Below are 285,775 nucleotides of genomic sequence, written 5' to 3' on the forward strand. Positions count from 1 at the left end.
CTCTTAACCTCAATGGGTCTCTATCCTCGTTAAATAAAGGTTAAATAATTTTTTTTTTTTTAATTCTAAAGGGAAGCTTCCAGAAGAGCGGGAGCAGGAAGTTCTTGCATGTGTTCTAGGTCAGAACCAAAAGATGTGTGTGTTCTGCCCTCGTCTCTGCTCCTCAGCAGCTGTTCTGGAGCTAGCATTTACTCGCTGTAGAGGAGTCGGTGAGGAAGACTCCTTATCGCTGAAGAGCTTCCTGTTGATGCCGAACTCTGAGTCTGAGCAGAACCGCAGGACTCCGGGAGGCCAGATGAAGCTCCTCTGAGTGGGAATGTAGCAGCAGAAATCAGAAAAGCGAGACAGAATGTGTTCCCTTCCTGCCTCTGTGGGTGTTTGGTACACTTAGTGCTTCATGATTGCCAGGGCCGTGAGGCGGCACAGTCAGCGGAGGCGTTGGCGGCCCTCAGCCAAGTGTCCCTGCTTCCCGAGTGTTTTATCTGGAAGCGCCGGGGCCCATTTCTGTTGTTCAGGCAGAGCCGCTACATCAGGCTTCTCCGCCGCATTTGGAGGAATTAATCAGACACGTGGACTCAGTGTAGCCCTCTTTAAGTAATGAACTCTAAAGATGAAAAACACTAATATATATACACACACACACACACACACACACACATATATATATATATATATATATATATATATATATATATATATATATATATATATATATATATAGTCAGTGACCTGATCCAATTTGCTGGGTTCCTTATATAGGAAACATTATTTCTGATTGGCTTAATGAACTGACCAGGATTGGAATGTTTATTATGTGAAGTGCCTTGAGACGACTCTTGTCGTGATTTGGCGCTTTTTAAATAAACTTGAATTGAATGAGAGAGAGAGAGAGAGAGAGAGAGAGAGAGAGAGAGAGAGAGAGAGAGAGAGAGAGAGAGAGAGAGAGAGAGAGAGAGAGAGAGAGAGAGAGAGAGAGAGAGAGAGAGAGAGAGAGAGAGAGAGAGAGAGAGAGAGAGAGAGAGAGAGAGAGAGAGAGAGAGAGAGAGAGAGAGAGAGAGAGAGAGAGAGAGAGAGAGAGAGAGAGAGAGAGAGAGAGAGAGAGAGAGAGAGAGAGAGAGAGAGAGAGAGAGAGAGAGAGAGAGAGAGAGAGAGAGAGAGAGAGAGAGAGAGAGAGAGAAAATAAAGAAATTTTTAGACCATTAGGTTTTATTGTTTATTGCATATGAATAGATGTTCCTTTGTTCTACTTACTGTGGTCATACTGGTTCTGACCGGCTGCTGCGGGTCCGTTAAAAGCCACAACGCTGTTTTTTTTCTCTGCTTCATCAGCCTTTTATTAATGAAATCTGTTTCTGATCAACACTCTTCTCCCTCCTCCCTCCCTCCTCCGACTGCAGTAACATCCTGAAAGTGTCCGATTCTTGAGAGAAAATGTTGTTTTACGTCTTAATTACCATCGTGGAGTCACAGAGCATATTCCTGTTACTGTATCACTTTGGGCCAATAGACCATTAAACCCCACCGAAGCATCCCCTCTTTCCTGTTGTTTTAGTGAATTACCTGGTTGACCAGGTGTAGCCTTAAAGGAGCAATATGTAAGAACGTAACGGTGAAATAATCACATAATGATCTAATGTCTTAATCATGTTTGAAGGAGGGTTACATTTGAACAGATTTCATTGTTAGATGGGTGGCTGTCAGTTTTTCTTAATTTAAAGTAACTAAAGAGGGACGTAGTCTTTGTTTACAGTCCTGCGGGGTTGTCGAGTCCTCGCCACTGCAGCATTTGTAATTCGACATCGCCTAGGGTGACCTGATCCCAACTCGCCAAATGTGGGACAGAGACTTCTCACTGTGGGTCAACGTAAACAGAAGGACAGCAAAAGTAACATTTTTAGATCTATTTAGGCAGATTTTAAAATAATTTTCCACTAAATTCAGCATTCCATAGAAAAATATCCATACTTTTTTTGCTATTTTTTCCTTTCCTAATTTATAAACAACATGGTGTTCTTTTTTTTTTTCCCCGGAAATGACAACAAATCTATTATAGTAGATATTTAGGGGAGAGAAAAAAACTTCACTGACATTAATCTCTGAAAAAATTCAGATCTAATCCGGTAAAAGTTACTTTTGTCCTCAAAATTCAGAGAATAACTAATGAAGGCTTCCATTTCATTCATTGTGTTTTAAAGGAGTTGAGCTTGTACACATGTGAAACTGTAGAGCCTCTTTAGGTTTTAGCACGGACCTGTCTAATTACTGGGTAACCTGCTTCTGACCAACATGTTTTACGCGACTCAGACTTTCTGCTTTGTTTCGTATCGGACACGAAAAAACAAAGACCCTGTCAGAGTCTCCCTGAACACTTTTAATCCACAAGTTTACTCTAGCAGCACTTTCTCCACCGTGCTCCCTGATGCCTCTGCTTTGGTGGTTTGGGTGCGCGCTCCATCATGGACGTAATTTTGGGGGGGGACAGGGGGGACATGTCCCCCCCACTTTTTCCAAAGTCAAGTTTTGACCCCTGCACTTTTTACCATCCAAAAATAATATTACGCTATATTAAATTGACACTGGCTGAGCACTAGGACCAAGCGGAAAACAACCGTTGAAGCCAGTTTCCCATTAGAACATACTGTAAAGATATAGCCCCCCCCCCCCCCCCCACTTCTAAAGTGAAAATTACATCCTTGCGCTCCATGCACTTTGGACCTAGTCACTCTAACATCGGCTGGAAAACGCAGCAGTGTTTTGTAAAGATCCTAATCCAGGGAGATACCCAGAAGTTATTTCTTGTATCCCTAAGAAGCCACAGGATCCTTTAGTTTTACTCCAGTATAAGGTGAACAGGGCTAGAGGCTAACTTTGAGCCAACAAGGCAAACAGGGTCTTAAAAGCTACGCTCTAAAAATATCTCTAGCTATTTGTTTTTATTACTAACTCGATGTTACAGTTTATTTTTTATCAACTTACTGTGTGTGACTCGTCTTCACTCGTCATCTAGAATCTTCTGCTGCTGAGTCGTAGCTAGCAAGAGCCATGAAACTCACGGAACGAGAGTGAGAAAGAGACTCGTTTTGTTTGGGAACTGGGCTGCAATACCCAAATTTGACCACAGGATATCATTCTTACTTCTGTGTTACATAATGCGCCTTTAACCCTCTTTTTTTTTCTCTACAGTGGTCAGTTCGCTGTGGTCAGAAGATGTCGCCACAGAAGCACGGGTGCGGAATTTGCCGCCAAGTTTATTAAGAAGCGGCGCAGCAAAACGAGTCGGCGAGGGGTGACGAGGGACGACATTGAGAGAGAGGTGAACATCCTGAAGGAGATTCAGCACCCGAACATCATCGCGCTGCACGAAGTGTTTGAGAACAAGGCCGAAGTCATCCTCATCCTGGAACTGTGAGTGTTTACTGTCTGGCTTCAGGACCACATGGGTCTATTGTGGGTCCTCATGGGTCCACATGTGGCTGTTATTATGGGTCCTCATGGGTACACATGTGGCTTAATGGGTCGTTATGGGTCCACATGTGGCTTAATGGGTCCTCATGGGTCCACATGTGGCTTAATGGGTCCTCATGGGTCCACATGTGGCTTAATGGGTCCTCATGGGTCCACATGTGGCTTAATGGGTCCACATGTGGCTTAATGGGTCCTCATGGGTACACATGTGGCTTAATGGGTCCTCATGGGTCCACATTGGTCAACATGTGGCTTAATGGGTCCTCATGGATCCACATTGGTCCACGTGTGGCTTAATGGGTCCTCATGGGTCCACATTGGTCCACATGTGGCTTAATGGGTCCTCATGGGTACACATGTAGCTTTATGGGTCCTCATGGGTCCACATTGGTCCACGTGTGGCTTAATGGGTCCTCATGGGTCCACATTGGTCCACATGTGGCTTAATGGGTCCTCATGGGTACACATGTGGCTTAATGGGTCCTCATGGGTCCACATTGGTCCACATGTGGCTTAATGGGTCCTCATGGGTCCACATTGGTCCACGTGTGGCATAATGGGTCCTCGTGGGTCCACATTGGTCCACATGTGGCTGAATGGGTTCTCATGGGTCCAGATTGGTCCACATGTGGCTTAATGGGTCCTCATGGGTCCACATTGGTCCACATGTGGCTTAATGGGTCCTTATGGGTACACATGTATCTTTATGGGTCCTCATGTGTCCACATTGGTCCACATGTGGCTTAATGGGTCCACATGGGTACACATGTGGCTTAATGGGTCCTAATGGGTCCAGGGTTCTCAAAACACGACTCACCTCCAGAGACAAAAGACAATCAGCCACCCTGACTAGATTTATGACTACATTTGAATTGAATTTAATGAGCAAATCACCCCTAATTTAACTTTTTTGCCATTAAATAGTTTGAATGAGTGTAGTAGTTCTGTAGACACATGTGGTCATTATTTGGGGGGTGTTACGCTGTGTGTGTGTGTGTGTGTGTGTGTGTGTGTGTGTGTGTATGCGAGTGCGTGCGTGCGTGTGTGTCACTCACTCACTCACTGCAGACCCCCGAAGGTTCTCAGTCATCCAGGTTATGGTAATCCAAAGGGGTTCCAATGAAACCAAAGAAGTCCAGTTGCCTTCGTTCCAATCCTTTTGGACCTAAATAGAACCATCTGGAGAAATGTGTCATACATTTTTTTTTCTGTTTATTAAGTTTTACCTGACATGCATGTTCTTGTTCAGTGGGAGGAACCCAAAGAACCGGAACAAAACCACTTGTGCAGGAGGGGGTGGGGGGGTAGAGCATGCCAACTCCATGCAGAAAGGCTGCAGCCGGGTTTTGAACTAATGACCTTAGTTCTGCGGGGCAGCAGTGCTACTGTCTGCGCCACCATGCAGCCAATCCGATTGTTTTACTCATCATTAGAAGCCAACATTTAATGCTTGTTTTTACAGCAGAATTAACGTAATAATTACAATTAACGATGAGCGGCTGTGACTCTCACTGCCTTCAAACATAAACCTCGACACAAACCAGCTGATTCAGCATCAAAGTACGAATCTGGAATATGACACTGGTTTGTCAGCAGAACGAAAATGAAATAAATTATTAATGTAATATTTTCTATCTGTTGTAATGTTTAGAAATACGCAAAAGAAATGATTAAACCCAACTTTGGACCCAGTTTTTTGCCCCAAACGAGTCCTCATTTCTTACAGAAAGGAGATCTTTAATGACAGAAGTGTAGCGAACCCATCTGGGGATAAACGAGATGAGAGGCGAGATTCTGGCTGTTAAACGAGCCTGCAGCTGTAATCTGTTGAAGCTTCCTTTGGCACCAGGCCCGGTTCTGGTCAGACCAGTTCTCCCAGCCCACATACAACTTCAAACACTCCTCGGATCCGTTGTTCCCACCACAGGAATCCAGCCGACACACTTCGGCTGAAAAGTTGTGTCTGAAAGCAGAATCGAAGCATTTTAATCAGCGAAGTCGGAACCGCAGCCGGGACCGGTTCTGCTCACCTGCGTGTAAGTTACAGCGAAATTAAATAATTAGTTAAATCAAAGCTGGACAAACTGTGGGCTCCCGGATCACGCCCACTTCTAAACCGTCATCCATCATTTCATTTGTCGTTTGTTGGAAGGAAACACAGCAGTCTGCATGTCCTGCAGATTATAATTTATCATTCAGCAGATTAAAGTTTTCCAACAAAGACTGATGAATTAAATATGGAGCTGAGTGCAATGAGGGATTAATGTTATTCACCACCAGCAGGAGTGTTTGTTCTTTCATTTCTTTATTTATTTAATAGGGGCCGTGCATATTAATGAACTTCAACACTAAATTGCATCAGTAAATATGCCAGATTGTAGCACCGGTGCTAATTTACATCTGCAGTCCCTAGGCAGATAATAAAAGCGATAAAAGAAAGTAAAGAATTATATTTAAAACTAGGAAAAACAGAAAGAAAACACACAAAAACACCACTGTGAGGACAAATTACTGATGGATACAGGTTTGGTTTTCCTTCAACTATTGTTTAAGTTTGAATTTGAAGGAACTAGAGCTGCACAATATATCGCAAATATATCGTTATCGTGATATCAGCACGCTCAATATGCATATCGCAAAGAACAGATAAATATCGTAATGAATGGTGAGCTCAAATGTTTGCTACACATGATGCGTTCTGTCAATCAAACAGAAGCATGATGTTTTTTTAACAAATCAAATAGAGCTCTTCACCCATTTGGCCAATCGGGTGGGTTCTCATAGGTCAGATGCCCGCCCCTGAGGCAGACGGCACTTAGCGAACACCTGAGTTAGCTTCGTTCTGCTCTTTCTGCTGATTCTGCTTTTCCCGGGATCCACTGATCGCCTTTTGTTCATTTTCTTTTTCCCTTTCCTCACATCTTTTGCTTTTCTCATTTTTAGGATTATTTTATTTCATTGTTTTTGATTATTTTTGTTCCGGAGTTAATTTTTATTTATCGCAAGTAATGTCGTCATCGTAATATTTACCACTTTTATCACATATCGCAGGTTTTTCTATTGTCGTGCAGCCCTAGAAGGAACTGTATGATTGTGAGTCTCTTATGCTGAGTGGTGGACTATTCCAGTATTTAGTCCCCTTAACGGATAGCGTGGTCTTCTGCAGCGCAGATGAGCAGGATTAACGATGCAGTCGTGAATCCTAATCCACAGTTTAACCAGAATAAACGCAAACTCACTTCTTTGTTTCTGTTCTGGATGTTTGGTTTGACTCTGAGAACCAATAAGATCTCAGCTCTCTGCGATCGGAGGAGCAGGAGTTAATCTGAGCTAATCCAGTTGATCGATGACTAAAGGCTCTGAGAACGAGACGGGTGGGATGTTTATCGTTGTCTAACCGGCTGTAATCAGTTTATTTTTGTTTTCTGGTGAAAAGGATCAAGTTCAATTACTGAACCAACTCGACCGGCGAGGCGAGGCCCAGCACTTCCTGCTCAGTTTAATGTGACTGAGCAACTTCTTAAAAATGTAGTTTTGTTTTCTGTTTTTCTTCCTGTGAGGGAAGAACACGCTAACCACCATCAGCCTTTGTTTGTTTGTTTGAACCTGATTCAGCAGCTCTGCAGAAGCCCGATTTAAAATCTGGATGTAGCGAGTAAACGTTTCCCTCACCAGACAGACGAGTTCCTGTTCGATCAGCTGCCTGTTGACAAACGAAGACCATCAGAGCACCTGGGTCATCTCCACCTGGTTTCTGGTGTTTACGACGAGGCGATGATGATGAGGAGGAAGAGTTAGGTCTCCGCCCTGTAGCTGTTGTTCTTAGTGAGGAAGTGAAAGGGTTAGCATCAGATGGCGTGTTAGTTTTTACACACACCGATGCTGACGGGGGAAGTTATAAAAACGATTAAATGTGATTAAAGCATTTAAAACGATTCTAGCCCTGATAACTGACTGGTTTTGTTATGTTTTATGGTTTTTATAAATGTATTAGAAAATTTACAAATGGTCTTAATGCTTTTATTGTGAAATGTTTGAAATAATGAGTTTTCTTCACATTTTTTCAACCTTTACTTAACAAACCTGAGAATAAAACTCCTCTTGTTGTTAATAAAGTGCTGTGATCGTTTATAGATGACAGGAAAACGGCTGATTTGTGTCGTCGTCTTTCCGCAGCGTCGCTGGAGGTGAACTCTTCGACTTCCTGGCAGAGAAAGAGTCTCTGAGCGAAGAAGAAGCCACTCAGTTCCTGAAACAGATCCTGGACGGCGTCCTCTACCTGCACTCCAAACAAATCGCTCACTTCGACCTCAAGGTACGAACGTGATGATCGGATTTGGTCAAAAGGAAACATTACTAAATCGTGAAAACAGAATAGATGAATGAAAGCGTGTCTTAATTCTGTAGACCAGGGGTGTCAAACTCAAATTCACACGGGGCCGAAATGAAAATCCGGGACGAAGTTGCGGGCCAAACTTAAAGGGACTTTACGTAGCTTTGAATTTTTATGCTCGCGATTGCCCCCTCAGGCCAAAAGCGTAACAGCAGCTTCAATAGCAGGCTCGTGCACGAGGCGCGCATGCTGTACGTGCACACTCCTTAATGAAAATAACAGCTGAGATGGTCCCTTGTGTGTGTGTGTGTGTGTGTGTGTGTGTGTGTGTGTGTGTGTGTGTGTGTGTGTGTGTGTGTGTGTGTGTGTGTGTGTGTGTGTGTGTGTGTGTGTGTGTGTGTGTGTGTGTGTGTGTGTGTGTGTGTGTGTGTGTGTGTGTGTGTGTGTGTGTGTGTGTGTGTGTGTGTGTGTGTGTGTAAGATTAATGAAATAATGTGGTTCTGTACCTTTCTCTTCAGCACAGCCGACAAAGGTTTATGATGGGTCAGTCCTCCTGCATGCTCAGATCATTCCCTTCCCTTGCTTGAAAAATTGTTCCAAAATGAAAGTTGAACCCACATCTTTTTTATCTGTGAATTCAATGCCGTTCGGCGAGTCTCAAATAAAAATTTGGGCATCTTACTGTAAAAAAATATACCATTAATGTAAAAAAGAAACTCTGAATAAACTATGTTCACACCCAGAATCAAACCCAGGTCTTCTGCACGAGAGTCCGACGTCTTACTAGGTGAGCTAAAGCACCAGTGACGTCCTTTGTATCTGTAACATTTATATCCTTGATGACAGCTGAAACATCAATCCAAAGAACGGTTCGGAGTGAAAATGGCTATTTTGTTGCTAATTTGCAGGAAATATCTAGAAGAAAGTTCTACAGAAAGTAGCTAAGGGTCCTCAGAAATGTAGCTAGCTTTGTCACTAGGCGTTAGGAACAGCGACAAAGTGGCACTGCCTCTCTCTCTGCTGCTAAAGCTACGGATAGCAAACGCTACGGGCGATGCCTGATCGTGAACGCGCATGAAGCAGCCTGCTCGACCCGAGCATCTCTCTTTTTCTGTGATTTTACAGAAAAACAGGCAATCACAGTAAAAATGCCAGGGCTCATTCTACAGGACCAGGGCATTGCAGGAGAATGTATGAAGAAGACATTTATTATTTCTATACATGTTTTGGCTGTCACACTTCCATAATGTCCCTTTAATATTTTTTGAAAAAGTGACGGCAAATTTGCACATTTTCTTTATAAACATATTTAGAACCTTTTAATTTGGAAACAAACATATTTTTGCATTAACACTGAATGTGGAATAACCAAATTACAAACGAGCAAGTCCATTTTAAATAAAACACATCAGTGGTATCATTACTTGTGGTATAATCAGCATTTTTTAAATCTATTCAGGATTTATGTTTTCTTGTTGTTTATTTATTTTTCTTATTTTTTATTCTCCTTTTTTCTCCTGTTATACGTGTCATCGCTGCTGTGATGTCTAGCTTTCCCCACTGAGGAGCAATAAAGGGATTTTCTATTCTATTCATCTATCTGCAGCCTTTCCACTTCCTGTTTACTGTAGGTTAAATCTTTTCTCACGTGCCAACAACAAAATAAAATATCATTTTATCTTAAATGAAAATGCAACATCTCACCTGTTAACTTTCATGTTTTGGAGCAGAAAAAGAGCATAAAACCTAAATACTTAAAGCTCAGTTGGTCCACTGGTTTACTGTGATGCTCACCTGTTCCAGCCAGATACCTGCATCATGGGGTTGATCTGAGCTGAGGAGGAGACTCCTGTTGTTTTGTTCATCTTCATCATAATAATGACAACAGGTGCTCACATAGGTTTGTGCTGATGAACATGTCTGAGCAGCTGGACCACATTGTTGTGTGTCGGGGAGGAAAAATAAAAACTACAGCAGCCACAGAGTCATGCTGGTTTGAGCGTGTCGCTGCTCGCTGGAGTTATATCAGCTCTGTCTGGAAGTTAGTAGGAAAACTTTCTCTTTCAGTCGTGAACACATGACTGAGCGGTTAAAATCTCCGTTTCTCGGCTTCAACGTCGGTAAATAGCCGAGTAAACCCGACGCTGAGTGAGAGGAGTGTTTAGTTTGTCCGAGACAGCGGAGCTGCAGACAAACACAAAGGAGTGGGCGCTTTGGCTCTGCGCTAACGCCGCAGAGCATCATGGGAGTTGTAGTCTTTGTGATAAAATCGTCCAGCGGGTCAGTTTTAATATATTTTTTATATTTATCTCGCGGGCCAAATAAAATGCTCCGCGGTGTCTGATAAGTGCTGTAAATGTTCCAAAACACACCTGGTTTGTTCTTTACTGTCCCAATATTTTGTCTCAAGTTTTTGTTTTTCACATGTAGACGTACTTATTAGCATTTTTGTTTTGTGTAAAGTCTAATTATTTCATTTAAATTTGCATCATGAACAGTTATTGAATTTTGTTCCTAAAGAATTATATAATGAATGATCCAAATTGTTGGTCACATGACCTAAACCAGGGCTGCCACAGGAGGAAGGTGGCATTTTAAAAAGCTTGGAAATGCCAGAGATGCAGAGAAGGAAGAGGCTGGCGACGAGCATCAGCCAATGTTCACCACAAGTAAATGGTGATGAGATAATCTGAGATGGTGAACGCACCGACGCTGAAAAACCTGAAATTTTCCCCAGTCTGTGAACTCACCAAGCACTGATTGATGCAAGCAGACCTCCAACGTCCAACCTTTTTACTTCCAGCGTCGTTACTTTGAAGAGTCGTGAGTTAATGGGGTCGTGTTGGTTCTCTGGTTGGACCATAAGCTAAAGCTGGTGTGAGCACAATAAGAGTGAGGTGAGGTGTAAGGACTGATTCTAGTTACTCGTACTTCAGGGAAAGAGATTTTAATGTTTTTTTTTTTGGTGGTGTCCTACCAGCTTCCTGTCCATGGTCCTCTGAGAACTCCTGGTTACCAGGAACAGATCCGGGATCAGAGATCTTGGCTGAGTTGATCAGCGTGGAGTCGAGCAAGTCACCCCCAAATTAACTTCTTTTTGCTGATAAACTATATAAATGAGTGTCTAGTCGTGCTGCAGACAGGTGTAGTCAATAGTTTGACGCTTTGGTGCATCTTAGTTTATAAAAAATTTCTGACTAAAACTGTCAGTGTTGCGCCCTCTTCAGGTAAAAACTCTGCACTGCATTTGAATTTAAATCTGCCGTTGCTATTGGCTAAGAGGTACCCTAGAATGTTAGCTGATACCATATGATGTCACAATGTCATTGTGAGCCTGTGTGTGTGTATTTGTTAGTGGCTGCGCCCTCTTAGTCTGCCAGGCAACAGCATTTGTTGCATTTTTCAAACAGGAAGTGGGAGTGGAGTAAGATTCATCGCACAATTCCGGTGCCCCCCGGTCCTGGTCTGGTGAAACCATAGACATGAATATGTAGATGCCCCATTGGACTCTGGAAAGCGTAGCAGCGTTGCCGCCATATTGGATGGGTCCTTCACTCTCCAAACTCAACTAGAGTCGACACAGGATGAGCAACTGTAACAACCAGTGCACTATTGAAAACCAATCATGTGGGACTAATAAGGACTGTTCTAGCCTACCTGTTGAGATTTTATATTTTTGTTTACTTTAATTTATCTTAATATAGTTGCCATGCCATATGTCTGACTTAAATGAGTAAGCACCTTCCTCAGGTAAAATAAATGTACTGGGGAGTGACTGGAGACCCATCCAAGATGGCAGCTGGTCACTATGGAAGCTCCAGTTGACGGCCCCAGTCCACGGGGCATCTACATATATGATGTCTGTGGCTGAAGCCGTCACTGATTACGGGTTCCTGCCAGGCTTTTTCTGGTTTTTAGAAACACCATTTTTATTTTCCAGTTCAGATTATTTTTTCTCTCAATCCTCTTTTAGCCAGAGAACATCATGCTGCTGAACCGCTCAGTGCCTCACCCGCGCATCAAGATCATCGACTTCGGACTCGCCCACAAGATCGATTTTGGCAACGATTTCAAAAACATCTTTGGAACTCCGGAGTTTGTAGGTCAGCATTTTATCTTTTTTATCATCATTTGTTTAGCAGATGTTTGTGACACACACACACACACCACACACACACACACACACACACACCCCATTTTCTGGCTTCACCCCAGATATCTCGCGTTATTAGAGCAGGTGCCAGCTGGGCCAAAGGGAGACCTGATAATAGACCAGAGATTGTGAGAAATGGCCCATGTTGCCAACACACACACACGCACGCACGCACACACACACACACACACACACACACACACACGCACGCACGCACGCACGCACGCACGCACGCACACACACACACACACACACACACACACACACACACACACACACACACACACACACACACACACACACACACACACACACACACACAGGGCCATCTGCCCTTTCCTGGGGCAGCTGCCAGCCTCCAACAGCGTCACCCAGGCGTGCAGGTCCGTCCAGAACCTGCTAAAGGTTAAATGTTTGATCATCAGCAGATTTAATAAAGATCCACAGCTGACGTTGGACTGAAGCGGGCTTGGGTTTGGTTCTGGTTCTGCAGACTCAACATGAAGGTCGTTTCTGTGGTTTGGTCCATTTAGCAGAACGGTCCCGGTTCCCCAGAGAGGTTCTGATGCTCGACTGAGGAAGAAATTACACCCACCAACATCTAATTGCTGCGATTTGCATCAAAATCAAACCACAAAAAACATCAAACCTGACCACATTTTTACTAAATCACTTCAGAAATAAACACGAATTAAACTAAAACACACTTCAAATGTTTTTCCAACATGTTTGACTCAAACTAAACAAATGAAATGAATTATTTATTTTAGCAATTTTTTTTATTCTGAAGCTACTGTTAACGTATAACTAATTGTAAGGTGAGTTAATAACAACAATAATAACAGTAATACTTATTATTATTATTATTATTATAACAACAAAAACATTAATATTATTAATAATTATCATAACAATAATTATAAATAGTATAACAACAATAATATTAAAAATAATAATCATTCTAATAACAACAATAACATTAATAATATTATTAATGATTATATTAACAATAATAATAGTTATTATAGTAACAACAAAAACATTAATATTATTAATAATTATAATAACTATAATAATATTCATTATAATAACATAATAATTATTATTATTACTATTATAACAATAACATTAATATTAATAATTATAATTATAACAACAAAACAGTAATATTATATTAATAACACTAATAATACATATTGTCAATTTCTTTTCTTTATGTTCAAACATTTGTTTTTATCAGACGTTTTTTCAGATGAGCTGTTTTTCGTTGGAGTTCAGTCCTCCATGATCCGCGTCATTAACCCGCTGGTTAAATAGGTTACTAATCTACTGATTATGATGTGTTTATAGAAGTTAACTTTTTATTATCCTTACAGCAAACTGAGGCATAACTTCCTCATGTGGTGCCAAATTATGAAACCACATAAGCAGAAAGAATATTTATTTATTTATTTATTTATTGTTAATATATTTCACTATAATTTTCTGTGTATTTACTGTATATTGGTTTATAATTGGTATAAAATGTGATATAAAAATGTTGATGTGATATTTGATGAAATTCATACTCTTAAAATAAATTATAACAAAATATATTTAAATACATTTGAAATATTGAATTAGTTGTGAATAATAAGAACAATTTTTATGTTCTTGAGCAAAAAGAGATGAACCGATTCTCAGCTCCGATCTCTTTTTTTTATCTAAAAGAGAAATAAGCATCATAATAAAAGCCGATAAATCCATAAAAAATCATTTTCTTCAACATTTAAAGATAAAAACTACCAGAAGTAAAACTCATTCTGTAAACCCTGAAAGATGCGCCACACATCAAAGGTTTATCGATACTTTAACTTGACATTAACCGAAGGAATCGGCGGTTTTTATCATCATAGCTGGAATCGTTTTTTTCTGTCACCAATCAGCAAACTTTAAACACGACATCAAAGGTAAAACCTGTAAAACAGAACCAAACTAAAAGCAAAGTTGGGTGTGAATAATGAAAATCTTCCCATTTTAATTGGTTTTCCAGCTCCAGAAGTGGTGAACTACGAGTCTTTAGGCCTGGAGGCCGACATGTGGTGAGTAAATAAACAATAACAACAACAACCTGACCTCAGATCAGTTTCATGATGATGAATTCTCTCCTGTTTCTGTGTTCAGGAGCATCGGGGTCATCACGTACATCCTGTAAGTAGCCGTCCCACTTCCTGCTGATAAACTCTCACGTATGGGGGACCCATTTGCCCTTTGACCTTTCTATACGGCCGAATTTACTCAAGTTTTGTTGCACTCTGGTCATTAAGTTAGGAGTTTTTACCAAGTTTACTTTTGGGTTGCCGGTTAAATTCCTTAAATAAGCAGAAGTTCTGAGTGCATTCCTATGAATGCAAAATTACAAGAGCGACTCCTGACCAACACTTTTATCATCCCTAAAGCAAACCGAATAACAACTTCCTTTGAACCCCTTTCACAATAAGAGCTCAACATTTAAAGATCTGAAGCTCTTAGCGGTGATGTAGGGTCTCCTGCCTTCCTCTGCGTTGATGCTGGGTGCTTCATGGCTTCATCCTGCTGACTGGAACCAGTTCCTTTGTTAGATAAACGGCTGAACGGGTCAAATGATGAAAGAGGAGTAAAACCAAAGAGCTGCAGAGACGCTGCTGGCTGAGGGAGCGTGTTTTTGCACATTTTCTACATATTTCTAAAATAATGTGACAAACAATCAGGATGTAAAACTTTGCGAGGTGGATTTTAGAAGGTGAAAGTGTAGCTGACTCATCGCTGCAGCTGCAAACCTCACGAGGAGCACAACGCGTCATTTCCTACGAACACAACATGAAACATCATCTACATACAGTAAGCATGATCCTGATGCGTGCCCGTGCTTTCTGCCCACACGGATGTCAGAGCTCTGCCACGCGCTGCAGGAAATAGACCGTTCCCTTCGGGAAACTCTGGATAAACCCGTCTTCAGGAACAGAAGCTGACCTTTTTACCCGCAGATCGTCTCCTGGTGGTTTCGGGGTAGAACAGAGCTTTTGTTTGTGGGCCGCAGCCTGACCTGCACCACCTCCACGTCCCTCCCAGCTGACGGCGTAATTAGCCGTTTGAGCTGATGAGCTGCGGTTTTCGTGCCGTTTGGTGTAACGAGCCTTCAGGGCTCCGAGCTGCTGCCCCTGCTTATGTCCAGTGTGTGAAATCAGTGGAAAACGGTAAAAATGCACAAAGATTCCTGCATCCAGATGTGGAGCATCCCGCTGCTTTCCTGTGAATAAACAGTGGGTTCTGATTACAGAACTGGATTTATGAGTCACCATTAGCTGCTGTAATCTGGTTTTAGTCTGCTCTAGACTGGAGTTTATTGGCAGATTAATGGTGTTGGGATTACAACCTATTGATCCTTTTCCCTTTGACTGGAAAACCTGCTGCTGCTGCCAGCCCTGATCATGGATTAAAACACAGTTTAAGGAGATTTCAGGTCATTTAGAACTTTTCTTGATGACTTGTTTGTTTTTGTGCCCTTCCTGCAGCCTGAGTGGTGCTTCTCCCTTTCTGGGTGACAACAAACAGGAGACGCTGGCCAACGTGTCGGCTGTGGATTACACGTTTGACGAGGAGTTCTTCAGCAGCACCAGCGTCCTGGCCAAAGACTTCATCGCTCGGCTCCTCGTCAAAGACCCAAAGTACGTCGCTGCTGGTGTCTTCTGATGGAGATCAAATCCCTGGAAGATCAGTGATTTAAAGAGATTATGAAAGATTACACGCTTTTGCCTTTTTGCCTCTTAGAGATTCAGATCCGTCAGAAATAACCTGAGATTCTATTTTTAGAGAGCTGATGTCTCCGACCCAACCTTTAGTTCTCAGATATGAACGAGCACACGCAGATGTTGGTATTAGGAAACTAAAAAGCAACTGATGTGGGTTTTCTGTTGCTGATACCGATGCAGATTTTCTGGGACGATTTTCCTCTGGATGTTTTCCACCTTTCTGAACGATGAAAGGTGACGCCAATAACAGCTGATGCGCAGCATTTCTGAACCTAACAAACACTTAACAACTAGCGATGGGTACCGAATTCGGTACTTTTTAAGGTACCGACCGAATTCCACAGTACCGACTGAGCACCGATTCACGTCATTTGAAACGGTGCCTCGTTTCGGTACCCGTCCTTCATAACGAGAACTTGCCTAGACAGCTGCGCATGCGCAAGAGCGTTATGTCGTCGGTCGCTGCAAGCGAGTTGTAAACAGAGCAGCATGGTAGAAAGAACGCACGCTAAAGCTTGGGTCCACTTCACTAAAGGTGATGGGTAACTGGGTGATGATGAAACCAGCGACAACGATCTAAGTGAGACATCCTCATCTTAATCTGCTCCGGTAGGTAAATAAAATGTTTAAGAAAACGTTAGCTTGATATGTTAGCTTCCGTTTCGCTAATGGTGCGTTCGCTTTCTCCTCGGAACTCCGGACTTCCGACTAGAAGAACATGAACGCGCTCTAAAGTTTGGCTTCACTTTACTAAATGTGACTGGTGATTGGGTGAAGATGAAACCAGCGACAGCGACCTAAGTGTGAGGCATCATCGTTTTAATCTGCTCCAGCAGCTAAATAAACTGTTTAAGATAACGTTAGCTTGATATGTTAGCTTCCATTGCCACCATTGTTATCAGCTAATGGTGCGTTCGCTTTCTCCTCGGAAATTCTAGCTTCCCAGTAGGAAAAATCAAATGAAAAAAGACGGCAAAAGGAATGAAGATACACAGTAAATTTAGTTCACAGTAAAGAAGTTTGCTTCAGTTTAATTATCAGCTTATAAAACTACAAGGACGATGTTAAAATACAAACAGTTGTATGTTATTTATCGTGAAATTTATCAAATATGGTTATAAATTGAAAAAAAAAAATTTAATAATAAAAGAGAATTAAAATATTAAACACTCAAAAGTATCGAAAATTGGTACCGTTAAGTACTGGTATCGATTCCTAGGTACCGGGAATTAGTACCGAATGGATTCAAATGTCAAAGGTACCCATCCCTATTAACAACCAACTGTTTTACCTTCAAACATTTAACCAAAGTTTATCAAGCAAATCAACAAACTGACCAAGTATTGAACATAAAACACAAATTTCAGTTGACAAAGATTTTTCTGAGCATTTATTAAACAGATGTTTTTCAGGAACGTATCATTTACATTTGAATAAAACCGGACAGCAGCTCACAGCTGCCCGCAGATTAAAACGACATTAAAACGGCTCGACCAAAGAGGCGTGTCAGCAGTTGCGATACATAAATAATGGTAAAAACTGGCCTGAAATATCAGTCTGTCCCTATTTTAGTGACAGTTTCTAAAGAAAATCACCTGTGCAGGTTTAAGTCTCATCATGTGACGACTAATGGAATTCTCTCCTCGTTAAAACGGGACTTTAGTTATTTTATTCCATCCGCTCGGCTTGCAGAGGATTTTTCAAACAACGTTCCAGACGAGGCCCTCTTGTTGCTTGGTAAAGTGTCCTTTGGCACCGCTTCCTAAAATTGTTCCGACTGTGTCTGTCGCTCGTTAGCGTTCCTCCGGCAACAGCTGAATGGCTGAAGCTGCACTTAGAGAGACGAACCGCCATCAGAACCTTTTGTTTTCTCCCTTTAGTTACTCGCTTTTACTTCAGAGTGATAAAGAGGGTTGGAAAGTGAAAATGTGTGTTGGTGATGGATTCAGGAAGCAGAGAGACACTTAAGGGTGAAGGAGACGCCTTAATCAATCAAGAAACCATCTTAATACACAGAAACTTCTTCAGGATCCAAATGTTTCACCAGGAGAGACGGCTCCTCTCAGCAGGAAGTAAACAAACTATTAATGTTTGTTAAAATACTCGTAAGACATCAGAACAGTACTGCCAGAGTAACCGTGGAGCATAAAAACTCTGGTGCACCTGTTTCAGGAACTAGAAGTGAGCCAGATCAGAGCTGAGCAGAACTCGGCAGGATTTAGTCTTACTTCCCGATATGTGGACGTCTCTCCTCTGATTGGCTAACAGCAACACAACTCTACCACGGACTCTGTTTGCTCTGCAACGTTGATGTTTTATCTCCACAAATAACACAAGCCTGGAGGAGTTCTGCTGTATGGTGGATTGCTAATGCTAACAGTTAGCTTCTACTAGCGGAGACGTTCTCTGCTGGACTAAACCAACAACAGCCTTCCCCGTCGTGAGTCCAGATGGGTGAGTCCATGAATATTAAGTGACATTAAGTGACATAGATCTGTCAGGATTTTCTAATCCTAGAGTTTCACCGTCTGTTTTCTATCAGAAGCTACTGCAGGAGATAGATGTAGGAGACTATTCTCACGTTCAGCCTGCATGAAACACTCAGAGGGACCCGTTAGAATCAGAGATAATCACTAAAAAGGGTTTTTCAGTGAGATGCCACTTTAAGATGCGGACCCTACTCATTCTAGCTGTTAGCTCATCAATCACAATAGGCCCTACCCCTTTTTAAACGCATTTCAGGCAAAGACAGCTTAAAAACACTCCCCTTTCAGGCTAACTTCCTACCATTTCTACATCCATTAACAGGTTAGTTCTGCTTCTATCAGACGAGGGGAAATAAAGACTTGGATGCTTGAGTTTAGGTTCATAAAAACTCTAATAATGTTTTATTGTGATGTTTTAGTAGCTCAAACATTCCACAGCTGGGAAGTTGCCTTATCCATTGTTATCCGGTGGAATAAAAACAGAAGTGCCATAAAAATATATTCAAACATCTTTTGATATTTAAAGTTGCTGCATGGCGGCGCAGTTGTTGACGCTGCTGTCTCGCAGCAAGAAGGTTGCAGGTTCGAAACTCGGCTGTGGCCTTTCTGCGTGGACTTGCACGTTCTCCCCATGCATGCGTGGGTTTCCTCCGGGTTCTCCGGTCTCCCCCACAGATCACAACACGCCCTGTCGGTTAACAACTGTACGTCGCTTTGGATGAAAGCGTCTGCCTCATAAGTAAACATAAAGGGAAAAATTCAAATATAAATGTACGCGTCTAGCCAAAGAGTGAACCCACTGGTTGGGATTCATGCAGCCATAAAACCGGAATGTTGCTCCTCGTTCAGCAGAGCAGCGCTGCCCTCCGTATCGGCCCTCTGGGCCAGAATTTACCAGCTCAGTGGCCTAGTGGTAGAGTGTCCGCCCTGGAACTGGAAGATCGGGGTTCGATTCCCGGTCAGGTCAATTAATCAGATTTATTTATAAAGCGCGTTTCAAACAAAGTGCTTTACAAAATGACCCCAGATTCCCATAACAGGATTAAATACATAAACAGACATATGCAAGCACACACACACACACGCATGCACACACACAAGTAAAATTTATATTTGGCTGAGTCCAGATGAGTCAAGTAAGGTAAGGCAAGGAAACGCCATCAGAGGAGCCGTCTGCCCCGGCAGCATCAGGTCTTCCACACCAAGTCAGGGCGCTCAGTGGAGGGGGAGCATAGACCCCCACCTATAGAGCGCCCAGGAAGCTACAGTCGACCACCGCTCCCGGGGCAGAGGGCCCCCACAGAGGAAACACTGGATTAAAATGAGTAAAAATGTTATAAAAGAGCTAATATAAGGGACAAAATTTAGAAAATAAGTAATCAATAAAATCATATAGACAGTAAAATAATAATATTAAATAATGAAAACAATGCTAAAATATAATCATATAAAACATGCAAAGCAAGCAATAAAATACAATCATGTAAAACGAGAAATAAAACTGTAGTAACTATTTAGATAAAAGCTAACCTAAATAGGTGGGTCTTGAGCCTGGACTTAAAAACATGAACGTTCTCTGCGGCAGGTCACACCAGAGACTCTAAAAATGGGACGTGACGCCTCCCTCCTTGTCGCTCAGCTTTAAGGGGTTGGACTGGGGGGTTAAACCACCAAATGGCTCCCGAGTGCAGCCACTGCTGCAGCTCACGGCTCCCCGTGGGGGTGGGCCAAGTACGGAGAACAAATGTCACACACACCAGTGTGTGTGACAACTATGGGACTTTGGATCGGTGCATTTTGTTTGACGCTGTGACAAAAGAAGCTGGTTTTTAACACAATAACTTTTACTTTGATGGTGCCAGGGAGTCCAATAATAGAATAGTTGGTGTGTAAATGATCACCGATGTCCTGGAAACTCCTTAAAACTACCGTGTGACAGCCGGATTAATCCGATCCGGGTTTATTGTAACTTAAACTTTTCGTGTCTTTGTCCCAGACGGAGAATGACGATCCAGGACACGCTGCAGCATCCCTGGATCAAGGTCGGGCTTTATCTGAAACACTCGTTATTCTGTCAGCTGTAAAGAATGTCTGTTGTTTCAGGAGTTCAGTTAATATTTCAAATGTTTTTGTTTCATTCTGTTTGTAAATCAGCCCAAAGACACCCAACAGGCTCTGAGCAGGAAGGAGTCGGCCGTCAACATGGAGAAGTTTAAGAAGTTTGCCGCTCGGAGGAAATGGAAGGTGACGACTTTCCTTTATGAAAAGCAGTTTGTTTACCGACAGAAACTCGGATGTGTGTGGATTTAGCTTCTGATTCCTGCTGACGTTTCATTTCACTTAGAAAAATGCTTCCAGATGTTTCTCCTGCTTTGTGAACTCACCGTTGGTCACTGACATTTATAGAGATTTTGAGTTAGATTGGCGTTTGGGTATCGCTCCTCAGAACCAGAATCGGTGCTTTTTTCCTAGATTTCATGGTTTCTGTTTCGGAATTAGAATTTTTCCGGCCTCCAACGTTTTTTGCAACAATGCTGCAAACGTAGACTCATCATCACCGTCCTCTCACAGGGGGGTGGGAGGTAATCCGCACCAGATCAGCTTCATAGTTCCCATCAAGGCTCGTGGCTGCTGATCCTATTTGGGCCTGGTTCTGTAATGAACACCTTCCTACTGGTTCTGATGTGGTTCTGGAGTCGACTCGCACTCTCAGGCTTAAGGAGCTGGATGGAAATGGAGCAGAAAATCGTCTCTGTGCTCACCCGTCTGGCTGCTGATGGCCTTACTAACCCGACCTGACGTGAACTTGATCTGCTCGTGCTTGAACCAACCAACGCTCCTCTCCTCTCCTCTGTTCTGTTCTGCAGCAATCCGTCCGACTCATCTCTTTATGTAACCGCCTGTCTCGCTCCTTCCTGTCCAGGAGCAACATAAGTGTGGCGCGCAGCGACGACACGCTGGTAAGACCCGCATCTCCGCTGCTTCATTTGCTTAAACATTCAGATGAAACAAAAAGTCATGTGAGCACAGGAAGGGCCGAGCCTTTCAGCAGCATCACGGCTCCGATCTTAATCCACATTCCTCCATTTCATTGTGTCTGCAGCCTGAAACACCATCAGGGTATTAGGTTACACCTGCTGCAGGTACCTCCATCCCTCTAGCTGTAGAGGCTACCTACTCTACAGGGCTGCAGTACTCCAGGGTTTAACAGGAAGTTGGACAGCTAACTGAGTTCCAGTTTCCTCTCGCTGATGTAATTTGGGCTCGTTAGGACCCTCAGCTGCAGCTCTGGGATTTCCATCCTGGTAATCTTCTCGAGGATCTCCAGCTGCTCGGTAACCGATCTGATCCTCATTTCCTGCTGCAGCTGACGGTTGGCTGAAGCTCCAGAGTTTCCAAAAGCAGGTTGAGCTTCAGGAATGTGACTCATGTGGCTGAACAACGAGCTGCAGCACTGTTTAATGAGTGAAGAGACAGAAAGGGAAGTTTAATCATTAACTAAACGGTGAGGCCAGGTGACTCAGGTGAGACATGCGGCGCCTCCTGTGGTCGACAGGTTGACCTACACGTGCTTGTCCGGTCAGGGTTAACTCGTAAGACTCTGCTCGGAGGAGGCAGCTGTAAGTGTTCAGCAGTTAAAAGGAAAATATTCATAATTAAACTGGAAGATTGTGCTTGTTGTTATAATTGTGGTAATACTTTACAATAAAGGTTAATTTATTAATATTACTTAGTGCATTATTAAGCATTAATAAACTATTTAGTAAAGTGTTAACAGTATAAACATTTTTTTTCTGTATAATTAAGCTTAATTAATTCAGAGCCCAGAGGGTCCAGACCAGGCCAGCTGTTTTAGACCCAAACTAAAGCTGTCAAAAGAAACTTTAAAAGCTTTTACAGAAGGATTACTTCATAAATTACCAGTGGTTCTGTCCAGGAGCTCCATGATAGACCAAGTCCAACACGAGGAGAATTCAGCCCCGTAATCCGGAACAGGTCGTCTGTTTCTGAAAGCAAGGCTGATTTAGAGATAAATGACTGCATCATCTGCATAGAAGGGCAGAATTTAGACTAATTGAGACGTTCAGTGTGAGATCATTAAAGTAGATGCTTAACAGCATTGGTCCAAGTACTAAACCTTGTGGAACGCATGTTCAGCTATAAAGTGAGCTAGAAATGAAAGCCTCTCTCTGCCTCCTGACAAGAGTTTTTATATCGGTCACCGTTTCAGATGTGGATTGTGTTTTCTGGTTTAGTTTTTTTTTTTTTTTTTAAAGCTAATTCTGATTTAAAACACAGTAAACAGCTGAAGTACTTTATATTCAGAGTCAGAAACAATGTTTTTATTAAAGGAAAACTTGTTTATTTTTGTTTTCGAGGCTCTCTGAGTAGCTTTCCTGATCTACTCCTCTTCATCTCGGTGAGGAAGACTTGATCAGATTTTTCTTGAAGCTGCAGAAGAAAATAACGCATCGGTGTGTGAGGAATGAAAGCGGGAATCTTTCCCTTGTAGGATGAGGAGGACTCCTTTGTGATGAAGGCCATCATCCACGCCATCAACGACGACAACGTTCCGGGTCTGCAGCATCTACTCGGATCGCTGAACAGTTACGACGTAAACCAGCCAAACAAGGTGAAGACTTCCTGTTTCATCTTTCTACTTCCTGTTAGTCGGGAACAATGGTTGCTTCAGCTTTTTAAGAGTTTTAGGTTTCAAACCTGCAAGACAACTAAAGGAAACTCCCAAAATCATCCAGTCACACAATAAAATGAATAAATCTGTTAAAATAAATAAAAAAGCTCATTTTTCTTTATTACAAAGGAAAATCCTCTCATTTTTAACGTCGCTGTGACTCAGAATCTGTTTTTAGATTTTAGCCAATCTGACGATTTAATGATCATTAGAATATTTAGAAACCAAAGTTTATGCTTTTCTTTTCCTGTAAATGTGACCTAAAGGATGAATAATTATTTTTTTCTGTCCCGAGAGTCTCGATGAGGTCATGAACACCTGTACCTGTGTTTCTGCAGCATGGGACGCCTCCGCTGCTGATCGCTGCCGGCTGCGGAAACGTTCAGATCATCGAGGTGCTGATGAGAAAAGGAGCTGACATCCAGGCTAACGACAAGGTGAGAGCTGGTTGTGGGTCCGAATCCCTGCCGGGGAGTTTGTTAAACTCAAGGTTTTTATTCTGATCTTTGTGTTCGGGTGAAATCACTTCCTGTCGGTTCCTTATCAGCTCCTAAAACCGGCCGGCAGCATTTTAATGGTTGTGTAGATGGCCGTTTGAACAACCTCAGTTTGGAGAAACAGAGATTTGTTCAGATGGAGTCGATAAAAAGGATTTCTGCCGCCTTAAGACAAGAATAATCTAAAAAGACGAATCTTCTAAACTTTACTCATGCATTGCACATGAAATCATTACCTACATTCAGGCTCCGCCCACATTACTCCAGATATTAAAAATGATTTTTGGTGAGATGAACTTTTGGGGACTGTATCTTTAGTTAAAACGTTTTTGTTATCCGAGTTTTTATTTTACTTCTGAAGTTAGGAACTCAAAGCAAGGATAGAGAACGTTGGTAAAGTGAACGCAGATTAGAATTATTCTAGAACGTTTCGTAAAAGGCCTCGTGGTGGCTAGCCCTACAGGCTAGCCTCTCTATTCTCCGTTTCTCTAAGCTAGGGGTGCCCAATGCTGGTCATCGAGGGCCGGTATCCAGCATGTTTTAGTTTTAATTCTGCTTCAACACACCTGATTTCAATCAGCAGGTGATTAACATGCTTCTACAGCGCCTGATGAGCTGCGGCACAGGTGATTCAACCAGTTAATCAAGTGTGTTGGAGCAGAAAAACCACAAAACCTGCTGGATACCGGCCCTCCAGGACCAGGATTGGGCACCCCTGCTCTAAGCTGAGGCTGGGCGTTTATATGGTTTCCACCTCAGGAGATCTGAGCCGTCCCTTTAAGAAACAGCTGAGCTGTGGAGATAACTGACGTGTAAATGAACGCACCGCGTTAACGGTAACCACAGCAACGCTAACGACCCACAGCGAGCTCGTTGGGGATGAAAGTCGGGGATAAAAGCTGCAATGCTGTGTGTGAACTTTCAGACTGGAGCCAACGCCGTCTACCACGCCGCACGCCACGGTCACGTGGACACCCTCAGATTCCTGCACGACAACAGATGTCCTCTGGACGTCCAAGATAAGGTGAGTCACACATTCACGCTCAGGTTTCACACACACCTGAGCAGAAGACAAAGCCAGCGTGTTCTTTTGATTTTTTATCAGCTTATGTGCTGTTGCTATGGAAACGGTTCTTGCAGAGAAAGATTCGATGATGGAGCGTGCCTCAGCGTTTTTATTGAGTCCGAGCTGCTGTCTGCTACGAAAAGACCTCCTTCCCATCCCCTTAAGGGTTCTCGTTTACGGTCAGCCGAGGAGTCTCAGAGTTTTCTTGCAACCACACGGAGGAGAGCCGAGGAGCTGATTTGGTTTTAGGCTCATTAGTTGATTAAATAGATTTATGAGGGACTTTTACCTCCTGATGCATCCATTAGGTTTTATTTTAAGTGTCTCCAGTTGTTTTCTTCAGACTCCTCTCTCCAACAAGCTGCTCCTCTTCCCAGCAGGCGGATCGATTTCTGAAGACTTCCAAACACGAGGAGTAAAATCCTAACGTCTTGTTTAAGAATAAAGTTTCTGAATAAACTTCGCGTTTTTATTCTCTTGCTGAAGCTGTTTTTTTTACCTGCAAAGCCAGCAGAACCTGTTCTTCTAACTGGTTGTGGTTCTCCTCCAGTGTGGGGAAACGGCTCTGCATGTGGCAGCTCGCTATGGCAACGTGGATGTGGTGAGCTACCTGTGCAGCATTCGGTCCAACCCGAACCTCACGGACCTGGTCGGTTCCCGTTCTCCTCTTACAGAAGAATAACAGCAAGACACGTTAGATCCAGATGTTTTTTGTGTGTTTGTGTCTCCAGGAAAAGGAGACCCCGCTGCACTGTGCAGCTTGGCATGGCTACTCTGCTGTGGCCCGAGCACTCTGCCAGGCGGGATGCCTTGTAGATGCTAAGAACCGGGATGGCGAGACTCCGCTCCTGACTGCGTCTGCTCGTGGCTTCGTGGACATTGTGGAGTGTCTGGTGGAACACCAGGCAGATCTAGAAGCTAGAGACAAGGTGGTCGCTCTGGAAATGTTGTTTTTGTGGAAACAGGACATGCAGACGTGCCATTTTATCTCATTTCTGTAGCATCTGCAGCCTGGATGACCTTCTGGGGTCCTCTGGAGGCTGTGCTGGAGCTCCATTACAGTCAGAACTCTGGATCAGCTATATCAGACACATTTCAGAGGTTTTGGGTCATAACCCTGTTAAAGCGTTCGGTTGTTCCTCGCGTCATTTGTAACAACTACAGACTGAGTTTCCACACAACAGCTGGTAGTTCAGATTATTGGCGTGAATGTGATGTAAAGAACTAGAGATGCACCAAAAGCAGCAGGATGGGTTCAATACAACATGAATACTTTAGTCATCATAGTGAATAAATACAGTAAACCATCAACAAGTCTGACAGGTCACACAAACTCAAGGGCAGAAATGAGCAGAATTGAAGTCTGATTGACCTCTGACCTGTCAGTAACGTTTTGGTGCGTTTGCATCTCAGGACGACCACACGGCGCTCCATCTGGCCGTACGGAGGTGTCAGGTGGAGGTCGTCCGCTGCCTCATCAGACATCACTGCCACCTGGACCAACAGGATCGCCATGGCAACACGCCGCTGCACATCGCATGTAACGATGGGAACCTGCCCATCGTCATGGCGATATGCGACGCCAAGGCTAGCCTGGATCTGCCCAATAAGGTGAGGTGCTCCTGTGTTCTGGAATAAAAACATAAAAAACTTTATGATTTCTGCTCTGAACGTCCTCCGGGAAGAGTCGTTCCTGACCCTCAGAGTTCAGCCCGATCCAGCAGAACCGAGTCAGCAAAAACAAACAGATAATTCTGCTGTAGAGCTCCTTAGGGAATATGCACAGCTTACATATATAATACATGTAAGTACAGAGAAAATAAGATGATAGGAAACCAGAAACAAGAAGAGGTCCTAAAGCAGAGCCCTGTGGTATTCCTAATGCTGGTTTCTCCTGGTTTAGCTGAACTGCTCCTTTAACATCAGATTCCTACTAAACTCTTTCTCTTCCTGCTGCTGATTTAAATGTGTTCAGCTGCGGAACGGCGTCTCCCAGAACCGGTCGTGTGAATCCGGATTGAGCGGTTCTGCCAGATACGCGGTGATTTATCACTCCCTGCCGAGTCCGTGTCTGGATTGGTCTCCTCTGTCGGGGCAACGCCGGGCAGAAAAACACAAATGGATTTAAAATAAGTTCACGGGAGAACAGAATAAGAGTTTTTTTTTTTATTAAACTACAGGAAACGGCAGGTTTTATTGGGATTTGCTTTACAGGAATGGAAGGTAAAACGCTGAGTCACTATTTCAGTGGTACCACATAGGTGCCTCACTCTGACATTTTTGGAACAGCTTGTTCATGTCTTGGTTCTGTTGGATTCTGTTTTCCCAGTACGGCAGAACTGCGATCCACCTGGCCGCTAACAACGGGAACCTGGAGGTTGTCCGCCATCTCTGCCTGTCCGGAGCAAACATCGACGCCGTTACAAACGTGAGGAGACTTCTGGTCCTTCTGGGTGTCTGATGATCAGAACCAAGTTTGTTTCCTGTCTGTCTGCTAAGCTAATGCTCAAATTAATATTCGAATAAACATCTGCAAACAATTCAAGATGGCTGCAAAAGCTACTCATCGTTAGCAAACGCAAACGCGTGTCCGTCAGCTTCACAGATATGAGCTAAGGTGTGAGGAGTTGGTAGCCGAGAGTCGATCCGTTTACACGGAACAAACATGAAATAATGACTTGAGAGTTTGAGATGTTGTTTGTTCCTTTGTTATTTATTAGAACATTTACTTTCAGAAGAAGCTGTTGACATTTCACGTCCAAATGGAAACCATCTTCCCGTTTGTTTAAACGATGACTCAACGAGGGCTATTCATTTTCCGCTTGAGCTGTGACGAGTCTGAGAGCAGAAATGAATTGTTGTCTCAACCGTTCGGAAGCGGGTCCCTGAGGCGGATCTTCCTGCTCTTTGCTGATTCTGTGGATTGAGTTTGGGTCGTGTTTAAGCTTGGTTTATGCTTGACGCGTCCGCGAGGTTCGCACGGCTCCACGCGGCGAAATTACATCATTTTAACAACCTCGCCCCTCCACCGCGCCTTCGCACGGCCCAGAATTTCCGCACCGCGCACCTAGGAAATTTTCTGACCACGCGGACGGTTGGACGTGGAAAAACATGGCGGATTGGCAAGAACTAGTATGGCAGAGGTTCGCAAATACAGACATTTGTATGATTCAGCTCTCAGAAATCACCGTGAACAACATGTTGTTAATAATTCTTGGAGAGAAATAGCTCGCACTGTCGGAAAAGACGAGGACGCTGTAAAAAATGCTGGAATGCCATGTTGTAAACAACAGTAATTTCTACTTCTACTATGGTTTAGTGTTGGATGCACGCCGTAGAGCTCCATGCTGCCCCCTACAGTTTGGGAGAATATTGGCTCGCCGCAGAGACGAGCCGCATGAACCATAAACGCTGCGAGTTGTGAAGCGCGTTCCATCCGCGAGCCGCATCACCAAGCGGAAAGTAAATGCGTCAAGCATAAATCAAGCAGCCTTGTTTGACGACGTCTGCAGCCGATCCCGTCGATGTGCAGATGAGTTCACGCTACGGAGGTCTGAGCTGTTTCCTGCAGCTCTATGTAACAATTCTAAACCTTAAAGTGACAGATGCACCCACAAATTCAAGTTTCAATTCAAGTTTATTTATATAGCACCAAATCACGACAAGAGTCGTCTCAAGGCACTTCACATAATAAAAATTCCAATTCAGGTCAGTTCATTAAGCCAATCAGAAATAATGTTTCCTATATAAGGAACCCAGCAAATTGCATCAAGTCACTGACTAGTGTCAGTGACTATACAGCAATCCTCATACTAAGCAAGCATGCAGCGACAGTGGAGAGGAAAACTCCCTTTTAACAGGAAGAAACCTCCAGAGAATCCTGGCTCAGTATAAGCAGCCATCCTCCACGACTCACTGGGGTTCGAGAAGACAGAGCAGACACACACGCACAAAGACAAGTAATGTGTCTATAGTTATATTAATGGAAGGTAAAACGCTGAGTCACTATTTCAGTGCTACCACATAGGTGCCTCACTCTGACATTTTTGGAACAGCTTGTTCATGTCTTGGTCTGCCAACACTTGGCATCACTGGCTGTTCTTTAATGGGGTCCATTAGTCCATACAGACTAATATTAGAGGATTTACGGTAACTGTCACATGTCTACGTCTTCGGTCCAGAAACTAGATTTGTTATTTATATTTTTAATCATATGTTGTTTCTGGAAAAAAAAATGGGAATCAAGCAAGAATGGTATCTGCAGCTTTGAGCTGATCAAGAATTGGGAATCAGTATCGGCCCTCAAAACCAGAATCGGTGCATCTAGTAAAGATCGGTACCAAAACCAATAAAAACAGAAACAATTGGCCCTATTTTCTGTCTACGAAGCTCCGTTTCCCTCGTGTTGCTGCTGAGGTTGCTACCTCTGTTCTCCTGCAATTAATATTAAATGGAAGCTGATGGGAAATTCATGTTTAATCTAGAAAGTGCATTTAGGATGTATAATTCACCGTTGGAGGCCCATGTCGTGTTGAGATGCAGCTGAAGGACATCGACTCGTTTTTCCAATCAGGTCCTTAAAAAAACCCAGATGTGGTTGTTTTTATCTCACCCGCTGCGGCGTGGACGATCTAAGATTCAGCATCACGCCAGCAGCCGTTCATCTGTCGAGCATCACTAGTGTTAATCGTGACACTCGGCCATCTGCACACCTGCTTCTGGTTCACCTCATTTCAAACGACTGCACCGGATGAGAGGAGAAACGTGAAAACTAAAACAGGAATAAGCTTTTCACTCGTCTTTCATTCCGAAGCCCTGAACTCTGGACGCCGCCGGCTCAGGCAGACGTTCTCCCCGAGACGAGTCTTTATTCACTGGGAGTTCGTCCTCATCAGCAGCACCAGACGTTTGTGATAACTGAGCATCGTAAACGTCCTGCAGCTTCTCCTCTGGCAGGGCCGTCACGCGCCCTTTGTGGTAGAGATGCGTGAAAAAGCTTCCTCCACCCTCATCTGGAGCGCGTTTGGATAAGGAGACCAGACGGCTCTGGATCCGATTTGCTGTTTGGTCGTTTGTTAAATTCAAACTTTACAGCCGTTTCTTTCTGTATAAAGTGATAAGCTAAGCTAACATTTACATTAGCAGCCCTGATAGAATATTTCTGTAATAAAAAACTATGCAAGTACAGAAGTTAGTGATGCACGGACGGACTCCGCTGACATCACCAAGTTTCAAACTGGATTTCCTGAATTTTTTTAGGCTCAACTTTAACATTAAAATATGACTAGTTCTGAAGTTTCAGAGTAAAGTAAAATAGAAATCAGAGCGACTGAGCAGAATGAACTCGTTTAAAGTAAAAAAACATTTAGTTTTAGCTGCATGTGATAACCTCTATGTGCTAATTAACACGACAACGTTATCAAGATTATTAAAGGAGAAATGTGACATCATTTAGATTAAAGGAAAAGTCTGACTACTTCTACTTTTGTGTCTTCCAGGATGGAAAAACAGCAGAAGATCTGGCTTTAGCCGATCATCACGAACTCATCGTAGCTCTGCTGGGAAAACTGAAGAAGGTGGGAAAGAAACACACCTGGAATAACTTTTGTTATTGATCCTAATTAGAAGAAGGAGAAGAAGAAAAAAGTATCATTTCTATAGCGCCTCTCAAGATAAAAATCACGAGGCGCTTCAAGAGATAAAAGAGATTATTAGATTTAGGAGGAGGAGTATGGTGGTGATGACGAAGATGGTGTTGATGGGAGTGATGATGATGATAATGATAAAGGTGGTGATGATGATGGTAATGATGATGATGAAGATGATGGTGGTGATGATAGTAGTGATGATGATGATGATGATGACGAAGATGGTGGTGGTGATGATGATGAAGATGGTGGTGGTGATGATGGTAGTGATGATGATGATGATGAAGATGGTGGTGATGATGATGATGAAGATGGCGGTGATGATAGTAGTGATGATGATGATGATGATGATGATGAAGATGGTGGTGGTGATGATGATGAAGATGGTGGTGGTGATGATGATGATGATGATGAAGATGGTGGTGATGATGGTAGTGATGATGAAGATGGTGGTGGTGATGGTAGTGATGATGATGATGATGATGATGAAGATGGTGGTGATGATGATGAAGATGATGAAGATGAAGATGGTGGTGATGATGATGATGATGAAGATGGTGGTGTGATGATGAGGAAGATGGTGGTGATGATGGTAGTGATGATGATGATGATGAAGATGGTGGTGATGATGATGATGATGATGAAGATGGCGGTGATGATAGTAGTGATGATGATGATGATGATGATGAAGATGGTGGTGGTGATGATGATGAAGATGGTGGTGGTGATGATGATGATGATGATGAAGATGGTGGTGATGATGGTAGTGATGATGAAGATGGTGGTGGTGATGGTAGTGATGATGATGATGATGATGATGAAGATGGTGGTGATGATGATGAAGATGAAGATGGTGGTGATGATGATGATGATGAAGATGGTGGTGTGATGATGAGGAAGATGGTGGTGATGATGGTAGTGATGATGATGATGATGATGAAGATGGCGGTGATGATAGTAGTGATGATGATGATGAAGATGATGGTGGTGGTGATGATGAAGATGGTGGTGGTGATGATGATGAAGATGGCGGTGATGATAGTAGTGATGATGATGATGATGATGAAGATGATGGTGGTGATGATGATGAAGATGGTGGTGGTGATGATGATGAAGATGGTGGGGATGATGGTAGTGATGATGATGATGATGAAGATGGTGGTGATGATGGTAGTGATGATGAAGATGGTAGTGGTGGTGGTGGTGATGATGATGATGGTGGTGGTGAGGAAGATGATGATGATGATGATGATGGTGGTGGTGATGAAGATGGTGGTGATGACGTAGATGGTGTTGATGGGAGTGATGATGATGATAATGATGAAGATGGTGATGGTGGTGATGATGATGATGATAATGATGAAGATGTAGAGGATGATGATGGTGAGGATGCTGATGGTGGTGATGATGGTAGTGATGATGATGATGATGATGGTGAGGACGATGGTAGTGATGATGATGAAGATGGTGAGGAAGATGGTCATGATGATGGTGAAAACGATGATGATGAGGAGGATGTTGATGGTGGAAATGATGGTAGTGATGGTGATGATGATGATGAAGATGGTGGTAATGATGATGATGATGAAGATGGTGGTAATGATTATGATGATGAAGATGGTGAGGAAGATGGTAATGATGATGGTGAAGACGATGATGGTGAGGATGCTGAAGATGGTGTTAATGATGATGATGATGAAGATGGTGGTGATGATGATGATGAAGATGGTGATGATGATGATGAAGATGGTGGTAATGATGATGATGAAGATGGTGATGATGATGACGATGGTGATGAAGATGGTGGTGGTGATGATGATGAAGATGGTGATGAAGATGGTGGTGGTGATGATGATGAAGATGGTGATGAAGATGGTGGTGATGATGAAGATGGTGGTGATGATGATGGTGGTGATGATGATGATGATGGTGGTGGTGATGAAGATGGTGGTGATGATGATGAAGATGGTGGTGATGATGGTGGTGATGAAGATGGTGGTGATGATGATGATGATGGTGGTGGTGATGATGATGATGGTGAGGAAGATGATGATGATGGTGGTGATGATGAAGATGGTGGTGATGATGAAGATGGTGGTGATGATGAAGATGGTGGTGATGATGGTGATGGTGATGATGAAGATGGTGGTGATGATGATGATGATGGTGGTGGTGATGATGATGATGGTGAGGAAGATGATGATGATGGTGGTGATGATGAAGATGGTGGTGATGATGAAGATGATGATGATGAAGATGAAGGCAGGTTTCACACTTACACTGATTTTGTGTGCCAAGCCGTTGAGCCAACAACAGGAAGTGTGAGATTTTAACGATCTGCCAAAGTGAGGCTTGGTGATGACGTTAGTGCTTTTGGAGCAGATGGATGAAAATCACTTCACAGCTTTTTATCTTCATGCAAAAGTTTCAATCCACTCGCCTCTTGGTGTTTACCGGACCCGCAGGATGAGGATTAGGAATATTCCTCTGTTCTCCTCGTGGGTTCACTTCCTGCAGCAGCATCCTTTAAAGTCCACAACTGAAAAAAAATCTAATTCTGTCTTTTTTAAATTATTTCTATTCATAATTATAAGTAAATCAATAATAATAAAGTACTTATTGTAATTTTTATTGTAAAATCCATCATGCAGCGTTCAGCCCAGTGTTCCCAGTATGACCATCCACCAAAACCGGCTCAGAACATAAACGTGAAGCTAGCTGTGACTGACTCGCCTCCTGGTCTGGTTTTTATTTTAGAAACCTGCTGAGAGTCGGAGCAGAGCGTGAAGACGTGAAAGCAGAAGCTGTGAAAACAGTCATCCTCTGCATATGTCGGCTAATTTAAGCCTGCGTGGCACACGAGACCCGATCCGACAGAAACAACCGTTTCTCAGCATCAGCAGCAAAAAAACCCAACCTAAATCACGTCGACTTCAACGTGAAATCATCTGAAAACAAGCTGCTGCCGTTTGAATCACAATGACTGGGATTACAGGGATGATTTGTTGAAGGCAGCGGCGTAACCTGAGTGGGAGTGTGGAGTGCTCCCACCTCCCACTCAGACACTTCCTGATGGATGACTCATCCTCTGGGTGGTTGAAGGACCTCCTCACGTGTTCTCATCATGGCTCCAGCATGCATGTCCTTTAATCCTCTTCTGTGGTTTTCTCTGGGTTCAGGACAACCACAAGCTGAGCTTCATCCAGCAGCTCCGACCCACTCCGACCATCCAGCCCCGGATCAAACTGAAGCTGTTCGGACACTCGGGAGCCGGGAAGAGCACGCTGCTGGAGTCTCTGAAATGTGGCATCCTGCGCAGCTTCTTCAGGAGGAGGAGGTCACGTATGACCAACGCAACCCGCCACCCCAACTCCCCCGTCAACTCCAAACCGGCCGGTAGGAACGAGGGGGGCGGGAAGTCCGTCGGATTCAGGAAGTGAATCTGGCAAATGAACAAAAACTTCATTTATTGTTGAATCATCACTCAGATTATTAGTAGATAACTTTGTTTTGAGTTTAAGCAAGAGCGTTAAATAGGATCCTTGTGGCTGCGCGATACGACGATAATCTCACACCCCGGTGCCGCCATTCACCACAAAACCACGGTTCCTGTGAATTCTAACTCCCAAATCCCCTCACAGACTTTTTCATTTGAATTATGTCGTTAAAAGTGAACGTTTTAAGTCAGATGTGAGTGTTTGTTTCTTTATTTTGGGTCAGCTTCAGTTCGAGTGACCCCGGCTTTCCACGGGAGCCGTCAGCAGCACGTTACTGCAGCAGCACGTCATAGCTGCTGATAGGAACCGCTGTGGTCAACAGAACCTTTTCCACTGGAGCCGTCGGCAGCCGGCAGCAGTGCGAGTCGGCCGCGTCTCAGGAGCAGCATGTCGCGGCCTTTACGCGCCGGTTCTATTTCCTACGCGCGACGCCTCTGAAACGGGTCAAGTTCGACATTTTTGGGGAAGGAAAGACAGGAAATCAGACGCGGAAATGGAGAGAAGCTCCCGAGATTTTCAGAATAAAGAACGTACTGCCTTCCGGTCGCTTTACTTTTAAAAAGGTTACTAACTGTGCGGCCCCGTGAGAAGTTATCACCTAGCTAGCGGTCTCTTTTGTTTTTCAGGTCCGTATTGGCGATTATAAAACGGACAGAACATAAAAACACAAATATTTTGGAGCCATGTTGTAGTTTTCTCCTGCTTGTTGTTGTGTTTACTGACGAAGTCACTCGTGTGACTTCGTGCTCGGTCGGTGACAGCTGCTCCCCTGCTGATTCGCGTCTCGTGGGAAGGGCCAAGCAGCAGCTTACGCGAGCAAGACGTGCTGCTGCAGTAACGTGCTGCTGACGGCTCACGTGGAAACCCGGGGTAAGAATGAAGAAATAAAAGTGGCCCTCGCCACCAGGGGGCAGCAGCACTGGCTATGGCAGGTTTCTGATGGAGGTGCTGATCCTGATGCTCCACCTGGGTGATCTAGGGTCAGGAGTACGAGGGGTTAATAAACTCACATCTGTCTTCTGCAGATGTTTCAACATCTGGAGGAAGTTAGCTAGCGTGAGGCTAACGCTAGCTCGCCTCCTCTCCTCTCCGTGTTCAGGTTCTAGATTCTCTGCTGTAAACATTTAAACGGTAAATGGGCTGCATTAGTACAGCACCATCTTAGGGTTCTACAGCCCCCCAAGGCGCTTCACAACACAGTCATTCATTCACCCATTCACAACCTGGTGGTGATGAGCTGCGATGAAGCCACAGCTGCCCTGGGGCGCACTGACAGAGGCGCCCCGACCACCACCACCAGCAGGCAAGGCGGGTTAAGTGTCTTGCTCAAGGGCACAACGGCAGCATTCTCTTCTGGTTTAGAGGTAGAATTGACTTTACCTGCAGCACACCTCTCCTCCTCAGCCCACCCTACCTAACTAACCCACCCCGGTGACATCGCTCCTACCTACTGAAGTCATGAAAATCATCCAGATGGTAACCAAGACCCGGTTTTTAGATTCCAGCCCGTTGCTCCTCGGTGTGTTTGGGCTTCCTGTTCCTGCTGGGGTTCCGTGTGTCTGCACCCGTATGACGGGAAAGTTCCCTAAACGCTCCGAAGTTTTATTCCATCGTCTGATTTAAAACATTTAGGAAGTTAAATTCATGTTTCTGCTGTTTTTGTCAGATTTAAACTTCTGCTTTTGATTGAAATGCTCCTGAGAAAGGCTCCAAACACACACACACACACACACACACACACACACCCTGGTGAAACGAGTGCAGAACCAGAAGGTGTCTGCTGTTGCTTAGTGGAGGTCGGTTCTGTTTGTTCTGTGAAGCAGAACCCTCCCCTCCTCCCTCCCCTATGTGTTCTGATCCATTAACCTCCCAGACGGGCGTGATGGTCCATCAGATAACGGGTCAGGTTACGGTCCGTTCCATCTTCTGTCGGACCTGAAGCTGACACAGAGCTGTTTTGAGTCGAAGTCGGATCTGCGGCCGAACCTGACCTGTTTGTTAGTTTAATGTCAATTTTCCCATTTGTTGTTTTCGTTTGTTGGATGGTTCTGGTTCTGATGAGTCCAAGACTCTCTCTCTCCAGCTGTGATGTAACAGTTAGTGTCTTGGCCAAAGTTTGCTGCTTGTTTTCCTCAAGTTCTTTTGTATCTCAAACACACACACACACACACACACACACACACACACACACACACACACACACACAGAGTTTTTATTAACATGTTTTTGTTTTTTGTCTTCGTCTCACATAGAAACAAGAAAATTTGAACCAAAACAAATAAAAGTGCAGCAGCTTGTGTCAAGGCGTGGTTCTGCAGAGCCAAGAGGAATGTATTTATGGTACAATGGCTCCCCCTGGTGGTGGACGCTAAAACTGCTCTTGTGAAAACCCTCAGATAAAATTCACTAAAATACTAAAATTAAAACCCAACAAAAAATTAAATCAAGACAAAAATGACTAATTAAACAAAAGTTTATTTTAAAAGGAATTTTAGTAAAATCAGGTTTAGATCAGAAAATCTTCTGATTATTTTTTAAAGGAGTTAGGGTTAGGGTTCAAGTCCGGGAGCATCAGACTGGTTCTCCTCCAGGTCTAGATCTGGTCTCCGGTCCTGCTGCTAGGTTCTTGTCTGAGGACTCGGCTCTCATGTGGGATCTGCTGTCGGCTGCAGAGTTCTGGACCAGCTGGAGAACATTGAGGGTTTTTGTTATGAGGTGGCTAAAGTGAGTTAAAAAGTTTAAATGAGGAGAATAACAGCATGAAGAAAACGTCTGAAGTTCAGTTTTAGACCGATAAAAGCAGTTTGGACCCGGTGGTTCTGAGTGAGCTCCATCTACCAGAACCATCTCAGCTCAGATAAAATCGCTGACGTGCAGCTTTTTACTCTACTTAGTTATCTACTGATGGAACAGCCCCTCAGGTGCAGCAGGATGAAGTGATTATAGGAGACAGAAGTTAGCGAGGAACTTCTCCTCCGGAGGGATTGACGTCTGCATGTCTAACCAGTACGAGACGTCGGGTGTTTGCCAATGTCAAGGCGCCTTGCCTTGCGAGGCGATGCCTTACGAGGCCAGGCGCCTTGCTTACGAGGACGCGGTCCTTCCTTGGTCGAAGAAAACGGTTTAAATGGAACAGACTTGCATCACGTGACCGCGGCTTCCACAGCGGTCACGTAACGTCACGTGACACGGCCATATCGTTATATTTTATACGTATTAGTTTCAATATAAATATAACGAGCCTTTTACTTTTTACATTGTGTAAATGTTTATTAAATTAAAAATATAAGTGAGTTACTACCCGCTAGCCACCGAAGCTGCAACTACTAAGCTACTAACCAACCAAAGATTACTTCTTTGGATCTAAAAAAAAAGCATTTTAAATTAGCTGCTAGCGGAGAACACACGCCTCGGTAGAACATGAACATTGGAACACGTCTTGGCGGCTCCCGATGACGTATCTCCTAGGCAACCGGGGCGGGGCCAAGACATACAGGCAAGGTTCCTTGGCTGTGAGAAACACCCATAAAATACGAGCAGCAGCATGTTTCCCATCGACATAACTATACTGGACATCTCCTTTCCATAGACTCCAATATCACGTTTTTGAGGCCAAATGGGAGGTGGCCACCACCGCCATTTTGACCGTGTCACAGGTTCCGTCAAGCGCAGACAATTCCACAAAAGGGAAGAGAGGAGGAGCTGAGGGTGGGGCTGTAAGGCTGGGATCAACTGACGACACCCGGTCGAACTAGCTACAAGCTAACCTGAAGCTAACCCAAAGCTAATGCGGAGGTGGGAGCTAAGCTAACGGAGGTAGCAACCTAGCTACAACCGGAGTTAACTGTGCACAACACCAGAGCTTCTGAGTCAGAGATACGCCGGGCTGACCGCTGGGTAAAACTGGGTGGAACACAGAGGTCTCCGAGAGCTCCACAAGCCGGCAGCCGCACAGCAGACAAGCGCCGCTGCGATCTGAGATGCGCAGAGCTGCTGCTGGGGAGAACCGGGTGGAAAGGTTTCCATCCCAGAGCTCCACAAGCCGGCAGCCCACGCAGCAGACAGAAGCCGCGAAGCCAGGGGAGAACGGGTGGAAAACATCGGTCTCCCGAGAGCTCCACAAGCCGATAGTGGGAACCCAGCTCCACCAACATGTTATATTTCAACCCATTTTCTAAAGTGCAGCATTATGTTAAATGCACTGGGTTTTACCCTATTACATTTAAATTTCATGGTTAAACAGTACATGTTAAAATCTAAGCTCAGCTCGGCAGTGACCTAAAATACATAAATATAATTTTACTTACCGAAAAAAATGAAGTGGAGACTCCTTGGACGCTCTATTAGTGCAATTAATGCCACAGCAAGTCATTTTGTCCAACAATTGCACAAAAAATATCCAAAACAGAATACACACACACAGAGACTCAAAATCCCGGAACAGTTTCCAGGCCAGACCGAGGCTCTACTGAGGCCTTTCCACGGAGCTAGCTCTGTGGTCACGTGGGTCTGATGCTCATTAATTATACAGAATTTTAGGCTTTTAATACACTTAAACAGAAGAGTGAGAAAAAAATTCACCCTCCTCAGAGTTGTCATGAGTGTAAACTAGATCATTTAAACCAAAAACATGTTTTGGTACCAGGCTGTAAACATGTTTATTTCTGCTGTGAAATTGGTATTTTTAACATGGGAGTCAATGGGGATTTGCTCGCTTCTGACACCAGCCCCTAGTGGATGAGGGTGGAACTGCAATTTATTTCATTTCCGGGTTTGACTCAATTTTAGAGCTGCATTGTGGGGGCTTGATGTTTCCACACGGTCTCACAGTCATCCCTGGAAGAAGTTGTGAACTACATAACCCGGCCTCCTTTTGGTGAAGGCAGCAGTCCTGCAGGAACTGTTTCCCCCGAAAGCATCCAGCTCCGAGGAGACGATGGCCGTCTCCCGTTTCTAACAGCGCAGCTGGAAAAACCTGAGCGGGTTTCCCTCTGAAGGCAGCAGAACGCTTCTGCAGACTCTGAATCAGACAGAGGAGCAAAGCTCTAACTTACGGGTGCAGACGACGAGTTGTTTGGTGGATCTGGGCCTCCGCCATTCCTCGCCTCGGGCAGCTGTGGCGACAATGGCATCACCGAGGTGCGAAGGTGTGAGTGGATGAATGACGCGCTGTAGTGTAGTGTTGGGGTTAGTGAGTCATTCATCATCACCCAGAGTGCACCTGGCTCGTCGTGGTTTGTTTCGTGCAAACATGAGAACTTGTGGCCAGACTGAGTGGACTAACGTCTGCTGTGGTTTCTGTCTGAAGTCTCGGTCAGCATCTCCAACCTGTACCCGGGCTGTGAGAACGTCAGCGTCCGCAGTCGCAGCATGATGTTCGAGCCCAGCCTCACCAAAGGGGTCCTGGAGGTCTTCTCCCCGGTCCACAGCGCCCTGTCCGCCGCTGACGAGCAGACCACCAAGGCCGTCGATATCCAGCACGCCAGCATCCACGGTGAGTCTGCAGACCCGCCCAGACTCACTCCCATTTAAACGTGTCCTGACCCGGTTCTGGTTCCTCTCTCTGAAGGTGTGGGCGACTTCAGCGTCTGGGAGTTTTCAGGAAACCAGGTCTACCACTGCACCTACGACTATTTTGCAGCCAACGACGCGACAGCGATCCACCTGGTTCTGTTCAGCCTGGAGGAACCGTACGAGACCCAACTGGGCCACATCACGTACTGGCTGAACCTGCTGAAGGCCCTGACGCTGCCCCAGGACCACATCGGTGAGCCTCCGTCCTGCTGCGGGTCTACGGGCTGACTCTAAAATCCAAATCTGATTCAGTCTCTCTGTTCAGTTTTTGGAGGTCGGATCCAGCAGCCTCTTCCGGTGGTTCTGGTAGCGACCCACGCGGACCTCGCCAACATCCCCAGAACTTTCTCTGGAGAGTTCAGCTACGACAAGGAGCGGTCGCTGCTGAAGGAAGTCAGGACCAGGTCCGTGAGTTTTCTGTTCACCGTGTCTGCTTCCGGCCGACGCATCAGTGTGTTTGTTCTGCAGCTGCAGGTAGACGTTCTAGATCCAGAGCGGTGGCGTAAAGCGGTAAACAGAAGCCCGCTGGTGCTGCAGGTTCTGCTCCGGTCAGCGACTCGACCCAGAGCTGCCGCTGACTCCGAGGGTAAAGCTCCTCCCAACATTCAGATTCTGATCAGAAACGTTTTTGATCCCAGGTTTGGGAACGACCTCCAGGTCAGCGACAAACTGTTTGTGATGGACACCGGCGCCTCCAGCTCCAGAGACGTGAAGCTGCTGAGGAGCCACCTGCAGGAGCTCCGCTCTGGCATCATCTCTGTGAGTTCTGCTGCTCTTCCTCACTAACCTGCCTCAGATTAAGTTTCACCCCAGATTGAATTATAGACATTCTTCTAACGGACGATGATGATGTCATCGTTCTCTGTGGTTTCAGAGCTGCGCTCCGATGACGCAGCTCTCGGAGCGCCTGCTGGCCGCCCTGCCAGCGTGGAGGAAGCTGAGCGGACCGAACCAGCTGACGTCGTGGCAGCAGTTCGTCAGCGACGTGCAGGAGCACATTAACCCGCTGGTCAGTCAGGACCACCTCCGCACTCTGGCCCTCCAGCTCCACAGCATGGGGGAGGTGAGCTGTTCGGCTGTTCGGCGGACCTCCACCAGGGGGCGCTACTGCTTCAAGAGAAACCAGCAGATCCTTTCTAATCCGTTCCCCTCCTGTCTCCCCCACCCCAGATCAACATAATGCAGAGTGAGACCGTCCAGGACGTTGTCCTGCTGGAGCCCCGTTGGCTCTGCTCCACCATCCTGGGGAAGCTGCTGTCGGTGGAGACCCCTAAAGCCATCCACCACTACAGGGGGCGCTACAGGGTGGAGGAGATCCAGGCTCTGGCGCCAGAGAGCGACGTGGAGGAGCTGCTGCAGATCCTGGATGCCATGGACGTTTGCGCTCGTGACGCCACCAACCCTTCCATGGTGGACGTGCCCGCTCTCATCAAGACGAACGGCCTGCACCGCTCCTGGACGGAGGAAGAGGAGGAGGAGTCTCTGATCTACGGGGGGGTCCGACTCGTCCCCGCGGAGCACCTCACCGCCTTCCCCTGTGGCCTGTTCCACAAGCTGCAGGTGAACCTGTGTCGCTGGAGCCACCAGCAGAAGCCGGAGGAGGACGGTGGAGAGGACTCGGACGGAGACATCCACCTGTGGGCCAACGGAGCCAAAGTGAGCCAGGCGGAGGTGGAGGCCATGATCCTGCTGGTGAACCACGGGCAGGGCGTGGAGATTCAGGTACGTGGACACGAAACGGAGCGGGCCAAGTGCTACACCCTGCTGGACACCATCTGCAGCATCACGGAGAACCTGCTGTCCTCCACGTTGCCCGGACTGCTCACGGCGCGCTACTACCTGAGTCCTCAGCAGCTCCGCGAGCACCACGCCCCCATCATGATCTACCAACCCAAGGACTTCTTCAGAGCGCAGGTCCAGCGGGAGACCTCGCTCACCAACACCATGGGAGGCTACCGGGAGAGCTTTAGCAGCATCCTGGCCTTCGGCTGCGCCGAGGTCTACCAGCAAGGCGTTCTGGGTAGAAACGTCCACATATCAGACGTTCCCCTGTTGGCCCGCAGGAAGCTGAGCCGAATGCTGGACCCGCCCGACGCCATGGGGAAGGACTGGTGCCTGCTGGCCATGAACCTGGGCCTCACCGACCTGGTGGCCAAACACAGCAACGGGACCCCGGACTCCGACTCCCAGAAGGCCGAGCTGCAGCCCAGCCCGACCGCGGCGCTGCTGCAGGAGTGGAGCAGGCAGCCCGGCAGCACCGTCGGCGTTCTGATGACGAAGCTGAGAGAGCTCGGCCGCCGAGACGCGGCGGACTTCCTGCTCAAGGCCTCCCCCGTCTTCCGGGTCAATATGGAAGCTGTGGGCGGGGCCTCTAACAGTTACCCCCCCACCTGCAACGGCGGCACGTCGTACAACTCCATCAGCTCCGTCATCTCCCGCTGACGCTCCGCTCCACCATCAGAACCGGGTCTGTTTGGGTTCCGCTCTCCTGGACAGAACAGGAACCCTGAGTTTTTATTCTGCTGCTACTTAATGTTCCACCAGAACCAGAAGTTCAGGAGGAGCTAGAACCTCCACCTGAGCCTGAGGGTCAGAACCACGGCGGCCATGTTGTTTGGACCTCTCCGTGTGGGTTTCTGATCCTGCCGAGGTGCCTTTGGGCCGTCTGCCTCCCTAAAAGCACAAACAGAAGTTCCTTCAAACATCAGGAGAACCTCTTTGGCCTTTTTGACCCGACAGGAAAATCATTTTAAACTAAAACTCGGTTTTTCTCAGAACCAGAATCTCCCGTCAGTCGATGCAAAGATCAAATAAAAATAATTCACCTTGTTTACGGGTTCCAACGTTTTCTTCTAAATGAATTTTTATCTGACCTGAAATGACTTCTGCTGCTGTGATCCGGTTCTGCGACGTGTTTTAGTCCCACTGAGAAGGAACGGAACCCGGTTCTGCTCCAGAACCCGACCCGACTGGTTCTGGGTTTACTATTATGCTAACCGATGGTTCTGGTCGTGTTTTCATGGAGTAAATATAAAAACAGAGAAGTGTTATTGAATGTGCGCTATGCACAATGGCGGTCCTTCACAATAAGAGTCTCAACTGCCTCTAATCATTTCAGGCTTCTAAAAAAGTTTTTCTTTTCTGGTAAAAATCTAAATATTTTTGTAGGACTTAAATGTTTTAGGGCTGAGACTCTTATTTTGAAAGATAAGACTTAAATGTTTTAGGGTTCGTGTGTTTGAGACTCTTATTTTGAAAGACAAGACTTAAATGTTTTAGGGCTGAGACTCTTATTTTGAAAGATAAGACTTAAATGTTTTAGGGCTCGTTTGTTTGAGACTCTTATTTTGAAAGACAAGACTTAAATGTTTAAGACTTGTGTATTTGTTTGAGACTCTTATTTTGAAAGACTAAGGGAAGTTCTGCTGCGTTTACAGTAAAACCTTCACCTGATGTTTAATTAAAGGTCTGATTGTTCTACTCCAGCCGGGTTTAGCTCCTCTGGCTGGATTAGAGTTGGATTATAACGACGACGTCGATCCCGACTCTTCCTGCTTTCCCTTTTTTCTTCCCAGTGACGACAAATCCTCGTCGTAGGTTTCCGTGTCCATTTTAAATTCCACTATTGAATTTTACCTGAAGCTGCATCCAACTAACTTCAGAAATATTTAACCCAAAAGCAGTTTTCCAGTGAAAGGAAGCTGGACTGAGATCATCCCTGCAGAGATTAAAACTCACCTATCGGCTGATTTCTTAAGGGTCGTTTTCTACCGGTTTTAGTTTTAACTGGAAACTTTCAGCAGCAGAAGTCTTTTATTAACCATCGTGTCAGTTTAGTTTCCCCAGAGACAAAAACCAAAGATTTAGAGAATTTTTAAAGTTTTTTAATCCTAATTCTTGTAAGAGGAGGCTGCAGTTCACAGTTCTGGCCTCTAGATGTCACTGCAGCCTTCCAGCTGGACCTTTAAACAGTTTAGTTGAGCCAAACGACTGAAACCCTCGGCACGGTGACCTTGGACTCCTCGTGCTCTGAGACGTTCACCCGTTTGAAACGTCGGGACCTGTAAACTAACTCTTAGACTTTATCCGTCCAGCTGAAGGAGGTTTCCTTCTTTCATCCTTTTTGATGATCTTTGCATCGATAAAGTGACTCGTTTTAGTGACGAGCGGCGGCGACGTTTGGCTTCGATCTCAGGATGAAGAGTTGAAATGAACCCGCACGCACTGAGAGGACTGGATTTTTCCCACATGCGTGTCCCAGTTCACCATTCTGATGCTTTATTCCGGCAGCGTGGGATTTCACGCCGCGGTGCCCCGTCGGCGCGTGGCTTCACATCTTCTTTTGCTTTTCTCCACACGAAGCTGAAGCGTAAGCAGGAACAAACTAAAGATGGAAAACGCCAAAGGCTGCTGACGACAGAACCTTCAAAATAAAAGCTTTTTCACCCTGTTTTGAAACCAGAAAAATGCACACTTCCTGTTTCTGGAGATTGTTCCCTACATGTTTATGGAAGCTGAAGGGTCTCTTTTCCAGGATGGTTTGTAAAATTCCAGCTTTGTGCCAGACTTCAGTATTTCCTGTCTGCTGCACCTCCTCCAGTGTTGCGGTCTGTTGGGAGCCCGGCTGGTTTCAGCCGGAGCTCGCCATGCAGCGGCGGCGGCGGCGGCGGCAGCAGCGTTGAGGTGGTGACGTGAAAACTCAGCCATGCTTTCTGGACTCTTATTTCTGACCCAAACGTTGAAGCGGAACGAATGTAAAGCTTTGTGAGATGAAACAAAGCTGGTCAGAACCAGATGTGTGTGTGACGTCACAGCGTGTCGTCGCTGCCAACGGGGTGTGCCTGAGACGCACGGATTTATCCTGCTGTTGATGCCTTGTACAGATTACAAACGGAGGAGCCATTTCTGCTTCTCGTCACGTTAATAAGCTGAAACGAGTGGATTATTTTTAATCTGGAGGGATTTTCTGCTCAGATTCTGGTCCTGTCGCTGCGTTGCACAACTTGTTTGTCCTTATTTATGTTCCATTCCTTTGGCATGTCTGTGAATGTTCTTCGTACTTCTGACACTTTACAGTGTGAAATGTTTTATAATAAATTCTTTACTTATGGCTGTCGTCTCTCTGGAACGTCTGCAGGTTCCCGCCGTCGCCTCACGGATCATTTTTAACGATTTTAAACAAGAATGATGTTTAGTTTGGATCCCGGTTGATGCAGAAAGTGAACTGGTGCCAAAAGTGGTCAAATAAATCGACTGTTTATGGATTTTATTGTATGTCTTTCTCAATAAAATCATTTAAATCACCAAACTGAGTGGTGTTACCAAAATAAAAGCTTCATCACATGTTTAACTTTTTAATAGCTCATCACCTATCTGAACATCTTTAAAAAGGTTGTCGCTTTGCACCAACGCATTAGCCTGGCAGGTCATCCTGAGAACATGGAGTCTGGACGGCGAACAATGCTGGGTTGGGTCCGACTGCTCTACGACGCCTGACTGGGGCAGCCAGGTTTCTGGCGGGGTCTTAAGAAATATGACCATATTAGTTCTGAGCTGGCGACGCTCCATTGGCTGCCGGTCTCTTCAGTTCTTTCAGGGCTGTCCCCCCATACCTTGGAGATCTGTTAAGAGACCTGTACCCTCAAGGTCACTGTGCTCTGCTTGCCGTTCCTTGCTTCAGGGCCAGGACATGCAGGGATAGGGCATTCTCAGTTCTAGCCCCGTCCCTCTGGAACACGTTACCCCATAACATTAAGTTGTCTCCATCTTTGGCTGCTTTTAAGAGTCGCTAGATTAATTTTTATCGTCTGGCATATGTTCGGCGACTGGTTTTATCTGTTTTTAATAGTTTTCTTTCATTGTTCGCTTTTTATTGACCTTGTTTTCTGGTCCTATTCTGCTGCTGTCTTATTTTCTGTTTTATTTGTGCTGAGTTCAGCGCTTCGGGTCCCCCTTGAGGATGATGGAAAGCGCTATACAAAAAAAAAAGTTTGATTGATTAAACTACATGTTGTACTCATCGCTACGAATGTTGGCCAACGGGGCAGTCTGCCATCCATCGATAAATAAAGTCTCTGGAGTTTTTCTCTTATCCGATGGCACCATCTAGTGGCTGACAAGCATATCACACAAATAATTTCTCCTTCCGTTTTTTTAAGATGGCGGCTTCACGTTTCTGTTTATAAATGTGCTTCTGTAGCCGATGAACAGCTAAAACACGTTGTTTTACGAGTATTATCCTCATGTCGTGTTGTGTTCTCCTATATTTATATTTTAGAGACTTACTTGTCCTGAAAAGTTCATCAGCTCTGCATCAGCTGAGGTAAATGTGAGGCATCTAAGCGGTAGTCTAACGCTATTGGTTAGTTCTAGTTTCCAATTGCGTGGAGCTCTGCAGGGCAGGAGGCGTTCTTGGTAAAAAAAATAAATATAAAAAAAGAGACATATTGCTTATATTATATCACAGTACATGATGAGTTCATTAGTTTTACAGACTTCTGAAAAATTATACATCATTTCTGAAAGAAGAAAACTCTGGAAAGATACTTTAAGTACCTCTATCTGATCTTGACTCAAGGAAAAACCTCAAGACTAAATAGTCCAAAGATGATGCCAAAGCCGTTTCAAATAAGCCTTCGCCATCTTTATTTTGCTCAGTTGTAGTAGCATCCCGCCCACCAAACAGATAGAGCTCTGTGATTGGCCCACCAAACAGAGTAACCGGGACTAGACCGACATCTGACAAAAATAATTTTGCTTCGGTAACCGACGGTCTAGTTTTTGAACCACCTGTTCTGCAGATCACCAAACTCTGCAGAAGCCCGTTACTCACAGCCGGATTAAGACCAGGTGTGTTGGAGGAGAGAAATCTCCTGCAGTACGGTGGCCCTTGAGGACCATGGTTAGGACACTAGAATCCTAATGAAACATCCACTGAACTTAATTCAAATAGAAAAGCTAAACTAAATGCATCTGGAACTTTTGGGATATTTACTGGATCTCCATCCTTGCAGCTGCAGGAACGTTCCTCCCACTCACTCACATGACAGTCACCTGTTTGTCACCTGAGGCACTCTGGATCCGTCCCGGCTTGTCCCGACTGCTGCGTCAGACCCAGACAACGGCTCGGGTTGCTGAAGCAGCACGTTCTGTTAAAACACGTTTTCTCAGAATGACAACAAAAGAACCCGTCAATTAAAACATAACGTGTTTTTATTTGTTTTCATTACGCGGTTCAATTATTTCATTTTAATTCAGTTATTGTACATACAACTGATGGCAGCGAGCATGAGTAGCATTTATTTGTTGGAGTAAGTTAAAAACAAAAGTTGTTTTAATAAAACAAACATGTAATAAAAATGATTCCCTTCACATGAAAACAAACCAGCACTTATGAGGTTTTGTTTCCCAAATGCTTCAGCTTCAGATCCAACAATAGGTTCTGGACTTTAGGGCATCCTAACAAAGGGTTAATAAATGGCATCAGTATTCCAGCTGTAGATCAGGGGCTCTAGGACCGCTCCCTGAGGGCTACCATCCTGCTAACGTGTGTTTGAGAGGAGTTGGAGATCGACCTGAGCTCACCGTAAATACCAGAGAGTCCAACTGAACGCTTTGTGTCTTCGACTCGTCACCAACAAGTCTTGGTGGTCATAGGAGGACAACACAACACGACCTCGGCAGCAGACTCACCCTGATCCGTCAGGGCTGCTCTCCTGCAGGTTTCAGGTGATTTTCTGCTCCAACTCCTGATTTTACGTTGGTTGCTGGAAAATGAGCTTCTGCAGAAGTTGAGCACCAGCTGGAGAGGGGATCAGTGGTTGGGTCAGGAGTGCTGAAACAGGAAGTCCTGCAGGACAAAGACCCATGAAGACCAGAGTTGGACGAAGCTAACCCACTAAATAAACAATAATGGAAACAGATTCAACTGCTTTTATAACTGTTATAATAAAACACGGCATCAGAGAAGAACCCAACTAATGACCCACGGGGGTCCTGACCCTACACCCTACCAGCCCCACCCCCGCTCAAGAACCACTGAGAGAGAAAAAAAAGACAAAATTAGACCATTCAGGTGAATGAAACCGAATTTTAAAGCTGTTTGATTAAATAAATAAAACGTTTATTTGATTTATCAACTTGGACTTGTTTGGTTTCTTGTTTTTGGTTTCCAGTTGCCTTCATTGGAAGCCCTTTGGATTACCATGACCTGGATGACTGAGACCCTTCAGCAAATAAATGGAGACGGCAGAAAAACACCCAGAGATTAAAACGTTTGCCGTGCGCCAAACATGTAACAGCACCAAACGTAAACCTTTAGGCTGATCTCAAACCACGAGGTTTATCAGGAAGTATTGAGTGTCACGAACGGGTCCAGTTTCATTCCGATCGGTACCAAACAGAAAGTTGGTAAAAAACATTTTTCCTGGAACGGGTCAGGTGATGGGTGATGACGCAGAAAACAACAGAGGTGGAGTTTTAAATCTAAACATGTTCTTCTGACACGTCTGGGTTTGGATCAATAAAACATTTATCCTGATCGGAGGATCAATAAAGACCTTTAGAGTTTAGATCAATGACAAGTCCCTGCGTAGAGTCAGAACCTGAAGTGGCTTGTTCGTGGATCTGTGGTGAAACTGCGTGTAAACCGTCGGTCTCTAGTTTAACCATCTGGTGAAAATGCTTTTATTTATCAAATAAAACTTTATTTATATAGCAATTAATCATACAATGCATGTAACTCAAAGTGCTTAACAAATTAAAAAGACCCGCATACCCACATTCCCTCCCATCCCCAGAATTTTAAAAACAGTCTGAGAATAACAACCCCTTCACAACACTCCTCCTCCAGCACACACACACACACACACACACACACATTCCCCATGGAAAAAACACAATGGACTGAGTTCAGATGAGCCAAACCAGCTAAGATAAGGAAACAACATCAGGGGAGCCATCCGCCCCAACAGCAGCAGATCCACAACAGCAGCCGAGGCACCGACACAGGGCGCCCAGGGCAGGGAGGGCGGAGACCCCCACCTCCACCCAGGCACACCTGGAAAGCACCCAGGCCGCCACAGCCGACCACCGCCCCCGGGGCAGAGGGCTCCCACAGAGGAGACACTGGAAAAATGTTATATTAAGGTTAAAATATAAAAATAATAAGAGCTAAAATAAAATGTGTAATATAAAAAGTTATGTAGATATTAAAATAATGTTATCTGAGATTTAAAATATTTATTCAGCAGCGTTATGAGTTTTTTCCCCATCGTATCTTCCTACAGTTCAGATTAATTTTTTTTTCATATTGATGAATCTCACGAGTTTGTTTTCACTCGTTGGTCTGCAGCGAACAACCAGCCTGGGCTAAAAACTAAAAGGTTGTTATTTTAGGGAAAGTGGATAAAAACTCAATCAAAATTCCCTTTAAAATTGCAACGATTCTCATCCATGTTGGTTGGATCTTCCTCCATTAAACAAAAACCTTTGGAGTCCTGAACTTCCTGTCCCCCAGACATCTTCTGTCCCCTGGGTGTGTCACAGAGAGACCGAGACAAACCTAAAGGATGTTTAAATCCGTGGTGACAGAAAAACACGTCTAACTCAGAATTAAAGTCCAACACACCACGAGTTACAGAGGATGGCTCGTCACTCAGAGGAGCTTTTATTGTGGAGGAGCTGATCACAGCAACATTCATATTAAAGCTGGAAGTGAACTTTTATAGTTATTTGTTCTGGTGTCATGACGGCCTTCTGCGAGATGAATCGTAAGCTTGGGACTTTAGCGGAGATTCATTCTTTGGCACAAAAGATGCCATCAAGGATAGAGTGGACGAATCAGCACGGATTGGGATAGATTAATGTCCATTATTGGGATTTTGAGAGGTTGAGGACCAAGGAACTGTAAGACAGAGAGGAAATCATCTCTGTCTGGCCCCAAATCAATTTCTAATCGGAATCTGGCGCCCTTGAGCCTGCAAGGCTCCAACGAAAACTCCCCCCTCAGAAGATATGTGGAATGTGCCGTCGCTACAGCAACTCAACTCTGTCTCCTTTCCCAGCCTGGGCGGGACTGCGGAAAGGCCGCTGAAACGTTTCAGGGTCACTGCAACCCTCAATGCTCCTCCCCTATCCACACTGAGGTGACATGCACTGTTTATCGTGGCTGCAGGAACTGAAGTGGGGATAGTCCCAACCCACCACCCCACCTAGTAGACACTTATGTTGTGTTGTCTGAAGTCTGTTGCATGTCTGTCTGAGGTGTTTTTATGCAGAGCAAAGCTGCCCTCCCGGTGCAGGGTAAAGCCTGGTTTATGCTTCTCCGTCAGCTCCGCAAGGAACAGACACGCACGGATTGACGGAAGCGTTTTGCTCTTTTACTTCTCCGTCTCCTGGGGAGTGTTGCAAAGCAATTGCCTGGCAGGACAACAGAGGGCGTAGCGCTGTTCTGTGGTATCCTGTCATGTACCGGTCCAAGATAGTGTGTTTAAATTGTGTTTTTTTTTATAAGAGACTTTTTAACACAGACAAATTTGTCTCTCATCCTCCTCCACCTCTTCATGCGCTCGCCATCTCTAAACCCACGTTTCCTGTCATTTCTGTCAACAAATAAAACACTTGCTGCGCAACTTTTCACTCCTCCAGTCACGGGGGAATTAAACGTTCATGTTTTTAGAGTTTTTTCGCGAGCTATTCTTCAAGCTTCTCCGTGTCTGCCGCTAGTTATCCTCGGCTCTCTTTATGTTTTTGAAGGTGCAATGGCGGCGCTGTAAACAACAGCGGCGTCCTGACCAATCACAAGCTTGCGTTGTCCGTCTCGACTGACGGATGTTTGGAAAAGAGAGCTTGACTCCGTCCGTCCTTGCGGAGCTCTCCGGCAGGCCCGCAAGGACGTTGCGTGTCTCCGCACTGACGCAGACGGAGAAGCATGAATCAGGCTTAACTCTCAAGTGCCTTTTTTCCCTCCACCTGAACCAATCCTCATGTAACCCTTTTATTTCTATTAAGGTAGCGCGACTCAGGGTTGCGAATGACCACAGTCACCAATTCTTGTCATGTGTCTTGCCCATGTATGTCTGATCTCTGAATTGTGTGTACTGAAACTCTAATTTCCCTCTGGGATTAATAAAGTATCTCTGAATTTGATTTGATTTGATCCAGGTCAATGAGAAAATTACAGAGGAGGTCAGCCCCAGACCCCAACTGTATTTGTTCTGTTGGTATAAATAATTATAACAACTGAGGGTTCTGGAAGAGGTTTTTTCTGAGTAAATTTTAAAATCTAAATATTATATTGACATAAAGTTACTTTTCTTGGCTGCTTCTGCAGAAGCATTCACAGCAAACTCAATAACTCCTCAATCCTTCAAATTAAGAGTCATACACAATAAACTGTCTAAAGTTATAAAAAAAAAACGAGTCTCACTAGAGAATAATGTAAACAAACTCTTCCACCTGCAGTAGGACCAATGCCTTTGCTGCTCGTTTCTGTAGGCCTGTCTTCAGCACAGAGAGTGAGACAGATGTTTCTGGTGGCTGACGGGTCAGAAAAGTGCTCGGTCACCATCACCACGTGTGAGTGTGAGCAACACGGTCAGCTGCTGTCAGGAGAGGTTCTGCTGGGAGGTGTGATGCCGTGTTAACACAACCACATCCTGACAACGTGCAAGTGAATCACAGTTCAATCCTGCTGTCCTGGAGGCCTGTGGGCGTAGATCGACACGCGATGATGTTTCAGCTCAGAGTGGCTTTTTTAGGAAATGTCATTATAGAAGCGAGAACGTTTCTACTTTCAGATCCGTTTGAGGAAGGTGAGACGAAAACCACAGCGGGCCGCCTCGTCCAAGCGTGGAGATTGAAAATAAAAACTCTGGTGTTCAAAAGCTTTCAGAAACGAAATCAGGACTGGCCCACTGGAGCCCCGATTCAGCTGTTTCTCTGCTAAAACCTGCAAGGGTGGAGGTCCTGGAGGACCCGGGTTGAGCTGATTTTTATATAACATCTGTGATGTGTGTCTCTAAGGAGCAGATCTCAGCAACCAGTATCTCACCTGCAGCAGATAAGGAACCTAAATGCAGCTTTCCAGGAGCACTACTCGGAGTGGCTCAGACCGGTGCAGCTCGGCCCGACCGCGCTTCCCAAAGGCACGGTTCGGTATTTCCCCTCTAACCCGTCCCCTATTTTTAGTCCCTGCTCCGTCGAAGTACCTGGCAAGGCTGGGTCGGGTCAGCATCGTGGTTCTGGCCGCTGGTGGGCTAGGGGCGGAGTCACCGGTTGCTCCGGTGTTTTCTGCTTTCTGTTTCACTGCCTGCTGCCATTTCATGGTTCAGAGTCTGGCAAAAGGCCACAAAACTGAGCAGAACGTCCAGCAACACCATTTTCCAGCTATTTTCTAATCAGCTTTGCCTTACATCTTAGGTGTGTTCTTGCTGTGTCGTGGTTTTAATTCCATGCTGTCGTTCTTTTTAAAACACAAACAGTTTTGTTTACCTGTTTTGTCGCTACGTTTCGCCGGCGGCTGCAGGCTTCTTCAGGCTGACGCTGATGGTGGCGCGTCACTTCCTTCTCCGTTTATCCTTTGCCTTACGCCCTGAATCACACCAGAGGTGAAAAGTAATGATGTTTACTCGCGTTACTATAATTGAGTAATTATTTTGTGTTTTTAAGTACTTTTACTTGAGTATTTTTTTAAATTATTGTACTTTGCTACATTTTCATCACATCTGATACTGAGTAAAAAAAAAGATAGGCTTAATAATACATTTAAAAAACGATTGCGCTTTGCAGCGTCGGAACAGAAAGAGAGACACCTGCATGAGTGCGTTGTCTCACCCGTGGCGGGTGTGGGTGTACGCTTTTTATGTTGAGGACGTTAAACAGCCACACTTTTCCCGAAGTTTTACTCTAAAACATCGGTCTGGTCCCTGTGATGCACAGGAGGACATTTTGCTGGTGCACCCCAATACGTTTTAGAGGAATGGTGTGAATTAGCTTTTGAGTTTAGGTTAGGGTTAGCAATAGAACACCATTGGTTAAGGTAGGGTTATGGTATGGGTTAGGCATAGTGAAGTGGTGTGTGCACCAGACACCTCCATCCCTACATACATTAATTAATTAACTAATTAGTTAATTACTTAATTAACTTACTAATTAATCAACCAATTAAATAATTAATCAATTTACTAATTAATTAATTAATTATGTTTGGAACAACAAATAAACTTTCCCCTATCTGTTGTTTTTTTAAACGGCAGCAACGACTCATGCGTTCACATCAGCGCCTTCACAAGTGACTAAATTGTTTGTAACTAATTTGAAAATCTTCTGCTAGAAGTTTAAGAAATCTAAATACGGAGACGAAGCTACAGGTACGAGAAGGTTATAAGGTGTTAGCAGTTTCAAGTCGGCCCTGAAAACGCACTTCTTTAGCATTGCCTTCCCTCCGTGACACTTTTCATGAAAATCCAGCACCGGATTTGAGTTTTTAATTCCGTTTTTATGATTCAGTTGCACACTTTTGGCACCTCGCACCATCTGGTTGCTCATTTGGTTTTATTTGTGCCATTTCAAATGTTTTTATCATTTGTCGCATTATTTTATTTTTTATAGTGCTGTTAACTGTTCTCCTATTTTATTGTTTTTAGTAGGAATTTTTATCTCAGACTATTTATGCTTTGTTCTTATGTCTTTTGCCTGTTCTTATTGGGTTTCTTGTTCAAGCATTTGGCTTTTTCATGTACAGCACTTGGGTTAGCTGCCATGCTATTTTGAAATGGTGCTTTATAAATAAATATGGTATGGTATGGTATGGTATGGTATGGTATAAAACAGCACTTTTTAAATGAACTGCTATGAAGGTTTTTGTTTGGAATAGTTCTGAGAATTTTTGGTCCGGTTGTGATTAGCTGTTAGCCCATCTGTTGGATCACAAATAATCTCGTTTTCTCCAAACCGAGGCTGATCAAATAACTAACTAATAAGCAAAAGAAAAAGTGCTGAAGCATTCAGATGCTTGGATGTGCGTTGACCCGGAGTGCTGACTCATTATTTAATCAGGAGCTGAGCGTCTGCACAGTGCAGTGTTTCACCATCATATCAGTCACATGACACCAGTATTGATTAACTCTGACTCAGATCGTGGAAGCTCTGACAGGTTTTCATGGCTCTGAAGCACAAAAGTCATTCATGATCCTGAATTAAGGTGTAAATATTTATTTTTAGTTGTGGAAATCTTAAACAGGACAGAAAAGGTATAAAAATGACTGGGTTTAAATACAGCATTGTGCTTTCGTTCACAGGTTTTACATTATCGCATCTTAATCATAAACCTTCACAATTTATCTTAACAGAAGCTGATACGGATTGTTCTTTGCCAGCTCACTAAACCACGCTTTGTGTTTTCTGCAGCATTTTACTACTTTATTTTTTTAAACCAAAATGTCAGCATGCTAAATGTTGTGTTCTTGACATATCAGGTAAACACTTTGTAAAAAGTGTTTATGTGTATAAAAATATGAGCAAAACCTTGTAATTCCCTGCTGAATTAATCTCATTCGTCAGATTGTGAATTGTTTACCTGGAGACTCAAACATCTGATCAATAAGCAGTCAGGTGGTTCAACCACCAAACAGAGCAGCTGCAGAAACACGTCTGCCGGTTTGTTTTGTAACATTCTGTACTTAATAATCTTTATCATCAGAACAGTTTATCAATTTATAGTTAAAGCATTTTCAACAAATGTTTTCATAGAAAAACAGAAACCGTTCTTGTGTTTAACTGGAAAAGAAAGGCTGCTGATGATTCACTTATCCAAGACTAGAGGACTCATCCTTATAGGAGTAAATATCACTTTTATACCGTTTATTATCCACTAATGTTCACATATTTCAGTGTTTGTGTGTTATAATCGAACACAAGTAAAAACAAACTGACACCAGCAGAAAAAAAACATTGTTTTAATCGATTTTTTAAATCCAAAAACAACCTTTTCCAGAAGGAGGGAGTCACGTGCTTCCGTGATGGCGTCATCTAAATGGGCGAGGCATCGATGGGAGCAAACATGGATCTGACCAATCAGAGAGCTCGGTGGGACGTTATCCAGGGGCCGCTTCGGCCTTTATAACACTAGCTTTTCCCGTTATAAAGAGCCTTTTCCTGCTTCTCCATTCCATAATCAGCTTTGTACAGTAAGTTTGACGCATTTTAACATGATAATGATTCAAAATTTGACGTCTGTGTTTCGCTGTTCAGCTAAATTATACGATTTATTGTGCCTTTGTTGTGTTGGTAAACAGCAAACCAGCTTCCATTAAAAAACTAACACATTTGAAATATTTATCTGGTAAATGACGTTTTTACTTGTGAAAAGTCTCGGCAGTGTTCTTATGTGTTTTTGTGAACCGTTCGGTTTAATTCGGCCGCCTTTGGCCTCGTCTTCACTGCTTCTTCTGATCCCAACGAGCAGTTTGTTAGTTATGTTTGTTTAGTTTGATGTAAACGAACAGAAACGGCGCCATCCTTTCTCCAGACGTGGATCGGGAGGATGAAACCATCATGTTTCCGGGAATGTTTTGGTTTTCTTTTTGTTTTCCTTGTTTGCGGCGTTTGGCTGTTTCTTGGCTCCGTGCCGAGACAGTAGATCCCGTGACTGGGCTCACAAAACAAACAGGACCGGTCTGGTCAGGAGAACCGGCCTACGCGAGCCAGAACTAGCCCGGTCTCTACGGTTCTGACCCGGTTCGGGTTGGAAATGAGCTCTTGGTTTTCATTGTGAAATCCAGGATGACCAGTGAACAAGTTGTTCTTGAGCCAGTCAGCTGGGTGGAGTTTGAACAGCCTGGGTTCAAACAGTTTCTTGTGAAATTTGATCCCTGACGTGTTTACTTGTTGTTTTCCCAGTAAAAAGCCATAAAGATGCTTCCCTTGGTCGTGCTGATGCTGTGTCTGAGCTCGGTTCTCCCAGCACCGAGCCTGGACCCACAGCTGGACCAGCACTGGGATCTGTGGAAGAGTTGGCACAAGAGGAGCTACCATGAGGTGAGGAGAGCGGTCCTGATCCTGTCTGATATTCTGGTTCTGAAGGAAGTTCTAATGGAGGTTCTGGTTTAATGCAGAGGGAGGAGGGCTGGAGGAGGATGGTGTGGGAGAAGAACCTGAAGAAGATTGAGATGCACAACCTGGAGCACTCCATGGGCAAACACACCTACCGCCTGGGCATGAACCACTTTGGAGACATGGTGAGACCCACGCAGACCTCCACTGGGTCTGGTAGAACTTTATAAAACAACACAGATGTGGTGTTTTCGTAGAAGATCCGCTCCAGCAGCAGGATGTTTGACCTTCTGGTCGTTTCTCCCTCAGACTCACGAGGAGTTCAGGCAGATCATGAATGGCTACAAGCACAAAGCAGACAGGAAGGTGAAGGGGTCCCTGTTCTTGGAGCCCAACTTCCTGGAGGCTCCGCGATCCGTGGACTGGAGGGAGAAGGGTTACGTCACCCCCGTCAAGGACCAGGTAAGCGTCTGGGGAGAGCCTCTGAGCTGGACCTTCCCACAAACCTGAATTTAGAGTTTCAGAAAATAAAACTAAGTTTATGATTTTATAAAGTCTGGATTACTGAAGTAAAAAGATCCATAAATCCCGACTTTTCTTTGTTCCACATAAGTTCATAACAAGTCTCTTGGCTCTAGCAGTGACTCAGACGCTGTAAGCACACGGCTGCATCAGCAGTTTATTTAGATGTGCTGTTGGGTCCGCGGGAGGTGGAACCGACAACCTGACATCAGCTGTTGAAGCTTTTTTTAAACAAGCCTCGGTCCACTGAAGGGAGATAAGACAAACTTATGCACGTTTTTATTATCTACGTGCTGCACCCACCCCGGCATACATTACTGTAGGCTGAAACTGGCTGGAACCGGCTCACCTTAAACAGGTCAAGGTTTAGCAAACAGACGACCATATATGGGCGCTGGTCTATTTTTCTGTTTAAATAAGCTTGAAAGTTTGAGTTTAACGTTTGAATCCTCATATTTCTGGTTGCTGAGCTGCTCACAGACACGTGCACGCTTCTACAGGTAGCTCAGGTGATGTTCCCAACGATGGCGTTAGACTAGCTCGCCTCAGAAGAAACCAGCAGGTCAGAAGTTGGCTGAAATATTGATATTCAAGTATTTGCTCTTAGTCATGAAATAATGCTGACTGTTTCTTTTTAAAATGTTTAAACTAAAGGGTGTAACTAGGGCTGCTCAATTAATCGAATTTCAATCACGATTACGATCTGAGTTTTGAACGATTATAAAAAACAAAACAAGCCGATTATTTGCTCCTCCCGCTTGCGCTGCCCTGAGTTGCAAATGAAGCGCTCCTCCCTGACAGTGTTGCCAACTTAGCGACTTTGACGCTATTTCTAGCAGCTTTTCAGACCCCCTTCTTGACTTTTTAACTTAAAAGTATCTAGCAAACACCTCAGAAAACTCTCTGGTAACCCTTAGCTACTTTCTGGATAACTGTCGTCGACATTTCCTGCAGGTTAGCTAAACACTCCGCCTGCGCTCCGGACCGTTCTTCAGGACATTAGGAAAGGGAATGATGCAGTGATGTGTCAGTCGCTAAAGAAACGGCTCTCAGAGCCGGCTCCCTGTTGGAGTAACCAGAGTGAGTGACACACACACCGCACCTGCGGACTCCTGAGCCACTAAAAACGGCTAAATGTGTGCGTGCGGCGTGCTAAACACACGTGCAGCTTGCCCCTGATTGCTGAGACCGGGTTGGGGGGTGGGGGGTGCAGCTGTGGTTGGGACAGTTATTACATTAACTGATGGACTTGTAAATAAATAGTTTATAAATAAGGTAGAAATAAGTTCCTCACGCTGATAAATAATAACTAATCTCTCTGAGGACACGGTGCTAGTGCACGCTCCTACAGCACCTTGACACGACTCAATAAATGTTATGCAACATGTTGTGAACATCAATTTATTTGCATTTATTTGTTATAAATGTCACTGTATAATTCTTGCTGTCAGTATTTGCAAGATATTGGTATTTGGGTCTGTACTGGTTAGACTTAAATGAGTTAAACCAAGGTCTATAGCCCTTGGGTCATAGACTATGAGCTGTAAGTATACTGGTCGTTTTATATTCAGGAGTTATTTTAGTGATCATCTTGTTTCTTATTTATTTTTGTCCTGATTGTGTCCTGAGCAGTTTTATGACTGAATAAAAACAAACAAAATCAACATAAATTGAAAAATCGTCCTAAATAATCATGATCTCAATTTCAGTCACCATAATCATGATTATTATTTTTGCCATAATCGAGCAGCCCTAGGTGTAACTATTAAGCTTACCAACGTGTGCAGCGCTAACCAGCGCCTTTTTTGAAGGCCAATGCCGATTTCTGATTCTTGTGCAGATCTTACCTGCCAATACCGATTCTTGCTGAATCTGATTCAGAGTAAAATATCTGCGGGAATCAGAATCAGCCGGCCTGAAATCCAAAAGTTATAGGTTTTAAAATATATTTCAATTCAAAGATACTTTATTAATCCCAGAGGGAAATTATAGTTTCAGTACACACAATTCTGAGATCAGACATTCATAGTCGTGGTACCTTCATAGAGATCAGAGGGTTTACATGAGGATTGGTTCAGGTGGAGGGGAAAAAAAGGCACTTCAGAGTTACCCTCCACAGGGAAGGCAGCATTGCTATGCAAAAAACACCTCAGACAGAAATGCAACAGACTTCAGACAACACACAACATAAGTGTCCACTAGGTGGGGAGGTAGGGTTGGGGACTCTCCACACGTCAGTGCCTGCAGCCATGATGAGCAGCGCACGTCACCTCAGTCTGGACAGGGGGAGGGAGGTCGTTGGGTTTACAGAGCACAGTGACTCCTGGAACGATTCAGCGGCCTTCACAGCTCGCAGTCCCCTCCCAGGCTGGGATAGGGTGACAGTTGCCATGGCGACGGCAGCATTCCACATTTCTTCTGAGGGAGGGGTATTCATTTCAGCCTCACAGGCTCAAGGGCACGAGATTCAGATAAGAACTTGTTTTGGGGCCAGACAGATAATTTCCTCTCTTAAAGTTCCGCTGGTCCTCAACCTCTCAAAACCCAGTAATGGCGTAGATTACTCTATCCCAATCTGCTGATTCATCCCCTCGCTCCTTGATCGCATCCATCTTTTGTGCCAATGCACGAATCTCAGCCAAAGCTCCAAGCTTACGACTCATCTCGACAATTAGATGAGTTTGTGCGTTCACAGCGCGGTGTAATCCATCCCTGAGCTCCGGGATCAGGCCAATATTCCTCGACTGCTCGTTAATTTTCCGGTAAGCCAGGTAACCGCTCAGGCCAATGAGCAGGAAACCTGACACCAACACCACGAATATCCAGACGTCTTCAGAGTCCTCCACAGACAGCTGAGATAAACAGATCAGGGTCCACTGTTTCCAGGAGTCCATGATGTGCCCAACTGGATCTGTCCCAGAGGGGCACCCGGGAGCCCCTTCTCCCGTTCTCATCGTTGAGAAAATGTTGTCAGTCGCGTTGAGTGACCAGCTGATCAGATCCATTTTTAATAATTTCCAGTTTCCAGAAAAAATGCAGAAGCGCCGTCCACCCAAAGACAGACAAAGAGCCTTGGGGATAAGATAGGGAGGAGAGGAGGAAAAAAGTGTCTGTACTCTCCAAGAGCTGGAAGAAGAAAAAAAAAATTAGATAATCGGGGTTGGTATCGGCCCTCATGACCAGAATCGGTGCATCTCTAAATGAGTATTTTTAAAATCTGATAAATTTTGAAGTCATGATTCTGAATTTAAAAACCGAAACATGACGGGTCTGTTCTCACTTGGCGCCGAGCCGATCCTGACGCTCCTTCCTCTTCCAGGGTCAGTGTGGTTCCTGCTGGGCTTTCAGCACCACCGGAGCTCTGGAGGGTCAGGAGTTCAGGAAGACCGGGAAGCTGGTGTCCCTGAGCGAGCAGAACCTGGTGGACTGTTCTAGACCCGAGGGCAACGAGGGCTGCAACGGCGGTCTGATGGACCAGGCCTTCCAGTACGTGAAGGACAACATGGGTCTGGACTCGGAGGAATCCTACCCATACCTGGGGACGGTACGTAGCTCAGGATGCACGTCTCTCCTGATCTCGTGTCCCGTCCACCTTTCTGACGGGATTGTTTGTTCTGTAGGATGACCAGCCGTGTCACTACGACCCCAAGTACAACTCTGCCAACGACACCGGGTTTGTGGACATTACCAGCGGCAACGAGCGTGCTCTGATGAAGGCCGTGGCGTCTGTGGGACCGGTTTCTGTTGCCATCGATGCCGGTCACGAGTCGTTCCAGTTTTACCAGTCGGGTCAGTTTCTCTTTAGGATGCATTTGTGTAGTTTAAACGTATACAACCCACTCCTGCAGAACGTGACCGGGTTCTGGTTCTGCTTCAGGTATCTACTTTGAGAAGGAGTGCAGCAGCGAGGAGCTGGACCACGGCGTGCTGGTGGTGGGTTACGGCTTCCAGGGAGAAGATGTAGACGGCAAGAAATACTGGATCGTCAAGAACAGGTGGGTCAGAACCGCAAACGTACCTTTAACCTCCAGAATGATCCGGCTTTTTTGGGAGGAGTACTAGCATAGAGCAGCGGGTTGGTGTGATTCCTCCTAAAACTCGCTTTTGTTTCGTTTTTTTGGATCAAAAGTCTTTAAACCAGGAGCCTCATTCATCAAACCTTCTTAGGAATATTCCTAAATTCCCTCCTAAGAGCGGAATCCAGAGTGTTCGTAGGAACGGTTAAAATCCGGATTTATGGAACATGTGGTGGCCTCGTGCGCATCTTCCTCCGCAATCGTCTGATAAATCCCACCCGGGTGCTCGCGTCTGTCACCGTGATTCACATACAGACTCCCTCGATTAACCGTATTTGGTCATGCCACTTCCTCAGCTTGTGTGGGTGTTTCTCACAGCCAAGGAACCTCTCCTCGATGTCTTGGCCCCGCCCCGGTTGCCTAGGAGATACGTCATCGGGAGCCGCCATGACGTGTTCCAATGTTCATGTTCTATCGAGGCGTGTTCTCCGTTTGTTAGCCGTTTAGCTAGCTGAGCGAGGATACACGGGAGGTGTCTTGTAGCCTAGCCTTGGTCAAAAATTACCCAGAATACACTGCGGTATTCTCAAAAGGACGGCGGATCAGAAGCAGGCAGCTACTTGGGGGGGCAAATATCAAGTTTAAAAGTAAGTCGGCTAATTTGAAATGTTTTTTAGATCCAAAGAAGTTATCTATGGTTGGTTAGCAGCTTAGTAGTTGCAGCTTCGGTGGCTAGTGGGTAGTAACTCACTTATATTTAATTTAATAAACATATACACAATTTAAAAAGTAAAAGCTTGTTATATATTTATACTGAAACTAATACATACAAAATATAACGTTATCGCCCGTGCCACGTGACGTTACCGCTGTGGAAGCCGTGGTCACATGATGCAAGTCTGTTCCATTTAACCGTTTTCTTTGACCAAGGAAGGACCGTGTCCTTGTAAGCAGGGCGCCTTGACACTGAGAAACGCCCACTTGGTTCCCAACAAACAAAAAAAATTCTTTGTTGACAAAGAGATCGAGGCACTGGCTGCTGAAGTGCAAGAGACTCAAACACGTTGCAGAGGTTAGAAACGTGGTCTGGACAGAGGAAATAGTGGTTCCACGTACAAAAGAACATGATGAATGGTGGTAGCAGGTCGTCATTTACATTTAAGGAGCTATTCTGTTTGGGGTTAGTTTCATTTGGAAATGTCTGAGAGTGCAGCCTCTTCTGAGCTGTGGTTCAGTCTGGTTTCCGTGGCAACGCGTGTACGATCGGGGAGCAGAGGGGGTTCTGGGCTTTCTCGTAGCTGTCACACATGACCTTAGGTGGGAGCCGTCCATCAGCTCCCTGATCAAAAAGGCCCAGCAGAGGATCTACTTTCTGCGGCAGTTGAAAAAGGCCAAGCTGCCGGCCCAGATGATGGTGCCGTTTAACACGGCCATCATTGAGTCCATCCTCACCTCCTCCATCGCTGTGTGGTACGCTGGAGCCACAGTGAGGGACAAACATAGACTGCAGCGCATTGTGCGCTCTGCTGAGAAGGTGATTGGCTGCAGCCTTCCATCTCTCCAGGACCTGTACGTCTCCAGAACTCGGAGGCGTGCAGGTCGGATAGCAGCTGACCCTTCTCACCCGGGTCACAGACTCTTTGAGCCGCTTCACTCAGGCAGGAGGTTACGGTCCATCCGGACCAGAACCTCCCGCCATAAGAACCGCTTCTTTCCATCTGCCGTTAGACTTGTGAACAGCTTATAAATACACGACCATGCTGGTCTTCTGTACTCGACACAGCGTCACGTTATCGGCCATGTTACCATTACCTGCCATTTTTTATAGCTGAAAGTTTTATTCTAGTTCTTTTATTCTATTCTATTTTTAATCTTATTATTCATGTTATATGTTGCACATTAGTACCGAAGCAAGTTCCTAGTTTGTGAATTGTTTGTTCACTGACAATGGCAATAAACCTATTCTGATTCTGATTAAAGTAGAATATGAGCCGGAATCGGATTTTCCTATAACGAGGAACATTTTCGCGCACGAGTACATAAGGATACCACACGATGCGTAAATTAGTTCCGACATATGCACACATCTGTACATACATATATGTATGGATGAGAGACTGAACCGGAACACAGAAATTAAAGATATTTGTTTTTGTGTTTTTTTTGTTGCAGCTGGAGTGAGAAGTGGGGCGATAAAGGTTACATCTACATGGCCAAAGACAGGAAGAACCACTGCGGCATCGCCACAGCAGCCAGTTACCCTCTGGTCTGATTGCTGGGGCCACCCAGGGCTTCAGGCCAGAACCGTTTAGTGTTCTTTTTTTAGTTTGGAGCTTCGGTCGGAGCGACGCAGGAAATTCTGCTGTATTTCAGAACGAGAGCGTCTCGTTTTTAAGGAAACGTGGCTGTTTTTGTTGTTGTTGGATGATTTTATCGCCACTTTAGTTTGTCTTTTAAATTGTAGTTTAAAGTTTTCCAACCATCCATCGTCTGAACCCACTTTGTCCATGTAGGGTGGGTGGGGGGCTGGGCTGGTCTGGTCTGGTCAATGGGCAATCAGGCGGGGTACACCCATTCCATCGCAGGGCAACACAGAGACACACAGGACAGTCTCTCTCTCTCACACACACCTAAGGACAGAACCCACGCATGCCCAGGGAGAACATGCAAACTCCATGCAGAAAGATCCCAGGCCGGGAAGCGAACCCAGGACCTTCATGCTACAAGACAACGGCTCTAACCACTGCTCCACCGCGCAGCCCCAGTTTAGAGTTTTATTCTATGTAAATATGTTCATGCTACTTGGCGAGGGACTCCTGAACACTTTGCTTCAGGTTTTTGTAAATGAGTTTGTTGTTTTCTACTTTTACTGTGATCAAATAAAGTTTTTTAAAACACTAACGAGGAGTCCGGCTCAGACGGAGTAAACCTGCAGACTCGCGTTACGACCAGGGGCGGGTGAAGGACACGTCGTACCACAGAGGCGTGTGCAAACGGTTTTATTATAAGTAAGGTTTTTAAAACAAAGCTCCATTAAAGGGTCACCAGGTGGTGTTTACAAGGCGAGTGATGACATGCTTAAAATGGGAATCTCAATTGAAATGGGACACATTAAATCCTCCCAAACGTGACACAAGGTCCACTAACCGTACTCATGGGTGTCGGAACAAAAAAAGAGCTTTAACAAAAATCCTGATGACTAAAGTTCTGCTTTTTTTACCCAAATGACAAAGAACATAATTTTCTATTTGATTTAATTCTCTTTAGTTGTTCAGCACCAGTTCAAAGCCCTGTACAAGAGCCGGGCCTGCCACAGTCGCCCTCTCCATTCCACACAGAGGAAGCATCGGCTAGCCGGCCAGGCTAGCTTTACAACTGAATCTACATTAGCTCGGGATGGAGTCCAGTTCATTATTCCAGTTAGTTACAACCCACCAGATTGCATGGAGTCGCTGACTTGCAGCATTAAAAAAAACAGTAGAAATGATCTTCTGACACTGTGGCCCTAACACAACAAAACAGGACAGGAGCACAAGGCCAACTTACATAAAAGCTTGTCTAAATAAGTGTCTTCAGCTGCTTTTTAAAAGAATCAACAGAGTCAGCTACATGAAGAAACAAGGGCAGGGCGTTCCAAAGTCGGAGCTACAGCTTGAAAGGACAGGTCCCCTCTAGTTTTATATCTGGTCTTAAGGACCTTCAGTAGGTTCTGACCCGAGGACCGTAGCGTGCGGCCAGAAGAGTGAGCGATTAAAAGGTCTGATAAATATTGTGGAGCTTGTCCATTAAGAGCTCTAAAAGTCAAAACTAAAACTTGAAAATCAATTCTAAACTTGACCGGTAGCCAATGTAAAGAAGATAAGTCTCCTTAGGTAAGAGTGCTCTGCGAGGGACCTTGAACGGAACGTGGTGTTGATGATCCTGACAATCTGAGTGTAAACACTCCGCGCCCAATCTTGTGCTGCACTTGGGAAGATTAACAGACACACAGAGGCAGCTGACTGATGCCATATAGGTCAAGCTGTACCTGAAAACTGACCAGTTCTGGACGTTACACTCTGAACAGCTGAAGGGGACCGGCGTTCGACACCTCGGGTCTAAAGTCTTTATTGGCCCTCATGGGACAGACGGCAGCAGGGTCATTTCCGTGCTGTCTGTCAAACCGTAGGAACAGCTGATAAGACGTGTCATGAAGGGTTAGGATGTGATGTTGACGTTGGATGTGCTACTGCTAGTTTATCCGTTTAATTATAGATCCACTAGGATAAATACAATAAAGTTTATCTCTCACCAAATAGAATATTTACTAAGAAATCACAGTATAACTATAGACACATTACTTTGCCTTTGTGTGTGTGTGTGTGTGTGTGTGTGTGTGTGTGTGTGTGTGTGTGTGTGTGTGTGTGTGTGTGTGTGTGTGTGTGCGCGCGCCTGCTCTGTCTTCTCCATCCCCAGTGAGTCGTGGTGGATGGCTGCTTATACTGAGCCAGGATCCTCTGGAAGTTTCTTCCTGTTAAAAGGGAGTTTTCCTCTCCACTGTCGCTGCATGCTTGCTTAGTATGAGGATTGCTGTAAAGACACTGACACTAGTCAGTGACTTGATGCAATTTGCTGGGTTCCTTATATAGGAAAAAATTTTTCTGATTGGCTTAATGAACTGACCTGAATTGGAATGTTTATTATGTGAAGTGCCTTGAGACGACTCTTGTCGTGATTTGGCGCTATATAAATAAAATAGAATTGAATTAGGTTTTAGCTAACTTCAGCTGCAACGTGAGATTCTGTCTTGGAAAAAAAAGAACGCTACGATCATCCAGGAAGTTGATGATTTGATTCCCCAGCGGGTGTCTAACCATCACTGAACCCCCTGCATGAACAAATCAGCTTTTTCAACTAAATACATTTTAATCTTGCTATTTTTCTGACTTTTCTCTAAGTGCTTGTGCTGCTGCAGCAAGGGAATTTCCACATGTAGTAATACGCTACAGGCTTTAACAGTTCAGTAATGTAAGGAGGAGCTTGACCATGTAGAGCCCTGAAAGTTCTAGTCAGGACTCTAACATTAACTCTAAAGTTAACGGGTAACCAGTGCAGAGACGTCAGAATAGGAGTGATATGTGCTCTTCTGTTTACTCCAGTTAAAACACGTGAAGAGTGTGTTACAATAATCTAGACGGGAGGAGATAAAGGCATGGAGAACCATTTCAAGTACATGTTTTGATACCAACATTTTTCCATGATGACTTTACATCACGAGCTCACCTGTGAGGAGGAACCGACCAATCAGAGAGCTGCAGACGGAAGCTTTATAAACTCACTGAAGCAAAGACGCTTCAGTTCTTTTTCCTCATCACCAACAACAAAGTTTACAGTAAGTTCTTACAGGTTTTGTGTCTTTGGCTCTGACCTTTAACTAAAATTACTTTATTACCTTTGAAAATGTCTGATACGCGTTTTTATTTATTCTGTTTCAACTATAATTTTCACTGGAACCAACCCGGATTTCTCAGAGTGGCCTCGTTTCAACACGCTCGTCGTTTTTAACGTTTCCTTTCACAGACCCAAGTTTTCCTGTTTAACAACACTTCCTAAAAGGATTGACCTGAATACAGTGGTGTTTATATTTTGTACTTGATGCACTGAAACATGACCAGAATTTCTTTTCTCCAGGTGACTTCGACTCACCTGATGTGCTTGTTATTGTGCAGTTAAAAATAGCAGGCCCCTCCCACTGTCCTGCTACTTCCTCCTGACGTTTTAACCGTTTTATTTATTGTTCTTGCAGACCCTGAAGCATAAGGCAGATAAATAAAGCAGATTCAGAGCTGCATTATGACACTTTTTCATTTTTAAATATCGTTGAAATATGTAAAAAAAAAAAAAGAAAAGATACCAATATTGAAATAGTTCAGTGAACTTGAAGCAACAAACGATGAGGTGAAGAAATTCCTGCTTATGTTTCTGTAGCAGCCATCGCTCAGCGAGCTCATCCGTAGGTTTCATAACCCTCTCAGACTCAAATTACAGTAAGTTTTGACAAAAGGACGAACAACTAAGTCCTCCAGGGGTTCTTCTGAGCTAACAAATGCTCATGAATACGTATGCGGAGTAACCAGGTAGGTAGGTTTTAACCTGCCTGCCTCCAGTGGGTTAAAAGGTGATCTCTGTCGTGTTTCCTTCTCGTTTTACCCGTGAGAATCCGCCTCGATGCTGCCTGCAGTCCTGTTGACGGTGTTCCTGAGTGGAGTCCTGTCAGCTCCCAGCAGGGACCTAGAACTGGACCAGCACTGGGACCGGTGGAAGGCCTGGCACAAAAAGAACTACAATGAGGTGATCTACTGGGTTTCATTCTTTCTGAAGTTGAAAAGACACGAGTCACATCGCAGTACTGAGACTGCTTTGGTAAAGGTTTTTAATGACATCTTTCTGGCTACGGATTCTGGTGGATCTGCGTTCTTGCTGCTGTTGGACCTAACTGCCACTCTATTTTACTGGCACGGTTGGAAGAATATGTTGGTCTAAGGGGAATTGCCCTGACTTGGTTTTGATCACACTTGTCTGATAGGACCATGTCTGTTAGTATTGGTGATGTCTGCTCCAAGGAGGCTTCCTTCAAATGCAGTGTGCCCCAGGGCTCTATACTTGGGCCACTATTTTTCTCCTTGTATCTGATTCCATTAGGTGCCATTTTAGGAAATATGGTCTGCCCTTTCATTTTTACATGGATGACTGTCAGATTTATGCACCAGTAAAAAGGGTGGCGGACATCCTATGTATGAGGAGGTCAAAAGGTGGATGGCTGCAAACTTTTTCAGCATAAATGAGAGCAAAATGGAATTAATCTACTTTAAACCTAGTGGGGCATCAACCATCTCCCCTTCTCCTTTGGACCTGTTGACACCCGTTCCTATGAAGGACATCCCCGACTTAGGGGTGAAGGTTGACGTGGAGCTGAAGTTCGATAAGCAGATCAACTGTGTGGTGAAGTCCTGCTTCTTCCAACTAGGAAAGCTGCCTCAAGTCAAGTTGGTTCTGGTGAGAAGTGATCTGGAAAGACTCATTCATGCGTTGATCACCTCAAGGCTTGACTACTGTAATAGTCTTTATGTCGGGGTGAGTCAGGGTTGTCTCAATAGTCTTCAGTTAGTCCAAAACGCTGCGGCTCGTTTGCTAACAGGCACTCGCAGAGCATGTCACCCCGGTGTTGGCTTCTCGGCACTGGATCCCAGTTGCACTGATGTTGGCATATAAATCGTTGAATGGACTGGCTCCTTCCTATCTAGCGGACATGCTGGTGCCGTATGAGCCTACTCGCCAGTTTAGGTTGGCTGACCAGCAGCAGTTGGTGGCTCCAAGAACGAGGCTGAAGCTGAGAGGAGATAGGTCCTTTTCTACTGCCACGCCTGGTCTTTGGAACCAGCTTCCAGGCAGTATTAGACATGCATCTTGTCTGGTGGATTTAAGTCCCTCCTCAAGACTCACTATTATTCACTGGCTTTTAACCCTGACTGATTATGCTTATCCACTCCTGTCTTTAAAGAGCAAGTCACCCCCTACCAGAGTATTACTCCACTCCCACTTCCTGTTTGAAAAATGCAACAAATGCTGTTGCAGACCGAGAGGGCGGAGCCGCTAACAAATACACACACACACACAGGCTCACAACGACATCGTGACATCATATGGTACCAGCTAACGTTCTAGAGTACCTCTTAGCCAATAGCGATGGCAGATTTAAATTCAAATGCAGTGCAGAGTTTTTACCTGACAACGGCACAACACTGACAGTTTCAGGCAGAAAATTAAAAATTTTACTTAAATGCTTTAAAGTGCAAAACTATTGACGACACTTGTCTGCAGCACGATTAGACACACATTTATATAATTAATCAGAAAAAAAGAGTTGATTTGGGGTGACTTGCTCTTTAAGCAGTGTTGTGTTTTATTTATTTTACAATGTTTTTGTATGTTTTAATATATGATCCATGTTTTTACTGTTTTTAATTATGTTGGTATGTTTTTATCTATGTGTGAAGCACTTTGGTCGACAGTGTTGTGTATGAAGTGCTACACAAATAAAGGTGGATTGGATTGGAGTCTAACTCCATCAGGTTTTAATTATAAATGGTAAAGGACCTGTATTTGATATAGCACCTTCTAGAGTCCTGGAACCCCCCAAAGCACTTTAGAACAGAATCAGTCATTTACCCATTCACACACTGATGGTGATGAGCTACGATGTAGCCACAGCTGCCCTGGGGCGCACTGACAGAGGCGAGGCTGCCGAGCACTGGCGCCACCGGTCCCTCCAACCACCACCAGCAGGCAAGGTGGGTTAGTGTCTTGCCCAAGGACACAACGACAGCGACAGACTGAGCGGGGCTCAAACCTGCAACCTTCCGATTACGGGGCGAGCACTTAACTCCTGTGCCACCATCACCCCAAGTGTTAAAGGGTTAGATGTTGGACCAGGCAGACCATATTTTTATTCCTTATGACTGAACTTTTGCTCTTTTTACCAAATCGTAGTGAAATGATCTTTTATTGTTAATGATTTTAGGATGGGCATAAAATAGAACATAAACAATCACCTGAAAGCCCGTTTTTCTGGATCTAAAGACCGACGGCAGCTAATAAACTGTGAACTCACATTTTCATGTTGTGCAGAATGAGGAGGGCTGGAGGAGGATGGTGTGGGAGAAGAACCTGCAGAGGATTGAGATGCACAACCTGGAGCAGTCCATGGGCAAACACACCTACCGACTGGGCATGAACCAGTTTGGAGACATGGTGAGATCACACGTTCACCTGTTTCTCAGCTGGTGTCAGAGGTTTAACAGAGGTGACGAAAGGATGCAGATTAAAGATTAAAGGTGTGATAGAAAAGCCCGGCCTGCTCACAGGCAGAGAGGCACATGAGGGGCGGGACTAGCCAGCTCAAAAATGACCAATCAGAAAAAAGGTGGAGATGCTGTCATTTTTTAGCTGTAGTCAAAAATGGCGTCTGGCGACGACGCAAACATCTTTTTTTAGCTTGTTTTAGCTTCTTCTTGTTGTGGTTTTAACGACACGTCCAAGTCATTTAGACTACAGGAAAGAGCCTCGGCGAACTCCGCTTCACACGCCATGTTTATGAGAAACTCAGCGTTGCGGTGTGTGTGTGTGTGATGTACGCTGCTTGGCTCGGTTAGGGGTGGGGTTATTTGAATAGAAGCGTTCTCAGCCTCCTTGTGGCCCTAAATACCTGAGGATTTGCAGCTCAACCAGAAGAACATGAACTCACTGACGTCTCCTCCCTCAGACTAACGAGGAGTTCAGGCAGATAATGACCAGCTTCAAGCCCACGGAAGACGGAAAGACTCAAGGATCCCTGTTCATGAAGCCCAACTTCCTGGAGGCCCCTTCCAGTGTGGACTGGAGGCCCCTGGGCTACGTTACAGCCGTTAAAAACCAGGTAAGTCAAGCTTCCTGACACTGTTAATAAACAGTTACTGACGAGGGAATGTCTGAATTAACAGTATTATAGGAGACAACCACCATCATGACTCACTGCATGTTACCACACATCTGGGGTTTTCACCAACCCCTGCATGTTCTACCTTTCTCCATCATCCGTCAGGGTCCCTGCGGTTCCTGTTGGGCTTTCAGTGCCACCGGAGCTCTGGAGGGGCAGCTGTTCCGGATGGCTGGGAAGCTGGTGTTGCTGAGTGAGCAGAACCTGGTGGATTGTTCCATACCTGAGGGCAACCATGGCTGCGGTGGTGGCTGGATGAACAGCGCATTCCAGTATGTTGTAGACCAAGGTGGTCTGGACACTGAGGCCTGCTATCCGTACCGGGGGAGAGTACGTATCTCAGAACTCAAGAAAACCCAGAGAGCCTTAAATGGTCTCCGGTAATGTTAAAGATGTAGCCGTCGTGGTTTGCTGCACTTGTTTAGACATGTGACCCGCCTGGATGCTGCATGTGTTTGGATCACAGCGATCCTGATCCTCTCACACATATTCAAACATGCTTGATATTTAAGCCTTTTCTGTGTCTTAGCCTCATGTTCGCTTCCTTCTCTCCACCATTCAGAACCAAGCGTGTGGATATAACCCATCATGCAGCGCCGTCAATGTCACCGGATATGTTAATGTTCCCGAAGGCAGTGAAGCGGCTCTGATGGACGCCGTGGCGTCTGTGGGACCGGTCTCAGTGGCTATCGATGCCAGCAAATATTCTTTCCAGTTCTACAGCTCTGGTCAGTTCTCCTTTATATTGGCCTTCGAGTTTTCCAACGGGACAGTCCTTGTGCAACAGTGGGATGACCCACAGAGTGTTACGTCTGAAGCGTACGGCGTCCTCTGAGACTTGTGTTTGACTCTGACACGAGTGTTTGTGTTCAGGTGTTTACTACGAGCCAAGCTGCAGCCCAACACCCGACCACGGAGTGTTGGTGGTGGGCTACGGATCTACCTCATCTGAGAACTACTGGCTCGTCAAGAACAGGTCCGTAAAAATCCTTTAGCTTTTTGGGATTTGGTGCGACTTTCTTTTCCTTTGTACTTGTTTTCAAACATTTAAAGGTTGAGATACTAAAAGTGTACATTTTTATTTAAGAACATCGTATTGAAGAGCTCAGCGGTGTTTAGGTATGGCGCGGTATGGGGGCCAAAATTAAGACTACTGCCCAGCAGCAGGAGGCTATATAAAGTCTGAAGCAAACTACTGATCTGATTAATGATAAGCTGGCGCCGGTAACTGAGGAATAGCACCTTTACCAGCGTTATTACTAGATATGCTAGGGACTAGCAGCCCTCGGCTGGTCATTGACTGGTTCAAACACTCCTTCTGCTGTCTATTAGCATGGATAGGCTAGCGTTAGCCTGGACGGGCTGGTGTTAGCATTGGAGAGGCTAGCCATTAGCGTGGCTGGCCACTAGCTGAATTTCCTACCTCCTCGACAGACCATTAGCATGGATAGGCTGGTGTTAGCATCGGAGAGGCTAGCCATTAGTGTGCCTAGGCATGCCACTAGCTGGATTTCCTACTCCCTCGACAAACCTTAAGCATGGATAGGCTGGTGTTAGCATCGGAGAGGCTAGCCATTAGCATGTCTTGGAGAGTCACTTGCTCTACTAGATGCGTTTTTTTTTTACTTTTATTAAACGGATGACTTAATATGAGACCTGCAATCACAGTTGTTCCTTTGACAGAACGCGTTGTTGTACACATTAACTTTAAGCATATTGTAAAGCCGACAGCCTGTTAGCATTGATTAGGTGCTGCGTTAACTCGATTTTGCTCTTAATTACAGGTAGATGGCGTTTTCTTTTTATGTAGTTTCTTGCACATTTCAGAGAAAAAGCCAGAGCTAACTAGTTTGTACTTTTCATCTTTGGATTTTAAATCCTTTGTATTGAATTACAGGTTAATAATTATTTAAATTGTGATGTTATCTTTATTAAAACTATATAATATGTACAAAAAAACCCCACATCTAATTGAGTAAGTGACTCTCCGAGACAAACTAATGGCTAGCCTTTCCGAAGCTAACGCCAGCCTATCCATGCTAAAGGTCCATCAAGAGGGTAGGAAATCCAGCTAGTGGCCAGCCAAGGCACGCTAATGGCTAGCCTCTCTGATGCTAACACCAGCCCATCCAGGCTAACGCTAGCCTATCCATGCTAATAGACAGCAGAGGGAGTGTGTGAACCAGTCAATGACCAGCCGAGGGCTGCTAGTCCCTAGCATATCTAGTAGTAACGCCGGTAAAGGTGCTATTCCTCAGTAATCAGCGCCAGCCTCTCAGTTACCGGCGCCAGCTTATCATTAATCAGGTCGGTAGTTTGCTTCGGAACTTATATAGCCTCCTGCCGCTGGGCAGTAGTCTTAATTTTGGCCCCCATACCACGCCATATTTAGGGGGCTTCTAACCCTAACCCTAGTCTGAACAGATTCATGTTAATGGAGCTTCTTTACATCACTGTCAGTTTTATTGGTTTGATTTCCAGACAAACTGTAAAGTCTAATGAAATAAGATGTTTTTTTTATTTCTAACACAAAACGATGTTTAACTAATTAGCTTTGGACTTCTGCAGCTGGGGTACTGGCTGGGGCGACCAGGGCTACATCCTCATGTCTAAAGACAAAAACAACAACTGTGCCATCGCCTCATACGCCAGTTATCCTCTGGTGGGATGAGTGCAGCATCACCTCGAGGCTCCGTGACTCGTGGCATTTTAACCGAAGAGACGGAAGAAAGTCCCAAAGTTATATATTTGCACTAGCAGGAGAATCTGATGACGCCTCGTTGTCCCATGAAGAATTTTGTTTTAATAAATATAAATACATTTTCTTTCCTCTGATTAAAACTTGTTTCTACTGCTGATGTCATCTAATAAAAACTGTGAAACAACTTTTGTGTGCTTCATTTTCAGTCCCATGAATGTGATCACACCTCCGCATCAGAGTTAGGTCACGGTTTATTCGTTTTAATGCAACGTACAAATCTCTAAATGTGACCTCTGACCCTGTTCTATCATATATCACCTTTCATCGTTTCCCAAGCCCCGCCCCCGGCCTCTGCAGTAAAACGAATCATTTATGTGAACCTAGAGCGCTGACCAATAGGGTTGCAGAGTACCATGCATAACTTTATTTGTATAGCACTTTAAAAACAACATGTTTACAGCACAAACAGGAAACACATCATGAACACAGCAGTGTCAGAGGCACGCTGGGCGTTTCTCAGTGTCAAGGCACCTTGCTTACGAGGACACGGTCCTTCCTTGGTCAAAGAAAACGGTTAAATGGAACAGACTTGCATCACCTGACCGCGGCTTCCACGGCGGTAACGTCACGTGACACGGGAGATGACGTTATATTTTACACGTATTAGTTTCATATAACGAGTCTTTTACTTTTTAAATAGTGTTTATGCTTATTAAATTAAATATATAAGTGAGTTACTAAGGCTGCGCAGTGGTGCAGTGGTTAGAGCTGTTGCCTTGTAGCAAGAAGGTCCTGGGTTCAATTCCCCACCTGGTATCTTTCTGCATGGAGTTTGCATGTTCTCCCTGTGCATGCGTGGGTTCTCTCCGGGTATTCTGGCTTCCTCCCACAGTCCAAAAGCATGACTGTTAGGCTGATCGGTCTGTCCAAATTGTCCTTAGGTGTGCGTGTGTGTGTGCATGATTGTTTTTCCTGTGTGTCTCTGTGTTGCCCTGCGATGGACTGGCCCTCTGTCCAGGGTGTACCCCGCCTGATTGCCCATTGACCGCTGGAGATAGGCACCCTCTCCTCATTGGTCAGTCCACACGAGGTGGGTCAAAGGTTACCCTGAGCGGGTTACGTGATGTCAGGCATTCAAGTATTGAGTACATTTACTGCATATTACAGTAAAATATTCTGTATGTGACCATATTATGGTGATCTTTGGGTCGTGATGATGGGGCCCTTTAATATTGTTGCCCAGGGCACAACAAAGTGTTAATCTGGCCCTGCTCATGGGTAAATTATTTATAAATTTGCTTCTTTCTTTTTTTTAATACCATAATTAACATGTTTGATTGGTCTTCTTGATGGTTTTTTTGTTAAAATTATTTCCCAGGATTCCACTTGGGTGTTTCGCCTAACTTCTCCTGACACGCTGGCTCAACGACACAAAAGTGTTCTGTTTTCAGGAGGTTAAACCGGTCTGAAGAGGTTAACTCCGACCCCATCGGGAGGAACGTGAATCCTGTTTGTCTAGCGTTTCAGAGCTACAGCAATGGAGGACATGCTGGAGACGCTGCTCATTAGGATCAGGACTGTAAGGGTTAGAGGCTCTAAAAATCACGACGGATCGTCAGAGTCGATCATTCTAAAATGTTCTTTTGAACGGAATGAAATGACTGTTCTTTTCCCTCCTCTGCACAAGACTAGTCTGCATGAGAGATGGTCTCAAGGTCTCATGCATTCCTTCTAACCTGCTTATTTTCAGCTCAACAGAAGAATGAAGAATGAACTCTTTTCTTTTAATTAATCAAAGAACTCTATTTAAAAAAGCTAATCCATCAAAGTGTTAGTCAATAAATGAGCTGTGACCGACCTGTGAAATCAAAATATTAATTACTTTATTATGATCCTATAGAATATAATAAGTAATATGACTTTAAATGTTCCAACAGGACTCATTTCACGTAGCGTTAAAAAGACATGACACATTACTTTCACTGATCCAATCAGAATCTTACAGATCTGACGGAGGCGTGCTTCTGATGGTGTTTGGTAATTTTTCATTCAACCATAAACCATAACATCCGAAGTATAAAACTATGCCACGTCATCTCTAACGCCAGTTCAAAGCGTTCCAGAGAAAGTGACGGAGTGGCCGATCCTGATCTAAACTCTTTAACCGAAAGAACCAACGAAAAAATTGTCGCTATTCCAACAGCGACAACAGTTCCTTTCAGAATAAAAGCTGAACCATCCAGACCCAGGCTTGGGTCTCACCAGACGCCAACAAACTGCCGCGACCCGGAAGTAACTCAGACTGGACTGGTCGACAAACCGCTGCTTTTCCTACCAGCTCGGTTCCAGAGAGGGTCAAGCTAGACCTCGACATTCCAGATCTAAAGGGGACTTCCTGAAGGGTAGGTAGACCGGCAAATGGCGTCTCATGCATGAAGATTTTTCCGGATAAACAGGTTGTGAATGTGAAAGTGGAGAAGCTGCTGAGTTCAGGTTGGACGGCTTCTCCTTCAGACGGTGAATCCGCTGCTGTCAGGATGAAGGATGAGCAGACGGAACTAGGATCATGGCTTAGGGCCGAGTGGGCAGAGCTGGCTCCGTCTCTTCAGGTCTTTAAGTCTTGCTTGAAAACCTACTTTACCTGTTAGCGTTCCCCCAACACGACCTTTGACCCTGGCTCATGGTTTTATTGGTTCTGTTTGCTTTTAATGCTCCTTCTTCTGTTTGTCTATTTATTGTTTTCATGTTATTTTTATCCTCCTCATGTGTTTACATCATGTTCAGCACCTTTTGCTTCCGTTTAGCCGGTGGGAAGGTGCTTTACAACAGCTTCACTGATTGGATAAAAACCTGATGACAGTTTTTCTGATTGGCTAAAACATTAAACTGTTTTTTGAATCAAACACAGTTTTGGCAAGACCTCTAACACTGCTGTCATGTTTCACACACAGTAGCAGGGTGAACTCCTGACCCCCCCGCACCACCGCCACCTAAGCATCAGTACCGATGACGTCCTCCGACGCAGCAGACCCAGCGTGAAACCAGATCCAGAGCGAACTCTGTAAGCGCCAAAAGGGCAGCCTACAGGTTTCCCCACGTTGCCTCTGCTGTGGATGACAGACCACGTGGAATGAATGAGTGAATTACTGTATTGGTACATAGGTTCAGCACTTCATGTCCGTGATCAGGTGAATCATGTGTTATGTGTATGGTTAATGTTTGGTTTTGAACACAGTAAACCTGATTTTCAAGATTTTTTTTTTTGACAGAAAAATTTGGAGTTTTGTGAATTTGGTCAAAATTTGTGTTTGAGAAAATGTGGCGAGCTTCCAAGAAACGTGTTTTAGCATTAATAAACAAGGGTTTAGGGTCAAAGGTCACCTGCAGCTCCTGTGAAGCAACCGTTGGTTTCAACGATGAAAAACGTTTGTTTTTCAGATAAAATACCTTCAGACTTTTGTTCTGTTCACAAACCTGATCTGTCACAAGCTGCCCCGAGGAGAAATGTTTTCGATTTACAGTCAGGAGTTTGCTGAGTCACAAGGGTGTGTGTGTGTGTGTGTGTGTGCACGCGGGAAACTTTGTGGAATTTTCTGGAACAAAAGAAAAGAAACGAGGAAACATTTTGACGCGTAAACTCGTAAAAACGTGCAGATGAAAACCAAACATGTCAGTAAATCAGTCGTTTCCGTTTGTGTTCAAACTGAACCTCCGTTGTTAGCCTAAATCAGATGTTCTCCCTGATTTTGCAGAAACAGAACTCAAACCCAGACCTTCCTGCGTTTGTTTACAGCTTCTCATAAGCGGCGGCCTTTCAGTCCGACTGGTTTTATAAAACTGAAGCACTCCAACCCCCTCCAGGCGTTTCTGTCCTGTTTGTGTCACAATCCAAACCCGTGATTCGAGTTTTTGCTGTGTCATAACTAATTGTTGTTTTCTGCAGCAGGAGATGCTGAAGTTTTGTTGTCACTGAAGTGATCGTGACTGGGGCTGCACAATATATCGTAAATATAATGTTATCGCGAAACCAGCATGAACAATATGCATGTCGCAAAGATCAGATAAATATCGCAATGAATGGTCAGCCTAAATGTTTGCTACACATGATGCGTTCTGTCAATCAAATGGAAGCATTACGTTTTTTTTTAACAAATCAAATAGAGCTCTTCACCCATTTGGCCAATCAGGTGGGTTCTCATAGGTTAAATGCCCGCCCCCGAGGCAGATGACACTTAATTTTGATGGTTAGCAAACACCTGAGTTAGCTTAGTTCTGCTCTTTTTGCTGATTCTGCTTTTCCCGGGATCCACTGATCGCTTTTTCTTGTTCTTTTTCTTTTTCCTCACATCTTTAGCTTTTCTCATTTTTATGATGTTTTTATTTCTTTGTTTTAGATTATTTTTGTTCCTGAGTTAAGTTTTTATTTATCGTAAGTAATGTCGTCATCGCAGTATTAATCACTGTTCCTAATATCGTGCAGCCCTAATCGTGACTGTTAAAGGGAGATGTTCAACCTCCTTTTACAGAAGCTTAATCTGATGCAACAGTCTGTTTAGTTACCATTTTCAGATGGGACAGTAGAAATGGGCATGAAGAAATAGAAATAAAGTTTACACTGAGTTATAAACATGAATCCAGCTGGTGTTTTAGTGCCTGATCAGAGAAACTCTTTTACCGTACAACAAGAGAAAACGCAGCAGGATTTTACACATTTTGTTCTACCTAAAGGTGACCAATCAGGCTTTGCAGCAATAAAAAACATTTATATCAACAAATACACACACACACAGGCTCACAGCGACATTGTGACATCATATGGTACCACCTAACGTTCTAGAGTACCTCTTAGCCAATAGCGATGGCAGATTTAAATTCAAATGCAGTGCAGACTTTTTACCTGACAACGGCACAACACTGACAGTTTTAGGCAGAAAATAAAAATGTAACTAAAATGCAATAAAGTGCAAAACTATTGACGACACATGTCTGCAGCACGATTAGACACGCATTTATATAGTTTATCAGGAAAAAAAATTTGATTTGGGGGTGACTTTGTCATGGTCTGCGTCTTCCCTCAAGTGCCTCCTTGTGTTCTCCATCCGTCTCTAGGTTCTCCTTTTGTGTCTCCTAGCGCCCTCTTGTGTCCTTGTCTATGTCTCCCTCATGTGTCTCCTTGTGTCCCTCATGTGTCCCCAGATCTGCAGCCCCTCTAGCCCCCCCCCCCCCCCCCCCCCCCCCCCCCCCACACACACACGGTATCCCCCTCCAGGTCCTGTGCTCCCTTGGTCCCCCTTAGTCACGCCCCTGTAGTTTTTCTTTCTGTAGTGTTTTCCTTTAGTTTCAGCTTTTCATCTATTAGTCTCTTTTAGTGTGTTTCTTTCCCCCCACCGGTTCTTTAGTTCTCCTTCCTCAGATTATCAATTAGTTATTTTGCTCTTCTTGTTTTTAGTTTTGTCTTTAATCTTAGGTCATGTTATTTTTCTTCCTCAACTCACTGCCCTCTCCCTGATTAGTAATTGAGTTCACCTGATTTCTCTCCCCACACTCCTGCAGCTCATCTCCCTCTCATCCTCCCCAGTGTATATAACCCTGTCTGTGTCTCAGTGTTTTGTCGGTTCATTGTTCTTGTCAGTCTTGTCTTGTTCCTCTCTCTAACTTCTAGTGTTTCTAGGTCTCTAGTGTTTTGACTTCTCGGTTTAGATATTAGGATTTTTGGTTTTTGGTTCCTGCCTTCTTGGATTACTCTTAAATAAAGGATTTTTATTTAATCTTCCATCTCCTGCCTCAGACATCTGGTATCTGCATCTTGGGTCCTAAACTTCCTCCTACACCAACTCGTGACAGACTTGCTCTTTAACGAGGAAGACCAATTCACCAGTTTTGTGATTTTTAACAATTATGTTCTCCTTTCTCACTCTCAGATCTCTGATGTGAAGCTGCTGGAAGCTGGAAGCCTCAGAGGATTTTTTTTATTTTCGTCTTTATAGTTTGCCAAACCCCAGTTCATAAAGTACAGCACGACGACGAGTCATGGTGAAGAGGAAGCTTGAAAGAGGACGAGTCAGCTTCAGTGACTCGGCATGACTGAGCTGCAGAAGTGCTGAGTGGACACCAGTTTCCAGATGATGGGTTTCCTCAGGAACATCAGACTTCCTGTCCAAACTGTGTCAACATCCTGCAGATCAGCTGATGGAGCCGTTGATCCCACCAGCTGAGGGTCACATGATGTGTTCAGGTCAGTTTCACTCTGCTGAGTCTTCTAGTGGAAACTGGCTGAACAAAACCGTGTTTACATAATAATTAACATCATTCAGGTCTTTCCTCTTGGTTTCAGCTGCACCAGGACAGATTATTCTCTGATGTTCCAAAAAAAAAAAATCCCTCCATCTCAGCAGATTAAGATTACAACCCCAATCCCAACCCCAACCCAAATCCATCAAAGAACTGAACCAGAACCAGAGAGTCTTTCAGCTGCTCTTTAACCTCTTCACAGATAATGAAACCGTTTCTTTAGTCCAGGATGAGTTTAAAAGTTCTTCCCTGGAGCAAAAGCAGAAGCTCCTGGAGGAAGTCACCATCTCACCTGGTCCTTTGAGCAGGTAAAATGTACGACGTGTTAAAACAGACAGAAAAGGCTTTAAATCAGGGCTCATCAGCCTTGGTGAAGCTAAGAGGACCTTTGTGAAGAGTTACCAGAACAGGCCCTTCATTGGGTTTCTGCGGGCATCAGATTGGTGATGAAATATAAAATATTATTAAAAATCCAGATTTGAGTTTTAAAATGTCTCTTAAACGAGCTCAACTGTTGCAGTTTCTGATCTCCACCGGGATTTCTGTAACATAAAGATAAAAGCAGCATGTTCGTGGACGTAGTTTTGGGGGGGAGAGAGGGGGGACATGCTCCCCTACCATTTTTCCAGAGTAAATTTTTGTTCCCTCACGTTTTACCATCCAAAAACAATATTACGCTATCTTAAACAGACACTGGTCGAGCACTAGGACCAAGCAGAAAACAACCGCTTGTGTTGAAGCCCGTTTCCCATCAGAACTGTCCATAAGCTCATCTACCGGCTCTGTTGATACTTGCTAACGTGTGACTGGTCGTTCCTGCTACCCGTGTACTTGACAGTTCTGCATTCCTGACATTGCATTAAAGAGCATCTAGGCTGTAGTTTAATACATGTTTTTGTGTACTCACAGTAAAGAACCCCCCCCCCCCCACACACACACACACACACACACACACTTCTACAGTCAAAACTAGGCCCATGACTATGTTAAATCTAGTTTTTGCCAGGAGATAAAGTTATATGTATAAAACCAAATTCATTTAAATGTTAATCCCAGATTATTAAAAATGTACCTAATTTGCTGTTTGCTTGGTCTGGGTCATCACAAACAAGTAAAACATGGCGTGCGTAAGTGTAACAGTGACATCTAGTGGCCGGTGAAACAATAGATCTGGTGAATTAATGTAAATAACGATACAAAGTGATCCGGCTGACCTCAAACTGTTGATCTTCTTCATTGTCATGAAATGATGAAGAGATTTGAAATCTTTTGTTTATTTAAAAGAAAAAATAACCATGAAAATTAAACCAAAGCTCAGACCTAAAATACAAGTGATTATAAATGAACACAAGACACATAAATGATAAATAAAAATAAATAAAATATTAATTACTTCACAAAACAAACTGCTTTGATCCTCACAGGAAGTCCTTTTCTTCTCCAGCAGGGGGAGCTCTGATGCTAAACGTGAAGCTAAAATGTTGGAATTAATTTTAAGTCACATCTGACTCTTATTGACAGAAATGTTGTTTATTTTACTGTTTTTAAATTAAAAGTGCCACCCTGGAAGCTAAAGCAGGAAGACATTTCTGTTTCTGTTTATTATCACTGCTGTTTAAACCTGCTTTTATCTGATAATGTTAAACAAACCAGCAGTGAAACCTGACCCAGTCAATCAGCACACCTGTTCTCTCTCAGTAATCACCTTCCCACAGTTTAAAAGTGCTCTGGTTTAGTCTGTTCTGTTTGTGGAGTTATACCTTCCTGTTTTTAAGCTGCTGTTGCTGTTCAAAAATCATTCATTTCCCTTCTCCAAATCAACAGTTTACAGATAAATCAGACACTGATAGTACTCAGAAAAACACGAGTGTGTGTTTCCTCAAAATACGTAAAAGCAACTGTATTCCCTGGCAGGGGCGCAGATAGGATTTTCAAATTGGGGGGGACAAAGTTTCAATGTACCCTCCCCCAAACACATACACATACACACACTATTGCAAGAGCCTTAACTAGAGCTCAGTCAGTTTGTGTAATTTCATCCAATGGTTTATGAAAAAACTTCTGTGGAACCAGCTCCCAGCTTTAGTCCGGGAGGCAGACACCTTGTCTACTTTTAAGACTAGGCTTTAAACATTTTTATTTGATAGGGCCTATGGTTAAAATCTGATGTTAGCCTAGATCTGGACAAGGGGGGGAGTAGAGGGAGGTGGAGTGTACAGTCTGTAAAGATGGCACTCCCTTGCCCTGCTTCCAACATGCCTCCATCTAAAAGGCTAGGTTATCCAGAGTTATCCTGCTATAGGCTTAGACTGCTGGAGGACATACTGAACACTTTTCACACTCGACTAATTTTCCACAAAACTGAACAATAATGAACAAGAGTCAGCTTCTAGACCTGCAGAAAGAGAAAGAATAGAAAAAAAGATGGGGCACACAACAATACATCAGGAGCAAGCTATCACTGCGTCAGCCTGATGATGAAATATAAAATCAACATTGTTTAACTGAACAATCACTCGATAATAAATCATAGTGCATTTAGTGGCAACGACAGCCTTAAGACATGTGTTGAACGTGCCCAAGCCCATACTTTTGAGAGCACCATGTGAGCACCTGTGTGTGCAGGGTCCGAAATTAACACTCGCCACTCGCCAAATGCGAGCAAATTTGGCGAGTAATTTTTTAGCTCTATCTGCCACATAGCAAGTAAATGTTTGCACCAAATTAGTTATGTTTATCAGTCATCTTCCATGGATTTCTGATACTCCTCCCGCCTGCATGCAAAGTACGCGAAATGTGAGCGCCGCATCCAACGTCATTTCCACCTGTCCCATTCAATCAGTTTATCAAGTTAGCAGTTAGCTTCGTGTTAAAACTAGCGGTGAATCTGGCGGTTTTTAACTGGAGTCAGCCAGCCTTCCAAAAGAAAACTCGTCGAACTGGAAGAAAAACCACCAGGACCAGTGGCAACCAGAAGATTTTGTGAAAAGTGGCGAACTGGAGATGGCGGAGTCGTGAGACAGGCTACATTATGATGGCCACGTAGCGTTGCTGCCTTTCACAGACAACTGTCCCTCGGCATTTTTCAAATATCCAAAAAATGCCCATACTTCTGACTTTGTCTTCTTTGAGGGATAATAAACGTCCCGAGCGCTGCCGTCTCCTCCTTTGGCCATTATTTCAGCTTTAGCTTCAAGAAAGTTTTGGTTGTAAACAACAAAGTGCGCATGTGCCGCCGGCAACTTCAGCAGATGATACGGTGGCTGGTAAGGGTCACCGCGCCTACACCGCAGCCACGGTAACCCACCGAGATAATATAGTTTTTTTTAAAAACAAGACGGTTATTATTATTGTCAACTTTTTTACCGGGGTTTACCGCTACACCGGTTACCGTGACAACCTTAGCCCTGACACACTTTCAGATATTCTCATGGTGCAGCTGTGTTCTCCAGAGATCAAGGACTGTGACCCAAATGAGGCTGTAATGCTTTGGCACAAAGACGGTGTCAGAAGCAGGAGGCCAGACTTCATGGACAGAGAAAACAAGGAGTCTGACTAGATTTCAATGAAAGAGTTCATAAAAACATCTAAAAAAAAATAAATAAATAGTAAAAATGACAAAAGAGTTGTTTTTCTTATTAATTGATGTTTTAATTATTTTGTCACTCTGTTTGGAATCAACATAATATAGAATAACATGCTTTAGGTAGATCTAAATCATTTAGAATTTTGGCCGGTAAAAAATATGCTTGGCTGGTAGATTTTCATCATCTACCAGCCAACTTGGCCGGTGAGTAAAAAATTTAATTTCGGACCCTGTGTGTGTGTACACGCGCTTGTTTATGTAAGGTTTCTCTATAGGAGCGTCCAATAGAGTGTGAGGGACCACAGATCTAATCCCCAAAGATGTGTAGGAGACGGGGGGAGCTCCAAGCCCCAGAGATCCAGGTGCCGCCCCAGAACACAGGAACCCCAAGGAGACTGCAACCAGAAAGGCCCCCGCCCCTCGAGAGGCACAGAGGATCGCCCCGGGGGGCCACAACCAGCAGCCGGCAGAGTCCCGGGAGATATCAGCGGCAAGCCCACAGGCCCGCCCGCAGCCTTCCACCCCCTAGCCGGCCGACCCAGCGACCCGGGACCCAGGGGCGACCACCCCCGCCGGGGACCCAGCAGAGCCCAGGGACCCAGACCCCACCAGGCAGCCACCGGGATTGAACAGGCAGACACCAAAAATCTTAAATCCCCAGACCCGGGAGCCATGAACACTCAGGCAGACCAAGGCACCACACCCCACACCAGGTGTGGCAGGGGGAGGGGAGACGAAGATCTATATCATCAAAAGAAGTCCCAGGAGAGGGGAGGAGTCAAAGGCCCCACCTGACATATACAGTCATACACAAACACAGTCACACACTCCCTCCCTCATGCTCACACATGCATATACAACCAAAGACTTACAAAAATGCACGCCGGACACCCACTCATGCTCCCCATACACACCCTATTCACTCTGGTCCCGGTACTGCTGCACATGGGGTACAACCATCACCGGTTACCAGAGTTTGACCCTTTCTGCTGGGGTGCTGATGAGCAGACTCCCCCGCCCAACGCTGAGCACAGCAACCCACCACCCCAGACCCCAACCAGACGGCCAGATCTCCCTCCTAGCCTCCAGCCCCAGGAAGCCAAGCAACAACAGAGGTGTGCTAAGACCCCTAGTCTCTCTCCGCCTGCTCCAATATAGTGTTGTGTGTTGATGAGGTGTATTCCATGGCTGTGGTGAGTAGGCAGTGCGGGCATTGTCTGGCCTATGCCAGCTGATGCCACCGCACCACCCCACTTGCACCCACAGCCCTCGGTGTCTAAGTGCAGTTTAAAATTGGAAGTGGGCACCGGCACACGGGAGGAGGCTGAGAAATCCCCCTGCCAAGTGCTGTTGAATGTGTTCACTCCCAAGGCCCTAAGTGTGTGTTTGCGTGGAATGTCGTCGGTGGAAGTGTATGAGGTGCAAATAAAATTGGGGGGCAGGTTGCCACAGGAATGCGGAAATGAGGTCCATACCCACACTCCCTGACTTGTCCACCCTCCATGGTCCCATGTGTATGTTTGTGTGATGATGTGAGGGAGCAGGAGGAGAGAAATATGCGGGGATGGGGAGGAATGGCTGGTTGGGCTTAGCCCTCCAGGGAGCCAGCTCCCCGACTGGCCCCGATAGGCACCTCTGCTGTCAAATTGCCACCCAGGGCATGGAGACCCCAGCCCATCCTGCCAGGGCCCAAAGCAGCAGCATTGCAGAGCCTCAGAGAGTCCGAGGGCACCAACCCAGCCCCACCCCAGCAGAATATCTATGCCCATCCCTGCATTTGCACAACTTCCATAATATATAAGACATAGGACATCCAGGTAAGGTTGGGTCCTCCCCCTCCTGGACCTCCCCCTCCCCTGTGATGGGACAGCAGAGGAGCCAAGGTCTACCCGAGACCACTGAATCCGGGCCAGGCACTGCTCCATGTTCCTGCCTTCTTCCCGGCAGCATACATGTCAGGACCCGACCCCCAAGGCCCCGCCCAGATCCCCACACGGGGCCGGCCGGCCCCCACCCAGACCCGCCCAGGGGCAATGCAGCTGCCAGGCAGTGACCCATGGCCGCTGCCAAGACCTCCAAGGGGCCCAACTCACAACCGCCAGTAGTCCACCCCCTGAGGCAACCCAAGCACCTCCAGAGGGGGGCAATGGCCCCCCAGTCCCAGACACCCCCAGTGAACCCACCTCCGGGGAACATCCGGATACTCCAAACTCAGACCCTCCACCCCATCACCCACATCATCCCGCAGGACAATATCAATGGTCCCCCATCATTGCAATGTGATGGAACCGATCAAAGGAGCCCAGAGAGATTGATTTGAAGTGGAAGCAGAGGCTAAATCAAGTGTAATATGATCTAACAAAAGATTTCTATACTGGTTAATGCAGAGAGTTTTTCTATTTTTCCAATTCAAGAGGATCGTTTTCTTAGCGATGCATATGGCAGTCTGAACCACGTGAACCAAAGATGTTTCAATCGGGACATCGTCCAGGTTTCCCAGTAAACAAAGAGAAGGGGAAGTTGGGATATGACATTTCAGACATTTTGACAGATCCTCAAAAGCCAAATTAAAGCCACACTTTGCTACTTTTTCATAGTCAGAAATACTTTTCAGGAGCTAGTATGTCCTAAAATGACCTTTTACAGTGTTAACAAAAGGCCACCCAGCCCGTTCGCTGTCTTTCGAGCCGCATTAACATTTATTACCCACAAAACTAATGTAACATTTTATCAGTTTAATAAATCACGTCCCTAACAAGTGCACAGCCATTCTATTAAAAAAAATATATACTAAGTTTTAAAAAGGATGGGGTATCGCTACATGCTAAAGCTACATATTAGACCCTTAAAACTAGCAGGATCCCTAGTTTAAAGTTTAACCGCTGGTTGTTAACCTTCTTGTTAAGTCCTATTTTCTATCAGTTTAAGTTTTTTTTTAATTTAATTAACCCTGAGGAGGCTCAGTCAGGATGGAGCTATCCATCAGACATAAGGAACGTACCTGCAGGATTAATCAAAAGATTTTCAAAAAGACATAGCAAATATGATTTAAAGGGACATGAATTATTTAACATACCTAGATATCGGATACTCGTAAAGGAACATTGTGTGTCCACATATGGAGTTAAATTGTGGAATAAATTAAATACTGAAATCAAGAATGCAAAAACAATATTGACTTTCAAAAAAGAGATAAAAAATGAAATGATTAACTTATATAGATCCGTTACATAAATGTGTGAGGGGAGGGGGGTGGGGGGGGGTGAAAGAAAAAACAACTAGTATATATTCATATGTGTATGTAGTTATATAGATCTATAACTTAATGCTTCTTTCTGTGTAAATTGTTTTCTTTCTTTTTTTCAAATTCATGGGTTGAGATTGTGTCGGCCAACAAGTCCAGGAACTATATTGTTCAATTTCTTTAAGAATCATATGATTATTTCACTTGTATTAATGTTATTTTAGTTAAAAGGGGCAGACAACATAAGTTTTTCTTCTTTCTGTCCCCTTTTTCAGTTTGGCTTGCAGCAATTTAGTTCTGTATTTTTATTTTAATGTCAATAAATGAAAATAAAAGATTTAAAAAAAAAAACCTTGAGTAGGCTCAGTCAGGATGGAGCTATCCATCAGACATAAGCGGGGGCACATCCTGGACAGGACCAGGGGCGGCTTTAGGCCCGGCTACTTGGGCTGAAGCCCCGGATCTTTCATGATAAACCCCGGATCTAAATCGCGGAAGTAACATGCAGTACCAAAGTCCAACAGAGAGGGCGCAGCTGGCAGTAGTTTGTATACAGCCTGAGCCTCCACCACTGAAGAAGAAGTCCTTCAGCAGCTGGGCTTCTTCTACACTCTCTGCCTGAAACACATGAGTGAAGATGGACATAAGGACGTTTTTTAGACCAAAAGTACAACGACAGAATCCCAGCTTTGATGAGACTGGTGTTGACTCAGGTTTGTGAGTCTTATTTGAAAATATTTGTTGTGCTGCTGGTTTGCCTAAAGTTAGCTTACTATCAGGTGAAGTTGTTGGAGAAAGAAAGGGAATATTTACTATCATCTCACACTAAACACTAACAGGAACAATATTCTGCCCTGAATATGTAGCTTCAGATTAAAAATTATGTGGTACAAGACATATATGATGTTGACTAGTGCGTGTCACGTGTGTGTGCGCATGCGTGTGTTAAGCCCCGGATCTTCTTCAGTCCTAAATCCGCCCCTGGACAGGACAGTCCTCAGAGACTCATTAATTCACATCTAGGGACAATTTAGAGTCACCAACTTTGAACGTGCATGCTTTTGGCCAGTGGGGGGGAACTGGAGCACCCAGAGGAAACCCACGCTTGCATGAGGAGTACATTTTAACTCCACACAGAAAAGCCACCGCTTTGAACCCGTGACCTACTGTGAGACAACAGTGCTACTCACTGTTCCTCCATGAAGCCCCGTTTTTCCTAAAATTTTTAGAAAGGTTCCAGGTGTCTGCGATGGACTGGCAATCTGTCCAGGGTGTACCCCGCCTGCTTGCCCGGAGATTGCTGGAGATATGCGCCAGCCCCCTGCAACCCCGCGTGGATAGGCAGGCATACAAATGGATGGATGGTTCCAGATGTTCTGCTGCTTGCTTTGAAGATTCAAACACACACATTGATTTGTCATGAAGAACTTTTTGTTTTGTATGTCTGTGATGAGATTACTTTCCTTCTAAAAACTTTTTCTGTTTAAACTTTTCTCTGTTCTCCATCTTTTATGAATAAGTGTTTCAGATTTTTTTAAAACTTCAAATTCAAAGAGGCCACAGCTTTGGACCTGTGACCAGGCAGCGACACAACAGCGCTACTCACTGTGCGTCCATGCAGACCTGCTTTGTTCACATAAAAAAACCTGGTAAAGAATAAACTAAGGTCTTGTTACGCCATACAGTCCAAAACGTGTCCTTGACTCTGCGAGGCGATGTTGCTGCCCGTGAATTCGCAGAGTTTGGACATGTTCCCTGTAAGTCCGTTAGAGCCATCAGGCCAGAATAATGGATGGTCGGAGGTTTCACAATCCCGTCTTCCAGAATTACATTGCTAAGATCGACTGCTTGGCTCCGATCTCCAGATTTTTCCAATTCGTCGCTCAGCTCCTTGGTGAGGTCTGGGACTTCAGACTCTAGCAGCATGTTTCCATTTTTCACACTGAAACTTTCGTCTTTCTGGTCCCCAAAGCCACCACTGGTCTCTCCAGCGTGTTGGAGCTCCTCGGTTTTCTCACGAAGCTCTACGCTAGTTTTTCCAAATGTAATTTCATTATCGGACAGTTCTGTGCTAAGATCAACAGCTTGTGTGATAGCTGGATCACGGAGCTTCATGGCGTCCTGCTTCTCACTCAGCTCTGTGTTGGGGTTTTGAACATCTGTTCCCAGATTCATGTTTCCTTCTTCCAGACTAACGTTATCATGGCTGAAGGAGTTGCACTGGTCCTCAAAGCCATCAGTTATCTCTCCAGGCGTGAGGACCTCCTGTGTTTTTCCCAGAAGTTCATTTTCGTTGTCAGAAACGTCGGTATAATCTTGAACTGCTGGTTCAATATTCAGATCACGGAGCATCATGGCGTCCTGCTTCTCACTCAGCAACTCTGTTAATTGTTGGACTTGAATTTCCAACACCTGATTTTCTTCCATCAAAACTGTTTTCTCTTCATTTAGGAGTTTATAAGCTTGCTCAGACTGATGGAAGGCGCCTTCAACAGTTAGAAGCTCCTTTGTGATCTCTACAATGTGCTCGTCTTTCTGCTGTGAGACCCGATTGCTCTCAGATAATTTCAGGTTTAAATCACGAACCTCCGTCTGTAAATCCTGATTCTCACGACGAAGCGTTTCCATTCCTTCTTCCATTGAGTGAAACTTCTTTGTCATGCATTGCATTTGTTTCAATGCAATTTCAAGTTTCTGACTTAGATCTTTGGCTGAAACTTGCTGTTTTTCAATGATTTACTTCTGTTCACTCGCCTTTTGGCGTAGCAGCCGGAGTTCTTCTGTCAAAGACGCGTTTTGAATTCTCTCCCTCCAAACATCATGCAATGTTTTGTCAAGTTGTTGATCCAGAATAAATTTTTCTTTACTCAGTGAACTGAAATCCTGCAGAAGGCCTTCATTCTCATCACAGAGTCTTTCGTTTTCAAGCTGAAATTGCCTCTTAGAGCAGGAGGAATCAGATTTTCCCCACAGACTCTCTACAGTTTTATGAAAAACGTTCTTAAAACTCCCACCTTTTTTCCGAACATCCATGTTTTGTTGTTCTGAAGCCTGAGTGCTGATTTGTCGACTCATTTTTGTTTTCTGGCAGAAATAAAAGTTGCTCTCTATACTGTGAACTCTCGGGAGAACCACTGAACGTGACCTGCTCTCAGCTAGCTCTGACGAAATGTGCTCTGTCTGCAGAACTCTCCTATATATAGTAGTGATGAGGAATGACGTCACAAAGGCGACGTAAATGTCCAGTCACGTGATTTGGACAGCGTCAGCTCCCCCCATGGACGTAATTTTTTGGGGGGGGTGCAGGGGGGACATGTCCCCCCCACTTTTTCCAAAGTCAAGTTTTGACCCCTGCACTTTTTACCATCCAAAAGCAATATTACGCTATATTAAATTGACACTGGTTGAGCTCTAGGACCTAGCGGAAAGCAACCGTTTATGTTAAAGCCTGTTTCCCATTAGAACATATTGTAAAGATACCCCCCCCCCCCGTGTCCCCCCCACTTCTAAAGTGAAAATTACGTCCTTGGCTCCCCCAACCCCCCCGCGCTTCCAGCATCAGCGTCACACAGGACAGGAGAGAGATGCGCTTCCACATGGAGACACCAGGAGGCGCTGCGGTTCGTGACTGGGGAGCTAATGGCTCCTCGTGAGGGATAAACAAAATAAGCTAGGCTATATGAGCCCAGTAGCTAATATTTCGATGTAAGTATAATTGAAACAGTTTTTCAGTTTAAAATGTTTTATTCATGTTTTATCAGCTGTTGGAGAGAATACAGCAGTAGTTGCTGGGGGCATGTACTTCCGGTTTCCCAAGGTAGAGTCAGAGGGAAGTGTGTGGTACGTCATCATGACTCTGACTCTGTTGTTATAATAGATGCCAGGAAAATCAGAATGAATATTTATTTTACTATTTTGTGCAGTTTTAACTTGTTAGTTAGCTAGCTAGCTAGCTAGCTAGTACCTGCCAAGAGGTGTTCAGCCAGTTAACAATGTTGTTTTTGCCTTTTCTCTTTGGTCGGAATAAATTCTTTAATTTCTGTGGTTGTCCACGTTTGAAAGACATAATTTGATAATGAGACAAAGCAGTGAGGCGGGACTGTAGGTGGAGCGAGTATAGCTAGGTGGCTGAGAGAAAAAGTGGAATAAAATGGACTCAGAGGTTAATTTCCACAGTGATTTATCTGCTACTCATCCCAAATGTCATTTTATTTTATTTTTACTATCATTTTGCACACTAACAGTTTTGGTATGACAATAAACAGATCATCTTTGCTACGTTCTTGCTGTGTTTGACTTGTAATTCCATTTTTGGTTCTTTTTTTAAACACAGAAAAGGTTTTTTTTTTTACCTTGTTGACAGTTTCATTTGGATAAAAGAAGCTATAGAGATAAGGAGACGTGGATGTGAGACCATGAACAGAGACGATGGGGTTTACTCATTGGATTGTGCATGGGACTGCATCATTGGAGAGGGGAGAGCTGGCAGCAGATGGCCACATCGTCCTCTGCTGCCCACGGATAAAGGGAGTAGGAAGTGACGCCACCATCAGCGTCAGCTCCGAGGAAGTTTGCAGTCGCAAACGAAACTGTCAGCAAGGTAAAAAAAAAAAAAAAAAAAAAACCTTTTCTGTGTTTTAAAAGAACCAAAAATGAAATAAACAGCAGTCAGGGAGGAGACCTGGGACAGAGGACAGCAGCAGAGACGGTGAGGACAGATTAGAACGTGATCAAAAACAAAGCAGTCGCTGTAAAAAACCAGGAAGGCATCAGGAAAGGGTTTTCTTTCTGAATTATTCTCATTCACTTCAAAATGTTTGTCGCCCAACTTTTATTGTAGGGGCAGAGATCAGGCTGTCAGCTGCTGTTCATACTGGCTATGCTGATGAGCAGGTGGAGCCCTGTAACTGTTGGTTTTAATATTAATAATAATGATAATTAATAACTGTCTTTGAACCACTATTAATATTACTAATAATTCAGCAAATGGTTAAATGGTTCTCTAACCAATAAAGAAAGGTTAGGTTGAATGTGTCCCCCTCAGTTCTGAGAAGATGGTTTCACCCTGCATTCATTTCGACTCACCATTTCATCCGCACTGAGTTTGAGGGTAGGTGGTAAGATTTTAGTGAGGAAATATTTTTTATAAAATCCTAGTAATGCACCCTCCACTACAGTCAAAACTCCATATAAAAGTTAGAACTGTGAATAAAGTCTGGTCACATTTAACGTGCGCATGCGTGTGGGAGTTTGGGTTGGCTGTCCTCGAGGAAAAACTTTTGGGAACCACTGGTTTGCTGTAATGTTTTTTTGCTCGGATTACTTTTATTATCTCGCAATTTAGCAGATGTCTTGATGTCATGTAGATGAAAGAACTCAGGTCCTTAATGTTCCTCCTGCAGGTTTAGGAGAACTTCTTCACAAAGGACAGGTACTCGTTGACATCATCAGGCGAGCCGACCACAAAGGGCACCCTCTGGTGGAGGGCTTCGGGCTGAACGTCCAGAACCCTCTGGGTCCCGGTGGTGGCGAGGCCGCCCGCCTGCTCGATGAGGAAGGCGATGGGGTTACACTCGTACAGCAGCCGCAGCTTAGAAGATGCCATGAGGAGAGAAGGTGTAGCAAAGAGGTAAGGAGTTACCAACAAATCATATCGTTGTAACATTCAACCTTCATAAGATGAAATACTACAACATATTTAAGCTTTTCCATGTAGTTTTCACTAAACAGGAAGGTCATACAGATGCTCTCTAATGTATGACAATATTATTATTATTATTATTAAGGGACCAGCCTGCAACAGCATGCGTTAATAATAATAATAATAATAATAATAATAATAATAATAAAAATAAAAATAATAATTATTATAATCATTATTATTAATGTTAAGGGACCAGCCTGCAACAGCATACATTAATAATAATAATAATGATAATAATAATAATAATCGTTATTATTATTAAGGGACCAGCCTGCAACAGCATACATTAATAATAATAATAATAATGATAATAATAATAATAATCGTTATTATTATTAAGGGACCAGCCTGCAACAGCATGCATTAATAATAATAATAATAATAATTATTATTATTATTATTAAGGGACCAGCCCGCAACAGCATGCATTATTAATAATAATAATAACAATAATTATTATTATTATTAAGGGACCTGCCTGCAACAACATGCATTAATAATAATAATAACAATAATAATAATAATTATTATTATTAAGGGACCAGCCTGCAACAGCATTCATTAATAATAATAATAATAATTATTATTATTATTAAGGGACCAGCCTGCAACAGCATGCATTAATAATAATAACAACAACAATAATAATAATAATAATAATTATTATTATTATTAATGTTGAGGGACCAGCCTGCAACAGCAGTCATTAATAATAATAACAATTATTATTATTATTAAGGGATCAGCCTGCAACAGCATGCATTAATAATAATAACAATAATAATAACAATAATAATAATTATTAGTATTAATATTAAGGGACCAGTTTGCAGCAGCATGCATTAATAATAATAATAATTATTATTATATTATTATTAAGAGACCAGCACGCAACAGCATGCATTATTAATAATAATAATAATAATAATAATAATTATTATTATTATTATTATTAAGGGACCTGCCTGCAACAGCATGCATTAATAATAATAATAACAATAATAATAATAATAATAATTATTATTATTATTAAGAGACCAGCACGCAACAGCATGCATTATTAATAATAACAATAATAATTATTATTATTATTATTAAGGGACCCGCCTGCAACAGCATGCATTAATAATAATAATAACAACAACAATAATAATAATAATTATTATTATTATTATTAATGTTGAGGGACCAGCCTGCAACAGCAGTCATTAATAATAATAATAACAATTATTGTTATTATTAAGGGATCAGCCTGCAACAGCATGCCTTAATAATAATAACAATAATAATAATAATAATAATAATAATAATAATAATAATTATTATTATTATTATTATTATTATTAAGGGCTCAGCCTGCAACAGCATGCATTAATAATAATAGTAATAATAATAATAATCACAATTATTATTATTATTATTAAGGGACCAGTCTGCAGCAGCATGCATTAATAATAATAATTATTATTAATGCATATTTGGCAAGGGGCTAGCAGCTTGGGTTAATTCCCCTAGAGGTCTAATCTAAAGTGCTTGAGGTTACCTTTCCTTTGGGGCTCTTTTCGTTTGCAGGATACATGAAGATTCCTCCGTAGGCGATGGTGCGGTGAACATCAGAGACCATGGAGCCGACGTATCGAGCCCCATAGGGAGAGCTGCCATCCTGCAGGAGAAGGGGGCGGGGAGATATAATTGGATGTGATTCAAAAACATTAGATTATTTTTTACTTTAGTTGGTTTTAGTTACAATCTGTGCAGAGACTAAAATCTACTCCACTAACCCGTCTAAGGGTGGAATTAATGTATTTTGCATTAAGTTTAAAATAAACTAAAAGTCTTCCTGCAAACTTCTGAACTTTGATTGAAGTCACAAAAACTACAAACATGTCCGCCTGGGGTGAGTCCTGACCAGACCTCACCTCGGGGTACTTCTTGTGTTTGAGGTACTCGTTGATGGAGGGGTGGAAGTATTTGGCGTAGCCTTCGTTCAGACTGTAGATCTTTCCTTTCTGTTTAATCCTGACGTTCCTCTCAGTCAGGATGAACTCACCGATGGCCTGAGGAGAATAAAACATGAAAGCGTCACAATTCCTGCAGAAACACAATAAATAAGTGAATATTTCATCTAAAGGAGATTATTAAGGGTTGAACTGTAAAACTTAACTAGATCCTCTAAGCTTTAAGTCAAATTCTGATCGTTCTTGTTAACATGTAACTCTGAAGAATGAAAACAGAAAAAGGAAGAGAACAGAAGGAAAACGAGGTTTGTTAGTTTGGTAAGTTTATTATTTTTTAATAAATATATCTTATTAATGTTATTATTTAATGATCAAATTACTTATTTGTGTTATTTCCTTTGTTTTTAGTACTTTACACTCACAGGATCCAGCATGAAGAAGTTGAGTCCGGCTCCGGTGCTGAGAGCCACCAGGGTGGCGCTGCCGTAGAGGGCGTAGCCGGAACACACAATGGCGTGGCCCGGCTGCAGGGCGTCCTTCTCTGTGGGCTCGCCCTCTGACGCCTCAGCAGCACCAGCAACAAAACAAACAAACAAATCAAAAATTATTTGTCTTGAAACACAAACAAGTTAATGAAGCTAAAATCTGACACCTATAACAAGAAGCAACTTGCCCTCAGGGGCGTGTCCAGGGAGTGGCCTGGGGTAGCACATGCCACCCTTGGAATCTGATTGGCCACCTTTAAAAGGCTTTTGGGGGTAAAACAAAAAAAGCATAGCCATTGGTGCCACCCATGCACAAAGTTGTGCCTCACCTGGGCCACCCTCTGGACACGCCCCTGACTGCCCTTAACCTCACTGAGCAGGAGTCCTAAAATCAGAGCAGCACTGCCACCTTGTGGCCACTAAGCGTTTCTGCACAGAAGCAGGTGTTCATGGAACCAAACTGATGAGACTCCAGCATAGACGCAGAAATATGTCTATTATATATATGTCTGTGTAATCCAGACCAGTGTTCCAGTTAAACCGACCCGTTTGTAGATGGCGAATATGGTTCCTATGGAAGCCAAACAGTCGATGTTACTGGACCCGTCCAGAGGATCGAAACAGACCACGTACTTTCCCTGAGAGACGAAAGAAAAAAAAAAGCCTTTTAAAGGCAGCAAAACACACATTTTGCTCATAAATACATAAAATACTTCCAGTTGTGGAAACCTCAGATCACACCTGATTTATTAAGTGACCTCTTAAAAGATTTAGAAATTATAGAGTTTATTCAGAGGAAGCCTTCATTTACAGAGTTAAGAGTAAAGACTGGTTGGATGGTTCCTTCAGTGTGATGCTCTTGTGTTTCTGACTGAAAGAATCTTTGGTCATTTTTTACATTAAAACCCCTAAAGAGGTCATTAAAATCCTGTACTTCTGTAATAAATAAAGATGATAACTTGTCTCAGATCAGTTCCTGCCGTGAACCCTACCTCCTGGTTTAATGACAGCCTTCGCAGCCTGAAGCGCCAGTGCAGAAAAATTGAGCGTTTGTGGAAGAAGACCCATCTCCACGTCCATCTGCTGCACCTAAAGGATCTTCTGACATCCTTTAACTCTGCAGTCAGAGACGCCAGGGTTTCCTATTTCTCCAACCTGGTGTCCCCGAGCAAAGGGAACCCCAAGGTGCTGTTTAACACCATCTGCAGCATCGTCTCTCCTGCCTCTCCTACAGCCTTCATCCACTCTGTTGCAGACTGTGAGAACTTTCTCTTTCTTTGTGGACAAAGTCAGTAAGGTCAGATCTAGCATCTCTCCTTCAGCCTTATCGCTGCCTCTCCCGACTCCAACCAGGCCCATCATCCTAGATAGCTTTGCTCCTGTTTCTTTGCCTGAGTTAACCAAACTAGTTAACTCTATGAAGACCTCTGCATGCCCCCTCCACATCTTACCCTCGTCTTTGTTTAAAAGTGCTTTTCAGTCCATCGGTCCCAGCGTGCTCTCTATAATTAATGCTTCTCTGGTTTCTGGTCAGGTCCCTGCTTACTTTAAGAATGCTGTAATCCACCCGCTTCTTAAAAAACCGAGTCTCGACCCCTCTCTCCATAGCAGCTTCAGACCCATCTCTAAACTTCCGTTCATCTCCAAGATCTTGGAAAAGGTTGTGGCTAAACAACTCACAGCTGCTCTTGATGAACATAACATCTATGATAGCTTCCAGTCAGGTTTTTGTAGAGCTCATTCTACTGAAACAGCTCTTCTTAGGGTCTCTAATGACCTTCTGACTCACAGTGATGCAGGGGACTGTTCTGTTCTGGTCCTGCTGGACCTGACTGCAGCCTTTGACACTGTTGACCATCACCTGCTACTGGAGAGGCTCAGAGACTGGGTAGGCCTATCAGGACCTGCTCTGGAGTGGTTCTCCTCCTTATCTCTCTGAGCGCTCCTTTTCTGTGGCCGTCTCCAAGTTTAGGTCCTCCACCACCTCCCTTACCCATGGTGTCCCACAAGGTTCTGTGCTGGGGCCTCTGCTCTTCCTCTTCTGCTTCCTCTTCAGCACATCCTGAGCTCCTTCAAAGGAATCTCCTACCATCTTTATGCAGATGACATCCAACTGTACATCTCCTTTAAGCCCCATGAGATGTCTAAGCTGCAGCTGTTACACACCTGCTTAGACTCTATCAAAATCTGGATGGTGGGAGCTTTCTTCAGCTGAATAAAGATAAGACTGAGATCCTCATCTGTGCCCCAGACAAGCTAGTTCCCAAAGTCAGAGACTCTCTTGGTCAGCTTGCTTCTCACACCAAACCTTCTGTCAGGAATCTTGGCGTGACCTTTGACCCAGCTCTCACCCTGGATTCTCATGTCAGTTCTCTTGTTCGCTCTTCCTTCTTCCATCTCAGGAACGTTGCTAAGCTGAGTCCCATTCTGTCCCGCTCTGAACTTGAGACAGTTCTCCACACCTTCATCTCCTCACGCTTAGACTACTGTAACTCTCTTTTCACGTGTCTGAGCAGAACCTCCCTGAACCATCTACAGGTGGTTCAGAACGCCTGTGCTCGGCTTCTGACCAAGTCCTCCAAACACACCCACATCACCCCGCTTCTCCTCCAGCTTCACTGGCTGCCAGTCAACTTCAGGGTTCATTTCAAGATCCTGGTTCTGGTCTATAGGGCCTTACATGGACAAGCACCATCTTACATTGGTGATCTTCTTAGTCCCTACACCCCCAGCAGGTCCCTGAGTTCCAGTGGCCAAAGCCTACTGGTTGTGCAGCACCAGGCTAAAGGTCAAAGGTGACAGATCATCTGCTGCTGTGGCCCCCAGACTCTGGACCTCTCCACCGCTGAGCCTGAGACCAGTGGACTCAGTGGTCTCCTTTAAACTCACCTGTTCAGGCGTTGGTGGGACCTTCATCTTCACCCTCTCCTTGTTCTGCTCTTATTCTGACGTTCCCAGGATCTACTGACTTCCCTCTTTCCTGTTCATTTTCTCTCTCCCTTTCCTTACATTATTTTTTCAAATCACAATTTAATTTTTTTACTCACTTAAAACATGTTTTTAATCGTTTTAATAATATTTTTTAAACTTTTTTTTAAAAAGTGTGACGGGCTTCATGATTTTATCTTGAGAGGCGCTATAGAAAAGACCGTTTTAGTTCCGTCATGGTTCTGCGTGAGTTAGTTTGACGTTTTGTGGTGACAACCGGGCCGCAAAGGCCTTTTTTCTTCCGTGTTTAGTTTTAACAGCATCGATGCGGTCAGATCTAATGAGTGAAACTCTTATTTGTTGTCTTGTGCAGGTTTAACGAAGCTCTGGTACCCTCTTGTCTTTGGGCGTGACGATGAGCTCCTTGTTCTCCTCTGACACCATGCAGCAGGTGCTGTAGGACGCCTGCAGCATGTTGATCACCAGCGTGTTGGACAGCACGTCCAGCTTCTTCACGTCGTCGCCCGTCACGTTCACGGAGCCCGCCATGCCCTGCCTGCAAACAGCAGCCAGACTTGAACACAAACACACGGCCGACCACATCCACTCAGAGTCGTTGCTTCATTTAGAACAATCAAAGACGACTGGAAAGGAAAGTGTGAAGAAATAGCTTTTGCACAACTCTCTCAGCAGCCGAGTCCTTAAGTAAAGAAACGTTGCAGGATTTTTTAATTTTAGATTAGATTACTGCAGTGGCTTCGGCTCGTGTTCACGCCTGCAGCTCAGTGGCGTGTCCAGATCTTTTAAAATGGGGTGGCCCAGGTGAGGCACAACTTTGTGCATGGGTGGCACCAATGGTTATGCTTTTTTTTGTTTTACCCCCAAGCCTTTTGTGGACAATAAAATGCCCATTTAAAGGTAAATTAGTGTGGTGGCACCTGGGGTGGCCAATTAGATTCCAAGGGTGGCAACGCCCCTGCTGCAGCTCTGGACGCTCTAGACGTCACAGCAGGCTGGTTCTGCCACCCAGAGACGCTCCGAAACGTCGAGCCGGACTCGGGGACAGAAATCTAACATCTCTGATGGTTCTGGCTCAACCAGAGGTGGGCAGACTGACCGAAGCACCAATACCAAACCCCAACCCCCACCCCACCCCACCCCCGCAGGAGGAGCAGCTGCACCACTGGCTGGGGTCCTGATGGAGGGGAGGAGGAGGGGTTTGTTTTTTCATTTCTGTGTCCTGTTTTACTTGATCCGGATCAGCTGGTCCAAATCCCTCAAAGAGCTTGTGAGAATGAGTAAAAGGTATCAGTACCGGTACCGATACTGGTATCTGAATCGTATCGGCCCGTCCCAGAATAAAACCCATGAACTAAAACATTTTTTACTTTTTTTTGTGGTTTTCCAAAACAAGAAATCCCGTTTCATTACACGCAGAAAAATCCAGTCCGGATCGGAGCGGTCTAACAGCTGTGGTTCTGGAACCGGACCAGCCCGTTTCTCAGCTGCTCTCCTCTCCATGATGGGATGGAAACGTCCGAACCGGTACTTACAGGTGGGCCAGACCCGCCTTCCTCACAGCAGAAGAGATGGCCTTGATGGCGGTCAGCATGGCGTTGATGAGCTGGGTCAGCTCACCCGTGGCTCCTTTAGCCTGCCGACCCGTCTCCATGATGAACCGGGTCAGGGTCCAAACATCCGTGTCAAACGCCGACTGGTCTGACATGCTGGCTGCTGGTTCTGCTGTGGGCAGCAGGCTGAATGAACGCGGTCCGGTTCAGAGCCAGAGGATCTATTTGTGAGCTCAGCCGAGTGGACCAGTGACCCTGCAGGATTCTGGTGTTGGGTGTCGTCTGCAGACACTCTAGCGCTGCACAGAACCTTTATTTACATGGTCCAAGAGGTTCTGCAGCAGAACAAATCTGATTAAAAAGCTGCACCAGATTCATAAACTCCCTTTTACACTTAAATGTTGACGAACTGGACCAACTTCATTGATGTTCTGTTGTTTCCTTCGACTCGTTTCGACAAATTCAAACAGAAAAAGCTTCATTTCAGTTTGATTTATTGCAGCAGGTCCTATTTTTTTATTCCAACAGCTGAAATAAGATGTAAAGGTCACCAGCTGACCTTTAGTGAAAAGGTCAAGGATCTGCGCCAACTTTCTGGTTTCTAAAATAAAATCCTGATAAAAACTTTAGTTTTACTCAGCTTTTACAATTAAGGTTCATGTTCTGATCAGGACGTGTTTTACTTTTTTTTGTGAGCCTTCTATTGTTTTTGTAGCCTGTTGGGAATTTCTTCACTTCCTGTTTTATTTTGAAAGACTAGATCTGTCTTTTGTTGTTTTGATTTATTTCCTGTTTGTGTTGTAATCCTGATTTCTGTTTATTTCACCTGGTATCAGCTTCTTGTCAGATAAATGATGTAATTTATTAGTATTAACATTGATTTTAATATGTGTTTAGGTTTTGTCATTTTAAATCCAAAGAAAAATCTGTGATTTTCCAGTTTATTAAATGTTTTTTCCCCAGAGTGAAGTATATTATATGAAATTCTGAAAAACATAAAAGTGAAAAAAAAACACGGTTAGATTTGAAAAACTTTCATCATAAAAGTTTACGAACAATAATGTTATGTGGCTTTTAATCTGAAACCTGAGACGTGTCTGGAAAATAATAAAAATATGTTAATTTTTTATTATTTCAGAAAATGAGAACAACAGTTTTTTTTAAGAAATGACACAAATATGTAAACACAAATAAACTCGTTTGATTTATTTTGAACGATTCATCCCAAAAACAGTACTTTGTTTCACAATAAAAGCATCGAGTCTTGTCCCATAAAAGCATCTCTTGTTGCTATAGTAACTAGGATTTCTGCTCCAGCTGACTGAGGCACATTGATGAAAGGTTTTCTGCTCATTCAAGTACATTTATCTGATTTTGGCACGTTGGTGTTTTTTTGGAATGTGCGAGCGTCTGAATGACGTGTTTTCACATTTCAGTGAGTTTTCTGGGTTTACCAATAAAAACTGCATCATATTCAACCGTTTTCAGTAAAAACCTCCTAAGAATCCTTCTAAAAGCCACGTTGCATCCAGGTGAGTTCCCAGCAGGTGTGAAGCTGTTGGAGATTTTCCTGCTGGATCGGCGTGTTTTCACTTCTTGGCGTGTTTTCTGCAGATAGCGATGTACTCCTGCACGTCCTCAGGTGAACCCATCGCCACTGGTGCGCGCTGGTGGATGTCCTCAGGCTGGATGTCCAGGATGTTTTGCAAGCCAGTGGAGGCCATGCCGCCCGCCTGCTCCATGATGAACGCCATCGGGTTGCCCTCGTAGAGCAGCCGCAGCTTCAGGGAGGAGGAGGAGTTTAGTCTCAGCAACAAAACCAACAAATGACTCAAAAGGATTTAAGGAAAAGAATCAAAAAGATGAAAAATTAAATAAAAGTAAAAACGTTTTCTCTTCGGTGAACTACGAGATCAGAGCTCATTTCATTTATTAAGGGAACCTGTGAAGGTCAATTTTTTACACCTCCTCACTCAGGAGGAGCAGCAGGAGGTCAAAGACCTGAAAATGAAGAAGGAAGTTCAGAGTGAAAGATGTCGCCATGTTGGTTGGATGAAATCTTCCTGATGAAGTAAAAATCTTTGAGATGAAAACGTCTGAAGAAAAGAAACAAAACTTCTGAAAACAAAACATTTAAAGTCTTAATCCTTTACAAGAAATGTGATTAAATATTTGGAAGTTTCAAAGGTTAAGGCTGGATTACACCAACCAGGTTTCATTTAAAATGCGATTAATGCTAGTCTGGATTACACCAACAATGTGTCATTTAAACTAAGATTAGCGCTAGTCTGGATTACACCAACACGGTTTCATTTGAACTGAGATTAGCGCTAGGCTGAATTACACCAACAATGTGTCATTTAAACTAAGATTAACGCTAGTCTGGATTACACCAACACAGTTTCATTTAAACTGATATTAGCGCTAGGCTGGATTACACCAACAAGGTGTCATTTAAACTGAGATTAGTGCTAGTCTGGATTACACCAACAAGGTTTCATTGAAACAGAGATTAGCGATAGGCTGGATTACACCAACAAGGTTTCATTTAAACTGGGATTAGTGCTAGTCTGGATTACACCAACAATGTGTCATTTAAACTAAGATTAACGCTAGTCTGGATTACACCAACACGGTTTCATTTAAACTGAGATTAGCGCTAGGCTGGATTACACCAACAAGGTGTCAGTTAAACTGAGATTAGCGCTAGGCTGGATTACATCAACAAAGTTTCACTTAAACTGAGATTAGTGCTAATCAGAGATTAGCTTTTTGTTTTTTATTAAAAGTTTTACACATTTTTTTTAATTTTTCAAACCCTTTAACTTGGTTTTAACAATGAAAGTTTTACTACTTACACTTTAATTGTGTTCACCTTAAAAAAAATTGTAAAACGTTTTTCTTTGTTATTCCAAAAAGTAAAATTTTATTTTTTAAACTTTTTTACTCCTTCGTTTAATGCAAAACTTTGACACTTTTCATTTAAATGAAAAGGGTCTGGATTATAATCCAGGGTCTGGATTGTAATCCAGACTAATAATAATAATTATTATTATGATTATTATTATTATAACAACTGTTCTACTCTAGAGATGTAACAGTAATAATGCTGTAATTTTATTAACATTCAGCTATAATAATGTTTCACTTCTCCTTCAAACAAACTCATATTTTGTAGAATATTTTTGTGTAACGACTTTATTTTTCTTGGTGCTTCTGAGAAAACCTGCAGGTCAACGGGATCTGTGTGAAGAAGGAATTCCTGGGAGCACCCTACCTTTCCTTTGGGGCTTTTCACATTCCCGGGATATAAGAAGATTCCTCCATACATCAGTGTCCGGTGCACGTCTGCCACCATGGAGCCGATGTAACGCGCTCCGTACGGCTCGCTGCCGTCCTGTGAAGATTTACCACAGAAAGGATCAACTCAACAGGTGACTTGATGATCACAAACGGAGCTTTTCCACTGGAGCAGGAAGCGAGTCTAATGAGCGGAAGGTTGCTGGTTTGAAACCGTGAAACAGGAAGCTGTTGACACGAGGACCAGCAAGAGGAAGGTGTCCTAACATCGGCGTTACCTCGGGGAACTTCTTCTTCTGCAGATACTCTGTGACGGCCGGCTCAAAGTGTTTGGCGTAACCTTCGTTCAGGCTGTAGATCTTTCCGCGCTTCTTGATCTTCACGTCTCGGTCGACGAGGATGAACTCACCGAGCGCCTGCAGAGAAAAACCAGCAGGGTTTCATGGCCCAGTTCTGTCCCATCTGTGAAGTCTGGGTCAGGACTGGTACTGACCGGGTCCAGCATGAAGCAGTTGACCCCCTGACCCGTGGACAGGACGATCATGGTGGCGCTGCCGTAGAGGGCGTAGCCCGCTGCCACCAGGTTCCTGCCGGGCTGCAGGGCATCGTTCTCACACGGCTCATCGTCGGTGGTCTGAGAGGAGAAAAGGAAACTTCTGTGAACAAATCTCGTTTTCTGATGTTTTACTTTATTTTCCGTCTTTAAGGGGGCATTATGGAAGTCTGAGAGTCAAAACATGTATAGAAATAATAAATGTCTTCTTCATACATTCTCCTGCAATGCCCTGGTCCTGTAGAATGAGCCCTGGTATTTTTACTGTGATTGCCTGTTTTTCTGTAAAATCACAGAAAAAGAGAGATGCTCGGGTCGAGCAGGCTGCTTCATGCGCATTCACGCTCAGGCATCGCCCGTAGCATTTGCTATCCGTAGCTTTAGCAGCAGAGAGAGAGGCAGTGCCACTTTGTCGCTGTTCCTAACGCCTAGTGACAAAGCTAGCTACATTTCTGAGGACCCTTAGCTACTTTCTGTAGAACTTTCTTCTCGATATTTCCTGCAAATTAGCAACAAAATAGCCATTTTCACTCCGTTTCAGCTGTCATCAAGGATATAAATGTTACAGATACAAAGGACATCACTGGCGCTTTAGCTCACCTAGTAAGACGTCGGACTCTTGTGCAGAAGTCCTGGGTTTGATTCTGGGTGTTAACATAGTTTATTTAGAGTTTCTTTTTTACATTAATGATATATTTTTTTACGGTAAGATGCCCAAATTTTTATTTGAGACTCGCCGAACGGCATTGAATTCACAGATAAAAAAGATGTGGGTTCAACTTTCATTTTGGAACAATTTTTCAAGCAAGGGAAGGGAATGATCTGAGCATGCAGGAGGACTGACCCATCATAAACCTTTGTCGGCTGTGCTGAAGAGAAAGGTACAGAACCACATTATTTAATTAATTAGCTGCGCGTTCTCCTGTCCTCTGTCCCCCAACAAGATTGGGTCGGGACTGGAACCAAACCAGCAAGACTACCAAACTACACCCCCCCCCCCCCCAACATCCATAGCACCTTTAGGAGTGATGCTTTCCGCTTTGCAGCAGCACAAGACTGGGATCCATTCCAGACCCCCCCCCCCCCCCCCACCCCCATCCTTGTTCCCAATCATGTGCATTGTCTGTGGTATTTATGCAGGGTTGGGGTTAGGCCTGTTCGCCAGGTCATGTTTAGGTGGTTCTCAAACAGTTTACCTGGATAAATAAAGGTTAAATAATTAGATAGGTAACTGGTGACTATACCTTCTTGTAAATGGCAAAAATTGTTCCGATGGAGACGAGGCAGTCGATGTTGGAGGAGCCATCCAGAGGATCGAAGCACACGATGTACTTACCCTGGAAAAGACATGAAAAGGGTATGAAGTCCTACTAAAGCAGGGATCGAAGAATCGCCAGGTCTTGTTTCTGTCAGGGCCGCTTTAGGCGTGGCACGCTCTGAGCCCGGTCACCAGTTCCTGCTCTCATTGGTGGTTCTGGACTGATGGACCCTGAACCCACCCGTCTTTCTGGTTCCACGATGATGGCCCGGTCGTTCTCCTCAGACACCAGAACACAGGAGGTGAAGGAAGACTTGATCATGTTGATGACCAGGTCGTTGGACAGGATGTCCAGCTTCTTCACCTGATCTCCAGTCACGTTGGTGCTGCCTGCGATCCCATAGCTGATGAAGCACACCACAGGAAATCATGGAAAGAATAAACAGGTGGAGACGAGTCATGATCATTCGTTTAGGGAGTGATTCTGACACATTCTGTTGGGATTCGAATCTTTTTTTATGATAAAAACGCATCAGAAACGTTATTTGTCGGAGCTTTGGCTGACAGGATCAGAGTTAACGACGCAGACGCGTATCCAAACGTCCAACCGTCAGTCAGAGTCAGATGTGCGCTTCCTGATTGGCTCACGCACAACCGGAATCTCCTGCTCAGCCTGTGCGTCTGCCTCGACTTTTCATACAACTCAAAGAGTCTGGAAAACTTTACAGAAAGCGCAAATATTCTAAATTCGTCACGAGACGTGCGGATTTGACTTACAGGTTCGCAATGCCAGCTTTGCGCACAGCGCTGGAGATGGCCTTCACCGCCGTGCACAGCGAGTTGAGCAGCGTGGTCAGCTCCCCGGTGCCTTTGGCCCTCCTGCCCTCCTCCATCACGAAGCGGGTCACGGTGACCACGTTGGTGTCGAAGGTTCCCCGGTCGGACATGGTGGCGCGCGGTCTCCGGTAGTCCAAGTGCGGGGCTCGGAGCGAACTCTGCGGGACTTTTAAAGGCGGAACTCGGCAGAGGGAGTGAGAGCAGAGGGGCCAATCCTGGGCTGCGGGAGAGGTGTGGCCCCGCAAGAAACACAAGCCGCTTTGTGCAGAAATCAGCTGATAAATGTTTAAACATAAAGATGTGACCTGGACAAAAAGAGCTGCGCACACCTGTAAGCACCTGAGTTACTCAAGATTTACTCAGAAAAAACAAATAAAGGTTTTACACCATCCACCCACCTTTCTATCCATTTATCCATCCATCCACCTATCTACCCATCCATCCATCCACCCACCTATCCATCTATCCATCCATCCACCCACCTTTCTATCCATTTATCCATCCATCCATCCACCTATCTACCCATCCATCCATCCACCCACCTATCCATCTATCCATCCACCCACCTATCTATCTATTCATCCATCCATCCATCCATCCATCCACCCACCTATCTATCTATTCATCCATCCATCCAACCACATATGTATTCATCCATCCATCCACCCATCCATCCATCCATTCATCCATCCATCCACCCACCCATCCATCCATCTACCCACCCATCCATCCATCCATCCATCCATCCATCCATCCATCCATCCATCCATCCATCCATCCATCCACCCATCCATCTATCCACCATTCACCCATCCATTCACCCATCCATCCATCCAGTCATCCAGTCATCCATTCATTTATAGGTACCACAGAAATCTGTCTTTCTGGCCATGCCCACAAAGGCCTCAGTGAGAAACTGAAACTATTGGCAGATAATGAGAAAATTCCACCTATTCTCTTACTAACTGTGACTTGTAGAATAAACAAATACACTCTTCTCCTTGAATCTGTCCAGTACTTGTTAAAATCCCGTTCCTATAGTTACGCTGAGCAGCGGACTCCAGACCTGCTGTTTCCTCGGCTCCTTGTGTCTTTCAGCCATTCAAGTTTTCACGTTTCCTGAAACACAGTTTTTCATCTTTAGGTTTAACTGGTTAAAGCTAGAAACCAACGTCTCCTCTTCTACAGATCCTGACTTCTCTGGGCAGGATGTGATTATATAAGCACACTTTCTGTTTTTTGAACAAGTTTTTTATGCGTTTACAGTTTTTCTCCATTGGTTTGGCTCATTTCTTGAAACAGAAATTACATTCTCAAACCTCTAAGATCATTTTGGCAAACACTCACAGTTTAGCACAACACTATAGCTCACCTGCAAAAGCTCATATCTCTTCCTAAACTGTTCACTCGGCTTCAATCTGAATCCCTTTCTCATTTAAACAGTCAGTGTCTCCAAAACGGCAAAGATCTTTCTCAATAGCTTTGGCTCATTTCTCGACACAGATCGGACATTCTCATCATTCTTGGTGCTTCGGTCAACGTAAGCCTGGATGGTCGATCACAACAACATGGTTTACCTGCAAATGAGTACTGCCGTACAGAATGTTTAGATGTTTTGTCACTATGGCAGAGGAGCAACAATATAAAACCGAAAAGAGTAGCCTCCAAGGTTTGACATCAGAGATTGCACTCACACTACCAAGGAAATTATAACCATTTTTTATTCAAACGCAAAGAAAGTTTCATACATATCTCGTCTCGTCTTCCTCCGCTTATCCGGGTCCGGGTCGCGGGGGCAGCATCCCAACTAGGGAGCTCCAGGCCGTCCTCTCCCCGGCCTTGTCCACCAGCTCCTCCGGCAGGACCCCAAGGCGTTCCCGGACCAGATTGGAGATGTAACTTCTCCAACGTGTCCTGGGTCGACCCGGGGGCCTTCTGCCGGCAGGACATGCCCGAAACACCTCCCCAGGGAGGCGTCCAGGAGGCATCCTGACCAGATGCCCAAACCACCTCAACTGGCTCCTTTCGATCCGGAGGAGCAGCGGTTCTACTCCGAGTCCCTCCCGAATGTCCGAGCTCCTCACCCTATCTCTAAGGCTGAGCCCGGCCACCCTACGGAGGAAACTCCTTTCGGCCGCTTGTATCCGCGATCTCGTTCTTTCGGTCATTACCCAAAGCTCATGACCATAGGTGAGGATTGGGACGTAGATCGACCGGTAAATCGAGAGCCTGGCTTTCTGGCTCAGCTCCCTCTTCCCCACGACAGATCGGCTCAGCGTCCGCATCACTGCAGACGCCGAACCAATCCGCCTGTCGATCTCCCGATCCCTCCTACCCTCACTCGTGAACAAGACCCCGAGATACTTAAACTCCTCCACTTGAGGTAGGACCTCTCCCCCGACCCGGAGGTGGCAAGCCACCCTTTTCCGGTCGAGAACCATGGTCTCAGATTTGGAGGTGCTGATCCTCATCCCAGCCGCTTCACATTCGGCCGCGAACCTACCCAGCAAGAGCTGAAGGTCAGAGCTGGATGAAGCTAGGAGGACCACATCATCCGCAAAAAGCAGAGACGAGATTCTCCTGCCACCAAACTCGACACACTCCACACCACGGCTGCGTCTAGAAATTCTGTCCATAAATGTGATGAACAGAACCGGTGACAAAGGGCAGCCCTGGCGGAGTCCAACCCTCACTGGGAACAGGTCCGACTTACTACCGGCTATGCGGACCAAACTCACGCTCCTCTGGTAAAGGGACTGAATGGCCCTTAACAGAAAGCCACCCACCCCATACTCCTGGAGCGTCCCCCACAGGGTGCCCCTGGGGACACGGTCATAAGCCTTCTCCAAATCCACAAAGCACATGTGGATTGGTTGGGCAAACTCCCATGCCCCCTCCATCACCCTTGCAAGGGTATAGAGCTGGTCCACAGTTCCACGGCCAGGACGAAAACCACATTGCTCCTCCTCTATCTGAGATTCAACTATCGATCGGACCCTCCTCTCCAGTACCTTGGAGTAGACCTTTCCAGGGAGGCTGAGGAGTGTGATCCCCCTATAGTTGGAACACACCCTCAGGTCACCCTTCTTAAAGATGGGGACCACCACCCCGGTCTGCCACTCCCTAGGAACTGCCCCCGATGACCACGCAATGTTGTAGAGACGTGTCAACCATGACAGCCCTACAACATCCATAGCCTTGAGATACCCAGGACGAACCTCATCCGCCCCCGGGGCTCCGCCGCTGTGTAGTTGTTTGACTACCTCAGCAACTTCTGCCCCCGAGATCGGACAGTCCATCCCCAGGCCTCCCAGCTCTGGTTCCTCCTCGGAATGCGCATTGGTGGGATTGAGGAGCTCCTCAAAGTATTCCTTCCACCGTCCGACTATAGCCTCAGTTGACGTCAGCAGCTCCCCATCCCCACTGTAAACAGTGTGAGCGAGTTGCTGCCTTCCTCTCCTGAGGCGCCGGACAGTTTGCCAGAACCTCTTTGGAGCCGATCGATAGTCTTTCTCCATGGCCTCACCAAACTCCTCCCACGCCCGAGATTTTGCCTCGGCAACTGCCACTGCTGCACCCCGCTTGGCTATCCGGTACCTGTCTGCTGCCTCCGGAGACCCACAGACCAGCCACGCCCTGTAGGCCTCCTTCTTCAGCCTGACGGCTCCCCGAACCTCTGGTGTCCACCAGCGGGTACGGGGGTTGCCACCACGACTGGCACCGGCCACCTTACGACCACAGCTAGCAACAGCCGCCTCGACAATCGCAGAGTGGAACAAGGCCCACTCGGACTCAATGTCCCCCACTGCTCTCGGGACGTGGTCAAAGCTCTGCCGGAGGTGGGAGTTGAAGACCGTCTTGACAGGTTCTTCTGCCAGGCGTTCCCAGCAGACCCTCACTATGCGTTTGGGTCTGCCAGGTCTACGCGGCATGTTCCCTTGCCATCTGATCCAACTCACCACCAGGTGGTGATCAGTTGACAGCTCCGCCCCTCTCTTCACTCAGGTGTCCAAAACATACGGTCGCAGGTCAGATGATACGACTACAAAATCTATCATCGACCTGTGACCTAGGCTGCCCTGGTACCAAGTGTACCGGTGGGCATCCTTATGTTCGAACATGGTGTTCGTTATGGCCAAACTGCGGCTTGCACAGAAGTCCAATAACAAAACACCGCTCGAGTTCTGATCAGGTGGGCCGTTCCTCCCAATCACACCCCTCCAGGTCAAGCTGTCATTGCCCACGTGAGCATTGAAGTCCCCCAGCAGGACAATGGAGTCCCCTGATGGAGCACTATCTAGCACTCGTCCCAGGGATTCCAAAAAGGGTGGGTACTCTGAACTGATATTTGGCCCATACGCACAAACAACAGTCAGGACCCGTTCCCCGACCCGAAGGCGCAAGGAAGCTACCCTCTTGTCCCCCGGGGTAAACCCCAACACACAGGCAGAGAGTCTCGGGGCTAACAAAAAGCCAACCCCAGCCCTCCGCCTCTCACCCGGAGCAACTCCAGCAAAGTAGAGTGTCCAACCCCTCTCCAGGTCTCGGGTTCCAGAGCCAATGCAATGTGTCGAGGTGAGTCCGACTATATCTAGCCGGTACCGCTCAACCTCTGCCACAAGCTCCGGCTCCTTCCCCGCCAGCGAGGTGACGTTCCATGTCCCAAAAACTAGTTTCCTTGTCCGGGGATTGGACCGCCAAGGCTCCCGCCTTGGTCTGCCACCCGATTCACATTGCACCGGACCCTTCATGTTCCTCCTGCGGGTGGTGGGTCCACAGTTGGACGAGCCCATGTATCCGGTTCGGGCTGGGCCCGGCCGGGCCCCATGGGCGAAAGCCCGGCCACCAGGCGCTCGCTCACGGGCCCCAACCCCAGGCCTGGCTCCAGGGTGGGACCCCGGTAACCCTCCGGGCCGGGTACTCCGACTCTTCGTTTTCACCGCCATGAAAGATCCTTCGAACCGTTCTTTGTCTCACCCTTCACCTAAGACCAATTTGCCATGGGAGACCCTACCAGGGGCACTAAGTGCCCCAGGCAACATAGCTCCTAGGATCATTAGGGCACTCAAACTCCTCCACCACGATAAGGTGACGGTTCAAGGAGGAGAGTTTCATACATATGTAAAAATAAAATGTACATTACAGTAATACAGTCAATTGTATGAACACTAAATCAAACAACAAGGACGTATTCAGTGGTCGTGGGTCAAGCTCTATATATCTGTGTTTGGCAGCACACGATCATGGAAAACACCCGTGTGTGACACTCCCCGTTCACCTGACTGTCGATGACTGTCATCAATGTATCACATATTCAAAGAAATTCATATATGGTATTCTTGGTGTTATGTTCTTGAATTCTGACAGTTGTGCATGCGAGTACTTATACAATGAAATCATGCTGACATGTTTTGGAGAGAATGATCATTAGAGTGAGAATCAACTAATCTGTTTAGATCTACGAGATCTATTCATTTGGAAAATGTGCTAAATGTGGGCTAACTGTATAACTGTATAACAAAGCTTTATAAATAAAGCTTTGATTGATTGAACTGTAGGCTACATGTACTTAATCATTTGCAAAGATGCACTGAGACAATTGAGACATGTACTAAGGCATTAGCCATTTGTGAACATTTGCCAAGAGGTTTGGAGGTTTGTCCATGTTGTTTTGAGAATGTAATTTCTTTCAAGAAAGGAGCCAAACCAATGGAGAAAAACTGTAAAACAAACCAACACTAGATGGCGCTCCAGCTCCAGCCAGTAGACCCATACATCCTGTTGTTTGTTTTTTTATTTTACCTTTATTTATAAACTGTTTCGTATTTAAAAACACGGTAGTTTCTTTTTTTCTATGAAAAAAACCCAACTTTTTTGAGTCATTTTATGAATAAACCGAATATTTAAAATTTCAAATAATAAAAATGTAAAAAGACACTTAGCTTTAGTTCGTTGCCATTTAAACTGCAATTAATGCGTCCGAAAGAAAAGTAATGTTGAGAGGTCTATTCTTCAGCGGAAGACACACTTCATACCATTTTATTGTGGTAATAATAATAATAATAATAATAATAATAATAACAATAATAATAATAATTTTTTCCTTCCTTTTCTCTAACTGTAGCAAGTGCATTTCCCCACTGTGGGACTAATAAAGTCTATTCTATTCTATTCTATTCTAATAATAATTCTGTTGTCGGGAGCATGATAAACTATCCAGCAGCTGCAGAGGGTAAACATCCGGGTCCTTTGGGCCGGTTCTTTAAGGCCCAGGATGGAAAAGTAGGCCGAGCTGCGCAGGTAAACCACACCTGAGTTCCTGACTGGCTGACCTTCATTGAAGCGCGAAGCAACCAGTGCGCATGCGCCAACTCGCCTCTGAGCAGGAGCGGATCAGTACAAAGACGCCGCCGCAGCGCGTGCTGCTAATTGTTCGCTTCGGAACCGAACCACGGAAACTGAAAAGTCCAACCCGGTTCTGGTTTTACCGGCTCTGGTTCTGGCTCTGGCTCGGGAAGCGGGACCGTGGAGAAGCCCGAGAGGAGGTCCGGATCCCGGACCCGGTGATAGTTGGCGACGGTGAGTACAACTTTCCGCTCTTTACGTTTTATTGTTTTATTTACAAATCTTTGGGTTTCCGGCTTGGTCCGGTTAGTTAAAGTTCTGCACGTATTCCGGTCATGTGGTCCTGCAGCCCGAACCAGCCAGGTCGGACCAGACCAGACCAGACAATCCCATGAAACGCTGCTGGTTAATCTGGATTATGGTTAAAGTCAGATGGTGTTTGTTGTTGAACAGTTAAACTCGTTTTTTATATTAAAAAAATAAAAAAAAGTTCCTAAAACAGCTGAACGGGTTGACCTTTGACCCCCGAAGGACCAAACAGTTTTATCCTCAAAAATGTGATTTTCTTTCCATTCCCACGTTAATATAGGAGCAAACGGTGGATAATCCACTGGATTTTATTCCCACCAAACTGCCTCACCTCCACACATTTCTTTCTCCTTTCATTGCCTCCTCTTCCTCCTCCCACTGTCCTTTAACAAAGCCTCTCTAATGAGACGGATCAGGACCAGAACTCCTGTTGGTCCTGTCTGGTGCCTAACCCACCTGCTGCTGCTGAGTGGTTCTGCCGAGGCTTTTGGACGTGGCTTCAGACCAGGATGGTGGTCCCTATTGTGCTGCTGAAGGACCGGGGTCACCCAGGGGCCTCCTCATCTTCTGCTGTCCCACAGGCTTTTCCACTTCCCTCTCCGATAATCACAGAAGAATATGAGCTTTGTAGAACCCGTCTGATGGGATTCTTCAGCTTCACTCGTGGCCCTTTTGGCTCGTACCTTCACCCACGTCTCCACCCAACCAACACACACACACGCACACACACACACACACCCCGTTTGGTCTTCATCCACGGTTTGATTTTGTAAATGAAGTGTTTTTTCATTACGTTGCAAACACTTTTAATAAAGATGCACCGATTCTGCTAGTGTGCTGATACCGATGACCAGTTATGTACAGCTCAGACCTGCTCATAGTTTTTTTGACCAGTACTGATTTATCTCAAAAGAATAATAATTAATTCAATTCAAGTTTATTCATAAAGCGCCAAATCACGACGAGTCGTCTCAAGGACCTTCACATAGTAAACATTCCGATACAGGTCAGTACATGAACTCGTTCGCTGCCAGCCGTTTCCCGATCGGTAAAGCCCGTCGCTGCCAGCGTTTCTCACCGTTTTTACAGTTTTTTTTAAGAGTCACAGAGCGTTGCGCGCTAGGATGATGTCGACGCCAAAACAACCAAAACAAAGCGGAGCTCACCTCATACGTCAGGAAGAATCCGCGTGTTTCGAGCGTTATCCGTTCTTTCATAATCCGTTGTTGAATCGTGATCGGCGGAAGCTTTTCCGGTTCACGCCTCACTTTTTTTTTTTTTTTTACAGCAGCGGCCCAAAACGATCTCCTAACGCATGGATTTTCTGCTTCCTGATCACGTGTTGTGTGATTAGGGCTGGGCGATATGGCCTCAAATCTATATTGCGATATAATCTGAAGCATGTGAGATTACTATATATACTGCCATATATTTTTTCCTTTGTCAAAATGACATGCTTTAAAAAATCCTCATATGGAAAATATGATCTGCAACTGAGAAAGTGAAATTTTTATTGCCGTCCCTGAGCTCCCTGGCTAAATGCTAATTTATGGTAGCGATAAAGGGTCTTATGTGTGGAAAATTAAATTAAGGTGAAATAAAAAAAGTTCCATGAGATAAATTTGAACCAGCAGGTCAGAGGTACAAGAGTCTGACACCAGTATCGGCCCTCAGATCCAGAATCGGTGCATGTTAATGATGATGAAACAGAATTCTGATCCTGAAGTCAGATATGGACCAGAAGCTGGTGTTGCCTCTGAACTACGGCTTGGAGACCCGTTTGGGTTCTCATACCACCTCCCTGGTTCTGCTTCTACCAACATAAGTGGGTCCGGTGGCTCCACCGCCCAGTACCGGGTCTCTGTGAGCTTATGGTTGGTCAGTTCTCACCTCAGCGAGACAACCTCCTGTCCTCAACATCAAAGCAGGTCTTTTGCCTCTGATGTGACCCCCACCCCACCCCCTCCCTGTAATTAGACTCCTGTTTGGGTCCAGATGTGTCGGCATCCTCTCCTTAGTTCTGGTTCTGACCCTGTGGTTGTGGATGTTCAGTTTTTGAGCATCTTGGATTCCTGGTCTCTGTAATTTTACATGGGGGGGGGGGGGGGGGGGGGTGTCTGATGTTCTAATTTTGGTTCTGGAGGAACATCTGTGCACATTTTTCTGCCTAGCCTGATTCTTCTACGTAACCTGAAACTTCCTTCTTCTGTGTTCATATTTAGTCTTTCTGCACCAGACCACTCTCACTGGTTTGACTGGGTGGTGGGGGGGTGGATGCAGCTGCCTGGGTCTGGAGTGTGGGTGAAGACCTACAGGAGTCTGAGGGGCTGCCCTGTTATTACAGCATCCAGCTCCTCTGCAGGAGCCAGATGTGTCGGCTCATCCAGAGCTCCTGCAGGTTTTTCTAAACGAGAAGCGGAGTCTCCGGGAGCGACGGATTTCCAGGAACCCGGGAAAGCTGCCAGCTCAGCTCAGCTCCACATTGTTGGCAAATTTGAGAGGAAGTCATTAGAGAGTGATCAAAGCTTTGGCAGAAATGCTTAGAGAACTTAAGTCGTTTTTTTGTGCTGCGGAATCTGACCCTGGAGATGGTCTGATGTCTGGATCAGGAATTCTGGACAAGTTTTTTAGTTAAAGGTCAGATTTTAGATTTAGTACAGCCTCTCCCTTCCTGGCAGATTTTTATGAAACCCTCAAACTCGCGTCCGGAGGCTCGTCCGCAGCTGATTTTTACAGTCGCATTAAAAATGGCTGCCGCTGCTGATCAAACTGCTCAAGTTCAGAGCTGGAGCTGGAGCTCGGAGTCTTTTAACGGATTACACTAATGAAGCGTGGAGTGTTTGGGCAGAAAACTAACACAAAAAGTTAGAAAGTTGGTGTTTGGTAGATTATTTCTCTGATGCTTCTAGTTTTAGAAGGTCTGATGAGCCGCCTTCGCTAGGAGATGGAACTCAACCAGGAATCCGCAGCATCTCAGATGTCCTGTAATACCCGCTGATATCTTCCTGGTGATGCTCTTCTCTTACTGGATTAGAGGGAACTTTTTTATTTAATTAGGGAATAAAAAGTATTTTCTATTTTTACTTTTTATGCATGTAAAACTGTCTGTAGCTAGGCTCCTCCTCCTTATGTTTATTATCACATTGGCTCCTCCCCCTCATGCTGGTCACCCTTTTGGCTCCTCCCCCTCATGCTGGCCACCATTTTGGCTCCTCCCCCTCATGCTGGTCACCAGTTTGGCTCCTCCTCGTCATGCTGGTCACCATTTTGGCTCCTCCCCCTCATGCTGGTCACCATTTTGGCTCCTCCCCCTCACGCTGGTCACCATTTAGGCTCCTCCTGCTCATGCTGATCACCATTTAGGCTCCTCCTGCTCACGCTGGTCACCATTTAGGCTCCTCCCCCTCACGCTGGTCACCATTTAGACTCCTCCCGCTCATTCTGGCCACCATTATGGCTTCTCTTTGTCATGCTGGTCGCCATCTTGGCTCCTCCTCATCATGCTGTGCTTCATCTTGGCTCCTCCCCTTCATAATGATCACCATCCCATTTTTCCACCAGGAGCTGTTGAAGCTCCACCAGCTCAGAGGTGTTGGCCGCAGAAGAACTAAGCTGTCCAAGTGTGGTCAGTCACGCACCTCGGACAGAACCACTCCTGCTGAGTTGGTCGTGGACCTGAACAGCAGTGTTTAGTCTTGATTGGGTATAACGGGTAACGTCCTGCCTGTATGTTTGTTTGTTTGTTTTGGGGCTAATTGAGCAAAGCCTAGAAACAACAAAAAGCTGAACATGAACATCTGAATGTTCCTACTGATGGAGGATCTGCTGCTGGAGTTCTGTGAGTGGTTCCTCCATGCTGCAGCTTGTGTGAGGGGGAAGCGTGTTGTGGTGAACATGAATGGATGAAGGGAATTGCTCTCTGCTGCTGGGATTAACCCTGATTAAACCTCCAAAGTGTGTTCCACAAAGATGTTTTGTTTCCTGGTATGTTGATCCTTTTCTTCATTTCTTCCTCTCAGCCCTCATCTTTAATCTGAGAGATGATCATCAGGGTCACTGATGTTTGACATGTTAATGCTGAGTCATAATTTCTCCTTGTTAAGATTTCCCTCTGAAAAAAAAAAAACTTTTAGTTTAAAACGACTTCATCCACTGACTCTCTGGCTCCATTTGGAGGAGTGGAGTTAATGGGACCGATCTGGTGAATAAAGCCGATTACACGCTGGAACGATGTTCTGAAGAAAAGGCCTGATGAGACGTGCTGTAGAGGGTTGTTTTGATGTTTAGATCATAATGGGGGTGGCGGCGAGAACGCTTTGGCCAAACAGAAAAACGTCACGGAGCTCATTAAGTTTGTTTTAACACTGATTACAAGACAAACTGTTTTCTGTTAAGTAGCATTTCTTAGACTAAATCTGCATTGTCAGGTCTTTGCTGTAAAAGAATTATGAGCCAATTTCAAACCCAGAAACCTCCACGAATGCACAGGGTATCTATCCGCGGGTCCTTAAAAGGTCTTCAATTAGCTTTTCCAAATTTAAGACCCTAAAAATCCTTAAAAATGACGAATAATCCTTAAAGTTACCAAAGGTCTTAAATGACCAAAGACCAATAAACAAGATTCTCTTATTTCTATAAAGTTTTCGTGAACTTCTAGTTAGTGTTCGTTTTTTGTGTACGATGTTGACATAAATGGAACCGTACACATGCAGCTGATTGTGAAAGGGGGCTATTTTTAGATGAGTACATTAGCTGGTTAAGCTAGTAGGGGCTTGCGCCTTTGGGAAGTGCAAGTTTAATGGTAACTGGATGGCTAATCCCACGTTCGCAATGTGGTTAGCACCGGTTCCAGGCAATAGCTGGAAATCATATCTTAAATTTAATTTTAAAAATGGTGTAAATTTGGTCAAAATGGCCTTAAAAAGGTCTTAAAGTCTTAAATTTGGCTCCCTTAAACCTGCAGATACCCTGAATGCGTCTCTACAGCAATAAACCAAAATTACCAACAAAATCTGTTAAAATGAAATTAAAATCAAAAAGAGACATCTGTCTGATAGCCTGGCAAGCCAGACTAAATAAATGTATTATTTAGTCTGGCCACGCTCCATTGACGGCTCTCGGTTGTGGGGCGGGTTCTACCGTTGTCTTTAAAATGATCTCCGCATGCTAATGGACAATGAATGTGACATACTCTTGTTTCACCCTGTTGCATCATCCCACCCACCAGGCATATAGAGTGCCCTGATTGGCCCACAAAGCGGATAAAGCTCTGTGATTTGTTCACTAAGCAGATAGAGCACTATGATTGGCCCACCATTATTGGACCAATCACAGCTCTTTATGTGTTTGAATCCCCTCTAGAGAGCTGTGATTGGCCAGCCAGAATGCTGTTAGGGCTGCAGAGGTTCCAGTGGAGCGTTCCCAGACCAAACTTCGCAAAGCAAGAATTTGGTCTAGTTCACTAGGCTATGTGTCTGATACTGATTAAAAAAAAATCTAATTGCTTGTTCCTAAAATCAGGACCCGTTTGGACTTTGTTTACCACAACATTCTGATAGTTTTGAGTTGCCGCTTATTTTTACATTAATATTTGTAAGAAAATTGGCTATAATTGGAATCAGCAGATCAACGCTGCACAATAAGAAATTGTAGACTCTCCAAACCTTAATCGACACATCTCTAAAATAAAAAGCCAATCATAAAATCTGTTCAAATCAAACTAAAACCAGATGAGACAATAACTTTGTCAGATACTGACTTAAAAACGTCATCTTGCTGTTTCCTAAAACCAGAACCTGTTTGACCTTTAATTACCAGAACATGGTGATATTTCTGAGCTAGACCTTGCTTTTACATTAATGGCTTAGTCTGTTTCAGCAGGTCAGAGCTCCCTAACAACCGGAAATTGGTATCGGCCCTCAAACCCAAAAACTGTGCAAAGAAATAACGTGGTAGTTTGTTGTACCACGTTATTAATTATAGCTCTATGCAGGGCCGTTGTGGATCGGTGGCACAGGAGACGGTGGCACAGGAGTTAAGTGCTCGCCCCGTAATCGGAAGTTTGCAGGTTCGAGCCCCGCTCAGTCTTGTCGTTGTGTCCTTGGGCAAGACACTTAACCCACGTTGCCTGCTGGTGATGGTCGGAGGGACCGGTGGCGTCAGTGCACCCCAGGGCAGCTGTGGCTACATTGTAGCTCATCCCCACCAGTGTGTGAATGTGTAAATGAATGATTGTGTTGTAAAGCGCCTTGGGGGGTTCCATGACTCTAGAAGACGCTATATCAAATACAGGCCATTTTACCATCGGTGGGCAGAAGGCTTCCTCAATCCCACCGGCACGTCTTCCAGTGAGGAAGCAGATTCTGGGGACTTTAAGTTGGGCTCTCCAATCTCTGGTGCTGAGATCACTGAGGTTGTCAAAAAGCTCCTTGGTGGCAAGGCTCTGGGGGTGGATGAGATCCGTCCGTACCTTGGGGTCTTGTTCACGAGTGAGGGAAAGACACAAGATCGATAGGTGGATTGGTGCTGCGTCTGCAGTGATGCGGGCGTTGTACCGGTCTGTCGTGGTGAAGAGAGCTGAGCCAGAAGACAAAGCTCTCGATTTACCGGTCGATCTACTTTCCTACCCTCACCTATGGTCATGAGCTTTGGGTAGTGACCGAAAGAAAGAGATCACGGATACAAGCGGCCAGAATGAGTTTTCTCCGCAGGGTGTCTGGGCTCTTCCTTAGAGATAGGGTGAGAAGCTCGGTCACCTGGGAGGGGCGCAGAGTAGATCCGCTGCTCCTCCACGTTGAGAGGAGCCAGTTGAGGTGGCTGGGGCATCTGGTCAGGATGCCTCCTGGACGCCTCCCCGGTGAGGTTGTCCGGGCACGTCCAACCGGGAGGAGACCTAAAGGTAGACCCAGGACACGGTGGAGGGACTATGTCTTCCACCTGGCCAGGGAACGCCTTGGGATTCCCCGGAAGAGCTGGCCCAAATGGCTGGGGTGAGGGAATTCTGGGCCTCTTGACTTCGGCTGCTGCCCCGCATAAGTGGAAGAAAATGGATGGATGAATTTATGCAGGAAAATAACTTATCTGAGCTTCAATAGTAAAATTGGTGTCTGCCTTCAAAACCACACAACAAATAAGAAACTATAACAGATCGAGGAGGACGGTGAAGGAGAGCTCCGGTGATGATCTGTCAGGTATGCAGGCGTGCTCGGACGGTTTAAACATTCCACAAGAACTCGGATCTGTCAGAACTCCACAGACGGGTGGTGTGTTCAGGGTCCAACCGGGAGGTGGGGCTGGGGTTGATTATTAAGAAGGCAGCATTTGTTTTTATTTCTAATGAGGTTTGATCTGATTTTACCTTTTAAACGTATTTAAAGGTTTTATTTTCCTCGTCTCAAACAAAGCTGTTTGTTTTCTGTAGCTGCTTCTGAGCCGCGGCCCGTAGTCAGCAGCTGCTCGTGTTACCAGCAGGCTGGTATTGTCAGGTTACCGTGTGTGTGTGTGGGTGTGTGTGTGTGTGTGTGTGTGTGGTGATTGGTCGAAGCTGTGCTGTGTCGGGGGTGACGTCTCCGTGTTAATACCTCGCCTAAATCCTGCTGGTTCTGTTGAGTTAAACTCACAGGAGAACTTTGGAGGTGAGTTGGATTTGTGTTTAAATCTGTTGGATTATTTAGTTTTAATTTAATTTGTCGCCTCTTATCTGTTTAGATGATTCTGAACAGGGTGACTGAGGGAAAACCAACTTCCTGTGAAATCCAGCTGCAAATCCGAGGAATCGGTCCGGTTTTCACCTGCAGGTTTAATTGATTCATCTACTTTTTGCTTTAGAAAGCCTCGGATGGAGAATTTACCAGCTTAGTTAGAAATCTGGACCTCGTTAAACTTGTTTAATCTGGATTAGATCAAAAGCATTTTCCATTCTCAGCTGGTTTCTCCACAAATAACTTAAAGTTCTTCTGCTTTTGTGATTTTTAGAAGTTTTAGAAGACGAACATCAGCAGTGAGCCGTTTTTAAAACCTATATTAGTCTTGAATATTCACAATTTATCAAGATAATTGGTGAGATTTTAACAGTGTTGTATTTTAAAACCTCCTTGCTACTGAACACCGTTTCTCTTCAGCCTGCTCTGGTTTTATTTGTTGTACTTATGGGTTGCTGGTCAAATTCCTTTGACGTTCACTTAATGCTGGAGGGTTAGAAGTGTTTTTCATGTTGTTCAACCATCTTTTCCTCCTTTCTTAGAGTGAACTGAGACCAAACTTCCTTTAAAATCTTTTCAAGATAAGAGCCTCAAACTGAAACCAGTTAATTTTATAACAGAAAAAAAAAACATTTTGATTTTCGTTGATCTTAAAAACACAAAACTAACGCAGTTACTGCTCACTAGGGCTGTAGGTAAACGATTATTTTCAAAACGATTATTCTGGCGATTATTTTATCGAATAGTCTGCTATTGTAATGACTAATTAAATGATTAATCTTATATTTTTTGCTGTACAATTGATTAAAACCAAAATATTTTTTGCTGTACAATTGATTAATACCAAAATATATCAATATATCATATTTGGAGCGTATCAGAACAACAGCTATGAATATAGAGCATTTTAAATCTGCTCTTAGCCTTGTTGCAGTGCTGTGCAATGATTAAGTCATTTGAGAATGCTGGTGTGGCTAATTTTGTAATGTTAAGTCATGTTTTGTACAACAATACATTTTGTCATTGCCTAGCAGCAATTACCTAGTTAGCCGTTTGGGCCAGCATTATATGCTATCGCTAATTAACGTTAGCTAAATACAGCTGTGTTTAGCCAAACCAAACACGCCCTACCGAAGTGCGCAGAGCTCACACATATGTTACAGAAACATGCAATCAATTTAGCAAACATTAACAATATGATATAATGTTACTTCTGTTCGGGGGAGTCACGGGTAACAATTATTTAATCCCGGTTAATAGGATGCCTCCGCTTCAGATGCTCCCACGTGGACGTTGTGCTGGTGTGATAAGCTAATTCCATGGTGCAAAGACTGCAAATAACGGCACTTTCACGTTTTGTGCTCCGTTTAAAATATTCCCACACCTTTGAGGTAGGGCGCCGGGGTACCTGAGACATTGCTGCTGAGTCGTTTTGTTCTCCGTGCTGCTCTGTTTTGGTCACGTGGTGCGTCGACTTCCGGGTTTGGCGTCGACTGTTTTTTAGAATCGATTCATCTACGTCATCGAGGCGTCGCTACAGGCCTACTCACAGCAGTAGGTTTTTATCCTGCTGACTAGGGATGTGTATTGGTGAAATTCTGGCAATACAATATGCATTACGATACAGGGGAGACGATACAATATATCACGATATATTGCGATACATTCAGTCATACCATTAAGGCGATTTTTTTGACTACATTTATTATAGGAAAATTCAATAAACAGTCCAAACGATACTTAACATGTTTAACCGTAACAGAGGGATTTGCATTTCAATGGTAGAAACAAAACCCATTGCACACTGCTGGCAACTAGTGGTCAGCGTTTGAATTGCACCACAAGAAAAGAAAATACACAAATGTTTCCATGTAAGATCTTCCAAAAATTAGATACACGACTTTTGAATATCAATACATTTTTGCAAGACAAAAATATCACGATATATTGTGATATCGATATTTTCGATACACAGCTTTTGAATATCGATATAATATCGCTGGGGAAAATATCACGATATATTGCCTTAATCAACATTTTCTTACATCCCTACTGCTGACTATAATTAACCCGTCTCATACTTGTTCGTTTATTATTCAGCAGCTAGTGAATTTGTTTGTGTTTTCAGGAAGTAAATAAAAATACTGCAGATAGAAATAAGCAAATGTAAACAAACCCTGGAATCGGCCAATTTTCAGTAGTTTCGGTTTATTCTGTGATGAATATAGAATTTTATAGTCTTTTTTTTTTCAGAAATTCTTGATATTCTGATTATATTTTTTTGTCTGAAGTTGCCGTTTGTAATTTATAATGCTTAGCACTTTAGTGTATCATCTTTATTATTAAAAGTGCTATAAAATTAAAGCTGATGATGAGGAAGTCTGTCGGCAGGCCAGAGCTGTGCAAAAATCAGAAATCGGTCTGCCCTGAAAATCTGAATCGGTGCGTTTTTATTTTTCACATCGCTTTAACGATGTGGTGATAAAATCTATAACTGATGCAGGTTTTCACAATAATCATGGCATCATTTTTATTAGGATTAAATTATCTATGATTTTATCATGAATTCCACAATAAAATCACAGATTGGAAGAACCTAAATGAATAATCCTGAAGCTAGTTGTGCTTTCATAGTGACTAATAAACTGTTAAATCTGTGGGTCGGGTCGCTTTTGCCAGATTAATTTCATGTGAAGTACAAAAACAAATTTAATGTCCCATTTTCTGGAATATTCTGGGTTTTGAGGTTCGAACCCGGCAGGTCTTCTGTGGCCACATGCCTCTGGTTTGTGTCGGAGCGCTTTCCCGAAGCAATCCGGGCGTTTCTCAGTAAACTGTGAAACTGCAGCAGGAAATGATTTCCTCTTGCGGTCAGAAGAGTTTTGTTTACAGAGCAGATCAACTCCCCGGCAACACCAGCGATCTTATCGGCTGGAAAAAGCTTCTGTGTTCATAAAATTGCTGCTGTCTGCAAACCACGTGGAGAGGCTGCTGTTCTCCACGCCACATTAGCTCCGTAGAGGAAACGTTCGTGCTCCGGGTGGGGGTGCAGGGAGCACGGGACGATTAAGGGTTTAATCTGAACCTGTTGTTGGACTTTTAACGCTGTGACTCCATTAATGACCTGAAGTCCTCTCGCGTTTCAGTTTCAATGCAGCACAAAGACACATCGCCATGGTGACCATGTCCACAGGTCCTCTGGCCCACCCCAGGGTTTGAAAGCATTTACCGTATTTTCCGGACTATAAGCCGCTACTTTTTTCCCACGCTTTGAACCATGCGGCTTATAATGAGGTGCGGCTTTAGTCAACCAGAAAGGATGGATGCTGGAAAGTCTAATGAAGGAATGGTTAAAGGAGCGCTACAGAAAGCGCCCAGGAGGAATTTTTTCACAGTAAAACGGCGCTGCTTGTTTTCCCAGCTTCACGCCGGGATGATGACAGCAACACGGAGAGCGACACCGACATGGCCACAGAAAAGGTGTGTGACGAAGCTCTTCTGAGGCTGTTCAACTCCGACTCTGAAGAAGATGATGACTTCCGTGGTTTCAGTGCGCAGGAGGACGATGAATAAACTAATCAATAACTTTTCTGTTTTGTTTGATACTGATCAGTTCAGCTACGTTCAGTTAAACTACGTTTTCTATTCAGTAGATATCTGCGGCTTTTAGCCCGGTGCGGCTTATATTGAGGTGCGCTCTAAAGTCCGGAAATTACGGTAGATAACAAGGTGGCATCAAAACTTCCGTGTTAAACTTCAGATTATTTTAATCCTTCACGTGTTTTACCGATCAGACTGTTTTTTACTCCCAAAATGTTTTTGCCCGTTTTATCGAACTGGTAGCAATGTATCTCCTAGATGGATTTTAACACTTTTCTCAAAGTAATTATTGGATTATTGTTTATTCACTCGACCCAATTAAAGATGGCCGCCTCATCTAATCCACTTTAGCAAACAGAGAAAAAGCTTCACTCTGTCAGATTCACTGTTTTGGTGTTGAATGTTTTTTTTAATTTATTGAAGAGTCATTAAAACCACACACTTATTCCTAATTAAAAAAACTGGTTTAAATCGGTTAATCTGTGACATTGTCTTAATCTGGGTTTCTTTAACCTGCAAATCTGTTTTTAATTTGTAGTTATTTTGTACATGAAAACAATAAGTTTTATTTCCAGCTTTTACTGTAATGAGAAAAAAAAATCACATTCTAAACTGGTATCGACCCTCCATACCACATCGGTGCGTCTCCTTCCTGTTAAAGGAATATTTTCCACTTTCTGACCACGGCTCTAATGCTGGACACCTTTGTCCGTCCCTTTTTGCTGTCCCTCCTGTCCTGTCTCGTCTAACATGTTTAGCATATTCAGGGACATCTGCCACCAGCATCAGCAGACGCTGAGTGTTCCCAACCCTCCAGCGAAACCGAGATAATAGCCGAGTGCCGGCCGCCACTCCAGTCAATATTTGCTTGTGGATGGAGCTGCCTCCATTCTACAGAAGCTCATTAACACAATAGTACCAGGTCACCAGACCCAGATCCCTGCTGGAGGACTCCTTTACCCTCAAGCTCTTATTGATTATTAAAGCAAATATGTCCGTTTACATTTCTAAGCCCATCGTGAAAAACAGTATTTAAACTATTTAACGTAGCGGCTAAGTGAAGACTGGAAATTAGAAATGCACCGAGTCTGGTTTCAAGGACCGATACGGTTTTCTGACTCCACTCTGAAATGAAAATACAAACTCAACAGAAAAAGTAGATTATCGTTGTTTCCAGTTCCTGATTAACTGGAATAATCAGATTTTTAGAAGGAAAACCGTCCACATGAAAGACAGTTAATGCTAGGATTAGCTCCTCGTGATGATGTGGACAAAGCCGGATTATTTTATTGATGCTTTGCAAAGGTGCATTCACAAAATCGGAACAAAGCTGATTTTTGAGTTTCGGCTTGGCTGCTTTGGCCAATTCCGATCACCTTTATTTTTAATGTAAAAGGTAACAAAACTGTTTTGTAGTGATGCACCGATATGACATTTTTGGGCCGATACCGATATCCGACGTTAAGATCACTGTTATGGCCGATAACCTATATTTGGTGATACTGACATCAATGCTTCTAAAATCAGCAGATTTTTGTATAGAAAGAAAATGATTAAAGCTGAATTTACGATATTTTTGTGCACACAACACACACATTTACGGTTCTGAGATGGTTTCATTCATTGTTCACATGACTTAACAATTACCCATCACCCCCTCACCCTCTGAAACAGGCAAACAAATGGAGAGAGATGGAAAAAAATATCGGTTGTTAATATCGGCCTGGTTTTTATTTATTGGACCGTTACCAGTATGTTAAAAAATGACTAACGTCGGCCGATACCAATATTGATGCCGATATATTGTCCATCCCTACTGTTTTGTTTAGGTGATATGTTAGCAGGGGATGGTGAAGCAGTTCTTTCGTCATCTTTTATTACAGGAAGTCTGAAACTTTTATTACAGGAAGTCTGAAACTTTCCAGACTGTTGTAGGATTTTTCCACTACAGGAGTGGTTTCAGTATAATCACACGTGGACTGTCGGGAATTTCAGGAAAATTAAACTCTTGCTTCTTGGTTCTTCCTCTCCCCAAACAAATGTAAAGTAATTGGAATTATTTGTGCATCGGGAAATTTCCATAGAGGGAAAATGCTGCTGCAATCTGGGACAGACAAACGTGTTTGAGCATTAATCTGACTCGATTCACCCAGTTACAGCAGCAGAGAGGAGAGAGTTCCACCGAGACTCGCTCGGGAGGAGGAGAAACTCTTTTTGGCACAACACCGGTCATAGTCAGACATCTCTGTTGGGATTTAAATGGTCGCCATCTCAGCAGGCCGGTGGAACTTCCTGTCAGGTGCTCCCCCGTAAACGATCCAGATGCTCCCTTCCTCACTTCCAGAGTTCCACCTTTTACTTTTTTTAGTGCTCGGTTTCTCATGCAGCGAGACAAACTCTTCATCACTTCAGTTTATTTTAGACCAAAACGGTCTTCACGGAATAGAATTCAGTTTAAAAAATAAACATCGGAAATAAAACGATAGATGGTGTTTTTCCCTCATGTTCCTCCAACTAAATGTGGAATGATTGTTTCAGGATTGATTTTAAGGTTCTTTTAATGGTTTTTAAGGGTCTTAATGGTCTTGGGCCTTCTTATCTTTCAGAAATGCTTTTACTATATAAACCCTCGCGGTCTCTGCACTCCTCTGGCAGCCGTCTCCCAGTTATCCCTAAAGTTAAGACTCACACCCACGGCGAGGCGTCCTTCAAGTATTACGGCCCTCGCCTTTGGAACGGGCTGCCGGAGGACCTCAGGGCTGAAGGGAACGTCCAGGCTTTTAAGAATAGGCTCAAGACCCACCTTTTTAGCTTAGCTATTAACTGATCACTATTTATCTATAATTACATATTTATCTCTTTTATTATTTTTATCATTTTATCTACATCTTAGTGTTTTTACATGATTATGTTTTCTTTTACTATCTTTATAATCACTTTTTATCAGTTACTTTTTATCATTATTAGCTTTTATTATTTTATATGTTATATATCTTAAATCCTCCAGTGTTTCCTCTGCGGAGCCCTCTGCCCTGGGGCCGGTGGTCAGGGGCGGCGGCGGCCAGGGCGCTCCTCGGGTAGTGCCCGGGCACTGGTGGGGGTTTCTGCCCTATGCCACTGGGCGTCATGGGCCGGTGTCTTGGCTGCTGCCGTGGATCTGTTGCTGCCAGGGCAGATGGCTCCGCTGATGATGTGTCGTTCATTACCTGACCCATCTGAACTCAGCCTATTGTTTCCTCTGGTGTTCACGAGAGTGTGTGTCTGCGTGTGTGTGTGTGTGTGCATGGACGAGTGTGCGGGTGATTGTATGTCCACTTTGGAAGTTGGGTGCGGGAGGGGAACTGTAATTTTTAATTGTTTTATACTTGGGGAGGGGGGCTGGGATGGGAATGTGGGATCTATGGGGCCATTTTAATCTGTAAAGCACTTTGAGTTGCATTTTTTGTATGAAAAGTGCTATATAAATAAAGTTGATTTGATGAAAACAAAGTTGGACATAAAAATGGCTTTCCTCGTGAATCCTTCCCAACAGTTGATGGCAAAAATTCCCAGAACACTTTGGGAGTTAATCCCTTGTTTTGGTGGAAGTGGAGCTCCTCGCTGTGAGCGGAGCGCCGTCATAATGCCACAGTGTTTCCACAGGAATGTTGCTGCTTTTGTCCATCGGGATAACTCCCAGCAGCAAGACGACCCCTCCCGCCGCTCCCTCAGCCCCTCACTGTCAACACAATACCCGTGTTGTATTGTACCTTTGAAGGCATGCTACTGTTTCCTTAACCTTTGACCCTGTGACTGAGAGCCGAGGCTAAGATAATCAAGAGCATGACACGGAAGTCGTCACTCGGGCCCATTTATCCCTCCTCCCTGTGACTGGCGCTGACTCTGGTTTTTAAACGAGTCAGAAAAGATTTTCTAATCTAATTGAACTGTTCAGTCTTAATCCTAAATTCACTCCACAGATTGTTGGACCAGGTAGAAACTACTTGTGCCTGAAATTAGCTTAAATTGTCATGATTTATTTTTCTCCATTTTCCTCAGTAAATGCACCGATTCTAATTCTGAAGGCTGATGCAGATTTTTGATTCATGCTCAGCTCCGACTGTTTGCACCTGATAAATACCCCCCACCCCCCTTGTGGAACAGATCAGTTAGCTAATAGGATTAGCCCTCGCTCGGCCTCCATCCCTCCATCGCTTGTCTTTTTTCTGAAGTTCCTCCTTTTTTTCCCTGAAAGGAGAAGTAAATCTGACTGAAGAGGTTTTGGTGAATTAATGAGGTCTAAACCTCTCCATGGTGGTGCCCCCCGTACCTGGCTGGGTTACCTCTGTACGTACTCTACGCCTGGCTGAGCAGGACTCGCTGGTTGTCCCACGATCCAGGTCCAGGGGTGATCTGGCTTTTTCTGTCTTGGCTCCCACACTCTGGAATCAGCTACCACTTACAGTCACCGTCACTAGAGGTCTTCAAGAGTCGCTCGAAGACTCATTTTGATCGTTTGGCTTTTACGTAATGTGTTTTTTTTCTTTGTTTTATCACTTTTGTATCCTGCTTTTATCGTTTTATCGCGTTAAGCGCCGTGGGCTTCTGTAAAGGCAGTGGAAGGCACTATACAAATATAATTAGATTGATAAACGGAGGATCCGTTTGCCTCTCTGGGCCTCGTCCAGAACCTCTCATCCGATTATTTATCACTAAAATCAGCTGACGATCCAAACTAGCTGCTCTTGTGTTCAGTTTAACTAATGATGTGCACCGAACTGGTGATGTAATCAATGCGGTTCTGACCCAGTCGTCATAAACAATGAGACCAGCTGAGAGGCAGCATCGGAACCAGCTGGGGTCGACGCGTTCAGCGGGTGGACGTGAATACATCAACAATCACATTCACGGGCCTGTACAAGAATCGGATATTGGTATCGGTCCTCCGAACCAGAATCTGGGTCTCTGAGAAGTCACAAATCTCAACGAAAAGATTGAAGTTGATGCAAAATTCAGACACACAACACGGGTGACGGTGGCACAGGAGTTAAGCGCTCGCCCCGTAATCGGAAGGTTGCAGGTTCGAGCCCCGCTCAGTCTGTCGCTGTCGTTGTGCCCTTGGGCAAGACACTTAACCCACGTTGCCTGCTGCTGGTGGTCGGAGGGACCGGTGGCGCCAGTGCTCGGCAGCCTCGCCTCTGATTGCGCCCCAGGGCAGCTGTGGCTACATCGTAGCTCATCACCACCAGTGTGTGAATGTGTGAATGACTGATTGTGTTGTAAAGCGCCTTGGGGGGTTCCAGCACTCTAGAAGACGCTATATCAAATACAGGCCATTTACAGTTTTATCTTCTGCTTGTTGGAAATGTTTTATACTCGATTCCCAACTATCGTAATGATCCAGAAATCCGTATCGGCCCTCCAAATCAGAATCTGTGCATCTCTAATTTTAATGTTTTAGATTTTACGCTTTCATTAAATTTAGGAAGTCAGATTAAAAAAGATTGATCAAAAAGGAGATTAAAGTATTTATCATTACGACGGATTAAAATATTACAAGTTTTTTTGGTTTGACGTTATTTCACACAAGTTTTACAAGATGCAGCAAATTGTTGAGCAAAGTTCCCGGTTTTCAGTTTAGCAAGGAAATTTCCAAAAAAGCCCGAATGCTGACCCCATCTCTTCTCCTCGCGTCAACACCAGGTTAGCTTGTGTTTGTGCAACGGTTATTTTCCGTCTGTCGGTTTCCTGTTGCCCTCGGCGTCATGGGTGAGATTTAATCTGCGGGATCCCAGCTGCTCCTCAGGAGCCGAGCGGTGATGATTCCCATCGCTTGTTTGATGGGAATCGCCTCGTTTTACAGATGAGAGCTTCTGAATCCAGCAGGTTCCTTTTGTTTCCGTGGCACAGCCCGACCTGTAGATGAATGATAAAAGCTGCAGTGAATAATTAAAATTCAGCTCAGTTCACCATGAAAATTACATTTAGGCAGACTGGAAGGACCGATTTTTTTAATTTAACGTCCTTCATTTCTGCTAAAGACCCGAAAACGTCAGAAAGTAGAGACGCTGCAATAATAATAATAATAATAATAATCTGCTGATATTATTGGTATCTGCCAATTTTCAGTGTGATCCGCTCAAGTTAACTTAGATTAACTCTTTTTGGGTTTTTGGGTTGCCAAAGAATAATTAAAGAATAATTAAAAAAAATCATTAAGACTTCATGGTGGAAGTCCAGAGTCCTAATTATCTAGTTTATAGGAACGAGGTCCGGACGCTCCAGGAACATTCCTGACATGTTTTGTGTCCACTCGTCAGGTGGACGTCTCTAATTAGCTTGTCCGCTTTTGTCCTGCTGCTGTCAGACGGGACAAGCGGAGGGAGACGGAGAGGTGGGACTCGCTGCTCTGGCTCTTAAAGGTCAGCAGAGGGGCTCACTTGGCACAAAAGCAAACATGGCAGCACTTAGGGAGGGAATTTCTCCCACAATGCCTCTTTTTTGGGGGGGGGATGTGTGTGTGTGTGTGTGGGGGGGTAAACAAAACATTTAACCTGTAAAACAAATGATCTTAATTTATTCCGTTACTAAGTTATAAACTTTAGCTGAGTTGAAGGAGCTCGGGTCGGAGTTTAGCTGGAAATGCACAGATTCAGGTTTCGAAGGCCGATACCGATCAGATTCAACTCAGACCTGCTGATACACTTTATTCAGATTTATCCTGAAGAACAATAATTAACAGAATGCTTTTTTCTTCCACACATGTAAAGTTTTATTTTTGAAATGCTTCAAAGTTATTTGGGTAAAATAAGTTTTAAGGAAAAACAAAGCAGGAAAGATGGATTTTTCCCTCCAGGCACGTGTTGCTCCTGGTTGATGGTCTGACGGAGGAGAGATGATCCACCGGGTCAGTAAAGAGGGCGTTGGTCCGGTCTGTTTCGGTGGTCTGGACCTCTGTAGGGGGACTGGGCTCAGCCTTGAAGATGAGTGAGCTGCTGCTCCCCCAGGAATCGGCTGAGGTGCTTCGGATTAAGATGCCTCCATCTGGAGGTTTTCCAACTGGGATTTATAATCTCCCCCCCAGTCTCTCAGGCTTCCCCAGGAGACCTAGTGTGCCTGGTAGGGAGGTGACCAGGGATAAATGATGAAGATGAATGGAGGGAACAAGAATGTTCCAAGTCTTAGACCCTAGGAGAGATTTTTCCATTTCCTGAACAAACAGGAAAACAAAAATATTGAGTAGAAAATGAATAAAATTTTCATTTTCATCTTTTTAGATGTTCAGTAGCTTATTTCTGTCGACATCAACAAAAAAACCTCATCTTGTCTCATGTAATTAATCCATTATTCCTGCAACCTGCTCCCTGGATCCTAATCCCCCCTGTCCTCTAGGGGGCGGTGTTGGCATGAGAACTCCTTTCTCCAGGAAGAGTTATGCCTCCCAGCAGACAGGAAAAAACGCCTTAAATCTCAGGCGTTGTTGTCCGGCTGGGAGCTTTTTCACTTCCTTGTTGGTGTTTTAGAAGAAAGAATCTTTGGTTTAATGAGCTTCTGGGCTCCCTCAGAGCTCCTGCAGCATCACATAAACGGTTGGAGATGAAGGATCTGAAGAACCTGATCATCACGACCGCTTAGGGATGACTTAACAATGTTTTTGGAATTTAATGAAACTAAAGACTTTAAATATTGTTGGTTAAATTCATGGAAGCTGATTTTCAGCCAGTTGTTGTTTCCAGTGCAGGAATCAACATTTCCGAGCAAGTCTGCTTCACATCCATAAAGGATCCTGAGTAAACATCTAATAAGATCATTTTTAAATTGAACTTTCTGCACACGTGCAGCTTTCGCAGCGCTGCTGGAGCCTCTGAGGGCAGCGTGGTGTTGGTTTTATACCTCGGCTGGATTTAGATGGGTCTGCATGTGTGAGCTGAATTCATCGGGATAAGTCGGGATGTATCTTGTGGCTCCTGTTGGATTAAACCTCAGTGGAGGTGAGAAGTCTGACTTGCTCGCCCGTCCCGGGTCCTCTGACGTTCTCGCTCGTCCCGGGTCCTCTGACGTTCTCGCTCGTCCCCGGTCCTCAGGCGTTCTCGCCCGTCCCCGGTCCTCTGACCTGCTCGCCCGTCCCCGGTCCTCTGACCTGCTCACACCAAAGCTTCTGCTCTTTCTGCAGCCACAGAAACCAAATGAAAGTATTTTATTATGCGTTTCATTTGTTCGTATTCTTTTTTCAGACCTTCAAATGGGATAAAGTTAGTCTTTCTTGTTGTAGTGCCCCGCTCTGCTGCACATCTCTGGTTTCTAAGCTGCTTTTAGACTGAAAACGTCTCGAGGCGTTTTCCCTTCATTAAAGCTGCAGCCTCACGGTTTATTAGAGGAAAAGCAGCTTTGCTGAATATTCATCCTCTTCTTAGTTTACTGCTGCACCAAACCTCAGTTCCATCTGGAGGGTGGTCTCTAGGCTCGTTTGTGTCACCAGGCGTGGAGGACCAGCTCGTCCCCCAGCCTCCATGAGGCTCGGGCTTGTCCTTGCACCATTTGGTTTGTGATGCTGTTTGCAGCATGAGCCGTTCTCATCTGGTTCCTCATGAAATCGTGAAGTCGGGCTTAGGGTGCGTTTCTGAAGCTCCTTTATGAGCCGAGGAACCAGTCACACGTCTCTAGGCTGACGTTTGTTTAATTTTTAAGGAACCGCCGGAGGAGAACTAAACTCCTAGTTCTGGTTTGTGTTTGCTAACGCCTCTGCTCTGTTTACATTTTTTTTAATGTATTTGGTTTCCTCTAAAGCTCACAAGTCTTGATCAGAGTTGTTTTTCTGGAAGAAAACGTCCGGGGAAAGCTCTTAGAAGTTCTGGTTTACTCTAGAATTCTTTGGTGTCCAAAGAAGTTCAGGTTCCAACAGAGCCAGCCCAAACCATCAGCCCACCTCCACCGTGCCAACAGCTGGGATCCACTTCAGGATCTTGTTCCAGGAACCTTCTAGTTGATTAGATTAGGAACCGAATCTGAACCTAAACTGTCAGGCTGCTGTGGAAGCTACCGAACGGGTAAACTCGAGATTATTTATAACTTCAGGAACACATGGGTGGTGTTCTCCCTCCGCTCCAGAGCTGGTTGATCTGTAACCACTCAGGAGAAGGTCTCCGTTGTAAATCAGCAGCAGATTCCTGACCGACTGCAGGTTGTTAACCACGTTTGGTGGCCTTGGGTTTCACCTGGAGGCCCAGCAGAGTGCTCGGTTCCACCCGGTCCGTTTCCTCTTATAGGACTCGGATCGTTTGGCTGTCATCTGAGGAAGTTTTCTAATCTTAGCCCTGAGACGGATCTGCGAGGGCTGCTGGGTGCAGGCGAAGGTCTGGGCTCAGTCGGGTTGGCTACCCGCGAGTGTCGGCAGGACGTTGGGATGAGAGTTCCAGGTAAGAACCGCAGATCTCAGCTTAACCAGAACCGGAGGAACGTGACCCGTTGTGTGTTTGTATATTTATCTGCATGTTTGTTCAGACTCTTCTAAAAAGAGCTGCAGAAAGGTGACAAATCCCCCTTTTTTTAAACTCTGTTCGTGTTGACATGAGCTTCTTGTTTGTTTTTTGGCAAAAGTAGTAAAGCCAATAAAGTTCAGAAGTTCTGAACGTTTCGGTGAATTGGAACGATTTGTTGTTCAGCTCCGTTCTGTCACTGTTCATCTGAAACGCGGTTAAAGCGTGTTTGATAAAAGCTTCCATGCAGGAGGATGAGACTGTCAACTCTTCCGGTAAAAACCAGAGATGCACCAGTTCTGGTTCTAGAGGCCAATACCAATTTCTGATTCTCTGACCTGCAGATACTGATTTATGTCATAGAGCCATAATTTAGAGAGCCCAGGTGTTTTTGTTATAACTTCCTGGTTGTGGGGCTGATCTTTGAGTTCAGAAACTCAGAAAAGGGAAGAACGAGCACAGATGAGCGAGTTACGGCCCGTCCAATCACCGATCAGATCCCCGTTTCTTCTTGTTGTCTCACAAATGATTTTATGGATTGAGTTTTTAAAGGGCTACTTCATTCTGATGTTCTGCTTCTCTGATCCTCAGGTCTGAGTTTTAGCAGCTTATGGAACCGGACTTGTAGGAAATGTTGGGTCAGTTTCTGTGTTTTAGTGTGTTTAATAACAGACGAGCTGCATGAAGCTGAACGTCCTCGCGTTGGTTGTTTGTTTTCCTGCAGATTTGTGATTAAAACGCTTGCTCGGCATATCCGGTTAGGCTCTGCTGGGAATCAGCTGCAGAATGCTTTGATGTGATTTCCTGCTTCTGCAGTTTTTTCATCAATAGTGTCTCTTTTATTTGTATTTTTTTTTAATCTTTTTCTGTAAGATAAGTCATATTTTCCCCTGTTGGTTCTTTATGTTCTTCTGTTAGACTTCTAAGAATATTTGGGGCTTTTACTTTGAAAGAACAAGCTCCTCTTCCTGCTCTATATGCTAAATTAACTTCTCAGCACTGGAGCCTTTTTTAAACCTCGGCCACCTGGCAGGATCCTGGAGGTCCGACCTCAGTCTGTTGGGTGTTCTCCATTGATTGCTTCTCTGATTGATCTGGTTCCTGTGACACACACACACACACACGCTCTTGCTCTCTTGCTCTCTCTCGCTCTCTTGCTCTCTCTCGCTCTCTCTCTTTCTCTCTCTCTCTCTCTCTCTCTCTCTCTCTCTCTCTCTCTCTCTCTCTATACTGCTTTTTCTGGATGCTTAGTGTAAACAACGATATGTCAGCTGCAGAGAATGACGCCACACACACGTTGTGGATCGGTTCAGGACGTCGTTACGGTTTCTCGATCCAACAGCTGGACTTGTTTGTGTTGCCGCTCCTGCAGAGCCGGGGAGAGAGGGAGGTCAGTTACTGCAGATAAAGACCTACACGTCTCTAAATATGGTTTCTCACTCTAATGGGTTACCATAAAAGTTTCGGGATGCGCCGATGGGGAAACGGCAACAGGAACACATCTGTTCATATTGATTTACTAAATAGACCGATAACTAGGGCTGCAACAAACGATTATTTGGATAATCGATGAATCGGATGGGGTCTCGACACGATTAATCGATTAATCGGATTACATGGGGAAATTTTTAAAAACTGCTAAGGAAACGTTATTTCTCTCCTTCCTTCACTTTATTTAACACAACATTATTAGAAAACAGTTCAATAGCAGAAAAACAACATGCCATCACCTAAATTGTCTTATAAGGTGTATAGACAGAGACCCTAAGCTACACCTATCTGTGACCTAAAATGTGTGGTCCAAGTTAAACAGCTTAAGGGCAATTCTCATCTGTTTTGTTTGATCTCATCTGTAGACATTTATTATAATTGGGGATGTCAAACAACTAAATTTTAAATGTAATTAAACATAGGCTGTGAATTAATCAAAATTAATCAATATTTCCAAAAATGACTGAAAAAATACCAAATAAAACAAAAGTAAATGAATGCCATCCTCCTTGTGATGATGCCCTGGGCAACTGCCATAAAGTCACATCAAGAAATGCTGCTGATCATTCCAGTGATCCCACATAGACTCACATTAGGCCACATGAAAGCAACTGAACCCTTTTGGAAGAGTTGTGCGACACAACGAATCGATGACGCAATTCGTTGCCAACGCTTTTAGTAATCAATTTTCATCGAATTTATCGATTCGGGTACATATGGTAATCGATAGAAAAAAAATCGGCTGATACCGATGTTCATGCTGATGTATTGTACACCCCTACAGGTTATAATAAACTTTTTGCTTGAATGTTGTGCTTCTGGAAGCTGAGCTCGCCTAGTTCAGAGTTTTAAAATCAGATTTTTTCTTTTATTGTGATTGAAAAATAAAACCTGGCCAGTTTTTCTCATGGAGTTTCCTTCTGCTGATCAAACACAGTAGGTACAGAAAGCATTCAGACCCCTGTCAGTTTTCCACTCTGTTATATCGCAGCCATTTGCTTAAATCAATTAAATTCATGTTTTTCCTCATTAATGTACACACAGCACCCCGTATCGACAGAAAGGCACAGAAGTGTAGAAATCTCTGCAGAGTTATTAAAAAGACCAACTGAAATAGCACACGGTCCAAAGTATTCAGATCCATTGATCAGCATTTAATTTTGAGCCAAAGCAGCCACAAGTCTTCTTGGTAAAGATGCAGCAAGTTTCTTTCACCTGGATTTTGGGATCCTCTGCCGTTCCTCCTCTCCAGTTCTGTCAGGTTGGATGCTGAACGTTGGTGGAACCATTAGCTGTGCGCTGTTGAATCCCGAGCTCACGATCTCACCGGCTAGGACCGAAAATCACACGAGACCAGCTCTCTGTCTCACGGGTCCAGACCCTTCAACCTGCTGAGTATTACCCGGGTCAGCAACTTCAAAGGATTAGTTTAAGCTGGCGATGAGGAGCTGCGCCTAGACTCTACCCACATACGTCTGAGCGTTACACCCATTTTCATCCGTAATCGTCGTCCCTGAGTAGCAGCCCATTAGCAGTGAAGGAACTCGTGCGGACACGCCCATTACTGTGGATCTCCCCTTTTTGATTCTGGCTCTTGTAACTGGTCTAGGTTCATTTCTGTAACTTGGAAAAACATCTACAAGGGTATTATTTCTAATTTAGATAAAGGCCACCGGTGAAAAACCTCCTATTAAAATGTTTTGACACAAAATCCCTAACGTCCACAACTACACTGTATCTAGTTTGGCCATTTTTATTAAGCACGGCGTTTAGCGAGGGCAGGCAAACCGCTCAAATCTCACATGATTGGTTAAAATCGTTGTCGTCTTCCTCCGCTTATCCGGGTCCGGGTCGCGGGGGCAGCATCCCAACTAGGGAGCTCCAGACCGTCCTCTCCCCGGCCACCTCCACCAGCTCCTCCGGCAGGACCCCAAGGCGTTCCCGGACCAGATTGGAGATGTAACCTCTCCAACGTGTCCTGGGTCGACCCGGGGACCTCCTGCCGGCAGGACATGCCCGAAACACCTCCCCGGGGAGGCGTCCAGGAGGCCTCCTGACCAGATGCCCAAACCACCTCAACTGGCTCCTTTCGATCCGGAGGAGCAGCGGTTCTACTCCGAGTCTCTTAATAAATCTGCAGAAATGTCTAAAGTTCAGTGTTTTTCTGTCCATGTGCGGTGCCGTGTGTTCGCTAATGAGGAGAACATGAATGTTGCAGATTTTAGCAAGCGGCTGCAACATAACAGGGTGGGAACCTGACGGTGGTCTGAACACTTTCCGTACCCCCTGTGGAGTTCAAGCAGGTGGCTGACTTTACACAAAATAATCCTGGGAGGAAAAAAAATCTCATTGGATTACACTTAACATTTCTAACGGCTGTGATGTCATTTGTGTGTAACAAGCTCCCGTTTAATCTGCATCACTAACCTAATCTGTGGTTTGTCTCATGTTCGCAGGTTGCATGGTAATCTGGACTTGTTGCATGCCTGTTGCGTGACCGCAGCGAGTCTAGTTGTGGGACCGGGAGCGCAGCTGCAGCCATGGCTCAAACCGTGCACGTGAACAGCACCTGCCCAGGTAAACGCGCTTCCGTAGCTTTAGCTTGACCCGGTGTTTTCGCCACATTTCTGTTTTTTTACAAACTCGGACTTAAAACTGGAGGGTGAAGTAATCTGAGCACACACCTGCAGCAGGATCACATTCCATCTTGTAGATCCTTTTAGGAATGTGCAGCACGCTGGACGGGTGCCTCAGGGCGCTGCAGAAATCAGCACCTTCAGTCGTGTTAACATCAGCAAGTAGGCGGGAGCCTCAGTTTTGTTTATTTACAAACCGCTAAAAGCTGAAGTTGTTTCCCCCGATTCCCTCTAAAGGATTCAGACTCTAGATCCGAGTTGAACCTGTGCACCATTTCTAAAACGCTCTGATTTTGACCTTTGACCCGTCTGCAGGAGCAACCGTTTGACCATTTAAACAGCGTCAGTCTGACCCGCTTCCTTCTGACTCAGATAAATGTCTGATGCATTAAAGCTGAAGCAGCGGCATGATGAGTTGGGATGAAAGCTTTGAGAGATTCCTGGTGGGATTGACGCGGAGCGTTCCGATTCTGGGTTTCTTTGCTGGAAGTTTGTCTCGGATGAGATGAAACGAGGAATGAGTGACGCTTCGGCACGCCGTGCAGCAAATCCCAGCCTGGGCGGGTCTTGGGTCAGAAACCAGAACCAAAGTCTGAGGTGGTAAAAACCCAAATGTGCAGCCTGCCGGGTCAGAACCGGTGCTGGGTTTTGAGCAGCCAGCTGACCCGGTCCCGGTGGCACCGCCCAGTCCGGTTCCAGCTGTGTTCTTGTCTGAGGGTTCTGAACAGGATGAGTGTTCTGGCTGCAGACTTGATGAACTGGTGCAGCTCTTAATGGTTCTGTTGTTCGGTGAAACGGGTTTTTGTCTGCTGACAGAGACTGGATTCAGTCCGAACACAGAGACGGAGCTACGGGTCACGCTGTAGATTCAAACACATCTGTGCCCTTCTCTGATTGGTCGGCTGCACCGGGCTGATCGGGTCTGGAACCAGGCTGGTTTGATGATTGCATTTATAAATGGACCGATTCTGGTTTTGAGGGCCGATACCAGCTGCAGATGAACTTTAATAACCCCTTCCATGGACGTGATGTGTTTACGGACCTTAAAACAAACGAGTGAAGGTGGTTTTGTGTTAATTGGTTTGATCTTGTTTTTGTATTAATGAATAATTAGAATTGATCGTTCTAATCTCGTTCTCTCTGCACTAAAACATGTTTGGTTTTCACCACTTTTGAGAAAATTCTGAGATGAATGAAGTTTGAGGGACTTCCTGTTTCCACAGGAAGTCCAAGCCCTTTCCAGATTGAAGTTGTTGGTTTGGGCCCGGTTCTGGAGTGGTTCTGCTCTGCCTCCACAGCCCAAATCTCATTTAATGTTGTTAAATGTTTGGTTTTTAGTTTCCGGAGTTAGAATGAGGACTGACGTGTCATCAGGCTTGTTTTTGAGGTTCTGCAGCAGGATCAAACGCGGTCTGGATCTCTACAGAGACTGGACGTTCAGACAGAAGCAGGAAGTTTGGGTCCGACTGGAAGTTCCTCGACTCAGATGTTTGTTTCCTTTTGTTTGTTTAAGCTGCTGAACTTCTGTAAAGCTTTACCAAATAGTTTCTAGCAGAAACTTTGTGTGAAAATCTCAGGTTTATTTTCCTCTGAGCTCTTGTAGAAATACGAAGTTAATCCGTCTGTTTATGCAGAATTCCCATTCCTAATCAGGACGTGTTTGTTGCCATAGAACCGGTGTCTGGAATGCTTTTAACGGCTAAGAGCGGATCGTAACTGCCGTATTTATGCAACAGCGGCCTGTGATGTAGTTGGTTGCTTGTAGTTCAAACTTGCTCGGATTTGTGGCTTTTGTGTTTCGGATTTTACCAGAAGCTTCAACAACACGCTCTTATTTTGAAATGCCCCTTAAAATAACACTTTCTTCCACCCAGAGGGTCAAACTCGTGTCTCCAGCAGCTCTTCTCTGCTTTTATAGCAGCTGTCTGTTTTTGTCGTGTGTGACTAATCTGAGCTGGATGAGTTATGCTGTCAAATAATCCAGATTTTAATATTGACCCAAGTTGATCAGATTTTTCTAAAGTATTTAAAGAGCAAGTCACCCCCTACCAGATTCTAACTCCACTCCCACTTCATGTTTGAAAAATGCAACAAATGCTGTTGCCTGGCAGACTGAGAGGGCAGAGCTGCTAACACACACACACACACACACAGGCTCACAACAGCATTGTGACATCACAATGTACCAGTTTACATCATAGCATACCTCTTAGCCAATAGCGGTGGCAGATTTAAATTAGAATACAGTGCAGAGTTTTTACCTGACGACGGCACAACACTGCCAGTTTTAGGCAGAATATTTAAATTTTAACTAAGATGCACTGAAGTGCCAAATTATTGACGACACGTGTCTGCAGCACCATTAGACACTCGTTTATTTAGTTTATCAGCAAAAAAAAGTTTATTTGGGGGTGACTTGCTCTTTAAGTAATTCAAGTATTTTAAGGCAAGTCTGAGCTGGCAAACTGGTGTCTGCAGATCCGAGCTTTACAAGAACCTGAAAGTGGCTTAATGAACTGAGAGCAGACGGCTAATTTTGGATCGTCGGGCAGGAATGTTTTAAAGTCCCAGCAGAGAGCAGTGGATCAGGTCTGGGACGGATGTTGGCAGCAGCTGGATTTATGAAGATAAAATAATCTGAATAATCTGCCTTGTGTCGTGTTGCTCGGCTGGATTTAAGTGGTTTTGTTTTTGAGTTCCTTAAATACTCCGAGTGTTTAGTCATGTTGGTGGAGCTCCGTTTGGGGAACGCTGTTTGGGAATGTTTCACTTCACTGATAAATTCCAGATTTCTTGTGCAAACAGCTGCTTTTGGGATACGGCCGAGGAGTCCCTCAGGGTGGCTCGGACCCTGTGAGGTGACGTTTGAGTTGGCGTAATCCTGGTCGAACAGCTGTTTGGCTGTCCTCACAGCCCTGCCTGACCTCGTCCATTGTCCCGTGATGATGAGGTCATCGCTCAGCTGTTCGTGTCTCGTTGGTACCACGGAGCTGCCGGCCGTGGCCGTGAGGGGATCCTTCAGGTCAGCTGAGACGACTCGGACCCAGAACAAGCGAGTCGGTTGGACCTCAGACCTCAGCAGCAGGAACACTGAATCAATCAGATTTATGATCTTCAGGATTGTTTTCTCGTTTGAGATCTGTAACCAGAACATCGACAGCAGCTCGTTTTACACTAAAGGCGATGATTGTAATTATTTTATGATCTGCTCTTTAATTAGACGTGGAGTTATCAGCGAGGTAAACATGTTTAGTTTACAGCAGAAATAAATAAATAACCTTTTTTTAATGATTTATTCATTATTCAGCCATTTCCTCGTTGTTCAGATCACTAATCAGGACGACCTCTGGACCTGGTGGCAAAACTCATTAGAACTGAGAGTAGCCCAGTTCTGGTCCGATTAACCCGGTTCTGGCCATAGACGATCTCTGCTCTAGTGTGATCAGCCTGGTTCTGGTCAAATTGACCCGGTTCTGGCCATAGACGATCTCTGCTCTAGTGTGATCAGCCTGGTTCTGGTCAAATTGACCCGGTTCTGGCCATAGAGGATCTCTGCTCTAGTGTGATCAGCCCAATTCTGGTCCGATTGACCCAGTTCTGGCCATAGAGGATTTCTGCTCTAGTGTGATCAGCCCGGTTCTGGTCCGATTGACCCGGTTCTGGCCATAGACGATCTCTGCTCTAGTGTGATCAGCCCAGTTCTGGTCAAATTGACCCGGTTCTGGCCATAGACGATCTCTGCTCTAGTGTGATCAGCCCTGTTCTGGTCTGATTGACCCGGTTCTGGCTATAGCGGAGCTCTGCTCTAGTGTGATCAGCCCGATTCTAGTCCTATTGACCCGGTTCTGGCCATAGAGGATCTCTGCTCTAGTGTGATCAGCCTGATTCTGGTCCAATTAACCCGGTTCTGGCCCTAGAGGAGCTCTGCTGTAGTGTGATCAGCCCGATTCTAGTCCGATTGACCCGGTTCTGACCGTAGAGGATCTCTGCTCTAGTGTGATCAGCCCGATTCTAGTCCGATTGACCCAGTTCTGTTCGGCATGCATCAGCTGAACAACAGGCTGTTATTGTGGATTGTAACCTCCACCCCTATTTGGAAAGGGAAGCTCCCGGCTCAGGGGCTCACCTGATTGGTGGAGGCTGCCGTCCAATAGGAAGCCAGAGAAAAGCTGCTTTACACCAACAGTGAAACTTTTCTCCTCCTGTGGAGAGACGACGGAGAGAGAGACAGCCTGGTGTGTTCTGTTGGACAGCTGCCGGAGGTTCTGTTGGACCGAGGTGAGTGAAGCTCTACCAGAACACCAAGGTTCTGGACTCTGGTCCCGTCCTGCTGACGAGAGCAGCCACAGCAGAGGAAGAACAGGGCTGTTTATTTCCAGCCTGCGTTTTCTTAGTGGGTCGGAGTTCCTGGCATTCCAAGAACAAGGCTCTGCTTTTAGCCAGCCGAGTGAATGTGGAGTCCTGGAACGCTGGCAGAGGGAAGTTTAGCTGAGCCTGTGGAGTTTGGACTTTGATTGATCTGCAGATGTTGTCTGTAAACAAAAGCCTGGATTTTGGACCAGAAGTTCTGGTGCCGTGTGACCGGCTGGTTGTGTAAACCTGAAACGCGCTCCGATAAGCTTCCTCTAACAACCGGTTCTTCTTTTCTCTGACGTTACTGGTTGAGATTGTGCTGGTTTAGCTCCCAGTTCTAGTCCGGACCTTAATCTTCTCCTGCCAGAATCGTCACTTCTGCGTTTTCGCCACAAATGCAGGCGGGTTTGAACTTGTGAGGTCCAATTATGGTGATTATCAGTGGTCACAGGAACACTCGGCATGCCCAACGCTTTTAGCATCCGACGTTTGTCTTATTCAAATAAAATCTGTTCCCAGGTGCACCGGTCCTGGTGTGGAGGGCCGATATCGGGCCGGTCCGTAGACGGCCCCAGACAAGCCTGGCTGCTCGGTAGCAGAACCTGTAGAGATGAGGGTTGTTGGAACGTTTAGCGTGGTCGGGTTTCCTGTCCAGCATGCTTCAGCTATCCTGCTCCAACACACCTGACTCGCCTTCCTATTGAGATCCTCGTCTGTGCCCCAGACAAGCTGGTTCCCAAAGTCAGAGACTCTCTTGGTCAGCTTGCTTCTCACACCAAACCTTCTGTCAGGAATCTTGGCGTGACCTTTGACCCAGCTCTCACTCTGGATTCTCATGTCAGTTCTCTTGTTCGCTCATCCTTCTTCCATCTCAGGAACGTTGCTAAGCTGAGTCCCATTCTGTCCCGCTCTGAACTTGAGACAGTTCTCCACACCTTCATCTCCTCACGCTTAGACTACTGTAACTCTCTTTTCACGTGTCTGAGCAGAACCTCCCTGAACGTCTACAGGTGGTTCAGAACGCCTGTGCTCGGCTTCTGACCAAGTCCTCCAAACACACCCACATCACCCCGCTTCTCCTCCAGCTTCACTGGCTGCCAGTCAACTTCAGGGTTCATTTCAAGATCCTGGTTCTGGTCTATAGGGCCTTACATGGACAAGCACCATCTTATATTAGTGATCTTCTTAGTCCCTACACCCCCAGCAGGTCCCTGAGGTCCAGTGATCAAAGCCTACTGGTTGTGCAGCACCAGGCTAAAGGTCAAAGGTGACCGATCATTTGCTGCTGTGGCCCCCAGACTCTGGACCTCTCTCCCCCTGAGCCTGAGATCAGTGGACTCAGTGGTCTCCTTTAAACTCACCTGTTCAGGCTTTTGTATGACCTTCTTCACCCCCTCTCTTTATTCTGCTCTCCCCACCTATTCCACTTTCCTCGGGATCCACTGATTTCCCTCTTTCCTTTTCTCTCTTTCTTAACATTTTTTTAAATCATAATTGTCTATTTTTGCTCATTTTAAATATATTTTTAACCATTTTCTAAGTTCTTTTTTATATTTTTACATTTTTGGTTTTTGTGAAGCGCCTCGTGATTTTTATCTTGAGAGGCGCTATAGAAATGATAATTTCTTCTTCTTCTGACTCGCCTTCCCTTTGGTGCAGATCAGCCACTAACCCAAACCAGGTGTGTGGAAGCAGGAAGTGGCCTTTGAGGACCAGGAACGACTAGCAATGCTCCGTAACGATGTCATTTCCTGCGTCTTCTCTTTCAGAACGAGACCAGACATGCCTCACCACCGGGGATGAGAAGGACTCCGAGGCCCCCTACTACGTAGAAACTCCTTACGGATACCAGCTGGACCTGGACTTCCTCAAATATGTCGACGACATCGAGCGGGGCAACACCATCAGGAAGCTGAGCATCCAGAGGAAACCCAAAGTGCCCAAACCTTTGGCGGCACCTCGGAGCAGCAGCACAGGCGCTCGGCCTGAATGGACCTCCACGGACTCCCTGTCCTCCTCCAACAGCGACGGCAAACAGTCCCCGGTGTTTTTTGCACCCAGGCCCCAGGACGCTGCTCCGCTGACCGTCTCCAAGGCGGCCTGTGAAGCGCCGACGCATCAGTCCTACTCCGGCATCTCCGAGCAGAAGCAGCAGCTCCCGCCTCCTTCTCCCAGGTCTGTCCTTCGTCACAACTCCCAGGTGGAAAAGACCCTGATGGAGACCCGCCGTCGCCTGGAGCAGGAGCGTCAGCTCATGCAGCCACACGGCGAGCCTCTGATGCCGCGCCGCCGCCTCGCCAGCTTCAGTGGCATGGGCTCCAGCAGCTCCCTGTCCTCCTACTCCGGTTCTGTTGCCGCGAGCCAGATCTCCCCCAGCACCCACCAGCCTCTGTCCCTCAATGGCCTGTCCAATGGGGACTACAACCATTACTACCCTGCATCCATGGGCAGCTCTATTCGCCACAGCCCCCTGAGCTCCGGCATGGCCACCCCGGTGACCAACGTCAGCCCGATGCACCTGCAGCAGATCAGAGAGCAGATGGTTGTTGCTCTGAGGAGGCTAAAGGAGCTGGAGGAGCAGGTGAAAACCATCCCCATCCTGCAGGTGAAGATTTCTGTTCTGCAGGAGGAGAAACGACAGCTGGCTGCTCAGTCGAAAAGTCAAGGGCTCGGGGGTTTCCGCAAGCGTTCCTACAGCGTGGGCAGCGCCGACCAGATGGAGAACTCCAGCTCCATCCAAAAGGAACCCGAGCTGAAGATCATTGAACCGGAAGTCCAGGAGCAGAGTTCGCAGCGGGTGGAGGAGTTCAGACGTCTGGCTGCAGAGGTTCAAGCTTTGGAGAAGACCACCAAGGAGAACAAGGTCTCTGAAGTTCAGTGTGAAAACGTCCTACTGAACCAGTCCCACCTTAAGTCCGTTGGCGTAGGAACCGATGAGAACATGAACATTTCTGTCGCCCGTCATATAAAGGACATTGGAGTGATGACGGAGGGGCTGGAAACACGGAACGCTGCAGTAGTAGTGACCGAGAACATGCTGGGAGTGACCAGTGAGGCTGAGAAGGAGATCGAGCTCCAGCAGCAGGCCATTGAAGCCCTGAAGGAGAAGATCTACCGCTTGGAGGTCCAGCTTAAAGAAACCACACACCAGATGGAAATGGGAAAGCTGAAGCTGGAGCTCCAAGCAGCCGGTGGGTCCAATAGGAAGAGATCGGACAAAGGTTTGATGGTCCGGCCGGAGATGTACAACGCCTGCGTGGAGGCCAAAGTCCAGACCCGGCACCAGGGAGTGGGGGGCCACCTCAGCACAGATGGAACCCCCCAGACCCACAGCGTCGGAGTCTCCTGTCAGCCCAGCCTGCGGAGCGTCGCCGCAGGACCAGAGCTTCCCATGGACCGCCAGGTGGTTCGGGAGCGTGTGGAGGTGGAGGACCAGTGTGTGGAGGTCCGGGTGGAGACCTGCCACAAGCAGGTTGGAGCGGAGAGGAGTGTGTTCGAGACGGGAGTCGACGCTGAGGAGACTCTGGACCAATCGTTTCTCTGTAGAACCACAGCATGGCCGAACACGGAGTCCCAGTCCGTCGGCTGTGGAGATGGTTCCGTGAATCCGGTCAAGACGTTTAAGTCGCAGGGAACTGACCCGGAGGCTGTCGCTAGGGAGGACTCTGGCATCATGGCTGTTCCAGAATCCGCATCGCAGCAGACCGGTACCGAAGCGGAGTTCACAAACCAGTCCACCAACACCCAGACGGCCGACATGACGGACTCGTTCACCGACACGAACCTGGTGACTTGCGATAAACACACCAACACGGCAGCAACCGAAACCAGAACAGTAGGTGCTGGAGAGGGACTTGTCAAAGACCTTCCCACAGCTGCAAAAACCCGCTCGGTTGCTGTCGGGACCGCCACGGATCTGGAATCTGCTCTGAGCCAGTCAAACTCTGCCAGAACCAGAGAGTGTGGTGTGGGTCCAGTCAGCATCCACGACAACTTCCTGATCGGCTTAAAAACCAGGAACATCGCATGTGGTCCTTCCCAGCCAGCCGGGCCCGTCACTAACGAGACCGACGCCGCTTCGCTGCAGCCACAAGGGGGCGCCGGGCTGGACCACTACATCGAGAGAGTCCAGAAGCTCCTGCAGGAGCAGCAGATGCTGCTGGCGGAGAACTACAGCGAGCTGGCCGAGGCGTTCGGCCAGCCTCAGACCCAGTTCGGGTCCATCAACAGTCAGCTGGTCAGCACGCTGTCCTCCATCAACACGGTGATGAGGTACGGGAGCTCGGAGGACATCCTGAATCTGAACTCAGACTCCAGCAAAGGTGAGCATGCTCCGGGCATTCCGAACACCCGAAACTAGAACAGAGGCGTCTTGTGACATTAGGTCCCTGTGAGGAATGGCTCCGAGTCGGGTTGAGCAATTAGGACACACACTCGCACACACACACACACACGCACACACACACACCCACAGCTTTATGACTATCGTGGGTCTTTCTGGTTTAGTTTTTTACCGTTTTTTAATCAGAATTATTTATTATATATTTATTCAGAACTTTTAAGACTTTTCTCAGCATTTGAATCCCGACAGCCGTCCTTCGTTTGTTCCCGGCGGTCCGGAGTCCGATTCTGGATTCCTGGTTCAGATGTGGTTTAAAGAGAATCCAGATCCGATCGGACAGGCTGGAGTTTTCTCTGACCCTGAAAAAATGTGTGTGTGTGTGTGTGTGTGTGTGTGGGGGGGGGGGGGGGGGGGGGGCTTTGGACAGGAACCAACCATGAGCTCATGTTTGTTGGGAGCCGCCGGCGGCGTCTTGTTGTTTTAGTGGGCTGTCCTGCCTCGGCCAACGCCTCCTGTTGGTGCCGAGTCACGGCTCTGGAGCCGTTACATAACCGGGTTCAGGTCTGCGAGCCAGGCTCGGTTCTGATCACGTTCTGACCTTTAGTGGGCTGTTTTGGGACATTAGTGTCAGGGCTGAAGAGAAATATGAGGTGTTAGTCAAATAATTAATTTAAATGTTGTTTTATGAGGTTTTGAACATTTTCAGCCTTTTTTTTAATTAATTTATTTTTTTAGAGAACGTTCTGCAGCTCCAGGTACCGACTCTGCAGGTGGACCCCTCGCAGCCTGAGCGGACCCCATCGGGTCTGGATCCTACTGACCATCCTGAGCTCCCAGTGCTGCAGCCGCAGATCAGTGCAGCCGAGCAGAAGAGCCGCATGGACCTGCAGATGTCTATGGCGCTGCACGGTAAAAGTCCAGGAACCCGAGTGGTCCTCCAGACAGATTTACTGGACCAGAACAAACCTTCATGAGAAAACCACCGGGAAATGGGTTCAACAGTGGTGGGGCGGGTCTGGCTTAGACAGGTCACTAGACATACAAGTCTCGGTCCTAATCCAAGTCTGATGCTTACAGTTTAAACAAGTCATTTGATCAATTAGAAAAAGTATTTCCAGAAATCTTTTAAAAGTCATTTTTTATCAGACGGATCAGAACAAAAGTGCTGATGTTGCATTTATTAGTGAAAAGCTTTCAGGTTCATCTGGTCTGAGCAAGGTCCGAGTCGCTCGGTGTCCTGTGATGTCAAACAGTCGAGTTTAAAGGGATCAAAAAGGACTCGAGGACACGAATCGGGAGTATTCTTGGTAGAAGTCTCAAACCAACCTGATCATTGGAGTGGAAGGAAACTAAAGCGCCCCTGCTGGCTGGCTGCGGTTTAAATCCTAAGCCCCGCCCCTTCTGACTTGTTCAGTGGTTGCTGGAATATGTTTAGCAGTAACTGGGTATTTGAGACTTTTAAACACCTTGAATGTGTGCAGATATGTGGGCGGAGCCTGTAACCCCTCAGACAGCACGCTGCCTCCCGTACAAATGTTTGGCTTCTGTTGTCAGCAGCAGACGAGGGCAGAGTCGTCGTCTTCCACGGTCTCACCTGCAGATTCTAGACCTGCTGCCAGAACCCGACCAGAACCCGACCAACAGCCTGTTTGTCCTCATTAGCTGCTTTCTTTGCCTCCACTTGTCAAAACATTGGAAACATGTAGAGACTGTTGCTACTAAACGCCACACACACACACACACACACACACACACACGCACACACACACCTCGCTGCACCAGAGAGGCCCCTCCATCAGTACAAGTCCAGGCAGATGTGAGGGTTCTGACCCGCTCTGCTGGCATTTCTGGGTTTTTTTAGACCAGCACTTAAAATGACTGAGATGCTTCTGGCTTTGAGGCGCCTCCAAGAGCCTCTCGCACAGCTCTGTGAAAACATCTGACCTGATCTGCTCTTGTTTACAGGAGCATAAAGAAAACATGTATTTAAATACACAAACATCAGAACAACGTCCCCGATGCAGACTTGACAGAAACTTTATGAATCTGGATCTGTAGATCTTCTTTTAGGACTACATCTGCTGTTTCTGGGTTTAATTTTGATGTTTGTGTTTCCTAAAGGAGAGCCGTGCAGTCAGAACACCCTCAAGTCGATCATGAAGAAGAAAGATGGACGAGGGGACTCCAACGGCACCAAGAAGAACCTTCAGTTTGTCGGCGTAAACGGAGGGTGAGAAAACAATCGAATGTTTGTTTGTTTGTGGGTGAAGTTCTTCCCCAGTACTCCCACACGGTCTTCTGCATGCAAACATGAAATCTGAGCTGCTGCAGCCTGTTGGTGCGGAACACCTGGGTCTGCAGGTTTCTGAGTCTCTACTGCCCCCTTCTGGTGCAGATCCGAAACTACGTCCAGCGACGACTCGAGTTCAGAGGAGAGCAGCTCCTCTGGGTCGGAGGAAGATGAGGAGAAGGAGGAGGAGGAGGACGGGGATGTGGGAGGAAGGAGCATCAGGGACGAGTTCCAAAACGAAGGAGCAGAGGACGTGGACACGAAGGATGAAGAGGAGAGTGTGAGGAAGGAGAAGAGAGAGAGGTGAGTGATCAGATGTCTGCGTTTGTTTATAAAACTGGGTTAACTGACTGTTTGGTTCCAGAACATCAGACTTCTGTAACTGAACAGGCATTACCAATGGAGCCCAGATTTTCCAAGTTCTATCGGCTCCATTTACGACTTCTAATCAGAACACGTGTGTTAAAATAACAGCATCAGCCGTGGCTCCTGGCCGAGCTTTAAACTCGATCCTCTGAAGAAAAACGGGCTCAGATCCAACCTGAAGTCTAAAAACCTGCTCAATAAAGTCGGGCGCAAATCAAACATTCCCGGAACGTAAATACTGACGTCAAACCGAAGTTCAGTAAAGGCAGAGCAGATGCCGGAGCAAGGGGGTGCTGAAACACGCTCAGCACCCCCTACTTCCCACGGCCTTGCCTGTAATTCGAATCCGGCGTATAAGCACAAGTTGGTCGCGTGAGTTGCCGGAACGGTCCTTTCAAAATAAGACGGTTCCCGGATCTTGTTCCGGCAAGATCCGGCTCAAATGAAGCCCTGGTAAGGAGCATCATCGATTCAACTCCAGTGGTTTCAGACTGGATTGGCTGTAATCATGAGGAAAAGAAGGTTAAACAGAAAGATGTGAATCGGCACCGAATCTGAGAGAAAATTGCCTCCCAGCGTAAACAAAGGACTTCTGCTTCCAAATCAGTCAGGCTGTTTAAACATGGAGAGGCAGGATGGACACCTGTTTAACTAAAATCAGGGTTCGTTTAGTCAGAAATCTGCTGTGTGGAGCTGTTTTAATGTGTTTGTGACACTTATTGGTGTTTTATTTACGGGAAGGTTTGAGCTGAGTGAGAAGATGTCGTCTGCCTGCAGCGTTCTCCAAACGTCCCTCAGCGACTCGAAGGGTGTGAGCAGCAAAGACCTGGTGAGTCTGGCTCCTCCCAAGGCCGCTGAGTTATTGTTGTTGTCCTTGGTAATTATAGCTAACTTAAACTACATGTAGTTTAAATGTTAAACATTATAGATCAAAAAATGAATGTAAGGGAGATTCTTGTGTGAATCCTTTTATTTTCCAACTCTTAAGATTCTTGAAAGAGACGAACAACTCACCAGATTTCTTGTATTTTTGCCACCAAGTAAAAGATTTGACTTGTTTTCTGCACCATGTTCGATTATCCTGAAACACTGGAGCTCTAACAGGTGTTTCTAACCCCGCCCCCTCAGAGAGCCGGTCTCAATACGCTGCAGCACGAGTGGTTCCGGGTGTCCAGTCAGAAGGCGGCGATGGCGCCAATGGTGGAAGACTACCTGATGGCGTTTGAGGGAATCTCGCCGGCCGTGCTGCGCCACATTGTCAACATGGCCGATGGGAACGGGAACACAGCGCTGCACTACAGCGTGTCACACTCCAACTTCCAGGTGGTGAAAAAGCTGCTGGATGCAGGTGAGCTGCAGACTCGGGCTTCTGCCTGAAGGAGGAAGGGTGAATAGTAATGTGTGTGTGTGTGTGTGTGTGTGTGTTCCAGACGTTTGTAACGTGAACCAGCAGAACAAAGCCGGCTACACGCCCATCATGCTGGCAGCACTGGCAGCCGTGGAGACACCGAAGGACATGAGCATCGTAGAGGAGCTGTTCAGTAAGGGCGATGTGAATGCTCGAGCCAGTCAGGTGGGTCTCAGAGGTCAGAGGTCAGCTGCGTGTAGCTCAGTTGGAGCTGAGTGTGTCTTACTATCATTTTAGAAATAAAACCATTCATCTGGGTTTTGATTAGGAGAGTTCAATATTATCAGTCTACCATTAATATTATCAGTCTACCATTAATATCAGTCTACCATTAATATCAGTCTACCATTAATATCAGTCTACCATTAATATTATTAGTCCACCATTAATATTATTAGTCTACAATTAATACTATCAGTCTACCATTGATATTATCAGTCTACTATTAATATTATCAGTCTACCATTAATACCTGCTGACATCAGCGATTAAATTTATAATTAGAAAATGTCTGTATTGGTTTTCAGTCTTTTAATGAACCAGCGTTTACCTGCCACACACTTATTATACATAAAACTCTTCGGCTACTTCTCCTCTCTAAAAATATTATAACATAAAAATATAACAGATCTGAGACATTTTACTCAAATTGGCACAACTTGTAAAGTAGAAGTTAGCTCCAAATTTTCCCCGTTGTAGTGAACATAAGCTGTCCCAATGGCACGCAGCTACGTGTAGCTAGCAGCTAACGGAGCGCAGCTACGTGTAGCTAGCAGCTAACGGCACGCAGCAGCTACTTGTAGCTAGCAGCTAACGGCACGCAGCAGCTACGTGTAGCTAGCAGCTAACGGCACGCAGCAGCTATGTGTAGCTAGCAGCCAACGGCACGCAGCAGCTACGTGTAACTAGCAGCTAACGGCAAGCAGCTACGTGTAACTAGCAGCTAACGGCACGCAGCAGCTACGTGTAACTAGCAGCTAACGGCACGCAGCAGCTACGTGTAACTAGCTGCTAATGGCACGCAGCTACGTGTAGCTAGCAGCTAACGGCACGCAGCTACGTGTAGCTGCTAACAAATGACTAAAACAAGAATCCACTCGAGGCTTGTTTTTAAAACTCTTCTGAATGTTAGTTCTGTGTACTGATTCATAATCATCATTTTTCTTATTTACCACAGTGCAGTAATTAAAATTTTTTTTAACTTTTACACGTTTCAGCCGGAACGGCCAGCTGTTTGTGGCGTCACTTCCGTTTATGTGCGGGCAGCAGAGGGCGACATCGTCCTCTGCTGCCCGCACATAAAATTTTCCCGTTACTGACTTTAATTATAGTTATTTTGCACATAAAATACTTAAAATTTAAGCATGACAGGAGATTTGTGGTGTTTGTAAGCTAAATGTGTTAGTTTTTTATGAGCAAATTGGTATTGGTTTATATCAGTATCAGAAATTAAGAGTCAGACGATATCGACATATCGGATATCGGTAAAAAAGCCGATATCGTTCATCCCTCGTTTTAATTGTTCCTGTAAATGTGATCCGTGTGCTCCAGGCCGGTCAGACGGGTCTGATGCTGGCTGTCAGCCACGGCAGGATGGACATGGTTCGAGCCCTGCTGGCTCACGGCGCCAACGTCAATGTCCAGGACGACGAGGGCTCCACGGCGCTGATGTGTGCTAGCGAGCACGGCCACGTGGAGATCGTCAAGCTGCTGCTGGCCCAGCCGGGCTGCGACGCCACGCTCAGTGACAGCGTGAGTCGACTCGGGAAGGGAAACCGTATCAGATTAATGTTTGTTCTGATTCTTTTCATCAGAACTCACCTTTTATTCACAACGAAAGCCTCGTGTTTTCACGTGTTTGGGTGTCTTTACTGAAATAAATGAGCTGTAGTTAGATTTGACATCTTCTCTGCCCCCTTCAGGATGGGAGTAACGCTCTGTCCATCGCTCTGGAGGCTGGACACAAGGACATCGCGGTGCTGCTTTATGCGCACGTTAACTTCTCCAAAGCTCAGGCTTCGGTATGTTTGTCTTCTTCTGTCCTCCGACTCTCGGTTTGGGACCTTGAAGCTCTCCTGTCCTCACGTGTTTGTTTTCCAGGGAACGCCTCGACTCAGCAGGAAGACATCACCAAGTCCCACTCGGAAGGGTGTATTTGACTAGACCCCGCCCCGTCCCTCCTCGGTGGATAAACTCTGTGCTGCTATTGGTTCTCGCTGAACGATGGAAGAGGGACTTGATCCCAACAACCAACCTGTCTGATTTCTGGGATTATTTGTTCCACTTCCCTCTCATTGAGCCCAAAGTGTCCTTTGAACATGAATGTAGCCACGAGGTGCCTGAAACGCTCGCCATCAGCAGCCGACTCCGCTCAGACCAGCAAAACTCTACAGATGTCCTTTCAAAACACACACACACACACACACACACACACACACACACACACACACACACACTAGAGTAACGTCTCCTTGCTGCCTCCTGGTGAATTCGATGTGACCTGATGGACTTTCCTTCTTTGTATTTAAAGACGATTAACAGTATTTTGAATAATTCCTAAATAATCCTCAACAACCCATGAAGTTATGTATTTATCAGAGTATAGTTTTATTGCAGAAGTGTATTTGAGTGTACATACGGCGGAGTTGTTCGGCGTTTTGTGTAAGATAATCCTGTCTTTAGTGTTCGTCCAGGTGCTGACGTCATCCTGACGGGGACTCGAGTGCCTGAAACTTGTAACAAAAACCTTTCAATAAAAGTTTAAACTGCAGCTTTGGTCTGATGTTGAAACCGAAGCAACCTCTGCTGGGTTGGTTTTTATACAGCATGAAATTATTAGATTAATAAATAAGTTTTTGGAAAACACAAATGTATTTTTAGAAATGTTTTACTTTCTGAAACTTTTCCATCTTTCTGTTCTGCTGGAAAGAGTAGGGAAAAAAGATCCCATATGTAGGTTTATAGCTGCCCCAAGTCCAAGTTGGTTTCCTTTTTTTTCCGTGAAAGTTGCATTACAGAAAGCAAATGTTTAAGTCTGACTTGGTGAATAATTCCCATCCTAGATGCTTCCTGAATGGCTTCGATTCAGAGGAGTTTGTTACTGGGAAGCTACCTTCCAGTGTGACAGGACTTGTTCTGCTGAGCTGTGGTGGCCTCATGGAGGGGGCCATCGTCTAGCACACTGCTGCTAACCACTTAAACATTCTCCCTCTCCTGATAACTTTTTGCTTTCCTTGACGTTTAATGTGCTACTACTAGTTTACCCGTTTAATTATAGATCCACTAGGATAAATACAATAAAGTTTATCTCTCGCCAAATAGAATATTTACTAAGAAATCACAATGTAACCTGTGTGTGTGTGTGTGTGTGTGTGTGTGTGTCTGCTCTGTCTTCTCCATCCCCAGTGAGTCTAACCCTAACCCTCCTCTGGAGGTTTCTTCCTGTTAAAAGGGAGTTTTCCTCTCCACTGTCGCTGCATGCTTGCTTAGTATGAGGATTGCTGTTAAGACTCTGACACTAGTCAGTGACTCGATGCAACCTGCCGGGTTCCTTATATAGGAAACTTTTTCTGAGTGACTTAATGACCTGACCTGTGTTGGAATGTTTATTATGTGAAGGTTCATGAGACGACGCTTGTCGTGATTTGGCGCTTTATAAATATATATTAAAAAAAACTTTACAAACACGCTTGAAAAGAAGCTGAACTATGCCGTAAGATTTTAGTTTTAGTGGTTGATAAGCCTCCCACCTCGTCGCTGTCGGGGTTAAAAATTAAATCATGAAAATGATTTACTTTATTCAAACGAGCTTCATTTATGACATTTTAGACATTTAGTTCTAAAATAAAACGAAAACATGTTTTTAATGATGGCTCTTATTTAAAAGGGCCTGATAAAACACCCAAGAACCCATTCAGAGATGAAAACTAAGGTGTGGTGGCTTAAGTGGGCGTTGCCATACTGTATATAGTCAGAACCACTGATGAAAACCATAGTTAAGTACTTTTAAACTAACAGGAAAAACCAAATATAATATATGGTGCTCACTCCACACCCCTGCCACGTGGATCTCAAGGGATAAACCATCAACCCTGCTCAAAGGTCACCTTTCCTGGCGGGGTCACCCATGAAGACAGTGGTAGGGTGACGTTCGTTTTATCCACCAGGAGGCGCTAGAGCCAGATACTTTTACAGTTTACAGGTGAAACTGGAAAAACTTTAATCTGGAGCAAAAATCCATTCGTGTCAGTAATCCAGCTCAGACTGAGAGACCATCTAAAGGCTCAGGAACCCTCTGCAGCTGTTCTGGATTCACCAGCTGATCAGAGCGTGACACGGAGTCTAGAATACAATATTCTGACCGTCTGAGATGTTGAATGTGGCGGATTCCATCAGCTGTAAGCCTTAATCATCTGTACTCCAACAGATAAAGGCTGAAACATCTGGATGTGCTTGGAATGAGTGTCTCACACATCAGTTTCACATTTTAGGCTGGATTAGTGACAGATGAATTTTTTTTTTTACCAGATTCTCACTTTCCCAGTTTCACCTGTCAAGTTTCTGTGGAGCGCCTCGTGATTTTTACTGTGAGGCGATTTTATAAAAGATTGTTTTTTCTTTCTTTCTTTAAAGCTTTACTCCTCTTTGTTTTCAGCAAACTAAAGTCAACAAGTTACTTCCTGTTTTGTTAGATTTAAGTTTCTCAGGATAAAAAGCCATCAGGAATAATTTGGGATGCAACGTGATTATAGTTTATAAATGAACTTGTAATGGACAACGTCCCACATACAGTAGATATCAGCCTTCATTTAAGCCACATTTGGTACATAGACCTGGTTTGTTCAGTTTCACACACACACACACACACACACACACACACACACACACACACACATAAGCATCATCCTATACCAGGGGTTTCTTAGGTGTGTTCTTGCTGTGTCTTTCTAAATCCATGCTTTCGTTCTTTTTAAACACAGAAACAGTTTTGTTTACCTGTTTGTAGCTACAGTTTCGCCGACAGCTGCCGGCTTCTTCAGGCTGACGCTGATGGCAAAAATACAAAAGATGGATCAAGGAAGCAATCGAGATAAGGAGACGAGGATGTGGGACCATGAACAGGGACGACGGAGTTTACACGCTGGACCACGCATGGGACTGCATCGTCTGAGAGGGGAGAGCGGGCAGTAGAGGGTGACAACGTCCTCTGCTGCCCGCAGATGAACGGAGAAGGAAGTGACGCGCCACCATCAGCGTCAGCCTGAAGAAGCCGGCAGCTGTCGGCGAAACTGTAGCTACAAACAGGTAAACAAGACCAGGGGTGTCCAATCCTGGTCCTCGAGGGCCGATATCCAGCGCGTTTTCGTTTTAACCTGCTTCAACACACCTGATTTCAATCAGCAGGTGATTAACAGGCTTCTGCAGAGCCTGATGAGCTGCTGCACAGGTGATTCAACCAGCTAATCAAGCGTGACGAAGCAGAAAAACGACAAAACCTGCTGGTTACCGGCCCTCCAGGACCAGGATTGGCCACCCCTGTCCTAGACTAAAGGGAGCGACAGGAGAAGGCACTGGGGTTGCTATAAACTGGATGAAAAATTTTCCTTTGGAAAATTCTGCTGGAAGAAAATCCTTTAAAGGGAATGAATGATCTGGCTCTCTGTCCAGGGTGTACCCCGCCTGATTGCCCATTGACCGCTGGAGATAGGCACCAGTCCCCCTGCGACCCTACATGGACAAGCGGGTTGGAAGGAAGGAAGGAAGGAAGGAAGGAAGGAAGGAAGGAAGGAAGGAAGGAAGGAAGGAAGGAAGGAAGGAAGGAAGGAAGGAAGGAAGGAAGGAAGGAAGGAAGGAAGGAAGGAAGGAAGGAAGGAAGGAAGGAAGGAAGGAAGGAAGGAAGGAAGGAAGGAAGGAAGGAAGGAAGGAAGGAAGGAAGGAAGGAAGGAAGGAAGGAAGGAAGGAAGGAAGGAAGGAAGGAAGGAAGGAAGGAAGGAAGGAAGGAAGGAAGGAAGGAAGGAAGGAAGGAAGGAAGGAAGGAAGGAAGGAAGGAAGGAAGGAAGGAAGGAAGGAAGGAAGGAAGGTAGGAAGGAAGGAAGGAAGGAAGGAAGGAAGGAAGGAAGGAGGGATATGAACGATCGCATCAGGACCAGCTGAGTTTGTTGAATAACTGTTGGGATGTCAGAAATCCCATGGCGGAGCGGCTTTGCTTCATGGGTGATTCCTGGCTGACGGGTTTCCTGAGAGGAAAAATATTAAAGTTTAAAACAAACAATAATTCTCTTCCATTCTAGTTTGTGTCTGAATCAGGGATTTAACCCTCCCACTGTCTTTATGGGTGACCCCACCAGGAACGTTGACCAGTGAGCAGGGTTGATGGTTTAGCCCTTGGGCCCACGTGGCAGGGGTGAGGTGGTGCTCACCATTTTCACATAAACCATCAATCCTGCTCAGTGGTCTACTTTCCTGGCGGGGTCACCCATTAAGACAGCGGGAGGGTTCATCTAAATCTCCACACTCTGGTGGAATATTCCAAGAACTGACTAAATATTTCCCCTAAAACAGATAAAAATATAAATATTTAATATATTTATGACCTATTGTCTCTGACTGACCTGTAATGAGGAACAGAGGTGTGGCTGGATCCTGCTCTGGTCCTGCAGGACGTGCTTTTGGGTTTAGGTGTTGGGTGGGACACGGAGCTGGTGCCACCTGCTCTGTGGTGTTCCCGCTGAATCTTGGAAGTGGATCCTGGATCTGGGTTTTCCGGTCTGTGGGGACAAAGGTGTTGATGAAGGTGTTGCTCGGCTCTGATGGAGTTCTGTGGAAGCATCAGCAGGAGGGAACTTTGACCTGAGAGCCTCCATCTCAGCCAGAACCTGGGAGTGTTCCTTCTGCAGCTGCTCCAGGTTCTGGTGTTTGTTCTTCAGCTCCTCCTGAAGCTGCTGCACCTGCTGATGGAGGGGAGACAAACCCGATGAAGATCCAAAGCAATGATCTCATTTATGGATGAGATCAGAACTTGGAGGTTTTCTCTCCCACCTTCCTCTGGAGGCAGCTCATCCTGGACATCTCACGGATCATTTCCTCCTGGATTTCCACATCAATGCTCAGCTGATGCTTCCGTTCCCGCAGGACGGAGTTCTCCTCCATCAGAACCTTGAACTGCTCAGACAGCTTGCTGAAGCAGGCTTTCATCTCTGCGTTCTCCTGCAGCACCGACCGGGCCCTCTCAGGGAGGTTCTGGTCCACCAGGTGCTGAACCTTTGCTTCCATGGCCAAGGTGCAAGTCTCCATTTCCTCCCTGAGTCTTTGACCACAGAGCAAATATTTCTGAGGAACTACGTCCAGATTTAGATTTTTGTCATTTTAACACCATTTAACCTTTTCTTCTCCAGCAGAAGTTTCATCTCCAGGTCATGGATCTGGTTTTTATGCTCCTCCTCCTGATGCTCCAGCTTCTTCTCCAGATGATCCAAGTTGGTCATCAGATCCTCTTTCTGCCTCTCAAACTCGTCCAGATCTGTTAGATTTCCGACTGTCAGGAAGAGGAGAAATGAGCAGATGATGGGAATATTTTTCATTTAGTGTGTGTGTGTGTGTGTGTGTGTGTGTGTGTGTGTGTGTGTGTGTGTGTGTGTGTGTGTGTGTGTGTGTGTGTGTGTGTGTTAAATGATCAGAAAGTACTGACTGAGTGGTCATCTTCATCTATTGCCACAACAGCTAATTTAGTTGAAATTTGACGTTTAGCTGAGAACACACACACACACACACACACACACACCCACACACACACACACACACACACACACACACACACACCGTTCAGGCTCACAGACTATATTATACAGACTAGATTATCACCAAGCTTCCTGTTCTGTTCCTGGAGTTCCCGAATTTGTTCTTGGAGCGCCGCCATCAGCTGATCGTGTTTTAGCTGCTGAGTGCTCCGGTTCTGATCCGCAGCTTCCCGCTGATTCTGCAGCCGCTCGGACAGCCGATCCAGCTCCTCCTCCTTCTCCAGAAGGGAGTGTTTCAGATAATCTGTGATGTCCTTCTTCTCGTTTCTCAGTGAGCTAAACTGAGAGATTAAAAGTTGGTTCTGCTTCTCGAGCTCCTCGCATTTCTTCTGAAACCTGAGGTGAGTACAAAGATGCACAACTCCATTCTTTGGTTCTAGAGTTAGTCTCAGCTTCTGAGGGTGAAACTTGCAGCTTGATGTATTATTTAGTGGTTTTTAACTTTATTGTGCTGATCAGCTGATTTCCTCTTACGCGTTAACATTAAACACGAGTCTTAAACAGAATTTGCTCTGATTTGGGTCTGTGAATGCACCACTGCCACTCAGCAGAATAAACAAATAAATTGGGATTTTTCCCTGACAATTTAGGCTGTAATTAATGTTAACAAAAACAGATCTTCCACCTGAACGAGTTTAATTCCAAAACAATTACGTTAATAAAGGTTTTCTAACAATTATAACTCTTTATGCATGTCTGAGCTGGAGATCGGTGACGGCCCTCAAGACTAAAATCAGTGATGTCTACAATCAGCCTTTATATGCTTGATTTAAACTGAACGGTTCAGTAAAGTAAGTTTTCCCTCACATATTGAACGTTTTAATTTTGTTTTTAGCTTTTATAAATGCATAATTGCTGGAGAAAATAACTATAGCAGAATTAAACATTTCTGTTAGTTTTAAACTTTAGATAACAAGAGCAAAGTTCTTTATCATTTAAAAATGAAAACATCTCAGAAGCTCTAAAATGTAAAAGCAACATGTTATTTGAGTACGTTTGATTTCATTTGTTTCTGCCCAGATTCTGTTGAGCACTGAAAAAATAAGATTCATATTTATTATGTGACTGAATCCCAAAGCTGCTTAAAATATTCACGTTTGAGTCAATTAAGCGTCTTTCTTTCCATTCAGTGGTGTTACCAGATTATTAAAAAAAAGTATTTTTGTGATTTTACTACCGTTCTTTTAGTGTTGACCCACAACTAAAGACACACATAATCTCTGCATTGTAAAGGAAAACACCTAAAATTAAATAAATAATAATAAAAGCTAATTTCATAGAGAAACCGGTAGCTAATGCTAGCATAAAGTTTCCTCACTTTTCCGACTCCACGGTCAAATATTCGATCTGAGCCAGAAAGAAACCCTTTTCTGTCTCGTCCGAAACGCTTTTTTCCTCCCGAGTCACAGAACTCGACTTCTTCTTGGCTTTACTGTCATTTTTACCGCTTTTCTTGCCTGTATTTTTGGGCATCGTTTCTGGAAAAATCACAGAAAGTTTACGGGCGGAAACTGTCCCGTTGCTAGGTAACGCTGCCTTCAGGGACACTCGAAATTTTGTGTTTCTACCACAGAGACTTGGAAGAAATCAGAAAGTGTTGAGTTGTTGAACGTGGGCCAAAGATAGATGGTCTTTACAAACATTAAACAAACTAACAAAATTTACTCAGTGACATGTAAGAAATGTGTATTTAGTCGTTTTTGTCCTTTCTAGGACTGAAATTTCCAAAGTCTGATTTTAAGAACGCATAATCATTTTCATGAACTCTGTTTCCAGAAGAGGACCGGGACAATTAAAAGAACATTTTTATTTAACTTAATTTTGTACCATTTGGATTTTTTAAATCTTTATTAATTATTTATAATATAATAAAATAATTTAACATGATAAAATGAGCAGAAAAGAACAGTTAATAAAAATTCGGAAAACAACGGACAGTGTGACAAAAATAAACCCATAATTAAATTATTGACATATTGGTATACTGACGGGGCTTTTGTATTGTTGCAACAATTTAACAATTCCTGCACTAAAATGATTTCAATATAAAAACTACTAAATTGGGATGATATTTTTAACAGAAATTATAGATAAAAATGTTTTTATACCATAGATAAAGGTAGCTTATACCAATATTTAAAGCTGGAGATTAGCTGTTTTCTAACTATAGGTCAATCTCTTTAGTTCATCGACTGTCTTAAATATTAGAAAACGTGTTTAATGTCAGGTTTGAACAATTTTATGAGAACACAACATTCTGTAGCCAACAACATGGATTTAGAAAGAATGAAAACACTTTATTTGCACTAATAGAATTTGTCTGTATATTAAAAAAAAACAGTACGCTACTGGAATTTTTCTATGTCTAAAAAGATTTTGACAAAGTTGATCATGACTTATTAATAAGTAACTTCATACGTAAGGTGTGAGAGAATGGCCATCAGCTACAGAACAATATGGTGAAATAAATCAAGCAAAACCTAAATCAATGAAGCAAAACCTAAGTCAATGAAAACAAGGTTTGGAGTTCCTCAGGGTTCAGTTTGATACGTTATTATATATTTTGTATATTGACATTATTTATGAGGCGTCTACTGTTCTGTTTGCTGATGATAGTAATTTAATTTGTGGTGGTGACAACTTGGAGGAGCTTCTGGATACAGTTGGTATAATGAACTTAATAAATGAAAGGGTTGGTTCAACATTAATAAATTAACGCAGAATTTAAATAAAACAAAGTTCATAATATTTGCCAATGAAAAACTCATGATAAACGATATAGAAATTGAAAGAGTGACTAAAACTAAATTACTTGGTGTAAGGAAAACTGTGTTGGAAGAGACATTTCATTAGTCAAATGTTTATTAAATCACTCTTCATTACGTCGTACTGCTCCTTCGTTCTCCCACAGGACTTTGTGCTGACGTCTGAGGGAACCCATTCAAGAAAACTATTACCTCTATATATCTTCTTCACTAAAAGGCCTAATCACCGGATAATCCCCCCATATTCCACTATCTCCGCTCCGGTCCGCCCCCGCCTTCCGCAGCCGCTCGCTTCCGAACTCAACTGGTACCCGCTCTACTACGGCTCCGCTCCGGTGCGGAGACCTGAGGGGCGCAAACAAGCATGCGCGGGATTTTCGAGATCTTGCGATACAGTCCGAGCAATAAACGCGGAAGTTAGATCCAAACACCGGTTGTGTGGGAGAAGCATCGACATGAACTGTTTAATCTGCCCATCATTTGTGTTGAGAGATCAGCAGTGTGTGGATCAACAAAGTGTGACTACTTTGATAGTGGAAACTGTATTTTTGGCTTACTTTTGTGCATTTAAAGTTCAGCCGCCATTGATATTTGTTAAAAGTTGTTAAAACTGTGCATATAAAACAAAAAAAAAAACGCTTTTTGTTTATCGATTTATTGTGAAATAACGGAAGTTGTGCTTGCTCCTTTTCCTGTTGGGCGGTTGTGATTTCTGCCCATTGACTGCGGAGGTGCTCCGGCATCTGGATTCTATTTTTGCCGGACAAAGGAACGGCGGGCGGCGCACTGCCGCAGCTCGGCCGCAGCAGTGGTGCTGCGGAGCGGAGGTAGTGGAATACACTGAACCAACAAACGCTCTTTTAATCAAATTGAAACGGTTGAAATTTGAATACCTGGTTGGATTCAAAATGCTTGAGTTTAAGTTCAAAATCAAAAATTAAGAACAGTTTCCAATTCAGGCACAGCCAGTTTAGTTTGGGAGGAACAAGCGTGTTCATGAAGCCATCTAACCCCGTCATACTTCAACAAGAGCAGTCCGGTTGTGCAGTAAGTGAAGATGAGAACATGTCAAAATACTGGAAGACAAGATAAAAGACTAACTCAAACATATAACTGAATGAGGTCTCTGTTTGTGCGTATGTGTATGAGTTTATCTGTGTTTACTTTTTTCAGTAGGATTCAGAAATATTTAATTCTAAACTTGAACACTTTATTACATCATCATCATGCATTATTATGTCATGAAGCGCGTCTTTGCAGCAGCAGGATCTGAGCCAGCGTGAGGTGTAACAGCCAGGGTTGATTGTTTTTGGGATCCTTACCTCCACAGGGTTAGCTGAAACCCTCCGTCTATAAACCTGCTCGGCTGGCTGGCTCTGCGTAAGGAGGTTAATTCAGTCTCAGGTCATTCATGCTCAGGAAATTTATAAGAGAATAAATGCATTAATGTGGCCAAGCCTTAATGTCACAGTAAACGTAATTTAACAGAGAACACTGTAAAAATATCCCTGTGAAAGCAAAGCTGAGTTATTACAGCTCAATAAAATCTGATAAAGGAGTGCTACTTAATCAGACGATTCTGTTACTGTTCAGTCAAGGTTAAACAATGTTCTACCTCTAGGTTTCATTGTGTTTATTGGCCACACACACACACACACACACACACACACACACACACACACACACACACACACACACACACACACACACACACACACACACACACACACACACACACACACACACACCAAGAAGTGTTTCTATGGTTACAATGTGATTTCTCAGTATAAATATTCTATGGTGAGAGATAAACTTTATTGAGAGAGAGAGAGAGAGAGAGAGAGAGAGAGAGAGAGAGAGAGAGAGAGAGAGAGAGAGAGAGAGAGAGAGAGAGAGAGAGAGAGAGAGAGAGAGAGAGAGAGAGAGAGAGAGAGAGAGAGAGAGAGAGAGAGAGAGAGAGAGAGAGAGAGAGAGAGAGAGAGAGAGAGAGAGAGAGAGAGAGAGAGAGAGAGAGACTCAATGTCTTCAGTCATTATTGTTGCCATATTTTCCAATTTATTCTATCATAATGGGTTTTATGGTCAAAATAAACAATAACAACAAAATACTTAAATATTTTAAAAACACCCAATGAAATAAAATACAACTTTATTTATATAGCCCATTTCATGCATGACAACACAGTGTGCTGCACAGCATATGAAATAAAAACTCAAAGTTTTAAAAAGAAGTGATAATAAAGTGTGCACATGCATGCAAAACAAATCTGCAAAAAAGAAAACACACACATATGCATCAGTATATGCTTAAACCTACATGCATAAATACGTGGATATTCAATGCAATTCAATATCACTGCACTTGTTGACGAGCATACCGACCCAACAGCACATGCTCATTTATATGCACACTCCAATAAATAGGCGCTCAAACTCCACAACATATAGATGTGCACATTCACACAATACTGATGCAAGAACATTTAGCAGAAGGATTAAAATGCATGGACACACGCACAGAGTTAAAGGTGCATTATGAGTCCAAAACCTGTGGTAATTCAATCGTGCCTTTTGAGATTTTTTTTGTGAATAAAATGTTTTTGTTACCTGCACAACCTTTTATTCTTCACCCTTTTGTTGTTAATGTCAATTTTACTTCAGCAAGTGAAGGTCTGAATTCTAGGCCACTGCTTTCCAGCTGTTCCTATTCTATTCTATTCTATTCTATTCTATTCTATTCTATTCTATTTGATTATATTATATTATATTCTGCTCTTTTCTAATTGATTCTATTCTATTCTAATTGATTCTATTCTATTCTAATCTGCTCTTTTCTAATTGATTCTATTCTATTCTAATTGATTCTATCCTATTCTATTCTATTCTATTCTATTCTAATTGATTCTATCCTATTCTATTCTAATTGATTCTATCCTATTCTATTCTATTCTAATTGATTCTATCCTATTCTATTCTATTCTATTCTAATTGATTCTATCCTATTCTATTCTATTCTGTTCTTTTCTAATTGATTCCATATCATTCTATTCTATTCTATTCTATTCTATTCTGAAGCTTTGGCAGCTGCCAATTGGAAAGAAACACGGTCTTAGGTAACAACAAATAAAATGTAATTTTCAGCAAACATCAGTTACAAACTTGTAAAATATAAATATACTGTAAATCAAGCTGAAGAGGTGCTGATTTAATTCTTTTTGAATGGTTGGTTTCCCACCTAGTTAATAAAATATTTGACGTTTTTATGAATGAAACGACTGAATAACGTCCAAATGTTGGAGGTTTTTCTGGTTTTCCTGAGATAAGGAAGGTGCGTTTCCTCCCCTCGCAGGAGCATCCTACGCCTCCTCTCGCTGACTCCAGGAGGAGCCGGGACGTGACCTTAAATCCTCCAGGCTCCGGAGCTGAACTCCCCCTGCAGACCCAGCGGCGGAATGACAAAAGACAAGCCGAGCAAACAGGTGTCAGAGGCCAGGCCACAAGCTCTCAAGTCTCCCAGGATGCCCAAGTGCTCCCGCTGCAGGAACCATGGCTTCGTGTCTCCTCTGAAGGGACACAAGCGTTTCTGCAACTGGCGGGAGTGTGTGTGTGCTAAATGTAAGCTGATAGCGGAACGTCAACGCGTGATGGCTGCGCAGGTAAGCTAATACCTGCTAACCGCACCCAACTCCAGTAGTTTGGGTTTAAATACCAACTTTTTTACTAACTTTAAACTAGCAATATTCTCTTTTATGGGTTATCATCGAAAAATGTTTGAATTTAGCAAAGTTTATCAAAAAACGTGTTGTATTCTACGTTTTTTTTTTTACACAGCTAACGGTTTTGAGTGTGATGCTAACCTCGGCTCTTAAAGTTGTTTCTAAATTAAATGTTACTCTAAAAACTGTTAACATTCAACCTTGTGAAATGTCTGCCTGTGTGTGGGTGTGTGTGTGTGTGTGTTCAAAAACTCAAAAGTTGCCTCCAGAAGTAACTTTAATAAAGTCAGTAAGTCATAATTAAATTATACGTAATAACAGATTTATCACCTCTAATAGAAGGCTTTGATATACTGTTGGTTTTTTATTATAATTATTTTGATGTTTTAATTCTATTTCAAGTGAAAATTAATTTGATATGTATTATGTTGGTTAAAAATTTTTAATGCTGTATGTAGTAGGGCTGGGCAATATGGCCTAAAATCAATATCACGATATATTGAGGATTTCACCTCGATAACGAAAAGTGGATGATAACTACAGGTATGCGCAGAAACAAAAGTTGTCCACTAGATGGGGCTGTCACATGTTTTACGTTGAGTCACATTTTTACGTGACTCATGCGGTACAGGGACATGAATGTTGCCAATCTACACACATCTTTTAATTTTTTAATCATCAGATTTGTCGACATAGGAAAAATTATCTTGATAAGACTCAGAAATTTTGATAACGATAAATTTTTGATTAATTGCCCAGCCCTAGTATGTAGCCTACATTTTAAAAGTTTGGAGCTTTGGTGAAAAATTTGGAGGTAAACTAATTCAATAAACAGATAATGTCCTGTTTTACGTCCCTCAGCTCCCTAGGAGTGATGTTGTTGAGGGAGCAAAAATGTTAGTGTGTGGGTTGAATAATAACAGAGTGCAGTGTCGCTGTACCAAGGATTTATTTACAGAAAGAAGCGCCAAAAGGTATTTACAACGGTAATATACACAAAAGGGAAAACTAAAAGCGCCAGCCCAGAAGGGGCTGGGAATACAAACTGAAAAGGTCCTAATCTAAGGGAGCAGTCCTGTTAAGCAGGGACGCTCATACAAATTCCAAGTCCAAATCCAAACCAAAGTCAGTTTACCCATGAGTCAATCCAAACTAAAGTTTACTAAGACGAGAGATTAAACACACAGCTAATAACACCGAACACACGAGGAGAGGAGAGCACACTGAACCCCTTTGCACCCACCATACCCTGTACTAGGGATGTGTACTGGTGAAATTCTGGTGATACAATATGTATTACGATACAGGGGAGACGATACAATATGTCACGATATATTGCGATACATTCAGTCAGATGATTTTGGCGATTTTTTGACTAAATTTATTATAGGAAAATTCAATAAACAGTTCAAACTGATACTTAACATGTTTAACCGTAACAGAGGGATTTGCATTTCAATGGTAGAAACAAAACCCATTGCACACTGCTGCCAAATAGTGGTCAGCGTTTGAATTGCACCACAAGAAAAGAAAATACACAAATGTTTCCATGTAAATTCTTCCAAAAAATAGATACACGACTTTTGAATACATTTTTGCAAGACAAAAATATCACGATATATTGCGATATCGATATTTTCGATACACAGCTTTTGAATATCGATATACCGTAATATCGCTGGGGAAAATATCACGATATATTGCCATAATCAACATTTTCTTACATCCCTACCCTGTACCTTCTCCTCGATTGAGGGCAGGAGAGAAGCTTTGAACAGCTGACCGGTGATTACAATTACACGCAGCTGGGCATCTGGAACCGGGAGACAGGCGAGGCAGAAGCCACTGAGGCCATCCTGTGGCCAAAAAACGGAAGTGTACGTAACATCCTGGAAAAAGTCACAACATTCATTCAAAGGATTTAGCCCTTTAAAGAACTTTTTTAGTATGTGCCGCTCATATATTATGCCATATGAATTTATTTATGAAGCACGATTTCAGAATAGCACGGCAGCTAACCAGTGCTGTACGTAACTGAGCCAAATACAGGAAAAATGTGTGAATTCCGTTTGGCTCAGAACCTTCCAGCTTTATTGAATAAAAGGTCGACGTGCTGTTCAGAGCCTCTAAATTGGCTTCTGGCGACTTTAACTAAAGGTAACACAAATCTGAGTGGAAGACTAAGTGAGAGTGACGCCCATCAACTTCCGGACCATGGGTCCCCGGAACAACAAGACAATAAATGCAAATCAATTTGGCTGAAAAACGCTATTTTCTAATCCTGTTAGATATGTGTCATGGATCTCACACATCATGTCTGTGAATTTTAGACACATTTTGAAGCCAAGAACTGCTTATTTTTGAACATGGGGAAAAGTCATTTTCGGTTTAGTGTGAAAATACGTTCAGGACTACAAATGCACATCACCAAACTGACATCATCAAACTTCAGATCTTTCACTCAGGAGGAAAGAACCACCATAAATCTGGCTATTTGGTGATTAGCAGCTACGCTAGGGGAGAGGAGATTATGTGGTGACGTCACATAATCATCAACAGTTTCAATTTGATGAGGAGTGTTGGTTCGGTGTAAGATTATCCGGTGATTATTCTTAAAGCCTTTTATTGAAGAAGGTATATAGAGTTAATAGTTTTCTTGAATGGGTTCCCCCAGACATCAGCACAATAAGTCCTGTGGGACAACGAAGGAGCAGTACAAGACATAATGAAGACTGATTTAATAAACATTTGACTTTGTACAGTAATGAAATGTCTCTTCCAACACAGTTTTCCTTACACCAAGTAATTTAGTTTTAGTCACGCTTTCATTTTCTGTATCATTTATCATGAGTTTCTTATTGCCAAATATAAAGTTTGTTTTATTTAAATTCTCGTCTCGTCTCGTCTTCCTCCGCTTATCCGGGTCCGGGTCGCGGGGGCAGCATCCCAACTAGGGAGCTCCAGGCCGTCCTCTCCCCGGCCTTGTCCACCAGCTCCTCCGGCAGGACCCCAAGGCGTTCCCGGACCAGATTGGAGATGTAACCTCTCCAACGTGTCCTGGGTCGACCCGGGGGCCTTCTGCCGGCAGGACATGCCCGAAACACCTCCCCGGGGAGGCGTCCAGGAGGCATCCTGACCAGATGCCCAAACCACCTCAACTGGCTCCTTTCGATCCGGAGGAGCAGCGGTTCTACTCCGAGCCCCTCTGTGTTAATTTATTAAAGTTGAATCAACCCTTACCTTTATTAAGTTCATTACCAAATGTATCCGGAAGCTCCTCCAAGTTGTCACCACAACAAATTAACTCATTCACTGCCAGCGTTTCTCACCATTTTTACTGTTTTTTTTAAGAGTGACAGAACGTTGCGCGCTAGGATGACGTCGACGCCAAAACAACCAAAACAAAGCGGAGACTCGCCTCTTACATCAGGAAGAATCCGCGCGTTTCGAGCGTTATCCGTTCTTTTGTAATCCGTTGTTGAATTGTGATCGGCAGACGCTTTTTCGGTTCGCGCCTCACTTTTTTTTACAGCAGCGGCCCAAAACGATCTCCTAACACATGAATGTTCTGCTTCCTGATCACGTGACGTGTGACGTACGCGGATGAAGATCGGCTTTAGAGCTGAGATGTTTGTTCTCACGGGGCGGGGGCTCGTCCGACAGCCACACAGTAAAAACATGCATTTGCAGTGACCTTTTGGATTTAAAATGACGACTTTAGTCATCGATGGCAGTGAATAAGTTAAATGCCAGTTTCTGGCGTGTAGTCATGCTAATTACGAACTTTTACAAGTTGATAAATCTCAAAGTACGTGACTGGTGTGGTTGAAACACATGTTATTACCGTTCATTTAAGTTAAAGTACAACATGTGATCCAGGTCGTGAGGCAAAGCGGATAAAAAAATTCCTCTTTTAGCCCCGTTGACTTGCATTCATTTTTTTGTCCTTCCGGTGTCGGTACAGGATCTGCTCGGGTGCAGGTCTGCAGGATCGGCTCGGGGTCCTTCGACTGCCGATGACGTCACATTACTGCAAATCTACTCGGCTTTCACACACGTTTTGGAAAGACATCAGCAGTTTTGTTAATAAATTCTTGTTTGTTAACACCTAAATATTTTCTTTATAATTGTAATTTGTTAGTAAAACACCATATTATCTTTGTTTTGTAAAGAATGTGAAACTGCATAAAACCAACATCGGACTAACAAACAATAGAACAGTTCTTATATGTGAAGCCACATCTGTTTGTATTAATGTGGAGCTCGTCTGTATATTTCCTTAGTTGTTATCTAAATACACTCTTTGACTCTAAATGTTGCTTGGTGTCTTTCAATAAAGTTCTTATATTTTATTTTGCCCCATTTCATCAACATCAAGAGCTTTTGAGGGTCACTGTTTATCATTTGCTTATATTTTACATTTCCTTTAGAAATTCAAACATATTTTCTCCAAAAAGTGTTGATTTTTGGACTACAGGACTACAACCGCTAAGACTACGACCGCAAATTTGTTCTGACCAATCAAAATCACAACGTGATGACGTCACTTCCGTAAGCTTCATGTTCAGCCAATCAACTACTTTGACGTCATCGGCAGTCGAAGGACCCCGAGCCGGTCGTGTATCGACACCGGGACCCAAGAAAGGGAGGAGACTTAGGCTTCCTGTAGGAAAACAGAATTTTAACAGTTTCTGTTGTCAATTCTTTGCCATAGGTTCATGGGGATTCCACAGCGCAGTGACACAAATTTATGTAATTTATTTACCTATAAATTAATTATTGTTTACTACTAATGGTGCGAGTAAGGACCGGGGCATACTTTAATGCTAGAGTTGTTTCAACATCTTAAAAACATGTTTTCAGAACAGCTGCGTGGGAGAAGCTGGTCAGATCCACAGAGACAAAACAACTCTCTCTTTTACTGTGTCACCGTGCAGTAGAAGTTATGAAACTTACCTGTAAAATTATATGACACAATAAACATCTTTTTACTGCAAGCTGACAGCATTCAGGAATATCCTTTCACCAGAGATGTTTTTAAAAATCCCTTTTTAAAAGTATTTTTATGCTTCGTTGTTTTATTTATGCAGATTTCCCTCTAAATCCAGCAGAAAACGGATATTTTAAAGGGTCTGTGTCTGAGTCATCAGTGTATCGTTTGTTTCTTTTTATTTTTGATTGAAAACAAAAAAATTAAAACAGGAAAAACGGATTAGCTTTTTTATTTGTTTTAAATGGATTCAAAAATAACAAAAAGTCGTATTTTTTGTATTTTTTGTGTTAGTCTCGGATAAAAAAAATCTGAAATGGAAAAACGGTTGCAGAACCCAGTTAGATTTTAATATTTCATTCGTCAGGTTTGCGTCAACAGGTGAGATGTGAGTATCCCCGACAGACTGTGACCCTGAGTCAGGAGCAAGACGTAGATTCACTCCACTGCGCCTGGAGTCCAGCTAACCAGACGTCAAGTGTAGTTTTTATTTTGTGGAATAACTGAAAGATGGGTGTCGTTACTGTTCAGTCTCTGGGTGACAAGAGAAAGCGCTACGTTTTATTCAGGCGCTATCCGTTTCTTCGCCCATGTCCCTCAGAAGTCGCTCCGGCCCTGAAAATTCACCTGAGGTCTGCCTCGTCCTGTTGGGTGGCCGGACATTCCACCCACGCCGCTGTCTCTTTTCATGCTCTCGCTGATATTTTTGAAGATAAGCATTTGTTCTTGCAGATCACACCATTCCACCTCGATCAAAATTCGCTCTGTGTTGCTCGCCATGTTTTCTGATCGCGGAAGTGCGTATCCAGGAAATAGTAACCAACGATGCGACTGGACAGACTGCTCCCAAGTGATGCGCCCGCTGTTGTCGTGTAGTAAAACAACACAGTGACATTTTCAGGGATTTTGGTTTCAGTTTTTTTAGTAAATGATAACCCATACCTAATAATTTGTCCTGGCTTGTCTCCTTCCTCTCAGGTAGCTTTGAGGAGACAGCAGGCCCAGGAGGAGGAACTGGGGATCTGTAGTCCTTTGGCTCTCTCGGCTTCTGAGATGATGATTAAGACCGAATCGGGTCCAGAATGTACGTTTTCTGTGGAAGGACGTTCCAGCAACATTCCTGGCTCATCTACAGCTGTGGCTGGTAGGACTGTTGAGACGCTGGCAAATGTTGAAAATTGGTTCCCAGATTCCAAAAAAAACATCATTTCATCAGTTGTAGAAGGTTTTTTGGTTCTATTTTACTTATCAGACACAAGAAGATCAGGAGTCTTTATTATCCCCCGGGGGTTTCACACACAGCACCTTAAAGGGGTTCTAGAATAACTGTTCTCTGAGCCTCTATATAACACATGAAACTTTGTTGGGTTGGTCCAGGAACCCTGATAAATGAGCAAACACAAGCCCTTAATACAGTCCTACAATAGAAACGCTGGTTTGCCCCGCTCCCTCGGCGCCAGGACATACATAATTCAATTCAAGTTTATTTATATAGCGCCAAATCACGACAAGAGTCGTCTCAAGGCACTTCACATAATAAACATTCCAATCCAGGTCAGTTCATTAAGCCAATCAGAAATAATGTTTCCTATATAAGGAACCCAGCAAATTGCATCAAGTCACTGACTAGTGTCAGTGACTATACAGCAATCCTCATACTAAGCAAGCATAAAGCGACAGTGGAGAGGAAAACTCCCTTTTAACAGGAAGAAACCTCCAGAGAATCCCGGCTCAGTATAAGCAGCCATCCTCCACGACTCACTGGGGATGGAGAAGACAGAGCAGACACACACACACACACACACACACACACACACACACACACACACACACACACACACACACACACACGCACGCACGCACGCACGCGCAACATATTTAATGAGCAGTGCACTGATTGGCCAGTTTACCCAAATGGTTCTGTTCCTTTCTGAATAACTCAAGCTATGGATCTATCTGGCCTTTAGTCAGAGTCTGGATATTCCTGGTTCATCCTGGAACATTTCACGTGGGCTTCGTCCGGCATTCTGTGTGGTTTTCCTCTCCAACAAGGATGTTAGCAGTAGTTGGGCGAGTGTTAGTCTGTGGTTAGCGTTAGGGGTAGGCGGTATAAACGGTATACGGTAGAAATGATATTAATTTGGCCAACGGTAGAGAGTTTGACAATATCGACCTATCGCGATAGCGCATGTTGATGACATCATCATCAAGCGGCATCTGTTGAGGCTGAAAACATGGAGCCTGTGGAGGAGGAGGTTCTCGTAAAGAAGACCGGTGCAACATGGGTCATTTGGACTTGGTTTGGCTTTAAGGAGTCAGATGTGGAGCAGAACAATGTCAGGGTTTCCCCGAGCGCTTTATAAGCCTGCCCATCCGCCAGGCTAAGCGTCATGCCCCGCCCCCCTCCCCGACCCTACCGTGTCCGCTGACACGAACGGTGCAACGAAACGAGAGCCCTCCATCAGCTGATACTGGTGAGAAACAGCAGCGGAACGTGTGCAACCCCCCCACCCTTACCCCCCGCTCTCACGGAGGAACGGAGGAGCGCTGCGCTCCAGGCCAATTTTCCCAGGGTGGCAAGCCTAGCCAAGTAATACCTTTGTATTCCTGCCACGAGTGCCCCCTCGGAAAGAGCATCCAGCACCAGTGGCAACGTAGTAACATGTCACAGATCTGCACTGAAGCCCGAGACTGTGAACAAACTGGTGTTCCTGGCAAACAACCTCTGATGTGCAGGAAAGTTTAATCACTGCTGACAAGGAGCACAAACACTGATGTTTAATGTTCATAGTTGCAATTGATATTGCAGGTTAGAAATGTGTTCTGTTGAGAGTTTGTAGTTCTAATATGTGCAGCTTTATTTTGTGTGATATAAATAAGTAATCAGGAAAGAAGGAAAAATGTTTTTTGTTTTACATTTTTCACTTTATTTGATAAACTTTTGTGTTTTGCTAACTTTTACTCGTATTTTTGTTTAAAATATCCAAAATTGTATTTTTTATTAAAGAATGGTGTGTTCCATTTTTTTGGAAGAAAGATCTGTTACACATCTTAAAAATTACTTGAAAAGCTTTTAGATTTTTGCACAATAAATATTCTTAAAATGGCATTTTATACTTTTTGACGTATGTTTATTCTGCTGCTGCATTGTTTCTGGTATGAGTACGTTTAGAAACAGTAGTTTTTGACATATATACAAAAGAAAGTCATATATCGCACATTTTTCTAATTATATCGCAACATAGATTTTAGGCCATATCGCCCACCCCTAGTTAGCATCGCCGTGACCAAATTTATGTAGGTGGGTTGGGACGTGCCGACGTAAGGGGGCGTGTCTAAGCTTGTGACATGTTGAAGCAGCTTTTCTCAGAACGAACCTTTTCACCGCAGCCATCGCAACGTTAGGAAACAGGTCTTAGCTGCATTTATTCAACATCAACGAGGCTAATGTAGTTTTAAATTCTAGAAATCCTTAAAAAACAACAAACATGCTCCATAAAACCATGGAAACATCTCAACACCGCAGAGATGAAAGAGTTCCTCAGTCCTGCAGCTTGGCAACAGATACCTGCGTCTGGACGGTACCAACCTGAACTCACCGTGACGAGAGTGAGCCGAATCCACCAGGACCAGTCTGGCCTTTTTCTTTGACAGGGCCTTGAACACATCATTAAGGCTAGTCAGGTCTCTGCCAGCGACACCCCGATGACCTCTAGCACCCTGTTCCCGTTTCCACAAGTTATAATCGACTAAAGATGCAATGAAAAGAGTAACACATTCTAACAAAAGTAGATCAAACCTCAGATCTTTCTATAAATGATGATCCTGCTTATAAAGGTCAAAGGTCAGCTCGCCATCCAGACCAGTCCCCGTACTGGTTTACAGTTTCGACCTATTCCTCAGAGATGAGTGACTATTAAGTGGTTTCTGTTATTGAAAATCTTTTAAACAAGGAGGTTATTTATGATGCTCATCCCTGGAGTCTTGCTCCGAGCCTTCCGGCAGAATTCCTTCATTCACATCATTCCGGTGGATCAGGACACACGGCTGAAACACCTTTACGTTGGGCTTGAAAAATAAGTATCTAAGAAAAGTTTTATTAATGTTTAAGGAAGATTTAAAATGTGCTTTTGCCTTAGTGGCAGGTGAAGTGGAGAGGCCAGCAAGCAGGCTGATTAGAGGAGAAAGGCTGCAGGATCGGGGTTCGTGTGTCTGCTCCGGTTTTATTTTGGTGTTTTCACAGTTAGGGACGTAGAAGTGAAAGTACACGTCAACGAGAACTTTTATAGAGTAACAGCGTGTGTAACGTTTCACCGCTTTTATCTTTCAGAAGGAGCGAGTCATGAGCAGGAGGCTGCTTGTGTCACATGACTCGTTCTTGGGCTGGGCTCCAGTTGAGCATTTAGATAATCAGATTCATGAAATCAGCTCCAAAAACATCTGGATGTGAAGGCACTCGTCTCACCGAGTCACTTAAAAACATCTGGATGTGAAGGCACTTGTCTCACAGAGTCACTTCAAAAACATCTGGATGTGAAGGCACTCGTCTCACCGAGTCACTTCAAAAACATCTGGATGTGAAGGCACTCGTCTCACCGAGTCACTTCAAAAACATCTGGATGTGAAGGCACTCGTCTCACCGAGTCACTTAAAAAACATCTGGATGTGAAGGCACTCGTCTCACCGAGTCTCTTCAAAAAAACATCTAGATGTGAAGGCACTCGTCTCACCGAGTCACTTAAAAACATCTGGATGTGAAGGCACTTGTCTCACAGAGTCACTTCAAAAACATCTGGATGTGAAGGCACTCGTCTCACCGAGTCACTTCAAAAACATCTGGATGTGAAGGCACTCGTCTCACCGAGTCACTTCAAAAACATCTGGATGTGAAGGCACTCGTCTCACCGAGTCACTTAAAAAACATCTGGATGTGAAGGCACTCGTCTCACCGAGTCACTTAAAAAACATCTGGATGTGAAGGCACTCGTCTCACCGAGTCACTTAAAAAACATCTGGATGTGAAGGCACTCGTCTCACCGAGTCACTTAAAAACATCTGGATGTGAAGGCACTCGTCTCACCGAGTCACTTAAAAACATCTGGATGTGAAGGCACTTGTCTCACCGAGTCACTTAAAAACATCTGGATGTGAAGGCACTCGTCTCACTGAGTCACTTAAAAACATCTGGATGTGAAGGCACTCGTCTCACCGAGTCACTTAAAAACATCTGGATGTGAAGGCACTCGTCTCACCGAGTCACTTAAAAACATCTGGATGTGAAGGCACTCGTCTCACCGAGTCACTTAAAAACATCTGGATGTGAAGGCACTCGTCTCACCGAGTCACTTAAAAACGTCTAGATGTGAAGGCACTCGTCTCACAGAGTTACTTAAAAACGTCTGGATGTGAAGGCACTCGTCTCACCGAGTCACTTAAAAACGTCTGGATGTGAAGGCACTCGTCTCACCGAGTCACTTTAAAACATCTGGATGTGAAGGCACTCGTCTCACCAAGTCACTTTAAAACATCTGGATGTGAAGGCAATCGTCTCACCAAGTCACTTTAAAACATCTGGATGTGAAGGCACTCGTCTCACCAAGTCACTTTAAAACATCTGGATGTGAAGGCACTCGTCTCACCAAGTCACTTTAAAACATCTGGATGTGAAGGCACTCGTCTCACCGAGTCACTTTAAAACATCTGGATGTGAAGGCACTCGTCTCACCGAGTCGATTTAAATAAAAACATCTGGCTGTGAACGCTGTGACTCGGGGTTCAGTGACTGACGCATTAAACTACTGACTGTGCCACCAGGTTAGAAGGTTTTTGGCTTTCGGCGAGGTGTGACCTGTTCTCTGTGCGTTCTGTGACTGAGCTGCTGTCTGTCTGCCAGGACGATCTTAGGTTAAATAAAAAAAAGTAATAGTCTTACTTCTGCCTTAAGAAAACAACAATGAAAGGTTTTCTTTTTGCATTTTTCATTTATTTTGGGCAATAAAAGTAAAAATAGATGTAATAATAATAATTCTGTGAAAATGATGTCGGGTAATGGTTTCGCTCAAACGGCGTCAGCGACAGTGCATGATGACATCATCTGCTGATGTGGGCTGGAGGCGACTCTCATCATTTCATATGGAAAAGGTCAAGGCCGGGTGTCGCTCCTGCTGGAGTGAAAGTTGAATTTTTTTCTCGGCTGCCGAGACAGCAGTTGCAGGGAGGCGAGCACGCTTTGATACAGCGATGACATTATCTGTTGGTGTCTGGGGGTAGACAGCGTCTCCTTTGTGTGAAAATGGAACTCAGTGGCCGCGTGAGAAGAATGTGGCCTTGCTGATAAGACCTTAGCAGTAATTATGTTGTTTTGAACATCCTGAACATCCTCGCTCACTTTCATCCCCATTGTGACAACAGTCTGTGATGCGGGACACATCTGCCACCAGCAGGGGGTGCTGTTGTCAGCTCTGTAGGCTGGTTTGAACTTTGGTTTCCAGTTAGAGGATGCAGCTGAAGCGCTTTTTCTCTGCTGAAGCTGAAACTTTTTCCCCTCGGAAACAAAAATGTTTTCTCTCATAAATAAAAACGTATTTTCATGGCTTGATGTAATTTATTCATAATATATCAAAACTAGAGTTGACTCATCTAATCATTTAGTTGCAAAAATAAACCCACGGTCTTCAAGTCCTTTATTTTTCTCCCCTCGTTTCTCTCAGGGAGTCACGCCTCGTCCAGTCCGTCAGCTGTTTCCAGAAGTCTCACCGAAGGAGCGTCTGACCTGCTGCTGGAGACCTATTACAACTTCTACCAGCCGCCACGATACTCTCCCTACTACGGAAACCTCTACGACTACCACCAGTACCCGGTAACTAACCTCTCATGAGGCGGGGTTTACGCCACACAGCTGAATGTGTCTGAATGACTCAGAGGAAACCGGCAGTTCCAGGCAGTCAGAGTGTTTTATTCTTCACCTATAACTGCAGCTGAGCTGTTGATTTAAAAAATATTTCCACTGATTTAAATTGTATTTCACAAAAATGTCTGCATGCTGTCGCTGCTGCAGGAGTTTTTTCACATCCAACTCTCAACTCATTCACTGCCAGCCGCTTTCTGATCCTGTGAAGCCCGTCGCTGCCAGCGTTTTTCACCGTTTGTACTGTTTTGTTTAGAGTGACAGAGCGTTGCGTGCTAGGATGACGTCGACGCTAAAACAACCAAAACAAAGCGGAGACTCACCTCTTACATCAGGAAGAATCCGCACGTTTCGAGCGTTATCCGTTCTTTCATAATCCGTTGTTGAATTATGATCGGCAGAAGCTTTTTCGGTTCGCGCCTCACTTTTTTTACAGCAGCGGCCCAAAACGATCTCCTAACACATGTATGTTCTGCTTCCTGATCACGTGATGTGTGACGGATGCGGATGAAGATCGGCTTTAGAGCTGAGGTGTTTGTTCTCACGGTGCGGGGGCTCGTCCGACGCCCACACGGTAAAAACATGCAAATGACGACTTTAGTCATCGATGGCAGTGAATGAGTTAACAACACACCTAAAAGGCAAACTCAGTTCTTCCTGTTTTGAGGACATAAAAAGATATATTTTTATTATAATCAACCCACAAAGATCCAGATTAAAGTTTAATTGTTGAGTTGAAATGTTTCAACGTTGAAAATGTTTTTACAGATTCTCAGAATGAAGCCAAAATGTTGGTAAAAAGTATAAAAGTCTGTTGATGTTTTGAGATTTGACTTCTGTCAAAGAGATAAGGATCAGGTCAGATGATGAGATGGTCCTGTCATGTGATAGGTGAGTCACAGCTCTGAGTCACCTCCCTGTACTCCAAACAGGAAGTAGGTACATCTGATTAATACAACACTCATCACAAAGTTGTAAAGTCATAATGATCATAAAAACTAATCAACAAAAATATCAGAACTTCAATTAATATCAGGAAACACAAAGTCATGAAACTATAAAACGAACATAAAACAAATAAAAGGTGATTCTGAATCTGAGTTCAAAGAGGATAGCTTCATCAACTCTTAATAAATGCTCCCATCCTCAGGATGGAGGAGTTTCAGCTCCTTCCCCTAAAGGAGGAGTTTCAGCTCCTTCCCTCTGGATGGAGGCGTTTTGTCCCTGCTGCCATTACTGAGCCCAATAAGAACTTTTTTATCTTTTTAGATTCTAGATTTATGTTTTTATCACTTTTCTAATAATCCAACACGTTTTGTGTGTGTGTGTGTGTGTGTGTGTGTGTGAATTTTTCCCATGAAACAGAAAAGTAAACGGCTTTGGCACACAGGTTTTCCAAGGTTTCAGGTTCATACCAGCTCAGTGGCGTAGTGGTAGTCCACTCGGGGACTGGGAGATCAGGGTTCAAATGCCGGTCGGGTCACACCTAAGACGTTAAAAATGGGACCCAACGCCTCCCTGCTTGTCACTCAGCCTCAAGGGGTTGTTTTGGGGGAGTTAAACCACCAAATAGTTCCTGAGCTCAGCCACAGCTGCAGCTCACTGCTCCCCATGGGGATGGGTCAGATGTGGAGATGAATTTCAGCAGTGTGTGAGGATGACATCGGGACTTGAACTAACCTAACTTAAAATGTCTTAGACTTTTATTTTGAAGGATTATGAAAATTTTAAATAGCACCTCTCAAGATAAAAATCCTGAGGCGCTTCGCAAAAGCAAAACATTTGAAATATAAAAAACATTTAAAATATAAAAAACATTTAAAAAATGATTTAAAATATGTTAAAAATGAGAAAAAACAAAAATATGTGATTAAATAATGTAAGGAAAGAGAAAACGAATAGGAAAGAGGGAATTCAATGGATTGAAGGTCAAAGGTCAGATTTTGTCACCACCACCACCACTCTGATGGAACGGGACGCACACCTTCCAGGAAGTTCTGCCTTTAACCAACAGAAGATTTACCCAGAAGCTTTTGGGCTCAGCTGTATCATTTGCTAAATGTCTCTGATTATTGAACCCTGACCTCTGAACTCTACCTGAACCAGGTGAGGCCTGCTGGGGGCAGGATGCATTGCTTTTAGCCTACATCATGCTGTCAGACAGACTATACTGAGGTGATGTCATACTTCTCAGGTCTGGTAGTGATCAGGTGGAGCTGGACTCGGCTTTATAAACAACCTGGATGATTTCAGTTTGTTCATCATTAATGGGAGAAACGATATCGGGCCGATTTTTTCCTTTAATAAAGGAAATCCTCGTTTAAAAACTGCATCTTGTCCTTATTAAATTCTCCTGGTCTGATGTGACGTTAGTTCGCCGATCTGGAACAGCGGCGAAGTGGCGAATAACTGAAGAATTATTTTTTTGCAACACTTAAGTTGACGGAAGACTCAACACACACACACACACACACACACACACACACACACACACACACACACACACACACACACACACACACACACACACACACACACACACACACACACACACACACACACACACACACACACACACACACCTCCTCTCTGATTTATGCTTAAATGTATCCCTGTTGTGTCAGAGAAGATGGGATTATGCACGAAGCGGATTAGATCTATAACTCTGCCGTGGCCTCTGATGATGATGGTGGTGTGTTTTTATTTTTTTATGAAGAGCGTTGCTCCGCCCCCTTCAGCTCAGTGGTAACATCTCCTTTAGGGGTCACTGCCTCCGCTAACCTGCAGGCGCGCAGCAGAGGCTCAATTGCAAAGGTTAATGGTATTGTCTGTCGGCAGAAGAACAAACTGCTACGCTCCAGAGCTCCAGGAAGAAAGTGAGCACATTAATGCTAATCAGTTAGCACTCTTTAGCATAATTTTGCCATCTTTGTTTGTGATTTATGCTTTTTTCAGCGAGGCTGCCAGGCTCAGAGGGCTACGTGCTACGGTCCTTTAAATTTAGAGCCTCTTTTCTGTGTTTTTTCGAGTAAACAGATGATTTTTTTCAGGAGATTGAGTCTAGCATCACAGTTTATAACTGTTTGTGAGAAGGAGATGAAATATATCCTGATTAAGTAGGCAGGAATAAATATTATTTGTGTCGCCTTCATCTGACCTAAATGAGCACAATTCATCTTATATTTTATATTTTCTGCTAGAGTGTTCATGCTTGAGTGGCTGAATTAGGAAGTTTGTCTCCATTTCTGCAGACGGTTGGGTTGTGAGATTGTAGCTTAGACTTTCTACGGTTTATTTAGTTTCTGCAGGTGAAATTTCATTTTTCATGGTCAAATTAGAGTTTTCCCTCTTCATATGAACGGTGAAACGCGTTTAGTGAAGGCAGCATAGCTCTTCAGCCCTTTAGGAACCAGCTGCTCAGGCTTCGGTTCCTCTGTCCGGAGCAACCCGGTGTTGTGAGGAGATGTGTGTCCCAGTAAGAAGCGTTTTAGGTCTTACTTCCTCATGCCACAGCTCGGTGCCTCCCCCCACATTATAGTAGTAAAATGCTGCAATAAGCATTTGCATTTTACATGCCTTTATTTTGCTATCTGATATAGCTCATCACATCTGATCAACACGGCCATAACTGATGGTTTTAGTTCAAAACTCTGGTATTGAAGGCAGCAGGTGTTTTATATTTAATATGTAAGCTAAATATAATTATTTCAGCAGCTTTTGTTTGGTTTTAGAAAGAGCAGCGAGGCATCTGTTCCACCTGATTCAGACGAATCCATATCAGGCCTTCGTAACACGGAGCTCCGTGATTCTTATCAGTCATCTGCCTCCTCCTCTCTCCCTTGCTCTCGGCGGTGCTTGGCTGCCATGCAGGTGGAGGAGGACAATATAAGGGTGGTGTAGCGCCTCCGGACAGGAGATGGGGCCAGATAAGGAGCCCAGCATTCTCAGAGCAGTAAGGAGGCCCTCCCAGGAGTTAGTCAGGAGACGCATGGGGGCTTTCTTTATCAGGAACAGGCCGTTCCATAATCACAGCAAGAGCTCCTAGTTGTTACAAAGTCACACATCCGCCAGGTTCATTAACTGGAATCAGCACAAATGTTCTGGAATGATCACGTCACCGCCAGATAATCTGTGGCAGACGGGAGAAAACTGAGCAGCAAACAGAATCCGAGTAAGCAGGATAAATAGCAACAAGCGGGCTTTTATTTTTTAATATGTGCTCCATATTTCACAAAGTTAGAGTAAAGAATAATCATCGTGTTCTTGCCATGCATGTCAGGTTAGCATGCCGCATTGGTGTTGCAGCTGAAAGCTGCTTTAGATAAAAACAGCTGCTAAAAACATAAAAGTGGTAATTATTGAGCAGTGTTGGGAGTAACGTGGTACAAAAGTAATTAATTACTGTAATGCATTGCTTTTTGCTGTAATGTGGTAATGTAAGGCATTACAGGGAAAGAAAATGGTAATATTTACTCGGTACAATTGTCAGTAACGCGGTAATTACGACGCATTTTTAAACCCAGAATCAAGATGTGGGTTTCCTAAAAATTCTAATTGCAGGAAGCCTGAAAAAAGATCCAGTATCCACATATATGACGTCATTTATGGACTCAGCTTTGCGGGCATTCTATGAGCAGAGAGGACGCAGCGGTAACAGCTCAAATACTCCAGCTGCGTCCTGCGCGCGGCCGCTGTAACATTCACAAAATCGCTCCGCCAAAACAAAGTAATTCGTTTGTGATCGTTTATATCCGCCCATATTCTCTGGTACTTCATGTAATTTTCAGCTGAGTTCATAATCTGTGCCTCTGTGATTTCAACTCATTGCTGCTGGAGTGCAGCGCATGTTAAGCATTCGGTAGATCCCTTTGGGTGATTAGTTAGAAAGTAGGAAATCTAGGAAACAGTTTTTCTGGAAGACGGAGAAAACATGCAGCATGCAGGAAGGTTATAGAGAGAAAGGGCCGGAAATTATTCAAATAAAATCAAGAAAACTAAACAAAATGCTTGAAAAGAAAAAGTAGTTAGATTTGTCCCCAATACACATTTTTACCAGTAAAAAGCAATAATATATAAGCATTTAATATTTATACATGTGATAGAATCAGATCACCCCAGAAGTCAGTCCCACATCCAGGGCCGTATCAAGGCATTTGGGGACCAAGGCTAAATAGGCTTGGAGCCCCCACCACCTCACTCCCTGCTCAGTTAATCTAAGATGGCAGCGTGCTGAGAGTACAGATTGTTGTTGCTTTTATTTAATAAACAATCATTTTAAAGCACCGTTATTATATCTGACTGTTTTTAACAGCAATCCTAGCTCAGACACCACATCACCTTCCACATACATGTCATGAGCTCACTGAGCGTCACATGACCAGATTCATACTGAAGTTGTTTTGGTGAAAGTAACTTAAAGTAATGCAAAAGTAGTGTAATGCCTTACATTTTAAAATCAGTAATATTGTAATATAATGAATTACTTTAAAATGAGGGTAACAAGTAATAAATAATGCATTACAGTTTTGAAGTAACTTGCCCAACACTGTTATTAAGCATGTTAATAGGCGGCGGTGGCACAGGAGTTAAGTGCTCGCCCCGTAATCAGAAGGTTGCAGGTTCGAGCCCCGCTCAGTCTGTCGCTGTCGTTGTGTCCTTGGGCAAGACACTTAACCCACGTTGCCTGCTGGTGGTGGTCGGAGGGGCCGGTGGCGCCAGTGCTCGGCAGCCTCGCCTCTGTCAGTGCACCCCAGGCCAGCTGTGGCTACGTCGTAGCTCATCCCCACCAGTGTGTGAATGTGTGTGTGAATGGGTGAATGACTGGTTGTGTTGTAAAGCGCCTTGGGGGGTTCCAGGACTCTAGAAGGCGCTATATCAAATACAGACCATTTACCATTTACCATCTTATATCAGAGACGTTTTATGGAAACGTGGTGCTGATTTGTCTGAGGCAACACACACACACACACACACACACACACACACACACACACACACACACACACACACAGGTGATAAACATGCTGGTTAACAAACACCGTTAGACTGATATTTGTAATAGTTAAAGCTTCCCACAGACACAGGGTCTACAGACTCTCTCTGAGTTCACGTTAAACTCGTTTCTTTGTGCGACTGAATAAAAACAAAGCAAGCTGCTGTTTGTGAGCAGCGTTCAGCTTCGATCTGGTGCTGTGAGCGTCCCGGGGACCGTCAGCTCGGTGCACGTTCAGGACTTCAGCTCAATCTGGGTTGTATTTTTCACAGCCCAATATGAGAGCTGAGTGTAGCTTAAATAACAGTTTATAAAGCTGTCGCAGAGCTGATGGTGTGGACAATACGGGTGACGTATTACTGGCTGACAGAAATCAAATTCCATAAAAATGAAATTGAAAACCCTCGGTGAGGTGGCCTTGCTGCTGAGCAGACAGCCCGTTTTAAAGTTTTCAGAGGACCGAGGGGAGCCGGATCGCCGTTGCCGCTCGGCTGGTAGCTGATGTGCTGATTTAATTTTTCTGATGAGTAATTTAGAGGAACAAACAACCTGAACATGGTCACACAACAACATTGTTGATATTATACTGTACAAAAAGACAGTGATGCTTAATCGTCAGAGGAAACGGTGCCTTAATGTGGGATTAAATGTAGGTTTAATCCCAGAACGTTTGTGTTCATCTAAAACAAGACTATATGCACTGATTGTGGTGTTTAAGGCCGATGCCGATTTCTGAACCAGTCAAAGAATTAAAAGAATGGATTTTAAAAAAAGATTTTTTATTCACGTGAAAATTGTAATTCTGTAAATTCTGTCACTGCTAGCTTGAATTAGCCCTGACTGATGATGAGTTTATGGACCAGAACGCATGTCGGCTACTTTTTTATTGCTGCTGCATGTTTGAGTTTCAGACTAGAAGATTCTAGCCATCATAGTGAAAATCAGCTGATTTCCAAACCAGACCACATCTAACATCACCTCTGTTGGAGAATAAAACACAAATAGAATACCTTAAAGTTTTCATCTATTATTTATTGACCTATTTCATATATTTCCATTTCTGGACATTTTGTTTGTGAGGATCAGTTTTACGGTTTATCACTAATTTTGTGACTTTATTCCCAGATTAAAAAACTCCAGATGAATCACGGCAGGAACTTTCCTCTGTGGACGTGATCCGGCGGCGTGTCTGAACCGAGCCCAACAGAACAAACAGTTCTGCTGATCAGAACTGAAATCATTTACCTCAAACCTAACCATTGTTGTATTAAAATAAACACCCCTAAGCAGCTCAACTGTAAAGAAATCTGAAAACTTTTTTATTTTCTTCCATTCATCAATTTTCAGCCGCTTATCCAGGGTCGGGTCGGGGGTCAGCAGCCGTAGCCGAAAGGCCCAGACTTCCCTGTCCCTAGCCACTAGGGTCAGCTCCTCCGGGGGGAATCCCAAGGCGTTCCCTGGCCAGCCGAGAGACACGGTCCCTCCAGCGTGTCCTGGGTCGTCCCTTGGGCCTCCTCCTGGTTGGACGTGCTCGGAAAACCTCCCCAGGGAGGCGTCCTATCTAGATGCCCGAGCCACCTCAACTGGCTCCTCTCGATGTGGAAGAGCAGCGGGTCTACTCCGAGCCCCTCCCGAATGACCGAGCTTCTCACCCTATCTCTAAGGGAGAGCCCAGCCGCTCTTCGGAGAAAACTCATTTCGGCCGCTTGTATCCGCGATCTCGTTCTTTCGGTCGCTACCCAAAGCTCATGACTATAGGTGAGGGTAGGAACTTAGATCGACCGGTAAATATTATTTTGTTGTTTAGCAAGAAATCTATTATAAAATCAGTCATTGGGTTTGTGACAATAATAATAATAATAATTATTGTTATTATAATTATTATTATTATTCAGTCTTATTTATTTATGTATAAAATAGTAAATGTAATTCCGTAACATAAATAAATAAAACAGCCATCACCACCTGTAGACCCTCCACCAGGGGGCAGCAGACATGTATAGGACTGGACTTGGCAGGTTCTTGGTGAAGGTGCTAATCCTGGTGCTTTAAAGGGACAGTGTGTCTTTCCCCTGGCAATAGGGGGCAGTACATACCTAAAGCACTGCAAGCAAGCATTACGTTTGTGTTCAAGTAAGACCTTACGGATGGCCATTAGGCTGAAAAATCCCTGGGAGCACAGCCTCAAGCAACAACAACAACGTTTATTAATGGTGAAAGTTTTGTAACCAAATGTTACAAATCAGTAAACGCATTTTGTCCTCACGGGCTTCCATAGTAGGAAACATGGCATCCAATATGGCGTCGCCTAGAGACTTAGACCCACTCCATGTATTTTAGACCAGATTTTTATGGTTCTATGTTATGAAACTGCCAATATTTTTCAACAGCTGGGCACTTTTTTATTCATTTACAAAAATATTTCAGGGATTAATGGTAAAAAGTACACATTGTCACTTTAAGGCAGGGGTGTCAAACTCCAGTCCTCGACGGCCGGCATCCTGCATCTTTTTGTTGTTTCCCTGTTCCAACACAGTTGCTTCACCTGTGCAGCAGCTCATCAGGCTCTCCAGAAGCCTGTTAATCACCAGCTGGTTGATGTAGGGAAAACACCAAAACGTGGGATAGCGACTATTACGTCCCCGGCTCTCTAGGAGAGATGAGGAGGGGAGTAATAAAATCAGTGTGTGGGTTAAACAATAACAGAGTGCAGTGTCGCTTAAAAAACAAGGATTTATTACAAAAAATGAGGGAATATTTACAAAGTACCTAAAAAGCAATATTCAAAACGAAAGGAGCAATATTTAATAAGGAGAAACCAAAAACGCCGACCCAGAAGGGGATGGGAGTAAACAACCGAGAATATATTATTTACACCAAAGTGGAGATCCAAAGCCTAAGTCCAAATGCCGGTCCGAAGTCAAATTGCCAAAAAAGTCTTATCCAATATCCAAAATCCTAACGAGAGTAACCAAAGACGAACGTGCAAACGAGTTTTACCAAATGAGCGAACCGAGGAGAAGAGAACTGTGCAAACTGTTGCCAGTCTACTCTGCCCTTGGACCTTCTCCCTGAACTGGTGGCTGGAAGCAGCTTTTAACTGCTGCCAAGTGATCATCACTGATTTGGAACAGCTGGGCACCGGGAGACAGGCGAGACAAAGGCCACTGAGGCCATCTTGTGGCCAAATAGGGGCAAGGCACATAACAGCGACCCTCGACGACCGCAGTTTGACACCAGGGCTTTACGGCCAGAAGTAGCTTCATTGGGATTTTTGATGTTGCTCTGGAAGGATTTGACGTTTATTTTGATAAATCACAGTCTGTGTCGGCAGGTCGGCCCTGCACTTACAACCCTGAGAACCAAAATCGGTCTGCCTCTATAAGAAACAGATCTTTGGTCAAAGCTGTGAAACGCAGAGGTCTGATGCGGTTTGGGAAAGTAAATATGTTGGTTCTTTGTTGGTTTGAAGCAGATGTCCCATGGAGACGGGTGCCTGTCTGGACACAGCATGACGTCCCAGTACCGGATGCACCCGTACCACCCAGGACACGCCTACCTGACCCAGGGGCTGGCCTCCCCCACCTGTGTGCCTCCTTTCAGCCTGAATGACAACAGCTTCGCTGAGACTATGGGTCCCTGTGAGTGACACACAAACACTTACCAGGCCTCATAAAGTTTTACCCACAGTTTATCAAAAGAACATCAAAGGGAGGGGTGCGTTCACTACTAGAGACTCATAAAATTCCCTTTTTACTCGTGAGAAACTTTACTGCAAACTGCAAAACTTTAAAGCTGAATTCTGGTGTTTGAAAAAAGAAAAAGGAAGCCAAAAGCACAGCTTTGTTTCTTTTGATGATGTTCGCAGCTGATCTGATCTCGGATTTCTGCAGCAGCTTCTTTCTGGAACTCTCGTTTTCCAAATCTCAGATGAGAATCTCAGCACAGCAGCGCTGGTTGCCTGGATTTTATGCCCTCTTGTTATGGTGAACGTGGGTAAATCAGATCGAGCTCATTGCTTAATGTGTTTGGTAAAGATTTTAGGTGAGCACATTAGAGAGAGCGAGACTCAGGGCGGTCGAGCGTGAAGCAGGCAGAGAAGAAGAGGAAACGGGGCTGGCTTGTTCGATTATAACGTCTTTGTCCTACACCAGGGCTGTTCAAGTTCGGGCCTGGAGGGCCGGTATCCAGCACGTTTTAGTGGTTTCTCTGCTCCAACACACTAGATTCAGTGGATGAGTCACCTGTGCAGCAGCTCATCAGGCTCAGCAGAAAGCTGTTAATCAGCTGCTGATTGAAATCAGGTGTGTTGAAGCGGGGTTAAAACTAAAACATGCTGGATACCGGCCCTCGAGGCTCTGTCCTACACTTTGGCTTCAGTTACATTTCCAGTCTCCTGCAGCAGATACAGAGCTAATATCAGCTACGTTTCACCCTTTTGCAGACGTGTTTGCTCACCGGTTTCATCGTTACTTCTGCGACGCCGTAGCAGGCGTCGGGGCTTTTATCTCCTTCCTCTGTAGAATAATTTGATGTTATTTCAGGTATGAATAAATAAAATAAAGCAATAAAACCAGGTATCCGAAAGCGAGGGCAGTAGAACGAAACAACTGCAGGCTATAAAGAACACCCAGTGTCTGGGATGAAAACATAAATGCTCCAAGATATGAAAGAAGTTTAGATTTGGGTTAAAATATTCAGACAATCAAACAGTTCAAAGTTAAACTCCAGCACGATCTTTTACGCCAGGATTAAAGGTGAAATGTGAAGATTGAGCTTTTTAACAGAAATGGTACATGGCCTGTATGTGTATAGCACCTTCGTAGGGTTCTACAACCCCCCAAGGCACTTCACAACACGGTCAGCCATTCACCCGCTGGTGGTGATGAGCTTCGATGTAGCTGCAGCTGCCCTGGGGCGCACTGACAGAGGCGAGGCTGCCGAACACAGGCGCCACCGGTCCCTCTTACCACCACCAGCAGGCAAGGTGGGTTAAGTGTGTTGCTCAGGGATACAACAACAGCATTCTCTAGTAGGAGCCAGGATCGAACCTGCAACCATCTGATCACTGGTCTAAGGTTGGGCATCGTTTGATTTTGAACGATTCCAATTCCTCGTTTCGATTCCGGTTCCTATCGATTCCCGATTCCGATTCTTTCTAGACATGACATGTTTTACATGAGCCAGCAAACCACAGGTCCTACTTGATGAAATAATCTTAACTTCAACATGAATTTTAATTCTATGAACAACAACATCACCTTCATTTAGACTAAAACATGTTTTGGAGAAAAAAAGAAGGCGACTTGCAGCACCACCAGTGTGTTTGTTTCTGACCACAACCAAAGTCTGGAAGCAGCCTCTAGGATGAGAGGCTAAATGTCTCCAACATATCCAGAAACGTCCAGCTGCTTTCAGCTACAACTCTCAGGATGATCACGTCCAGGATGACTGAGAACTACACCTCCATGCTGCAGCAGCATTCAGTCACAACAGGAAGTTAAACGTAGCTGCTGTCAGTAACAATCTAACAGATTTTAAACATTAAATCTCAACAGAAACAGTTCAGAAAGGAAATTAAAATGTTCACAACTTTGTGTGTGATTTATTATTATTATTATTATTATTATTATTGTAATTATTTATTGTGGCAGAAGCTGGTGTGGTCGACCACAGAGAAGCTGCTCTAGCATGATGACTTTAATTATTCTACAGGTTATTGTTCAGCCTTCTGACGCTCACACACACACACACACACACACACGCACGCACGCACGCACGCACGCACGCACGCACGCACGCACGCACGCACACACACACACACACACACACACACACACACACACACACACACACACACACACACACACACACACACACACACACACACCTGCTGACGCTCCGTGTGTGTTTTTATTTCTGCAGTGAGACAAACTCACCTCACACCGTCCAGAGTTTGTTCTTTAAAGCTTCTATTAAATCCACCGTGTTGACGTATTTAACACGTTTCCTCTACGCTGCAGGAGTTAACGTTTACATCACGGAGTAAAAGTTCGGCAGACGCGTTTGTTTATATCCGGGTGGGGGAGGGGGGACTCGGTGCTGCACACAGACAGCTGTGTGATCAGCTCCGAAAAGCGTTGATCACAATTTGCAGATCACGTTTATTTTTACAGAGATCGGCTGCGGATTCCTCTTCCGGTCGGCATTCTAGGAATCAAAATAAAAAACGTTGAGCGGTTCCGGGAAAAATGAACAGTTGGAACCGGTTCCAATCGATGCTCGATGAGCTGCTGCTGCACACCCAGCTATCACCTTTATGTACTGTGGTGTGTGTTTCTGAGCCGTTCACCTGTACAGCTGTGTGCAGCTGAGGCATCTCTAATCCCGTGTAAGGTGTGGGTAGTTTCCACTTTTCTGGAAATCTTCTGGTCGTTGGGATCATCTTAAATCTTTTTCTTTATGTTTGATGACAGAAACACATTGGACGGGGACAAGGACAGGGACAACAGGTGCAGAAAGAGCAAAAAAAAAAATAAACATGAAGGTATATTTTGACCTTTCTGAAGTGTGTTCCTGCGTAAAAGTTGTGTTTAAATCCTTGTGGATCGCTCACAGAGTGGCCTCTGTTCAGAGAAATAGTTTGTTTCTTTCAGGACTGATGAGCTAACGGCTAGCAGAGTCTTGGCCGTCTTCATGCAGCATCATTCTCCTGCTACAGGGTGTTTCATGTGTTGCTTTTATAGAAACATTAGTAAGGACGTCACATTTAAATTGTAAATGCGGTTATTTTCACAGAAGTATTAAGAAATGCCTTCCTGGACCAAAGATGCACCAGAAAAACTGCAGTTCTAACGTCGGCGACGTTTACTAAACAGCAGGAAAATCTACGAAGAATCAAAGTGGTGAACAGAATAACGAAGCAGCAGGAAACATGCTGTAAATAAATGACATCATCATACCTTCTCAGTGGCCTCCCTGGGACTGGGCGATCAGGCTTCAAATCCCGGTCGGGTCGTACCAACTGGGGGCCCAACACCTCCCTGCTTGTCACTCAGCTTTAGGGGGTTGGATATGGGGGTTAAACCACCAAATAGTTCCCGAGCGCAGCCACTGCTGCAGCTCACCGCTCCCCACAGGGATGGGTCAGATGTAGCTTCACCAGTGTGTAGCGATAGGTACCGAATTCGGTACTTTTTAAGGTACCAACCGAATTCCATAGAACCGACTGAGCACCGATTCACGTCATTTGAAACGGTGCCTCGTTTCGGTACCCGTCCTCCATAACGAGAACTTGCCTAGACAGCTGCGCATGCGCAAGAGCGTTATGTCGTCGGTCGCTGCGAGCGAGTTGTAAACAGAGCAGCATGGTAGAAAGAACGCACGCTAAAGCTTGGGTCCACTTCACTAAATGTGACGGGTAACTGGGTGATGATGAAACCAGCGACAACGATCTAAGTGAGACATCCTCATCTTAATCTGCTCCGGTAGGTAAATAAACTGTTTAAGATAACGTTAGCTTGATATGTTAGCTTCTGATAATGGTGTGTTCGCTTTCTCCTCGGAACTCCGAATTTCCGACTACAAGAACATGAACGCGCTCTAAAGTTTGGCTTCACTTTACTAAATGCGACGGGTGATTGGGTGAAGATGAAACCAGCGACAACGATCTAAGTGTGAGGCATCATCGTTTTAATCTGCTCCAGCAGCTAAATAAACTGTTTAAGATATTGTTAGCTTGATATGTTAGCTTCCATTGCCACCATTGTTATCAGCTAACGGTGCGTTCGCTTTCTCCTCGGAAATTCTAACTTCCCAGTAGGAAAAATCAAAGAAGAAAGATGGCAAAAGGAATGAAGATACACAGTAAATTTAGTTCACAGTAAAGATGTTTGCTTCAGTTTAAGTATCAGCTTATAAAACTACAAGGACGATGTTAAAATACAAACAGTTGAATGTTATTTATCGTGGTATTTATCAAATATGGTTATATATTGAGAAAAATATATATTTAATTATAAAAGAGAATTTAAATATTAAACACTCAAAAGTATCGAAAATTGGTACCGTTAAGTACCGGTATCGATTCAAATGTCAAAGGTACCCATCCCTACCAGTGTGTGACTTGAATGCAGATAGGGTGACATGCCGACTCCTCCAGTGTTTCACCTGAGTCGGTCCAAACAACAGAATAACACCAAATAATAATAAATTAAATTAATAAAGAGAAAAATCTAATATTTAGTTAATTTGTTTATTTCTCTAAACAAAGAAGCACGTGTAAACACAACTTCTGTCCTTTACTTTAGTCCGAGTGATCTTTATTGGACAGAACCACCCGGCCCCAGTTCAGCTAATCTGTGTTTCACACATCATCAGGGCAGAAGTTGCTTTAATCAGGAGTCTGATCGGTAATGGAAGAGCAGAACATCAGTTTTCTAGCTGTGGTGACACCACCAGCATCACAAGAGTTTGTTTAGGATTTTCAGCTGCTGCTCTGCGGTGAGGGTCCCACGTCAGCTCCCCACCAGAACCTTCATGCTCCATTACAACACAGCTTCGCCCTCAGCGGGTGGTCCCACCTTTAGAGTCCACCCAACATCTGTGGCTTCTAGCACATGTGATACCTTCAGCTTCACTAATAAGGTTTATGATTTACGGATAACATGAAGGACAAATCTGTATGTGACGTATTATCCTGATAAATACAAACACAAAGTAGCCAAAGCGTTGGCTCGTAAAAGTTCAACCTGATGGAGTTTAGGCTGAAAATATAAAACCTAAAATAAAATAAATAAATGCATCACTTTAAAAACAGTTCTGCGCCGGAGGAAGTGGATTCCAGTCCAGAGACGGAAGCTAGTTCCAGCTGTTCTAATCCCATACAGGATTATAATCTGTTACGACTGGGAAAACTTCCACATAGACTAACCGTTGCTGTAATCTGGGACAGAATATGTGGATTAGAGTGTTAATGCAGGTGAACTTCCTGCCTCCTGCATTTCACAAACATTCCTCCAGTGTGCTTCTTCTGTTTTCTCCCGATAGATTTCGTTTTATGCTCATTCAGACATTCAGACCTCTACAGACATTTGCTTCAAAGATGCTCATTAATTAATTTAATTAATGTTTACAGAGCGGCAGTTTAAAATTCAGAATTATTTTTTGCTTAAAACTTGTTTTAGATTTATTCTTAGTAGGATTGTTGTGTATCGCTGATATTCAGAAATACCTAACATTTGCTCAAATATTGAAATATCAATTTAAAATTTGAGCTTAAAAATAACTCCTGTCTAATATTTAAATGACAGCTGTACAAAAATCAGTTTTACTTCACAATGTGTCGTTGTTTTATTATTTTATGCTATGACAATAATAAGGAAATAAAACTGGCCCTCGCCGCCTGCAGATCCACCACCAGGGGGCAGCAGACATGGGATATGGCAGGTTTGTGATGAAGGTACTAATCCCGATGCTCCATCTGGAGGATTTAGAGACAGAACCAGGTCTGATGGGGATTTGTGACGATAATCTAGGAATTTAGGTGTATCAAGAACAAAAACTAACGACAACGATTAAACAGACCACCGTTATTGTTGAAAGTACAGACCAATGGCCACTAATGCATTAGTCCACAGAATAATGCCAGTTAATAGGCTGATGTCCGGCTGAAGTAACTGAGGGGAATGGAAACGAAACGAGTGAATCTGTCATTTTTCTGCTAGAGTTGAGGAGGAGGAGGAGGAGGAGGAGGAGGAGGAGGAAGACGCCTCTCAGCCTTACTGCCCTCCCTCCTCCCCGCCTGCCTGTCAGATTTATCTCCCTCCCAGGATAAGGCTAATCATTTGGCCAAATACAGAGATCCAAATAACCTTCAAGAGCGCCACGCTGTCCTTTCCCCTCCTCCCCCTCAGCACCCCCCCAGCCCCCTCCCTACAGGCCTCGCTGTCTCCGCAAAATTGCCTTCTGGAGTTAGTGAGCGGGAACAGTTAAGATTTACAAACAATGATGAAGCTTGTCATGCGTCTTTCTCCATCCGTCACGGCGGTGCGGGCGGAGCTGTGGGTAGAGCCATCCTGGTGTTCTTCATAAAAGCCAGCTCCCTGTGAAATACGCCCCCGGCCGGCCTGTTTACTGCCCCGCGCTCGTCAGCAGCCCCGCCGCTGTAAATCGCAGGCCAGGAGGTGACAGTGCAGTCCATCAAACTCCCCACCTCCCTGCCCCGTCCACCTCATCTCTTCCCCCCCCCCCCACCGCTCCATATCCACACTGAGACATCCACAGTGTTTCTTCACAACAGCCGCCTGGCCCGGATCTAACCAGGGAGGCTCAGATGAGCTGCCCCTTAAGAGTTATGGCCGCTCCGGGCACCTTACAGGTGACATCCCGAGCTTCTGCTCTTGTCCTTGTCCTCCAACTTCACGTTTTACAGCTGTTGAAAGTTTGCAAGTTCCCAGCACAGCAACTTTCTGTTCTCAGCACTTAAAAAAAAAAAGAGGCAGATTTACTCTAAAAGTCAGAGCTGATAATGGAGCGGCGCTGCGCGGGCCGTACGTTTGTCTGTTTTGTTATATTGGTGTCAGCACCAAGCGTGCAGTCATTTAAATGCAAATCAGATTCCTGAGCTATTGCAGATTTGGAACCCACTAATCGATAGACCTGTGTGAGCCCATTAAGTTAGAAATCCATTACTATCTTTCTAGATGATATTTTATTGATTTTCCCGGGTGGGTCTATATTCTACTGTACACCAGCGTGAGTTACTGCGTATAAAGTCAGTCGTTTCAGGTTCTGAGTCTGAAGCGAGCCGAAAAGAACAACAGAGGATTTGGTAAGTTTCTTTGTTTCATGTGTGAAATGGGCTCTTACCCGTTTTCAGATCAGATTAATACACCCACACACGGCATCGACGTCAGAACGGCGCTCACGCTCTAGGATTTATTCAGTCCAAGAGCCAGGCGACCTTTTCAAAGAGCTGTTTCAGGTCATGTAGCCAGAGTTTATTTCCTCAGCTGCGTAGAGGAAAACTTTCTCCTTGACCTTTAAAATGGGAACTTTCTAAAAAAGTTAGTGTCTGATCTACAGTTTTTAAAGAACTGCAAGATTTGTTCTATTCAAATTAGAATTTTTATTTATTTATTTCATTCATTTATTCAACAGTTTGTTCATTTTCTCTGCTCTGTTATAGTTTGAATGTGTTTTTATCACATTTGGTTTTCGGTAAAAATGCACTGATTTGGGCTCTGAGGACTGATACCGATTTCTCATGCTAGGACTCTGACCTGCTTATATGGATTTTTCATGGACAATTTTAGTTGACACGTTTTTTTTTCTCTTCTTTTATAAAATTACGATTGTGGATGCAAAAACATGGAAGTGGAGGATCTTTTACTGCTAGTGTAAATTAGTGCGATGGTGCATTTAATGACCAGAAAATGAACTAAAGACTCTGAGATTCTCTGATCACTGGTTATGCTGATTGGCTGATTTTTGGTGCATTTCTAATAAAGAAACCCTCCAGCAAATGAATAAATTCAGAAAAATCTTTAAAAAACCAGAAGAAATAGTCAGAGACCAGAAGCAGAACCTGAGAGGTGCATCAGTCACAGCCTCTGAAATCAGCTTGTTGGTGCTAAAATCTAATCCATCCATCCATCCATCTTGTATTCATCAATCATTCATATATGCATCCATCCATCCATTTTCAGATGCTCATCCAGAGTTGGGTCACGGTGCAGCACCCTAAGCTGAGATGCCCAGACCCCTCTCCCCAGCTACTTGGGCCAGCTCCTCCGGGGGAATCCCAAGGCGTTCCCTGGCCAGCTGAGAGACATAGACCCTCCACCGTGTCCTGGGTCTTCCTTTAGGTCTCCTCCCGGTTGGACGTGCCCGGAAAACCTCACCAGGGAGGCGTCCAGGTGGCATCCTGACCAGATGCCTGAGCCACCTCAACTGGTTCCTCTCGATGTGGAGGACCAGCAGGTCTACTCCGAGCCCCTCCAGGATGACTGAGCTTCTCACCCTATCTCTAAGGGAGAGCCCAGACACTGCGGAGAAAACTCATTTCAGCCGCTTGTATCCGTGATCTCTTTCTTTCGTTCACTACCCAAAGCTCATGACCATAGGTGAGGGTAGGAACGTAGATCGACCGGTAAATCGAGAGCTTCACTTTCTGACTCAGCTCTCTCTTCACCACGACAGACCGGTACAACGCCCGCATCACTGCAGACGCAGCCCCAATCCGCCTATCGATCTCACGCTCCAGTTTTCCCTCACTCGTGAACAAGACCCCGAGATACTTAAACCCCTCCACTTGGGGCAGGACCTCATCCCTGACCCGGAGAAGGCATTCTACCCTTTTCCGAATCAAGACCATGGTCTCAGATTTAGAGGAGCCGATTCTCATCACAGCCGCTTCACACTCGGCTGCGAACCGCTCCAGCGAAATCTGGAGATCACGTTCTGATGAAGCCAACAGCACCACATCATCTGCAAAAAGCAGAGACCCGATCCTCAGGCCACCAAAACAGATCCTAGAAATCCTGTCCATAAAAGTTATGAACAGAATCGGTGACAAAGAGCAGCCTTGGCGGAGTCCAACTCTCACCGGAAACAAGCTTGATTGAGGAGGTCTTTGAAGTATTCCGTCCACCGATCCACAACTTCCCGAGTAGAGGTCAGCAGCAACACGGTAAACACTGTTGGTCAAGCACTACTTTTCCCTCCTGAGACGCCAGACGGTTGACCAGAATCTCCTTGAAGCCATGCGGATGTCTTGCTCCATGGTCTCACCGAACTCCTCACACGCCTGGGGTTTTGCCTCCGTGACCACCCAAGCCGCGTTCCGCTTGGACTGCCGGTATCCATCAGCTGCCCCTGGAGTCCCACAGGCCAAAAAGACTCAATAGGACTCCTTCTTCAGCTTGGCAGCATCCCCAACCGCCGATGTCCACCAGCGGGTTCGGGGTTGACACCACATGCACCGACAACCCTGCGGCCACAGCTCCGGTCAGCTGCCTCAACAATAGAAGCACGGAACATGGCCCAGTCAGACTCAGTGTCCCCTGCTTCCCTCGGGACGTGTTCAAATTTCTGTCGGAGATGGGAATAGAAGCTCCTTCTGACAGAAGACTTGACCAGACGTTCCCAGCAGACCCCTCTCAACACGCATTGGTCTGCCAGGATAAAATCTTATCATATCTAAAGTAATACATTTTAAAGTTTGATTGTTATTGGGGGCATCAAAAGACATATTGTTGATTTTATTATTATTAATTTGCTTTTATACTTTTAATGTTTTTAAATATTTTTTAATTTAAAGAATTGTGGTTTAGGCTGCAAACAGGGTCCGAAATTAACACTCGCCACTCGCCAAATGCGAGTAAATTGCTCCATTTGGCGAGTAAATGTTTGCACCAAATTAGTTATGTTCATCAGTCATCTTCCATGGATTTCTGATACTCCTCCCGCCTGCACGCAACGTACGCGAAACGTGAGCGCCGCATCCAACGTCATTTCCACCTGTCCCATTCAATCAGTTTATCAAGTTAGCAGTTAGCTTTGTGTTAAAACTAGCGGTGAAATGTGGCGGTTTTTAACTGGAGTCAGCCAGCCTTCCAAAACAAAACTCGTCGAACTGGAAGAAAAACCACCAGGACCAGTGGCAACCAGAAGATTTTGTGAAAAGTGGCGAACCGGAGATGGCGGAGTCGTGAGACAATGGCTACATTATGATGGCCACGTAGCGTTGCTGCCTTTCACAGACAACTGTCCCTCGGCATTCTTCAAATATCCAAAAAATGCCCATACTTCCGACTTTGTCTTCTTTGAGGGATAATAAATGTCCCGAGTGCTGCCGTCTCCTCCTTTGGCCATTATTTCAGCTTTAGCTTAAAGAAAGTTTTGGTCGTTAACAACAAAGTGTGCATGTGCCGCCGGCAACTTCCAGCAGATGATACGGTGGCTGGTAAGGGTCACCGCGCCTACACCGCAGCCACGGTAATCCACCGAGATAATTTTTTTTTAAAAACAAGACGGTTATTATTATTGTCTGCTTCTTTACCGGGGTTTACCGCTACACCGGTAACCGTGACAACCCTGCACCCAAATGAGGCTGTAATGCTTTGGCACAAAGACGGTGTCAGAAGCAGGAGGCCAGTCTTCATGGACAGAGAAAACAAGGAGTCTGACTAGATTTCAATGAAAGAGTTCATAAAAACATCTCTAAAAATAAATAAATAGTAAAAATGACAAAAGAGTTGTTTTCCTTATTAATTGATGTTTTAATTATTTTGTCACTCTGTTTGGAATCAACATAATATAGAATAACATGCTTTAGGTAGATCTAAATCATTTAGAATTTTGGCCGGTAAAAAATATGCTTGGCTGGTAGATTTTCATCATCTACCAGCTAACTTGGCCGGTGAGTAAAAAATTTAATTTCGGACCCTGGCTGCAAATCATAAATGAAAACAATCAAATATCTTCTGTCAGAGTGCACGACAGTCTTAGATCTTATATAGTTTAGTTTAGACCTCTGAAAGTGGTCATCTGGGCTGAAACTTGATCAAACATTAGGCATAGTTATTTATATATCTTTATTATTTTTTAATAAATGTACATTATATCAGACATTTTAGGTGCATCTCTAGTTTTAAGACCACTTTAATAAAATATTAACTCAGACCAAAATAAGTGTTTCACACCTAAAAATCCAGATGATTTTTTTTTTGTTATTTTGAGTTTAGCGAACACCACATATCACATGACTTTGATGTAGTTGTTTAAATGGATAAAATAAATACATCAGGATTAACGGTCCAGTAAACTCTGATTATAATCCAATTTAATCCAAATCAGCACGTTCCAGTTTGTTCCATTTAAAAAAGAAGTGAAACCAGTGAACCTGTTTCCATTTGACCTTTTAAAGATGGCCACCTGTGATTACAGCTGAAGGCCCGTGTGGTCTGTCAGCTCGTCTTCCGTGCCTTGTTGTGCTGCTAAGTGCCCTGGTGGTCTCTGGGCTCGTGGATTAGCTAAACACCGGTGTAATTGTCTGCTCGGCGCACCGGGCGCCGTAGTAATGTGTTGTACAACAGCCCCATTAACACAGGCCTGGGGCTGTGGAGACATTAAATGGCCAGGGCTGTGTAGTTTATGTCCTCCTTCCCTCACCCTTTATTTCTCTTTCTCTCTCTATTGTGCACACACCTACACACACACACACACACACACACACACACACACACACACACACACACACACACACACACACACACACACACACACACACACACACACACACACGGGCTTAGGTCTAGATAAGGTTGAAGGTTTCTCAAGTTGGCTTGCTCAGACCAGGCGGGTCTCGGATTATCTCTCTCTTCTGCTCAACAGATTTGTTTTAGCAGAAGTTAATGAACAGCTGTTTAATTTGGGAGACCACAGAAACACCACTGCTCATTTTGTTGATGCTGCTTCACGTTTGAGACGCTAAACCACATTTTTCGCGCTGAAAACACCCGAAAAAACTCCGTTAGCTTCGGGTTAATATGTAGCTAATGTCCCGTTGATCTCCGGCTTCCAGAGAAGGGACCATCAGCAACGGTGGACACGCGGTCTTTCACCACAGTGGACCATGCAGCTCGATATCCTCGGTCAGCGTACCTAGTTATGATTTTGTTACTAAGCAGGCCAGAGGTGCCTTTACGTTGGAGTCGCTCTACCGCGTATTTCTAGCTGAAAACGAATGGATAAACTCTGTTAGCTTCTGGTTAGCATGTAGCTAGTGACCATGAACAGAGACGATGGAGTAGCGGGCAGCAGAGGGTGACAACGTCCTCTGTTGCCCGCGGATAAACGGAGTAGGAAGTGACGCCGCCATCAGCGTCAGCTCTGAGGAAGTTTTGCAGTCGGCAAACGAAACGTTAGCAAGGTAAAGAGAAACCTTTTCAGTCTTATAGAAAAGAACTAAAAAATGGAGTAAAAGACTCGTTATGTATTTATATTGAAACTAATACGTATAAAATATAATGTTATCGTCCGTGTCACATGACTGCTGTGGAAGTTGCGGTCATGTGATGCAAGTCGGTTCCATTTAACCGTTTTCTTTGACCAAGGAAGGACCGTGTCCTCGTAAGCAAGGCGCCTGGCCTCGCAAGACATCACCTCGCAAGGCCAGGCGCCTTGAAATTGAGAAACACCCCCTGCGATGATGCATTAGCTTAACGGTTAGCTCTAGCTCTGTTCCGTTATCATGGATGAAAACTAGCAGCTCTAGCTGTACCTTAGCATACAGTAGCTAACACCTGTTAGCATGAGGTAGCTAACACTGTGCCTTTATTGGTCGTTGCCTCGTGTTGTAACACTTGTTAATGAGTTACTGTGTGTAACGCAGCATTGTTTACATGCATCAGCAAATTCTCAGCTCAGATTTAAAAACCGTAACTAATTGAGTTATGAGTTAGAAGTTGCGAGACCTTTGGGTTTTATTGAAATATAAAAACAGATGCCGTTTACTCGGTATCTCATTTCCTGTCAAACCTGGTTGACTTTCCTGCTAATCACGCTCTTGTGTTGAGTGGTTGTTTCGAGCAGCAGCAGCAGTTCGACGTGGACTGATAAATGATGTTGCCGTGGCAGCTCTCTGAAACAGCCCAACGACTTGAATAAACACATTCGGCAGCTTTAGCACCCGCCAGAGGCGTCCTCATATATTTCACACTTCCTGTGTCCTTTACTTTGGCATTTTTCTTACCCTGTCGACTCACAATTAATCTTTAGTTTAAAATGTAATGATAGAAAAGTCACGCAGACATTGATCGGCTGCCTCAGCTCATTATTGCATATCCATAACTCTTGGATGGATCACGTCAGAAAGCCCGGCGATAGACTGACGGGCCATTTTGTGAGCCGATGAGGCAGAGTAGCTGAGATGGAGATTTAGCATGAGGACCATGGCTGTATCACGCCTCTCTGACAGTCATCTTTTCCGGGACAGATTGGTTAACAATGCAGGAGCAAAGGGTCGTCTCTGCTTAATTAGCCTTTGACCTGAAGGCTTGACGCCTGCTGTCAGCTGGCGTCGGCGCTCACATCAGCTCTACAGCAAACCGATAATGAGCCTTTAAGTGTTTTTGGAGCATCTTAATTGCTGGAACAGAGACTGCATCCCTTTCAACACTGTGTCACAGTCTGAGGAGCGAGGGAGACGGGGTTCATAAAGGATTTAACTGCAAACACAGTTGAATGAATCTTCCATATTAATGACAATCCCACAGTTTTTATTGACTGTTTAGTTCACTGGTTAGGATGCTTGATGTGGCCTAAAATTAGCAGAGGCTCAACAGTTCTGTTCACCATTTAGTGAAGGAGGAAATGTTAGATTTTAAATGAGAAGGGGCCAGAGCCGTGTCCAGGACTTTTAAAATGGGGTGGCCCATATGGGGCACTTGTTTATGCATGGGTGGCACCAATGGTTATGCTTATTTATGTATTTACACAAATCGTTTATTTATTTTTTTACTTTCTTTTAAATTTTTGAGATTCACAATGCACAATCACCATTTTTTATCTTCATCTTCTAGTTTTGTGGTGATTAGCAAGTCACTTCTTGTTGCATTACTGCCACCAACTGGAGTTGAGTGGGACTCTAAATAGTATTTATGTGAATATGAAAAATAAATAATAATAATACTACAGAAATGTTCTGTAGGCCTGGGCTAGAAAACAAGGTGAAAGGTGCGTGCAACCACACACCATTTTGGAGTTTACAACCCAAGCCTTTTGTCGACAATGTAAAGTCAGTTTGAACTGGAACTTAGTGGGGTGGCACCTGGGGTGGCCAATCAGATTCTAAGGGTGGCATGTGCTACCCCAGGCCACTCCCTGGACACGCCCCTGGAAGGGGCCGTGCTGGAAGCCTCTCTCTAAAGCCGAGCGTACACTGTGCGACTTTTTCACTTTTTTGAGACGATTTTCCACTCGTGCGAGAATCCACAAGATCGGGGCAAGTTTTGCGCTGAGCGTCGTGTAGTGTACAGGGGGTTACGAGAGGCGATTAACACCACGTGACCAGCTACCGATCAGCAATTTTGAGCTCACACGGGCTTCTGGAGTGTTTGACATTTTGCTCGTTCCTCGTGAGGGTATCGCACTGTTGTAGTGGCGCAGCGAGCAGCTGCGACCCAAAAAGTGTCAGAACCGCTCACGGCGCATGCGCAATCATGCATCAACACCCTAATAACACACGTTGTTCGTTTTTATTTCTACACGGTTTTTTTTACTCACAAAGATTGTCAAGAAAGCGTGTTTGTCGTGTTCGTGTCAAATTAAACTGATCACAAAACACAGATTTACTTTCTTTATTTCGTTTTCCTCATCCAACCCCCATAAATCCCTATGTGTCCCCCTGCAGCACTCCCGAAGGACAACAGGCAAAACAAGACAAAAAAGTCTGACGTGTAAAAACTGTGGTGTGGAGCGGATCCAGATGCGAGAATGGAGTCTATTTTTTTTTACCAGATGCCACATGTAGATTTTCATGAAGTCAAAGAAATTAAATGAGTCAGACAGGAAGCGAGACGTGTGCCAGAGAGGTCCATGTGATATATTTCAAAATAAAAGTCATCATTTTTTTTGCCAGTTTTATTATCAACGATGGAAATACCTGTTCAGTGTTTGATAGCTCACATTATTTCTACAGGCTTATCCTTAAATGTCTTCTGTCAAATTTCTGATCATCGCAGGAACAAATTTCCGGAGACGTTCAGCCCACGGACCGCAATCCGGCTGGGTGCCGCATGGAAACTGAACCACATCAGTTCCGTACTCGGTGGAAATACATGGGAGTTCCCAGGAGAAGCTGGGGAGGGAAATCTGGGCTCCACTCATTACCTCAAACTAATCAGCAGAATAAAACGACGGACCAAAACTTAAACAGAATTTTTGGAGTTTTAACATGCAGAAGTCTCCCTGGAGAGGAGCATCGTCCCACGAGTAGATCCCAAGGAGCTTTCTCCCTCTTTTTGATTCTCTAAGATGGAAAATGTCTCCAATGAGAAATGAAAGACATTCAGAAAACAAAAAAAAGAGGATTTTCCATGAAAGAAAATCTCATCTAACTTTTAAATTAATTTTAGGACTTCAGCAGCTGGTAAAGTAATCCAGAGGAGATCTGGAAGTTTGAGTCTGGTGATAACTCCTTGACGCAAGCACCTTGTCTGAATGTTTTAAGTGATTTCCAGACTGTAAACCTTGGTTCTCTTTGTGATGTTTTCATAAACACCAATTCTACTACCTCGCCTTTAGATTTCATCCCTACTCATTTTTTAAAAGAAGTTGTGGATATTGTGGGGCCAACAATCTGGTAGGTTATAAATAGTAGTCTCACACTCTACTTTAAATATGCCATAGTTCAATTGATTAACTCATTCACTGCCAATCCAACCGTTCACTGCAAATGACGACTAAAGTCGTCATTTGCATGTTTTTACTGTGTGGGTGTCGGACGAGCCCCCGCACCGTGAGAACAAACATCTCAGGTCTGACGCTGGTCTTCATCCGCATACGTCACATGTCACGTGATCAGGAAGCAGAACATCCATGTGTTAGGAGATCGTTTTGGGCCGCTGCTGTAAAAAAAGTGAGGCGCGAACCGGAAAAGCTTCTGCCGATCACAATTCAACAACGGATTATGAAAGAACGGATAACGCTCAAATTCTTCGTGATGTAAGAGGTGAGTCTCCGCTTTGTTTTGGTTGTCTTGGCGTCAACATCATCCTAGCGCGCAACGTTCTGTCACTCTTAAAAAAACTGTAAAAACGGTGAGAAACGCTGGCAGCAAAGGGCTTTACCGATCTGGAAACGGCTGGCAGCGAATGAGTTAAGAAATTCAATCTGGACAATTCTACGATGGCCAATTATCGCCCTATTTCTAAACTACCTTTTTTATCTAAGGTGCTGGAAAAAATTGTATCTGCTCAACTTCAGTCGTACGAAGACAAAAAAACATGTTGGAAAAATCACAGCTCAGAATCGGCTCTGCTTAAGGTGACAAATGAGTCACGGACATGGACGTAATTTTGGGGGGGGACAGGGGGGACTTTTTACCATCCAAAAACAGTATTACGCTATATTAAATTGACACTGGTTGAGCACTAAGACCAAGCGGAAAACAGCCGTTTGTGTTGAAACCTGTTTCCCATTAGAGCATACTGTAAAGATTCCCCCCCCCCCCCCCCCCCCCCCGTCCCCCCCACTTCTCAAGTGAAAATTACGTCCATGGTCACGGATGACCTTAGACTCAGACCATAACGCGATTTTAATTCTTTAAGACTTGAGTGCAGCTTTTGCTACTGTGGACCATGAAATTCTTTTATATCGTCTGAACCATCTGGTGGGAATTCAAAGCACTGCTTTAGATTGGTCCGGCTCTTGTTTAAGAGATAGATCCGTTATGCTTCAAGAAAAGGTTTCCTTAGCTGCTCCTTTACATTGCAGAATTTCTCAAGTCGCAATCTTGGGTCCTAATTTATTTACCATCTATCTGCCTTCACTCGGCTCTATTCTTAGTGCACACAACATCTCTTTTCATTGTAATGCCGATGAGACACAAATATATCGGCCATTGAATCTGGGAAATTCAGACTCCATTACTGCCATCAGCGCTTGTTTATGTGAAATTAAATGCAGGATGGCCAATAGTTATCTGATTTAACGAGAACAAGAAGGAGATTATTCTTTTTGGTTCACCAAATATAAAAAATCAAGCAACCGGTCATTATTCATTCATTATTTGAAAGACAGATAAGTTTTGTAGTTAAATCGAGCTTTTTTCAACTACAGAGAAAAGCCAAAAGTAAAACCGTTCCTATCCCTCTGAAGCCTGAAAACCATAAATACAGCTCTCATCTCCTCCTGCCTTGAATATGATGCCTTGTCCTTTGGTCTATCCCAGCGTACCTTGTTGCGTCTGCAGCTGGTGCTGAATTCAGCAGCTAGACTTATAACTGGAACCAAGAAAAGATCATTCCCATTATAATGTCCCTGCACTGGTTTCCAGTCAAGGTCAAGGTAACTTTACTAATACCCACAGGTAAATTTGATTTGCCATGTGACACGAGAATTAGCGCCCAGGTTACACACAGATACACACAGCCACAAAGCACACACATCAATGAAGAATAAACAATAAGTAAATAAAATAAAATAGCCACGCCAGACTCGATTCTTATGGAGTAACGTTACTGCCTCGGGAATAAAGCTTGTTTTGTACCTCTTGGTCCTGCGCCTTGGCACAATAAATCTCCGTCCAGATGGCAGGAGAGTAAACTGGCCATGCAGTGGGTGGCCCGTGTCCCCAACAATAGCTTTAGCAATCAGCTCTACCTGTCCACTGTACAGCTGGGCCACACTTTCCCTGGTTTTCCAAGCAGACGACCCGACCACTTTACTATCCTGTTTAGCATTTCCTTTTGCTTAAGTTGTGTGGTTGTTAAGGCTTTGCTTTTTGCTTTTAATGCTCTTGATGGTCTGGCCCCTGCATATATTACCGAGCTCCTTTCCCTTTATAATAACGCACAATGTCTAAGATCAGCAAACCAGTTGCTTTAGCTGTCCCTCTGTCTGAGCGTGGGTTGGGGTTAGGCTAGAAAAGGTGATCGGCACAGCCCCGAAACTTTGGAATAATCTTCCTGCGTGGGTGAAAAACTCCCCTTCTACAGCGATTTTTAAGTCCAGCACATAGATTTTCTTTAGCTTTTGAGTGTTCCTAATCATTTTAGTAGCTTATTAAAGTTTTATTGCTTTACTGTTGTTTTTACTTTGTTATTGTTGACTTTATTGCAACTTTTCCTGCTGTTTAATTAGTCTTAAACGTTTATCTTAGACATGGTTCCTCTCTTTATTCAGTCTGATTGGTTTTAAATGCGCTCCATAAATAACGCTGACTGAGTCTGGAACGCTGAAGAGGGCTGTGAAACAGAAGTGCGTAGACACTGAAGCGTTTGTGGGGTGAAGGTCCAGCGCCGTGTCGTGGACACGCCTCCTGCTCTGTATTTAAAGCCTGCCTTCAGGCCGACCCGCTCTGACTGGGTTTTCCGAGTCATTAATTCCTGCTGCGGGTCTGATCTGGTGATGAGCTGCCAAACGCCCGTGTTGTTCCCAGAAAAGGGAGCGTCCATCTTTACAAGGATCGTCCTCCGATGGACACATGGGGCCCTCTCCAGCTGACCAGGGACAGGTTTTTTTAGACACAGCTCGTATCGTTTTAATGGGAGCAATTTAATCCTGGGGCAACCTTGTCATGTGACAGGCAACTCTTCATTTCTGAGATTAGTTCTCCTTGGTAACAGCCCCACTAAGTGCTGCTAGCCCTGAACTCCTCCGACACATTCAGACAGGCGATGGGTGCAGGTAGACTCCGGTTCAACCAGCTGAACCAGAGGTCCGGCTTTACTGGGAGTTCAGAAATGTTTTCAGAGTTAAAGTCTCATAAACATAAGTATTAAACATCAATAAGATGATGTCAGTAGAATATTGTGGGTTTTGTGTGTCGTGTTGACTTTAGTATTATCTCACCCATCTGTACGGGCGAGAGAGGGCTTATCCTCTCTAGATCTGACCGAATTACCATCTCCTTTCACATCTGGGCTTTTGTTCCTTTTTGGCAGCAGCACCTTCATTTACTCCCTCCCTCCTTCTCTGGGAAGTTAAAGAACACTTCCTTTTGTTATTGCACACAAAGACAGTTTAGTAGTTTAGAAATCTTATATACACAGTGCTGAGTGACTGGGAAAGGGCAAAAGTTCAGTCAACAGATCCAAGTTCAACATCAGAAATAATCCCTCGTGTCTTCCTTCATATCAGGAATAAGTATAAACCATTCCTCACATCTAGACTGGAAAACGGTGCTAGTGGTTGGTGCTAGTTGGTGGCAAATGTTGGTGCTAGTTGGTGCTAGTGGTGCTAGTTGGTGCTAGTGGTGCTAGTTGGTGCTAGTGGTGCTAGTTGGTGCTAGTGGTGCTAGTTGGTGCTAGTGGTGCTAGTTGGTGCTAGTGGTGCTAGTTGGTGCTAGTTGGTGCTAGTGGTGCTAGTTGGTGCTAGTGGTGCTAGTTGGTGCTAGTGGTGCTAGTTGGTGCTAGTGGTGCTAGTTGGTGCTAGTGAGGCAAGCACCAACAGCTAGCATTTTTAAATCACGCTTGAAAACTCACTACTTCAACCTAGCTTATATAACATAATTATGACCATCACTTACATCTGCATTGTTTAAAAATGGACTTTACAATATCAACTTCCATACTATTGAAGTTCTTTTTTAAAATGTTTTTCTAATTTTTATTCTCCCTGTGTCTTATTGATTTTTAGCTGTTAGCTTTTGGGAATTTTGTTGTATTTCCTTTTTATCTTTTATCTGTGTTCGACATGTTTGTATACCGCCGGTTTGATTAACTAACATTTTTAGTGTACAGCGCCTTGTTTGGTTGTAATGCCTTGTGAATGCGCTTTATAAATAAAATTGGATTGGATTGGATTGGAAACGGAACGACATAAAGACAAGATACGGAGAAAATGTTTAAATATTATCACCAGAATAAAGTAATTTTGAGATTAAATGGGAAATGATATTCCAGAATGGGATTATATTAGGAATGTCTGTTATTATTGGTCTAACATTAATATCGACCAATACTGGCATTAAAGGTTGAATATGGAACACCACCACCACCTCACCCCTGCCACGTGGACCCAAGGGATAAACCATCAACCCTGCTCAATGGTCAACTTTCCTCGTGGGGTCACACCCATTAGGACAGTGGGAGGGATACAGGCCATTTAAGGTGATGTTATTGTTCCTTTATTCCCAGATCATGTAGCCTGTAGCACTCATTATAACTCCATAGAAAATGTATGGCCAATCCGTGTGATCGTATTGGTTATCAGCACTCTTGGAAATCAGTATTGGTTATCATTTAATTTGGGTGCAACTGTTGGCTTCACATAAACTCATTTTGGTTTTAGAGCGTTCATGGACGACATCTTCTGGGCTCAGAAGCAGCTGCTTGACTTGCAGAGTTCGCTATGTTCCACAGTGCCAGCCTTGTTGTGTCGAGCGGACTGTTTAGCAACCCCCAATGGTGCTCTCTCTACTGGCTGGTGTTGTGCTCGTCAAAATAAATATTTGATTATGTAACGAAAGGAAACAGTTTAGATGCAAATGCGTGACCTTGAGGCAGTCTCATGCAGATTAGTTCTTCCTGAGGAGAGAGGGTAAATAACCTTCGGTGGAATAGCTCCGTCTTCACGTTACAATTAATTTTTAAGTAAAATATAACTTTCAAAAGAAATACTGTACCTTTATTCTGCTCACCTCTAAACGCCTGTGGAGGTAAATTTTTGTAAATATAGCTTTTTATTAAATTGTTCCATATTCAACCTTTTAAATGTGATATCAGTGAACACCGGTATTGGGTTTTACCAATTTAGTGACCCAACTTTTACATACTATTGTAACGTGCATATATTGTACTTAAAACTCTTCAGCTTCGTTTCCTCTTTCTGTCATAATCTGACAGATCTGAGGTTCTGTTTTTGAGATAAGTAAGTAAAAGTTTATTTATAAGTAGTCCCCGTATAGCGGATCTGTTGTCCAAACAGCACGTAGTCATGTAAATGGTAAATAGCCTGCATTTGTATAGCGCCTTCTTGGGGGTTCTACAACCCCCAAGGTGCCACCGTTCCTTCCGACCACCATCAGTAGGAAAGGTTGGTTAAGTGTCTTGCCCAAGGACACAACAGCAGAATTCTCTGGTTGGAGCCGGGATCGAACCTGCACTCTGCTCTACCTCCTGAGCTACTGCTATGTGTAACTAGCCAGCTAACAAACCACTAAAACAAAACAGGAATCATCACCCAAGGCTTGCTTTTATTAACTGAAGACATTTATAACTATTTCAACACCTTAATTGCAAATGCGCCCATCATAGCACCACGCTTAGCAGTTAACCTGTCTTATGTGTACACTGCTTAGATTTAGATTTCGACACATCCAAACATGGTAAAAATGGCCTGCGTTTGATAGAGCGCCTTCTAGAGTCCTGGAACCCCCCAAGGTGCTTTACAACACAATCACTCATTCACACATTCACACACTGGTGGGGGTGAGTTATGATGTAGCCACGGCTGCCCTGGGGCGCACTGACAGAGGCGAGGCTGCCGAGCACTGGCACCACCGGTTCCTCCGACCACCACCAGCAGGCAAGGGGGGTTAAGTGTCTTGCCCAAGGACGCAACGACAGCGACAGACTGTGCGGGGCTCGAACCTGCAACCTTCCGATAACGGGGCGAGCACTTAACTCCTGTGCCACCGTCGCCCCAAGGTGGCACAGGAAACATTAACTCATTCACTGCCAGCCGTTTCCTGATCACTAACGGCCTTCACTGCCAGCGTTTCTCACCGTTTTTACTGTTTTTTTAAGAGTCACAGAACGTTGCGCGCTAGCATGATGTCGACGCCAAAACAACCTAAACAAAGAGGAGACTCACCTCTTACATCAGGAAGAAGCCGCGTGTTTCGAGCGTTATCCGTTCTTTCATAATCCGTTGTCGAATTGTGATCGGCAGACGCTTTTCCGGTTCGCGACTCACTTTTTTTACTGGAACAACCCAAAACGATCTCCTAACACATGGATGTGTTGCTTCCTGATCATGTGATCTGTGACGTATGCGGATGAAGATCGGCTTCAGGGCTGAGATGTTTGTTCTCTCAGCGCGGGGGCTCGTTACGATGCTCAAACAGTAAAAAAATGCAAATGACGACTTTAGTCGTCAATGGCAGTGAATGAGTTAAACATTTCCTAAACACATCAATGTTTGCAAAGATGAATGTCGTCCAAGGCACAGCGTCTTTGTGAGCCATTCATTCTGTTTTTTGCCTAAATGTAAATAACGGAAAGGAAAAAGAAAAACCACGTCAAGGCTAGTTCTGAGGTGAGAGCGCTACCTCTGTAGCTTTTCTGCCAAGGGGAAACATTTAGCTGTAATAAATCTAGTTTACATTCTGAGAGGTGGAATTTCTTTAACTCTTCTTTAAGTGTAATTTAAGTGCTTAAAATTCTGAATTATTAATGAGCATCAAAACCACGTGACTTCAGAGCTAGCACTGGGCGCTAGCTCCGGGGAAAGGCCTCAGCCTGTGCCTCACGTTAGTAGATGTTCGACCATTTCCACTCTCTGAGCTTTAGTTGAGTCCTCTGTGTGTTTGCGTTCATGTTGGGATGTTATCCATGGGATTATTTGGACACAGAGGGGTAGCTGTGGTTACTGACTGCCCTAGCAGATCATCCAAGCAGTTTCTGCTTCTTCTTATCAGTAAGTAAAATGATATTTCTGTACTTATTTTGCTGGTTGATTGGGGAGATGCTGTCATTTAACTTCTTGGTCATGCATGTTAGTGGGGCTGCATAAGAAACCTGAGCGGGTGTCCGACTTCTCCTGTCTCCTGCCTGGGAACAGTTGCTAGAGTAGGCGCCTGGCTGTTCCTTGGGTTAGCTAAGTTAGCTAGTAGCCGCATTGGTTAATTTGTTCCAACCATAACAGCACCTCCAAATCTGAGACCATGGTTCTCGACCGGAAAAGGGTGGCTTGCCAACTCCGGGTCGGGGGAGAGGTCCTACCTCAAGTGGAGGAGTTTAAGTATCTCGGGGTCTTGTTCACGAGTGAGGGTAGGAGGGATCGGGAGATCGACAGGCGGATCGGTTCGGCGTCTGCAGTGATGTGGACGCTGAGCCGATCTGTCGTGGGGAAGAGGGAGCTGAGCCAGAAAGCCAGGCTCCCGATTTACCGGTCCATCTACGTCCCAATCCTCACCTATGGTCATGAGCTTTGGGTAATGACCGAAAGAACGAGATCGCGGATACAAGCGGCCGAAATGAGTTTCCTCCGTAGGGTGGCCGGGCTCAACCTTAGAGTTAGGGTGAGGAGCTCGGACATTCGGGAGGGACTCGGAGTAGAACCGCTGCTCCTCCGAATCGAAAGGAGTCTGTTGAGGTGGTTTGAGCATCTGGTCAGGATGCCTCCTGGACGCCTCCCCGGGGAGGTGTTTCGGGCATGTCCTGCTGGCAGGAGGCCCCCGGGTCGACCCAGGACACGTTGGAGAGGTTACATCTCCAATCTGGTCCGGGAACGCCTTGGGGTCCTGCCGGAGGAGCTAGTGGAGGTGGCCGGGGAGAGGACGGTCTGGAGCTCCCTAGTTGGGATGCTGCCCCCGCGACCCGGACCCGGATAAGCAGAGGAAGATGACGACGACGTAACAGCCCCACCCTCAGCTCCACCTCTTTTTCCCATTTTTGGATTGTCTGGGCGTGACGAGACGTGTGACATGCTCAAAATAGCGGTGGTGGGAAGCTCCCATTTTACATCTAAAACCTATAATTCCAGCCTGTGGAAAAGATTTGTCCAGTATACATGTTGATGGCTTCTGCACAGACAATACAAAAAAGATGGTTTGTAATGGAGATCTCTCACTTTGATTTGTTTTGAAAACCCAGAACATTTGAACCTTTTTAACACTAATTTTCTTGTACTATTAATTATTGTATTGATTGAACTTATTCTCACCGTGAACTTTTTATATAAAGTATCTTTGAATTTATTTATTTCGGTCTAATTGCATCTGATAGCATTTGTCAGGATCATCTCAGGGAAAATAAGATTTGTCTGCCGTTGGAAACAAATCAAACATGCCACTATTTTTCCTATTGACTAACAGGTCGTATTTAAAGCTTAAGCATGCATGATAGTAGATATGCGATGTTAGTATGCTAAATGAGGGGGGACTCCACATATATCCTTATTGGAAATTAAGAGTTAGACAGCATCGCTATATTGGTTATACGCACTTCCCTGGACCGAGAGAAGTGCGGCGGTTCTGCGAGACTGATCACTGGATGGTCCATTAGTTGTCAAATCAAAGCGTGTTATTGGTGGAGGTTTTTAGCCTATCTCCAGCGGCCAATGGGCAACCAGGCGGGGTACACCCTGGACTGAGTGCCTGTCCATCGCAGGGCAACACAGAGACACACAGGACAAACAATCATGCACTCATGCTTTTGGACTGTGGGAGGAAGCCAGAGTACCCGGAGAGAACCCACGCATGCGCAGGGAGAACATGCAAACTCCATGCAGAAAGATCCCAGGCTGGGAAGCGAACCTAGGACCTCCTTGCTGCAAGGCAACAGCTCTAACCACTGCGCCACTGCGCAGCTGTAATTAATTATTTTCGTTTTAAAAGGTTTTCCAGATATGCCATTGCAGCTTTAAAGATGCACCATCTTGACCAGGTCTTCTAACCAGGTTAATCTAAAAAAAACATCAATAAAACAGTTAAATTAAGTGGGTCCTAATAGAAAATTTGCATTTTTGAGCGGGTTTGTGTTTCCAAAAGTCAGCAGGTATAATAATCTATAATAATCTTCATGTTTTCTAGTCTGTTAATTTGATTTAATTTGTTATCTCGTGTTTGCTGGCAATAAACTAATTTACTGTGGATGCTGGGAATTTGTAATTAAGTTCCTGGCACCTCTTTTTGAGATACAGATGACAACAAGGTGCTAATTATTTTATTGAGCAGCGGTGCGCAAATGCTATTTAGGACCAAGGATGTCTGTGTTTCAGGAGCTGGGCATGAATCAGCCGTCAGAGCCGAGGATGGTGGGACGCAGCAGAGAACACGTGTACCGCTGTGTCGCTGAAGCACATCCAGCTGCCTTCAGACTTTAATGGCATCGTAGATTTCCTGTTGATGAACAGAATTAACAGTAAGCAGGCTAATTCACCGCTGCCCGGCGTTCCGGCTGCCTGTTATTGCTGCACAAATGGAGCGCCGAGGGATAAAAGTGGAGCACGGTGGACTTAGCTACACAAACATTAGTATTAACGACTGAGCTGTCGGTTCAGAACTGGTGACAAACTGCAGATGGGCAAAAACCGGAGTCCGAAACCAATCAGGAAGTTAATGAGGAGAAAAATTGCTTCTCTTTTGCTCCTCACCTCTGCTGACGAGAGAAGACGGAGGGAGACTTTTAAAAGCAACCACAGTTAAACAAATTTTGTTTGTGTCCAACAGCAGATGAGCCTTAGAAATAAAGACTGTGGATAGTTTTAAACATAGGATCATCTGTCTGATGAGAGTTGTTCTAGTCGGGGGTTAGGGTTAGATCAGGGGGCCGTTCTAGAAAACAAGCTATTCCCAGAACCAGGCCTTCTTTTGAAAATCCCGGTTTAACTGCCCCTAAATCGGTTCTACGAACGCGGCTAGCCTGAAGACCCTCCCATTCACCATGGTAACACATGCTGGAGAACAAACCTACCGGCTAGCAGCTAGACTTGCAGAAGCTAGGTGAATATAATTGGACGAGGCATGTTATGGCCCCCTTTTCTTGTCGGTGGCTGGCAACCAAGAAGAGGTGAATTATCTCCACCGGCGGCCTACAGCGGTAGCAGCAGCTCTGCTTTGCTGTCGATGGCTAAATTATTAATAAATGTGGAGATTAAACTTTGGATTTACATCTTAACAGTTTTTGTATTTAATCGTCATTTGCAGCCAGGAGCGTTTAATTCCACTGATGTCAGTATTTTTAATAAGTATACTCATATATCAGCTTTTGTCTGGGATGGATCCGTATAATTAACATGCTGTCCTCTTCATGAATGTGTTAAAATCACCGACATACATATATGGACAATGGGTTTCCATAGGCTCCAATAACACGTTTTTGAAGAAAAATGGGAGGTGGCCACCACCGCCATTTTGACCGTGTCACAGGTTCCGTCAAGCCCAGACAATTCCATAAAAAGGAAGAGAGGAGGAGCTGAGGGTGGGGCTGTAAGGCTGGGATCAACTGTCGACACCCGGTCGAACTAGCTACAAGCTAACCTGAAGCTAACCCAAAGGTGGGAGCTAAGCTAACGGAGGTAGCAACCTAGCTACAACCGGAGTTAACTGTGCACAACACCAGAGCTTCTGAGTCAGAGATACACCGGGCTGACCGCTGGGTAAAACCGGGTGGAACACAGAGGTCTCCGAGAGCTCCACAAGCCGGCAGCCCACGCAGCAGTCAGGAGCCGCAATCAAACAGATGCGAAGCTGTGGGGAGGGGAGAACCGGGTGGAAAACATCGGTCTCCCGAGAGCTCCACAAGCCGATAGTGGGAACCCAGCTCCACCAACATGTTATATTTCAACCCATTTTCTAAAGTGCAGCATTATGTTAAATGCACTGGGTTTTACCCTATTACATTTAAATTTCATGGTTAAACAGTACATGTTAATATCTAAGCTCAGCTCGGCAGTGACCTAAAATACATAAATATAATTTTACTTACCGAAAAAAAATGAAGTGGAGACTCCTTGGACGCTCTATTAGTGCAATTAATGCCACAGCAAGTCATTTTGTCCAACAATTGCACAAAAAATATCCAAAAAAGAATACACAAATGGCACAGCTAAGTTGAGAGACTGAAAATGGCAGAACAGTTTCCACGCCAGACCGAGGCTCTACTGAGGCCTTTCCACGGAGCTAGCTCTGTGGTCACGTGGGTCTGATGCTCATTAATTATACAGAATTTTAGGCTTTTAATGCACTTAAACAGAAGAGTGAGAAAAAAATTCACCCTCCTCAGAGTTGTCATGAGTGTAAACTAGATCATTTAAACCAAAAACATATTTTGGTACCAGGCTGTAAACATGTTTATTTCTGCTGTGAAATTGGTATTTTTAACATGGGAGTCTATAAGGATTTGCTCGCTTCTGACACCAGCCCCTAGTGGATGAGGGTGGAACTGCAATTTATTTCACTTCCGGGATTGCCTCAACTTTTGACCCACATTGTGGGGGCTTGGTTAAAATAGCCTTAAACTACCTTCCTAACATGATACATGTGTAAAAGGAAACTGTGAATGTTAACAGCTTGTACTCTAGTCACACGTGTCAAACACGGTATGATTTGATTTAAATGACTTACGTGATGGTGTTTCCTTGGTGTGTAATATGAGAGCTAAGTGTGTATTTGTGACAAACGGTTTACAGCGTTAACTTTAGGGTCACGTGACCGCCATGAACATAAATTCCCCGCTTGCTGCTCCTCGCTTGAATTATAGGGGATTGAATCCAGCTGAGAATCATTCGTGGAACCGGCGAAATCTGGAGGGAAGGTAGGCGCTTTGTCGAGCAGGGATTTATCAGAAAAGCTCCGATGTTCTAAACTCACTTTCTGTAACATCTCCCAGAGCTTTACAGTCAAACTTTATGATTTAGTTTTATTTTGAGAAAGGTGTTTGTGCTGTTTTTAGCCAGCAGAGGTTCCGGTCCTGGAGGCCATTTTGACCTCCAACTAAGGCAGGGTCAGGTTCAGCTTGAGTCATCATTAAAACTAGACTGGGACCAACACAGAAACATCAGCTCTGTTTAGGATGACGGTCAAGTTAACGTTTATAACTCCGACATGCAGACACTACCTAAGGCCCAGTTCACACCATGAGGTTTTAAAATATTACAAAGCAAGAGAGGCCTCCACACATGGTGAAAAGAAGTCCTACCTCAGGTGTGTGGAAACGCCCCAAAGAAATCACACCACACAAAACTATTTCACCCTGATCAGACGGGATCAAGCTTGGGGGAGAAGAAGCCTGCCTTTGTCACCTCTCTCCGATTGGCTACACTCAACATGCGGCGTGCTCGTTTGTCGTTGGGGTACCCCACGTATATTGCAGTATTGGGACAAGATTATCCAATATGTTTAATGTCTGCGATTTGTGATTGGGTGATCCTAACACCCCACACACGGCAGGAATGTCTTTTAAGCTCATCTGTAGAGTTGTTACGGTAATTGGGGGCAACCTTGAGATCATCTGAAGAGGAGATTCAGGTCAAAAATCGGCATAATTATCCTGCTGTGTGAACCAGGCCTAATGAGGCTTAATCTGATCCATCTGAAAGGAAACATGGACACCGTGGTGCTGTAGACCCCTTGAAGCGTGACGTCACACACCAAAACTCCCACTCTCAGCGTTTGGCTGGGGGGCAAGAATATTGAGCATCCCCATTGGCCACCGTAGTTGTTGTCTGTCAGTTGTCAATAAATTGAACATTAATGAAATAAAGTCCACCAGCGCAGTTAAGACATGTAGCACTGTCGGCTGCACGGTTCGATGAAAGGAGAGTAACGTACAGTTTCACAGGGTTCCAGCTGATAAAATGTGCCAAAGGCAACAGCCATGAAGAGAGTTTGTCAGAGCCAATGAGAGAATAAAAAGTGAAGTATCCGCCCCACATGTCCAGACTCAGAAGTTAAAGCAATCTAATGGCTAGCATGCCTCTGTAACTGGGTTAGTTTCTTTTTACACAATTACACTAAATGCGTTCTGCAGTTGGAGAGGGCCAACTATGATGTGATTGGTTTTGTGTTTACTGAGCTCGTCAGGTAAGTCAAATATATAAAAGTGAATGTATTTATGTATTTCTAAACTCTTTGTCCCTCCTGAGTTCTGTGCAGCCTCTACTGTCGTTCCCTTCTTGTTTCTGCCTATGGTGTTTTTGGTCTTTGGAGAATCTCCAAAGAGGAACCGTGACATGGTGATCCTTCAGCATCAACCCGCTCAATGCAGAAGAGATCTGGTTACACCTTCGTAGCTTCAGCTGTGTAAGGTCCAGGCGTGTTATGCATATCCCTGTACTAGGCAGTTTGAAATCTGGGTGTTGTGATTGATGAACACCTGACCTGTAAAGATCATGTTGCCTCTGTAGCTCGTTCATGCCGCTTTGCGCTGTATAACATACGAAAGATCAGACCATACCTAACACAACATGTCACCCAGCTCCTGGTGCAATCTACTGTCATCTCCCGCCTCCATTACTGCAACGCCCTTCTAACTGGTCTTCCAGACTGGACTGTGAGACCTCTTCAAATGATCCAGAACACAGCGGCGCGTCTGGTCTTCAATCAGCCAAAAAGAGCACACGTCAGTCCTCTGTTCATTGAGCTCCACTGGCTACCGCTAGCAGCACGCATCAAATTCAAATTGCTAACACTAGCATACAAAGTCCGAGATGGTACGGCTCCCATCTACCTGAATCCTCTTGCAAAGGCTTACGTCTCGGCCCGGCCGCTCCGGTCATCACAGGATCGTCGGCTAGCAGTGCCTACACCATGCTCAGGACAATCCAGACTCTTCTCATGCATCGTTCCACAAATGTGGAATGACCTTCCAAGCACTACCAGAACAGGAGCTTCCTTTTCGACTTTCAAGAAACTCCTGAAGACCCTGCTCTTCAGAGAGCATCTTCTTAACTAGCCCCCTCCCTGCACCCCCCCCCCCCCCTCTCTACTGTCCGCTCCTTTGTTCCCTCCTCTCCATGATTGATGTCAAGTTGTTGTTGTTATTGTTGTTGTTAGCCTCAAGGGCAATATGCCGATTATCATTTGTAAGTCACTTTGGACAAAAGTGTCTGCTAAATACATAAACATAAACTATCGGCCAGTTCTCAGAACTGTCGTCCCCACAGCTTGTTAGCTGTTTCAAACGAGTTTTGTGTTAAACGTTGTTAGCTTTGAGATGTAAATTTTTGATCATCTGCACAAAGATGTGTTAGATTATCTAAATGTTAGCTTAAATCTCTGAGGAACAGGTCTGCATAGTGACCACAGATGCCTCCCCCCCCCCAACACCCCCCCCCCCCCCCCCCCAGCATTGTGGATGTGTGCAGTCACCCAGATGTAAATAATGTGGATCTCTACAAGCAGTAAAGCGCTGCTGCAGAAACCTGGATGAAGTAGGTAGTTGGTGCATCTAAAACATTTAGTTTCGTAAGCATCAAATAGAAATGCAGTTCCTTGCAAATGTTTTCATAGCCCTTATTTTACACATTTTCACCCCTCACAGCCAGAGATAAATGTTTCTATTGAGACGTCCTGTGAGATCAACACAAAGTGGAACAGAGTTAGGAAGGAGGAGGAAAGTGATGCGTGGTTTTCAAAATTTTAAACAAATATCTGAAAGTGTGGCATGCATTTGTATTTAGCCTCTCAACATCAATACGTTTAGAGCCATGTGTCACTAAAATTACAGCTTTAAGGCCTTAAGTGTGTCTCTACCAGCTTTCCACATCTCAGATAGGTTCGAGAACGTCTGAACACGACAGCAGTTTTCAGGTCTTGCCACAGATGCTCACCTGGGTTGAGGTCTGGACGTTGGTTGGGGCAATCGAACATGTGGATATTCTTGAATCTAAGCCATTCCATTGTGGTTCCTGCTGAATGTTAAGGGTCCTTGTCCTCCTGGAAGTTGAAGCTCCTTCCCAGTCTCAAATCCTTTGCTTTATTTATCTCCAGTCAACTCTGACCAGCTTCCCTGTCCCTGTTGAAGAAAAACATCCTCCCGGCATGATGTTGCCACCACCATGCTTCACAGAAGCCCTTTTTACAACACACACCATGCCGGCAAATCGGCGTAATGTTACAGCAATGGTATGTCTATAAACGCGCCACGCTGGCATGGCGTTGCATGAATTTTGGGGCATTCGTTCCGCCTCACTTGGTAGTGATATTGCGGTAATGGTCTGTCGTATGCGCCCTGGTGCAACAGAGGCAGATGTCATGATGATGTGGGGAGGTATTGCTGAGCTCCCGCTGGCAAATTCATTGAAAATGAAAGTAAACACAGGCAATAAGGTTTGCTTTTTGAACTAAATCTGCTGAGATGGCAAACTGGAGCACCGCAGCGCTCCACGAGCCTCTCTGTTAGAGCTGAAGCACAGATCACCGGAGACTGCACAGGGACTGATGGGGACAGACACCTTTAGGAGCTGCTTGTTAAAAAAAACAACGATCACGGCTTCAATCGCAATAAAAAGCAAGTTATGTCCAAGATAGATGGAAGTCTGCGGCAGCGCAGAGACCACCCCCATGCCCCTTTTATGCCGCCATCATCTAATCTTTTATAAAATTGCCACGATTGCGCCACATTACCGCCACGGTCTGATCTTATAAACGACCTTTATCCTGCCCAGGGAGCCGTGGCAAATCCTGTTTTGCAAACGCTATGATCCTGTAAAAACAGCTAGCAAGGACGGCGTGTTCAGGGTATTTAGTAGTGTTACTTTCTTTTGCATGTAGACCCAAAAGTTCACCTTTGGTCTGGTCTGACTAGAGCACCTTCTTCTGCATGTCTGCTGTGTCCCTACATGGCTCCAAGCAAACTGCAAATGGGACTTCTTATGTCTTTGTGTCCACAACGGCTTTCTTCTTGCCACTCTTCCATTGAGGTCAGATTTGTGAGGACATGACTTACATTCGACTTTGGACAGAATGTCCAACCTGAGCTGTGAACTTCTGCAGCTCCTCCAGAGTTACCATGAAAACTTCTGACCAGCGCTCTCCTTGCTCGTCTGTCCGTTTAGGTGGACGGTCGTGTCCTGGTAGGTACTTTTTCCATGTTCGGATGATGGATGAACAGAAACACAGCTCCTTGAGATGTTCCAACCTTGGGATACTTTTTATAACCCAACTCTGCTTTAAACTGATCTACACCTTTATTCCTGACCTGTCTGGTTTGTCCACTCATTTCCTCTAACACAGAACAAGTGTGTTTATTATAAGACTAAGTTACACATAGGTTTATTCAGGGGTATGGTTGTTACGGTAACCGGTGTAGCGGTAAACCCCAGTAAAAGAGTTGACAATAATAATAACCGTCTTGTTTTTAAAAAAATATATATTATCTCGGTGGGTTACCGTGGCTGCGGTGTAGGCGCGGTGACCCTTACCAGCCACCGTATCATCTGCTGAAGTTGCCGGCGGCACTTTCGCACTTTGTTGTTTACAACCAAAACTTTCTTGAAGCTAAAGCTGAAATAATGGCCAAAGGAGGAAACGGCAGCACTCAGGACATTTATTATCCCTCAAAGAAGACAAAGTGGGAAGTACGGGCATCTTTTGGATATCTGAAGAATGCCGAGAGACAGCTGATAGAAGACGGCTATCCTGTTTGCAGCACGTGCAGAAAAAGTGTCTGTGAAAGGCAGCAACGCTTCAAATCTCATGACACATCTGCGTGACCATCACCCACAACTCTACAGTCAACGCAAGGCAAGCTAAAGTTAGCGTTTTAGCTAAAATGTGTGATCCGAGGATTTGGGTTGAGGGAGAATGCAACGAGTCGCTATATAAAGCAGCCGCAGCGCCGCTACCTGCATATAAACCGTGTCGCGGACACCCCCATGTTGAAATGATGCTATGCATTACGGGGCTCCCAGGGGCAGATAAGAGTTGGTCTCTCTCCGAGAATAATTATGAATTTAACAATGATTACTGCCTGATGACATTTTCCCACATCTGCGAAGCTCACTGGAAGGACACAAACCGAGGACAATATTTTCCTGATATAGGGTTTATTACTCAAGTAAGGGTAAAAAAGTATCTGATTAGAAGGCTACTTGAGTACTGAGTATCATCTGATGTAATACTTTTAAAATGATGACATCAAACAGACAAAAAATAAGAAGTTATGGGCAAATATTGGTATTTTAAAGACTAAAGGGGAAAAATGTAAACAAATAAACAACATAATTACTAAATTTTAGGCAAACTTTAGACACAAACTGAGGACAATATTTTCCTGATGTACAGGATTTATTTTGTTGTCTGAAAATGTAGCACGTTTAAAAAATACCGCGATAATACCGAAAACCGTGATAATTTTGGTCATAATAACCGTGAGGTTAAATTTTCACACCGTGACAACCCTATTCAGGGGCATCAGAGTTCAGGGGGGCTGAGTACACGCCACACCTTTCTGATGTTTACTTGCCGTTTATCGGTTTCACTCCCAGAGTGACCCCTGCATAGGCTCAGGCGTGGCGTTGCGCCACGGTTACGAGATCCCCGCCGGACGCACGGAAGGGAAACGCTCTGCGCGCAACGTTCCTCTGGGACCAGGAGCACCTGAACCCTTCACATTGGACTCAGTTCTTCTAATAGTCCACTGTAATGTTTAAAAAAGAGAAGAAGTTTGTTTCTGTAATCTGTGATAATCTGGATTTTGTCTCGTCTCTGCAGCCTTCTCCAGCACTCACATTCAGTCCACGAGTGGCCACCCTAGCAGCTCCCTGGTTTCCCCTGACCTGAGGGCCGAGTGTGAAGCTGACAGCCAGACGGCCAACTTCCCCGTCGACGGCGACTGTAGCAAGTAGAAGATGGGATGGCGTCGGGTTTGGGTTTGAGCCAAAAACTCGACCAGCTTCACTTTGAATGTTGCTGCAGGTTTTTGTTCCAGACGTTTGTTTGATTCTGCAGCCGGCAGGTTGGTTACGACCCGTTACGGCCTCCCATGATTTAGTCAAACTGTTCATGTTTGATTTAGGGAATCATTATCTAATGTTTCTAATCTTTTTATGAATCTAAACTTGATTAAATGACTAAAACTAGAACAATTCTGTTCATCAAATCTATAAAATCATTATACAACTTTCAGATTTTAAATGTTCGTGTTTAACGTTTGTGCAGAAAAATTTTTAAGAGTTGAAATTTCTCCTTTTTTCCTTGACTTCAGTATTTTTTAATTTGTGTTGATTTCATTCGCCATCCTCTAACTTTATACGTTGTTGAACAAAAACATAATTAATGTTAAAACTTTTAGTTTTAAGTGTTAAATTTTGGGCCTTTTAGCCTCCGGATATGCCAGCTCGGTCACATGATCTGCTTTAATTCCAGAAACAACTTCCTGTGGGTTCCCAAACGACGCTCAAAACAAATGCCGCCGGCTGATGTGCTTAACGCACCTTCACCCAAAAACAGTCAAACACTTTAGATGAAATCTCTTAAATTCATTTGAGTTTTCCACCAACAACAAACATGAATGTTGATAAATAAAAATACGGAACGGCTGGAAGTTCACAATGAACAAAACTTTATTTTGAAAATTTCCAAGCCGGAAAAGATAAAAAGACTAAAACGGCTGAATGTGATTCCGGTTTGTTCTTGTTTGGAAGAACTCCCGATTCTTCATGCTGTTGTTTATTCCAGATTATTTTCATTTCTGTTGTTTACTGATCCTCGCACACATTTAGAGTCGACCTGACGTCCTTCTGTCGTTTATGATGAAAAGGAGCTGAAACGCCTTTGGGTCCCAGAGGGAGACTCCTATCTGGAGTTTTATTTGTAGTTCCTGATGTTTTATAAATCAAACAAATAAAAGATTGATCAGACACGAAAGCTTTCCTGTAATCCTTCTATCCTTTAATGACGTCCACGCTCTGGGTTCGGCTGCAAAAACAGAAAAGTTGAGAACATTTCCTGCCTGGTTTGGTGCTTCAGCAGAAACATTCCTCTGCTGGTGTTTATGTGTTGGAATAAAGCCGCAACAGCAGCGGTTCGGAGCTCCGGAGTTTATGTGGTTACAAGTTTTAGGGAAATAAAAGCGCTGAGGAGTGATGGAGTGTGAATGTTGTGCTGCGAACAACAAAATAAAGCAGACAGAGAGAATTACTTGTTTTCTTTCTGCTGCCCTGTTGGAACATTCATTGGACTCGGCCCCATCTGTTGTAATCAATAACGCGACCATCTTGTTTTTTTATGAAACGCACTTACTCTTAATTTCATCCCCCAGTGGTTTTAGAGAGAAGAATGTGGAGTTACCTATACGGCTTTGACATTATAAATCACCTCCTGAGAGCAGATTGCGCGGCCGTATCGATTGATCCTGATATATCACAGAAATTTACTGTCACTTCTGTTTTCAATTAAAGATACAATCAGTCAGATAATGACTTAATTGGATTTTACAGAAGAATGACTTTTATCGCTCCGTGCTTTACGAGTTTAGTTAAGGAAGGCCGTTTTATCACGGTTGTCAGGGCGACAGGCTGCCGCCGCCTCGTCCTTCTGTAGCTGCTGCCTCGTGTTCGGAGCAGGGAGAGAAAAGTGTCACCGGGTCGGTTTCCCTTGAGCCGCCTCGGCCTCCATGAATCACTCCTGCCCTTAATGGATAAAATCTGCTGGCAGCGGCGGCGCCGGGCAGAGTGATGGCGACTCGTTACAGACAGGAAGTTGGTTTTATCAGAGGTGAGGGGCGATGAAAGAGCTTAAATGTTAGGGTTTGATTTGATGCAGACGTTTCTGTACACAGACGTTAACATGGTTTCCACCGGCCGATCTCTCGATTTGACTTTGGAAGTTTTTTCACTCCTGATTCCGCCCGATCAGATCCAGAAGAAGGTCGTGTTGAGCTTTATAACTCGTCGTCTTCGTCGTCTTCCTCCGCTTATCCGGGTCCGGGTCGCGGGGGCAGCATCCCAACTAGGGAGCTCCAGACCGTCCTCTCCCCGGCCACCTCCACCAGCTCCTCCGGCAGGACCCCAAGGCGTTCCCGGAGCAGATTGGAGATGTAACCTCTCCAACGTGTCCTGGGTCGACCCGGGGGCCTCCTGCCGGCAGGACATGCCCGAAACACCTCCCCAGGGAGGCGTCCAGGAGGCATCCTGACCAGATGCCCAAACCACCTCAACTGACTCCTTTCGATCCGGAGGAGCAGCGGTTCTACTCCGAGTCCCTCCCGAATGTCCGAGCTCCTCACCCTATCTCTAAGGCTGAGCCCGGCCACCCTACGGAGGAAACTCATTTCGGCCGCTTGTATCCGCGATCTCGTTCTTTCGGTCATTACCCAAAGCTCATGACCATAGGTGAGGATTGGGACGTAGATCGACCGGTAAATCGAGAGCCTGGCTTTCTGGCTCAGCTCCCTCTTCACCACGACAGATCGGCTCAGCGTCCGCATCGCTGCAGACGCCGAACCGATCCGCCTGTCGATCTCCCGATCCCTCCTACCCTCACTCGTGAACAAGACCCCGAGATACTTAAACTCCTCCACTTGAGGTAGGACCTCTCCCCCGACCCGGAGTTGGCAAGCCACCCTTTTCCGGTCGAGAACCATGGTCTCAGATTTGGAGGTGCTGATCCTCATCCCAGCCGCTTCACACTCGGCCGCGAACCTACCCAGCAAGAGCTGAAGGTTAGAGCTGGATGAAGCTAGGAGGACCACATCATCCGCAAAAAGCAGAGACGAGATTCTCCTGCCACCAAACTCGACACACTCCACACCACGGCTGCGCCTAGAAATTCTGTCCAGCTTTATAACTCCTCCTTTAAAACCTCTGAGTTATAAAACTATTTTTTTAATAGAAAAGCGCTACAAATCAACCAATATTTATTGGGGGGGGGGGGGGTCGGCAAACATCTGGCGATACGATATAAAAATCACAATCCTGAGGAGACGATACGATTACCGCGATACTAAAAGTCTGACGATGTTTGCCTTTTTTATCACTTCGCTAACATTTAATTAGAAACTCTTCCAGGTCACGTTCAGAGTTATCGTGAGATCTCGTTCCTACCGTGTGAAAGTGGCGATAGCTGCTGCCTCCTAGCTGTCGAAGTTTGAATTGCGCTTCACAAAATAGAGCAAATGCTTGCAAGTGAGTTCTCTATTAAAATCCGTTCAGTATCAGAACACAAAATATCTCCACATTTCAGATGTTTTCTCATGTCTGAAACTCAAAAAACCGTTGCTCCGTGAATGCACCGTTGCTAGCTGCTAACTTGTGCTAGCAGCAGACGTTTGACGCGGAAGGTTTTACTTCCAGAAATGTTGTGTTTGGTCTTTTTCGGGATAAATAGAGAATTTTAACGCCATTAAAGCCGTACTCGTTTACACAAAAAAAAACTGTAATTTAAACCAAGCCATGAGCCCAACCGGGATTTTAGGCGTGCCGTTACGCCCCTAACCTGCGACCCAGGCTGCCCTGGTACCACATCCACGACTTCTTTTTAGATTCTTAAAAATTTCTCGAGTCTTCAGCTTCTGATGTACTTCAGCTGATTCCAGCCTCTAGGTTTGGTTCCGGTCCCATCTGAGAAGTTCTGCTTCATAACAAAATCAAGGAGTTAATATTCTGTTCCTTCAAAATAAAAGACTAATTCAGACGTGGGATCATTTCCTCTGCGTCCCACAGACTTAAATCAGCGTCTCTGTGACAGGACTCCTGAGCGGCAGCGACGCCCCCAATCAGCTCCTGATAATGAGGAGGTCCAGAGGTCAGCCCCTCCTCCATCTCTGAGGAGTTTCAGGAAATCATGAGTGTGACGTTAAGGTGAACAAAAATGTCTAACTCGCATGAGAATGAGTCAGTGGATTTTTAAAGTGCTTCCTACTAACATCCACCCACGTTAGGATGGATTTATGTAAAAAAAAAAAACCACGATGAACTAATGAGTAGAATAAAAATCTCAGTTTGAACTAATTTAATCCGAATTCAATGGATTTTTAATCCGTCTGGGTTTATTTGTGTGAAACTCCTGAACTTTTGTACATTTGGCTTTTCTTTTTAGATGACTAGTGAATTTGTGGACATGATGGCGTTGTAAAAACAATGAGGAGAGATCTCAGATGTTTTCTGAGATTTTAATGTAAAACAGAAATAAATGGAAGACTAATCCTAATCTGCAGCAGCTCCTGAATAATCTAACTGACCAACACTTCAGCTTTCACCAAGACCAAACAGTCCCAGAGGTGACGAGCGTCTTTTATAGGATCCGCCCACAGGTGCACACCTGCTGGTGGTTTAGCCAATCAAACAGCTGAAAGTTATTTAGATCGTTTCAAGAGAAATGATACATAATCTGACTTATGCTGGTTTTACTGCATCGTTTCTTTGACTTTATCCGTAAAAGGATCTAAATAACTTGTGATGTGAGCTTCAGGCTGTTTGAATGGCTAAACCGCCAGCAGGTGTGCACCTGTGGGCGGCTCCTATAAAAGATGCTCCACACCTGTGGGGCTGTTTGGTCTCGGTGGAAGCTGATGTCAGATTAGAGCAGTCGCTGCGGCGCACTTGCAGGTTTTACAACTAAAATAATAAATCTGAGGTTTTCCGGCTAAACAGCAGGAAACGAAAATCCATCAACTTGCTCTCTCACTCCTAATACCTGGATCATCCAGGAATCAAACCCTCAACCTCTATAATGGGCGGAGCTACAGGCGTGGGATTTTGTCTTTAAGGGAGAATTTAGTTTGGGATTATTTAATTAAATATCTAAAAGTGAAATAAAAATATCGTAACGGATTCACCGTCTACAGCTCTCTCACCATCACAGGTCTGATGGTTTAATCTAACGCTGACCTTTGACCTTTGAGCTGGGGAGTGGATTTCATGGTTTAAATGACAAACAGAAAAAAACTAAAGATCTCACATGACATGACTCCACAGGGTGATTCATTCATTCATCTCTATTCTGAAGAACTAAAGTCTTATTTGTATGTTTTACCCTTTATTCTTTTGTCTGACGTTCAAATGGTTTTAATTATTAATCAGTTAAACAGCTGATGTCTTATTAAAGGTTTAGCGTTTGTGTTTTGATCAGCACTGGACCAAAACGGTGGGGATAATCTGAAATGTTAAAATCTTAATAATTCCTAATAAAAAAAACATTTCTGTCAGTTTTTTTTTACTATGAATCAAAGTTGGAATCAGCAGGATTTTTTAAATGTGTTTTGTTCTCACAGCTCATTGTGAGATGAGCTGGAATCAGCAGGTCAGAAGCTGGAATCGGACTGATGTGGTTTTTCTTTGGCCGATACCGACGCTAATATGTAGACGTGCTGTCGGCCGACATTTGGATGTTTTCCATCTTATTTACCTGTTAAAACGTCTCCAGTAACAAAAGCTGATGCACCCGACCTGGATCCATTTTTGATGTCCGCATAAAACCAAACTAACTAAATAATTAATAAACTGATTATTTAATAAAAATAAAAACGGGTCAGCTGACCTTCATTTAGAGCATTTATAAAGCTGAGGTTTTTCAGGAACTCGATCAGCAACAGCAGCGGGCTGCCCAGGATGTGCCTGCTTTAAATCGGCCGGTGCTGACTGGTATCAGCCGGGTCCCGAGTCTACACCGGAGCGCAGATACTTTTAGGAATTTAAAGGATTAAGTTTTATTTATTTGTTTTTTAGATATTTCTTTATCCATAATTCCGCTTTTATTTGTTTATTTTTTCCATGTTCCCGTTTTTATTTTAAATCATCCTAAAACGCAGCCGGAGTACAAACCTCTGTTGTGTTTTACACAGCGGAGCATAAAACACGAGTGCTGCAGCAGCATGTAATTAGAACCGGGAAGCGGCCCGGCCCGGTCCGGGTTCTGCTGCTCCAACGGTGCGGTGTAAACTTTTATCTGGGTTTGTGTTTTTCCTCTTTATCCAAGAACAACATGAATAAATTTATTATGCGTCCACCTGCAGCCTCCCACTCCCACAAATCTACTGGTCCGGCACAAACTGCGGAGCCTCTAGTCACCTTGAGATTCCTTCTGCTGTTTTCCAATTAAAAGCTTAATAGTCCCGCAGACGGGATCCAGGCGGGAAGTTTACCGGCTCCTATTCAGCAGAAGCCACACCGCGCCGCTCCGATCCCATTATTTGCTTGAATAAACCTTTTTTACGGTCAGAAATGAGCCCCGGCTTTGTCCGGTGTTATGTTTCAATGCCCTCTATTAGTCCGGCAGAGGGGACTCGTCAGCGGGCTCCACACGGGCCCCAGAGGGGCCCTCAGACCCACAGAGAGCTAATCAGGCATCAGCGTTTAGTCTTTAGCTGCAGAGATCGGATCTTTACAGGTGATGGCTTTAACCTTTGACCTTTGAAAGAGCAGATTTTAGACCCCTCATCTGAAACTGAGATGAAACATGGTTGGATTAAACTTTAAATATGTATTATTATTATTATTGTTGTAGTTAATAAAAAAATAATAATGTTATTAATATTTATATTTATTAGCTTATCATTAATGTCGGTGTTGGGGACATAATAAAATAATTAGGGAGAAAAGTTTTTATGGACATCAAAGGGTTAAATAATCTCTCATTTTTGGGCTAAATCATCAAAAATATTTATGATTTATTTAATAATAAAAACATTTCCGGTTTTAGTTTTTTTACATTTTCTTATTTTAGGTAAAATTATTTGTTTCCAGTTTTTATTTAGTTGATTTTTAGTTTTTTTGTTGTTGTTTTTTTGGTGAAATTTCACAAACTTTCTGTTTCAGACAAACAATTAACGTCTGATGTAAGGTTGTTTGTTCCCGTTAACCGGATCTCAGACCGGAAACGGGGCGCGAGCCCCCTTTTTTTCTGCCTCGCGCTGACACCTTTTGCAGCGCGTTGACGCGTTTGGTTACTCGTCTCCAGAGGAGCGTGTCCGCCGGATCCTTATCAGCTGGACCCTCCACCCCAAGCCAACACCTCCTCCTGTCATGCGTGCAGCAGCGGAGCTCCATCCTGCTCCTCCGCGTGTCTGAGCTCCTCCTCACATGTTCTGCGTCCTCCCGGAGAACTCGCTGCGACCCACAGGATGAACGGCTACGGGTCCCCCTACCTCTACATGGGGGCCCCGGTGTCCCAGCCCCGGGCCCCGCTGCAGAGGACCCCCAAGTGCGCGCGCTGCCGGAACCACGGCGTGCTCTCGTGGCTCAAAGGTCACAAGCGCTACTGTCGCTTCAAGGACTGCACCTGCGAGAAGTGCATCCTGATCATCGAGCGGCAGCGCGTGATGGCGGCGCAGGTGGCGCTGCGGAGGCAGCAGGCCAACGAGAGCCTGGAGAGCCTCATCCCGGAGTCCCTCAGAGTGCTGCCCGGCATGGGCATGAGCGGGGCAGGCGAGGCGAGCCAGGGGGCCCCGCCGAGGACAGAGGAGCTGGAGCTGCGGTGGAGCGGCTCGGAACCGCTGCAGGCCGGAGCGCAAACACGCACAGGTAGGAGAGGCAGAACCGAACCGAACCGAAAGGTTCGTTCAGACCGGAACGAGTCCGAACTGCAGAATTTTAGTCTGTAACTGAAACATCAGAGTTTACATACGTTTTTGTTCAAGGATCAAACTTTTATAGAATAAACAGATGATTGTCTGCAGCTTTTATTTATTAAAACATTTAAAATGTTAAAAAGACTAAACTATTATCTGGAATCGTGATGTAATCATCAACCCTTTGATGCATGAATTATGAAATCTTCAACCATGATTTTTAAACTATTTTTTCATTCATCTTTAGGTGTGAATGAAACAAATTTCAACAACATTTTATTTGTAACATTTAATAATGTACAAATAACATTACATTTCCACCTTAGTGGACAGCTTGCATTCTGAACATGTTGGCTTGCCCTACTGAAGTCCAAATGGAGGGGCTCAAATGCAACAAAGTCTTCAACAGCTGCTTAAACAAGTAAATACCAACCTGTCCACTGTAGTGGCCATTATGCATCAAAGGGTTCATTATGAATAAATCTGAACATTTTCAATAAACACGTTTAAAAAACAGTTGGTAAAAAACAAGTAAAGAATTTACTAAATTTGTTTTATTTCAGATCCTTTTCTTAATTTAATCATATTATTAGTTTTGGTTGTTTTTGATCAGAAATGTTTGTTTTGTGGGTAAAATGCCATTTTATGACATGTTTGTGAGTAAACATCCTCGAGTTTTATTAAAATTCCTTTTTTATTTTAGTTTTGGATTTATTTGTTTATTTAGATTTTTATTAAACAAATAAAATGTTTTATTTTTTTAGAATTTTTAAATTTTGTTTTTAATTCACCTTCTTCCTTTGAAAGTTCGTGAGTTTGGTTAAAACTCTGATTTGGACTCGACCTGCTGCAGAAGCGGACCGAATCCAGATAAATGGTACCGGAACACAGAACTTCAGTTAATTAATTTGCTAATTGGACAAAAAATATATATCTACTTGAGGTTCTGCAGATGAACAGAACCAAGACTGTGTGGTCCATTAAAGTCTAACCGAACTGGACCAGAACCATTGAGCTAAGTTCTGATGCTTGCGTTGCAGAGCCCGCGGAGGACGGTCCGGAGGAGGGCTCGGGAGGAGAGAACGGAGGCAGCTCTAGTGAGAAGGAGCAGGACCCGGTCAGCTCCCCTGAAGGATCCAAACCGAACTCCTGTTACACCCCCGAACCCTCAGAACCCGCCCCCCACCCAGAGGAGACCCGCTACAGCCTCTCCAAAGCCGGAGGCTCCGAGAAGGAGGTGAAGGCCGAGAGTCCCCAGAGGGTCCCCCCCGGAGAGCAGGTGGAGGGTCTCTGCGGGCCCGGGCCCTTCAGCCTCCGAACCAACAGGCCCCCCCTGGAGGTTCTGAAGAAGATCTTCCCGTCCCACAAGCCCCCGGTGCTGGAGCTCATCCTGCGGGGCTGTGGGGGGGACCTGGTGGGGGCCATCGAGGTGCTGCTGTCCAGCCGGAACCCCGATGGGAGCGCGCACGCGCACACGGATCCGCTCCCGGACGGCCTGGTTCTGCCCTCTAACGGACACCTGTTCGAACCCCTGGGCTCCTACCACCCGGTGTCCTCCTCCGCCAAGTGGTCCGTGGGCTCCGCCTTCCGGGTCCCGGACTCGCTCCGGTTCGCGTCGGATTCCTCCGTGCCCACCGGCCCGCTGGGCGTCCCGCTGCAGCACCCGTCCTTCCCGCAGCCCGCTCGGTACCCGCTGATGCTGCGGAACTCTCTGACCCGCAGCCAGACCAGCCCGTTCGTGCACAACGACGTGACCCTTTGGAACACGGTGGCCCTGCAGCACCAGTACCAGCTCCGGTCCACCCAGTACGTGTCTCCCTTCACACCGGCCGCCCCCGCCGGTTCCGGGACGTCCGTGTTCCGCGGCTCTCCGCTGGTCTCCTCCAGAACCTCCGAGGAGCAGCGCATCAGCATCCAGGAGGAGGCCTGCTCCCTGGGGCCCAAACCGGGCCTCTACTCCCCGGATGAGGAGTACGAGGAGCGCTCGGACTCCGCGGACTCCCGCATCCTGAACTCATCCACCTGAAACCTTCCGGGACCGAGCAGAACCGGAAATGGACCTGTGCGTGTTTTTCTGTGTGTCAAACAATCAGAACCAGGTCCGGGGGTGATGACGTCAGCCACCGGACCGCCTGCATGTTTTCACTGTGCATGTGGAATGAGCCAAAATAACCCGAAATGGACCGGAACCGATTGTTTTCATGTGTTGTTGAATAAATTATTGAGGGTTCGGCCTGGACGTGTTTGTGGTTCTGATGGGACTTTTTCCAGAAGCTTTTATGGGTTTTCTCCTAAAACGAAACCAGAAGAAATAATGATTTTATTCATTTAAGAGCTGAAACGTTTAGAGTGATGTGCAAATAAAGATTTTTTAATGAAATTATAAAACTAAATATTTCCGACCAAACCAAAAGAGACGCTAAATACACCAAAACACGCAAACATTTATTCTACTCGTTCGTTTGTATCTGAGTTATTTAGTAAATTTAGTTTTTCCCTAAAAAAGATTTCTCCGTTTTCCAGATTCAGGCATTTAAATGTTCAATCTGAATAAATAACTTTAAAAAGAAACGAAACGAGTTTCGCGTCAAATAACGAGGGTCGGATTTTAACCGACAACCCATGAAATTTTCTGTTATCCTGAAATGTTTTGTAATTTTATTATTTTGGACTAATAATTATTAATGTGTTGTAAATTAAAACATTAAGCTGATTAAAAGGTAATTTCATATTTAAAACACAACCAACCAACAACAAAAACGGAGAAAATAAATACAAAACTTTATTTCCTGTTTAAATTTTGAAATTAAAGTTTTGTTTCAGGAAATAAGAAATTTCTTCCCATCGCGAGTATTTTTGTTAGGTCGCATCTGGAATGACCTTATCTCGAACAAACCAATGCTGATGTTAGAAACGTGAAGAGATATCTGGATAAATAAATAAAATAAAAAAGAATTAAAGGACGAGTAGAAAAAATAATAAAATAAACTTTCAGGATTTGAAATAAAACAGAAATGCATAAATTATATTTTATACCTGTCTAAATCTCCACCTGTTTAAACATGTGGTCTGGCGCCATCTGGTGGATATGAGGGGCATACTCAGCAACAGGCTGTGGATGACGTCATGATCTAAAAACAGAAAATAATTGACCAGACACAAGAATAAAAAGTGGGAGTTAAATAAAATCAATGCATAAAACAAATTTTCCACAAAATATTTTAAAAACAAATAAAAACTTTCTGTGTTCAAAGCACGCTTGCATCCATCCATCCATCCATCCATCCATGAGGAGGGAAACCCGCAGTGACATGGCTCCACAACCCCCCAAGGTGCTTTACAATTAACTAGTCACTCACCCACTGACACACTGATGGTGATAAGCTACAGGCACTAGCAACAGCTGCCCTGGGCTGATGTAAATAATCCCAGAGGTCCAGGTTTCTCAGCAGATTCCTCAGGAGGAGAAGCAGCAGCAGCTTCCCAGTCCTCCTATGGATGACCATCAGTCCAGCTGCTTGGATCCAACATCCTGCTCTTTAGATCACAATCCAGATCTCATGACCAGCTGGGGTTTTGGGTGAGTCCGCATCCAGCTCCTTCTTCCCCTCGACAGACCAAATCAACACGATCCTGGTGCGTGGGACCATCTCCTCCATTCATCCCTCAGGATCAAACATAATCTAACATCCCTGCAGGCTGAGGCCCATTCCCAACCAGCAGGGAACGTTTTCCAGTTAAGCATCATGATGTCAAGTGCCGATCATTCATCATTTATCATACCCCTTTCAAAATAAAAGCATATCTTTGTAGATCCAATAATTAGGTTTACTTAAAGGGTTACAAAGAAATCTGATTCTGTTGTTCTGATCCTAATCCGAGTCCACCACAGGAATTTAAAATCCAGAGAGATTCCATGAATCCGAACGAATGGTTAGATGTGCTGCCCTCTAGCGGACACACGTGGAACATCAGATTTATAGTTGAATCTTTATTCTGGTAATCGGACTTTTTTTTTTAATTCAAACCAGAAAACATGGAAGCAAAATAAAAGTTACTGAACCAATAAAGAAAAATATGGAAAATATACTTTTCACAATAACAAAAACGAAGAAATCAGCAGATTATGAACATATAAAAAAAACCTCCAGTAAAAATTTGACATTTAAGAGTTCAAAACCATAAATCTCACCAAATACTAATAATTGAATAGTTTATTTATTTTTTGTCGGAACTTATTCATCATCAGATGAGATATTGGTGGGATAGCTGATGAGGTGTTTGTGTGATTAAACAGAGACAGATGTTAAAAGCAGCTGTTTGAGCCGTCCGACAGCTGGAGGACACGTCCTCCTGTTTGTTGCACGTTATCCCCGAGAGGTCGAGGTGTCACCGTCCATCAGACAGAGACAAATGTCCTCCCGCCTGGTTTTCCACTTAGCTGCATGTGTTGTCACTCCATCAGAGGCTAATTAACATAACAGCATCCCATAATGCTCTTCTGTCGTTACACAGATCCAGTTACACTTTACAGCTCGCTCAGCGGGACGCGTCCGAAGAGGTGCTGCAGCTTCCAACAAAAAGGGCAACGTGAGAACGTCTCCATCCTTTCATCTCACCACCACACAACCTGGTTTGGTTGTTATGGTAACCGGTGCTGAGCCGGGCCGGGACATCTGCTCTGTAGTAGGGATGAGCTAGAACAGCGGTGTCCTGCATCTGTTTGTTTCCCTGTTCAACGCAGGTGAATCACCTGTGCAGCAGCTCATCAGGCTCTGCAGAAGCCTGTTGATCACCTGCTCATTAAAATCAGGTGTGTTGAAGCAGGAAAACACCAAAACGTGTGGAATCGCAGCCTCCAGGACCGGAGTTTGACACCTGTGAGCTAAAAGGTCAAATAAGTTAATCAGTTAATCAAACGATTACAACATACCAAATAAATGACATTTATAAATCTACATGTGTGATTACATTTTCCTCTGATCAGACCCTCCACCCTCTTCCGTCGGAGCAAATAGAATAAAGCTAATGTTACCCGCACGTCTGAAACTCTTCAATCTCGTTGATGTGATTTTATTAAACTATGACGTTAGAATAAAAACACAACATTATTAGCTCATATTAATATAAAAAGTATTCTTTAAATTTAACATTTTATTTCTGATCCAACATCAAAGTAAAGTAACCAGCTAAGTTTAGTTAGTCCAGTTATTATGATGTAAATATCTATCTATCTATCTATCTATCTATCTATCTATCTATCTATCTATCTATCTATCTATCTATCTATCTATCTATCTATCTATCTATCTATCTATCTATCTATCTATCTATCTATCTATCTATCTATCTATCTATCTATCTATCTATCTATCTATCTATCTATCTATCTATCTATCTATCTATCTATCTATCTATCTATCTATCTATCTATCTATCTATCTATCTATCTATCTATCTATCTATCTATCTATCATCTATCTATCTATCATCTATCTATCTATCTATCTATCTATCTATCTATCTATCTATCTATCTATCTATCTATCTATCTATCTATCATCTATCTATCATCTATCATCTATCTATCATCTATCTATCATCTATCTATCATCTATCTATCATCTATCTATCTATCTATCTATCATCTATCTATCTATCTATCTATCTATCTATCTATCTATCTATCTATCTATCTATCTATCTATCTATCTATCTATCTATCTATCTATCTATCTATCTATCTATCTATCTATCTATCTATCTATCTATCTATCTATCTATCTATCTATCTATCTATCTATCTATCTATCTATCTATCTATCTATTATAATTTTTGGTCCAACAACACCTGGATTGTCTGAAATTCATCCCAGAATCCCAGGCAATCTTCCAGGTCTCCTGCAGCTACCGTGGAAGTGGTTCAAGGATCCCATGCATCCTTACAGCCAAGCTTTGGAATTATGTTACATCACCCAACGACTCAGTCTGGATTTCGTTCTACATCCCTAAAGACTCCAAATCCAAATCTGAAAAAAGTCCCTCACAGATCCAAGAAGAGGATTTTTAGAATCCCGAGGATCCCATCAACTCCCCCCCGGGCACCTCGATGAGAACCTAGAACTTCCTCCTTGACCCCTCGAAGAATCCAGTGGAACATTTCCGATTAACTCCCTGAAACCTGGAACTATATAACGGATGTTTGGAATTCCTTAAAGCGATACTAAAACTCCAGAGGGACCCCTGCTGTCCCCGGAGAGCCTGACACGGACAACAGGTTTCACCTGGACCGTCCATCCGGCCGGCCGGCTCTCCGACATCAAAGCATTCCTGGTGTGGAAACGGCAGTCCGGGGTGGCAGCTCGTAACCTCGGCTGTAAATTAAGAAGAAGTGGCAAATAAAGCTGCACCTGCAGGTCTGACGTCTCGGATCGGCACATGGAGGAGCCGTTAGAGCCCGCTTCCTCGTGTGGAGACAAAAAGACACGAGGCTGGGAGGAATAGAGGGTTTGGGAAGGGAAACAGTTGTGAATTATTTATATTTATAACACACAAGATTAAAGCTCCTAATCTCAAGAGGGAACGAGCAACACCTGAGCCTGGGGAACGGGATAGCACGGCCTAAAGGGAATGTTTAACTTAGATCATAGAAGAGGCCTAAAAGGGTAGAAATGCCTTAAAGCGTCTATCCACATCAACAACCTGCAGAAAGGGGCCAACACGTTCCCTTTGAAGGCCACACTTTGCGCTTCCTTGATGGAAACAAAGCACCACAGTGGCAGCAACAAGATGTTTCCTCATGTTGAATAAAACAAAAGTTTTATTTCCAGATATTCGATGTGGAGACGGGTCTCAACAGCTACAGATGCACTGATCCTGGTTTTATGGGCCGATTCCGATCTGAGGGTTTGTGCGTCTTTGTCCTGCTGAGTCAACCTCCGGCTAATTTGGATTCATCCCTAAGAACAATTAATATGGAAAACTTCATTATTAACATTTAAGTTCAGATTAACTTGGAAAGGAATATTCTAAAAGGAAAAACATTCACATTGAAAGTCTGTTACTGCGAGCATAATTAGCTCCTAGCATTAGCGTGTTCATAGATTCGAAAAAATCTTTTTTTTTTTTGTCAGCCTTGCAGAAAAAAACAACGTCAGTTGGCATGAAGAAGGAAGCGAGACCTCATCAGTCAGTGCAGGACCTTCAGGTGGAGAAGGTGAGCAGCTCAAATACCTGGGGTCACATCAGCGATGACCTCACCTGGACACTGAGCACCACTCAGGTGGCTGTGCTTCCTGAGCAGGCTGGGGAAAATTAAGGTGTCCTCCAGAATCCTCAGTAGATGCATGATTGAACCCATTTCTTCTTCTGCATCACCTTGTGGTAGTGAATCCCACCAGAGCCCACAGGTGAGCCAAAAACCCCACCCACCCCTAAAATGAACTGTTCACACCTTTACCTCCGGGCTGGAGGCACACGACCATTCTGAAGAACTCTTTCCTTCCCTCAAACATCAGACTCTTGAACTGCTCAGATGGTCCCACCTCTGGTCTAGAACCTTTTGAGATGGGACAGATGTGACCGCATGTTGTTAGGCCAGGACAGCTGCTGTGTCATCGGAATGAAGATGCACCGCTGCATCTGCCCTACATTATTACTGAGTCCTAGCACAGAGCCTTGAGGCACACCTTTTGTGAAACTTGGCTGTTCTCACCCCGTCACCCAGGATTCTCTGGAGTTCTGATCTGAGTGATTTCATCCTGAGCTCTGCTGGCTCCTAAAGCCAAACACCAACGGGAAGATAAAACCTCTTGAAATGAGTTTTTCTACTAAACACGTTTCATCTGATCAAAGGTTCACATTTCATTAAAAGTTATGGTCATCTAGCTTTAAAGACACAAACAATTCAGTTTCAAAACAGACAAACACAATCCCTTTGTAACTCGTCATAAAGCCTCCACGTTCTGCTTCCATTTCCCTTCACAGACAAAAGCTTAAAAGCCCCGGGTGTCCGTTCCCACGGCCGTCCGTTGGCTCTGGGTAAATACTGGTTATCTTTTGTCTTTTAGCCCGACTTGCAGTCAGCAGATACAGATGCTCCGGTTTCTAACTCCAATTAAATAATCTAAAGTTTAAAACGTGTCTCTGTTTCTTAAGGATGACAGAAAAGTTGTTTGAGACGTGTTTTTGTTATGGTAGGTTGAGTTAAAGGTTAAGGTGAGTCTATTACAGGCTTGCTTTTACTTCACACCTAGCTCCTCTTCTGCTGACACCATGTTTTTGTGCCAGTTGTGATTGTTGTGGAAACACCTCAGTAGCGTCTGCCAGGAGGGCAAACTTCAACGACCTGCAGGGAGCACATGTCACCTGTTTACCTGCTCTGTTTAGAGGTCCAACACTTTAATCACTGTTGCACTCTGTCAACAGCGCTGACATCACTGCTGCTACCTGACGGCTTTTAATCCACTTCTGCTGTCTTTACTGAAAACAGCTTCAACCAAAATAGTTTTCCGGAGTCACCGGAAAAATGACACCAACGACTGACCTGGAACGGGCAACGAGGGTGGGTTTGCGTTCTGCTTTCACTGTCAAGAACACAACGCGGCCTGGGAGGATGATACACCTCGCAGAGTCACCGTAACACGTTCTTTCAGAAAATACACGAATCCTATTCAGAGCTTTTAACCCTAGTTGTTACATGTGTGGGTGTAAGTGGGGTTTAGAGTTTCCCACAATGCATCTGGAAAGTAGTTGTTTAATGATGAGTGAAGTTTACGTGTAGTTGATGCTCGTGTGACCAGCTGGTCGGCATCCAGGGGACTGCCTTAGATTGGTAGGTCCTACTTCTGTGACTGCAGCTTTAATGTTATGATGGGTAGTGCTGCCTCCCCCTCTGCAGCTTTGACTTGTGGTGTTCCTCAGGGCTCTATTCTTGGACCCCTTTTATTTAATTTATATATTTTGCCGCTGGGTGACATTTTTAGAAAACAGCACATTGACTACCATATATATGCAGACGATTGCCAATTATATGCCTCTGTGAAGCCTAATGACTCCTTACAGCCCCTTGTTGAATGCTGCAATGATGTGAAGAGCTGGCTGTCGGAAAACTTTCTTTTGCTGAACGATGCCAAGACAGAGGCTATCATTTTCAGCCCTAAGACTTCTCAAAGTCCCCAACTGACCCTTCCTTTTATCCCAGGTGGGTTGAAAACCCATGTCACAAACTTAGGGGTTGTGATGGATGCTAAACTAAAAATGGACATTCATGTCAACCAGGTAGTTAAGACCTGTTTTTACCACCTGAGGCGTCTCTCTAAAGTTAAGCCCATTTTAAAAAGGCGTCATCTCCATTCAGTTGTCCATGCCTTCATTACTTCCCGTCTCGACTACTCCAACTCAGTGCTATATGGTATCTCCTCCTCCACTCTTGCTCGCCTTCAGCTAGTGAAGAACGCAGGAGTTCGATTCCTGACTGGCACCAGGCAGCGAGAACACATCACACCGGTTTTAGCAAATCTTCATTGGCTCCCCATCCATCTCTGGATAGAGTTTAAGATCCTGGTTTTTGTGTTTAAATCCCTCAATAACTTAGCACCTGGCTACTTGTCTGAGCTCATTCACCCTTATGTCCCTACGAGATCCCTCCGATCAGCCGACCAGCACCTTCTCCATGTCCCTAACTCCCGCTGTAAGTCCCGCTGGGAGCGTGCCTTTTCAGTTTATTCACCGAAGCTCTGGAAACACTTGGCCCTCCTGGTCAGACTCTCTTCCTTTCTTTCCCTTTTTAAGTCTCGTTTAAAAACTCACTTTTATTCGTTGGCTTTTAATTCAGTCTAACTTGTTCTCTTTCTCCTTTTCTTTTTGATTTGAATTACTCGATTTTAATTTATTTAGTTTTTATTTTTGATTGTTTTTATTGTGTGTTTTTGTTCAGCACTTTGGTCGGCTCTCATGCCGTGTTTAAATGCGCTATACAAATAAATTTGGTACGGTATGGTACAGGAATGTGTATTTTTGAAATTCTGGCGATACGATACATATCACGATACAGGGGAGACGATACGATATATCACGATATATTGCGATACATTCAGTCAGACGTTACAAGCAATTTTTTTTACTGAATTTATTGTAAGAATGTTCAATAAACAGTCCAAACTGATACGTAACATGTTTAACATGAGGTATCTGAACCATGATGGAGGGATTTACAGTTCAGTGGTGGAAACAAAACCCGTTGCTCACTGCTGCCAACTAGCGGGTGGCGATTGAATTGCACAAAATGACAAGAAAATACACAACAGTTTGCATGTAAATTCTTTCAAGAATTAGATACACGGCTTTTGAATATCGATGTAATAATCGCAGGAAAAAATATCACAATATATTGCCATGTCGATATTTCCGATACACAGCTTTTGAATATCAATATAATATTGCTGGACAAAATATCACAATATATTGCCATATCAATATTTTCTTACATCCCTAGTATGGTATGTGCAGTTGTGCACATCTATGTGGGCGCTGCCATGATGTTGGAGATGCAAACAACAACAACAAAAAAATACAACCTCCCGCCGAGAGGTTCCTGGTGGGGGAGAGGAGGAGACGAGCGCAGCTCGAAGAAGGCAAATATTAGAGGGTTAACACTTACGATTGTTGGCAGGTCTGGTCTTTGTTGACGGATCTCTGTCTGGTCTCGACTGACTCCGATATGAAGCAGAATATGACTCTGATGAATAAATTCACTCATCCAGCCGGAAAGATGACGCTTCTGCGGCGGGCAGCAATGGACGGCCAGCGCTGCACCAGAGTGAGGTGTATGGAGCTTACAAGCGCCAAACGTTAAGTTTGAAGTTAGTTTCACTGTATTTGGGGCATTGAAGCAATGTAAAAAAATGTCATAAAAAAAGCAGCAGATGTGTTATATATGGAAGTCAAAGTGTGCCACAAAATCAAAAATACTCATTCTTACCCTTGGATTAAATGATCATTACATGCAAGGGAAGGACACCTCTGAAGCTACAAACCTGACAAATATGGCTAAAAAGCATTTCTCTTGAGCGAGGCCAATTTAAATAACAAAAAATGCAAGAAAGATAAAAACTTGTATTAAATTTTCGAAAAAGCTTTATACCACATGTATATATGTATAAATACAAAATTCTAAATATAATGGAAAATTCTAAATAACGTAAAAATAAAGAGGAACATCTGTAAAAATGATGCACTCGAGTACAGCAGCCTGATGACATCATAATATGCAAATGAGATGAGTGAATTTGCTCCCAACACAAACTTTGGGTCCTACTAAAGATTTTTCTCATTTACAGTTTATTAGTATTATTAGTCATGTCAAAACTGAATATTTTCTTGAAAAAAACTCTGGCGCCTAAAGGGTTAACATTCATGGACTCACCCATCTTGGCTCGCGACGGGGACGGCTGTTGTTCGCTTAGCGTCCGGGAACCAGCGGAGAACGTCTCAGCAAGTAGAAGCTAACCATTAGTATTAGCAACTCCACCACACAGCAGAACTCCCCCAGGCTTGAGTTATTTGTGGAGATAAAACATCAACGTTGCAGAGCACAGTCAGTGGTAGAGTCATGTTGCTGTTAGCCAATCAGAGGAGAGACGTCCAAATATCAGGAAATAAGACTCCAAATCGCGTTGTTTTCCATTCTATGTCCTCAAACAGGCACACCAGAGCTTTTCACCACAGAGGATGACTTGCGAGGCATCCCTTCCGACTAGAGACCCCTGCAGATGTATAAAAAACATGAGTAAAGTTGACCTTTAAAACGTTGCCACAAGCTGGTGTCCACCCTGTTATTCCGTTGGACGATAATCTCGTCACGAACTCAATGAAAAACTACAGCTGATCCACTTTGGACTTTGACCTAAATAAAGTCATTTTGGCTATTTATCTCATGACATTCTGAGAACTCACAGACTCAAGTGTTGCTTAAAACTGAGGTCAACAAGTCTGCCCTGTCTGGTCAGCAAAATACACACATTTTAATAAAGTATCACAAATAATCACTGGATTTTCATTCATAACAGGTTCACTTTCAGAATCAACCCAGCACAGACGCTGGAACTGGAACTCGGTATCTCCAGCACTGACTCGTTCACTGATTGCATAATCCGTTGCAATTGTCATTTTCAAATAAAAGGTTACAGACGTGAATCCTTTCTTAACAAAATGGACTTAGTTGAAGCCTCTATTTATGGGTGGTGTGAAAACCCTCCATAACTTTTATGACTTTATTTAATGAATGTATAATCCAGGGGTAGGCAACCCTGGCCCTAGAGAGCTGCAGTCCTGCAGTTCTTCTAATTGGCTGAACACACCTGATCCAGGTAATCAACAGCAGGAACAAAAAAAAAAAGTTGGAAAACAAGCAGGAATGCGGCTCTCTCTGACCTACCCTGGTATAATGTATGACCCATATGGAAGTAGCTAGGCTCGCCTACAGCGCTCTGAATGAGGAGGATCATAATCAATTATAAAAACACAAGAAAACTAATTTTCCTGCCTAAATCCTACAAGATTATGGGTTTCATAAATAATTATGTTTTTCTTAAACAATGGCAAATACAGTGATAAAATGAGTAGTTAGCTAAACAAGCTAGCTATATTTTAGAATATTATGGTTTATGAAAGTTGAGTAACTTTCATTAACTGATGCTAGCAAGTAAAAACCAAAGCTGGATCTCTTGTTTGGACCCATTTCTTTATGTGTAAGAAGTCAACATACAGCTAGCCTGCTAACTGTAGCATTTGTAGTCATTTCCGGACTCCGCCCACCCAAACAGCTACCTGTGATCCCATTGGGCCGAGCTGGTTTGGAAGCAGCCAATCAAAGCGAGGAGAGCGCCCTCATATCTGTGTCCATGTGAGTTTCTGCTTCAGAGGAACGTTGGAGGCGTTTGCGGGGAGACGTTCCTTCATCCGGGCAATTAACGGCTAATTGGGCTAGTCAGACTCATCCATCACGGTTCTAACGAGCAGGTTACCGGACCCCGGAGGTAAACGGAACACTCACGGGTTTAAGGGGAGAGATGGAAATGTGAAACAGCCTAAAACCAAAGTTTACAACATAAAATCAAGCTTCTTTAGCTTGGATTAAATGCTTAAATTTTAATAACATCATCTTATTTTACATTTTATATTGATTGAAAAGTCGTTTTAAATTCTAGAACTTAATTTTTTTTAGTTACATCATTTCTGAACGGTTCATTCACGAATCCGGTTTAATCTTCAGATCCAAGCAGCATCCGAACCGGACCCAGGAAGCGGACAGACATGTCAGACAGCGCCGGTTGCGAGTTCGAAATCGACGTGGAGAGTCTGGAGAGCGACGAGGCGGAGTCCAGCAGCCGGCCCGGCTCCGCGCCGCTCGGGCCCGCCGCCTCCGAGGACGATGGAGACGACAAGCCGGGCCCCAGCGGCCTGAGCTCGGGGGACCAGAGGAAGCTGAGCCGGACTCCGAAGTGCGCTCGGTGCCGGAACCACGGCGTGGTGTCCTGTCTGAAGGGACACAAGCGGTTCTGCCGCTGGAGGGACTGCCAGTGTGCCAACTGCCTGCTGGTGGTGGAGCGGCAGCGGGTGATGGCGGCCCAGGTGGCCCTGAGGAGGCAGCAAGCCACGGAGGTGGGTCCGGGTCTGGGGGGGTCTGTAGAACCAGGAACCGGACTCGGAACATTCTGGGTTTCTCACCGAAAATATCAGGATTTATTTAGGATTTTAATTCAGATTTGATTCCTCTCGTTGCTTTATAATAATCTAGTTCATAAATGTTTAGTTTAAAATTATTCTGTAAAATTATCACATCACACGTTATTTCCCACAAACCCCCCAATTAATACAAATAATACAAATAATAATAATAATAATAATAATAATAATAATAATAAATTCTAGAGCTCAAGTTTGATCTTCATCTTGTTTTAAACAAATTAAAGTTAAAGGAGGAATGAGAGAATCTGCAGAATAAAAGCTGAACAGACATAATTTATTGGTAAATATTGTCATAAAACAAAACAAAAAAATGACTTTAAACTGAAACGATTGCATGACAAATTCAATTATTTGTGATTGATTAAAAATAATAAAGATCATTTAAATTCTAACATTAAAACACAAAAAGTTTGTTCTTAATTTTTACAAATGTATGTTTTTATATTTTATTCAGATGTTAATATTTATGGTTTTATAATTAAGGAAATAAATAAAATGTATTTAGATCATTTTATTATTGTGTGTTGGTTGAATATCTTTTCTTCCTGTTTAATTAACTTCTCTGTTTAAATCTTCTCGTTTTGTATAATTTCTGTTTCTAATTTTTCTTTAGTTTAAAATATCTCGTAAAGTTTTGCCAAATAAAAAAATCTTTTATTTTCTGAGAGTAAAAGTTGAACCATCTCAGCTGCTCCCGCTCCGCGTCAGAACACTCCTGATGCTTTCATCTCCCAGAGTATTCTAGAGATTGTTGGTTTAAATAATCCAAACAGATTGACTCTAATCTGTGACTAATCAGTCACTGTTCAAGCATCAAGACGAACATCCTGACAGTCGGGTTTAACGTTGTCGGTTTTGTTTTTCAGGATAAGAAAGGAATCTCCAAACAGATCCCAGCAGAGAGGAGGATTTACCAGCGGCACATCCGACCGTCCACCATGCTCGCCAAGAGCATCCTCGAAGGTAAAACTGCAGATTAACACCCAGTTTCAGTTATTGTTTACATTTCTGGAGTTTGGAGCTGATTATTTGTGTTTCCTAACAGGGTACCGTCCAGTCCAGCCCGACCCGTTCCTGGCAGCCAACACCACCCTTCCTCCACCGCTGAGCGACCGGATGAGGAAGAGGAGGGCCTTTGCTGATAAGGAGCTGGAGACCATCATGCTGGAGCGCGAGTACAAAGAGCGGGAGCTGATGGAGAGCAGCCAGGCAGTCCCGGGAACGCTGGTCTTCCCAAACGGGATGGTCCATCACACTGCAGACTACAACTCCTATAAGACGTCCTTTGCTCCGGCGGCTCAGGTGGAGCCGCAGCCCAAAGAGCTGTGTGGCTTCCTGGGCCCCAACTGCCTGGACCTGTCCATGCAGTACCCGTCCGGCTCTAACGTGGAGCTCATCTCCTCCAACGTCAGCGTGGCCACAACCTACCGCCATTACCCGCTGCAGCCGTCACGGGGCGGCTTCGTGATGTGGCCCCGCGGCGCCGCCAGCCTGGGTGACGCTCTGCTCTACCAGCAGTGTCTGTTCAACGCCACGGCCGTGCAGAACATGAAGCCCGGTTCTGTGTGGGAGCCCAAAGCCATGCCCACCGAGAGCCAGCCTCCTGACCCCGAGGCCGTCCTCGCCGCCAAGCTGGAAGGGTCCCGAGCTGCGTCTCTGCAGGACTCGCTGGATTTCCAGCGGCCTGATCCGAAGCCCCCCAGCGTGGCTCAGGCGGGGCAGAAGGAGTGCTCGGCCTTCTCTCCTCCCAAGCTTTCCGTGAAACTCAACTCCTTCCACTCCCTCCTGCACTCACGGACCGAGAAAGCCCCCGGGCCCGGCAGAACCGGGCCAGAGATCAGAGCTCCGTACTGTAAAGAGCTCCTGGAGGAGGCGGCCCGCAAGTTAAGGGAGGGCGCCGCCAAGGACATTCAGGGGTTAAAGGTCACTGACCGCTATGGAAAAGACTTTGCGAGCAAACCTGGCAACAAGATGGCAGCCGGCGAGTCGCTCTCCTTCTCTGTGGAGGCCATTCTGAAACGGCCGCCGCCCACCATGAGCCGAGCATTCCAGTAACTTTACGTTTGTTGCACTAAAGGTCAAAGGTCAGCTGTTTGGGATGCAGTAAGAACATCAGCGCTGTGGTCAGTTTGAATGCTTTCTCTGTAAAAATGAATGTACAGTATATTCTATTTGATGCTGTTTTATTGTTTGATTATTTAAACCAGCGTTTTCCTCTCGGTAATAAACTTTATACGATTCAGAACTCTCGTGTGTCCGAAGGGATTTCCTGCGTGTTTAAGGTTTGAGATGCTCGAGTTTCATGAAGTGGTTTTATTATGGAGGCGATGTTCTCCAACAGGCTGGAGGATGTTCTAACAGGTTTCAGCACCAGCTCCGCCACGGAAGGGCTTGTCCACGCTCCGGGTTTAATAAAAACATTTTTATTATTGCTGCCATGAAATGGATTTGGTTATTTTTACACGATTAAAACCTTTCATCTTTTATTCTTTATTTTTCCTTATGCAGAAAAAATAATTACTTGGAAAAAAAAATCTGCTTTACAATTTAAAATCTTCTGAGATTAAATTAGGAATAAACATTTTTACTGTCTAACACTTTGATATGAAGTGAAAATATTTGAACGACATCTATAAAATAGTTAATTCTGAAAGAAAATTGAATAGTTGTTGATTTAAAAAAAGCTTCATTTAAGGTCTGTTTTAAAGAAAAATCATATAAACAAGTTTTAAAAACAGCTGAAATGATTTATTATAATTTATTAGAAGATTAATTTAAGCCACAGCAACTTTAAAAGAAAAGTTATTTCAAAATAACATTATTATTATTATTATTATGTGTTGTTGCTTATTCATAAATAAATCTCTTAAAGAGAAGTGAGTTGTGTTGGAACCTGATATACGGGCTAAAATAACTGTGTGTGTGTTTGTATGTGTGTGTGTGTGTGTGTGTGTGCGCGCGTGCATGCGATGTGCTCTTGTACTTACTACACACTGAGGACCATTTTGACCATTTTCTCTACAAAGTGAGAATGTTTTTTGGTCCTCGCTGTTTTAGAAGCTTACCAGCTGGTTGTAGAGGTTTGGTGTGAATGAAGTTTTGGTTAAGGTCAGGGTTAGGAACAGATCAGCTCTGGTTAGGGTATGGGTTAGGTATAGTGGAGTCACAAACATGAATGGAAGGCAATGGAGGGTCCTCACTATGATAGAAAAACAGACGTGTGTGCGCATGTGCGTGTGTGTGTGCGTGCATGAGTGTGTGAGTGTGTGTGCGTGTGTACGTGCATGCATGAGTGTGTGTGTGTATGTATGTGTGTGTACATGCATGCATGTGTGTGTGTGTGTGTACGTGCGTGCATGAGTGTGTATGTGTGTGTATGTGCGTGCATGAGTGTGTGAGTGTGTGTGTGTGTGCGTGCATGTGTGTGTGTGTGTGTACGTGCGTGCATGAGTGTGTGTGCGTGCATGTGTGTGTGTGTACGTGCATGCATGAGTGTGTGTGCGTGCATGTGTGTGTGTGTGTGTGTGTGTGTGAGTACGTGTGTGTACATGTGCGCATGTGTGTGTGTGTGTGTGTGTGTGTGTGTGTGTGAGTACGTGTGTGTACATGCGCGCATGTGTGTGTGTGTGTGTACATGCGCATGTGTGTGTACGTGCGTGTGTGTGTACGTGCGTGCATGAGTGTGTGTGTGTGTGTGCATGTGTGTGTGTGCATGTGTACATGCGTGTACATTTGTGTGTGTGCATGTGTGTGTGTGTGTGTGTGTGTGTACGTGCGTGCATGAGTATGTGTGTGTGTGTGTGTGTGCATGTGTGTGTGTGCATGTGTGCATGCATGTACATTTGTGTGTGTGTGTGTGTGTGCATGTGTGTGTGTGCATGTGTGCATGCATGTACATTTGTGTGTGTGCATGTGTGTGTGTGTGTGTGTGTGTGTACGTGCGTGCATGAGTATGTGTGTGTGTGTGTGTGTGCGTGCATGTACATTTGTGTGTGTGCATGTGTGTGTGTGTGTATGTGCGTGCATCAGTATGTGTGTGTGTGTACGTGCGTGCATGAGTGTGTGTGTGTGTGTGTGTGCGTGCATGCACGGGAGGCTGAGTATTCTTGTGTTTCTCATTTCTCCTGCGTGACTCTTGGATGTTTTCATATTTTTTTCCAAGCTGATCCCACGGCGAACATTCCCGTCAGGAGGAGTTCACGTGGGTTTGAACAGCAGCTCTGGTTGGATTCAACCTCCTCCTGACAGATTTAGTCTCCGCAGAAGAAGAGTGATGTCTAATGGAAGCTTCACGGTTCCATTAGAAAACTGGATCAGTCACACGATCACCGAGCTGTTTCAGGTGTGACTTGTTGAACACAAAAACGTTTTTACTTTTCATGTCTAACGACTCAGTTGCTTCACTCAGCTGATCTTCACCAGTGAAGTTTAGGCATAAATAAATAAAATAAACAAAAAGAACAGTTTAAATAAAGACATCACGAGTGAGTCGGTCTTCTGCAGTTTGTGTTTAACTTTCAAACAAATCATTTGACCTAGTTTTGATTTAATCACAGAACATGCTGAAGGTTCTCGGTCATCCAGGTCAACATCCACGTTCTCAAGAAACCAAAGAAGTCCAGCTGTCTTCATTTGAACCCTCTGGATTAATCTGGATTAATCTGGATTAATCTCAGAATAAAAAGAAAAAAAAAACTCCAGAAACTGAAAAAAAGTGTTGATTCTGCATTTTTCTTCCAGTTAACAGCTTATCTAAAAGTTGATAAATGGAGTTAATTTAAATTTAAGGTGAGTTAAAAGTATTTTAGTTTCAGTCCAAGTGAAGTCACGAGTCACTGGTGTTAAACTTGGAGTTCACTATTTGATCTTTAGGTCTGGAGACTTTTAGTCGTCCATCTGAACAAACCCTTCAGGTTTTAATTGGAAGTGATTTCATCACAATGTAGAAAAGTTCATTTTCACTTGATTTTAAACGTTAACATTTGGTTTCAGACAAGCACTCGGCTATTTAAGTTATCGTTTTAATGTGTTTACTGATCCGTCAGGATCTTACCTGCAGCAGATAAAACAGAGCAGCCTCAGTTTGGAGAAACAGGGAGACGTTTTTACTCATACTGATGAAAAACAAGATTTTAGATCAAAATGTGATGAATTACAGGGAAACATAACCGTGTGTGTGTGTGTGTGTGTGTGTGTGTGTGTGTGTGTGTGTGTGTGTGCATGAGTGTGCCTTAATATGTGTGTGTGTGTGTTTGTGTGTGTGTGCGCGTGCACATGTCTTTGTGCGTGTGTGTGTGTTATGTTTATGTATTTAGCAGACGCTTTTGTCCAAAGCGACTTACAAGTGATAATCGGCATATTGCCCTTGAGGCCAACAACAACAATAACAACAACAACAACTTGACATCAATCATGGAGAGGAGGGAACAAGGAGTGGACAGTAGAGAGGAGGGACGGGTGCAGGGAGGGTGTTAGTTTAGAAGATGCTCTCTGAAGAGCAGGGTCTTCAGGAGTTTCTTGAATTGAAAAGGAAGCCTCTGTTCTGGTAGTGCTTGGTAGGTCATTCCACATTTGTGGAACGATGCATGAGAAGAGTCTGGATTATCCTGAGCGTGGTGTAGGCACTGCTAGCCGACGATCCTGTGATGACCGGAGCGGCCGGGCCGAGACGTAAGCCTTTGCAAGAGGATTCAGGTAGATGGGAGCCGTACCATCTAAGACTTTGTATGCTACTGTTAGCAATTTGAATTTGATGCATGCTGCTAGCGGTAGCCAGTGGAGCTCAATGAACAGAGGGGTGGCGTGTGCTCTTTTTGGCTGATTGAAGACCAGACACGCCGCTGCGTTCTGGACCATTTGAAGAGGTCTCACAGTACAGCCTGGAAGACCAGTTAGAAGGGCGTTGCAGTAATGGAGGCGGGAGATGACAGTAGATTGCACCAGGAACTGGGTGGCATGTTGTGTTAGGAATGGTCTGATCTTTCGTATGTTATACAGCGCAAAGCAGCATGAACGAGCTACAGAGACATTATGAACTTTAAAGGTCAGGTGTTCCATCAATCACAACACCCAGATTTCGAACTGCCTTTGAAGGAGCCAGAGATAGGAAGTCATTCTGGATTGAGATATTGTGCTGTATGGATGGTTTTGCTGGGATGACAAGTAGTTCAGTTTTAGAGAGGTCGAGTTGGAGACGGTGGCATTTCATCCATTTTGATATGTCAGAGAGACAGTTTGATATTCGTGCAGAGACAGTGTAGTCGTCCGGTGGAAATGACAGATAGAGCTGGGTGTCGTCTGCATAGCAGTGGAAGGAGAAGCCATGTGATCGAATGATCTCTCCCAGTGAGGTGGTGTATATGGCAAAGAGAAGAGGTCCTAGTTTTGAGCCCTGGGGGACTCCTGTGGCAAGATGGTGCATGGTAGACGATTGTCCAAGCCAAGATACACTGAATGATCATCCTGTGAGGTACGATTCAAACCAGGCATGTGCTTTCTCTGTGATGCCCATGCTAGAGTGTGTGTGTGTGTTTGCGTGCATGTGTCTTCATGTGTGTGTGTGTGTGTGTGTGTGTGTTGAGCTATCAGCGGAGCAGAAGGTGGCCATGTTTGTCTTCACTGACTGCCACTGATAAGAATCTGCTGAAGTCTTTACTGCAGACTCATTCCTAAAGATGTAACATGTCAGCAGCACCCCCACCACCACCACCACCACCAAACACACACACACACACACACACACACACACACACACACACACACACACACACACACACACCACAGTAGCATTGTGCTGGGGTGTGCAGGTGTCATTTTGCCCTGCAGAGACTCCGGCGACTCCTTCATGCTGTGAATTTGGGGAAAGGAAAACATGCAGGACTCGGCTCTGATTTCACCAACGAGCTGAAATGTATTTTCTTTCTCACACAGACGTAATCAGCTGCATCACATAACACACAATCAGCACTTTAACTGTTCTTTTACATTTTATTTACTAGAAACTGAACATCATGATGTTTGTTGTCAGACCTGCACAAAAGCAGCTCTGTGAACTGATCCGTTGGTTAAAATCCCACCAGGAGGAATGGTCACGATGGCGGTTTGTTCTTGGAATTATCAATAGTTGTTTTACATTTCCATGCAACAGTCCAGCAGGGATACCTGGGAAGCTCAGATCTTCCTCTGCCCAGCAATCTCCTCCGTCAGGATCCCACAGCATTTCCGGGTCAGATGAAATCCCTACCTTGGGGCTTCCTCTCAGAAGGAGACGCCTGAATCACCTCCCTGCAAAGGTGTCCTTCTCGCCCGTCTCCAGGGCTGAGGAAACTCTTATCAGCAAATCCATTCTTTTCATGTCCTTCGGTTCGGAGGTGATGATCCTCGCCGTGGTCCAAATGTGGCAGAAAATGACTGCAACGACTTTTATGGTGCAAGATTATTTATACTTTCTAATACAACCGAATAGAACAACTCTTAGAGTTCAGCTTCATGTCATCCAAGTAGAGGGTGGCTGATTGTGGTCCCATTCTTGAGTCGGTATCCATAGCCAGTCTGGATCGTTTGGCTGAGGGGGTTCAGACCTATGCAGAACAGCAGCGGGGACAGGGCTTCTCCTTGGTAAATGCTGCCTTTAAATGGAGACTTCTGCAGTTGGCCTCGTGGGTGATTTTCCACAGCCACGTTGAAGGAGAGCACAGAAAATGAGTCCTGTTGATGTTGCACATCTCCAAGCATTCAATGATCCATCCAGGCTGTGCACAGGTTGCTGTGTCGGGCTTTGCAGGCTTGGGTGACTGTTCGGTGTACCAGCAGCTGGTGTTTGTCTCCTCTGGCATCTCTGCTGATGCCCTTTGTGCTGTGCTCATGTATTGATCCATGCCCACTTATCTTAGTCGCTATGATACCTGACACCTTGTGGGGGCCCTTCAGGATCAGGACTGTGCGCCCTTCAGGGTGAGTCGCCTCCTTTAGCAGCTGCTTCATTTGTGCTGCCAGGCGCTCATGGGCTGCAGGGAGCTTCTTAAGCCAGCAGGCGTGGACCATGTCAGCTCCTGGTGATGTCCAGTTCTTCATACCTGACTCTTTCTTAGATGGATGGTGGGTTCTGCTCAGGGAGGTTGCTGTGGTCTTCTCTTAGAGAGGCTAGCCACTTTGCATTGTGTGTGTGTGTTGAAAACAGGAGAAATGTGTGTAAAAACTCTCTTTAACGTTGACTTTGTCAGGGCTACTTGTTAGCATTGGTACTAGCATGCTAACAGCGGCAGCAGCTCGGTAGTTCAGGTTCTAAAGTTTCTGCTGGAAGTTTTGTTTTTTTAAGCCTGAATATAAAATCCTTGAAGATGAAAACAAAATGGCGAGAAGTCGATCTTCCCTGCAACCACACAACAGCTCCATTATTCTCCTGACCTGCTGGTGACTGTGGTTGGTTTATTGCTGTATCACACACACACACACACACACACACACACACACACACACACACACACACACACACACACACACACACACGCACCTTGAACTTACCAGGTGTTAATCCGACTCCTCCATCCTACTGTTGCTCTTGTCACGCCACAGACCATCTGATATGCTACAATCACACACACACACACACACACACACACACACACACACACACACACACACACACACACACACACACACACACACACACACACATTCTATTAAACACCAAAGATCATACTCAGGCTTGTTTTGACTCCAGAGACAAGTGGGACATGTTGTATTTTGGTGGTTGGTGGGCGTGACGGATGGGCTTGGATCTGGACTCTGCTCTCTGTCAGCCGGTACCAGCAGAATACCGGGAACCCCACTCGCTTCCTGCATTCCTTCCCAGCACCTTGTAATCCAATAAGAAATGTGTAGCGCTGCAGCTTTCTGACAAGTAGCTTCCACTTAATTACTGAGCTGTCGGGTCTGACAGGCCTCATGTGTGTGTGTGTGTGTGTGTGTGTGTGTGCCATGGAGGCAGGAAATGATCCATCCAGGGTTTATGTTTAAGTCTCATTAGAGAAGTAAGAGCCCGATAGCTAGCTCAGAATAAGAACACACAACCTTCTGGTAGCTCCGCCCACTGACAGTCTGACCAATCAGCAAATTCGGACCTGATTTGTGTTTGTGAAGAGAAACCAAACCCTCAAGTTTGGGAGGAATTGGAGATAAAAAAAATCATTTGCAAACAACTTGAGACAAAATAATAACACTTTGTGACACAAGTGCTCCTGTTGAATTTGAAGTCCATGTGACCCGTCTGCATTCACCACAAACAAAAACTGTTTAATGGGATTCTAACAGAAACTTTTCCCACAATCTCAGGTCTTCTTCTGGCACCCGGAGAGCACAGATGCTTCTCTTTTCTCTCCCTTATCTTTTTCCCAAGGCCCTTGTCCTGTCTGCCTACAGAACGCTTCTCTGCATTCCTCCTGAAAACTTTGACTAAATTATGGATTTGGTCGACTGGTCATTCAACTCAACTGACAAGATTTTTTCAACAATGTTGGAACATATGGAACAATCAGTGACCTGATTGTTCCATATGTTCCTAACCGAGCACTTCGCTCTCAGACTGCAGGTTTACTGGTGGTTCCCAGAATATCTAAAATTAGGATGGGAGGCAGATCTTTTACCTATCAGGCTCCTCTCCTGTGGAACCAGCTCCCAGCTTTAGTCCGTGAGGCAGACACCTTATCTACTTTTAAGACTAGGCTTAAAACATTTTTATTTGATAGGGCTTATGGTTAAAATCTGATGTTAGCCTAGATCTGGACAAGTGGGGGAGTAGAGGGAGGTGGAGTGTACAGTCGGTAAAGACGGCTCTCCCTTGCCCTGCCTCCAACATGCCTCCATCTAAATAGGATAGATTATCCAGAGTTATCTCTGTAGTTATGCTGCTATAGGCTTAGACTGCTGGAGGACACACTGACCACTTTTCACACTCGACTACTTTCTTCTACAATCTGCTCTTTAACTGTATTATTTCCTGCTATTTCAGCTGTTAACTTTATTTTTTCTCTGTGTTTTTCTCCCCAGAAGAAGCTACAACGATGTTCTGCTGAGCTGTGGTGGCCTCATGGAGGGGGCCATCGTCTAGCACACTGCTGCTAACCACTTAAACATTCTCCCTCTCCTGATAATAACATTTTACTCTCTTTGACGTTGGATGTGCTACTACTAGTTTACCCGTTTAATTATAGATCCACTAGGATAAATACAACAAAGTTTATCTATCACCAAATAGAATATTTACTAAGACATCACAATGTAACCATAGACACACTACTTGGGTGTGTGTGTGTGTGTGTGTGTGTGTGTGTGTGTGTGTGTGTGTGTGTGTGTGTGTGTGTGTGTGTGTGTGTGCTCTGTCTTCTCGATCCCCAGTGAGTCGTGGAGGATGGCTGCTTATACTGAGCCAGGATTCTCTGGAGGTTTCTGATAGGTAATTTTTCATTTATCCCATATTACCTTAAAGGACGACACACACAGAGAGTGAGAGTAGATTGATTATTCGTAATATCCATGAATCGTCATGCGAGAGCTGGGCGCAGAAACCCCCTCCATGGAGCTAACCAGGCCCCCTCTGTTCCTGGGGAAAGCCTTCAGCTCACCAGCTCTGCATGCCCGCATCCTCCACCAAATGATAGGTAATTACATGTGGGGTAATATTTAATCTCCATAACCCTGGAACCTGAAATAACACTCATGACAACAAGGAAGACATTTTACCCTAAGTCCCCAAAATAATGGAGAGTTAACGCAGAGGAACCTCCTCCAAGGCTGTCCCCCACGTTACTTCCAAGACTCCTCAGTTTCCCAGGGGCTTTATTCAGCAAAGGATGGGGGAGAAGGCGGGCCTTCTCAGGTTACAGAGGTACAGTTTTCAGTTGGAAACCCACAGTCAACATCCTTGCTCAACCTTTCACGAACAGCCACAGTTGGCAAACACAGAGATTCATGAAGTGTTAACACAAAATGGGCATCTTTTAGGCCTCAAAAAGGTACAATTATAAAAATACCCAACAGTTTCTTCCTGTTAAAAGGGAGTTTTCCTCTCCACTGTCACTGCATGCTTGCTTAGTATGAGGATTGCTGTAAAGTCACTGACACTAGTCAGTGACTTTACAGCAATTTGCTGGGTTCCTTATATAGGAAACATTTTTTCTGATTGGCTTAATGACCTGACCTGAATTGGAATGTTTATTATGTGAAGTGCCTTGAGACGACTCTTGTCGTGATTTGGCGCCTTATAAATACAAAAGAATTGAATTGAACAATGAGAACGGAGCAGGGAGCTCCTACTTGTCCGGATGGAACACACCCGGTGGGGCATATGATGGATTCCTAGAAGGAGTGGAACATTATCTTCCTTTCCCAGCTGTCCGTGGAGGACATCGAAGACTTCTGGAATTTCAGCCTGATAATAACTGGATTTCTTCTGTTTGGAGTGTTTTCTGGTTTGGAAAACTGGGAAGTCTGGGGCGAGTCCGTACCCATGGAAAGTCTCAGCCGTGTGGAAGCTGCTCAGACTGGGACGTTTCTCGAGGTGATTCACAAGCTAGAGGTTCTAGCTGCGATCCCTGTGTTAGTGCACACGATGGATGCGATCTTGGAGAAAGTCACTGCGTGGTATGGCCAAGCTTAAACCCCAGAAACGGATTTACTGAGCGACTAAATGATCCAGTTATAAACTGAGAGGCAGAGAGAAAATGATCTCTGCCTGACCCAAAACAGTTCCTATGATCTGAATCTGGCGCCCCGGTAGCCTTGGGCTTCCATCCCAACCTTCACCTTCTGCCTGACCTCAGGAGGAAATCAGAGGATTTTCTAACTCCTAACATGACATTTGAAGAAAACCCGGTTAGTTTGTTGCTTGTTTAACTTTGTCTTTTCCAGAATGAACCTGATCAATCTGGATCCGAGGAGCTGCGCTTTTGTTTAGTGAGAACGTCGGGACTCCTGTCCTGTTTCAGCCTTTGAGAAGACGATTTGTTTCCAGGAAGAGGATTTGCAAGTCGAAGCTACTTGGAGGCTTGTCTCCTCTCCTAGGGAATTATTTTGAAACATTCAAGTAAGGATCCAGGAGAAAGGCAAATTTGGCCACTTCGAATCCAGATGATAGTCACATTTGCAAGTTAATGCAAATAGTTGTAAATCTTTGATTTGCCCGTCGCTGAGTCTTGAGACGATGCAGTCGTTCTCCTCCACGTTTGGCTCCTGTTTGTGAGACTTGTTGCTTTATTTTTTAAGTTAACATGACTGTTTTTACTTTGAACTTTTCTTTCTTTCAATCGTTCAAACGTACAGAAACTGTCTTTATTTAGACCTTTATACAAACTGTACCGTCCCCCCCACCTGCTCAGCTTCTGTAGGGAATTTGCTAGTCTAAACCTTCATGTAAATCTTATGGAAAGAGGCTTTGCGTGCTGTCATGACCCAAAGTAAATGTCCCAAACCTCTTAAATGTCATTTCTGTGTTGCCCCCCGTTTTATTTCAGTCGCTGTGCGGCTGCAGCCTGACTGGAGGAAGGCGTGGCTGCTGCAGCTTGGCGAACACCCGTGCACGTAGAGGTCTGCGCAGGCGGTGCAGCCGTAACCCGACGGTGATAAATCACTGATGCACCTGCTTCACGATAACTAAAGCAAACACCACCGATGCCAAAGTTAACACTTCAAAGTTCAGATTTGCATGAAAGTCGATTCAAATCCAAATGTCCTGTTTTCAGGACTCCAGTCTAGAACCGGGTTTGGACTTTTTGTTTCATTATTGAAGCATAAAAACATTTGATTTGTTCAAAATTTGTATGAAATAAACTCTGCTTTTATATTAATATTATCATTATTGTTGTTGTTGTGACTCAGGCTAACCAACCCTAGTATGGTGCTTTAATCTGTCAGATTAGAGCTAATCTGTTGTTTCCAGACTCACACCTTTTATAACCAGCTCAGTGGCCTAGTGGTAGAGTGTCCGCCCTGAGACTGGGAGATCAGGGTTCGATTCCCAGTCGGGTCGTACCAAAGACTTTGAAAAATGGGACCCAACGCCTCCCTGCTTGACACTCAGCATTAAGGGGTTGGATTGGGGGGTTAAACCACCAAATGGTTCCCGAGCGTGGCTGTGTCTGCAGCTCACCGCTCCCCCAGGGGATGGGTCAAATGCGGAGAACAAATTTCGCACACACATCAGTGTGTGTGGCAACTGATGGGACTTTTATATATCTACCTAACACTTAATCAGATCTTAGTTGCCATGCTTAGAGCACTATGATTGGCCCACCATTATGGACCAATCACAGCTCTTTTATGTGTTTGAAACCCCTCTAGAGTGCTGTGATTGGCCAGCCAGAATGCTGTTAGGAGCTGCAGAGGTTCCAGTGGAGCATGCCTAGACCAAACTTTGCAAAGCAAGAATTTGGTCTAGTTCACTAGGCTACAGCTTTCCTGCAGTTCTGATGGCTTCCTGCAGCGTTTTATGGGATCGTCCTCCTCAGCTGCTCTTCGTTCCTTGGGTTGTTTTTTTCTTTCTTGTTTGAAAACACTACAAAAATGCTCTGCTAGACCGGAGTCCGCTTGGCCGTCTTCTCTGCTGTAAAACCGTCGTTGTGAGAAGGAGAGCCGAGCAGCACGTGACAGAGACTTTCACTGCTGATGGATACTGCTCTGCTGGTCTGACGGTTTGACAGGCTGGGTGTGTCAGAACCGAGCATGCGGTCCAAATCAGATGCTTGGATGTGATTCTTGTCCAAAAACTCAAGAGAGATGGTGTGTATTTGTGCTTTTGGACAGATTGTGTTCTGGTGGGGTTCCGGCTTCCTGGATGAGGATCTGGGAACCTCGGATGTCTGAGAAGCTCCAGCAGAAGTATGAGTGCGTTTTTACTCTTGCAGTAGCAGACGAGCCCTGAACGTTGCACGCTTTAGTCTGCTCGGTACAAGCAGTGGAACCGTTGGGAGCCTAAACAGGATAAGTGGTCTGGTTTGGGCCTAAAATAGGGGTCTCCATCAGCACCTTCAGGGTTAATCTAGTTTTTATTCTAATCTGAAGATCTGAGACAAAAGGCAGATTTTCCAGCAAACCCTGAAGCAGCCAACCTGGACGGCTGGAGAGTCTGCTCAGACAACCTTTGTTTCATATACAGTCACCAATGCATTCAAATAGGTTTTAAATGAGAAGAATCTCAGGTTTTCCAGCAGCAACCATCTTTTAACTTGAATCAGAAACAAAAAAAAGTTTATTTATGATCGATGAAAGAGTTTTGTAACCAACTCTTGGTCAGATTCTGTTTAAAGGCTTCAGAAACCGCTAACATCTTACATCCTGGTATTTCCCATTGAGAAATGTTCACGCTGAAGCTCGTTTGTGAAGCCCAAAAAGTTGCCTCCGTTTAAAAAAGCCATGCTGCATGCTCTGTGGAGCAGCTTCATTCCATTATAATCGCAGTCTCAAAGTTTAAACTTCCATATTCCCGCTGCCGCTTTTCTCTGTTTTATCAGAGAAGCGTGGACAGCTGAGACTCCCCTCAGCTCTGCCACCTGCTGACGGACGTTAGTAACCGCAGCCCCTCTACAACCTCATCTCTGACCTGTTACAGGATCAGAAAACAAACTCAAACATTTTGGTGATCAGAGATTTTAATCCCGAACATTCGTGAATGCTCTACAACCACACAAGGATTAAAAAGTGAACACAAGTCGCAACAAATCATAGATAATCCGGTGTCGGTACCAGATTGGCTCCTGCGCTTGATGATGACGTCACATTGCGGCAAATCCACTCAGCATTCACACATAAGTTTTGGAAAGACATCAGCAGTTTCACCTAAATGTTTCCTTTATATTCCTTGCTGTAGTTCTTTTTTAAAGCACCGAGCAGTTTCGTTTACCTGTTTTCCCGCTACGTTTCGTTTGCGGCTGCAAACTTCCTCAGGCTGACGCTGATGGTGGCGTCACTTCCTTCTCCGTTTATCCACGGGCAGCAGAGGACGTTGTCGCCCTCTGCTGACCGCTCTCCTCTCTCCGACGATGCAGTCCCATGCACGATCCAATGTGTAAACTCCATCGTCCCTGTTCATGGTCCCACATCCACATCTCCGTGATCATCATGTTAATAATTCTTGGAGAGAAATAGCTCGCACTGTCGGAAAAGACGAGGACGCTGTTAAAAATGTTGGAATGCCATGTTGTAAACAACAGTAATTTTTACTTCTACTATGGTGTAGTGTTGGATGCATGCCGTAGAGCTCCATGCTGCCCCCTACAGTTTGGGAGAATATTGGCTCGCCGCAGAGACAAGCCATGAACCATAAACACTGCAAGTTTGTGAAGCGCTAAGACTTGGACCGCTAAGACTACAACCGCTAAGACTACAACCGCTAAGACTACAACCGCTAAGACTACAACCGCTAAGACTACAACCGCTAAGACTTCAACCGCCAAGACTTCAACCGCCAAGACTTCAACCGCCAAGACTTCCACCGCCAAGACTTCAACCGCCAAGACTGCAACCGCTAAGACTACAACCGCTAAGACTACAACCGCTAATACTGCAACCGCTAAGACTGCAACCGCTAAGACTGCAACCGCTAAGACTGCAACCGCTAAGACTGCAACCGCTAAGACTGCAACCGCTAAGACTGCAACCGCCAAGACTTCAACTGCCAAGACTTCAACCGCTAAGACTAAGACCGCTAAGACTAAGACCGCTAAGACTTCAACCGCTAAGACTGCAACCGCTAAGACTGCAACCGCTAAGACTGCAACCGCCAAGACTTCAACTGCCAAGACTTCAACCGCTAAGACTGCAACCGCTAAGACTAAGACCGCTAAGACTGCAACCGCTAAGACTGCAACCGCTAAGACTGCAACCGCTAAGACTGCAACCGCTAAGACTGCAACCGCCAAGACTTCAACTGCCAAGACTTCAACCGCTAAGACTGCAACCGCTAAGACTGCAACCGCTAAGACTGCAACCGCCAAGACTTCAACTGCCAAGACTACAACCGCTAAGACTACAACCGCTAAGACTGCAACCGCTAAAACTGCAACCGCTAAGACTGCAACCGCTAAGACTGCAACCGCTAAGACTGCAACCGCTAAGACTGCAACCGCTAAGACTAAGACCGCTAAGACTACAACCGCTAAGACTGCAACCGCTAAGACTGCAACCGCTAAGACTGCAACCGCTAAGACTGCAACCGCTAAGACTGCAACCGCCAAGACTTCAACCGCCAAGACTTCAACCGCTAAGACTACAACCGCCAAGACTACAACCGCCAAGACTTCAACCGCCAAGACTGCAACCGCTAAGACTGCAACCGCTAAGACTACAACCGCTAAGACTACAACCGCTAAGACTTCAACTGCCAAGACTTCAACTGCTAAGACTGCAACCGCTAAGACTGCAACCGCTAAGACTGCAACCGCTAAGACTGCAACCGCTAAGACTGCAACCGCTAAGACTACAACCGCTAAGACTTCAACCGCTAAGACTGCAACCGCTAAGACTACAACCGCCAAGACTGCAACTGCAAATTTGCTCTCACCAATCAAGATCTTCACTCTCAACGTGCTAACATAACTTTTATGAATGTGGTAAACTTCCATAAGTCTTACATTCAGCCAGTCATCTACTGTGATGTAACTGGCAGGCGCAGGACCCCAAGCTGATCTGGTACAGACACTGGCACTGTGGGTGTCTCTGTGCTTTTATTTTGTTGAGCAGCACTGCAGTGAGGTGTGTTTTAATCTGAAGAAGAGAAGAACAATGTTTCCCAACTCATAGTGATGATGTCCCACACCCAGGTTGTGTTGGAGCAGATCCAGTTCTGATGATCCCAGCAGACTTTGCAACAGAAATGTTTTTTCCCATATTTGGTAACAGCAGCAAGAATTGAGCCGACTTGTTTCCTGACGCCTTTGATGTTGCTGCTGTCGGACCTTCAGGTCTGTCCCTTCTGCCACATCTGTCTTCTTTTTGCCTCCTGCACATGTAAGCCACACAGGACCCCCTCCCCCCCCCCGCAGAAATAAAACTCCAACATTTCCTCCAACCCCTCTCAGCGGCGCTGGGTCTGCTCTGCGTGGTTGTCTGATTCCCGTCGCTCCGAGCTTCCAGAGGGAGCGTTAACCTTGGAGTTGGTCTGGCAGAACCTGCTGCCACTGTGACACTTTGGGCCTGTTTAGTCAACAGAACCTGTGCTATTCTCTGTGTTTTCACATCAACACACTTTGTTTCCTGAACAATGCAGAGGGAAGAAGCTGGCTTCCATTTATTATCGGAAGGCTGTTTGAAGAGGCTGCTGGTGCTGCTCCTCGTGGGCTTCATTTGTGCACGTAGGTGTTTTACACCTTATCTGATGGGTCTGTTTGCATTCGGCTGTTTGACTTTTGCTTATCAGGCTCCAGAATGAAGAAGAAATCTGCTTAATCCGAGGAAACATTTAGAGCTGCTGTTTCTTTTTCTGATCTCAGGTATAAACACGACCTCGGCAATCAGCTGTTGGGCCCGCGGAGGAGGATGTGGTGCCTTATTATTGTTATTTAAAATTGAATATTAAACTTTCACATTCATCTTTAGTTTGGTTTTTAGGTCAGATTTTAGCTTGTGGTTTATTTTATCCAGCCAGAGCCATGCTTCCTCATGGTAAGCACAGGTCTGGGAACTCTCCTGTTCAAATAGCCCCACCCCCTGAGACCTCTAACCGAGCCAATCAGTGCTGAGCAGCGTGCGACGCACACCGCAACGCTGAGTTTGTCATAAACAATGAAACGGTAAATGGCCTGCATTTAATATAGCACCTTCTAGAGTCCTGGAATCCCCCAAGGCGCTTTACAACACAATCAGTCATTCACCCACCAGCGTGTGAATGTGTGTGTGAATGGGTGAATGACGGATTGTGCTGTGAAGCACCCTGGGGGGGTCGTAGAACTCTAAGAAGGCGCCATACAACTAATATAAACACCATTTAAACAGTAAAAGGCTCGTTATTCATTCATACTAAAACTTCTACGTATGAAATATAACGTTATCTCCCGTGTCACGTGACGTTACGCGATGCAAGTCAGTTCCAATGAAGCGTTTTCTTTGACCGAGGAAGGACAGTGTCCTCGTAAGCACGGTACCTGGCCTCAGGTAGCTACAAGTAAAGGGAAGGAGTTTGAGAAGCTGGTGAGTCAGGACTGAGATAAAAGTCTTTGTGTTTGAATGAGTTTGTTTATTCGGGTGTTTATGTTTGGATGATGCAAACAGAAGAAGACGAGGACGGTGCGATCGGGGTGAGACGTGGATAAACAAAGACAAAGTAACAGTGGAACAGGTAGTGATACAGAAATAAACAGAGACATGGTGGTTCTGTGGGTTCAGCTGGTGTAGGGTCCGGAACCGGGCCGGCCCGGGTTCACGTTCTGGTCGGAGTCAGAACTCCACGCCTTTCCTGTCTGACTGGAATTTCAAAATAAAACGTTCAAGTGATTTAGCCAGGAAACTAACGGATTACCTGAAGCTTGATGTTTATGCTGAAGGGTTCTTGTGGTGCTGGGATGCACTCAGAGTACGAACACGATGTAATAATTTATGGTTAGAGACCGTTCTACGGGTTAGATTAGATGTTAGATAGTAACGGTGATAAAATACTTGTGGTTATTAAAGCTCTCGTTAACACGTTACTTCAATGAATCTGCTGTGGTCTCTGGTGTGAATAAACGCCCAGTGAGTCATTTTCTGAAGCTCCGGCGCTCCTGCTTCAGGAAGATGAAGTTAGTCTGAGGGGTTGGGGGGTCAGGGGGCAGTGTCTTACTCATTAATGTTCCTGATATGCAAATGTCTCGTCTCAGATTGGCTAGCAATGCAACTCTTCTGCTGCCTTCGTTCTTTCTTGGGTAAGAAATGAACTTTTATGTTTTATCGTTACTAATAACAAGCCTGGACGTGTTCCGCCATGTTGCGCACATGCTAATGCTAATGGTTAGCATTAGCATTAGACACACTGCTCTCTCCTTCCTTTGGAAGGTCTATGAGGTATGATGGCCTTTAGGAAACACGTCGGCTCAATTCTTGCTCCTGTTGCCTAATATGGGCAAAATTCTTTCTGTTGCAAAGTCTGCTTGGATCATCAGAACCGGACCTGCTTCAACACAACCTGAGTGTGTGACCCCAGTTGAGGTTTCATCTCCGCAAATAACCCATGAGTTGCAACAGTGTTAAAGGCTGCGTTCAAACGTGACCTCCTTAGTGTGGAGGGTGTGATGTCATCGATGCAGCCAACAACCTCCTCTGGTTGGCTGACAGCAGCACGACTCTATCACTGACCCTGTCTGCTCTGCAACGTTGATGTTTTATCTCCACAAGTAACACAAGCCCAGAGGAGTTCTGCTGTGTGGTGGAGTTGCTAATGCTAACGGTTAGCTTCTACTAGCAGAGACGTTCTCTGCTGTTTCCTGGACGCTAAACCAACAACAGCCTTCCCCGTCGTGAGTCCAGATGGGCGAGTCCATGAATATTAAGTGACAGTGTAACATAGAGCTGTCAGGATTTTCTAATCCTAGAGTTTCACCGTCTGTTTTCCACCAGAAGCTAACGCAGGAGATAGGTGTAGGAGACTATTTTCATGTTCAGCCTGCATGAAACACTCAGAGTGACCCGTTAGAATCAGAAACATGGGTTTCAGTGCTCCACACCTTTAAATAAACACATAGAAAGAACATTTAATAGTTGTTTTCTGTAGAACATGAATCACAGTTCATGTCTTCCTAAAAGTCACGTTTTTCATGTCAGATGTAGTTTTTTTTCTCTTTCTTGCTGGAAAACACAAACCGATCCAGAGTCTGAAGACTCTCAGAGCACAAACCACACACGGTAATGTAACCTTACTCAGTTACTTTAGGATGTCATTAAAGGGACGACACGAAGAAAAACACCTGAAATTCAAAATAAAATCCTCCGAGTCCAACGTTCACTAAAGTAATCACCACAGGTCGGAATACTAACACGGAAACTCGACCTGCAGCTTCCTGCCCTGCACAGTTTAACTGTGTGTGTGTGTGTGTGTGTGTGTGTGTGTGTGTGTGTGTGTGTGTGTGTGTGTGTGTGTGTGTGTGCGCGTGGGGGAGGAGGGGGGGAGATAGATTCATGCAGCAGCACTCACGAGGCCAAAAATAATCTCAGCCTTCTTCTGTAGGCAGAAACTTTCCCTTTATAAATAAATCTGAGTACATTTTGAGCGTCAGTGACAACATCATTAAAAGCATTTTCCTTCCAGATGTCAGAGTAAACAAATTTGCTCTAAACACCACCATGCAGGAACCCTCTGGTACTTTTTACTGAATCTGTGTGAGCGTTCGGCTTTTGCACCTGCGGTGAATTCATCAGCCGGGTCCTCGGTTAAACATGTGCTCGTCAGCTGCTCACCTCTTCACTCGGCGCTGCTTTAACCTGCACGCGTTCCAGTGAACCTCTTATGAAGAGATTTACGCTCCCGCTGCGAGGTAAAAAAAAAAATTCATGCCACATTTTCTGCTCTGCGATTATTGGTCCCATTGCTTTGGTTCTGATCGCTCTTGTGGTTTTGGACGTGAAACAACTTAAACTTTTTCAGGTACCTGCAGGTTCTGCTTTCAAACGTCTTCCATCATCATTAACGTCCACTTCCTTTGGGCCTCAGAGGGAGACGTGGAAGTGTGTGAAGAGTGTGTTTCTGCTCCCGCTGTCATGGAAAGACGTCTGGTTGTTACACCTCCACTGGAGTTGTAGGAACAGACGGAGGGACTCCCGCTGGGCCCTGGAGTTAAAAGCTGTTAACGTGTTAATGACTAAAGATGCTGGTGAGTATCCAGGTGACCCCGTCGGAGGGAATAAAGGTCTTTCAGGAAGCCTTAGCCTTAACAACGGCGTCTGGCAGCTCAGTAAAGATTATTTATACAAGATCTCAGATGAAAATCACAAAGTGAGAATGAAAAATAGCTCAGGCAGCCCTGCGTGGTGTTCTGACCCTCTTCAAGGACCAAGGTTTTTCAGCACATCTACAGGAGAAAGGTCTGCAGTATAAATAACTGCCTTGTGAGTTTATGTCTATGAGAAAAAAGCTCTGGTGCTCCTGTTTCAGGAACTAGGCGTGAGCCACATCAGGGCTGAGCTTTAGACGGCAGGATTTGGCGTCTTACTTGCTGATATGTGGAAATCTCTCCTCTGATTGGCTAACGAAAACACAACTCTACCACTGACTCTGTTTCCTCTGCAACGTTGATGTTTCATCTCCACTAATAACACAAGCCTGGAGGAGTTCTGCTGTGTGGTGGAGGCGCTAATGCTAACGGTTAGCTTCTACTAGCCCATACGTTCTCTGCTGTTTGCCAGATGCTAAAACAACAACAGCCTTCCCCACCGTGAGTCAAGACGGGTGAATGCTAATTTTACAACATGACGTGCTAATGTCAGGTTTCTAGCCTACGACTATTTTCACGATTATCCTGCACGTTCACTTATTCCATTCGGGGCGGGGAAAGCGGCTATGTGACGTAAAGAGCGACGTTTGATGATCACAGAAATGCTGTTTTTTGTGGCACATGAGACCAGAAAGCACTGAGAATTCTGACGTTGTGTGTGTGTGTGTGTGTGCATGTGTGCGTGTGTGTGTGTGTGGGGGGGCATTTTAAAACCGCAACAACACTGCCTGTTTTCTTTTACTTCCGTTCTGCTTCACCAGCATTTTTTCCAGGTTTACAGATGCTAATTGTTTGGTGACATCTTTCCTGTTGAGTTACAACCAATCAGCACGAGTTAACAAAAAGGCCCGCCCACCCAAGTTCAGATACGCCTGAGACGGTCTTTTTGGGATGGGGAAATGGACACACACGCATAAACGAAGATTTGGCAGAGTGACCTGAAAGACCGATAGTGGAAGTGGGCCTACAGTGTTGGTCTCCGTCGGGCATGGGTGTCCCACCCATGGGGGACGTGGGTGTTTTAACGCCCACACTTTAAAAAAGCTTGCTACGCCCCTGCATTGGGCCCTCCTGCTCCAGCAACGAGTCAACGTTCTGTTACAAAACGACTTCCATCGGAGTCAGTCAGCAGTAGAGATCGGGAGCGAAATGTTGCCGTAGCAACCACAGACTGGGACGCAGCTGGTGTGCACCACAGATTACTAAACATTAGCTTTACAGCAACAGCTGAAGCTTGAGCAAAAGTTTAAATAACACTCCTGGTTTGTTTTAGAGGAGAAGACCTTTAATGGCGAGACATCACGCTGTGGCTGTTCAGCAGATTTCTTCAGCTGGTTGGAACAACAATCATAAGACGTTTTACGTAAAACATCCCAATCACCTCCAGGTTGGTTCTGGCAATCTGAGATGGATAAAAGCTTCTTGTTGAATAATCCTGTTCAACAATCCCACAGCCAACCCTGATAAACGTCTGTATTGTTTTCTCCGCACCTGTCAGGTTTTAACTTGTGTCGTGTTTCTAAACGAGACTCTGAACGCTTAATCGAACTGATCGTCATGAGAAGCAGAACCTGCGGCAGCTCTGGTTTCTCCTTCACAGCCGTCTCCTCGGACTGCCCCCTCCCCACCCAGAACCACAGGTGAGCCACGTGCTGGTTCTGCTGCAGAACTCACAACAGCTGCAGGATTCACATTTATATGAATGAATGAAATCATGTGATCCGAGCAGCATCGGAGAAATCCCCCTCAGCGCAGTGAAGGCTCCCGACGTGGAACCAGAAAGATTTACCTGGATTAGAAACGGGATTTAGATGAGTCTGCGGTAGCACACACAGCGCTGTGTTTAGTTACAACAGCACACAGGTTAGCGCTCACTGATACCATCGAGGGTATTTATTTAAAAATCAATTATTTTCTGGTTCAGCAGAAACAAAGAGTCTCGCCTTGAGGCAAAAATGTTCACATGGAAACCACAAGTAGCTGTCGGGGTTTGAAACTACAAAACAAGGAGTTGCTGTTTCAAAGGCACAACAAACATTTTAGTTCCAACTCAGGTTACCGTTTCATCTGAGTAACAACTTCTGTGCAGAAGAACTGAAACGGGTTCCTGTTCAGATGAATTTGTGAAGCTTAAATCAGAAGATTTAGTGCAAAAACCCGTGAGCTGCGACAGTGCTGAAGGCTGCGTTCAAACGTGACCTCCTTAGTGTGGAGGGTGTGATGTCATCGATGCAGCCAACAACCTCCTCTGATTGGCTAACAGTAACGCGACTCTACCACTAACTCTGTTTTCTCTGCAACGTTGATGTTTTATCTCCACTAATAACACAAGCCTGGAGGAGTTCTGCTGTGTGGTGGAGTAGCTAATGCTAACGGTTAGCTCCTACTAGCTGAGACGTCATCTGCTGTTTCCTGGACGCTAAACCAACAACAGCCTTCCCCATCGTGAGTCCAGATGGGTGAGTCCGTGAATGTTAGTGACTGTGTGACGTAGATCTGTCAGGACTTTCTAATCCTCGAGTTTCTATCAGAAGCCAATGCAGGAGATAGGTGTAGGAGACTAATCTTATAGTCAGAAATAAGCTATTAAAGGGACTTTACGGACTTTAGAATTTTTATGCTCGCGACTGCCCCCTCAGGCCAAAAGCGTAACGGCAGCTTCAATAGTAGGCTCTTGCACGAGGCGCGCATGCTGTACGTGCACACTCCTTAACGAAAATAACAGCTGACACAGTCCCTTGTGTGTGTGTGTGTGTGTGTGTGTGTGTGTGTGTGTGTGTGTGTGTGTGTGTGTGTGTGTGTGTGTGTGGCCCAGAGGACAGAGGACAGGAGAACGCTCAGCTAATTAATTAAATAATGTGGTTCTGTACCTTTCTCTTCAGCACAGCCGACAAAGGTTCATGATGGGTCAGTCCTCCTGCATGCTCAGATCATTCCCTTCCCTTGCTTGAAAAATTGTTCCAAAATGAAAGTTGAACCCACATCTTTTTTATCTGTGAATTCAATGCCGTTCGGCGAGTCTCAAATAAAAATTTGGGCATCTTACTGTAAAAAAATATACCATTAATGTAAAAAAGAAACTCTAAATAAACTATGTTCACTTCCAGAATTAAACCCGGGTCTTCTGCACGAGAGTCCGATGTCTTACTAGGTGAGCTACAGCACCAGTGACGTCCTTTGTATCTGTAACTTTTATATCCTTGATGACAGCTGAAACAACGTTCAAAGGACGGTTCGGAGTGAAAATGGCTATTTTGTTGCTAATTAGCAGGAAATATCTAGAAGAAAGTTCTACAGAAAGTAGCTAAGGGTCCTCAGAAATGTAGCTAGCTTTGTCACTAGGCGTTAGGAACAGCGACAAAGTGGCACTGCCTCTCTCTCTGCTGCTAAAGCTACGGATAGCAAATGCTACGGGCGATGCCTGAGCGTGAACGCGCATGAAGCAGCCTGCTCGACCCGAGCATCTCTCTTTTTCTGTGATTTTACAGAAAAACAGGCAATCACAGTAAAAATGCCAGGGCTCATTCTACAGGACCAGGACATTGCAGGAGAATGTATGAAGAAGACATTTATTATTTCTATACATGTTTTGGCTGTCACACTTCCATAATGCCCCTTTAAAGATGATTTTTCAGTGAAGCTTCCCTTTAAGAGGTGGAATATGTCCTCTGTAAGGTCCAGTCTTAAACCCTGAAGAAAGAAAAGCTGATTTCATACCCAGGCCCAAACGAATCCTTTTGTTTTAGCAGCCCCTGTTCTGCCTCATCACAAGGGTGAGTTTAGGGTGAGGTGGATGAAACTCCCGCAGATTTCTGGTGAAATTAAGAAAAAAATCATAATTTGAAGCATTGCTTCTGCCTATTCCTTTTTTTTTGTTGCATTTTATGTTTTTAATTGTGTTGCTTGGATATAAAACTTTGTTGTTATTATAACCAAAAACATACCATAAAAAATTAATAAGAATTTTTTTATTTATTCATTTGTAAAAGCAGAAATTCCCATTAAAGATAATTTAATCCGTTATGTTTTTGGACGGACGGACCGGATGCTTGGGTTCCATCTCACCTTCTACTTTAAATCAGTCAAAGTTCTGATGGGCCATGACGTCCGTGCGTCCCAGAACGTTCCCGATCCAGCACTGATAGGAATGGCAGACAGCGCGTTGGGTTTTACTGAGACGCTTTTCTGTTTTCCCGCAGAGAAACCTCCACCTAGGAACAGGAAGGAACCTTGTCCTAGCTATAGCACGACACGCGTAAGCAGATCCGGCAGCATTTGAAGTTTTAAAAGCTTCTGCCTGAAAGATTTAGCATTAGGAGAGGGAACCGCTCACCACACCCTTAGAAATGGGCATTAAGTTTTCAAAGGAAATCATAAAATGCCTTTTCCTGTTCCTCAGCGCACCGTGCCACGCTGATGGCTGTGTTAAAGTCCGGACCGTTCCAAACCGCAGGTTTATTCCGAGCTTGGAGCTCTTTAAAGGACCAATCGGAGCCATTTTTACATTACATCAGGAGGTCTTGTGGTATTGTTTGGAAAAAAGGTAAAGAATAATACCGCGCCGGAGAGGATGACAAAGCCAGTCACTTCATACAAACGGGGCTGGCTGATGAGAAAACCAAAGCGTGTGTAACACTTCGGACCGCTCCTAACAGAACCCAGATGTTTGGGTCCCGTTGAGCTTCAGATTCAGGCTGAGTCCTCCAGAGGGACTGATGATGCGTGATACAGGATCAGCATCAGCTGGTTCATCCAGTAAAGAGACGAAGAACTTTCATTCCTTCATGATTCCTTGCTGGGGAAATGGCAGAAACACGTCAAACCTCGGATGAAAGGAAGGCTGAGGAGCGGAGACGACCTCTTCGGTGAGCTTGGATGCAGGAGACCAGGAAAGGTGCTCGGATCAGGCCCCGCTGCCCCGACTGAACCCTGACCCTAAGGTGAAGGGTCAGGGTTTTCACTCCGTTTGTGTTTTCTCTGAAATTCAATTGTTAAATTATGTTTATGTTTATTTATTTAGCAGACGCTTTTATCCAAAGCGACTTACAATTTATAACCTACAGGGCATGTTGTGATCTGTGGGGGAAACCGGAGTACCCGGAGGAAACCCACACATGCGTGGGGAGAACACACAACTCCACGCAGAAAGGCCGGAGCTGAGTTTCGAACCTGCAACCTTCGTGCTGCGAGGCAACAGTGCTAACCACTGCGCCACCATGCAGCCTTACTTACTACTACTAATATTACTACTACTAATTACTAGTACTACTACCTACTACTACTTACTACTACCTACTACTTACTACTACCTACTACTTACTACTACCTACTACTACTACTTACTACTACTACTACTTACGACTACTACTTACTACTACTACTTACTACTACTACTACTTACTACTACTACTACTACTTACGACTACTACTACTTATGACTACTACTTACTACTACTACTACTACTTACTACTACTACTACTTCTTACTACTACTACTACTTCTTACTACTACTACTACTACTACTACTACTATTTACTACTACTACTACTTCTTACTATTACTACTACTACTACTACTACTACTAACTACTACTACTACTACTACTAACTACTACTACCTACTACTACTTACTACTACCTACTACTACTACTTACTACTACTACTACTTACTACTACTACTACTTACGACTACTACTTACTACTACTACTTACTACTACTACTACTACTTACTACTACTACTACTACTACTTATGACTACTACTACTTACGACTACTACTTACTACTACTACTACTTCTTACTACTACTACTACTTCTTACTACTACTACTACTACTTCTTACTACTACTACTACTACTATTTACTACTACTACTACTACTTCTTACTATTACTACTACTACTACTACTACTACTACTTACTGCTACTACTACTACTACTACTACTTACTACTACTACTATTTACTACTACTTACTACTACTAATACTACTTCTTACTAACTACTACTACTACTACTACTACTACTACTACTTACTACTACTACTTACTACTACTACTACTACTTACTACTACTACTACTACTTACTACTACTACTTACTACTACTACTACTACTACTTACTACTACTACTTACTACTACCACTACTACTTACTACTACCACTACTACTTAATACTACTACTACCACTACTACTTAATACTACTACTACCACTACTACTTAATACTACTACTACTACTACTACTTAATACTACAACTACTTACTACTACTACTACTGCTACTTACTACTACTTATGTTTATGTTTATTTATTTAGCAGACGCTTTTATCCAAAACGACTTACAATTCATAACCTATAGGGCATGTTGTGATCTGTGGGGGAAACCGGAGTACCCGGAGGAAACACGCATGCACGGGGAGAACACGCAACTCCACGCAGAAAGGCCGCAGCCGAGTTTCGAACCTGCAACCTTCGTGCTGCGAGGCAACAGTGCTAACCACTGCGCCACCGTGCAGCCTTACTTACTACTACTAATATTACTACTACTAATTACTAGTACTACTACCTACTACTACTTACTACTACTACTACTACTACTTACGACTACTACTACTTACGACTACTACTTACGACTACTACTTACTACTACTACTTACTACTACTACTACTACTTACTACTACTACTACTACTACTTACGACTACTACTACTTACGACTACTACTTACTACTACTACTACTTCTTACTACTACTACTACTTCTTACTACTACTACTACTACTATTTACTACTACTACTACTTCTTACTATTACTACTACTACTACTACTACTACTACTTACTGCTACTACTACTACTACTACTACTTACTACTACTACTATTTACTACTACTTACTACTACTAATACTACTTCTTACTAACTACTACTACTACTACTACTACTACTACTACTACTTACTACTACTACTTACTACTACTACTACTACTTACTACTACTACTACTACTACTTACTACTACTACTTACTACTACTACTACTACTACTTACTACTACTACTTACTACTACCACTACTACTTACTACTACCACTACTACTTAATACTACTACTACCACTACTACTTAATACTACTACTACCACTACTACTTAATACTACTACTACTACTACTACTTAATACTACAACTACTTACTACTACTACTACTGCTACTTACTACTACTTATGTTTATGTTTATTTATTTAGCAGACGCTTTTATCCAAAGCGACTTACAATTTATAACCTATAGGGCATGTTGTGATCTGTGGGGGAAACCGGAGTACCCGGAGGAAACACGCATGCACGGGGAGAACACGCAACTCCACGCAGAAAGGCCGCAGCCGAGTTTCGAACCTGCAACCTTCGTGCTGCGAGGCAACAGTGCTAACCACTGCGCCACCGTGCAGCCCCAATTAAAAGATAAAAGTAACAGAATCCAACAAAAGCAAAACCAGTCAGAAGAGAAGTCTAACTCCATAAAGTGTGTGTAGTTCAATGGTTAACTGGTGACAGAAGCCATGTTTGGTGCGACTGAACCGTCTGACATGTTTGCGTTTTAGCGCCGAGGTTTTCTCGTGCGTCTGCAGAACGTGAGGAAACAACCTCGATGAGATGAAGCAAATCTAACAAGTCGTCTACTTCCACTCACAACTTTTCAGCAAATGCAGGAAAACGTTTTCTCCTGCTGTGGTTTTAGAAATGAGGTGTTTTATCTGAGGTCCTTGTGGGTTGCTGGTTAGATTCCTTTAGCTTTTGCAGCAGGAGGTTGTTAGACTAGATAGTTTCATGGTTTTACCTTTGTCTTTTCTGTGACATTTGGTGACAAATTCACTAAAAATCAGTTGGAAAAATGTTTGAATCTGATGATGAATCAACCTGATTTTACACACATTTCAAGGCTCTGCAGCTTTCTGATGCTTTAAATAGATTTATAAGGGTGCAGAAATCAGAAACAACAAGAAGACACGTTTGGGTCGGTCCTGCTTGACGCACAGACTCAAGAATGAGTCCATGAGAGAATAGTTGAGGATAAAGTCAGAGGACGGACTGAGATGGTTTGGAGACGTCCAGAGGAGAGACAGTGATGACACGGGCAGAAGGATGCTGAGGTTGGAGCCACCGGGCAGGAGGCTGAGAGGAAAGAGGACAGTAATGGGCCATTCCCATCTGTACCAGGCCGGGTAGCCCCAGTCGGCCCCAGCCTGGCCCGGTTGATTCCACACATCCTTGTCTTAAGCCCATGTGGGCTGATTCTACCCACCAATCAGAGGCTTGCTCTAATGGAAGGTGTGAATTTGCTGTCAGCAGTGGGTGTGTTGGCCCTGGTCGGCCTGAAGCAGACCCCCTCGAGAAGAGGGCTGAGAATGAGCCTTGGTTGGCCCGGAAAAATACCAAGCCACCCAGATATGTAAACAACCTACGCTACCCGGCCCGGGCCGACCCGGTACAGATGGGCATGGCCCATTGGTGTGGGGGTGGAGTGTGCAGACATGACGACAGGACCAAACGGAGACAGCTGATTGGCTGTGGAGACGCCTGAAGAAGCAGAAAGATGCTGAGACGAGTTTTATTATCTTAGTTTGTAACGCTGATTTTCTCCGTTGCTGCTTTCTCAGCTGGGAGGACAGGAGACCGTCCCGGGCTTGTGTCCAGCTCTGAGCTAATGAGTCCTTATGTGGACTTTGGTCTGACACCTGACACACACACACACACACGCACACACACACACACACACACACACACACACACACACACACACACACACACACACACACCTCCTATAAAGACGCTGTTATTGAGATGAGACCGAGGCGGCGGCGGCGACCAGGTGTCTCTGGGAGGACTGGTCCTTGTAGAGACAGAGACCTCCCCATCAGCATGCTGCCTTCTCTGGGTCTGACTGGGCCGGGCCCATTCTGCCTGACGACCCGCACACCTGGAGCTGAATTGTTCAGGTGTTCTCCGGATCGGTGCCTTTAGTTTCCGCGGAGCGGCAGAAGTCGTCATCAGGAACTACCCACTAACCATTTATGTAAACATCCTGATTCATCAGCTTCTCTCGTTTGGTTTCTTCCGTGTTTGTTTTCCTGGTTTTCCGCTGGTCGTCGGAGCTTTGAGGAGTCCAGAACCGCCTCCCCGCTGCTCTGCAGACCTTCTGGTTGTGTCAACACAGCTGACCGACACACTGGTGGCTGATGGGAGATCACTGCAAATCACCGCAGACGGCCGCTGCTCCTGTCCCTTTGCTCCGAGGTCAAGAGGGTTAAGAAAAGAAACGTTCGTGTCAGAAAGGTCACGCCGGGAATACGTGAGCGGGAATGACGCCAACTGTAACTTAGAGCCTGAAATCAGAATCGAACCAGGAAGAAAAAAACAGCAGAAATTGTGTTTGCTGACTTTAAACACAAAATGGATCATTAATATTAAATAATAATAATAATAATAATAATAATAGCCACAAACGCTAAGCTAACTTCACCATAACAGCACAGCTCTGTAGCGGTTTGTAGAAATAAGGGAACTAAATGTGATTTTCTCCTTTATAAACAATAACTTCCTCCTCTCCAATTCTCCATTTTCTTCAGCTTTCTTTGAATTATTCTGTGATATGACGTCTTTTACTGCGTTTGCATTTGCAGATGCGTGATGATGGATGTTTGCATTTACTGAGGGACGGATGTAAACACGACGGTAAAACCTGCTACCTGCATCCTGCTGCTGATGGGTTTTTCTGTGAGATCTGGTTTAAACGTTGATGAATCCACAGCAGCTGTGAAATCTGCCGCGTCGAGACGCTGAACAGCAGCAACAATAACAACAACACAGCCGAGGAGGCCGAATCGGACACATTTCCATGCGACACATGTGTTCGCTCAGCTCCGCATTAAAGGAAGATGTAAGTCGATGTGCATGACCTTGCATAAACACTTGCCATAAAAGTTAACGCCGAGGATTTGAAGGGCCTCGGCGCCTTGATGTGGCTTCGCTGATGACCTGCACAGACCTGCTGCTTTTGGCAGCTGCTCCTCCGACTCCTTCAAATCATCGGCTTCAGCAAAGATGACGCGGCCGTTTCCGTGCAGCAGGTTACAATAGGAAGAGGAACGAGAGCCATAAAGAAGCTGGACGGGATCTGGAAACTGGATCAGAACACATAAAGCAGTGCATTAATCTCTGCTGGAGGTTTTTCTTCTCGTGCCTTGGAAGGTTTTTTCCTTTTTTACCTCTTCATTCGTCTAACTGCGGGTTTTATGAGCGCCCTCGACCTCTCACCTTCTCTGCAGATGAGCTGGAAGTTCACTGAAGTAGCCCTGATGAAGATGGCCCCCAGAATCAGCTGAAACTGGAGTAGCTCCTCTGTGCTTTAGACCAACAGGTGAAGGTGGCACCAGAGTTTAACGACTTCTTTAAATTAAAAGAAAACTTTGTCATTATCTGTTTTCCTCTGTGAGCATAAATCGGTTAACGGGAGGTGAAAGCGTCTCCATGGAGACGATCGTTGGCTTCTGATGAGTTTATCATTGAGGATCTCCTCCAGGAGCTCCGGCTGACCAGAGAAGCTTAGAGGAAGACCCTCAGGAGACTGAAGCACGGTCGAGAACATCCTGAACAGCTGCATCACTTCCTGGTAGCGTCACCTTCATCATCATCATCATCATCAATAATCATGGACTTCACGTCTCTGACTTCTCTTGTGTGAATATCTGGTTCTGTGAAGGTGTTTTAGGACCACCGAGAACAGTGACAGCGGACGGGGTCAAGGCCAAAGTCCAAACATCAAGAACTAAGTCAAAATCTTATTATTTAGTACGTCTGGTACAAAATAAACAGAATTCCATTAATTCCTTCACAATAAAAGTCTGAAAACTACAGTACCAAAAGTTTCAGACATTTTGATGTGTGTGTGTGTGTGTGTGCTATTATTGTGAAGGATTAAAGGATGTTATTTGATATTGTCATGAAAGACTAGTAAATTATCCTATCTCATTTAAATGAACATTCCACATCTTTAAAATAATATGAAAAATTTTTAATAATACATTAAACTTGATCTCAGTACTTAATCTTTATTTGTTTGTTTATTCTTCCCAGTGGCACTAATAGCCCCACATAGCTGTGTTTGAGCGTGAGCAAGTCCCGCCCACCCACGCTCAATGGAGGTGTTTTTGAGAATCAAATCAATAATTAAATCTAAAAGTAAAATAAAATCAAGCACTGTAAGAACTGTCTAAATCTGTAAGAATCAACATCTGGAGACAAATATCTGATCTGCTTTTTCATTCTCAGGAAAGGCGAGGCAGCTTTATTCTAGAGCACATTTCAAACTGAGGCAATTCAATGTGCTTTACAATTATCCGGACATGATATGAAAACACATAAAAACACAGATTAAAATACACACAGATAGAATTACTGTCTAGAGCTAATGGAGAAGACAAAGTTACAGCACAGATTAGAGATTACAGAGGAGACGATGGAGCATAAGAAACTATTCATGTAAAGGCCGATGAGTACATGAGGGGTGTAGTTGTGTTTTAAACAACTCTAGGCTTGGGGCAGATCTGAGGTCATGGGGACGCTGATTCCATATGTGCGCAGCATAGTAACTAAATGCTTCTCCACCATGTTTGGTTCTGACCCGAGGTTCTACCAGCTGATTGGTTCCAAGGGATCTCAGAGCCCTATTGGGTGTTTGTACAGGAATGAGATCAGACTTGTATTTCGGTCCCATGCCACTGAGTGGTTTATAAACTAGTAGTAGCACTTTGAAGTCTATTCTGTGGTTTACTGGTAACATGTTTAGGGATCTAAGAACAGGAGTGATGTGCTCCGTTCTCTTAGTTCTTGTTAAGACTCTAGCAGCAGCATTCTGAACAAGCTGCAGTTGCTTCACAGCGTTTCTGGGGAGACCAGCTAGGAGACGATTGCAGAAGTCCAGCCGACTAGAAATAAAAGCATGAATGAGTTTCTCTAAGTCTGATCTGGACATGAGACCTCTGACTCTTGATGTTTGATGAAGGTGATAAAACACTGATTTAGTTATAGCCTTCATATGTCCAGAGAAGCTCAGGTCTGAGTCAATGATAGCACCAAGATTTCTAACCTGGGTCTTTGTCTTTATTCCCCTGGAGTCCAGCTGAGCAATAACATCCATTCTATCCTTCTTGTTACCAAATACAAAAACTTCAGCCTTGTCTTTGTTTAGCTGAAGGAAGTTTGACTGCATCCAGTCATTTACTTGTTCTAGGCACTGACAGAGTGAGTCCAGTGGACGACAGTGACTAGGTGATAGGGCTAGGTAGATCTGGGTGTCATCAGCATAGCTGTGATAGGCGGTGTTGTTATTAAGTATGACCTGACCCAGGGGGATCTTATAGAGATTAAAGAGTAGTGGTCCTAGAATTGAGCCTTGGGGGACCCCACATGTCATGGTAATCCGCTTTGATTGGTAGTCCTCAGTAGAGACAACATAGCCCCTGTCTTAGAGATAGGACTGGAACCAACCAAGCACGGTGCCTGATAGTCCCACACAGTTTGTGAGTTTGTCCAGAAGGTCCACAAAAGCTGCACTGAAAACGGTCCCATTCACTAACACAGAGGGGGCGGGGCTTAAAACATTTACTAGAACCAGCCACTAGGGGATGTTTGATTTGGTGTTTACATAAGGGAGGAGGGGCTGACACTAACATGTCAGGAAAGCCACACCTCCTCAGCTGACCAATCAGAACACACCTAGATTTTATAAAGGTGAGTCTTGAAGAGACAGGAGCTGAAAGAGGAGATCCACCTGAGAGCTGCACAGGGTTTATTTTCATCGTTTCCAAACCTTCGCTTGATTCCTGACTGAAAATAAAATCCAGAAACATCAATGAAAAATTTCTCACTAATACTTTTACAGCTTTATGACAACATTTGTTATGTTTGTTGTAAGATTTTACACAAAAACTTATTTAAATGTAAAAATCATCAATCACACGATTACAGTTTCTGCTGTGAACTAGGGATGTAAGAAAATATCGATATGGCCATATATCGTGATATTTTTCCCAGCAATATTATATCGACATTCAAAAGCTGTGTATCGGAAATATCGATATGGCAATATATCGTGATTTTTTTCCTGCTATTATTAAATCGATATTCAAAAGCCGTGTATCTAATTCCTGAAAGAATTTACATGCAAACATTTGTGTATTTTCATTTCGTTTTGCGCAATTCAATCGCCACCCGCTAGTTGGCAGCAGTGTGGAACGGGTTTTGTTTCCACCACTGAAATGTAAATCCCTCCATCATGGTTCAGAAACCTCATGTTAAAGTGTTACGTATCAGTTTGGACTGTTCATTGAACATTCTTACAATAAATTCAGTTAAAAAAATTGCTTGTAACGTCTGACTGAATGTATCGCAATATATCGTGATACATCGTATCGTCTCCCCTGTATCGTGATATGTATCGTATCGCCAGAATTTCAAAAATACACATCCCTACTGTGAACTATTATTATTATTGGTGGTGTTGTTATTAATAATTATAATATTATCGTAGTAGTTGTTATTATTATTAAAATTATTATTATTATTTGTTGCTGTTGTTTAAATGCAGAAATTAAAATGATTCAATGTTTTGTTTGATTTAATTTCATCCTCAGGAAAAAAAAAAACTAAAACTGGAAAGTCAGACTCGCCTCTTCACTCCCGTCCTCTAAAATCCTCTTTTGTTCTTTTTGCTCCCACATGCTTCCCGTATATCACTCAAGCTGGAATACCCTTTCCCTTTGTTTATGCTCCATGTGGAATCCTCATCTTATCCCGTCCACCTTGTCTCCAGAACTTCCAAACGGGTTTTACTAGCCACCAGTTACTGGTCCTAATGGTTTGCAGCAGCAGAACTGGTAGCACACATGATATCTTGAATGTAACAATCAAAGAGGCATGCAAGCTTTTGGTATTTCCGCTGGCTTACGCATGTGCGGCAGCTTCCAGCTCCTGGAGTCAAACACACATCTTCCAGCCACATGTCACTACATGACTGTAGATATAAAATATATCACAACACATGTCTGGAAACACATAATCGAACCAGATCAGTTTATAAAACACCAACACATCTGTACAAATGAGTTTGATAAACGTGGAGACAAACGGAGCAGAACTTGGTTTGTTTTGTTTGTTTGGATATGAAACCAGTCTGTGATTCTGGAAGTTTACCCTAGAGGGCGCTCTGGGCAACTCAGACCAAACAATTTGCATTAAAAAAAAAAGAATGCTCGAGTTTCCACTGATTTAATTCCCATTATTGCAGGAGCCAGAAAAAAACCCGTTAATAAGACGACACGTCACTCGTTCATCTGAAACAATGAATCATGCGGAGGAACATTTTACAAACCTGCAGTTGAACGTTCTCCTCTCTTTCAGCTGTTTTCAGAAACCTTGTGTTTGTCTTCAACTTCCTGTGAAGCTTCGCTCGTCCGTGTCTGAGAGGGAGGTTTATTCAGTTTTCGTGTTTTTGCTCATCTGTTGTGTTTGTTTGCTAAATATCTCAGATTGTTTGGAATCCATGTTCAGTTTATTCAACTGGGGCTCGTTTGAACTTCTGAGAAAACCAAAACGGGTTCAGCTCGTTTCAGGTTCACTTGTTTTGATGTTTAGTTTTATTTTTTACATCCATAAAGTTTTGTGCTTTTAGCAGCTGGAGTTCTTTTTCCTGCTGAACATCCTCCTCCGCTTTCTCAGAAATTTGAGATTACATGTAGTTTTCTCAGATTAGCTGAAGATAATCTCAATCTGTTTTAGTTACTTTTGTGGCCACTGAAGCTAACTGACATGGATGGATGGATGGATGGATGGATGGATGGATGGATGGATGGAAGGGTGGATGGATGGATGGATGGATGGATGGACGAATGGATGGATAGATGGAAGGATGGATGGATGGGTGGACGGGCGGACAGGTGGGTGGGTGGATGGATGGATGGATGAATGTAGGGATGGATAGATGGATAGATGGATGGATGGATGGATGGATGGATGGTGGATGGATGGATGGTGGATGGTGGATGGATGGGTGGATGGGTGGATGGATGGATGGATGGGTGGATGGATGGATACCATACCATACCATCTTTATTTATAAAGCACATTTAAAAACGGCATGGCAGCCGACCAAAGTGCTGTACAAAATAAAAAGTTAAAACACAATATAAAACAATACACAGTCAACAATAAAATGCACAACAAGGCAGATAATTACAGTCAATAAAAAGACACATAATAAAATAATAAAAGTCAGGGATTTAAAAATGCCTGGTTGTAAAAGTGAGCCTTCAGCAGCGATTTGAACCGGAGGAGGGATGGTGCCAGCCTCATAGATAGATAGATGGATGGATGAATGAAAGGTTAAATTGCAGCAGATTAAATGAGTTCTATCTAAGAAAAACAAAGATTAAATCAGAAACATGTTGTCGGCGCTGAGACTGATTTGACCAAACTGGCCAACAGGAATACTTCCTGTTTGTTGATATTCTGAGGAAAGCGGGACTTTGCTGCTGTGACTCATTCAGACGTTCATAAACATCAGCAACCATCTCTGCTTGTTTTTTGTGTGTTTTAGAAACAAACTTTTGATTTTCCTCCCAGCGCGTCTCTGCAGATGTGTGAGTCGGTATTTTAATCAAAAACATTTTTGTTTGGTCCTTTTAAAATAGAACAGCCAGATATAGGAAGGCCTGTTTGGATTCATAACAGAAAACACACAAACTGATGCTGTTTTCTAACTTTTAGCGGGTCAGAAGCGTTTGGACATCACACCTGAAGCGGATTGGCTACGGGTGGAACTCCGATATTTTTGGCTATAAATCGTTTCTCAAGTCGTTCCTGGAAAAAGTGTCTTTATATAAATGCCATATTATTATTGGTGGTTCTGACCGTCACACGGGTCTGTTATCATAACTTTTTCCTGCTGTGGTGACTTCACAAGGTGACTCCAGAAACAGCAGGAATCACATCCGATGGGCTTGTTTCATAAATCTAATCTTTGTTGATTTTAGTTTGGTGTATTTTTAATTTTTAATTCATTCTTATTGCTTTTAGAAAAATAAAAAAAAACACACACATAAAAAATAAAAAATTGTATCAACACAATTTTTTTATTGAAAAGAAAAAGAAAAAAATATATTTAAACAAGGACACTGTTCTGATGTTTTCTTTGTTTTTTTTTGGGGGGGGGGGGTAATTAAAGAGGAAAAGTGATGAAAATATTTAATTTGAAGATTGAAAGCCTTTATTGTCTTTGCAACTAAACGTCCAACGGTTCACATAAAAGCAAATGAAGCAGAAACAAAAAGGGTGTGGGGGGATGGATGGATGGATGCATGGATGGGTGGGTGGGTGGGTGGGCGGGCGGGTGAATGGATGGGTGGATGGATGGATGGATGGATGGATGGACAGATGGGTGGATGGATGAATGGATGGATGGATGGTGGGCGGGTGGATGTATGGTTGATGGATGGATGGATGGATGGATGGTGGATGGGTGGGCGGGTGGATGGTGGATGGATAGATGGATGGGTGGGCGGGCGGGCGGGTGGGCGGGTGGATGGATGGATGGATGGATGGGCGGATGGATGGAAGGATGGGTGGATGGATGGATGGGCGGATGGATGGTGGATGGATGGATCGGTGGGTGGGTGGATGGATGGATAGATGGGCTGATGGATGGTAGATGGATGGTGGATGGATGGATGGATGGTGGATGGTGGATGGGTGGATGGGTTGGTGGATGGATGGATGGGTGGGCGGGTGGATGGATGGATGGATGGTGGATGGGTGGGCGGGTGGGTGGATGGATGGATGGATGGATGGGTGGAGGGGTGGATGGATGGATGGATGGATGGATGGTGGATGGATGGTGGGTGGATGGGTGGATGGATGGGTGGGTGGAAGGATGGATGGTGGGTGGATGGGTGGATGGATGGGTGGGTGGATGGGTGGATGGATGGTGGGTGGATGGGTGGATGGATGGGTGGGTGGGTGGAAGGATGGATGGGTGGATGGATGGGTGGATGGATGGTGGATGGATGGTGGGTGGATGGGTGGATGGATGGGTGGGTGGAAGGATGGATGGGTGGATGGATGGGTGGATGGATGAATGGATGGATGGATGGATGGATGGGTGGGTGGGTGGTGGGTGGATGGGTGGGTGGGTGGATGGATGGATGTAAAAACATGTTGAGACATGTTTAATTTGTTTGATGCTTCAGTGGCTTTTCTTCTGCTTCTGACCAGATCACACAAACATCTTCACTAACTTTCATGAGTTTTTATGAAGCTGTGATTTTGTGTGAAACAGCATCACGTCAGACACGCTTCATGGGACTTTTACTACTTTTAAAGTAATCTGAGTACTCAGACACCCCCTAAACAAAGAAAGTATCAGGATGACCCACTGGGTGCTTTCAACAGAAAACAGCCCAGGGTGAATCATTCATCGCCCGAATCATTTGTTTATTTCCTGTTGCTTTTCCACGATTGAGTTGTGGAGCGAAGAGGGTCAGGAGGGAGATCCAGACCTCCCTCTCCCCCAGAGACACTCCTTAGCTCCTCCTGAAGGACCCCAGGGCGTTCCCAGACCAGAGAAGATATAATTGTGGATTCCACAGCAGTGTAAAGCACTTTGGAGTCCTCTGACTCTGAAAACCGCTGTACAATCACAGGTCGCTTGTCATTTCTCCCAGTGACTGGAAAACTGACCAGAAAGCCTCCGGATCTGACCCCTGAGCCACCTCAGCCGAGCAGCGGCTCCACTCCAGGTTCCTCCTCCTCAGCTTTCCTCTTAACTCGCTCACCCCAGCATCTCTCCTGCATCCCACATCTCTCAGCCTCACAAAGTTTGCAAACAAAAAAAATGCTTTTTTTATGTCTGAGGTTTATTTCAAATAGATAAAATAAAATAAAAAGTTACATTTAGGTCAGAAAAACGAGCTCTCCTTGTATTTCAGACCCCTGCTGACTCTTTGCTTCTGTACGCAGGAGGTGACCCTTCGCTGTGATTGGTCGACGCCTTGTCGCACGCACCAGGACTTCCTGTGTGACTGTGGAGAAACAGCACGGGTAACTTTTGTTGTGCGGATGGATCTCGCGGCCTTGCTGCAGGCTGTTGTTTTACGGCCGACATTCCCGTGTTTGTGTGAAAACAGAGAGCGATGGCGGGTAACGGCGGGCTGGAGCAGGAGGAGATCTGCGGGGACTTTCCATGAATCTGGCTACTTTAGGACTTGTTTCCACGAGGCAAGCTTTTCTTGTTATGGTGGAAAAATTGGCAAGCTGTGTTGGTATTTTACACACCATGTGTCATATTGGAGGAGGCCACCGTGTGCTGGAGGTGGTGGCGGCTGACTGAAGGCCGCTTCCTCGGCTGTGAAGTTTATTTCCAAAGCAGATTCAGCTGCAGGGCCTGAGAGGAGAAAGTTTGTAATAAAAAATACCTCAAAGCTTCTGCTCGTGTGTGCACGCAGGCTCCAAAACCCGCTTTTTAGTCTTTATTGAAACACAACGATGTTTATTTTTTTGCTGTTTGGTTAGTTATAGTTACTAATTACATTGACAAAAATGTCACTCAGTTACTTACAGATTTACGAGCTTATAAAAGTAACTAATTACCAAGAAAAATAACTACTTAGTTACTTTTTTCATTAAAGAATGCAAGAAAATGGGTTAATTGAACTTACTTAGTTTAATATAAATTACTACAGTAGTGAAATATAAATTTCTAATGACTGGAACATAATAAAATGTATGCCAAATGTTTATTTATAAACCTGCATAATTTAAATAAATAAGCACTTAACAGGAGGAACTACTAACAGGAACATTACACTTATCTAGGCTATTAAAAGGTCACTGTGTGATATTTAACAAGACCCCAATCAGCAAAAATTTAAAATTGCAAATAGAAACACCTGTAAAGGTTCCTGAGCCTTTAAATGGTCTCTCAGTCTAGTTAAATTACAGAAATAAATGTAAATTTGTACAGCATTTTAATTTTCCAGCTTCACATAATTGTGTGTTTTAGCAGCATTTCTGTTGCTGCTAATCTAGTAACGGTTAAATAAATAAATAAAATCCTTTAAAATGACACTAGAAGAGGCACAAGCCTGATGGAGGACTTACATTTACTAACGTGGGTCAGACCCAACCACAGAAGAGCTGAAGCTGGGTGGTGAACACACACAGGTAGTTCTGATGACACCTGAGCTCCATGACGTCTGAGACTGATGCTTCAGCATTGCAGCGGGACTAAAGACATGATCAGAAACCGGTTACAGCTGGATGATCTAGGAAGGTAGAAGATCAGGACGTCTGAGCAGTGAACAGGTGAGCGGACCTTCGGGACGCCCCGCTGTCACGCTAAGAAGGGCACGGCTGCAGATCCACACCTGCAGCCGTAGACTATTCAACACGTCTTCCTCGTTCTTCACGGGCCGTGATGCGCTTGGATGAAAACATCGGCCTCTTTAGTTCCTGATCAGCTGATGACAGCTTCAACACACCGCCCTGCTTAACGCACGAGTTTTCTTACAGAAACGACGTTTTGATAAAAAAAGATGGTAATTAATTAGTTTGCTCGTTACTGAAAAAAAAATTTTTTTTTAGTAACGCGGTTATTTTAAATGGCGTTATTCCCATCACTGCTCTGTTGTGTGTACAGCATGCAGTGACTGAGACAGTGAGGGTCTCCGCCCGCCCGGCCAATTATCATCGTGTTTGTAAGTGCGTTACCGACACCTCTCTCTCCCTGGCTGCAACTGAAGTGCGGCGGTCAGAAAGCCTCACACTGTTGCTCAAAGTTCGACTAGCACAAAGTAACGCACAAACTTCCGTCCCCAGTAACGGTAACGGCATTGCAACAGTGGGAAAAGTAATTAATTAGATTATTCCGTTATTTTGAGAAAATTACTATGCGGTAATTTCTCCAAAAGACTGTATCATCTGCGCTCTGAAAAAGCAGATAATATATTCCAGCGCTAGCAGACTCCATTTCCCATGATTCTTTGCACCCGGAAGCAGCGTGATGATGTCACCAAAGCGAAACCGGACCCTCTGAACTCCCAGGGTCCGCCCGCTGAAAGTTATAAAACTCAGTGCAAAACGAAACCTAGTTCTCTTTGTGTCCAGCTTCAGCTGGTGTTTGAAGAGACGCTCGTTCTGCTACGGCTCCGGACACGACAAGAGGCCGAGCCGTGGAAAAGCAGCGGAAAACCATCACATCTGCTCAGCGCAATTGCCGAGGGACGCCTTGAATTCGCTCAGAGAAGAGTTTTTTTGTTTCCTCCTTTATCTATCTTCCTCTCCCGTTTCTAATAGCCAAACAAGTGATCAAACCGCGCGATTGCTTCAAATTAACAGACGGCTTTTCTCTTCCGTACCAAAATACGCCCATCGGATCATCTTAAGAGTAAGCCGTTTTGTTTTTGTCATTGTCTAATATCTTAAGATTTATGCTGTGGCCAGGCTGACAAACTATTAGATATTTCATTTATGATTGATATTTTGTTTTGTTTATTGATCTTTGTGAAGCAGTTTTGAAGTTTGTTAAGTTTTACTGTGATTGAACGTGCTTCGGAAGTTTAAAATGCAAGTTGCCCACGCACACACACACACACACACACACACACACACACACACACACACACACACACACACACACATTTTGGTTTTCCGTGTTTGGGGAGGACACCCACACACACACACACACACACACATTTTGGTTTTCAGTGTTTGGGAGGACACACGCATCCCACATACATGGTTGGGTCCTTGCTCCCTCAGACAAAGGGACCAGCCATTTTGTTTCAAAACTACCGCCACCTTGAGTTACACCACCTCAGATTATTTCACATTATCATTCCATTGTTTAATTACTTGTTATTCATTTGATAAAATCAGTTGGTTAATATTGATTGGCTAAACGCTTCAGAAGGAGCTGAAGTGATTATATTAGTTACTGTAATAAATGTATTGCCAATTCAGTTTTGTCTCAAGTGAATTTGTTTGTGTGATATGAACTTATGACTGCTGCTCGTAAACGAATTTGACTAACTTAAAGACAGACTGATAAGAGGTTTTGGATTTATTTTCCCTTGTTAAAAAGGGTGGTGCCCCGAGGACATCCAAGGATTTCCTAATTACGTAATAAAATCGGTAAATATTTCCATATTTACGAATTTTGTTGAAGAATCCAAAAAGTAAGTAAAAGCTTACAAATTACTTGTTGACTAATATTCACAACAGTTACCTAAAAAAGAACGCCATTATTTTAAACGGTGTTACTCCCATCACTGTCTCTGACTAATTTATGAGAAAGCCATAGTGAGAATAAAAAGGATTTTCCACAAATATAGCTTTAAAGCTCGTTACGTTTTTGTAAGGGGAGATAAAACACAAACAAATGTGGCTAAAACGTTTCGTTTATAAATTTTTGTTAAGTGTTGTGACTCGTGGTGGGACCTCGTCCCAGGAGTTTGAAGCCTCTGGTTTATATGGCGCGGTATGCCTGAACGCCTCGTGAGCAACCCCGATGGGAGGCGTCATTTGGAATTCTAAGATGTCGAAGGAAGATCTCGATTTTCTCGTCTCTGATTGGCTAGAAAGGCTCTGCTATGATTGGCTATTTCACTTAGCAGCAAACTGGCCGTCCTCGCTAAATGCTGACTGTCCTGCCACCAGCAAGCTGTTTTGGGGAGTTAGTAAAGAAAAGGTGAACTTAGCGCTATAATAAACACTCTGTCCTGGTTTGCAAAATATTTTGTTTTATGTTTCATAAAAAAACTGAAAAAAGTAAAATGTGAATTTTAAATCTTGTTGCATTTATCAAACTGTTGGACTTACTTTATACCTCTTGGCTCTGAAGCACTAGAGTACACAGGATACCTAATTCAATTCAATTCAATTTTATTTATATAGCGCCAAATCACGACAAGAGTCGTCTCAAGGCACTTCACATAATAAACATTCCAATTCAGGTCAGTTCATTAAGCCAATCAGAAAAAAATGTTTCCTATATAAGGAACCCAGCAAATTGCATCAAGTCACTGACTAGTGTCAGTGACTATACAGCAATCCTCATACTAAGCAAGCATGCAGCGACAGTGGAGAGGAAAACTCTCTTTTAACAGGAAGAAACCTCCAGAGGATCCTGGCTCAGTATAAGCAGTCATCCTCCACGACTCACTGGGGATCGAGAAAACACACACACACACACACACACACACACACACACACACACACACACACACACACACACACACACACACACACACACACACACACACACACACACACCTTACCTGGGTTTGACATTTAATAAAACTACCCTATTCTACCGCGCTGTGTGCATCAGGTCTGTTTCTTCTCTAGGAAAATGAAACCTGGTGAAAAATAGGTCTAAATAATGATCACAACATGCCCTATAGGTTAAAAAAATTGTAAGTCACTTTGGGTAAAAGTGTCTGCTAAGCACATAAACATAAACATAATGATCAGAGTTAACTTAATATTTGATTAAATGATGCACATTTAATCTGATGATGAGAGATGTGCTCTAACTTGTAAACAGCAGGATAGCTTAATAATGAAGTAATAAGATAACTCCAACAGAGCCAGCAGATACAAGGTCAGTCTACAGTGTGATACAATGCTACAAGAATGATTATAAGTTCACATTTGATGTTTTTCAGGCTCTTTTTTCTTCAAAAACACTCCTCAAGATCTGGCAGTTAACATAAAAACCTGCAGCGAGGGAAAACTGTTTCCTCTTACACCCGAAATAGCCAATCGTAGTAGAGCCCTTCCAGCCAATCGGAGGCAAGGCGGGACCTTCCTTGGACATCCTAGAATTCCAAATGACGCCAACGGGAGGGCGAGTTCCTGCATGGGAACTGATGCGGACTCAAATGGTTTAAACAACGCTGATGACATCACCGCTGGAAACGGGCTGCTGCCATCTTGGATTTCATGTTTTCTGTCAGGCAGAATCGAAAGAGTCTCACAGATATAAAAGCAGCAAGCGGTTTCTGTTTAAGGAGAATCCACACGACGCTTTTATTCAGGTGTGAGGTTACGACGCGCTGGCGAGCCACGACGGTAACGGAGGGAGTGAAACAGAAATGTTAGTGAAGCAGGAAGTTTAAATAAACGTGGAATTTAAAAATGATTCATGTCAAATTAAAATAAGTAGAAACAACGAGACGACATGCTAGGCTAGCTCGCAGCTAGTAGCATTTAGCTAACTTCACACAGTAAAAAAATGTTTTTTATCTAAAGAAAACTATGAAGTTTGTCATAAAATATCCAAATTATGTTGGAGAAACATTTAAAGTACTTTTATGAAAATGTTTTCTTTGATCTTTATCCAGATTTTCTCTGTTTGCTTCGAGTTAAATGATGCTCCAATAAGCAGCAAAGCTGTTAAACTTTGATGCCGTTATGCTTTTATTTTTGCAGTTTCACAGAACAGACGCTCCGTCTGAATGATGCACGTTTGTTTAGAGTTCATGATTCTTTAAAGAGCAAGTCACCCCCGAATCACATTTTTTTTGCTGATAAACTATATAAAGGAGTGTCTAATCATGCTACAGACACGTGTAGTCAATAATTTGGCAGTTCAGTGCATCTTGGTTAAAATTCAAATATTGTGCCTAAACCTGGCAGTGTTGCGCTGTTGTCAGGGAAAAATTCTGCACTGTATTTGAATTTAAATCTGCCACCGCTATTGGCTAAGAGGTATGCTATGATGTCATCTGGTATATTATGATGTCATAATGCCATTGTGAGCCTGTGTGTGTGTGTATTTGTTAGCGGCTCCGCCCTCTCGGTCTGCCAAGCAACAGCATTTGTTGCATTTTTCAAACATGAAGTGGGAGTGAAGTAAGTTTCTTGTAGGGGGTGACTTGCTCTTTAATGAAACAGATTGTGCAGACTTTATAAAACCGTTATTTCGGACAAGAATTTCACTACTGAACACAAAGATGTGATTAGAAAGCAGATTTATTATTTAAATGTTCATTTTAAAATAGACTTTTTGTTAACATTAATTCCCTTTAAAGCAGATTTTTCCTCTTAAAAAAATACATTTTCCCCAGATTTGTAAGGATTAAACGACTTAGTCTGGCTTTTATTTATTTCATTCAGATAAAAAACTGGAATAAAAAGCCTGTTCACTTTTTACCTTCAGTCATTTTATTAACAGTTTAAAAAGGAAAGATGTTTCCCAGAAACATATAAAATGTTCTTTGTGTGTGACGCCATGGACAAATATCATGGTTGTCATGGTAATGGCTAGGAACCACTGGGATCCTGTTAAACAAACTTGTCTGACTGCGAGAACCATCGACACAAACGTAGAGCGACCTGGAGACAGACTCGAGTTTGGACAGAAAAGTTTCAGCAAATCTCACGTTTCATTTGAAACATAAAAGTTGTCGCCAGTTTGCTGCCTTAGTTACATCAGGGGTCATAAACGGGTCTGTCCGTTACCATGGTTACAGTCTATCATACCAATCAGCCCAGCACCAGAGAGCTAAGGTGCCGATGCCGCCAAGTTCGATCGCCCCTTTGAGGTTTTTTCACTTCTTTAGAGAGACACACACACACACACACACACACACACACACACACACACACACACACACACACACACACACACACGCGCACACACACACACACACGCGCACACACACACACACACACACACACACACACACACACACACACACACACGCACACAGAGAGAGGTTCCATTTTAAGGCGGACCAGGACCATCAGATCCAGATAACGTGGATCCTTACGAAACCAAACTTGAGTCACGTTTGAGGTCAGAAAACAACAAATCAGCTTCATGAATAAGAAAAACATCAAAGCGCTCCGTGCTGCACATCATAAAATCATATTTACCATTTCCTTTAAAGCCACGCAGAAACACACTGGTGCAAAATTAAAACCTGCATTTATTTATTCTAAATGATTCAGTCCGTCTAGTCTTTCTTCATCTTAAACTCCCGGCCTCCAAACAGCCCCTCCGTGGTCTTCTGATGCCTGATGCCAGAAGCAGGTCGGAACGTGATAATGAAATCTAGAACGACTTTAGGACAGATTTCCTCTCAACCAGACAGCAAGGGCACCCCCAAGGGGTAGCCAGGGGTGGCCACCCCTAGAAAATTGCTGCCCCCCCCCCCCCCCCAGCGAATTAAACAAAAAAAATACATTTAAATTTTACAATTTAAATAACATTTTAAATAACTGAAACATATTTTTCTAAAATGTTTGTGTTTGTAAAATTTCAGTTAAATGTTTTGGATACGTACTGTTATTTTAATAAAAATGAATAAAGGTGCAATAAAGCACATTGCCACAGGCTAAATTCTCCCAGAGTTACCACAAGGACCAGTTTGGTGTGCCACCCCAAAAATTTCTTTGGCCCCATCTGGCCACCCCTATCAAAATTTTCTGGAGGCGCCCCTGCCAGACAGGCAGAGTTGTCACAAGCGGCTCACTGGTCCCTCTCCGGGCTGATAGCAATGCAGCTGAATGTACTTGTGCCTTATCCGCACCACCACTCCACACCTGTTATGTGTTGTAATCACAGAGATCCTGAATTATAATTCCTATGATGTCATACAGAAGCAGCCACAAAAACGGATCTTTGTTGGAGCTTCACACTGGCTCCAGGGCAGGGCACCAGCAGGTTAAACCTGTTTTTGCTAATAAGAAAGCTGGATTTTACTAAAAAAAAATGCGTATTTTATTCTAAATTCTCAAAAGCTGTTAAAGACCGAAGATCTTGAATATCTGGGAACATCAAAACAAAACTCCATGCTGCCACTCAGGAAGCAATGGGGTTTGCGGTCAGCGGCTCTCTGAGCTGTTTCCTGTAAACAAAAGTTTATATTTTTAATCAGTCTCAGTTTAAAAACACAATTTCTAAA

General features: G+C 44.4%; 10 protein-coding genes across 19 annotated transcripts in view; 7 read left to right on the top strand and 3 right to left on the bottom strand.

The window, feature by feature from the left end:
• Positions 1-41,849, top strand: part of dapk1 (death-associated protein kinase 1) — a 66,114-nt gene extending 24,265 nt beyond the window's left edge. Inside the window, exons 3-26 of the mRNA XM_015960301.3 lie at positions 3,184-3,405; positions 7,642-7,780; positions 11,772-11,901; positions 13,984-14,032; positions 14,115-14,141; positions 15,485-15,637; positions 20,204-20,249; positions 20,362-20,451; positions 21,075-21,167; positions 22,721-22,840; positions 23,239-23,337; positions 24,323-24,421; positions 25,014-25,112; positions 25,195-25,392; positions 25,877-26,074; positions 26,793-26,891; positions 29,962-30,039; positions 33,291-33,507; positions 38,917-39,102; positions 39,178-39,375; positions 39,448-39,586; positions 39,821-39,941; positions 40,057-40,245; positions 40,353-41,849. Of these exons, the coding sequence (XP_015815787.3) occupies positions 3,184-3,405; positions 7,642-7,780; positions 11,772-11,901; positions 13,984-14,032; positions 14,115-14,141; positions 15,485-15,637; positions 20,204-20,249; positions 20,362-20,451; positions 21,075-21,167; positions 22,721-22,840; positions 23,239-23,337; positions 24,323-24,421; positions 25,014-25,112; positions 25,195-25,392; positions 25,877-26,074; positions 26,793-26,891; positions 29,962-30,039; positions 33,291-33,507; positions 38,917-39,102; positions 39,178-39,375; positions 39,448-39,586; positions 39,821-39,941; positions 40,057-40,245; positions 40,353-41,624 (4,261 nt within the window). The 3' untranslated portion in view covers positions 41,625-41,849. The remainder of the gene's footprint in view (positions 1-3,183; positions 3,406-7,641; positions 7,781-11,771; positions 11,902-13,983; positions 14,033-14,114; positions 14,142-15,484; positions 15,638-20,203; positions 20,250-20,361; positions 20,452-21,074; positions 21,168-22,720; positions 22,841-23,238; positions 23,338-24,322; positions 24,422-25,013; positions 25,113-25,194; positions 25,393-25,876; positions 26,075-26,792; positions 26,892-29,961; positions 30,040-33,290; positions 33,508-38,916; positions 39,103-39,177; positions 39,376-39,447; positions 39,587-39,820; positions 39,942-40,056; positions 40,246-40,352) is intronic.
• Positions 41,850-54,239: 12,390 nt separating this feature from the next.
• Positions 54,240-62,674, top strand: LOC107386109 (procathepsin L). Its single transcript, XM_015960300.3, has 8 exons — positions 54,240-54,370; positions 55,083-55,220; positions 55,298-55,420; positions 55,545-55,697; positions 59,077-59,301; positions 59,378-59,546; positions 59,635-59,752; positions 61,946-62,674. Exons 2-8 carry the CDS (start codon positions 55,098-55,100, stop codon positions 62,043-62,045), a joined length of 1,011 nt encoding a protein of 336 aa, XP_015815786.3. The 5' UTR covers positions 54,240-54,370; positions 55,083-55,097; the 3' UTR covers positions 62,046-62,674.
• A 2,351-nt stretch (positions 62,675-65,025) lies between these two features.
• On the top strand, positions 65,026-72,172 carry LOC107386108 (procathepsin L). The gene is made up of 8 exons (XM_015960299.3): positions 65,026-65,144; positions 65,970-66,103; positions 68,441-68,563; positions 69,075-69,227; positions 69,393-69,617; positions 69,850-70,015; positions 70,161-70,263; positions 71,856-72,172. The coding sequence occupies exons 2-8, from the start codon at positions 65,981-65,983 to the stop codon at positions 71,956-71,958; spliced, it is 996 nt and encodes a 331-aa protein (XP_015815785.3). The 5' UTR covers positions 65,026-65,144; positions 65,970-65,980; the 3' UTR covers positions 71,959-72,172.
• An 18,240-nt stretch (positions 72,173-90,412) lies between these two features.
• On the bottom strand, positions 90,413-98,121 carry fbp2 (fructose-1,6-bisphosphatase 2). Its single transcript, XM_015960298.3, has 7 exons — positions 97,738-98,121; positions 96,578-96,740; positions 93,802-93,894; positions 93,194-93,334; positions 92,733-92,870; positions 92,357-92,476; positions 90,413-90,699 (listed from the first exon to the last, which is right to left on the bottom strand). Exons 1-7 carry the CDS (start codon positions 97,908-97,910, stop codon positions 90,514-90,516), a joined length of 1,014 nt encoding a protein of 337 aa, XP_015815784.1. The 5' UTR covers positions 97,911-98,121; the 3' UTR covers positions 90,413-90,513.
• An 825-nt stretch (positions 98,122-98,946) lies between these two features.
• fbp1a (fructose-1,6-bisphosphatase 1a) lies at positions 98,947-103,876 on the bottom strand. The gene is made up of 7 exons (XM_015960296.3): positions 103,644-103,876; positions 103,108-103,270; positions 102,853-102,945; positions 101,549-101,689; positions 101,334-101,471; positions 101,033-101,152; positions 98,947-99,536 (listed from the first exon to the last, which is right to left on the bottom strand). The coding sequence occupies exons 1-7, from the start codon at positions 103,811-103,813 to the stop codon at positions 99,345-99,347; spliced, it is 1,017 nt and encodes a 338-aa protein (XP_015815782.3). The 5' UTR covers positions 103,814-103,876; the 3' UTR covers positions 98,947-99,344.
• A 6,255-nt stretch (positions 103,877-110,131) lies between these two features.
• On the top strand, positions 110,132-150,391 carry kank1a (KN motif and ankyrin repeat domains 1a). Of its 8 annotated transcripts, XM_070555617.1 has the most exons (13): positions 130,997-131,052; positions 131,704-131,750; positions 135,060-135,180; positions 141,362-143,914; positions 144,670-144,843; positions 146,056-146,164; positions 146,330-146,527; positions 147,332-147,419; positions 147,719-147,938; positions 148,021-148,163; positions 149,550-149,750; positions 149,921-150,019; positions 150,099-150,391. In XM_070555617.1, the coding sequence occupies exons 3-13, from the start codon at positions 135,144-135,146 to the stop codon at positions 150,159-150,161; spliced, it is 3,885 nt and encodes a 1,294-aa protein (XP_070411718.1). In that variant the 5' UTR covers positions 130,997-131,052; positions 131,704-131,750; positions 135,060-135,143; the 3' UTR covers positions 150,162-150,391. The 8 variants fall into 8 exon arrangements, with proteins under 8 accessions (XP_015815769.3, XP_015815774.3, XP_054586355.2 ...); XM_015960283.3 differs by lacking the exons at positions 130,997-131,052; positions 131,704-131,750 and adding an exon at positions 110,132-110,282; XM_054730380.2 differs by lacking the exons at positions 130,997-131,052; positions 131,704-131,750 and adding an exon at positions 118,065-118,153.
• Positions 150,392-154,023: 3,632 nt separating this feature from the next.
• Positions 154,024-157,313, bottom strand: cfap157 (cilia and flagella associated protein 157). Its single transcript, XM_015960290.3, has 7 exons — positions 157,113-157,313; positions 155,859-156,130; positions 155,379-155,532; positions 155,037-155,304; positions 154,848-154,948; positions 154,610-154,765; positions 154,024-154,234 (listed from the first exon to the last, which is right to left on the bottom strand). The coding sequence occupies exons 1-7, from the start codon at positions 157,265-157,267 to the stop codon at positions 154,138-154,140; spliced, it is 1,203 nt and encodes a 400-aa protein (XP_015815776.3). The 5' UTR covers positions 157,268-157,313; the 3' UTR covers positions 154,024-154,137.
• Positions 157,314-161,918: 4,605 nt separating this feature from the next.
• dmrt1 (doublesex and mab-3 related transcription factor 1) lies at positions 161,919-217,556 on the top strand. 2 transcript variants are annotated; one of them, XM_015960291.3, is made up of 5 exons: positions 161,919-162,214; positions 168,243-168,408; positions 173,975-174,123; positions 183,636-183,804; positions 217,272-217,556. In XM_015960291.3, the coding sequence occupies exons 1-5, from the start codon at positions 162,011-162,013 to the stop codon at positions 217,403-217,405; spliced, it is 822 nt and encodes a 273-aa protein (XP_015815777.3). In that variant the 5' UTR covers positions 161,919-162,010; the 3' UTR covers positions 217,406-217,556. The 2 variants fall into 2 exon arrangements, with proteins under 2 accessions (XP_015815777.3, XP_015815778.3); XM_015960292.3 differs by having other exon boundaries at positions 183,639-183,804.
• Positions 217,557-224,502: 6,946 nt separating this feature from the next.
• On the top strand, positions 224,503-227,305 carry dmrt3a (doublesex and mab-3 related transcription factor 3a). 2 transcript variants are annotated; one of them, XM_015960293.3, is made up of 2 exons: positions 224,503-225,019; positions 226,107-227,305. In XM_015960293.3, exons 1-2 carry the CDS (start codon positions 224,620-224,622, stop codon positions 227,090-227,092), a joined length of 1,386 nt encoding a protein of 461 aa, XP_015815779.3. In that variant the 5' UTR covers positions 224,503-224,619; the 3' UTR covers positions 227,093-227,305. The 2 variants fall into 2 exon arrangements, with proteins under 2 accessions (XP_015815779.3, XP_015815781.3); XM_015960295.3 differs by having other exon boundaries at positions 224,503-225,051; positions 226,130-227,218.
• Positions 227,306-237,985: 10,680 nt separating this feature from the next.
• dmrt2a (doublesex and mab-3 related transcription factor 2a) lies at positions 237,986-241,001 on the top strand. Its single transcript, XM_015960282.3, has 4 exons — positions 237,986-238,103; positions 238,340-238,728; positions 239,682-239,778; positions 239,861-241,001. The coding sequence occupies exons 2-4, from the start codon at positions 238,381-238,383 to the stop codon at positions 240,868-240,870; spliced, it is 1,455 nt and encodes a 484-aa protein (XP_015815768.1). The 5' UTR covers positions 237,986-238,103; positions 238,340-238,380; the 3' UTR covers positions 240,871-241,001.
• The last annotated feature ends 44,774 nt before the right edge of the window (positions 241,002-285,775 follow it).

Source organism: Nothobranchius furzeri, chromosome 10, assembly GCF_043380555.1.
Source record: "Nothobranchius furzeri strain GRZ-AD chromosome 10, NfurGRZ-RIMD1, whole genome shotgun sequence".
In the NCBI taxonomy this organism is placed as follows: domain Eukaryota; kingdom Metazoa; phylum Chordata; class Actinopteri; order Cyprinodontiformes; family Nothobranchiidae; genus Nothobranchius; species Nothobranchius furzeri.

Bases quoted from the DNA above. Each gene is read 5' to 3' on its own strand.
- LOC107386109 (XM_015960300.3), top strand. From the start codon at position 55,098: ATGCTTCCCTTGGTCGTGCTGATGCTGTGTCTGAGCTCGGTTCTCCCA. The intron at 59,302-59,377 runs GTACGTAGCTCA...TTTGTTCTGTAG, and splicing joins CCTACCCATACCTGGGGACG to GATGACCAGCCGTGTCACTA. The intron at 59,547-59,634 runs GTCAGTTTCTCT...GTTCTGCTTCAG, and splicing joins GTTCCAGTTTTACCAGTCGG to GTATCTACTTTGAGAAGGAG.
- LOC107386108 (XM_015960299.3), top strand. From the start codon at position 65,981: ATGCTGCCTGCAGTCCTGTTGACGGTGTTCCTGAGTGGAGTCCTGTCA. The intron at 66,104-68,440 runs GTGATCTACTGG...CATGTTGTGCAG, and splicing joins ACAAAAAGAACTACAATGAG to AATGAGGAGGGCTGGAGGAG. The intron at 68,564-69,074 runs GTGAGATCACAC...CTCCTCCCTCAG, and splicing joins TGAACCAGTTTGGAGACATG to ACTAACGAGGAGTTCAGGCA.
- fbp2 (XM_015960298.3), bottom strand. From the start codon at position 97,910: ATGTCAGACCAGTCGGCGTTTGACACGGATGTTTGGACCCTGACCCGG. The intron at 93,895-96,577 runs GTACCAGAGCTT...TTCGTCTCTCAG, and splicing joins TCACGCCCAAAGACAAGAGG to GGAAAGTACGTGGTCTGTTT. The intron at 93,335-93,801 runs GTCGGTTTAACT...GGTGCTGCTGAG, and splicing joins TATTCGCCATCTACAAACGG to GCGTCAGAGGGCGAGCCCAC.
- fbp1a (XM_015960296.3), bottom strand. From the start codon at position 103,813: ATGTCCGACCGGGGAACCTTCGACACCAACGTGGTCACCGTGACCCGC. The intron at 103,271-103,643 runs GTAAGTCAAATC...GTGCTTCATCAG, and splicing joins AAAGCTGGCATTGCGAACCT to CTATGGGATCGCAGGCAGCA. The intron at 102,946-103,107 runs GTGGGTTCAGGG...TGTCTTTTCCAG, and splicing joins TCGTGGAACCAGAAAGACGG to GGTAAGTACATCGTGTGCTT.
- kank1a (XM_015960283.3), top strand. From the start codon at position 135,144: ATGGCTCAAACCGTGCACGTGAACAGCACCTGCCCAG. The intron at 147,420-147,718 runs GTGAGTCTGGCT...CCGCCCCCTCAG, and splicing joins GTGTGAGCAGCAAAGACCTG to AGAGCCGGTCTCAATACGCT. The intron at 149,751-149,920 runs GTGAGTCGACTC...TGCCCCCTTCAG, and splicing joins ACGCCACGCTCAGTGACAGC to GATGGGAGTAACGCTCTGTC.
- cfap157 (XM_015960290.3), bottom strand. From the start codon at position 157,267: ATGCCCAAAAATACAGGCAAGAAAAGCGGTAAAAATGACAGTAAAGCC. The intron at 155,533-155,858 runs GTGATAATCTAG...TCTTCCTGACAG, and splicing joins GGAACAGAACAGGAAGCTTG to TCGGAAATCTAACAGATCTG. The intron at 154,235-154,609 runs GTCAGTCAGAGA...TTTTCCTCTCAG, and splicing joins ACCTCTGTTCCTCATTACAG to GAAACCCGTCAGCCAGGAAT.
- dmrt1 (XM_015960291.3), top strand. From the start codon at position 162,011: ATGACAAAAGACAAGCCGAGCAAACAGGTGTCAGAGGCCAGGCCACAA. The intron at 162,215-168,242 runs GTAAGCTAATAC...CCTTCCTCTCAG, and splicing joins AACGCGTGATGGCTGCGCAG to GTAGCTTTGAGGAGACAGCA. The intron at 174,124-183,635 runs GTAACTAACCTC...GTTGGTTTGAAG, and splicing joins ACGACTACCACCAGTACCCG to CAGATGTCCCATGGAGACGG.
- dmrt3a (XM_015960295.3), top strand. From the start codon at position 224,620: ATGAACGGCTACGGGTCCCCCTACCTCTACATGGGGGCCCCGGTGTCC. The intron at 225,052-226,129 runs GTTCGTTCAGAC...GACGGTCCGGAG, and splicing joins GAACCGAACCGAACCGAAAG to GAGGGCTCGGGAGGAGAGAA.
- dmrt2a (XM_015960282.3), top strand. From the start codon at position 238,381: ATGTCAGACAGCGCCGGTTGCGAGTTCGAAATCGACGTGGAGAGTCTG. The intron at 238,729-239,681 runs GTGGGTCCGGGT...TTTGTTTTTCAG, and splicing joins GGAGGCAGCAAGCCACGGAG to GATAAGAAAGGAATCTCCAA. The intron at 239,779-239,860 runs GTAAAACTGCAG...GTTTCCTAACAG, and splicing joins CGCCAAGAGCATCCTCGAAG to GGTACCGTCCAGTCCAGCCC.